This window comes from Syngnathus leptorhynchus, chromosome 3, assembly GCF_054491065.1.
Source record: "Syngnathus leptorhynchus isolate UIUO chromosome 3, UIUO_Slep, whole genome shotgun sequence".
NCBI classification, from domain to species: Eukaryota; Metazoa; Chordata; class Actinopteri; order Syngnathiformes; family Syngnathidae; genus Syngnathus; species Syngnathus leptorhynchus.
In genome coordinates, this window is record NC_141197.1 from 8502784 (window position 1) to 8775754 (window position 272971).

General features: G+C 38.6%; 8 protein-coding genes across 17 annotated transcripts; 5 read left to right on the forward strand and 3 right to left on the reverse strand.

The window, feature by feature from the left end:
- Positions 1-639: 639 nt before the first annotated feature.
- On the reverse strand, positions 640-141753 carry luzp2 (leucine zipper protein 2). Of its 6 annotated transcripts, none has more exons than XM_085907979.1 (14): positions 141429-141753; positions 141295-141348; positions 135959-136100; positions 43004-43121; positions 39535-39605; positions 37463-37544; positions 33162-33224; positions 23392-23454; positions 17041-17103; positions 12842-12916; positions 11161-11328; positions 7712-7816; positions 5401-5475; positions 640-1980 (listed from the first exon to the last, which is right to left on the reverse strand). In XM_085907979.1, the coding sequence occupies exons 6-14, from the start codon at positions 37535-37537 to the stop codon at positions 1873-1875; spliced, it is 795 nt and encodes a 264-aa protein (XP_085764105.1). In that variant the 5' UTR covers positions 37538-37544; positions 39535-39605; positions 43004-43121; positions 135959-136100; positions 141295-141348; positions 141429-141753; the 3' UTR covers positions 640-1872. The 6 variants fall into 6 exon arrangements, with proteins under 6 accessions (XP_085764105.1, XP_085764104.1, XP_085764103.1 ...); XM_085907978.1 differs by having other exon boundaries at positions 135959-136103; XM_085907977.1 differs by having other exon boundaries at positions 141295-141753.
- On the forward strand, positions 122127-123974 carry lingo1b (leucine rich repeat and Ig domain containing 1b). Its single transcript, XM_085907902.1, has one exon. It carries the CDS (start codon positions 122127-122129, stop codon positions 123972-123974), a length of 1848 nt encoding a protein of 615 aa, XP_085764028.1.
- On the forward strand, positions 141330-157263 carry kcnq1.1 (potassium voltage-gated channel, KQT-like subfamily, member 1.1). The gene is made up of 16 exons (XM_085907975.1): positions 141330-141795; positions 142219-142309; positions 143991-144117; positions 144587-144665; positions 144865-144961; positions 147281-147403; positions 147898-148008; positions 148243-148338; positions 148474-148587; positions 149235-149337; positions 152264-152390; positions 154952-155027; positions 155476-155570; positions 155679-155725; positions 155824-155885; positions 156150-157263. The coding sequence occupies exons 1-16, from the start codon at positions 141488-141490 to the stop codon at positions 156336-156338; spliced, it is 1845 nt and encodes a 614-aa protein (XP_085764101.1). The 5' UTR covers positions 141330-141487; the 3' UTR covers positions 156339-157263.
- Positions 157264-159763: 2500 nt separating this feature from the next.
- Positions 159764-160757, reverse strand: LOC147059100 (cyclin-dependent kinase inhibitor 1-like). Its single transcript, XM_085906922.1, has 2 exons — positions 160292-160757; positions 159764-160196 (listed from the first exon to the last, which is right to left on the reverse strand). Exons 1-2 carry the CDS (start codon positions 160653-160655, stop codon positions 160102-160104), a joined length of 459 nt encoding a protein of 152 aa, XP_085763048.1. The 5' UTR covers positions 160656-160757; the 3' UTR covers positions 159764-160101.
- On the forward strand, positions 160206-176987 carry trpm5 (transient receptor potential cation channel, subfamily M, member 5). Of its 5 annotated transcripts, XM_085906918.1 has the most exons (28): positions 161456-161502; positions 161818-161954; positions 162035-162169; positions 163239-163303; positions 163672-163816; positions 163894-164074; positions 165737-165903; positions 166015-166192; positions 166359-166423; positions 166806-166991; positions 167276-167375; positions 167579-167697; positions 168067-168414; positions 169344-169487; positions 170559-170682; positions 170799-170944; positions 172294-172406; positions 172481-172582; positions 172746-173007; positions 173379-173497; positions 173571-173703; positions 174198-174372; positions 174499-174667; positions 174793-174971; positions 175050-175182; positions 175274-175346; positions 175652-175742; positions 175859-176987. In XM_085906918.1, exons 3-28 carry the CDS (start codon positions 162140-162142, stop codon positions 175912-175914), a joined length of 3603 nt encoding a protein of 1200 aa, XP_085763044.1. In that variant the 5' UTR covers positions 161456-161502; positions 161818-161954; positions 162035-162139; the 3' UTR covers positions 175915-176987. The 5 variants fall into 5 exon arrangements, 4 of the variants coding, with proteins under 4 accessions (XP_085763045.1, XP_085763046.1, XP_085763043.1 ...); XM_085906919.1 differs by lacking the exons at positions 161456-161502; positions 161818-161954 and adding an exon at positions 160206-160741; XM_085906917.1 differs by having other exon boundaries at positions 160914-161954.
- A 95-nt stretch (positions 176988-177082) lies between these two features.
- Positions 177083-183560, reverse strand: traf6 (TNF receptor-associated factor 6). The gene is made up of 8 exons (XM_085906921.1): positions 182968-183560; positions 182084-182394; positions 181340-181490; positions 180474-180632; positions 179954-180025; positions 179266-179343; positions 178871-179182; positions 177083-178481 (listed from the first exon to the last, which is right to left on the reverse strand). Exons 2-8 carry the CDS (start codon positions 182392-182394, stop codon positions 177885-177887), a joined length of 1680 nt encoding a protein of 559 aa, XP_085763047.1. The 5' UTR covers positions 182968-183560; the 3' UTR covers positions 177083-177884.
- Positions 183561-183874: 314 nt separating this feature from the next.
- On the forward strand, positions 183875-197955 carry ttc17 (tetratricopeptide repeat domain 17). The gene is made up of 25 exons (XM_085906915.1): positions 183875-184140; positions 184547-184636; positions 185060-185229; positions 185403-185514; positions 186202-186333; positions 186509-186618; positions 186715-186862; positions 187581-187720; positions 188159-188319; positions 188733-188845; positions 189037-189189; positions 189676-189791; positions 189872-190028; positions 190148-190219; positions 191061-191285; positions 191646-191865; positions 192463-192582; positions 193063-193349; positions 193462-193615; positions 193702-193822; positions 194435-194594; positions 194690-194773; positions 195543-195662; positions 196840-196983; positions 197075-197955. The coding sequence occupies exons 1-25, from the start codon at positions 183973-183975 to the stop codon at positions 197204-197206; spliced, it is 3609 nt and encodes a 1202-aa protein (XP_085763041.1). The 5' UTR covers positions 183875-183972; the 3' UTR covers positions 197207-197955.
- An 11094-nt stretch (positions 197956-209049) lies between these two features.
- hsd17b12b (hydroxysteroid (17-beta) dehydrogenase 12b) lies at positions 209050-242864 on the forward strand. Its single transcript, XM_085908137.1, has 11 exons — positions 209050-209340; positions 213159-213205; positions 213340-213415; positions 214057-214164; positions 214336-214400; positions 214618-214662; positions 215074-215108; positions 238883-238964; positions 240403-240468; positions 240544-240693; positions 241292-242864. The coding sequence occupies exons 1-11, from the start codon at positions 209166-209168 to the stop codon at positions 241397-241399; spliced, it is 957 nt and encodes a 318-aa protein (XP_085764263.1). The 5' UTR covers positions 209050-209165; the 3' UTR covers positions 241400-242864.
- Positions 242865-272971: the final 30107 nt, after the last annotated feature.

Below are 272971 nucleotides of genomic sequence, written 5' to 3' on the forward strand. Positions count from 1 at the left end.
ACTTTGCTTCCAGACTAGAAAATACAGTTTGTTGCTCTACACAATGTTAATTGAAGAAAATAACTTTGATTATGCAAAAAGTTAGTTAGTAAAATTGTCATATGTTATAATAACCCTTTGCTTCAGGTCCCTGGGACTAACCAGCAGGGGTGAAAATGATCTACAAAATTAGAAAAATACTCAAATTAAGTCCCTGATTTGCAAAATGGCCCTACAACAAATACAAATGTTCCCAGCCTTAGAATTCTCCTGAGGGATTTACTGTAAATTCTCGATTTGTATGGTGGTATGTCGACACACCACCAGGAGCTTTTCCAATGTAAATAAAATACCATCAGCCATTCCCCCATTCCACACACATATGCAAAGACCCCACATTTCTGGCCCCTTTATCTTAAGATAGAAAAGCATAAAAGTGATTGATGACACTCCTATTGTTTCATTTAATTATTCAGGAAGCCTTTGACATCTTAAAATGCGAGGAGAATATTTATGACTAAGTACAGATCATCTACTTAAATCAAAACCCGTCATGAAATGTTCAAAATTAATTCAACATTCATAGAGGATGTTTGGACATTGAGGAACCTTTTGCTGTGTTGATCACAAACATACTGGCTCATGTTTGTTTTCCCACAAAGATCCATTTATTCTTCACAAATGTCCTGAAAATTACAGTTCATTGAAAATACACATAAAGGTCAGAGAACACAGATACATGTAGCTAGGAATTACTACTCAGTGCATGGCACATTCTCAGGGAGACGACCCATTGTGAGTCTTTGGCTCGTTGCCTCTGGAGTGGTAAAGGCAGAAAGAGTGCAGAAGGATTAAATGTTGAACAGTTGGCCAGCCAACTTGAGCCTTAATATTCCAAAATGTAGAGGAGTAAATTAACCTGCTACAATGCGTGACAAACAATAGTCTAAGTTTGGTAGTAGTTATAGAAGTATAGTATTTTTTATTTCTGTATAAAGCCCAGAATGCACTGTACAATTTTGACCACCTCTGATGGAAAATGAAATAAGGCAACAAAAACTGGACTGCGACCAACATCAAGCAGTGTCCCAAATTGAGGGAAAATCATTTCACAGGTTTTCTGACGCCACGATCGCAGATAGAAAACCAAACAAGAGAAACACACCATGAAATGACATGAATATCATTGTCACAGCCATTATCATTTGCAGAAACTGCATATGAAAACTCGAATTAATAATGTGACTCACTTTGAGCAATGTTTGTAAGATTGGCCACACTTTCCTATTTGTTCTTTTATTCACAACAAAAACACCACTATGTGAGCGCAACATTTTGCATCAGTCACAACAACAACCTGTGGTGGACCCATACTAATGATGCAAAGACACTGCGTTAAGACCCTGAAAATTGTAGCCAAGATTCAAAGTAGTTCCACACATAATGTGAATATTCTGAAAATGAGTGACTGATGACTGCAAAAAAGTGTTCAGTGTAGAACAGGCATCAGTAAATTCATATACTCATCACACTAAACAGTGTCCAGACCTTACCAATGCAAAGGGATTTTTCTACAAAGATCACACATTAGTAAGCAGGTACCCTCACTAAGAATAAAAGTCTGATAAGTAAACATCATATGAACAATCATGAAACAAGTTGCCAGTGCCATTGCTACCTTCAAAATAAAACTGTATAATGCATGCCATGTTCTTGTATTGACATTTCCAGTGTCTTAGCTTTTGCAAGCAATGCTGATATTGTGTGTGTGTATGCGTGTGTGTGTAAATGTGTGTGTACGCGCACATTTCTGTAAAAGTACGTTAGATGTGTGTGCTCTTTGAAATATCATTGCAGGAATGCAAGAGTTTTGTATTTTTCATGATACGCTGTCTATTTTCGAGGCTTTATCTTTCTGCTGCTGCTTTGCCCTTCGTCCTCGCTGTCGTCCGGGCTCTTTCCAGTGCTTTCCGAGCTCCCAGGCTGCCCTTGGCTTCTTTGCTGTGAGGTTCAAAAGATAAACATGAATAATAAACGAGACAGCCACGGTCATATTTCATTGCAGCCATACAGTAGTCTATAATTTGACTGATAGGTATGGGCAATGCTCATTAATACCACAGAATGTCAAGATACGATGCAGCCAATAGATAACCAAGGCTCTATTAAAAAGACTGATCAATTTTTAATATTTGTCAGAGGCCTTACACTGATTACTGTCCATTCATGTACCCTTTGCAGCTATACAAAGGCAACACTAATGTACCCTACATTACTCTCAGAACGTTCACTTATATACTCAGTAGCGAACGAGCCTTACGAGCTTGAGAACGCCAAATGTGATGTTAGATGAGATGCATTTTCTTGTTTATGGCTGAGACCCATCAACATGCCAATTCATCCATTTTTTTTGTCTTTTATTCCAGACAAAGGGTGAAAGAGGAATGCATAATGCATACCATTAGCCACCATGTGGGATGAAAACTCCATTCTTTGAGGAACAGCTCTGACAGTCACAGCAGTTGAGCACAGTGTAGTTTGCGCATTAAGAAGGATCATTGTAATGTATCCTATCAAATTGAGCTCTTATTGGTAGTCTGAATATTTTAGTTAATTTTTTGACATGTTGGCGGCACATCATTTGGCGTGACAGAATATACGGAAACTACAAAGCATTTCTCTCAGTAAAGCACCTGCCGTATGACACTTTTGGGAATGCATTTATATTCGTGGCTGCAAATAATTTATTTACACACCACTCACCTTAGCAAAGTGTGACTTAAAGCAAAATACACGAGAAGAGCTCTGTCAAACACTATTACACAAGGGACCGAATCCAAAGCACACTGTTGGGGGCTGAAGATAAAACAAAACGTATTGAGTACCAGCTTGTTTCAAAATAAATCAACTTAACCATAAAATGACTTAAACCAAGTTGATCTGCCAATTTTAGACAAATCCTACACATAAAAACGCTGCAAAATTACAAATAAATGTTGTTGCAATTTTGTCAGAACTAGATATTTGACATCTTTTCTTGGCAACATGTTTGTCAAAAGGTTCTGTGTTATTGAGATTCTCAGGATGGATAGTAAGTGCAACATATGTCAGTGTGGCAAATTATATGTGATGCTGAGTGGCAGTCTTGAGTCACACAAGACCATAGTAATTGGCACTGTGTTAAGAACAAACAGGTTGTCATTATACACATCACTAATCATGATACAAACAAAATGACAGCGCAATACATATTAATAGGTAGCCAAAACATATTATTACTATGGGGGAATAATAAACGACAACTAATTTCAATAAACATGTAATTCTTAACAACTATTCACAAAATGCCAGTAGGGATGCTGAAAAGTCCATTTAAATTAGCATAATTTAGCAGGCCAGATATAGACAAAGAATCATTGATGCTCACATTCAATTAAGACAAAAAAAACATGTTTTTATTTTATATTATTCTTTTGTCACGTGGGAAGAAGCAGAAGTCCCTGGATAAAACCCAAAAAGCCCAAGGAGAAAATGTAACCTCCACACAAGGATGCCAGAGCTCAAACAGTTAACATCAGAATGGTGAGGCTGATGTGCAAATGGCACATGTTCTGTGCTGCCTCCACTTGTCTGTACAGCTATTTTTTGGACTATATTTTAAGCCTAAAAACTGCAAGTCCATCTATACTGTGTGTGTATGTGTTTTTTTTCACATGCTGACATTTCACGGAATCTTAGTGAACTCTCTCCGGTGAGTGACTTGAGCTGTCAAACTATTGATGTTAAAGCCACAATGTGTGAGAACTCCAGCTCTTGTGATCACCCCGCTGGAAGGCATGTATGAATAGAAGAGGACATATTATATTGAACAGGCCAGCTGTTCTATTTTCGTGGCTTCCAACATACTATTTTGCTTCGTAAAACATTTGCAGATCGGGAAAGCCAATACTGAAATTCTGACTGAACATGAGGACGCGTGATTGAAGTACCACTAGGGCAGGAATATTGAACAATGCAGACTCACCAAGAGATACCTGACTGCAAATCACTACTAATCAAAGTGTTTACAACAAAATTCTCGCTGGTGTGATTCTGCGCAGAATGAATAAATGATTTACTGTTGAAAACAAAATTGTGTCTAAAATGATACGCTTTACGAAAAAAAAGGTCAGATTTTTACAGATGTAGGACAAAATGGACCTTATGCTTATTTAAGGATTTATTGCGGAAAGGTCAGTTGGAATAATGTTCTCTGCTGTTGATATATTACAAGCTACTGGGATGCTATCTAATTGAAAAATAACCTCTGCCGGTAAATACGTGATAACCCGGGATTGTGTAACAGGTAAATTCAACGTTTGTGCTGGAACATTTCAAGGTTGAAAGGGCAGCAATAGTTTTTTACTGATCAAAGATGAAATAGGAAATAGCTCCTACAGCCAACACTTTGGTGTACCGCTTTGTTCAGTGACAACCAGGTTTTGAGTTTCCCATGTTGTCACGATGCCACCTTATATTCAATGTGGCAGTCCTGTGTGTAAAGCAGCAATAGAACTGAATATGAATCAATGGTACAATCTAATGTATGGCAAACAATCAATAGTCAGTCAGTCAGTCACTGAATAATTTCTGGTATGTTCCTCCTAAGATATTGGCGCATTTTTGGGAAAATGGAATGTGTCTAAAAGTGAAATGCATCCATTTGAAATGCATGACAAGTTCTCAGTTTGACATGATTGTACTGAATTCAAATGGGATGTGTTGTTATCGTGCACCATCTGCCAGCTCCAGGCAGGTGTGACTCAATTCAGTAATATGATGCTCCAGATTGTTATGCTTTAGCGTAGAAGCCAGGATTAGATCTTGTATTTTATTTTTCTATATAGTATTTTGAACTTTCACCTTCTCTTTTGTTTTTTTTCCATTCAATCTCTCATACCCATTTCAGATGAAACACATATTTGATTGTGGCAAAATAAATGCTTAGTTAAGACAATCAAAATGCTATTAATATTATATCATTAATCCATTTTTTTATACAGTTTGTTCAGTTCAGCCGCAGTTGACCCTGGACTGGGTGCAAGTAAACATCCATTTACTGTCACATTCACACCTAAGAACAATTCAGAATCTTTAGTTAAGAAGCATGTCTTGGGAATGTGAGTATCTGGAGTAAACTACAAAAGCTGAGAGAACATGCAAACTAGACACAAAAAGATCTTTCCAGATCATCAAAGCAATTTCAATTTCCCCAAAAGGTATTCAACCCAAGTAACTATCCATTGTGATTCATAAATGAGATTATTATTTGTTAAGGGAAGCCTTTCATTGTTTCCCAAGTGTGAAATCTGTGGAATTTTAAAAGTATCACACGTCTCATTATAACAGGCTTCGTTTTGAGTGTTTTGGCCTCAGTCTCACCTGATGTGGTTCTGGTTGTTGTTTTGCTTCTGGAGCTAATTCCGTTGTCTGATTCTGGAAGCAGTCACTCCCAATCTATTGGAGGAGAAAGGAAACATTTGAAAGTACATAATATGAACTTGGATAACATGCTTATTATATATATTCCATGTTAATGGAAACTATCATGAAGTTTTTGCTAAATGGTACATTTATTTTTGTTATTCATTTATCTCTCATTAACTCGTAATCATAATGTATTTAGGGAGCAGTCATACAAACTTACCGTTAAAATCAGATGGCACATCACTATCTGTAATTCATTATTTGCAGTATTGATTGTGGATGGACGGAGAAAAGATGGCATTTTTGAGCTCTACATGTGTGATGAAACGCCAAAGCAAATCATGGGTATCAGTATTTCGCTTCTCCCCGGGTGAGATATACCTATAAACGGTTGGGCTTGGCACCGGAACTGGCACTATAACCAACAACATCATTAAACTGTCTACTGCCACATTATGACTGCTTGCACAATATAATTGTAGCCAATAAAAAAGCCTTATCAAATATTCTGAACACCACTGCAACCTACAACACTAAACACACTATTAAAAGCCTTACATATTGTTATTTGCAAAATATCTCGCTGACAAACTTGATTTTTTGTTTTGTTTTGTTTGGAAAGGCAAAATATTTGATAGAACCTCTGTATTGGATATCAATATATTGTGCATGTGTTCCAAATGTGGTCTGTGTCTGAAAGCACATTTGGGCTGATTTAACAATATTAGTTCCAGACATTTCTACAAATCACAGTAGCCTAAAAAGAGCATCATATATTTAATGCTGAAAGTTGTCTATGTGAAGTCAGGTACTATAGTTTTTTTCAATTTCCAAAGAGAAGCAGAAACGTCATGCAACAAAATCATTGATGAGCGGTCAGCCCCAGCAACCTTCTCTGCATGTCAAAACACTTTTACAAGAACTGACCACTATCAAAATGTCAACATTTGTACCATGAAATTGTATTTACTCATTTCCATAAGTCTACTTTCTTGATTTCGAAGCATTTCACTTGGCCGCCCTATTACATCCAGGTTGATGCGAAATTTATTTACTTTTTGTCCAATCAGATTTCAGTATTGCCATGTCAATCTAACCTGTCCAATGCCTTCGGAATCAGTAGTGCTGGCTGATCCAATTTTAAACTTGTTTTTCTAACCCTAACCCTTGCCTTTGTCTCTTATCTATGTCACAATTTTCTCCCAAACTGCAGGAGTTTGATGCCCATGTCAACATTACATCATGGTACACTGATGAACCTTGAAATTTGCACAATTTTACAAACAATCTCCTTGAGATACTTTTTACAATTGCTATTTTCCACTTTTGACATCATCCTGGCATCAATGTCTTTCAATGTTTACCTGTGGGTACTCCTTGCATGTGACTTTTCCAAGAACCCTTTTGGTTTTTATAAATCATAAGAGGGCATAGGCTCCTTCAAAGCAATTGTCACAGTTGCCTGAATATTAGAGATGTTTGCAAGTGGGAGTGAGGCAGAAAATTAAGCAAAATTTGAATAGCAAACATCAATTATTGACTATATCTTCTCACTTACAGTAACTGCTTTCAAATTCATTTTCAATTTAGCGCAGCACTCAGCTGCAGATTTTGTTCAAATGAAGCCTTCCAGCAGAAGTATTTGGAAACCAGAACAGTGGAGCTGACAGTGACGAGCTTTTATGCTGTAAGTGTCAATTTTTAAATTATACCCTATTGGAAGCATTCCTTCCATCCATTATCTTTAAAAGCTTATTCTGTGCAGGGTCATACGAAGCTAGAGCCAGCAGACGCTGGACCAGAGGAGTCACATGGTGTAGATTACGACTGACCTTGAATTATTTTGGCTAAATTGATCAGTCTTTGATGTTAAAAAGGTGTTTTTCTCCAAAAAGAAACAGTAGTGTTTATATTTACACCACTACCCATCACTAATCACACGGGGTAGATTACCACTGACCTTGAATTACTTTGGCGAAATTGATCAGTTTTTGGTGTTAGAAATATATTTTTTTCCAAAAAGAAATGGAAGTGTTCATATTTACATCACTAACCCTCGCACATTATTGATAATCACACATACAGGTACTTATGTGACAATTATGTGAATGAAAATAAAACTTAATTTCATCATTCCACAAGCTTTTTTGATAATGACAGTAATAAAGACAAACTATGTTTTTAAATTCCGGTGAGGGATTTGAATTGATGCTAGTGGATTCAGGCCCTTGGGTTGCATTGTGGTTTAATTACTGTTAAGGCTCACCTCCTCCATCTGGCACTTTTTAACTCCACCAATTTCTCTCCTCATTACGCTGATGTTCATGGGTGTTTTGCTGGTTATGACGACTCTCTGAACTTTAGAGATATCCTATTAGGGAATAAAAAAAAACAGTAAAAAAAAACAAAAACATTTTAGCCTGGGGTTAAAAGTAAAATGTAGAAATGGCTCGTTACTTGCAGAATGGGATCTGAGCAACCTGAAAAGTATACACGTCTGACTCATAATGGATTTATTAATTGCACTTTTTACAATTTCAGAAATTTGAAGAATCAAATGCATTCCTAAAGCAGAACAGCGGTGATGAACAAGAAATATGGTATATGCCTGGGATGTCCAGCTTGAATCTGCGAAGGCCGCTGTAGTGTTGATTTTTGTTGTTATAACCCACAAGCATTGAATGCAAAAAAACAACAACACTATATATACAAGTTGAAACTAAATTAATGCTGTTTTGTGTTTTTATCCTTAATGTAATATGGAACCTAATCAGACGACATTAAATGTGTAATTCTTTTGAAAACAAATGTTAGGAGGAAGAAAATCAATGTAGATTTTTCAACTTTTTTTTTTTTTTTTTTAAAGAGACTCTATGTCCATAGCTTCAGCATTAAGAGACCTGTTGTAGCCTAGTGCTCAGGGCTGTTATACCGCAGTTCCCTTCACTGGACCACAATGTCTCCCGAGAGTAGGAAGCAAAAGATTTTTTAAGATAGATACAAGCGATTTTAAAGTCACTGTAAAACTTTTCTTCTTACTCTTTTTGGGGACTGCTGAGTAAAGAAGACTTTTAGGAGAGACAGGGAGTTAAGCATTTCATGCATTATTTCTTACCTCTTGACAGCAGCCATCAGAATCAATTCATAGTAAAATAGCAATAGGGGAAGGAATAGATTTAAAATGCGGCTTTTACTCATGCTTTAGGATGATAAGGAATAATCCTTGTACGAAAATACAGAGATTACTTGTGTACAGTGAATATATGTTTGTATGTCTACTTACTTACAAAACAACTGGATGTAACTTAAGTTGCACAATTTACAGTTTTGCACATATCTATAAGGGCACACTTGCGTTACTTGGCCATAACTTGAGCATCAAAAACGACGTTAAATGATTGTTATCGGTACATTTGTCTTGAAACTCCCACTTATAAGCATACATTTGATTTTGACAAGCGTCTGGCAGAAATGGAACACATTTCAGGGCTGATAGTGGTAAAGAATTGAGGTCTGTAGGGACTTGGGAGGGAGGGGCCAGAGAATTGGGGGCTGCAGCTAGACTATCTTGGAGAAAGAAGCAATCAAATGACTGATTTCTTCTCCTAGCACCACAGTGTTCCAAATCCTAAGACATGATCTTCCATTATTTAAATGAAAATTGCATGCTATTGGACCACAAGCCGTGGCTCTCCCCAAGACCCTTAAATATGAAGCAACTTCCACTGCAATCTTGCGGATCTCCACATCCTCAAACTAATGAATCTTTCAGCAGTGAGTGGAGCTTTGTGAATGGAGGAGAGGCCAAGTCCACAGGAGCCCCTACAATGGCATCTATGAGAACTTAAGCCTCATTATATTAACTCAAATAATAACCCCAGAATGGTGTCACTGAGCATGAATAAACTACCCTGCACTTATCCTCCTTGGATGTCAAATGCTGAAGTGTGCTTATAAAACATAAAGATCATCTGGAGGGAAATTGGCTTTCTCTTTGCAAAGGAAGATTTTCTTTTCAAACAGATGATCAAAAACGGCAATTCCTACAGCTAACCGCCGAAAAGTTTCCCCTTCTGGATGTTCAACTTACTCTTCTGGTGTGCTTGAGATATGCCTCTCTTTATTTTTTAATATTTGTAGAACAGCATTTCTGCCAAGTTTGATCAGTGTGTTCTATTGTTCCCAAACATAGTTATGGAACATTGTTCCCCATGCGCAGTGAGTGCAATCGTATGGTGTTACGAACACATAATTTTAGAACAATTTGGCAAGGATTTCAACGAGATCTGGCACACCTCCATATAAGCAGACAGGGTGGACAGATGGAGCACCCCAGTAATCTTTATAGCAAGGGCTGAGTCAGATTTATCAGACAGCCAGTCAAAGAGTACAGCGCTTAAAGGAGATAATGGAGATAATAGAGCGAGAATCTTTACCCGTAAGTGGATTGCAGCTATTTTTAACACAAACTAAGAAAACATAAAGGTGGCCAAAAAATACACGTGTATGGTATCATTCTGTTTTAATTGTTTGAACGTTATCGCAACAGCGTCAGTCTCGAACTGTTGTTTTTCCCAATTTCACGGACACTGGAAGAGACGATGAAACTAAGTCAAGATAAAGGACAGAAACGGAAAAAACACATATTCGTAGCATGTCAAATCTCCGAGGCACCCATTGAAGGGACGCCGAGCAAATTGTCACTGCTTTGATGGGAGAAAAGCTTCTTAAACACAGAATTGCTCACCAGAATCATGGAAGATAAAGAAAGCATAGCAGAACTGTGTTCAACCAAATGATTTCAAAGTGCCTGCAGTGACTGCTTTTCAGAAATCACAAATTGCACAATCTCTGATTGGACTTGACTCAAGTGTTTGGTATTGTGAAAATAACACAAAAAATGTGGTGTGATGTATGTGTTGTGGCGCAATACAGATGCACAGTATGTAATCTATATTTACGGAACTCATAGAATGTGGAATTTGAGAAATCATTATGGATAGTGACATTTAGACATCTAATCAGTCCAACCAAAAGGGATACAACTGTTTCATTTTTTTCAATTGTTTCGTTATTTGGCTGCATGTCAAGTGAGCAGCACCTGCGTGTGACGTGGTAAGTCCATTCTCGACAGCGTTTGGCTGACTCGAACGGGACGAGGATGAAATATTGGTGGAAGCTAAGAGATGGAACCTCAGGGGTAGAGGACAATGCCCACCTCTGGGAATGTGTTCACTCGTACGAGTGGGCAATTATGAATCAAATTATAATTCAAGTACTCTGATGAGATAACGTGACATCATTGGAACTGTGTTTGTTTCCACGGTACCTGTTAGCGCGAGTCCTCTTTGAAAGTTACAGACCGAATGGGGTGGAGGGTGCGAGTTGACGCATCTTATTCCCCTTGTTAATTTCTTATTAGGAAGTGATGCAGTCGGTAGATTGACACTGAAAATGTCCAGCTTTTACAGCTGTTTAACTTTTTTCCTCAAAAAGTAGGACCACCAATTTCCAGGGACAACAATAAATTTTGATCTTTGTTACATCTTTGCGCACTTTGGCATTCTTCATGACACACACTGTTAGTTCAAGGACGGCGGAGAATCACTCTTCAGTATCGCTGCAATAAAATATTATTGGACCAAATTTGATAACAAAAGTGGTTCTTTTTGATAAGGATTAAATCAGATGGGACTGAGTGAAATACTGAATTACCTTGGCATGGGGTTGTTGAAAAGTGACTCTGGAGCTGTTTATGAGTGATGAGTATCTGTACAAATGGGAGGAGGAGGTGGGAAATCTGTGGCTGCTGCTGGGCTGGTTGTGCAGGACAGCTGAGAAGCAGATGTGAACAGTGTCCTTTAGCGCCTTCAGCTGAGACTCCTGTGCCCAAAAGAGATTACACACAGGATCATTTTTGACTTCCTCCATCTCTTTTGCCATGCATACACTTAACTAATTTTATGAGATGCAAAGATCTACCAGTTCAGTTGCAAACTCACACACCTTTTCCAGCCTCATTAACTAACCAAACAACACTTGCTGTCAATTACCAGCCATTATATTGCTCTCTCTGATCTTTTCTCACACACGTGCACACACATGTGTACGCATAAACACACTGCTCACGTGCGCATAAGCACACATGCATGCCAAGGCAGTCTGCACGATGTGAGCATTAGTCAAAACTGACCCTAAAATAAACAAAATTGAAAAATAAACCAAATACGAGTTAGCTGCAAGCGACTGCTGAGTGCGACCCATAACAACGTCCTGTGATGCAGTTTCATGAGAATGTTGGTCCGTGGTCCGCCAGTCGATCGTAATTGACTGGTTAGGCACTCCATTCTAAAGTTCTTAATAAATACCTAAATAAATAAAACAACAACATTTTAAAGAGGTCCTATTACATTAACATTTAGCATATGGGAGTTGCAGACTTTTATTCCATCCATGTCGCATACATGCTGTGTGAAGCTGCTTGTAGGTCAAAGACAAAAGCAAGATTGTGGTCTCCAATGATCAGCACGAGGATGCCGGAATCAGAGATGTTGCAGACTGCGATGATGAAATTATAATCTTGTGATTACATCATGCATGACATTATTTGTGTTGGCTCCAAACTGAGTTGGGATATATTTGTCCATTGGCGAATAACGCAAATACATAAAGAATGATTCCAATCTGTCCAATTTAATTCTATTTGTCGCCTCACTTAACTACGATATCGCCGGGTCTTCATATCTCCTCCGGGTGATTGCTGCATCTGTTTTTGTTGTCAAATTATTTGTTCTATCTGATTCTTTGTTGCAGGCCTGCCTGCACCTCAGACTAAACAATGTATCAAAGCAGAGGGCAGGTACACGGACTGCCGTTGTATAATCTTGTAAGCCTTAAATTTTGTCTTAGACTGTTTTGGCTAGTTCTCTTTTAGTACAGTGGGTCCCCGGGTATTCGAGGGCGATAGTGACTGGGCTGGCCAGCAAATAGCACTGCAAAAATAACAACCAAACATTTTTTTACAAAAAGCAAAATAACCTAGAAAAATGAAGGTTACCACAAAAAATAAAAACAAATAAGATAAAATGAGTCAGATAACAGATGAATCCACAGATGCCGAAGCGTAAAGCGTAGGCATGTGGGTGTCCACTGTATATTCCTTGGACTCCTTCCGAATTCCTTACCAAGGTCATCTGACCTGAAGTCAAATAGTGTAATTCTAGAAACTTGATGAACATTTTTTGACCCCTGATGACCTTTTTTAGTGATGTCTGTTCAGATATGTTCTTCAGGCAGTCCTAAAGTAACAATTGTAAAATTATGGAGAGATTTCAAGGAGCTTTAAAATAAAAACGGCATACTGAAGAAGCTCTACTAAAGCGTGAAAATTACTCACCTTGTCAAGAGCAGTCTTCTCTAATTCTTCCTTGGCTATGGTTAACTTGTGTTCCAAATCCATTAACTGTTGCCCCTAGGAAAATACATACATTTTGAATCACAGCAAAATCATCTTTTTCCCCGTAGCCCCATCACATCCAAGTCCAATTCCTAAAAGTGTAGAAATGTATTTGGCATTCATTGACCTTATAAATACACACGCACGCATGCATTCACTCGCTCGCACGCGCGCACGTATGCACGCACGCACGCACACACAAAGACTCAACCCTCATCATCCATCAGCAACAGCTTTGGGTTCGAGAGTTACAATATTACATTCCACATTTTAGCACTGTTTGATATATTCATTTATATATTTCATATTGTTAATAAAACACAAGACCCATAATTACTATCATTGTTCAAGTATAATTTCTGACCTGAATCACAAAGAAGAGTGCATTTATATCACACAAAAAGCCCATCAACAGACGAACCAAATGAATCTCGTTCTTAATAGCTTGACAATTTCGATGGAACAAATCGTGATCATTTGCATGCAGACTGCGTGAAACTAAAACTGACCTTGGTGGTTTGCTTCCAATCGTTATCTTTTATTATGAATCTTTTACTGGCCTTTTGAAATGAAACCTTCTTTGCGCTTCAAAGGTCAGCTAAGCCATCAAATACGAGGCGCAATGTATTGGTATGATTTTGAATAGTATTATCGTACCCACGTAGATATTGAGTTGCACATTGTTGAAACATCCAATAAAGTATTTGCAAAATTTACCTCATTACAATGCAGGTTTCAGAGCACAAGTTTATAGTTTTAATGAGGTCAATTGTGTTTACAACTCAAATAAAATTTTGTTATTGAGTTCAAAGATGGCACCTTCGAGTTACTAGCCTGGAACAAAAGCTCCGCTATAATTTTTCACCTTAGTTTGTTTGCTACCAATTTTTTGTTATTGAATGTTTAAGTCATGTTGACTGTTTCTTTTTTTTTATTAGCATTTTTGGCCATGACATTCATTTAAGGAGAATATTTGTGCTAGATTTTTGTGCCATTTTGGCAGCACATACTTGCATTCTCAGTTTCTCTATTGAGAGAAAAGTCGCCACGATTCAACTGTTGCCAATTTATGGGCACGGGAGTCTTGATTTTGCGCTTAAATGGGCTCCGTTTTTTGCAACACTATGTTGTTTAGCGGAAATGTCGGTGCTGTTGGACTGTGAGCCATGGTACAGATGGCTGGCTGGATGGATCGCTGGAGGAGCTGAATTTGAGGAGCGAGGTACCTCGTCAACATGGGCCTGAAGATGTGGAGGGGAGTCAGAGTTTGAAAAGTAAAGTGAAGGCTGATGAGGATCTAATTAGAACTGGAGAAATGAACCGTTTCTGAATGTATGTATTTTATACACCAACAAATGCTACAGTTGCTTGTTTATGTACTTTCAAACTTAGCTTAAAGCAGACGTGTGAGATGCCACGGCTGCTGTGATCATGACCGAATGGTGGAGTCTTTGAATCGTTGTTTTTTCATCTATAACAACAAAGTGCACGTAGGAATGGAGAAACAAATGTTGGTGGTTTGTTATGTTTGTATTACTGTTGATATATTATTTTATGTCTTTTGTAAAGTGCTTTGTTTGAGCTACATCTGTTGTGAGTAGGCTTTATAAATAAAATTGATTTTAGTTTAAGTTTAGCCTGATGGTTGAATCATACTGTTAGAGACGAGGGAAAAAAAGCGCAGCTCTCAAAAGCGATTTATTTTTTATTTATTTTTTGCTGAGGGTTTACAGCAGTATGGAACATTTGATCAAATAGAGCCACGGCTGGGCGGCTCGGTGAGCACTGGTTAGCACATCCGCCTCACAGTTAGGAGGGTGCGGGTTTGATTCCTCCTCCAGCCCTCCCTATGTTCTCCCCATGTCCTTGTGGGTTTTCTCCGGCCACTCTGGTTTCCTCCCACATCCCCAAAACACGTTAGGCCGATTGACTACTCCAAATTGCCCCGAGGTGTAAGTGCGAGTGTGAATGGTTGGTTGTCTCAGTGTGCCCTGCGATTGGTTGGCAACCGGGTCAGGGTGTCCCCTGCCTACTTGCCCGATGACTGCTGGGATCGGCTACAGCACGCCCGTGAGCCCCGTGGGGACAAGCGGTATAGAAAATGGATGGCTGGATGGATAGCCATGGCCATTAAAAAGTCAGCCTATTGCCTGATACATTTGACTAATACAGATGACAACTAGGAAAAAAAAAACATTCCACGGCCATATTTCAAAGGAGCCTGTGATACTTTATACTTTTGCTGTCAGAACACTATCAGAGGAGATTTTCATACGATGCTACAGAAGAGAAAACACACAGATTGTTTACATCTTATCACAGCAAATGATACAAACGCAAAGTGATGCTCAGTGTGTCAGATGAAACAGCACAAATGTGATGAGCTAAATAACGAGTCCAGGTTGGATTGGCTAACAAGCATAAGAATTTGCAGCCTGCTCTCATGATCACTTTTAAAGGGCAACAGAAGAATAATGTGTGCACGTACGCATGCATGTGACTGTGTTGCATTATAGAGAGCCATTACATCCATTGCTTCGTGCATCATCAGCAGATAGTTCTCTGAGGAATGCAGGCACACGGTGACTGACCCAGAAATGCTGACTTTCAGGGTTACTGACTCAAAGCTCCATATTTATGTGTCAGTCCATTATGGAGGTGTGAGGTCAGCGAGGTACAAGCCATTTCGCTGGATGAGGCATGCGACTACATCAAGCCACCATTCTTCATTTACTTTTGAAAGCCGGTGGAGAAACAGCCTCGAGGTAAAGTTGAATGGGGACTTGCAGAGTGGAGGCTCTGCTGCCACGCAACACTAGGAAGGGCAGTTTCTCTTAGGGCTTTAAATAATAACACAGAGAGCAAGTGGAGACGAACCTGCCGGGGTATTCTGTTTATACTTTAGCACTGACTGCGGTGACTGTTTTATAAATACTAGAGCAGGTCAACTAATCTGATATCTTGTCGTTTTGGACATTTCAGTCAGTTTGACACTCAGAGGCCATGTTCAGAGGCTAGCGGTGCAATACTAGGATTACCCAAGACCAAAACCAAAGCTAAAATGCAATTGTGTTTGCATTTGGAGTGAGCACTGATGAGGCACTGTTGATTAGATGGAGGCCTTAGATAAAGGGTGAATCTTTTGGGCATAATGTTAGCTCTGAGCATGTCATGGCATGCCAGAATTTAATTCATGCGTGTCATCTCAAGTTGTCCTTGAAATAATTGTATTCAAAAAAGTGTTCAAAGGATATTGTCTTCATCTATTCTAATATAATTTGTCAATGATTTCATGTTGTCATTTTGTTTTACCCATAATAGTGTGTACCTTTATAAAATACAACCCTCCCATTGTGGTTCGTATTGTTATTGTCTGTATTTTTGCAAATGTTGTGAAGTTTCTGTGCTGTCATGATACAAAATGCATTTTGTTTTGGTACAACAGCTGTTATAACCAATTCAATTTCCTCGAGGGCAAGGTGCTTTGACTGACATCCCTCATTTGAGTCTGATGACATTTCCAATCTTGAGTGACTCTTCCCCGCATTCTCGTCACATCTGACCTGTCGTCGGCTGTTAGGCTTTCAAACATTGCATATGGGGAATAAAGATACAGACAGATGTAATCTTTAAGAGAAGCTAGGAAAAAAAAAACTTTTCCTCTAATAAAAGCATCAGTACCCAGATTTCCGTAAATGCCCAAAGAATAGTCTTTTAAGGTTTCTTGTACATATGGGTGACATAGAGCAACAATATAAAACAATTTTGAATCAACAATTTACGAACGGTCACATGACACGAAACAGTCAATAAATCAATTAAACTCAGATGCTTTGAGTGTGTCATAAATGCGCTGAAAACATACTGTACGCTGCTACACTCTTTTGTCAAATAAGTTCAGACTTAATTTGACTACCGCAAAAATATTTCCCACTATCTCTTGGATTTATGGATTTTTGCAGGAGATAAACAAAGGATAAGATTTAGATTGCGGTCCGGCCAATTGACTGTACAATCCACTGCCTTGCGGGAAGGGATTTTGTCATTGGAGACCAAATTAATTGGGGTATCGTCTGTGATGAAGCCATATTTCCAAGGTGGTCTCAAACAATGCCTATTAACTCTGGTGTGGAGCTTACCTTAAAAATTAAATCCTTTTTCCCATACCGGAGCTCTTTCAGTTGAGCCTGGATTTTTTTGGACTGCAAGAGAAAGATAAGAAAATAAGTGTCAGATTATTCAAATTGTGAAATTGGTTTTGGATCACGTAGCAGAATTCTGGCAATAGCAGCAGAAGACCTCTTTGTGAGTGGTCCCAGGGCAAAAACCCCAGCTAAAAGAACAGCATTACTGTGGGAAGGAAAATATCAAATCTCCCCTTCACTGAACTGCAAAGACAAACCAAACAGTGATGCAGCCATGTGCTGGCTTTATGCCCACTGCAGATTTATCACCTGCACCACACACGATGATGCTACCACTTCAGGTATGAAGTGACAACAGGCTGGTAGCAATGGCAACATCAGGTGTATTTTTGGGGTGCTGAAGATCCCCTAAAATGTTGTTAAGCCCTAGATTTGGTCGCATGTTTTAATGGATATTTTAATATGTATTTTTTTCTAACAAAAAAGTACCAAAAAGTTCAATATAAAGTGGCTCGAAAATAACTTAAATAAATCATCACATATCTTATCATTACCGTATTTTCTAGACTATAAGCCGCTACTTTTTGCACAAGCTTTGAACCCTGCGGCTTGTAGTCTGGTGTGGCGTATCTATGGATGTTTTGTGATTTTTGTGATGTCTAATACACTTCTACACTCGTCAGTAAAAAGGTAATAATAACTGTATGGGGTCGCTTCATTTCATAGTGTAATGCAGGGGTCACTAACAAGTTGACGATTTTAAATTAGCGCAATGAATAAGATCTGAATTCCAAACTCATAACAATTAATTTGTTATGCTGTCGCTCAAGTCCAGAAAAGAAGTTAGTTAATAACAATTTGATTCCATCTGACGCTTCTATGAGTCACTGCAAGAATAAATTACAGAGAAGCTGCACAGCTTCAATGGAAAGTTAACTTGACAAAGAAATGCAAATATTTGTATCTTTTAATATGGTGCACTCCCAGCATAGCCAAAGCATAGGCTTCTTATTTACTCAATATGTCATGCAAGGCACCTCCTTCGATCCTTCGGGAATTACAGCGCCATGTCAATCTTGATGTCTTAGATAGAAGTTTTGGATGAAAGTATGATGCAGTCAGGAAGCATTTGGATGCCACATATTTTTAAACACATATGATCAAATATGATAAAGGACTATTTCCTCACAATCAACAACTACAACATTTTACCTTATAACACATCTTAATAATAATAGTGAATTTGAGTTGTATTTTGTGTAGTTTTTCATTTTTATGAGGGTTCAATTTGCTCTAAAACTCAGTTTTGGCTTAGTCAATATACTAATAATGCTGAAATACAAATATTTACAGAGGGCATCGGAAAACATTTCTCAGTTCACTGTAGTAAAGTTCTTCTAAAATGATTAATTTCTTACTAATCCAACTTCTTCCCACATTCCAAAAACATGCTTTTTATGAAAACTGATCAAAGGTGACTATTTAAATTTAGATGTGGAAGTGGTGACATAATGTACACACACACACACACACACACACACACACACACACACACACACACACACACACACACACACACACACACACACACACACACACGCAGCCTTTAAACAGAATGTCATATAGTCACATCTAGTCTATGTGCTCAACTTTGTAGAACAAGTCAGATGATGCAGACTCGCCATAATCCGCCGAGGAGAAGTAAATTTCATTTTAATCATTACAGTCATTTCAGGTGTCTGAATTATTCAATACAGATAGTGAATGAGGGAGAACAAGGGAAATTGTTTTATTTGACAGAAATACTCTTGCGCTCCTAACTAATTGTATTGCAGGATACATTAGTGACGCCTGGTGCAGTACACATCTCTCAAAACAATGAATTAGCAAAGTAGCCAAACATCTAGTTTTTGTTTCAATTGAACTTCAGTGTTTTTAACACAACTGCTTTTGCATGCAGAGCCATATGATTCTGTCAAGTTGTTTTTTTGTGTCTTGTCTTCCGACCATAGCGACTAAACAAAAACAGTGCAAGGTGTCATAATAAAACACATTGTTATCCTCCAATGTTTGTTGACTAATGTATTCCTGATTGCAGAAGTTTGTATGCACTTGGCTTTTTCAAATTTGTGTAAGGCAGTGTTGGAGGGTCAAACCAAACAACCTTTACGTACGAGAAGTGTTTGTGATAGAGTGACTCATTTTCTCGAATCATGTAACATAGCTCCAACTGGTATATTATGAATGCCTTCACTGGATGTCTTTTGATATGGGTCTGGTAAAATCCATGATAAAGGTAGATTAAATGAACAAAAAAATCTAAATGTTCCAAATACTAGAGCATGTGACTGCTGCAAAAACATTGAAGGGCCTTACAAAAGCCTATGGCTATTTGATGATTTGTTATGAGAACATTTTCTTTTCACTTCAACTTTATACTATGTTGTTTTGGCTGCAAATTTAGGCCTGTCCAATCAGGGGTCGCCTCAGCAAGTCACTCGTATGATTTGTTTGGCACAGTTTTATGACAGATGTCCTTCCTCACCCAATACGCACACATTTTAATCTAGGCCTGGGACTGACCATCTTGGCTGGGTTTTGGGTCACTGGCTAGAAATCGAACCCAGCATATTACCAGTGCTTCACTGCAACTGCATATACGAAAACGTGGCCATCAGCTTAAGACAACTGCCTTTACATTCTTTGCAAGAGAAATTAGTCTTTCGAGTGCCAGAAGCACATTTCATTCAATCATTTATTTAGTCAACACTAGAGTTTATGTCTCAGCAGCATTAATTAAGGTATTTTTACAAGTAGAATCATCGTAAAATTGTGCATATTAATTTGATACTCAAGGATGATCTAAAATTTGTATTTAAGGCCGCAGGCACAGCTGCAGAATGTATTAAGCTTATTTTCCTCACAGATCCATAGACATACGGTGTTTGAAGAGAATTTCAGTTCATGAGATTCCGTCGAGACACAAGCCATGGAACTAAAACTGGCTTGAAACATGAATGAAACATTTGATTCAAACCCAAATCATGTTACATGTTATATTCTCTTAGTATATTGACACTAAGGAATGTTTTATTTGCCTTTTATGGTGGCCATGCAGATGACATATTTGTGTATAGCGCTATCTGTAATTAAAAAGGACCACACAGAAAAAAAAACACTGGGTGCATGTCCTCACAATAATACTAACAAATGATTATACTGCAGATGTAATGCCTGTTACCTCTCCCTTCTCCTCAAAGGTCTGTATGACTCAGACATATTGACTTTTTCAATGTCAGATGTTTCCCCTGAGAGTTTAGTCAAATACTTCTGAAAGGCTAGGTCGTATTTTGTAATGAACCAACAGCTGTCATCTCACAGCCAGCTAACTGAGCTTCCTTTCAACTTAAAGTGAAGTCCTGGATTATTGTTTGAGACGCATACAGTATAAAAGTCTTTCATGCTGCAAATAAAAGCTTAGGGCAGCAAACTGTAATGTACTTTACTCATGCTCTACACTAATTCCTTGCAATTTGAGTACACATTCTTCTTTATTATGATTACCTAAGCCGATTTGCTTGCTCACATGGTAACAACTGTGTTAACATTATTCAGCTGGAATCAGCGAGTCTTAGTTACCTCAATTGAAGAAATACGGTAAACTGAGGCAGAAGAGGATAAAGATTATTCATATGACCATCTGCCTCAACAACTGTTTCCTCGGAACTTACGTTCTCAGTTGTCGAGTGACGTTACATAAAGGCTAGTTGTTTGCCTCAGTCACCGTAGCAGTCTGTTCCAATTTGCCATGCCACATAATCATTTTCCATGTCTTGTAAAAGTGCTGTCAAATGTGAGAAACTGAGACGTAGAAGGGTTTCTTCAGTGTATGACTTTAAATCCAAAATCGTAATTTGTAGCAGCATGTGTTCTGCCTTTCACGTCTAAAGCTGCTTTTGCAAAGTTGCTTTTAAAAAGAGGAGTATTGATTAGAAAAGGGACTTTAAGCAAGCCTACTTTCATTGCAGCAGCTGAGTTTCTACTTTTTTTTTCTCAATTCTATTAATGTTTGTATATACTCTATATAAATCTGTTAATACTCAGCACTGACCAGACTATCTCTGAAGGTATGCTGTCAACTATTTTTGAGATGCACACATAAAAACACAATTAATAATATGAGGTATGGCTGTTTACAATGGCTGTAAGATTGAAACACTGGTATAATTACTGCTTAAGAAAACATAATTGAAAAAACTGCTCTCCCAAAAACAATAAAAAATATATATATTAGACTGCATATCACGCTAGTAGATAAAGACGTTTACTCACACAGCCCCTCCAAATGTAGGCCTACTGCAAGTAACAAAATAAGTTGATGCTCAAAAAGTTTATCTAAGTCCTTCTAAAAAAGCTGTAACCTCATTTCGGCTCTTGGCCATACTTCAAAGCCACAATTTGAGATTTTATCAAAAGCTTTGTTTTTTTTTTTTTACTTAGCTGGAGCTCTAAGTGCAAATGTTTTCTGCTTGAAGAGCAGATTATAATATTCTAGCATAAACAATTTCTTGAGGCTAGCATGTAAATTGAACTTTTGCCTGCATAAAGTTAATCACATACTGTATCCTATTTTTTTACTGTATTGCTTGTGGATATTGTCTGTTATTCATTCAGGTTATTTCTTTCTGAAGGCATTGAATTGAAGGCAATTACCCCAAAGTTTCTATTTTTTAGAACAGCAAAGTGCACGTGCGCCGCACAGGTAGTAAACAGTAGGAGCGCAAAGGACCAACTTGCTATTTTTTTCTCAGAAAAAACATTAATGGATCTATCATGGTTACAACAAAACATTGGTGCTTTGGTGTCTGCCGGAGCGACTCAAGATCAGCTGTTTTGTTTGTCCTAGAAAATGCTTTGCAGCTCATCTGAGAAGGTTTCGTTAGTTCATGCAACAAAGCTTGGTTATTGTCTTTTTCGTTTTTTTATTTTTTTTTAAATTAATGATAATGGATGGACGGATGGATAGATTTAAAGTGCACCATTTTTGTTTGTTTGACTTAAAAGCAGTTCTCCAGATACATTTGGACAGAGAACAACCTTCCAGGACAACACTTCAATAACAGATAAGCAGATGGGAAGACATTTCATCTTTGAATTGCAAGTTGATTGAACAATGTTATTGAAATCTTTCTTTATGCTATAAAGGAACTAACCCTAACAAGAGGGTTTGAATCTTTCCACAGTGCTTCAGAGTCAGAGTTCCGAAAATAGATCTGTATAAATGTATTGCTGGATTCTGTGATGTAATTCCGCAGCTGACGCACTCATTCTTACTAGCTAGGAAATCCTTGGCTATGTGTTGACTGACAAATTAAGATATTAAATTATGGCCATTCAGTCTTTGTTGTCTTTCCAGCTTTTTCTCCAGGGCTGTAGCCAGATCCTCAAGTTTACAAACATGATTAGGACTGGGAAAAGCAACATGTTTGTTGGATACAATTCAGAAATACTTGGCTAGAGGGTTGAGAGTGGAAAAGAGGCTCATAGGTGTTTCCACCAATGTATTTGGGCTTGCTTTTTTACAACAGAGGTTTCCTGTGTTGTCAAATAAAACACATCCTTATAAGAAATTGAACTCAAGATAACATTACATTATTGTGTTTTCATGGAACAAGAAATGCTTGGAATCACAAGCTGCATGATATAGTAGCAAAATGTCTGTAATAAAAGGACATATATATATGAGTATCATATATATATATATATATATATATATATATATATATATATATATATATATATATATATATATATATATATATATATAGATCGACAATAGTGTCGACGGGAGTTGTAATAAAATGATTACTAGTAAATTACTACACAAACACCTCTTAACTGCTGCTTCAGGACACCCAAATGATCCACTACGCATTGTTTGAACTGCTGCTATGAGGAGACTGAATAGATTTTTTTTAAAGACTTATCAATGCAAACACCAACCAACTAATAACAGTTGCACTAGGAACTCTTGCACAGTGGCCAAAATGTATCATCGTATACAACTCAAATGTCATAGCTGAAAGTTCCAGAACTAAAATAAAACTGGAATATCCAACCTCAAACTTGTTAAGCACAGGTAAGTGCGACTGATAGAACAAATGGCTTGGATTGTCACAAGCTAAATACTTTTTTTTTTTCCCCTGCAATGCCATTGAAATACAATTTACCAAACAAAACATATTTGCTTGCCAAAGACCCAAATTGAATTCATTGGTAAGTATGTTTCAGCATTGTCTTTGTTTGTGTTGTATTTCTTTGTTCTTCAATTGAATGTGCACGTACCTCTTCAGCATGAGCATCACAAAGCTTATTCCCCGACAAAAGTTTGTTCTTCAAGCTCTTGTTCTGAAAAAGGATAAGAGAAGAAATGATGAAATTGCTGTCTGATGGTTTATGTACCTTTACATGTTTGTTTAGTTTATGACTCAGTGAGCCTCGCTTTCTCAGGCTGGGTCAGAACTCTGACATTGAGTGCTTTGATGCCTTTCAATGTCAGAATAGATTTAGTGGCCTCTCTCTGAATATAACAGCTTGCATGCAGGGTACAAAAGTAGCTGGAACACTGCTACAAAAACGCTGAGAAGAGTAATGCATGTAAATTCAGACTTTTGAAATTCAAAACGGCTTAATTAGGAAGATTTGATTGAAAGACAAGCATTTCAAAGGCATGGTGATTAAAAAAGAGTAAATTAGAAAAAGTAAAAAAAATACTCTCAAATCACATTGTAAAAAAAGCAATGCAATTGCAGACATGGCAACATAAAATCAAGAAGCATACCTTCCGGGGACTAACACACACACACCTCTACGTACTGTATATATAGTTTTATTATGACGAGCAATTTGGGGTAATGATCCAAAATGCAATTTTCCTGCTTGTCTCACTCCTGAAAAGATCATGGCATCAACTCAAGCGCCAACAAATAAAACGGCCTCAGTAAACACAGTGAGTCAAGCTGAGTCAATACTAACAAAACTTGGTTGATGTTTTTGGACTTCTGTGCTCCTCATGCAATGTCCATAAGGAACATCATGGTGAAGCATAAGCGTGTCAATAAGTGCACTTGGCACCAGCACACCTTTGGCAGCAGTTCAAAAATTGACTTTATGGTTCTGTCATCAGACTTGCGGCCACAGGTCTTGCACATTTAGGTGAAGATAGAGCATGACGCACCAACTGGCATTGGCGTTTTGACCACTTGTACTGAGAATGTTTATAGAAAACACACAGAAAAAGACATTCTGCATTTACAAGGATTATAATGTTCAATTTTAATTAGTTTGTTGTGTCAGGAAATGTTTGCTGGGAATATATCTCCTGCTCTGTGGTAAAGGAGAGAGTTGGTATAAACATTGAAAATTGCTTGGTTTTCTCATGGTCAATCGGGGTATATGATGGGCATTGAGATGAAGGCACATTTCACTTCAGCCTATAGAATACCACGGATGCCATAACCTAATGCTTGAGGCTTTCTACCAAATAAGTGAATATCTAAATAATTCCATACTTTACTTCAAATTTGTCAAAAACTCGAGACACTGTTAAGTTGTATTTAACATTCAAGTAAAGCTTACAAAAGCAACCGAGGTAATGAGCTGGCACTGCAACACTTTTGTGATCCAGTGAGGCAAAAAGTGGACAAGTATCAATTCCAGACAGTTGCACCTCGTCTCGCTCCTACAGAGGGAGCACCATTTGAGGACATGTACAACTGGCAGCTGTCACAAAATGTGATGTAGTTAGGCCCCTGGACATACTCTGAGTGAAAATGAGATCCTCTAGAGTCTGTCTGTCACTGCGTATTATGCAAAATTCAATACTCTGAGCTGCAAATGTCCAAACGTGTTAGTCCCGGAGCAGTGTAAATATGTGGACCTAGAAGTGAAGGAATATTTTCATATTTATATGTTGTTCTTTCCACTTGAGCCAATACAATAGTACACTACATGCATAGAACCTACGACACATTTTGCCCTTCAGTTTTAAGAGTTTTAACACAGAATTTGGCATAGTGATAAAACATCATTCTGCAACTCGTGTCTTATTTTTCCTCCCTTTATGTGATCCATCCATCCATCCATCCATCCATCCATCCATCCATCCATCCATCCATCCATCCATCCATCCATCCATCCATCCATCCATCCATCCATCCATCCATCCATCCATCCATCCATCCATCCATCCATCCATCCATCCATCCATCCACCTTTCTCTTGTGTCCTGCTTATCCTCAGAAGCGTCACTTCGGTCAGTCTACTTCTACAAGCATATAAAACATCTGAACGGTGAGGCGGTCATGCTTGCCAGTTGTCCACCGTGTCATATTATGTCAATTATGATTGGTCGCTCATTCTTTTTTCATAAAGATTTCTTCACAGAAAGCAATCCTCATCCCACTTCCATCACACCTTAATTAAGATGTAAAGATGAATATGAAAATATTTGCTTTGGTGTCTAAAGTGGAATGTATTAAACCTCTCCTCTCTCAAAAAAAAAGCTGTCCATCACACAAGTACACAAGATCTTGTGATTTAAGTTGACAAGGTCCTCAAACTGATTTTTACAAAGTCACTTCATTCATGAATAATTAATGGTATGTTCAGTCGATAAATAAAAAGTTATTTGACTGATGAAGCAGCATCATTCTTTTTAATATCTTGGTCAAGGTCTTTGACAAGCCATTAAAGAACTGAGGGATTAAACTTGCAACCTTTATGCAGTCAGGAAACAAATAACTGATCTAATTTATTATATAAACATTAAATCCAAATTTCAAAATTGAAGCTGCAGTACTATTCTAGCGCAGTAGCAACCTAAAAAATACATCGCCTTTTGGGAAGAATATATTTTAGTTCACAACATAAAATGTGCTGTATTCTCTCACCAAACACGTTTTGAGCTCATATGAAATGGGAAGGTTTTCAGCAAGTCAAGTATTGTATTTGTCTTCATTTTAATGTTCTGGGATGTCAGAGAGAGAAAACAACAATAAAAAGTAGAATAATAGCAACAGCTAGAGTGCAAAAACTACACAGTGTCCCCGGCTTTGGTGGCTTAGTCCTCTGTAGTCTCCCCAGTTTTGGGACAATAGCAATGCAGCATATATATTGAAAACATCTAAAAGTTTGGGCATATATATATATATATATATATATATATATATATATATATATATATATATATACACACACACACATATACTGTACACGTACATACCTAAATGTAACACTGAAAGCACACATTTTTTCCCCCACAAATGCAATAGGTTCTAGGTGTCTTGCTGTGTGCCGTGCTTTCATGAAAATATCGAAGGACCAACAATAATATCACTTTATATTCACCCTATGTCCTTTCTTGCAAAAATCATGATGTTTTAGGGACCAGTCGTCTCATGCAAGTAAGTCAGCCCTGTTCCTACACGATCTACTTCTGGGCCAATGAGCCGGGTTGACAGCCAGTGGGGCAAGATTTCATTTGTCTCCCCTTCTCGTTTGTGTAGCCTCCTCTTCCTTGCTCAGTGGTGAGTGTTTGTGGCATGCTGCCGCTTGGATTTTCCAAAAGCAGAGACCAGAGAGTTGACTGAGCAAGCCAGTGACCTTAGTGTTAAGAAAATGAAAGCATTTCATCTTGTGGAGGCAACAGTTCATTCAATGTATGTGACACATTGACACTTTCCCAAACATAAACAACCTCCGCACACAACCTCCGCACATTGCACCAAGTAAATGTTGATTATCACAAGCTAACGCTGCTTTAACGTTAATCTGTGCTTCACCAAAGCTCTCCGCATCTTTTTTTTACTTGGCGTGAAGCCACCACTGGCAAATTTAACCATATCCCTCCTCCACAAACACTTAAAGTAAGCACCCATAGAGATCCTTTCGCATAATCACCAGTAAAGGCGGCATTTCATCATGAAACTGCGGTATTACACTGTTCAGTGCATGTAGCAGTTTGCTGAATGACATTACCAAACACACATTACCCACACAACCATGCTGACACCTTTGAATATGCATTTGTTATCAGAAATTACTGTTTCGATGTTCTTTGGCTCGAACTTCTTCCAGCCTCGCTGGTCATATCATTGGCAAACAAACAATGTGTGCGGGTTCACATTTTCTCATACGGAAAGCCAAATAAAGGTTTTCGTGTTTGTTGAATTTCACAGTTATTAGGTGGTTAGGCACTCTAGAGACCCAACCAAATTATTTATATTTTATACATATCTGGGTCAGTGGATGGATGGATGGATGGATGGATGGATGGATGGATGGATGGATGGATGGCTGGCTGGCTGGCTGGCTGGCTGGCTGGCTGGCTGGCTGGCTGGCTGGCTGGCTGGATGGATGGATGGATGGATGGATGGATGGATGGATGGATGGATGGATGGATGGATGGATGGATGGATGGATGGATGGATGGATGGATGGATGGATGGATGGATGGATGGATGGATGGATGGATTCAATTTGTATGTATATTGCAATTTTGTAAAAGTTGTCTTTTTGGCCAATATGACTTCATAGTTACTGCGTACTACAGAGTGCGATGGATCCTCTTTATTGCTTGCTGCCACAGATTGTACAGTCTTAAAAATGCTGGGTTACAATCAAGCTAGTTTGGGTTAGAAATTGGGCAAATTTTTATACAAAACAACCCAACAAATTGGTTAACCATAATCTTAAATTGGGTCAAATTGGCTTGGTCCAGTTTTTAACCCAGCACAGGGTATATGTTGATTTTAGAGACACAATTAAGTAAATTTGACAGAAAATTAATGAATGGATGGATTTGAAAATTCTTTCTGGAGTCCAGCCTATTAGACAATGAAATGATGGAACTAAAATATGCATATTGTATGCAAATTACAAACACAGAATCATCCATTTGTCTTATCAGTCTATAAAAAAGCACTTGGGTGGTGGAATTGCAGATTTAATACAATCAGCCCCCTGGCATGCTGAGCTCATATGTCATCATATTAGTCTTAGACACTGCGCCACAACTTGGTCAGTCAGCTTTGAGGATTGACTGCCACCTCAGATTTCATTACAGACAAGCTCTGGCAGAAATATTTTACTTATTGCTTAAAATAACACATACTCTCTAGTCTGCACAAATTCTGATCGTAAAGCCTCTGCTATTACAAATTGTCATAACTTCAGGCAGAGCGTAAACGATGACAAAAAAATAATGAGAAGACAGCGAATGTCGGCTATTACCTTCAGAGACAGCATTGTTAATACTCCATGTCACTGAAAAATTGTACTTCATCAATATTGAAAAGCAACTAGCGTACTTTCCGGACTATAAATTGCTCCGGACTACAAGTCGCAGCAGCTATAAAATACACGATAAAGAAGAAAAAAAACCATACATAAGTCGCACCGGAGTACAAGTCGCATTTTTGGGGGGGGACTTTATTTGACAAAATCCAACATCAAGAACAGACATGAATAGGCAACAACAGGCTAAACGATACGGTATGCTAACATTACATAAATAAACAAGGAACTGAGAACGTGTCTGACGTAACATATTAACTATATATCAAATAACTATAACATAAATAATTTTAATCAACCATCCGTGTCACTCCAAATCATTATATCGATCAACATTGTCTACCTTTGTGTCACTTAAACTAGGATAATTTGACAACCATGGCGTATTACACAATCAGAGATATGAAAATAGAGACCCATAATACTGAACTGAGGTCAGCTGCTGCTTTTTAACGTGATATTACTTCCTGATTTGACGCTTCCCATTTAACTAACTCTACCTCATCCTATGCATAACAAATGAGCCCTACTGTTTCTTATTTATAAATGAAGTCAATCAGGCTGGTCAGTATAACCTGTCCTCTCTAAGTAAGTGATATAATGTCCTACCACTTCTATTTCAATTTCACTTCAAGCTCCATTTTTGCCAGTGCACTATCCCTCCTACAATCAGGTCAGCAATCATATGTGTGAAATTACTTTTGACAGAGTCTCGGTGGTGTTGAGACCCTACTTTTGTTAATACTGCGGTTATCCAGTCATTGAGGACTATACTAGCTCAGTAGTGAGAAAGCTATTCATGCTGTTAAAATCCTGCAGCTAAGTGTGTTTGTGAATTTCTCAAAAGAAAGGCATTTTTTCATATTCATTTTTTCTCACTGCAAACAGGTAATTTCCTGCTGGCTTGCCATTTCAGTAAGAAACTAATGGAGTCAGTTGTTAAACACATAATGACAACGGATATTCATCAGTATTTTGTCACATCAGAAAAAGGATGGCTCAAAATTTGCCCATTTCCACAATTTAATTCATGTAAAATAAAATATTTGAAACATAATTTGAAAGTATTGGAGTGAGATGACAAATTGTCCATTTAAATTCTCTGTAAGACTGATGAAAAGCAGTACGATCCAAGTTTGCATGCAAGTCATTCACCTTTCACCGTATTTTACCGTATTTTCCGCACCATGAGGAGCTTAGGGTTAAAAGGCGCAGACTCAACTGTGGGGGCTATTCTGTACTCAATCCACACAAAGGGGGTACCGCATTATAGTGTGCAGCACACGCATGCCATGATTTACGGTAAACGGTAAAATAAAAAAGTCACGAGAAAATGACAGTGGTTTGGTTGTACTTTATTCTACTATTTAACCATGTGCTGTACTGTACTCACATTATTGCTATACGATATTCATACACAAATCCATCAAAGTCTTCATCTTCTGGATCTGAATAAATTAGTTGGGCTAGTTTGCCATTAAACATGCCAAGTCGTCATTGTCGGACTCAAACTCATTGTCACGTTTGAATCCCGGCTTTCCAAAAATTCAAATGTCATTTTACATATTTTGCATATTTTCAGATCGCTATGAGCTTACGTGGTGGCACCACACAAAAACATATACAGATTTTGGAATTCGGTCCACACAAAAGGCGCACCTTTGGCGTTTGAGAAAATTAAATTAAATTAAGATAAGTATTGCACCAGTAATCATAATGCATTATGGATTCAATTATTAATACCAGTTTTTTAGTTCTCTGTCTTTGAGTTTTTTGTGATTCCACAACAAATGGGTGTCATTTTATGGCACAGTGGAGTATTATCACAAGAAAAAAAAATGCATGTCTGTCTCAGTTGTTTTGTTCATAGTTGTAGAGTTGAATGTTTTCTTAAATGTGATTTTTAATTCATCTGTCATGCATTTTCCTGTTTTTGACATGACATTTTCATTATTTTCACCAAGCTTCCCTGCAGTTATGTAGCAGTTTGACTATTTGTTATTTAGTATGCATATCAAATTTGCATATAAATATCCATCCATCCGCTTTCAATACCGCTTATCCTGTTCAAGGTCTTGGGGTGCTGGAGCCTATCCCTATTGACTTCAGGCAAAAGGAAGACTAAATTCTGAACTTGTCAGCGGACAGACGCAGGGGGCATACTGTATATACTGTAAAAAGACAGACTTGCACCAAAGTCAAGTGAATGTACCACTAAAGCGTCAATGAAGTGCATACATATGAATGCTGTATATAATCCAAATTTAAAGATATATGTGACTTACTGTATCATCAAAACATTCATTGTGCAATTAATAAGGCTTTCAATATGGACACAGTTTAGGTGTGCAGTGGATTTAGGGAAATAGAATTGAAAAAAAATTGTGGGTAGGGGATGAAGAAATTGGAATTCAACTGGCATTGCTCAATGGATTGTGGCAGACTTTGAAGGTTTTATTGTAATAGTTTAATATTATGTTTCTTAGAATTCCTGACTGCAATACATTTCGGTAAGACACTGTAATAGATTCTGTGCATGCTACCAATTTAAATGTCAGGTCATCACAGATGTCAGTGATGTTCTGCTGAGCACAAACGGTCCTTTCTGTATGTGATTACATTGGCCCAGAACCCTTGGAAGGGCATTTACTAAGTGATGCAGATCTGGGACGGGAAAAATAGCAAATGTCAGCAATTATTATTAGTCATATGATGATGGAGCAACTGGTTGAGACATCTGCCAGTGCAGTGCAAGCACAGTGGCTTGCTGATCCTAAGCATTGGGGACATGTAATGGAGAAGATGTAAAACATTTGACAAAAGTACAGTAATACTCTTAGCCATAATTGAGGCTGGTTCCAACCATGCTTCTGATAGAATAGAAGCAGGAGGAGTTTCTTTCAAACAAATATTGTTTTGATTTTAGATTGATCGAGATTCTTCCGGGTAACCCAAAGTCTGTTAAAGGAGGGTTGTTTTTGCACCCCTGGTACATTACGGACACATTTCATATCAACTCATTAAAGCTACCCCAGTTGATATTCCAAGGTAGGTCCATTAATTTCTTATCTCAAAATACTATGAATTGGTGTCTTAAGTGACTGCTCAGTTATTATTAATGAAGAATAAACTGATGAAAACTGTTCTTTTCTGGCATATAGCTCTCTGTCGTGACATGTGAAGAAGTTGACAATAAAGCAGACTTTGACTTTGACCGTTGTGCCTAAATTGGTATTACCACCAGTTTATTAAAATAAGGTTAATCAAATATTAAATTATGTAAAAGAAAAACAAAAATGCCATTTCATATGTGTGCTTCATCCCAACAAATAACAATCACAATTGGTGTCAAGCACTTTATTTGTTCAAGTTCCATGTTGTTTAAGAGTAAAGGAATACTTAATTGTCCATTACCAAGGCAAATCATGGCGCTCTTTATTGGCCATTCATCCACTTAAACAGATCTAGTGTGCAATACCATCCACATGCACAGTCACCCTTTGTGCAAATCATTGATTTCATCACTTTATAATGGATAAAGCACTTGAGAGCCAAGTCAATGAGTGTAATACTTACGTACGACGTATATGAATGACCAATAACAGCCATTAATTTAATCACAATATTCTAAAAACTACAGTACAGCGGAGCCTCCGTTTTTGAACAGAATCCGTTCCAGAAGGCTGTTCGAGAAGTGAATTATTCGAATTCCGAATTATGTTTTCCCATTACCAATAATGGAACAATTTTTTAATCCGTTCCAAGCAAAAAAAAAAAACGTCATTTTTTCATTTGCACATTTTTGTTCGATCGCGCAACTGCAGCACCGCCGAACGCGCAACCGTAGCACGTCACCGACCACGCAACTGCACGCGCTGGTCGCATTATTGTGACAGAGCTGTCGCTGAAATTTGGAAAATATTTTAAAAGTCCTGATGTACTTTCCAAAATTTAAGTGGGCCTCAGTGCGCAGGGAGCTTAATTTTGTCCGATCGCGCAACTGCAGCGTACCGCCGAACGCGCAACCATAGCGCGTCGCCGACAGCGCAACTGCACCGCGCTGGTCGCATTATTGTGACAACAGTCGCTAAAATTTCGAAAATGTTTTAAAAGTCCTGATAGACTTTCCAAAATTTAAGTGGACCTCAGTGCGCAGGGAGCTTAATTTGGTCCGATCACGCAACCGCCCGCAGCGCGCCGGGCGCTCACTGTCGCATTGCTTTAGGAGCGTCTTTGTGTTTTAGGATGGCTTTACTGCTCCCATCTCGAATTTTTTGTTCGAATACCGAATTGTTCGAGAACCAGGACGTTCGATATATATATATATATATATATATTTATATATATATATATATATATATATATATATATATATATATATATATATATATATATATATATATATATATATATATATATATATATATATATATATATATATATATTTGCACAAGCTTTGAAACCTGCGACTTATAGTCCGGTGCGATTTATCTATTGATTTTTCATGAATTTTGTCATATTGTAAAGTGATTTGTTTTGATAATAGAGGTAATACAAATGAGGACATTTTTAAATGTAAAACACCTGTGGTTTATAGTTTGGTGTGGCTTATATATGAACAGTATTTTCCACTAATTTTAGCTGGCACTTCTTATATTCAGGAGTGGTTTATATTTGACCTCAGTTTACTTCAGATAGGTTAAAAACTGAAGAATAAAAGTAGCACTTGAAAGTGTTTCAATGTTGAATAGATGACTCACCTCTTGTTGTAAATCCTTGATGATTTTGGTTTTCTTTTCCATTTCCGCTTTTATCAGTTTAACCTGAAGGCAGAAAGACAAGCAATAGTGAATGTTCTTTGATTATTTATTTGTCAGCATTGACTAAAAATTAAAGCAATTTTAATGAATGTGGTGAAAGGTACCAATCTTGTTACTTTATAATCTAAACATTACATATATATGTATATAAGAGCCGACTAATATCAATAGTTGCATTTTGTCTATGAGAGTGAGAAGGAGATAGAGAGTGGGGGAGAGAGAGTGAGAAAGAGAGAGTGGGGGAGGGAAAGAGGCGAGAGGAGAAAGGGAGAGAGGGATAGAGAGAGAGAGAGAGAGAGAGAGAGAGAGAGAGAGAGAGAGAGAGAGAGAGAGAGAGAGAGAGAGAGAGAGAGAGAGAGAGAGAGAGAGAGAGAGAGAGAGAGAGAGAGAGAGAGAGAGAGAGAAAGAGAGGCTGTGGTGTGCAAGCAGTTTTAATGCTTTTAGAGTCCTTGAAAGAGGTCAGTCATCAAGATAGACAATAAAGGCAATAATCATGGTGTTGGTAACCTCATAACAGGAATGCACCTTAAGCAACTGTAAATTAAACCCTGCCAGTTAACTCACATTCCAGAGTATGGCAAGATGACATCAGGGTTTATCTTTGAGCTTTTCCAGTCTCAGAGCCAAAGGGACTGGTTAATAAAAACATAAAACACATTTTTACATTCTGTGAACCTGACATTCCTTCCGCTAAATTATACTTTTTTATCATTTACTGCTTTGTTACAAGAGGTTACCAACCCCATTACAAATAAATAAAAAACAACTCATGATGAAAAATAGCTCACTTGACAATTGTAGAAATTATGCTCACTGGATTTAATGAAGCCTACAAACATGTATTTTGATGGATTTTTCCCGCTTATCAGTCAGAAGCTACTTGCAATGGGGTGAAAGTGATAATGAGCATGTACTGTATGCAGGAACAGCAAAAAGAATATTGTACTTGATCTGTACTTTATTTTGTCATGCCTTTTCCTGATTGAATTCAAGAAGCGATACTGGCTTTTTTCTTAAGAACAAAAACAAGGTGCCTCACTGTTCTGAGTTGTTGATCTTAATGGCCCTTCAATAATGTATTTGTCAAAATGTCAAATTATGTGGAAACACCAACTCAACCATCAGGTGTGGCAGCTTTTGTATTAAAATTCCATGTTTTTTTTCCATTGCTCTCACTGCATGGACTTTGTTGCTTAGTGCCGTTCAACATCTATCCTTCAAATAAGAATACTTGATTATCACATGTGAATCGGTATCCATGGGAACATTTTTGAATAACGCAGTGCATCCATTTACTGCTAAATAACATTCTCTCCCCATTAAATGTCCTATTCCACATTATTTTTTGTCTTTTTGTTCAAAATAGATTATTTGATTAGATGATATGGTTTGGACACCCTATTTCACCCTACTCTTATCACCGCAAAATGAGTGAAGGTTATTTCAGAATTCCTCATTTTCATTTCATATGTAAATAAACACTGTTCTGACCGTATCAGTGTTCTTCTCGATTTGAATATGGAAAACAGCATTACATTATTAGTCATACATTACTGCAAAGCAGCATTAATAGAGCATTGATGAATCATCAAAATTAGCAAACCATAAAAATATAGAATGATAATCACAGAAGAAGCAAGTGGCTACAGAAAAATGTCATGAGTGAAAATAAAAAAAGGGCACCGTTTTTTATTGTAGCGCGCTTAGCTCCCATTCATTTGAATGTAACCAACGGTGGTGTACATTTTGGCCACAATCACTGCAATTAACCTATTTCATCCACATTATAAATTAAACATTAAATATATTTATATTAAATATATTATATATAATTCAACATTGTTGTAAAACACAATTTCTCCAAAACTAAATTGAAGCCATTTATTCTTTTTCTGCAAGGTTGGCAGGTGATGCAGGACCGTTCTGTCATTTTTGAATGGGTGCGTACCAACCACAAAGTGAAGAGCTATTTGAATATTTGAATTGGTTTGGTGGAGCACTGGGTAGCATGTCCGCCTCACAGTTAGGAGGGTGTGGGTTCGATTCCACCACCCTGTGTGGAGTTTGCATGTTCTCCCCGAGCCCGCGTGGGTTTTCTCCGTGCACTCCGGCTTCCTCCCACATCCCAAAAACATGCTTGGTAGGCCGATTGAGCACTCCAAATTGCCCCTAGGTGTGAGTGCGAGTGCGGATGGTTGTTCGTCTCTGTGTGCCTTGCGATTGGCTGGCAACCAGTTCAGAGTGTCCCCCGCCTGCTGCCCGATGACGGCCGGGATAGGCTCCAGCACACCCGCGACCCGCGTGGGGACAAAGCGATTCAGAAAATGGATCGCTGGATGGATGGATGGATGGATGGATGGACACGGAGGAAGGTTGGACATATTCCCGGTGGGAATAAGGGGGTTATTACCGTGATTTTGCACACTTGAATTTCCCTCCCCCCCATAAACCCATCTATAATACACACATGTATAATAGTGATTTGTGTGTTACTCTCAAGAAATCACGGTAATACCATTTAATGAGCATACATGTCAAACTCAATAAAATTGTGCAAGCAGTAGTACACTCAAATAAGAGACATCCTATGACCTATGCACTACATTTTTGTTTTCATCTACTCAATCTTCTATATGTAGAAAGCGGGTGTTAAGATTTTTATTGCAATTTCTTACCGTGCATTATCACCCTCTGACCAAGCATAAAAACTCGTCAGATTTTATTTTTTTTAATGAGTCTGAATGGAAAATTCCAGCAGCGTTCTGTCTTGCATGAAACTTCATGCTAACTAGTTTCTATTTACTGCTGGGGAAAGTTTCAATCTATCAGCCTTATGAACACACAAAACGTGGAGCTAAGTCTTATCCACAATGGGAAGATCAGATTCACATACACTGGAAATAAAATGACACTCTTGTACACTTCGGGCAACAACAGCTTGAAGTATGTACTTGTTGTATAACTTTCCCATTTCAATGACTTTTATAGCTGAGCAACCTTTGTGTTTTCTTTTGGCTGTGGACCAGGGGTACAAATCTGATGACAGTATAATGTCCGCTCACATTGGTCAACTGAATGTCATGCTGACTAGTTTCTATTTCCTGCAGGGGAATGTTACAATCCATCAGCCTTATGAGCTCACAAAACATCTGGAGCTAAGTCTTATACACAATGGGCACATCAGATTCGCATACACTGGAAATAAAATGACAAGTTTGTACGCTTCGGGCAACAACAGCTTGAAGTATGTACTTGTTTTATAACTTTCCCATTTCAATGACTTTTAAAGCTGAGCAACTTTTGTGTTTTCTTTTGGCCGTGGACCACGGGTACAAATCTGATGACAGTATAATGTCTGCTCACATTGGTCAGCTGAATGTGAATGAGACTGGTGGAACATGTGTTAGTGATTAAATCTAAGCTTGTTAATCATTCATTCAGCCTAAAAAGCAATTAGTGGATGATACACACCAAATGCTCATAAAAGTATTGCAATCTGTCTGCTTCCCAATACTCTCATGAAATTAGACAGAATGGTGTGACATCAGTTTGAATAGACAATAAAGGCGACTTCCCCTCACTCCATTTAAAAGCAGTTCTCAGGTGTGAATTTAACATGTCTGTGACATGCTTTTCTCAAAATATTGTGACTCGCAACAAATAGCCATGTGAATTTCATGGCGCACAAGTTATGTTTATTTACATTACTGCTTCTGCAACTCAGTATGTTTTAGTTCATAATTCGATAATAGCTGGACTGTTTGGTTTTAATTTACTACAAAAAAAGCAGAACGTAAGAGAGAGTAATGTTAGTGTTGTATTGATCTTAATAGGTTGGTGTCTAATGTTCTATTATTTATAGTTTTTTTCCCCCACTTCACCGTATCCATTGCGGTTTTTCAATATCTACATAAATGGACTACCGAAGGAAACTAGAGCAGCCAAGACAAACGTAACAACAGCGTGTGCCATACACAAGTCGACACCAACCTTGTTGCAGAGAGGCAACCGCACTAACCACTGGGCCATTGTGCTCCCCTTGCCCACTTTTATTAATCTTAAATTGGGGATTGAATGGAGGGGACAGACCACTTTCTCTTGCCATTTTCTAAGCGTGTCAAGTGTTGAGTGAAGGAGCTGACAGAGAGCGCTCCTGGCTAATAAGCCTGGGTCAGCGTTGACAGGTGACAGAACAGGTTCAAAACGACCGGATGTTGATGTTCAGGTCAGGTCTGTCTTACTGTGGCCTGCTGCTTCTCGGCTCTCTCGTTGGCCTCATCCAGCTGTTTCTGCAATGCAGCCTGGAGGGACTTCATCTCGTCTCTGTCAATTATGAAGTAAATGAGGAACTGTTAGGACACTTTAGACATATTCTGAATGACTTAGACTAGCAGTGAATGGCTATATTCAGAAAAGCAATGCTTGGCAAAATATTTGCTCTTACAATTTTGTGTATAACAAATGAAACTTTTTTCTTTTCTTTTCGAATGCCACCAGCAAATGTGATTTGTTTTACATGAGCGTGAGTCACAATTACAGTTACAAGGCAGTTGGTGAACATAAATAATATATACATGTTGTGATGGTAACTATTACAAATTGAAGATTTGGGAAGTTTCTGATCTCTTTGTGACATTCTTAGTACATCAACATTTGTTGTCCTATTTCCATTTTTGGGATGAATAATGCAAACATAATGTTTTTGCACATGGCACTTTGTGAGTGAACAACCTGAAGTGAACTTGTTCAATTAGTCAGCCCTCGGTTATGCATTTATTCCAATAAATTTCTGCATTTCTCAACTGCAGTGTCAGGACCTCTGTTTCGCATCTATTTTCCGACTGGCTGACAAATCAAATGCATTATTACATCCTCTCACTCCTGTGGCTTGTTAGTCCCAAGTCATAATAAAGTTCTTTTTAATTAAAGGAGCCTTGACTAATGCAAATAAAATAGAGGCCATTTGAGATGGTGATGACATAGTTTGAAGTATTCATTGTGTTTTGTAAAGTACCTCCCTTTGAGCATTTGTAACACTAACATGAATGCTAATGATGAATATTTTCTTGCAGTTTGTTGCTCATGCTCACACACTGTAACAGTGATGCAGTACAGTTCAACTTAAGACTTGGTAGCATGGCAAAAAAAGTAGAAAGCAGCGCAGTGTATTTGACGTTCCAAAGCACAGCTGTACCTTACATGACAAGCAATGGCAATGGAGTTAAGCAGCGGTGTCTTTGAAGGCAAAATGCCAATTGCATTGTTTGTGTTGAAAGAATGTCTTTGATTTAACAGCTGCAAAGCACTTTTATATGCTAGTGGTTTTGTGTTTAGGCATTGCCAAAATCCTTGAAAAAAGATTTCCTTTTCAGCAACTAGCCTCCCACGACTGCTTTGGCATTTCATTTTTTTTCCTCATCTCTTGTGTCCCTTGCTTGGAAACACTTCTGTAACAAAATCAAAACGTGCCCACATAGACAGGAAAGGCCACAGTGACTGTGAGGCTGACACAGAGGTACATAGCAGTGAGGATGTGGGAAGAGAGGCCAAATAGGTTTATAAAAGGCAAAATAACCAGTTTTTTTTTGTTTGTTTGTTGTTTTTCTTCCTTTGCTTTCATAAAATCTAAAGCAACCATTGAGAGTAATCCATCAGTGTAGAGTCCGAGAATTGCAGTATGGAGTAGTTGTCAAAAATGAGTTGTTTGTGATTAATCACATTTGTCTTCTGTCATGATGGAACCGGCTAATGATTACACTTAACACAAGTGGGACTCCACAGGCGGATTAATAACACTTGCTACTAAAATTGCGATTCAGTGCTTGGTAAGCAATATGGAGCCAAGCTCTATGGTTCTTAGCTTCATCACGCGAACGCTGCTATGCGTTGGTGATAGGCTATTGATTGGTGCTGCATGTAGGCTGGACTTTAATCAGTCTGACATTTCAGAGAGCAAGGAGGCCACCGATGACTCCTAATCATTAACAGTCTCATTACACACAACATTAATCAGACAATCCAAACTGGTGGGGCACTTTAGGTAAACAGTTTTCCAGCTCGCTTGCAAAAAGATATATTGCTAACCCAGGAAGAATTCTTTTTGAGTATGGGTCTCTTATTTCACATATGTGGTTCGATTCCAAGTAGTATGTTGTGTATAGATTTACAAGACAGCGCTGTTGTCAAATGATTAATTGATTTGTTTGTGAAGGGATTGATAAGGCATTTCTCAATTTTGGACTTTAAATTTAATTCAAGTTACTTATATCTTAAATATGTTATGTCTTAAAAGCAATAGTGCTAGTGTCCTTACCGCTGTTTGTGGCTGAGCTCCAAAATCCTCTGTACGTCCTTCTTGGCGACTGAGTCATCGTTTTTCAATGACTAAAAGAGACAAAGAGATTTTTGCATATTACACAATGACCTGCCCATTAGTGTTAAACAAGCACGGTTCATGGACAGGATGATGCTGTATGTAGGAAACAAAATTTAAAGCAAGATAATCTTTGAATACATAGTAATAGCACAAATGGATGAATCTTAAAATAATCAAGATGAATATGTTAATGAACATAGAATTATGCATCAAATGTTGTTGATGCCCCAGAAAAAAAATGATGTAGCCTCCAACAATTTGGCTATGAAGTCTGAAAAAAATCTTAACAAGGGGTATAGAGAGAAGGACTGATTTTATTTTATTTTTTACCGGTGCCTAAGCATCTGCCTGATGGGTAATCCAGGAATAATCAGGCCTCTGATTGCTTGATTCTTCCTTGAAGATATTTTGATTGCTATGAATTGGGCAGAAAATCCTACAGTAATAAGACTCCATAATGATGTAGCTTATTTTAAAACATGCTTGAAGGTAAATGTTGTGGCAATTAATATTGCATTTCCATAAATCCCATTTCCATTGGTGGTGTAGGGATGTTTTCTCCTTCTTTACTGTCTCCATGGACCCTCATTCACATTAATGTTCAGGCACTGTTGACAAATGAATATTAAATCAGTCGAAGCCCTTTTGAGCTATGCAAGTGGAGGAGAAAACCTGTTATGACTTACAGTGGGACCTCGAAAAGTCTTTGTTGCACAATTTACAATGTGACCCACATTTTCTGAAGTCACGCCGCTCACAATTATTTTGCATTTGAACCACCAGAATGGAACATGTCACACGAGACTACAGTGAACTTGATTGCAACCTCACTTCAACAATCATGCGTCCTCCGTGACCCATGTTCTCATTAGGATCATGGGTGAGCTGTAGCCTACAGGAGCTGATTTTGGGCAAGATGAATCGATTGCCAAATAATTGTAAGGTACAAACAAACATTTGCACCAGTAGGCAATTAAGAAATTTAGAATTGGGGAGAAAGGAAAATAATCCCTAGAAAACACACAAAACCAAGAGTAGATCATGTGGACCGCCACACAGGAAGACAAGGAAATCTCATATCAGACGTGTTCACTGTGCTACCCCTCACCCTTAATCATTAATTCATTATGTGTGTTTTGCTTTTTCCTTCTGTGACTTCCCAAATACAATATATTTCATACTACTCGTTGCATTTTAAATTAGTATTACAAACAAAATCTGTGTAGACTAATAACTTAAATAGGTTTAGTTTTAAGTTGCTTTTTTCATCAGGCATTAAGTCATTTAATCATGCTTTTGATATTTTAAAAGGAAAATGAACAAAAAGCAACCATAACTGTTAAGGTTAAGCTGTATTGAGCATTTTTAACAATATAATGTGTTAAATGTTTTGAATAAAATTTGGGAGACAACCATTGACTCATATTTGTATGAATAAGAAGATGCATTGTTTTTTTAACATAAAAATATTAGAACTGATATTTCCTCCAGTACATAAATAACCCCAGCCTGTTCCCATATCTAAAATGACCAACATATTCAAATTAATTTACACACATGGAAGAAAAAAGTTTGAATTGTCATTGTGTTCATATAATCGATAGCACAATTTTTCAAAAGGTTGTTATAATCAGAAAGCTTGTCACATGTTTGACGTTGGAGGAGCAAAATGAAAACAAATGATTACAAAACAGACCGTTTTTCTGCATCAGAATTCAATGCCTTAATGTCCCACATTGCATGTTTATTTTAAACAGTTAGCGGCAAGGCAAGGCAAGGCACCTACCTGCACGCTGCTGAAATGTCCACACACGAACACCCACTAAAGCGTGTAACACATGCACTACAATGTCAGGTGTAACCTCGGGGTAGTTGAGTGTTGCGCAAGCACATTGCCAAGTAAGGTCTTCAACATACGAGTTAGATCATCTGTTATCCTGCTCCTTAAAGTCCAGACATTAATTTGACAGATAATAAAAGTGGATGGAGTGATTAGGTCCTGAAAACATATAGGCAAGAATATTTTCTTGCAAAAGCCAAGCTATCTTGGCAAGGCAGGTAAACTAAACCTGACATAGTAAATTGGTTTATTTCACAAGTTAAACTGGGATAAAGCAGTTTGGAAAAGGGCAAGCTTTGTCACATCGATGATAGGTCACTCAACAAGTTGAAGATTCAACTCTCGAGGGCTATTCAGAGGAATTATAGCTCTTTTATACGCAGGATAATGTTGGCAACACTAACATCATTTTTCTGGCGTAGGCTATTTTAATCAGCACACGAGTTTTACAGTGGTTTGTGGTGGATGTGCATAGTTGTGGAGCCCGAGTTGTAAATTTTATTTGTACTGACGAATATGTCTGTCCGTCCATCCGTCCGTCCATCCATGCATCCATCCATCCGAGTAATTTGAAGTGCTCAATCAGTCCACCATGCATGATTTTGGGATGTGGGAGGAAACTGGAGTGCCTGGAGAAAACCCACGCAGGCACGGGGAAAACCTGCAAACTCCACACAGGAAGGGCCGGAGGAGGAATCGAACCACACCCTCTGAACTGTGAGGCAAAAGTTCTAACCAGTGGACGACTGATGAGTATGTAACTTAAAAAAACAAACAAAAAACAAGCATGTAATGTAAAAAGAAATTCATTAAATACTATGTTATTGACTTGATTTGCATAGAAGTGGGTATAAATGTCAAAAAAAAAAAAATACAATCAAGCAACGTTCCTAGAAGGTAAACCTGAAACTGGAAGGCAACTGGCTAATTCTAATCTGCTTCAATACACCAATTCTCTTCTAAATAACTATTCTGTTTCTTTTCTTTGTGTGTTGATTAGGTTGTCGCAAATATTCTTTTCCCAAACACACTCTCTGCCCTGTCCATTATGCTGGCACAGGGCCCAGGATGAAAGTACAGTAGTTGTCTGCAGTGGAAAGACATCTGTCTGCCCAGGGACATGATAGCCACATTTAGGACTAAGTGCACCCACACACACTTTGCTGGCCGCGCATCATTTCTTTGATAACCAATTTACTGATAATTACATTTGAGCCAAAAACACAGAAAGGCACAAGTCATACATAAGAATGGTAGGGAGGCACTGAAAGGGGATGAATTTGAAGTCTGATCTCAATTCTCTTCTGTGTTGGAAACAAAAGAAAAAAAGTGCATCAAGGTTAACGTTCCTTGGGTTTAAATTAGTTTTCACTGAAATGTTGCATTGGGGGAATTTGTTGCCGTACAGGGTAAAAATCTGAACAACATTATTGTAATTTTCCAAAGACATAATAATAAAATTTTTGTTAATATGTTGCACTTGTGAAAAAGCACTTTTCCTCAAAAATCCCAAGTTGCCAAAGCGTTGTACTCTTTAGTATCAGTAAGAAATGAAAAATGTCCAACCTGAATGTTGCCTTTGATATTGTCCAGCTCCTTAGATGTCTTGGAGAGTTGGTGCAAGATGCTGCTTCTTTCAGTGAAGACTTCCTTTAGCTTCTTTTCCAGCTCATCGTAGCTTTGTCTTTCAAGAGAGAAAAATATATGTTAGTTTTAATGTGTACTGCTGGCTGAAATTCAGCCTTTACTGACAGGTCGTGAAGCAAAGGTAAAAAAAAAAAAAAAAAAAAAAAAAAAAAAAAAAAAAAAAAAAAAAAAAAAATCTGGCAAGCACAGTCACCAGAGAAAGTGCTTTGAGTGACGTCTGTTTAAGCGAGATATGTATGTTGACCAGAGGCATGCCCCTATTGTTCCATTATAATATGGACGGGGTCCATTCAGCTATTATAGAAGAGGGGGCAGGGGTGGGTGGATCCTGTGGGTGAATGGCGTAATGTGTCTCTGTATTTCCACTGAACAATACTGCAGAATAATTTTGGGTGTTGATCACTGAACCTTCAGAGAAAAAGACAAATGCTACTTCAATGACTCGAAGCCATGGCAAAAAATGTCCATTATAGTCACGGACACCCACTGAAATACCAGAGGTACTACCTGGAAGTTTGGACACATGCTGTACAACTTAAAAGTACAAACTATATAGTAAGTGAACTAAGAGCTATGATCATGTGACCCACCACATTTATTTTGTGGTTCATTTAACGGACATGCTCCAGGAGTGCACCTCTCACTGGCTATTACTTAATAATATTTTGTTTAAATCTTGCATACTAGTTTACTAACTAAAGAACAGACAACAGCTCATTTGGGAAGTTTCTCAAATCAAGTGTATGCCCATGCAATTAACCTGTTAGTGAAGGGTCTTAAATTTCCTTTCCAGACCATAAATGCGATTACTACGCCACCTTGGGTATTTTAAATTTATTGTAAACCCTCCAAAACGCAACTGGACAGATGGAAAGGTTATTGGTCCACAAGGAAGAAGTTGAGGAGGGGATGAATCGCAGTTGGTCAGTAAAATTATCATATTCTTAAATCCTCACTTGCAGCATTTTATACTGGTTATTGACAGCAAGGCTTAAGTACAGCAGTAACATCAAGTAGTTTTGTATAGTATTATTTTCTCCTCTTCAGTACACAACAAAATCCAAATGTCTATTTTTAGTCCAAAATTCTGCACACTCTCCTCAATGTTTCAGAGTCCAAGCAGCAGAAAAACAACACATGAGTAGCTACCAGAAAATACCTGGAAAAAAATAATGGGTTATAGTCATATATATAGTTATAGTCAAACCACACACATGACTTGTAATCCAGTAGCATTAACTGAAAAAGTATTGCTGGGTCACACAATAGGAGAAGAGAAGGTGAACATTTTGCTCTGATTATTTAGTGACTGTTGGCTAAAGAGCGAGTGTATGAAGACTCTTAAATTCTTACATCCCATTTCTTGGCAACAGACTGAGTGCATAACTACCAACCCCATTTGTAAAAGAGAGTAGAAATTACGTCATGACAAATACAATGATTAACAAAGCCATGTATAGGCAGACAAACAAATGGTCTTAAAGCAGAGGCAGTGAAATAATGAAACCTTTCTCTTCAGACATCTGCAGTTTCTAAGACTCAGGCTGTCATCATGAAACTCATCAGTCTCTAGGCTGAGGGGGCGGCTCCATTTATTGAATCCTCTTACCGAGGACAAATATTTCGGAACCATCAGAGTCGAAGCAAGTGTAGAGTTGTTCAGGGCTGACCCTCCGGTAGGAAATGTAATTTTAGAGAATAAAAGCAATGCCACTGACTAAGCACCATCAACATTCAAGCAATGCCCCAATAAAGGAAGCCCAGAGTCACAGAATGTCTCAGAAAAGGAACTGCAGAGGTTGGCTCTGGTCCCTTGTTGACACGGGCTAGCCTGTAAGCCTGAATATGATTAAAGTGTTAACACAGTAAGAAATACATTCAGCTTTATTGGAACACACATTTGCAATTGCTGCAATGGTCTCCCATATTTCTTATATTGTAGCATATGCGGAACCATATTTCTGCCATATCACTGCCAATTTCCATTTGTAGGTCCTGGAGCATCCAATGAATTCTTCAAATTGATGATTTATGTGGAAGGGCACTCTAAAATACTAAAATGCAATCTCATAATGCAAATTGCATGATACAATTATGGAATTAAAAAAAGAATTAAAAAAAGATGTCATTCATATAATGCAATTGTTGACAAAGACATAAAGTGGACTTATCGCTGGAGTGAAGCAAAGCAAGGCTTGACTCATTAGCTGTACGCGTTTCGTAAAAGATGGGAAACTGTTGAGATACAATCACTGTAATCGTAATCAAAACAATCAAATCGTCTACTCTCCCTAGTTTTTCTTTTATCTGAAGGAGGTTGCCGAAACATTTACTTATGTCCCCTCCAAAAAATGTTGACAAGGCATCTTTTCAATCGGAGGACAATTTGCTGCATGAAGCTATCAACATAAGCAGAAACATTTACTTGTGTCCCCCCCAAAAAATTGATAAGGCATCTTTTCAGTTGGATGACAATTTGCTGCATGAAGCTATCGACATAAGTGTCTTGAAGATTGAAGTGCAGTTAAGGCGGAAAAAAAATATTATTGAATTGAATTCCTTGACTGTCACTGTTAACTGAAAATCAGTTTGGCAGCTCCACATGCCAGGTCATGCACATACACATATGTATATAAAACAGTATAAAATCCGAGATAAAATGCAATACAAAAATAAAATAATAATCAAGAATCAAGTCTCTACATTTGAGTGGTTATAGTGCAAAGTGCAAAAGGCGAGGGGTGTGTGTGGGTGGGGGTCTTTGCCTGGGATGAGCACGGGCGGGATGATGGTTTTAGCAGCCTGATGGAAAAAGCTGTTGCTCAATCTTGAAGTTCTTGATTTGAGAAAACGGTATCTCATTCCAGAGGGGAGTGGGAAGAGCAGGGCATGACAGGGTGTGCGAGATCAGTCCTAATATGTCTGGCTTTCTTATTGAGTCGACCAGTGTAGGTGTCTTCAAGTGAGGGCAATGTAGTCCCGATTATCCTCTCTGCCATCCTCACCACCCGCTGCAGGTCCTTACTGTCCTTTGCAGTGCAGCTGGTGAACCACACTGTACAGCAGCAGTCCTTTTGGCTTTCCTAAAATCCACAATTAGTTCTTTTGTCTTGGTTGTGTTAAGTTCCAGGTTGTTCTGAGAGGACCGATCAGTTTTTCAGTTTTATAAATTTTCTCATCAGTTATCTTTGCAAACTTACACAAAAAGGCATCAAGCCAATGAAAGCAAAATAAATATCATGTTAAATGAATTATTCACGAACAAACATTTTCATGCACAACTTGATACCAATTATATTTCCTTGACATTTTGCGCTGAATAAGACGAAACAAAACTTTGTTACTTTTTTTTATGAGTATAGGCACTTGTCTCACCATAATTGATGTAAAAAAAACTCAAAATCATTGTTGACAGTTTCTATCCAATGTTTGTCTTTAATATTGTCTTTAATGTTGTAAAACACTGCTTGCGTGATTGAGTTTATTCCCACGCAAATGGGCATTCCCTGCAGTGTTGTTTCTTGCTGTTGAAAAGGGATGAAATCACTTTTGTATGTGAAGCCCTCACCTTCTTCACCCTCAGAGATTTTTTGTACTTTTAATCGAGGTGTCAAAAAAATGAGGAAAAACATTAGGCTATTCCTGAGGTATCATCAATATCCCCGGGACATGAACACCGCTACCTTTACTTGCAGAACTAGATCTCTGTCCTGGTTTATTTGAGGAAACCACACATACCTGAATAAGATTTTTGGAAGCTATTTTGAAGAATTTGTTCTACCCTGTCGAAAAAACTATAAGCAAAAATTAACCACTGTGATATCAATTTGTTAAACACAAGGAAACGGTTTTCAAACTATTTAAAAGGGACATGTGGAAAATTGACTTTTGGGATATTCTATAAATAGTAGACCAAACACCCATTGACTAGACAACATTAAGAGAAAGAGAAACGATGACGAATGAGCATCGAGCAACTGAGAGATGCCGTAAATAACTGGGAAGTATGCAGGGGACTGATTTATAGAGCATCCAAGAGTCGGACACGACTGAACGGATAAAATGGAATGGGATACAAATAGTTGGGTTTCTGGAGTGCCCGCCCATCCAGCAAATTTGAAAATAAACAAATCCGCGCAGCATATCCTAAATTAGGTTGCCCATTTCTGAAAATGTCTGTGTGCTCTTCTCTCTAATGTAACAAAATCCACTGCTAATTAACATGATAGCCATTCCTTACAATGACTTCCTCAGCCAATGACATGATCTATTCGACTGGCCAAAGTTAAAGAGACAAAGAACCACTTTGAACCAGTGGCCAAAGCATAAAACCAAAAGGAAAGCAGGGCTACAGTGTGAGACAGACTAAAATTCTTTAACGGTGTTACCAGCATTAGTTTCTGTTACAGCAATGCTCGGCTAAGATATCAAAGTGTTGGTGAAGGTGCTGTATTTGTGTGATGTCATGCACCACACTACTACTTTAACTGGCAAGTGTAATTCCTCAACATGTTGAAGAAATGCTGACTTCATAGGCAGTGAAATCTCTTGGGGAGCTCACTTTAAATGTCTATGTGTGTGTGTGTGTGTGTGTGTGTGTGTGTGTGTGTGTGTGTGTGTGTGTGTGTGTGTGTGTGTGTGTGTGTGTGTGTGTGTGTGTGTGTGTGTGTGTGTGTGTGTGTGTGTGTGGAAGTGGGTAACCAGTTGTGGATTTGTGCAGGATAATTGAATGTGATGATGTCAGAATGTTAATGTGAATGTTTTATTGGAACATGCTGATGTGTTAACATGTTGTCTTCACAACGTTCTCACTTGATGACAGTTATGACATTTCGAGGTCACAAATGGTGTGGGGTGTAACAATGTGTTATCATGTGGCATAAGAACAAGAACTCACATTTTTTTTATGTGAATCAGGTTTGCTTTTCCAAGTTACAGAACGGTACTATCATTATGTTTAGCTTTATTTCAAGACTCTGCAGATTCTGAATATACCGTATTTTTCGCACTATTAGAATACTGTAAATGCGCTATTTGTATTTTATCATCAAGAAATGAGAGCAGCGGATGCTATTGCCCTCACTTGCTAAAATTAACTGTGAACTGGGCTTCCAAAATGCAGATATACAGCCGGTCCCACAGTATGTGTCCAAATCACATCATGGACAGTCTGTGAGGTCTCTTAGGGAAACAAGTTAAGCCATCTGGAGGAAAAAGAAGAGCAAGAGCGAGGTGCAGAATGAAAACAAAATGACAGATGTGGCTTTATTAAACTTTTTATGGCCGTCTGGTACACTACTCTCTGAGAAAGTTTGAAGAACAAATCCACAGGCTTATCATGCGTGCAATATTAGATTTTAGACTAATGCAAATACATTTTGCGTCCAGCGTCATCTTCAAGTTCTTTGACGATACTGAACCAACTGCAGTGACAAAGTCGTCTGGTCCGCTTAAACTCACCCGCTGGCAAGAGTTTGGACTGGCATGATGAAATGCAAAGAAAAATCGCACGGCCTTACTGTTTCTGTCACAGTATGGATAAGAAGATAGCAGAATAGAAAGGAATGACTGATGGATGGGGATTTTGATCGCTGTGAAATTGACAATAAAGCTCATAGGAGATCTGTGAATCTTTTTTTTTATATTAGAAATGTCTTATGGCCCATGACAAAGTATTTTATTTGAAAACCTGTAATAGCTGACTGAGTCCCAATCTAAAAACGTGTTTTTAAGTTATGTTTAAATAGTTTCACAGCTTTTATGTTCATTTGGAGGAGTAAGCTTTGAGTAGTGAAGAGACACATTTAAAGCTTTTCTTGGTTCTAATTTTATCTCTGTATGCTTTGTAATTCGCTGTTGATGAAAATCGTAGCAATACTGAGTACAGGCTTGTTAGTTATTCAGAAGGGTGACAGCATAGACATTTGAAAACTTGACTTGTCTCCTAAATTTGTGGGCTGAAGAAGTTAATCACTGAGAATCATTCAAATCTAATTTAAAAGAAAAAATCTCCATTAAATCACACTGAGTCATTTTATTGACTCCTTTTTTGTTGTTTTTTCAACTCTTTTATGTCAAATTAACATTAACAAAATATTATTGTATTCATGAAAAGCATACCTTGTTCATATCTTGCACAGTACCCACCTAAAATATCTTATTAAATGTTCAGTTTATGAGGGGAGGAAAGCAGTACGGATTCAACCGGATATTTGTTTGCGTTTGTATTCTCTGATGTTTGTTGCTACTTTCTAAAAAAGACAAGTTACAAGCGTGAGAGAGTCTTCACACATGTATAATGTATATCCTTAACAACAGATTTATCATCTTGGCTTGGCAGATGTTCAGAAAATCGGTGCTATTTTATGTTTGATAGTTTTTTTTTTCATTTTATCGCTTCATTCTTTAATACAAAATAAAGCCATTTAATTCCTTCATACCTTTAAGTGGGTATAACCACGTTTCCCATTTCCATAATCTAACGCAGTGGTAGCCTACTGTATCCCTTGCCTTGCCATGTAACACCAACATGACCAAAATTAAATATACAGTAGCGTAGAAGGCTTAAGTTTTCATCAAAACTCAGAAAAACACTCAAGAGGCCTAAATAATTGTACAAGCATATAAAAAGAAACTTCTCCATAATGACATTTCTAGCAATGAATCGAGTAGTATTGTGCAATTAAACAAAGACAGCTGTTAGAATTACTGCAAGGTTGCTGCATCGAAGCAGGAAATTAAAAGTTTAATCATTGAGCTAGAGAGAGCTTTCCAATCATATTGTACCGTAATTGTTCATTCATATATTGTATCATATTTATTCATGTCACCTAAAATTAGGTAAAATTAATCTGTTTACAAATCCATGGTACCCATTTGTAACAAACTGATTTGGTTCTGCATGCTCTAACAATTTGGGTGGATAAGTACCTTTATGTATCCCAATTCAGAACATGACAAATAAATTACATATAACATTTAACCCCCCCCCAAGTAATTTTCGTGATTTTTGTGGCATGATTAAAATGGTGACCAGTGTCTGACATGCACTTGGGTGTCTCCCCTCCTCCGTCTATAAAAGGTTGAGCTGTCCAGTGACTTACGTAAATGGCCGAATGGTCGGCAGTCACATTATATATCATGATTCTGTGGGCGAAGGTTGAACACTCTGTGAAGTCATATCACAAGACTAAAAACCAAGAGAAAAACATAGATGCAGTTCTATATGTGGAAGCGACGACTTGAAAATTATTATCAGTGGGTATAGTAGAGTAGAAATAGCATCTTGTATCAAACTGAGAGCAAACTGGAAATTGCGCGTTACTGGGTTATCAATATGTTACAAACACTTCAGTATTCAAAGTGGAATTCTCTATCTGTGTCTGAAGTCAATGTCGCATTTTATTTCAACTTAATCATCTGAAATGTGTGTGTGTGTGTCACTGAAGTCGCACACAGCGGACGAGGCAGAGTCTCATTCATGCCTTTGGAAGCTGAAGGAAGCATAGTCATATAGGCTATCCCGTGTTGCTCAGCCTCCTGAGTGTCTTGTTACTTGTTTGCGTTGAAAAAACTATTCGGCAAACAGCTTTAATGAGCATGCTTGTTTGTTTCACAGTCAGTATGCAGAATGAACAAATTCTATGTGCTCTAATAATTAGACAAATGACCTTCATATATAAACCAAATGTCTATTATAATCTTAATGCCACACAAATTACGCCATATTTCCCCCACATTGTAACTGTGATTACAGAGCATTTTACTCAAGCAGTCATTTTTATAAGCAGGTCAGCTGAGAAAATGTCCTTTAATCCAATATACCGGTACATATGGAAAATCCATGTTTTTTGCTTTTATATTCATTTTTATGTGTATTTGGAGTCTCCAAGAGTGTAGAAAAGTTCAATATATTCCTCCAGGTGCTTCAGAGATATTTTTATGATCCGTTTGGAGGCTATTTTTTTATTCCGTTGAGTTTTCTCCGTTTTCTATTACGTATTTTTATCTATGACATCACACCCTACAGAATGAGTAAAACTAAAACAGTCGAATGTATTTCCGTGATACGTAAGCTTTAAAACTAAATAAGATATTTGGGATTTCGTAAACAAAGGAGAGGGTTCTAATTATGGTCCAAAAGGGATCTTAAAAAAGCAGTGGAAGCTCATAATGAAGATTTAAGTTGTGTCAAAGTGTTTCTCTATGCTGCAGGGACTCCATGATGCCACTACTGCAATTGAAGGATTTGGCCAGTCTTGGCTTGGGGCTCTTCCAGATGTCATCATGGTAAATTAACTGCATTATAAAGCACCGTTCCACCTTCAAGCTACTGAAGGCCCCTTTTACAATGTAGCCCCATTCACCCGTTCTCCCAATGATGATGGAGGATGCTGCCATGGAAGCAAACGAACCAGATCATTCACACAAGATGACACTTTTGTATGAAGAAAATCCAATTCCTACCATATTATCGCTTACTTTCTGTGATGCTGACATTAGTTATAAAGTTAGCAAAATAAGATGTATGATATGAATAAAAGTGTGAAGACCATTACAACTTTAGGAAGAGTTTTCCCCTTTGTAAAGACAGTTTCAAATACAGCTGCGGGTTCAACTTCATTGTTCGCTTCATCGCATCTCACAGAAAGACCATGACAAAGTTTTGGTTTTCAAGATTCCATAAAAATATCATGAAATTAACAGGGACTCTTTAAAAAGGCTGAAGGAGATGTGAAATCAACAGGTACTCAACATGTCAACCATGTTTCAGTCTTTCTCTGTCCTGCAACACTGTCAAATGTTGTACAAGTTGAACAATGTTGTAAATGTTTCAAAAAGTCTTTTAAGCATTGTTTGCAGTAAATGTGCTGTTATTTTTAGATTGAGGTGACTTACAAAGAGCACCGCATAGGCTTGCAGCTCATTTTGATTTTGCTTTGTTCTTGATACGACTGTAATTCTTTAGCTCTTTCAGTGAAACTGTCAAACTGTCTGTCACGGTGCTGTTTGGTACCTGGCCTCTCGAGCAACAGTTACCACGTTCAATGTGCTGCATCTGCATTTGGCGAGTGTGTGTCTTTAAACACAAATCAGCAATGAAAAAGCATCCATTTCATTATATTGCAGCGCTGGCTCTGGATATTTTTCACTTGAATGACGACACATGGATGTTTAGTAAAATTGCTTGTCGAGAGATTGTACTGTTTAATTATTTGTGTTGGGGGAAGCCTTTTTACCCATGTCGGTGGAACATTTTAAAATTGCTTAATTGTATGTCAAATCTACATGCACACGATGAAGCACTGGTTAGCACATTTGCCTTACAGTTTTGAGGTGCAGGGTTCGATTCCGGCTACGGCCTTCCTGTGTGGCGTTTGCATGTTCTCCCCGTGCCTCAGTAGGTTTCCACCGGGTACTCTGTTTTTATATATATTTATATAATTCAGTTTTCCAAAACCATTCATACCGCAATTGGTATATAATAGACATACTGATGACACGAGAGCAACTCAATAGGCTTCTAGAAAAGGCTGCCACTCACAACGGCACTACAAAAGAAAACCAATAAGTGCAACAAAATACAAGTCATCAGAGGCTAAGCAACAAAGCAACAAGGAAAGAACTAACTGCCGGCCAACTGGTCAAAGGCCTTAATCATGTAAATGATGTAAATGTATCTACATTATATTATAGTATATGTAGATTATAGGCATCTATAGTATATTCAATAGTTTTTGCAAGGGCTTTACTATCCCTCAAGAAACCATGATATTTAATTTAAAAATAAAATAATGCAAATGAGCAGATATGTGAATGGATGAAATCAATTTACAGCTCACTATTAAATGTATATACATACGCTAAGCTTGGAAATGAATGTTTACATGCGGCTTTTGCATTGGTAAAGTATGACAAACTCAAAGTTAAATGACAATAAGTCTGAGGAAATAGTCAAATTATAGTATGAAAAGCACCCCGTCCCCCACCCTCCTCAAAGAGCCACTGTTCTTTGGGTCAGGCCGCAGTTGTAAATAAGAAAGTGTTCTTAATTGTTTGCCTGGTTAAATAAAGATAAAAAAAAAATAACCTGGAGGACAATTTGTGTACTTAAAAGAAAACCTCACACAATGCTATTTGTTAAATTTCCACATGGTTGAGAAAACGTCACATTTGGTTAGATCGCAGGTGTCAAACTCAAGGCCCGGGGGCCAGATACGGCCCGCCACATCAACACACCATACATCACACAAAGAAATCTCCACAAAACATTGTGACTCTTATCCGCCAAAGCACAAGTCTTACCTTATATGGTAACGACATTGCTGATGCACCCCTTGTTAATATCTACCTGTGTGAAGCAACAGCCCTAGATCGCTTCCTCTTAAGCCGTAACATTTTCCAGTGCAGAATGGGGAAAAAAAAGAATCAGTCTGAATTTAGTACAAAAATAGTCAACAATATTTCTCAGAGTATTGGGTCTTGACTGACCGATTAAGTGCCTGAGTGCCAGTGGCAATTTTTGACTAATTATCAACTAATTTTACTAATGGGAGGACCAAGCTGGCGATGGGTTCGTCACAGGGGCACTATTTTTTTGCAAACACACATATACACACAGACTATTGACTAAATTGTTTCACTGTAATACTTTTAGTCTTTTTTTTTTACTGCTTATTAAACTGTTTGACTGTGCAACACTAAGTCACCACAGAATGTAAAGTTAGCATATGATACAACCATTGTATCAAGATTATGTGACACAAATTTTAGTATGATACTGCAATGACCATATTAGATGGAGGAGCCAGGCACCTGGAAAAAAACTGTTGACACCGAAATACTTGAAATACCCATCCAAGCAAAATGTAATGTCTCTGATGAACCTTCAACTTCACTTCTTGAAAGACCCAATCAGCAATGAAAGAACATGCAAACTCCATCTTTAGTGGAACCGTCTGTCAGGCAACATCAGAAACAATGAGCACAGCTCACACGCTGGTTGGAACATTGCAAATCAGTCACAGTCATTAAACTGTCATATTCCTTTTGAGAAGAGAACAATTTGCCACTACACAGAAAAGTAATAAATGTGCCGTATGTTTGATGACCCCCACATAAATGGAAGGAAGGAAGGACTGCTTGCTGTGCAATAGAAACCATTTCTCTCCAGCCAAGTCTTTAATGATGTCTAATCTGCATTTTTCAATTTGAACGTGGCTAAAAATAAATCATTGGTCAACCATTGCCGAAATGAGTCACATTTATTAAATGCAAAGCAACTCGACAATCATAATCAGCCATTTTCTAGCTTTAACAATATGGTATTTATTTACCACAAACTATGTCAGTAAAATTAACAAACCATGGTAAAGCGTTTGACATTTTTCAAGTATAAACATAGACTGCAATTGTTTTCAATTGTAATAATAGTAATAATAATGCAAATGATTTTTATGTTTGACGTTTTCCATTGTAACTTATAATAATAATAATGCAAATGATTTTTATGGTTATAATGATATTATCATAGTTGTATTAGTCATATACATGCCATTATTGCTATCTGGAATATCATCCATCCATTTTCTGAACCGCTTAGTCCCCACTGGGGTCGCGGGCGTGCTGGAGCCTATCCCAGCCGTCATCGGGCAGTAGGCGGGGGACACCCTGAACTGGTTGCCAACCAATCGCAGAGCACACAGAGACGAACAACCATTCGCACTCGCACCTAGGGACAATTTGGAGTGCACAATCGGCCTATCAAGCATGTTTTTGGGATGTGGGAGGAAACCGGAGTGCCCGGAGAAAACCCACGCGGACACGGGGAGAACATGCAAACTCCACACAGGGAGGGCCGGAGGTGGAATCGAATCCGCACCCTCCTAACTGTGAGGCAGACGTGCTACCCACTGCCACCGAGCCACCCTTATCTGGAGTACCTTTCGGGATAATTGTTTTAAAGATTGCAATTGAAAAAATACCCATTTAAGTCTACGTTAAGAGTACTTGAAAAATGTCAGCTGCTTTACAATGGTTGATTAATTAAACTTACTGTGTGAGTAATAAATAATAATACTAATTATTATTATTATTGAAATTATAATACATTATTATTATTAATGACAATAACACGTCAATTTAAATCCATTCACTGTTAAAAGAAAACTACACCCGTTGAGGATGAAAATACAACTTTGTCAATAAGTCATAAAACACTACTTATGTGAAACTACATTATTGAAAGCACACATTTATCTTTTTCGTGATGTAAGTTTATTCTAAAGGGGTTTCATCAAACACATTCCCTTTAAATGACAACAATGCAGAGGCCCAAGCCCTCTGACTATTGCTGACAAGTAACCTCTTTTCATGTCTCGCCATATGATTTGCATAATAAGTCATGCCATTTGAATATGTCATATGCAATATGGGGCACACTGTGTGCAGCTCGAGTCACTTTCCCCAAAGGAGTTGCCTGTCCTGCTAAAAGCTAAAGCAGAGTCTTAGCCCTTCTACATCAGAAATCAGCTGAGTCAGCAACATCTCGGATACTCTTTTCATACCCAGACCAGACTATTAACATTTGGATAAATTCTGTTGGGAGATTGAAGGGAACAAGATCTTAAGCTTGTGATGAAGTGAGACAGAAAATACGTAGCTAAAGATCACTACTGCAGCAGTACGAATGCCTCGTTTATCACTTTAGAGTGGGCATGGTTCTCTCAACTAGACTTTTCCTGGAAGCTTTCCATAATGTTTCAATTTCTTCCCAAATGCAGAGGAGAAAGAGTTGGCTTAGACCATAAATGTCCCTCCTCCCTCTCGGCTTGTGCGTCGCTTTCTATGTGTGTCAGAGTTTAGAGGAATCCAGGTCTTGTTGCTTTGGGTTTTGGACTCATTTGTGACCTTTAAGATTAAAGGAAAGCCAATGTTATCTTCCACCTTTCTTTTACTGCTAGCTTTTTGATTTGAAGGGATCATTGGGTGGGCTAGTGTGCAACTAAGACACATCATGCTGATAATGAATTCTGAGGAAAAGGTGTGGTGAACAGGCTTGTTTATCTTTAAAGACATAAGATGAGAGAACAAAATAATCAGACAGACTTCAAGCAGATTTGTAGTTGTTTCTCTTGTCAATTTGCTGAGTAATTACACAGACAAAAAAAACCCGTCATTTCCTGCAGCTTCTCCCCATCTCCGGCATCAACAAAGCTGTCATCAACGTAACCTCTGCTGTCAACCATTTGCTTTTTCCTTTGTTTTTGTGAGAGCAACCGCGGTGAAAAACTATTGTTGAGCATCTTGGGTGGAAAAAATAATTGAAGTTCCTGCCAATCTTCTCGTCCAACATCACTGAACAGCAGTGGTAAAATGACGTGCGTGCACATCCTGCTGCTTCCTGGCGCTGGTTTGATTCCCGCCATTGTTATCCTATGCCTAAATACTGTACAAACGTATGTGTTTTATAAGGAATGTTAGCCGTAGAAACGAATCATGAAAGTGATTCACTATGGTCACCCCTGATGACACAAGCTGAAAATCACAACTGAATATTACTAATAATATTTGTGTCATTTGAGCCTGTTTGTCATGATTGGTGGAAAGGGGCTATTGTCAAAAGTTCTCATATGAAGGACAGGAACCCTTGAATCGGTAGGATTTTGAAAGAACCTGCCAAAGGGTGTTTCATCCATCATCAGTTGTCGATTGGAAAGCGCAACTGACTGTAAAAGGTCTGCCGACAGGAAAGCCGAGAGTCAACAGAGAGCCCGTCAACAGATCGGTGACTCATAGGCCAACAGCTTCGAGTGGGTGTGATGGGTCAAGAGGCATAAACAAGTTCAAAGTTAAATATATTCATTGGGAAAGAAATAGTAAAATGAAAGACACGATGGAATATTAAACATTTCTGGTATATGTTATAGAGTTAAAATACATGGGGGCCACTAGAGGTTGATCATATATTTAAATCCCAATTGATCTGCTGTTCCCATGGAAATGACTTACTCCTGAATAAAGAGTCAAGATCAAATTATGAGATATTTTTGAAATGAAAATTAATAAAAAAGATGGAAATAATTTACTTTCACAGTTCCTTTCACCAGTACACAGCAGCAGTAAATGTGTTGTGTCAGGTGTTACACAATGTCAAAAAAACTAAAAAGACAAGATGTTTTCCAACTTGGGGAATTATAACGTTTTCTCTTTCTTGCTCAACCTATCAACCTCTTTTCAAATGCTATGCTGTCAGCTTACCAGCCCCCGCATTTTGGAAGAGAGTCTCAGTGGAGACAAAATAAAGCAACACTCATAATTAATCGTGAAATTGTGCTGCTGAGCTTGTCACTGCGTTAGGGAAAAACAAGTGCATTACTCTTTATAAGATAAAAAAAAAAAAAATATATATATATATATATATATATATATATATATATATATATATATATATATATATATATATATATATATATATATATATATATATATATATATAGTAATCCCCCGCTACATCGCAGTTTGATTATCGTGGCTTCTGTACATCGATGAATTTTTTTCCCCAAAAAAAACAAATTAAAAATGTTGTTCTCTGAACAAGGTGATGGTCATGCACGGCTCATTTTGTGCCCCAGTAAAAACATCTGTTTTGAACTTGTTTTTTTTTTTTTTTTGGTCAAATAAGGGTTCGGTGAATGCACATATGAAATTGGTGGGGTTCGGTACCTCTAACAAGGTTAATAGCCCTGCCTTAGCCGCTTATACTATCGAGGGTTGCAGGCATGCTGGAGCTTAGCCCAGCTGACTTCGGGCACATGTTCTAAATATGTATTTTCACACTGAGTTGAAAAAAGATACTTGGATTTGAAAGTATCACATCAATCTCCAAAGTTGTTTCATGATGGATGGCTGCACAGTGTTAGGACAACATACGTGCATTTAATATTCAAAGAAAGATCTGACGGACATTCTCCCTCTGATGAGAGTCATCTAGTTTGCTGATAAAATTTGCATTACATGCAATCCAACAACCATAAATGACAATGCACCATTAAAAAAAAAAAGAGTAGTACTGCTTACAAAAAAAAAAGAAATGGGCTCAACCACTATTGTGACTTCCGTTGCACTGTTAGCAAGGCAAATAAACTACCTTGATCAGACAGTGGTACAATTCTTTGGTTAATCCAACACATTATTTATTACACACATGTTCCGCAGTTGTCTGCGCCAATTCTAGAGAGACATTGATGAAAGTTTGCAGGAGAACACTCTCTTCAATTTTAACCATGTATTGCATAACATTGACTACCTGCGCAAGTATAAAATGACCCAAGTGAGTGGGCCTCTTTGAAGTGGGCCGACGATTGGAGCCGTGTAATATATAATGCATATGCCCAACTGTGTGGTTGACCCAGTTTAACTTAAGTACATCCAGGCTTTCCATGAAAAAAATAAGTGACTATTAATTTATGGAGGTGTTGGTTGAAAGCCGAGAGTGCACCAAAGAAGCTAAAATTATGGATGGGTAAATGAAGCTTCATGAATCAGCTGTTATATTTCATTTTTATTTACTTCTCTAGACGGGGCAGTTGGTTTTAATAAAGGGGATTAGGGAATGGTAAATCAGTACACCACTGTTGAAAAGAAAGTGCCATTCAGAGGAGTCAAAAGATACAACTGGTTCATGAAATTTGAAGCTTTATTTTTCCATCACTACCTAGTAGAGCACAGAGTACCACCAAGGATATTAGTGAAAGACATATGTTTGTGTTTGTTTGTTTGTTTGTTTGTTTGTTTGTTTGTTTATGTTTGTTATTCAGCAAGGTACTTTCTGCTTCATCATGATCAATATAAAAATGTTTCTCTGAGTGAAATATTTCATTTACTGTGACTCAAACAATAAAAAGTGAAAATTAATTGCTCGATGCACATCTTTATCAAGCCGCACATGATAATAAATAAGCCTTTGTTTTTTTTCCCCGACTGCTCCTCTGTGATTTGAAATGACCCCTTGGGTTTTTACAAATGGGCTTTTGATTTTTGTCAGGTGGAATATATAAACATGGATTATGATTAGATTTTTTTTTCTTTAATGACCTCTGTTGAAGTCTAAGCTGTAAATGTACTTACAAAAATTGCGTGCATTGAGCTTTTCTGGCTCAATAGCTGTAATACACAAGACAATAAATGCTCCTATTATATGGCTTTTGGTCTTAAAAGTTTACAGTTTATTCTTTTTTTCCCATCTATTTGAGCTGGTATTATTTGATTATTAGCTGATATAATAAACCAGGATTGTGTCTGTCAAATAGACTCATTTGCTGTGCAGTTTCATTTGTGCATTGTGGGAGGAAAATATGCAAATTAAATTATTTAGCATGCACAATTAATATCACACAAGAGGGAATGTACTGTGTTATCATAAGAGGGTAGATTAAAAAATAAAATCATCTGCAGTGGAGGCGGTCCCTCTTAATGCCTTAAAATGCAGGAGGTACACTGACATGACTAAAGGACAAAGTGATTTGCTCATGTCCGGACGGAGGTCAAGGCGTGAAAAATACATTTATAAGGAACCACAAGCAGACAATGAGCGGATCCACGACCGGATAATATGAAATTGAGATCAGAGATCTGATTTGAATTGGGCACTTAGAGCCAGCCCTCCTTCCACCATCATTTGTGTCCATCTGTGACACAGGGCTTATCGGGATCGGCACATACCTGTACATCCGAATCCGAGTCAAATTAAACGCAGCATGACTTTTATGCAGTTGCTGGCTTCTCCAAAATTATCAGTGTGCTTTATTTATTTTCTGTAGCTCAGTAATGTGTGTTGTGTGCTTGTACCAAGACTTCCAATTGCATCACTTCAAACTTTAGTTTGCTCTTGCTGAAATCTACCAAATTTTCCAGGCTGAACACAACAGATATAAAACTGCAAAGATCTCTTTTAAATATGGCACTCTCTACTAACATTGCATATGTTGCCATCGTCCTGTGCAATCTGTTAGCGTGCGTAAACACGGAATTTTGCGGCCACTTTTTGAGACCTTACTAATAGATCGCGATCTTAGTAAATCATCCACAACACACAGTGTGCACAGTCTGTTAGAGTTTGCATACAATTTACTGTCTACTATTTTAGATCTTCATAAATCAGGCCTTGTGTCTTGTACCAGTTGCTTTTTGACATTCATTGTGACAGAAAGCACCTGGTTGTTCTCGGGAGGATATCTGTATTAAAAAATAGCATCCGTAAATTTATTCCATCTACTATAAGTTACCAAGCAACATTTAAATAGAAACATAAATCCCCAATGTTTTAATGTATGATGACAAAGGCTAATACAGCTCACCAGAGACCAGTAATCCTATCACCTGATCATCAGTTATGAGACTGCCTCACAGAAGGTGATGTCAAGTCCTAAATCAGAGACAAGCCAAGCCAAGAAGGGGAAGGTGATGCAGTATGCACTTTTATCTGCTAAGATAAAGATAACTATAGGTGAGAGGGGAAGTCAGCAAGTTGGAAAGCGTGTTAAGAAGTCAAATCAACTGTGTATCATACAGTAGGTCAAACTTGTTTGGTAGGGCACCCTCTGATCTTTTCACAGTATGGCATACGAGTTGTATTTCTCAATTAGCCAGACATATATTGTGGCCAAGCGTCCAAACAGCTTGTTCGAATAAGAACAGTGCTGCAGATTCATATTCCAATGGATTAAACAGTTGATGTTCTGGAAAAAATAGGAATTTCAAACATAAAATAAATATATTAATAAGAAATAAATAAATAAAGCTTACATACCTTCGTAATTGGAAGAACGATTTATGCATGTTCGATAACCAAAATAAGCGTGGACAAGCACTGAACACATTTTATTGACTGATATAACAATAGCATGGAAGAGGACCAGTTTTGTTTCAAAACAACCACACTGAGCAAAGCGGAACTATGCTGTTTTTAACAATTAGTTGAATCATACTTGATGCCACCACTGAATTCTTTATTTAGTCTGAAAAGTGCATGGCGTGTATCACACCTCATTTTCTTCATTTGTGTAGAACTAATTCATTGTCAATCATTCTTTTACTGTCTGAAAACCAAATTAACAGAATAGAAGATTTGAAAATAAAATGAAGTGAATTATTGAATTGAGAAAACAATAGAATTTAGTCGGTACATTCAAATCTTAGCAACACAGCAAAAAATCAAATGAATGTAGTATTCCGTTTTACTGAAAATGTTTTGAAAAATTCAGAATGACAGATACAGTAATTCTAACACTAAGTCACCAGAAAATCAGTTATAAGGTTGAACTGATGTCAGGTATTTTACACAGGTTATTTTTAATCTTATTGTTTGTGGTGTGTTTAAACAAATTTTGTTGATTTCTATTTAAAGTAACATTTAAAAATTTCAAAACAAATTGATGAGTTCTAGTAAAATTGTACGCTTAATATGTCTACCTTCTGTGAAAAATATTGAAGATAAATAAATAGCAAAATACAATATAATATAAAAGGTAGGTAGGTACATATATGTATATGTGTATTTAAGTACATTCACTTTGGCATCAATAAAACATTGTTGGACATTATTTTTCAACTCAGTGTCCGGCTAGTGCTATTTCCTTAGTTCTGACACAAGCCTTTTGGTATTTTCTATGTCCAATTTATATTTAGTGGGTGACTCACATGATTCATGATGTGTTAACACTACCATTCCAAGGCATTATTTCCTCCAAAATACAATGAACACATAGGTCTGCCCTGAGGTCTGCTTATGGTTGGACACAGTATACGGTAATGCCTTCAGTGAAGAAGGACAAACAGTTCCCCCAGAAATCGGCACAAGCAGTGCTGTAACTAAAGCTGGATGACAAAAAAAAAAAAGACTTGGGAACTAGTCTGCTGCATAACGCTTTGAGGAATATAGTAACAATCCTCAAATAAAAGCTGTAATGTGGAGCGATTTGAGCACTATAAGGATCACATCAGCACAATGTGATAATAAGCGCTTTGAGGTGACACCATAATATAATTGCAACATCTCTATTCTAGGCCATCCTTAGCCCATGATCTTCCCTTTGACTTTAGTTAAATATTTGAGAACCAATGAGTAACAACCCAACCATTTTAAGGGTCAGTCTCCTGTGTGGCATATGCATGCTTTCCCTGCACTTGCTTCCTCCCACCTTACAAAAACATTAAACGTGATTGGAAAAGTCTAAGATTCGGATAGGTTTGAATGAGCGTGAATCGCCATTCATGTATATGTCCCATTTGATTGGCTAGAAAACAATCCAAGGTGTATAATGTCTCATTAGAAAAGTCAACTAGGAAAAGCACCAGCTCACCCTTGATCTTAATGAGACAAAACAATGTAGAATATAGGTGGATGCACAAACATGTTGGCATTTCATCACTTTGAACATCCAATATCTAAATGAGCCCGAACCACCTCTGAGTGCAAATGATATTACGTCATAAGAGCTTTACTTCATTCAAGGGCATGTATAATCTTTCAGTGATCAATAATTGGGCTTCAATTCAAACATGACTTCTTGAAACACTTGAATACAATTTAAAGGCAATTCTTTGTCACAGAGGTCAATGGTAAGAGGTCAAGTGATAGTCTGACCTTTATAGTGCCCCCTGAACCCATAAAGGAATCAGAAAAAGGGATTATCAAAAGTGCATCAAAAAACCGGAGCCAGGATTCAAGCCAACATTGGATGAAAATATTTCATTTAGAATATGCCAATATCAATAATTGATTGATACTTTAACTGCTCTGCATTTTATGAATGTTCTTAGCATTTATTTTTGCATGCACTTAACATTCCAATATAATCCCCATTCATTATTGCTCTCTAAACCACTTTGAAAATGTAATTTACATTACATTACATTAAAATTGTACAATATGTGCCATGTTTACATGCACATATAAAAAAAGTTCTAGCTAATATTGGGTTCATCCGGTGCGAGGTTTCTTGAATCAATTGGACACTTTTTGGTGAGCATTATCAATCATGTTCACTTTGTCATAAATTACGGTTAAATCTCTACCCTAGAATATGTGTTGCATCCATGTAAATCAAGACAAGCCATCAAATAGTCACCATGCACAGTACTGTAATACTGAAATACTGTAATACATATATTAGGGGGGAAAAATTAGATCACGTAACCGTTAACGTTGAGGTGTTACCAGTGCTAATTTCATAGCGCTGATCAGTATAATAAATGTAATTACTTGGTCATGCAATGTGCAACTAAGACAGAAATACAATCCTGTTGTTAATTAGCAAAGTTCCGTCTTTTATGTATTATATAATAATAATAATAATAATAATAATGACATTGAAAGTTTAATCAATACTAATTCATTTATATGTAATGAAGCTGGTCTCAGAGAATTGTTTTAATTGGCCTGCGCTCAATAATTGATTGGTTGTTTCGAGGATCATGAGAGATGAGATATGAGAGAGAATGTAATTTCTGGAGAAATGGTGTGTGAAGACTGAGAGGCTGAATAAAAATATGTGGAATTATTTGAAAAATAATATTGAATGATGTCAAAAAATATTGAATGACATAGTATACAACAACCAAAAATGAATTGAACATGTTGAAGTTGGAAGGGTTTGTTATTGGGCAAAATAGAGAATCCTTGGTAAATGGGGATTTCTTTTTTTTTTTTTTTTTTTTTTTTACATTGTAGGGATATGCTGCACAGTTAAAAGTTAGAACTGTTTGAATCAGTGAAAAAAATGTAGATATTAGAGAAGAAAAATAAAATAAGATCAGAATTTTTTTAGTTGTGTTGTGTAGTTGTGTTTTGATGGGGAAAACGTAGAATTTTTAGTAAACTGCAATTTGGGACGTGTTGAAAATCCTTCCCAAAATGAATTGAATGAGCTGCATGTTGTTGTTTTTTTTTGCTTTATTTCAAATGAAGATATAAAGATATAAACATGTTGAATTGTGAATTTTGGGCAAAAAATAATGGTGAAATAACTTTGGCATGAGATGTGGTAGTCCTGCATATCATGAACTTTGTATGTTTAAAGTTTGAATCAGTTAAACAATTTAGAAATTAGAGAAGAAAAACAAAAATAATGTTTTAATCGTTTGATATTTAGTGGGTATTGTAAATGGAGAAAATGTTTGTTGTATATAAGAATTTTCGGGATTGGTAGGCATAATCCTCAGATTTCACACATAAAATTGACGGTGTAGAATAACATAATTACATATTAAGTTAAAAAACAAAAGCTGGAAACGTCCTGGTGCAGAGGAACTCAGAGCAAGGAAGATGGACATATCTGCTGCTATATCTTGCTGTGTATTGGAGTGTTAAAAGCTTAATGCAAAGAAACAACTCAGTGGTGATGAGCAGCTTGCAATTAATTATTGCAAGTTACTATATTATTACTGTAGTATTACATTAAAAGAATGAATCCTCATATGTATATGTTCAAAACAGTAAACAGCAGACAAAAAGCCATTTAAGATTACTCAGACCAACTTTAGAAAGTAGAATGCAGTGCATCTTAGGCCAAATTCCCACCCAGGAAATATTTGTGTTGTCAGATTGATTTGAGGAATTGCACAAAGACTGTTCCGTATCCGTCATGCAGTTCTTTGGTAAGTGTTTCGGTATGCAGTGGATTCAGACTTGGTATTCATAGCTGACTGCACTGCAGTGCATGATAACACGGTGGATGTGCATGAGGTACAGATGTGAGGACGAGCTCATTCAAGCCCTCGTCCCTTTGGTCAGTCGGCTTACAAGGTTCCAATTTTCACACATATCTGAAGAGAACCAGGAGAGCATTTGAATCACTTTAAGGCCATTTCCTCTTTCTCAGCAATTTTCCAAAGCAGCCTTGCCATTAAGTGTCCCTTTGGCTGCATATCTTTATTGAACAGGCTTCCCCTATTGAATCTACTATTCTTAACTCGGTTGAAGATGGTAATCTCATTTGATTTGGTCATGGAATACACTCTATTTTGTAGTCAATAAAAGGAAAGTCAAGCTCTGAAAAGCACTGAAAGTTAAAATGAGGTTACCATCTCACCTTTCATATCACACAAACTAGGTATTTCAACAGTTTGTGGGGGGCGCAAACAAATATTTTACATGTACAAGATAAAACAAATTGTCGCCTGACATGTAAAATGTTTAAAGTTTGTAATCAATAATTGATTTAGTTACTTAAATCAAAATGCTCCAATTAGATTTTAATGGTTTTAATCAACAATTGATTTCGTTAGTTAAATCAAAATTCGCAAATGACATTTTATTTGTTCATATGCTAAGACTTTGGGCCCTATTTTCTTAGATAGGCACCCATGCTCCTGGTATAACTCAGATTTTTGCCTCAAACACCACATTTGACCTGTCTGTCCATGTTCTGTGTTCAGCGGTGTTAAATTTCTTTGAAGCTGTCTCCTTGAAGTTTTGAGAAGATGTGGTTTGCCAGACTAGGCCATCTGGCTTCCTATATGATTCTGTGCCTCTGCATTTCTTCAAAGAGGTTCTCCCAAATATTGATAAATGAGTCTTGGCCAAGAGCACCTCACAGTTCAGATGGTGCGGGTTCGATTCCACCTCCGTCCCTCCCTGTGTGGAGTTTGCATGTTCTCCCCGTGCCTGTGTGGGTTTCCTCCGGGCACTCTGGCTTCCCCCCAAAAAAACATGCACGGTAGGTTGACTCCAAATTGCCCGTAGGTGTGAGATCGAGTGTGGATGATTGTCTTTGTGTGCCCTGCGATTGGCTGGCAACCGGTTCAGGTTGTCCCCCGCCTCCTGCCCGATGACTGCTGGGATAAGCTCCAGCCCGCCCGCAACACCCGTGGGGACAAGCGATACAGATAATGGATGGATGGTGTCTTGGCCATTATGAATAGCAGTCTGCCAATTTAAACTAGCTCGAGAAATCTGGCCTTGATTAGGATGTAATGTCAAATTTTAGACCCATTTCCAAGCTGCCTATATTCAAAAGAATTTGGAAGTGCAGTTAAAGTCTTTCTTGGATGAATATGACGTCAAGGAGGTCTTCAGTCAGGTTTCAAGATGATGCATCTCAAAGACTCAGTCCTGTTACGAGTTTTTAATGACATCCTCGTGGCAAATGACCCTGGAGATTTTGTGCACCTGGGTCTGTTGGAATTACCTGCAACGTTGATACGGTGGATCACATTATTCTGTTGGATCGTTTGCAGCACCAGGTGGGCATTAGTGGTAGCGCCTTTGATTGGGTGAGATCCTATTTGGCTGATAGAGCTTTATGTGTTAGCCTTGGTTGTTGTGAGTCCTGCACTTTCCCACTGTCATATGGTGTTCCACAGGGCAAGTCTGGTATTTCCTTACACTGTTATGTTGATGGCCTTCAGATTTATGTCCCACTGCTGAGCAAAAGACACACTTCCTCACTGAGGCCACTTTTGTCCAGTCAGAAGGAAATCAAGACCTGCATGACACGGTTTTAAATTTCTATTAGAAAATAAACAGAAATAAGGGTACTTATTCCCATTGGCCTTTACACATTCTATCCTGTTGACTTTGCGCCCCCTGGCACCTTAACAAGGGCCAACAATCTGGAATTTGGAGGTTAAACTGGACAGTGAACTAAAATTGGATCAGTAAATTTATGCTATTGTCAAATCCAGCTTTGTTTTCATTTCAGGCAATTTCCGGCAGTCCAACGGAGGTGGAAGGCAGTGTCCAAGTGCCCAGCCACAGCGGTCAACTTTACGTCATCCGGAAGTAGAGAACTTGCAGTTTGTTTTAAATGTAAATGCACTTTATGCATTCCTATCAACTGCATGAACTGTGAGTCCGTTACAGCAACTGATAGGGAGTAAGAAAAGCCGCTTCGATTGACAGAGAGTCGGCTGTGTTCCCATCCACAACTTCACATAGTGCAATAAATGCTCTATTCTGTCTGCACTAGTCAAAAAAGAGAACTGCACTGTATGTGCACAGCTAGACTGCACTTTGCACTAGACTTGCATTGGGCATGAAAATAGGGCCCTTTTTGTCCTTTTATAGAGGCATGGCCTTGAGATGCTATGTATAAGTTATCAGTATTATTTATACAGCACTCCTCCCATATATATATATATATATATATATATATATATATATATATATATACATATAACTGAAAGTGCTTCAGATAATTATAATTAATAATAATAACTACATATGTGTGTGTTAACTTGATATAACTGTATTCACCCGACACAAGAATAAGCCTATTAAATTATCTTTTTTTTTTATGAAAATAGGTAGAAAAGATTCAAGTCAAGTTTATTTGTATAGCCCTAAATCCCAAGCAGTCTCAAAGGGCTTCACATAGACAAACAATTGACAATTATTCTCAAAGCATCCCCTGATCTTGAGATCAAAAATCATTTTAATGCTTTGAAATTGCTCACAAAAAAAGCAGGGAGATGCATATTGTGTGTTGGGCAGGATTGCAATCAACAATAGGTGGATGTTAGGTGATTTTACAGATTTTACTGCAGACTTATCAAGGACCTAAATGCAAGAATCTTATTCCAGGGTAATTTGCTTGAGAACAGTGTGTAAAAGTCCTTGATGATTTAATTAGTATGGGATTCTATCCAGTTTTAGAATGGCATATTAATTTTCCAGAATAGAGCCATGTAATTGTGCATAGATCAACTTTGAAGAACATTCTATTTTCCAGCAATTATTTTCTGTCTTTTAATCATCACCATAGGGCGCATCATATACAATCCGTAATGTTCATCTTGTTGAAATTTACTTAATTACTGGTCGCAAAGGAGAAGGCACCTCAGTCAATCTAATGGTGTCCGAGTCTTGTGTTTACAAATCTCGACTGTGTAATCTGTCACATATTCTAATCACACACAGTTCACAAGGCTGGTATGCGTTTTTTTTGTATTACTTAACTAATTGCCTGCCATCTTACATAGTATTTATGATTAAAATGTTTGGCTTTTGTGATGAACTTTGCATAGAAAGTGTCTTGTTGGGTTGCATTTCCATCACTGAGAATTATAGCCCAAAGGTCTGCCACCCTTGGCATTACAAGCATTTAACATTGTCGTTAATTGCAAGTGGGATACATACAGTGTAAAAATATTGATCAGATATTCAAATAAAGATTAATTTATTTTATTCTGTGATATTTGTTTAGATGTGGGCCACACTGCAGATTGTTTCCCCCTTTTTGGTGAAATCCCAGAGGAAGAAACAGCACACATTGTTTTTACAAAATGTAGTGATTACAGTCAGCGGGAAAATATGATGAAATTTCTTGATTTCTATTTGCTTGACTATCCTCAGCAGTCAGGCCAGATTGCTCTCACACCATCATTTGTCTCCACAATGCAGGCTTGTGTTCAAGCTATGCGTCAATCCAAGAGTGTCTCAAGGGAGGTTTGGGTGAGCACAGGGTGGAGTATAATTAACCCAGTTTTCCAATTAAGACCAAACAATCCACTGATTATTCATACTTGAGCAGAGGATATGTGCTGAAGCCCCAGTATCATGAGAGGACAAGTAAAGATTAAAGAATGGAGGAAACATTGACGTAACAGCTAAACGAGTTTTGGCCAGAAATTATAAGTGGCTCTTTTCTTACTTGGTATTTTCTTTTAAAAAGCCTTTTCTTTTATTGATGTACATACTATTCATGCATCATTGGGCTTGCGTTTGTTTTTGTTTTTTTTCAGTCAATGTTGTCCCTGTGCACCAATTGAACAGATGTGAGCTAATAAAATGAAACTCAAAAGCTGCCCCACTAAACAGGAAGAATCCTATTGAGAATCGTTTGGCTCAGTTACACTTAATATGCTTTGTATGGACCACAGTATGAGACGGCAGCTCATGAGAACCCTGTTTACTTCCCTATAATACCTTTACTGTATACCGTTCTTACAAACTGTTTATCAAATTTAAAAATGAAAATACAAGCTACTACATACACAAGGCTCAATAAAAACACAACATCAAAAAAATAAATGCACTTTTGACGGTCATGCTGCAATGGTTGTTTTAGGGTAACTACAGACCTCCCGTTTCGAACGAACCGAACAAAACACCTGACTCCGAACAGGTTTCCGAGTTGGGTCGAGGCTAGCTGACAGTGTCTCTGCATCCCCGAAGCAACATTTGGTTCGGCTCGACAAGCTAAAGCGTGTCTTAAGAGTTTAACGCTCCGGAGAAGACATGACCCGAAACAAAAATACTGAAAAGGGTGACACAACAAGCTGTCATCAACAATAGCGCATTGTCCTCTAGTGGCTGGATGAAACCCCTACAGTAGATGCAGCAACTCTATTTCCTTCGTTAAGAGCCAAATCAAGTGCCTTTAACTTAAAAGCGGCATCATATGCATTTATTTCGTCTAATGAGGGGTTGTGTATAAAAGCTTCCTTTATCCAATAATCCAGTAATTGTGGGCCACCATTTGCCCAGTGGACGGACATACGATCAACATACCACTCTTCTCCCCAGTGACTGTGTGTCTGGTCTCATATCCCTCCACCCAGCAAAGCACAACAGCGGTCCACAACCTTTTTTACTAACGAGTGAATTGGTGTATCAGACATCACAAAAATCACTGATTATTATACAAAAGTGTTCATTGTTGCTACGTCATAATGGATTAATCCGTTTTCCATTATTTCTTATGGAAAAATTTGAATCAGACTCCGACCAAATCGGGATCCGACCAGTTTTCTGGAACGAATTATAGTTGAAGTCAGGGGTTCTACTGTAGTACACTGCTGTGCTTTCATTTTCTGATGTACTTCTTGTGTCCTCATTTGAGTCCCAGGTAAACCAAAGTCCAAGAAAGGGTCAGTCAATCGTGGGGCACACATACACAAAGCATTTACACCTATTGACAAGTTAGAATTGCAGTGTATTTTTTATTTTAAAAAAATGGTGGTTGAATTTTTGATTTTGAATTACAACTGCATCGATTGGGTTCTATTCTTATTCCATTTGTGACCTTTGTTCTAAATGGGATTAAAAGTACTTTCTGTTCAGGCAATATGAGTGAAAGCTATAACTATTGCTATAACCAATCCACAAGCGTACAAAGCAAATCCTCACAATGTCATTTTCTGAATAAGTTTGTCCAACTCCAACTATTGGCATCAAACTAATCAAATAGATCTCGTGGCTTTCAGCCACAATCAGTAGAGCTATTTAAAAAGTGCACGGTTTTCAGCAGGGGAAGGAAACTGTCCCCATTTCTCACATACATAATCAGGCTTTATTATCAAGGGGTTCTGCAGGGGAAAATGAATTTACAGAAATTTGGATTGTATCCCCGAACCTGAAAAATGAATCATTTGAAATACTAGTTGCTCGGTTAAGGTGTAATAATAGTTCTAATAAATTGGAGCTAATTGCTGGAAACTAGTGTGGAGGTGCCCTTGAGCAAGGTACCATGCTCCCTCCCACACTCACCTCAGGAGGGCAGGACCACTTGCATGCCCATCACTCTGATATCACTCCATGCAAGCCTACATGTGCGTGAGCTGGTTCTAATATGATGTGGAAAAATTTTCTTCCTGAGGGTTAACAATTACAACATCCATCCATCCATCCATCCATCCATCCATTCATCCATCCATCCATTATCTGAACTGCTAATCCTCACCACATTTAATAATAGCAATTCACAAATACAAATTTTATAAAATTCATGGTAATATTTACCACCATTTTTTTTAAACCAATGATCAATAAGCATCTAGAATTGAAGAATTTGCTGACAGGAAGTGAAGCCAAAGGCAACATGATCAGGAAACTTTCTGAGAGTCAATGACTTTTTATTGTAGCTTAGCGAGAGCCCAAACAAGAAGAATATTTTAAAACCGTCAACAGAAGACTTGGAGGTTCAGGTTTGATAGATTCATGTTTGGACTCCTATACAGGACAGTAAAAACTATTTGACAATGACAGTATAATTATAGATTATATAGAAAATGTCTCAGGGCTTCCTTAGATGTCCCGAGTCTTTTCCAATGAAAATGCAATCATGTTTTGCATCTTGCAACAGGCCCTAGAAATTTATGCTATTCGCCTTATCCACCAATATTCAGATTCTTCTTTCTAATTCACAAGCAGGGCTTTGTTTTCATAGACAGGCGTGCATGCGCTCAGCATAAAAAGGGCCGCATATTCATTCTGGTCATTATTTTTGTCACACACCGACGCACAATACAGTGACAGTTGTTCTGAAGTGCCCAATTCACAGCAGCCAACTTTACATCACTTGCAAGTGGGGATCTTACAGTTCCTTTGAAATGTACTTTGCACAAGCTGATCTCATGCATGGACTCCAGTGAATTTTCTGCATTTTGATCCAAATAAAGGCAGAGAGCAGGCTTTGAGTCATTTTTAAATTAAATATCATATTCCTTGAGAAAAGTATATCTATAGAGTACATTCAATCACAAAATATCAGTCAGCAATGTTAGGAAGCATTATTCCAGTAATTGTCAAAATGTGAGACATGTACCACTGGTAATGCAGGGCTCTCTTGGGTGCTGTGATTGTGATGTAATCAATGAATATTGTTGAAAGCCTACAGTTGCAACGAGCAAAAGTGTTGGAGAGAGTAAGGTTTGTAATTTGCAGCTAGGTGACAGCCTATTTAAAAGTTTCTATTTTTGTAGATGGATTGTGTAAGTTTAATGACATTTCAACATTTTTCAAGCACAGATTTATCTCATAGGAAAAGGTTTGAGAGCTATTATTTTAGTGGTATGCAAATTGCATGTTAATGTTGAGTATTACTCAAAATAATAATTAATAATATTAGCGTAATGGCCCGAATATGAGACGGTGTTTTTTGCATTGAAATAAGACTGACAAAATGGGGGTCGTCTTACATTCGGGGTCTAGACATTATACCCATTCACAACGCTAGTTGGCCCCAGATATCTTCAAAGCAAATGCTGAACTTCACTCCCCAGGCCAAAGCGAACACCTGTCACGAAGAAGAAAAATAAAAATAGCGATAGCAGTTTGCATTATTTTATTGCAATGTTTTTCCTTATTCAGATTTGTTTCAAGACTAGAGTTACAGGTAGACTTTACTTTGATGGTTAATGCAGTTATTGCAATTTTGTTGTTTTATCACAGTAGATTTGGTTTATTTACATTTCAAAAACCAGAAGCCATTTGTTTACAAATGTGATTGCACTTTAGTTTACATATTTAAATGTTCAGATATTAAGATGTGACAGACAGTTTTTTATTATTTGAAAGAGGCAAAATAACATGCTTTTCTCTCTCTAATATATTGTTATAATCTTTTGTTTCAGATGTACTGTAATTATTTTATGTATAAAAAATTAATTTGGTGTTCAAAAAGTCTTTTTTCAAACTTGAGTCTTGAAAAAGAGAGGGTTGTCTTATAATCAGGGTTGTCTTATATTCGGGCCAGTACGGTAATGAATCCAATGTTCCTCTTTATTTAGACATTGGCCTACTACTGTAGTATATTTTAATGTTGGTGATGAGGGTGGTACTTGGAAAGCTAGATTTGATCGTCGGCTGCAGTCTATTTGATATTCTCATGCGTGCCCTTCATTCAACCAAGAGCTTTTTGAAGCACCATAACCAGATACCACAGTAATTATAAACATTTATAATAGATTCAAGGGTAGTCTCAAATTATTAAAGGGTTCTTTCACACTGATAAAGTCAAGAATCTGTATTTCCTGTCTTGACTCCCATCAAAAACCCAATATCAAAGTTGAAATGTTTCCATCAGATATATACCCATATCGCTACATCATAATTTCTTAAGAGAGTAATCTGTTAGAATCCTGTAATAAATGAAATATTCCCTGAAACATTCCTTTGAAGTTCCGCAGCATGGAAAGACAACCATTTGACATTCAAACCTCATTATGAGAATGCAATCGATTGCAGGTGTCTTTAAATCACTACATGTGGTGACAGAGGTCAGTTTCATAAACTCATTTCAAGTCAAGGCCATTTTTTTCATGATTATTATTATTATTAATGGATGAACGCAATGACACAGGGCGGTAAAAAGCTTCAAAGGGGCCATTATTCACAGTTCGTGTGTGTCTCTATTACCTTCCATTTCATTTTTTTTAAGATAACTGTCTTCCGCCACATAAGAAACATCCATAGGGGTTACTTCAATCAATAGCAAGAATCAAGGATCAACTGTCAATTTAGAAGTGAAGAATAAAGGAAGTGAATTAAGAGGACTGGCTTGAAGTGCCAAAGTATGAAGTTTGAAAGACATGGATGTGAAAGTTTTGAAATATTTCTCCACAAACAACCAATACATCCAATTGAAACACTTGAAAATCCCAGATGGAAAACTCTTAGTACTGTCATACGTGGAATAGAAGGCATTCCTTGGAAGACACACAGTCCGAGGACCATATGTGCTTGCTGAGACAACATGGAAGGAATGAGCACACCCCCTGTAGGTAAATACTCATCAGAGCACAGTGTTGGCAACTGTGCCTCTACCGTCCTCCATCCATTTACTGGCAGCATCACCACACTGGCCTGCAATCTCCGATTTCCATGTTTCCACGAGCCATTTTTCAACATCTTTCATTAACTCCTTACGGTAATGTGAGGATGGCCTGCTAATTAGCACAAGACGGTTATTAGCAAGAAGACTCAGGGAAAGATGCTTCTCGCCTATACTGATGAACAGCACTAACACATTCAGAGGATGGCAATGCTGGAGATGCTGGTTTCAAAACATTGGACGCATTCCATCCATTCATCCATTTTCTGAACTACTTCTCATACACGTGCTAGACCTTATACCACCAGACTTCGGGCAGTAGGCGGGGAGTACCCTGAACTGGTTGCCAGCCAATCACAGAGCACACATAGACGAACAACCATCCACACTTACATCCACACCCATGGGCAATTTGGAGTGCTCAATCGGCTTACCATGCGTGTTTTTGGAATGTGTGCCCGCAAGCGCAGGAGAAAATGCAAATTCCACACAGAAAGGTCGGACCCGCAATCAAATCGACGTGCCAACCAGGCGCCGCCCACATTGGACACAATCATGTTGATAATTAGCTATCCATCCACCAGCCCCCCCTGCAATTTGCCGAGATCAAAGCCAAACAAGGTCACATCAACACCAAAAAGACAGCGTTGGACTTTGGCATTGGTAAGACAAAGGAAATCATCTTTGAGCCATCAAAAAGAAAACACGGGTAATAAACTAAGAAATTGACTTGCTTTATTCTCACTCGACCAGCAAGCTTTGGCGGCTCTCAGTACCAGCAGAAGGTGTGATAATGAACCTTTGCAGCAAATGAGATCAGCCACCGGGCAACGGACACTGATAATATGTGACAGTTGCATGGTTTAACTGCAGTAACGCATCACTGCAGCAGAAAGAACACAAAGATTCTGTGCTTTGCGGATTGTCCGATTTTTCTGGGAAAGATGAGAAGCCTGCTGCTGAGCATCCAAATCCGTTATTATTCACACAGGAGTATTTGGTGTAACTTAATTCGATCAATTTACCAACTGCTGAGATTTTCTACAGTGTGCGGCACTTGGCTCATTTGGAACGTTCCAGCTGGGGTTCGGACCAGAACCAAACACTCTTGGAACATATTACTCCAGTCCTAAAGGCTGAAATTCTGATACTAGTCTATAAATCACTAAATTATTTGGGTCCTGAATACATAGGAATTGTTGATTACATATAAAGCTAGGAGAGCTCTGAGTTCTGCAAACTTGGGTCAATTGGTGGAGCTCAGAGTTCAAAGCAAACATGGTGAAGCTACATTTAGCTGTTATGCTGCATGGAAATGCAATAAACTGCCAACATAAGTGAAGTCAGCCCAAAATGAAAGTTCAGTGTTAAAGGTTAAAAACAATTGTCGCCAAAACCTTTGATTAAAGTTCTTTCAACATTTTAGAAACTTATATCTTTACAACTTTTTTTTAGAATGGTTTTGTCTTCTGTTAATATGCTAAAATGTCTATGTAAATTATTTTTTGTCCTTTTGACTGCTTCAGAATGTCCCTTGTGCATTAAATGTGCTGTATACAGTAAATGAAGCTGCCTTGCCTTGTCTCAAGAGACAGTCAAGGTATTGCTAATAAAAAGTAAAGAGAGTAGTATAAAATTATTATGGTGCATTTAATATCTTGCTCCACACACCTTTCTTTGTTCCGTCAAAGTTTCTATATCTTGTATTAACAATATGACCGAATAGAGTGCTTTGGAAAAAATAAAAATCTTCCTCAAATTTATTTCGAGGACAAATTTAAGCATGAGTCATTCTTAAGAGATACATTCATATGTTTTACTTTCATCTCAGATTGTATGAAATGGAGGTACTATTTGTTTGAATATTGAGAAACATTGGCACAGGGCCCTCATAAAAATTCAATTAGAAGGGATTTCATAGTCTCATACAGTACATATCACATTGGATTTGTTCTATGAATTTCAATGCACCCACTACACATACAATGTCTTTTAATGCGTTGAAGAGGATTTAATTATAGCAATCCAATATCATTCTTTGCTGCAGACGTCTTGTAACCTCCTGCAGAGGTGGAGCAAAATGTATCTGTAACATGATTGTTTTGTCACATTGAACCCAGCAACTGCAGTACCTCTATACTTATGACTGAAATGCATCATCATTCAGGACTTAAACTTTGTTACGGTGAGATGCTCACAAGGGATGTGCAATCCCGTTTGATTAAAAGTCCCCAAAGTATTCATCGAAAAAGGAGCTTGGGTTAAATAAGCATCAATTATGTAGCATTTTGCAAAAGAAATACAGTACGAAACCAGTTATTTTCCGATAATAATAATAATGATAATGTAGCATTGCAGCGCTTTCCTGGACATTCAAAGACACTTTACAGTGGATACATTATTCACGCATTCACACTGTGGTGGTTAATTACATACTGTATACTGTAGCTGCAGCCATCCTGGGCAGGCTGACAGAAATGTTCATGGTTGACCAAACTTGCTGCTTTTTTCTTTTGGGGGGGAGGGGGCTTCCTGAAAAGCTCTGGATTTTTAGGTATACATTAATTTCGTACACTTTGAGCATTCCCGGGGTCAATATTAGGCAGGGCACTGGTTTCCGCTCACTATCCGTTTCAAGCTACTGGGATGCCATCGAACAGAAAAAGAGCCACATTCATCGAATGTGTGATGAAGTGGGGTTGTATAATAAGTACAGTGGAACCTCCATTTAATGGACTAAGAGGGGAGGGGTCATCCATTAAAGACAAAGGGATAGCTTCTCCAACCAACACTTGGTTGGTGCTTATTATGTAGGAATTCAACTCGGCTTTTTGTTCCAACACATTTAACAGTGATGTATTACGATGGAGGAAATGAGAAGACAAGATTTGTATTTGTGGTGGCTTATGCGCCAGACGCAGCAGATACAAGTGCTTCATGCACTTAAATGACCACCATTTCTTGTAAGTAGCATGAACTGCTGCAATGTTTCTTTTAATGGAGGTATTCCAATATGTGTTTATATGACTAAAGTGTCAAGTTAAAAGGAAAGCATAACCCAGGGTTGTATTTTTTTATTGATGCAATTTTGAGTATATTTATATTTATATTTTTTACATGTTAATAGAAGCTTATTGCTAATATTCTGGCTTTGAAAGTTTTTATTTTTTTATTTTTACAGCAGGTAAACAGCTACACAGAGCAGTTGTTTGGATCTACAGAATGCAATGAGGCTGGTCATGCCAGCAAAGCTGATCGAATGTTCAACAAACGAGTCACTGAAAAGTAAATTGAATTAAACAGTTCCATGTTGGTAATGTGGACAAATTAATTGGTGACCTCAATAATGTGGAGTGAGGAGAGAGAGACGTCTGGCTCCAGCCCATTTGGATCAAACGTTAAGTAGCATTTTAATACATTATGTGGCATAAAGTCAAGTCAGGGCCCTAAGCTCAGCTATTATGACCTCTCTCTTTAATTTAGATATTTTTATTTTAGCAAAACATAGCATTATTTACTTTCTGCTCACAATTTCTGCTCATTGCTTATCTGGAACACTATTCAGGATTCGGGAAATACCGATCCAGGTCAGTGGCGATCGACAGACTGATTTCCAACACATTTTGGATTTACGTATTTTCCTCCTTTGTTACAGCAGTGGTGTTTTTTGCCCTCTATACACAAAGTGGAATTTTGTGTGTGAGAATTGAGTGTCTCAAAGATGAAGCTGTGCAAGTCTTAGTACACACAGACTACTATGTTCCATGAAACTATGAATGGCTCAATAAATCAGATGTGAATGCTTTGATCGCCTTGTGGATACTTGGATAACTGGAGCAATTAGAAAGATAATACGTCATTGACCCTGCCATTGTTATACAATACAAGCTATAACATATTACAAGAGAAGAAAAAAAGGTATTATCACAATTGTGATGGGTGTTAGCATGTCGAGGTATCACAGGTGATGAAGAGGTGCATGTATGGAGTCTATTGAATTGCTGTGTAAAACAGAAAACAGTTGAAATGAGATACATTGCGTTTCCTTAAGAAATAAACATGTGATAAATATAACATTATATCGATGGATGAGTAACAAAAACTAAGTTGTATTCTCCACATGGGTGGCTGATCATTTTAAAAGTCAAATTGCAGAATTAATACCGAAATAAATCCACCCATGATATGTTTACACAAGAGGTACTTGCCTGAAAGTCTACTGTCATGGGAACAAGACAACTGTCAGAGATTCCATCTCTGTAATGGGAAATGCCAATTAGTGGAAAATGTGCCAGGAAATGAGAGTGTAGCAACATGGCGTCTGAGACATAATACTGGCTCAGGTGCCTCAAGGAGAAGTACATCCTATGTTGAGTGACAATAAGTCTGCATGTCATTTTTAGACATCTTTATAGACTCTGCTGGATATCCTTTTACTTATTTAAACTCTTTGTCTTGGTTTAGTTGCATTAAGGTTTAAATGCTCACAAAGGAATGAGTTTTTTTCTGAAACATCATTCTTGTGAAACATGTTCTATATTTTATTATGTATAGTTGGGCCCTCTAGTAACACATTTGTTTTTTTATTAAATAATCTGACAATGGTATCTTTTTAACCATTTGTGAAGGTGGAAATTATGACGGCTTCTCTCACGATTGTGTTCTTTCATCCAGCATAGTCTTTGTACTATTTCAAGCGTACAATCTTTAGAAGAATTGTACATTCCTTTCCCAACCATTTATTTCAGGAAGTATGCTTTGTTTGAACATACCAAATAAAACTGTCTTCTTATCCTTGTTAAATGACTACTACTCCCAATAGCTATTGTTTGCAGTGGAGCATTCACTTTAAAGACAATTAATTTGCTTCAAATTAATTACATCGCTTTGCCTATGTATTCAATGCAAAGTTCATTTAAATTGAATTAAAATGAACTAAAAATGAAAACATAAAAACACTTCCAAGAGTGGAAACCATTTGTTCCAGACCACCTTTCATTAATTGTACAATGTTCTCTTGCTAGTGCACATACACTCCCACTGCATGCTGCCACATAACGCGGACCACCAATACTTGACAGAACGCCGACACACAGGTATACAAAGCAGACCTCAGCACATGCATTACAGCGGTAACAGTACTGAAAGATCTGTGACTGAAATTATTTTTCTAACATGATTGACACTAGGTGGAACAGTTGCGCACTGGTTAGCACTGTAGGTTTGAGTCCACCTATGGCCCTCCCTGTGTGTGTGTGTAATTTGCATATTGTCCCCGTGTTGATTTTCTCCGGGAACTCCGGTTTCCTCCCACATCACAATAATATGCACCAAAGGCTAATTGAGCACTCCAAATTGCCCGTAGGTGTGAGTGCAAGTGTGGATGCTTGTTCAACTCTGTGTGCCCTGCGATTGGCTGGCTGCCGGTTCAGGGTGTCTCCCGCCTACTGCCCGATGACTGCTGGGATAGGCTCCAGCACGCCCACGACCCTCGTGAGAACAAGCGGTAGAGAAAATGGATGGATCGATGGACGGACGGATGGATGATTGACACTACCAATCACATGTATAAATAAACCAAAGAAGCAATGACTTCACACATTTTTGTTGGAACCGAGCATGGCGAATGGAATGTGTAACCACAATTAGTAGGAAGATGTGTCAAGAATGAATTTGACAAATTAGGGTCGTATTTTAAATTGGCTATGGAAAATAAAAATTGCTGTGACTAAAACAACAGTAATTTAGGACTTCAAAAAGCCGAATCGCTCTTCAGCAAGACACATTTGCATACAATATTGAAGAAAAAAACATGTTCAAGGTTGACAAAGATAGATATCTTTGGTGCAGCTCAAACACTTCTTCTGAATTGACTTGTTTTGCCTTCACAATTTGTTTTATGTTCAAAGGACTTTTTTTATGCTTTTTGTAGCAGAATGCTTTCGACATAATGAATTTATGAAGCCTGTATTTCTGGAGCTGTAGAGGAAAATGCGCCAAAAATGTAAAATCCCAGCAATAGCAAAGAAAAATAATCTGAAATTAAAACTAGGTTACAATTTGGCAGTCGACTGATCGTTTAGTTTTACAGGACTGCCCTCGCATTTTATAGATCTTTCCAAATATTGTCCACTGGTGGAAGCTTGATGGCATGAAAAGTCACAGCCAAGTCACAAATATTGTCAGTTGGTCATAACTTGGAATTTAATGATGACTTTACTAGACTAGATTTATTTGTCTTGGTTGCCTATTCAGTTACTCTTTCATTCCAATGTGACTTTTCAATTAAGTCTTCTAATTAATTGTGTTCGCCAATCCTGAGTAATTCCTGGCTGTGTTAACTTGTTTGTATGGGACATTAATTCAGCTATACATTGAGATGCCTCACGCTCCTTTGCACCAACATCCTACCTAGTATATTAGTATTCTATCTCCATTCCAATAACACACATTGGCAACAGAGAGATTGACTTGCTTAAAAGCTTGTATATAAATGGTATTTATATGGAAAGGGAATTCGACACATTTTCAAGAGAATAAAATCACTGGTAATAAGGCTAGGTAGAAAGTCATATTGCATTATTAGTCCTATCCATTTAAGTAAAGGGATTCTGCTCGCTACACAGCCAAGTGCTATATTCGGAAGAAACTGTTGTTAACTCAAGCTAGGAGGTGTTGGATAAATTTGTTGTGTAACATGTTACGTAAGCTTTGACAGACTCATGGGATGTAAAGTTGGAGCTAGAGAACCTCAAAATGAGTGGTTTTGTCTCTGCAGAATGTTCACTGGTGGGATTTATTTCAGTGGTTAAAAAAATGATATGCAATAGTTGAAACCAGAATGATGGATGGATTTTAGTTAACAAAAAAAAACCTACATCTGAGTACAGTTTTGGTTTTGAGGGACAATCCTCAATGTGAGTATCTGGTATCATTAGAAGAAAAACAGTGAGAGGGGATTCTGTTAATTTAAAGGTGAGGAAGAGACTAAAGCGTATGCACAAAGAGGATCATTCATGTTTTTTTAAACAAGTCCATTCTCAATTCTGAATTTCACTTAGAATAAAGCACATACCATGACCTTTGTTACTGTCTATTCTAAATTAAAGTGAACTACAATAAAGAAGAAAAGAAAGAGAAAACCGACATTGTATGACTCATTGTTAAAGTTCTACTGCAATGTTTAATTTAATCCATCTATCCATTTTCTGTACCGCTTGTCCCCACAGGGGTCACAGGCATCCTGGAGCCTATCCCAGCAGTCATCGGGCAGTAGGCGGGGGACACCCTGAACCGGTTGTCAGCCAATCTCAGGGCACACAGAGACGAATAACCATCCGCACTCGCACTCACACCTACAGGCAATTTGGAGTGCTCAATCGGCCTACCATGCATGTTTTTGTGATGTGGGAGGAAACTGGAGTGCCCGAAGATAGTAACCAACGCAGGCGTGGGGACAATATGCAAATTCCGCACGCAGAAAGGGCCAGAGGTGGAATCGAACCCTCACCCTGTGAACTCTGAGGCGGACAGCTAACCAGTGCCCCAAAGTGCAGCCCTGTTTAATTTATTTTGTTATTGAATATATTTTAAATGACTATATCAAATGTCTTTTCCGACATCACGTCCGAGTCCAGATTTCCATGTTTACGCAGAGTTAACTGATTTGTAGTAGTAAAAATGGACCCGCCAGGACACTGCTGATGGTGAGTTAATAGTTTCTGTTTCTGTTCACTGCCTGTACAAATATCCGGACTGGACTTTTGTTTTTAATTACTTTTCGATCATCTCGAATGTGGTTCGATATACTAAAATTATGTGTCGGCTACTAAGTAAATAATGAATAAAACACACGTGATAAATAAAATTGACGTGTGTCAATGTGTCATATTATCAGGAAAATCCACAGAATGCACTGTTTGTTTTTCTAAAAAAGTTTCAGTGAGCATGCAAATATTGAGTTGCTGTTGGAATTGGACTCCTCAAAAGCAAAATATCAAACATGAACATCAATACGAAAATATAAGCGATGGCAAAAAATATTTGTTACCCTGAAAATCTGTTTTCTGCTCAGTGGTCACAACATACACTAAATTGGGAAAGACTGTCTTCTTAAGTTGTTTCCCCCAGTTTTGGAATTGCATGGAATTATTATGACAACGACTACCAAGATTCTTTCCATTTTGGACTCAGTAGTCATGTCTGTTTGCATCGGTACAATAGATCTGTTCCTGTCTTCCTGCTCGTCAATAAAATCATGTGTAATGTTTCCCTGTTTCCTCGTGTATAAGGCTGTGCACACATTTTAATAGATATAGAGCAGAAATGCTCCGTCTTCAACAATCTTCCGGAAGTCAGTAATCCCCAAACCCCACATTTATCCTTCAGGGAATTTCTTAACGCTCATTAAATCAGCGTTAATCCAAACTTTTGTCATCAAATGCTGATTTGAAAAAATATGCAACCAGGGATGTTTACTATAACTTAACACTTGCGATAAGATGCAGATGTTTGATGTGAGTCAGTAATATATTGTTATTTTTAACATAAAAACCTTCGGATCTGTGTGAAATGACAGTCTCCCCAAGCGTCCTCCAATTTAACCAGCATGAAAAGGGTCCAGTGTCGGGACAAATTGTAAGATTGGAGGAATATTTTAATGCTTCCCAGCAGTGGCACTGTAATTGCAAGAAAATTGATGACAAGTCCAAGGGCCCGTGACTGACTAACATTTGCAGCATTGGAGTGGTGAAATACTTCCCTGGCGGCAGCCCTACTACCCAAATACAAACAATCTTCAACAGAAGAACTGTAAGCAGGTTGAAGCGATGCTCTCGAAACACAAAATTGATATGACAGACATGCAAGCTCTCCACACTGTTCGATCGAGAGGTAGCCAAGGAGCATCTTGAACTTTAATTGTTTGTATAATTTGCAGTCGGGATGTAATTTCACCTTTGGTGAGAGAACATCTCATGTGCATAAGACCTCAGACTGTATGATGACTAGCACGCATGTGACCCTCGAAGCTTTGTGCAAGTGAAAATTGTTTCATATATCATCTGTAGTGCTTGGTTTTTTTTACTGCTTTCTTGTTATTATTTTCGGTGTGTGTGGGGCGGGTGCGCGAGCATTTGTGGGGAAACAATTTTTGGCGCCATATTAATATTCACTGTAGACTGCTCCTATCCTGTCATTTTGTCAACACCATCACTGTGTATAACTCAGCCAAGCAAGACATCTGACAGACAGGCAAACCAGAATGGTGAACTTTGATAACGTAACACTCTCGAGTGATCCCTTTTGAATCCAACATTGAGGTTCATTGCACATACGGTACATGCACACCCAAACAAAGCAGGGTTGCATTCTGTATGTTACACAGTTTTATCTTGGCGCTCTAGTCATCGCTGGAATACAGAATTAAAAGCTGAAGACACAGAGATTGATGAGAGAGATGCAATGAGCAAGAAGGTGAACTGCTTGAGTGGGTTTCCATTTGGTGCCAAACGACACTAGAGATTGATTGGCAAGTGACAAAACGGCCTTAATCCAAGAAGCATTATTCCCAGAGCACTATCTCCAGGTCAGTATAATCTCCCTGGAATGGTACCTTTACCATTTTAGTTTATATGTTGGAGATTCGCCAATCTATAAAAACGGGATCATGTTCAAAATGTGATGCAATAAATGTCCAATGAAACCAAATTTTCAACATGAGTGTTGCCATTCATTCTGTAAGTGCCTCTAAGCAGTGTACTATACATTTGCTCCTTTGAGTAAAGTCCTTGAGATAATTATCAGTTCAGAGGTGGCACTGAATGCTAAAGAGAGAGTTTCAAGATCACTTGAAAAATTGCAACCAAAACGTTTGAGCAGTAAAGAGCTTTGTTTTTCTAAACGCAAAGGACCCAATGAAAATTGTTCTCCTTGTACATAGTACTGTAGTGTACACCAGCTAACGGACACATCCATCAGGTGACTTGGTAAAGCACTGAATGAACAGGATGATAAGGGACTTCTGGGACTTGGGGTTGTCATCGAAAATGGATCTTGACACCAGAATATGCTCAGGAAATTATATGATAAAAAATAACGGAAAACCACCAGATACCTTTGAAGAGGTGTGTTCGCGACTGATAAAGGATTCATGTTTACATAGCCTTCATAATGTGAAAGCTCTACTTTGCTTTCTGAAAAATTGAACAAGGGAGCAAGGCTGCACATCTCTGGTTACCAAACAAAAATGGGCCCAGTTTGGTTTGATTATTTTAGAAATAAATTTGTCTAAATATTGATTGCATTCTTATTACCTTTGTGTCACCTACCACACGAGCAGTATCTGGTTTATGTGTGGAACAAAGTGTTAATTAAACAGGTGACCAACTCTCCTTTTGTTGACTTACCTTCCTAGACTCAGGCAATCATTTAATTGCTGCTCTCAACAAACATTAAACCTCAGTTTCTCAGTTTGCCTAATTTAGTGCAATGCACCAAATGATTTATCTAATTACCATTACACCCACCCCCCCAAACAAAAAACATGAATCAACGATTTGAAATATGTTTCTGACGAGTTGTCGAATGCAGAGCAAAGTTTCTCATGCCTAGTCTCAACACAATAGTTTGCTTTACCTTAGCTGGTCATTCTAAAGTGATGAAAGCATGCAATAATTTAGCAAATGTGGAATAACTCTCAGTTGACATTCATTTCAATTCAGAATTTAGATTTGTGTTATAGTTAACTGTGTGGCGCTCATTTGGGGATTTCTGCAATGTCTTTGAAATACGAAGATATATATCAACTAAGTATTAAAGTAGATCATTGGAAAAATGAATACAACAGCAGTGTGAAGAAGCAGGGAAGAGACAAATACTTTGGCAAAATAAATAATGAAAGAGATGAACCACAGAGGTCTAGCGTTGTCTTCCATGATCCAAGCGTTTTGTGTATACCTGTATAATTTATAAGCCTTTTTTGTGCATGCCAAAAGAAACATCTTCATCTTCTGGGTTCTCACTCAGTTTGTAGAAAATTCGGCTGAACTACGTTTTGTTGATAGTCAACCAATTGTGGGTTTAGAGATGGTAGAAAAGAACAAAACTGGTGAATGGACACAGCCAATGGCAACATCATGATCACATAAGTGGAAGCCAAATCTCAAAAGATGAAAATTGCGAAAAAAATCTGTGATATTTACAGCGCAATTACTTGAGTCTTGAGCTATGTACACTGTTACAGAGCAGACCTTCAATAGAAGAGAACATGAACCCTGAGCAGCAATGAATGTCGAACATGCTGCTAGTGAAAAAAATGAGCTCTGTTCACACTGTTCACTTGATGAAAAGGTGAGAATCGTTGCTGCTGGAAGGCAAGGGAAAAAGAGAATACAAGGAAATATTGTATGCTATCAGTGTGATGGATATTTCAACACTGTGTAGTGCAGTGATTCCCAACTAGGTTGCCGTGTGGCACCCTAGTGTGCCAAGAGAGATCGTGGGGACCACTTTAGAAAATTATCCAATTTCACTTGTTTTTTTTTTCTAATTATTTTAAAGTCTTTGTTAAACTATTGATGCCAGACAGCAACAGTCACAGGCAGAACAATTAAATGCTCTTCCGTTAGATGGCAGAAGGTTGAATTAATCTATTACCGTTTATAAACAGTCTTTGCAAGAGTAGCAGCTTTATGTTCAGTAAAAATAAGCGTACATTTTTCACAGTCCTTTTGTGAGTGAATTAAAACATGATCATCATAAATGTTGTGCACACACGTACGCGCGCACACACACACACACACACAACCAACTTTCACCCGCACAGTTCTCCAAATACTTGCTTCAAGCTGGTTTTTTCATGTTTACGTTTTTTTTTTGTTTTTTTTTTAATATTCAAAAGAGAGGGTGGCACGGTGGAGCACTGGTTAGCACGTCCGCCTCACAGTTAGGAGGGTGCGGGTTCAATTCCACCTCCAGCCAACCCTGTGTGGAGTTTGCATGTTCCCCCCGTGCCTGCGTGGGTTTTCTCCGGGCACTCCGGTTTCCTCCCGCATCCCCAAAACATACTTGATAGGCCATTTGAGAACTCCAAATTGCCCCTAGGTGTGAATGCGAGCGTGGATGGTTGTTCGTCTCGGCAAACACTGGATGGGTTAGCTTGCTTGCTTCTATTTAGGAGCTCCTTGCAGAAGTCATAGATAGACAACCCGTAGAAAATTAACTTTAAAATCACGTCGCCGTTCATAATTTCACTACCACCTTGAATTCGAAATGTTTTCAAGGTTTCATGCATTTACGGCTATGTAAACCAATTAGATGGTACTTATCTTGGGGGTGCAGGGCTGATCGCTAAAATGGATGTTGAAATGAACGCTAAAAATAAAAAATGAGCTCCTGGTTGAGCTGTATTGAATGATCAGTGGATGTCTGTGTCAGATGCTGAGGAATCATATAAAGCGTGCAATACGATGACACTGCCTCAAATCTTATGCCATGACCAACATCCACACTGAAGAACCTCTGAAAGGCCCTGAGCATCACATTTATACCAATTGATCAGATGTGACAAGATCCAAACACCACTCAAGCGTGCTGCTTTAGCTTCAAAACAAATTGACCCCAAGCCGCAGTGCAACAATACGCAGTCAACAACCAAGTCAGTTCATATTTGCTACCATTATGACAAGGGATGGTGCTAGCTTTTGTTTATTGCAGTTATACGTCTTGCACTACAGTGTAAAACAAAGAGCCAGGCCCTCCAGTAATGACTCATTTCTGAGAACACAAGCATCGGTGTTTAGAGGGACAGAGCAATTAAGTCTCTGCCAATTACAACAGCAATTTTGACAGCGCAACATTATGTGTAGTGACAGCACCAAAGCAGTACAATCAAGCGCCGGTTGAAGCTGCAATAAAGATCCACATCAAAGTTCCTTAGATGGGCTTTAAAAAAATTGTAGGGAGGAAGAGAAATCGGTAGCACAATGAACAGGAACATTGTGTGTGGGATAAGATGGAAATGGAAATGGTTTAAATGAGAAAGATGCATATATGTTGAGTTTTCCTTTTCAAAATAGCTTGTGTATTTATTTTGGAGTAACCATTTGAGAATGGCAGGGCAGATGGCAACTTTGCTGGAGGATGGGCAACCCGTGGTTTTAGAAAGGACCTTTTCCCTCTTACCAAATGATGAATTGTATTGGACAATGTGTGTGAAAGGCTCTTTCATTTTCAGTTTCCTATGCTACACAAGAAAGTAGCATATAGGTCAGTCCAGATTTTAGAAGTGGTGTTAATCAGAATAAAATAACAGTGATGTTCAGGCCATTTGGCGAGTAACATTTACTTAGAAGCTACCTTTGTTAAAGTTGCTTTCAATTTATGGCTTACAAAACTCTGGTAGTTTTCTTTGTCTTTAAGTAAATGTCACTCCAAATTTGAAAAATTACTCTGAATAAGTTACTCTTTTCTCATTGTTATTGTTTTATGTCTTTTTTTTTTTTTGTCTTCAGAGTGGGCCTATAAAGACTTGATTTGCAGTACTCTACATAAATTACAGTTTAAGATGTGAGAAGTATGGCAACGCATCTAACTAGAATCAAATCTCTCTTTAAAAACAACAATTGATCATTAGAAAGTGAAAAAGGAATCTTCAAATATTTCCATGTTATGAGATGGAAACAACGTAGTACACTTTGTTGCGTATAAAACAACTCTTCAACCTGCATGATATCAGGTAATTTTAAGTGCCTCATTAGAAGGAGCCTTAAGACTGTCAGAGCCCATCACATTGCTCCCATCAGGCCCCCCTGAGTTTTATTCATTTACACTGCCATTTGAGCTTAGATGTAGCCATCTCCAAAGATGAATAGAGAAAATTGCCCAAGGCTGTCCAATGTCAAGGTTTGCCTCTTACAAGGTAGGAGAACAGCAGACAGGAAAGCTCAATTACATTTTTGTCCTTGATGACACAACAAAACAAAAAAGCCACAAATATCAACTCAGACATGTCATTTTGTTGTTTGGGTGCAGAAAAAAATATTTTTATGACTAAAGTCACATGATAGTCCCTCAATAAAGCCTCAGGAATTACATAACACTTGTTCTTGTAAGTATACACTTACTTTTGCTTCCTTACTATCAGTCAGTGACCCGTTGGAATTTTCACCTCTATGAACAACAATGTAAGGAATAGTCTGACCAAGATTCACTGGCCCATTAACTGTCACTGATAACCTTTTACCTTGTGGAGAATGCTTGATTTAAGGAAACAGCAAAAACAAGATCAAGTGAGATTTGTGACCCATGATATTAAGGTTGAAATAATAATAATAATAATAATAATATTAATAATAATAATAATAATAATAATAATAATAATAACATGCTAACCAGTGCTCCACGTGCCGCCTAATATTAATAATATAGTAATAATGGTAATATGAACCTTTTGTAGATTCTAAAAGACCATTTCATAGAACAATGAAAAGGTAAAAAAGGGCATTTTTGTTTGCTCCTTTTCATTCTTCTGTATGGAACCCTTGGTGGAATAAATTGTGCTATAAATATTTAGATGAGTAACCAAATGACCTCGTAACTTTGACCTTTGTTTTTTGAAAGAGGCATGTTTAGACATTCCAAGTTTCAAGTGTCTTTATAGCTATAAATGTGTATGATATTGGTTTTGCTAAGTGTGTAATTATCTGTGAGCTCAGGCTGAGATATGTGCAAAGCTGTCCATCACACAAAGGTTTAATAATGCTTAAGGGTGCAAGGCCATTTACCTTCACTCACCCTGAACATGTTTGTGAACATGTTGCAGTAACTCATTGCATATGTAGATTTACTGTATATTGTTATTTTTCTTTGGGCAGTGCTTGGAACTGAATTGAGTTGGACTATCAATTCAAGGACCAATTTTGACAGATTTGCATGTTTTACAACAATGTTACATTAACAACCATCTTTTTTAAAAGTACAAAATGAAACAAGAAGTCGATCAGCTATTAATGTTTAAAAATGATGTGGCTTGCATGTTGCACTACATCTCCACTAAATACATCCTCAATTTTATCCAGACATGTATTGCTACGGATCGATAAATTCATTATTCCTACAAAGATTAACATACATTTGAAATTCATAATAGCAAAAATCAACGTGGTGTGTCCTGACTTCCGCCGACAACTCATATATCGATTTAGGTTGTTGTTCTTTACAGAGGAAATGGAATATAGTATATCAATCAATCAATTGATTCATCAATTGATCAATCAATTGATCAACCAATCATCCATCCAGCCATTTTCTGAACTGCTTCATCCACAAGAGCATCAAATTGTCCATAGGTGTTATTTGAGGGCGGGTGGTTGTTTGGCTGTGTACCCTGCGATTGGCTGGCGACCAGTTCAGGGTGTCCCCCGCCTACTCTCCAAAGTCAGCTGGGATAGGCTCCAGCACGTCTGCGACCCTTGTGAGGGGAAGCGGCTCTGACAGTGGATGGATGGATAGATGTGAATGTGTTTTAGCACATCATTTTTTGGGAGTAAATTGGATGTGAAAGTCAGTCAGGGAGACCAATCATTTTCTTGTTAAACATCTTGTTCAAGTGGTTGGCACTCCACCAGTTTTATTTGATGTCAAAAAAAGACCACTTGAAATAACAGTTAGATATCTGTACTCAATCAAAAATCCGAGACTCTCACTTGTCCTTCCATGTGACATGTAAAACAATCTAACATATGGATATAGTGGAGTGCCAGCAAAAGCAGCTTCTTCTGAGAGGAGCCTGCTGATGCAAGAGAAGTCAAAGATGATGTCAAGGAAGTGTGTCAAAATGTTTTAAGAGAAACCCTGAAAGATGATTCTTGAAAGTCTAAAAAGGTGTGACTGTTTGATCTGTGCAGTTGGAAATAAATAGTCTAATATATACAGAAGTACTTTCTTCACCTCACAACCCTGACCTGGAGGTAGACAGTCATATCTCACGAGGCTGGTGTCAATGCAGACTAGTGTCCTGCTTAAGTACCAATTGATTTCTGCAATGGCACACACCTTGCACAATCATTCTGCGGCTGGAGTTTCCCACTCAATTCATTAAAGTCACACCCTTTTGATCACACTCTCATTAGAACTGGCATCGTTGGTAAGATGCAAACAAAAGCTGGCAGGTATACATTTTTCATTAACATCCATGCTATTGTGATTATGATAACTACTATGGACATCATTTTAGATTACTGTGCAATCCAGAGAACTAATGCATTCATTATACAAGACTATTATATCAGGGCGGACATACCTTGTTGGACGTTGCACTCAACATACATAAAGGATTCACTCATTGACCACTGACGTGACGATTGTGAGTCTAACAAAGCGAGGCAGATTCTACCTAGCCTCGGCAGCACAGGTCACAATTCATTTTGCTCTTGTCTGCCTTACATTCAGTAATCTTCGATGTTACAGTACTGTGCCGCAGTGGAGCAGAATATCAGGCATCAGAAAGTACCATCCGACGAAAATGAAATCCCACTTTAATATGTTTTGGTTGGATGTGAACAATACAAAAAAAATAAAGTTAGTGATAAATTGCAATTGTGTCACATCATGAAAATCTGCAGTTAAATCATTTACGCTTCTAATAACTAATTAACATATTAGATTGTGTGAACATAAACTGTCACCAATAGCAGCAGGGTGCCGATAATAGAGCATCATGAAAATGAACGTGTTTTGAATTAACTATAGAGTAGTTTCCCACTTCAGTGGTCAATATTTGCCTGGAAAAAAACACAACAGAAATAAATGACTCCAAGTACTCCTTGGGGCTTTTCTTCTAGATATAGTAGTTAGCCTCAATACATGTCACAAAGAAGCTATTCAAACACATGTCACATAGACAAATGTTCGTTCAAATTACATGGCCAGGTGGTTACATACACTACGCCAAAACACGCGTCTAATTCACAAACGACTTAAGCCTCTGTCATTAACACATCCTAAAATACGTGTTCAGATAGTCACAATTTGTCGATGAACTTTTCTTTTTTCATGACTAACATCTATTTATTACTGTACTAATAGTTTTTCAGGTCCCTGATGAGATACCACCTTCATCTTGAAACTTCATCTTTGAGTTTGTTGTTGTTTCTTTCTCACCATGTTATATATGCCCATTATATGTTGTCAAAGTAGAAGGTAAGTTTGAAGATATTTACAGAGGTAGCTTGCAATGTCTCCTATTCACACCCAAAGAATCACCTCAAAGTCTCAATAGATTTTTTTTATAAAGAAGCTATGAATATCCTCAAAAATACACCTGAATGAAGTAATCGTGAACGAAAGATATTAAATTAGAAATAACCAATTGTTTCCAACAAGATCATATTAACGGGATTACAAAGATGTGTCATGTTTTGCAAACAATCCTATTTAGGTAGGGTAAACATTACCATTACATTAGAAGTAGACTTATTACAAGCAATAAGAGGACACGTGTTTATTGCTCTATTGCTATACAATAATACCGCTTGGAGTCATAGAAGCCATACATTATTAGTTGATCTCTGTGATGTTAATGTTGGAAATGGATATTAAGATTTGCTAAAGGGTCAAAACAGTTTCTATCATATTATCAATAACCCCCCGCTCTCTCAAAAAAAACTATTTCTATGTCATTTACGTTGTTCCAAAAGAAAATATGAAAACAGAATTGACCTGTTTTAGTCACTCGGGAGCAGGAATGGCAAGTTTTATTATTCAATATTTTTACGTAATTATAATGCATGTCTTTCTGTATCCGAGTCTCCAGGGTATCATCAAAGCCTTGAATTTCCTCTCACGACCCTTGTTAAGACAGTACAGGCGCTGAAATGATGATCTTTCAAGGATTTCACGTATCGTCAGAACTCGGCAAATCCTACATCTCTCTTAGTCATTCTTATTTCTTATGACCCTGTCTTCCTTCTAAATGCAAAGACATCACATCAAACACACACACACACGCGTACACACACACACACGCAACACATGCTCTTTGCAGCACGTTGGCTTCAACCTCTCTTTTCACCTGATTTCAACTTGCTCGGTCTTAAACCAGCATGCAGCAAAAGTCCCAAAAAGCACCGTGATCACCCCCACCACCACCCCGGCAGGCATACAGAGAATTGCACACACAATGGGACAACTGTCCCCGTGGCCACCTAGAACTGAGGAAGATAATAGCTCAGATTATCTCTTTTTTTTTCCTTGCTTAAGTCCTTGAGTTTCTTGAATCAACATGCCAAATACAGTACAGTCATAGTGAGTCCCTGGCAGGACAATGTTTAAAATCTTGTATTAAAGAGGGCAGGACAGAGGCTTAGATTACTCATCTAATGTTGTCCTTTGGTTTGTTTCAGAGTGTCTGTAGCTGGTTGAATAAAAACATCATCCAATGCCTACCTGGTGTTGAGACTCAAAGCTGGACAGAGAAGCAGCATGCAAAAAGCCTGGATGGATTTCATAGCTGAATCACACTCCCGTTCTTTTCGCCGTCTCAGATGCTTTTAGCCTTTCCCCTGCGTCTCTCTCCTCACTCTCTTCCCACTGGCTGCTTGGGATTTTAGTGCACCCTCGCACACACACGCGCACCCTCTCGCGCGCACACACTCACGCATGCGGAGAGGCAGACAGATGCAACACAGTGGCTGTGCGAGGGGGGGATTTGGGGTTTTAAATAACAGAGACACGAACCGACTTGCTGATGAAAAGGAGCGGGTGTGGCTTGATATCAAGAGAGCAAGATGTGGAGGAGATATATGATGTCAGTACCAGCGCAGCTTCTACGATTGGTGCGAGGCATCTTTGCCAATGTGTGGCCGCTAGTTGCTCCTCCAGTACTGTGGTACCCCATTCAGTCCACACTGTCTGTTTACTACCTGCAATGTGTGAGACTTAGGACGCAACATACTGAGAGTGAGAGTTCTGAGAATTGATGTGAACAGATTTAAACAGAGTGTAATCGTCTGTGAGAATGCAAGGTTTTGCATTTCATAAAAGTGAAAATATGATGATGCAAATTAAAGCGATGCTATCCTACATGCCAAAGTAATAAAAAGTCAAAGTAATTAAAACAAGAGCACTCAGAGAGCACATCTCTGCCAAGCTCAATCATTTCATCTTAAAACACTTGAAATAGTATTTACAAATGATTCCTTTTCTGCAAAAACAAATGGATTCTAGTTAAAAACTGAACTTGTAACAAGTCATTAAAACCTCGTCTGCAATTATTTCAGCGTGTAAAAGAGAATTTTCCATCCTATAAAATAACTTGAATGGCATTTGGTTTTAAATCACAGCAAATTGTATTAATGTGATTCATATTGGACGACATCAAATGTTGCATCATAGTTTTATTCCTTTTACATTTTAGATTGACACAAGAGGGAAACATCATCTTTTAGATATTTCATGAATTGGTGTACCTAACTTTTGTCAAAAGTTAATATTCGTATGCGACCAATATGGATTTTGTGGCTGGACAAGAGCAAGAGCCCAACAGGGCAGAGCGTAGCAGAGACGAGCGGGCGGTCAGGAGACATGGCCAGTAATGGACAGATGGTCAAGGCGGGCGGCAAACAAGACGTGGTCAGTAACGCGCAGATGGTCAGGACGGACGGCAAGCAAGACGTGGTCAGTAACGGGCAGGTGGTGAGGACGGGCGGCAAGCAAGGCTCGACGGGTCAATACACGGGCCGGGTCAGTAACGGGAGTCAGAATGACAGCAGTGAGCGAACGAGTGGCATCACGGGACAGACTGACGAGGGAGCGACTGGATGGCAGGGTTTAAATAGGGAGACTAACGAGCCAGTGATTTCTTGATCAGGGCGGCGTGGTTGAGTGCCAGGTGCCATAGGCACGTGACAGAATCGGTTGCCAGCCAATTGCAGGGAACACAGAAACGAACAACCATCCGCACTCGCACTCACACATACGAGGATAAGCAATTCGGAAAATTGATGTATGGATGAATATTTAAGGATACAAGGTTGTAGTATAGATTTATGTGAAATAAATACCATCATTTTTTACTATTAACCGCATCCGAATATAAAACACATCAGCTAAAATTAGGGGAAAATCCTGTTTTGTTTAAGCCACACTGGACTATAAAGCTCAGATGTGTTAATATTTGATTTTCATATTTAAGAGAATATGCACACAAATAATACAATATTATAAAAATCATGAAAAATCTGAAGGGAAGCCACACTGGACTATAAGCCGCAGGATTCAGAGCTTGTGCAAAATGTAGCGGTTTATTGTCCGAAAAATACGATACATATTACCAGCGTTACTTGTGTACAACTGCTATAAAATGCGTAAAGGTAAAAATAATGAGCAAATATGTTGATAATTTTGGCTGATGTTTTAGAGGAAATAATTGGCTGGCCAATTAATCAGTTGGGCCCAAATGTATGTATTAGGAATGTGGTCTAAACCTGAACCATTGAAAATGGCCTGGATGTAACTTACTGTTTGTTGTGATTTGGCACTATAGAAAAGAAACAAATCAAATGATTGAGGAACTATATTGTGTTCTCTAGTGCAATACCTTAACATCTGTACATGTATCTGTGTTATCTGAAGATACACTCGAGGCACAATTCCCCCATCACTGGTCATAGTGAAAGCCTGAGTGAGGAATATTTTTTTTCCAAAACAAATCAGCTTTGACAAAATGTGTAGAGAGTATTCTACCCAACCTCTAACCTCAATTGCCTCTGGAGAGTATTTCAAATTAAATATTGCATTCATGAGAATTGGCCTGGACAAAAACACATGGTGAGAGTTGATTTAAGCAAGCAAGACCAAAAACCATGAAATACATGCAGGATATGAAACAGCCCATACAAAAGGTGAACGTCACAGACTGATCGTACACCATGGGCATGATAAATCATTTCCATTAGAGATTTAATAGAATTTCCAGTCTGTTGTGCCCTCATAGGAGGCTACTGTTCATAATGAAAGATTTCCACCAATTTATCTGGTTTAATTAGAAGTTCATGCATGGAAACCCATGGTGACCGGCTATAATGAGTAGGCCGGACCACAGTGTGCCTCAGATTACAGTGGAGAGGGTCCTTAACAGACCGCCCGAATCTCCTCAATAATATATTGCGTAAAATGCACTCTTGCAGTTGCCAATGTGCCAGCTGAGCCAACCTCATGAGTATCGTAAAGAATAATTATTGGGGATGAGCATGAATTGCTGATATCAAGTGTGATTACATTTAGGCAAATCCCCAAAGCTAAGCCGGCGTGTCGCATCAATTGGTTTGTATATTTTGTACACGACTTCATTTGAATTCATATCATGACTGTGTAATATTTTTCTCAGGCATTACTATCAGTATGTATTATGTATTTTATAAATTTGCTTGGACAAACACTTCAAACTATCCAGTTTCTTCTGCTTGTCTTGTTCAAGGTCATGGGTGCGTTGAAGACAAGTCAACTCACAAATAAACACAGTCATATTTACCCCTACGGGTAAATTAATGTGTTGACTTAAACTAACATGCATGTTTCTGAAAAGTGAGACAAATTCTGAGTATCAAGGGTAAACACGAGGAAACTCAGGTCAGAAATTGGATTCGAGTTATGAGCATAGCCAAGGAACAAATTAAACTCATATCTCAAGACACCGCTGTATTTGGGAAATATAGTGAGATAAACTACAAGCTATTGATCCATCCGTTCTGTTATCCGCTTTTCCTCACATATGCTGGAGCCTATTCCAGGTAGCTGTGGGCGTGAGGTGCAGTACAAGCTGAACTGTTTGCCAGCCAACCGCAGGGCAAGCTCCAAGTTACTCTGTGCTAAAAGCATTTTAACTACACTGAAGTTACCCACTAGAGAAAAGTAGCTTGCCATGATACAATAAAATAACAGAAGTAGTTTAAATAAGTGCACCGATGCTGCTTCAGCTGTGCGGATACACTTGAAACATTTGAAATGAAACTATTACTACCATTGCAATGTGTTGGACTAATGCAGTGACACTACGTTATTAACATAACTCAAAGGTATGAAGTAAACAAACATATTATACAGTCGTTGGAAATGTGTTGATTGTTCTCCACCATAAAATTTTGCTTTTTGAAGTTATTAAATTAATTATACAAATAAACCGTAGCGATTTGGTTTTGTCGGGAAAAAAAAAACCTAACACAAATAAAATGTGCAACGTAAAGTCATTACTTTTCATTTTTATTTATCTTCTTGTTTTTCCTACCTACACACAAACACACACACACACACACACACACGTACACACACACACGCACACGCACACACGCATTCTATTTGTGCCAACCATGCTGTCTTTCACAATGTCCACCAAAGTCAAATAAACCAAAGTCAGATACATATATTAATTGACAGTTGCCTGTGTAAGTCAAAATTTATTTTTTCAAGGAAAAAATATTGGCTGTGTTGACAATACCAGTGAGAACTGTTTGTCGTGGAGATATAATTCATTCCTCTTCTATGTTTCTCACTATGAATATGTATAGAAAGGAGATAAGATAGCAAGCAGTGAAATTTTCAGCGCTTATTATGCACGATATGTTTACAGACGGGTTGTACATGAAGGGACAATAGCAGCCACTCCATTGCATATTTTCCCATGTGTCATTCAAAACATGAATGTGGAAATAAACATGAGAACACAGGAAAGAGAAGTCCTGGCTGTAACGTGCAGATTTTAGGCAGTTCATTATGCAATGAATATTATTATGGCGAATTGGCATGCTGCTTGAGGTAGTATCATTTTCACCAGTAGACCTTGTTGATGATGCAGGCTGTGTTCATAGTTACACTTGTTTAGTACTCTTATCCTAAGTGCAAAAAATAAAAGGCACAGCTTGTGCTCATTTGTTCCATTTAGCTTCATATTCATGCTGAGATTCTTATCATCAGATGGAAAAAAAAAATGGGGAAAAAAACCTCAATCAATTTTGTGGCATATTGTGTGCAAGTTTTTCAAAGTGAAATGCTGTCTGCTCAATTGAATTCATAAATAATTATACATTTAAAAATGAACCAAATCTGAGATTAAGGACTATGTCAATATACTTGGCATGACTTGACAAACAAATCAAGGTCTCCTTATTTGGATCAAACGTTGACATGACCAAGAAGTAAGATGATAGTTGCAGCTCAAACCAATACAGGAATTACAGTTGCAGTAGATGCCAAGGAGATCATGTGTCAACCCACACCACATACAAGACACCCACAATGAGAAACAAGGTGCCAAGACACCCACATTTTTACGCAGTGAACTGGCAAAACACCCACGTTACCAATAAGACCACAGCAAGCAGGGCATGCTTTATTCCTTTATGGAATACAACCTGAGATTTTGTGTTGTTGAAGAAAAAAAACAGCCTTGTGAAACCATTAAAGCTAAGTTCACACTATTGCTACGGCAGACACATTTCAGGCCTCTACTGACAAAACGGGATGATAGTTTGAGAACGCAGGGGGGATAGGACAGGCAAACGTGACTGACTATGATTGCCGTCAATGCCCGGGGAGATATTTAGAAAAAAAAACATCAGTATAGAGTATGATTGCGCCCCACTGACTCCCACCCCATTCTGTGGCCAGGCAGGAGTTCAGATGCCGCCTGCCTAGGCACAAAAGCTTCAAAGATGCCCAGCATCCAAGAATCATTTAAAGACAGTCTTGACGGAATAGGAAAACGTAAGGAGGCCCAACAAAATGTGACAGGCGAAAAGAGAACGTTCCAGCATTCGTGGTAAACCAAGAGCCAAAATGTAGTGAGCCTTTGAGCTTCTAGGACTCAACAGCCTTTAACCCAGCTGCCAATCACGGTTACTCTGATAGACCCTAAGAGAAGTAAGTACTAAGTAAGAATTCAGAGAGAAAAATGGCCAAAATCCCACTGCACACGCACTATGTTTTGGGAAAACAGGGAGGCCGTGGCCACTGGGAACATAGCCTGATAATTGTCACCCAGCTTTGTTCACTTGATTGTGATGCAGGCTACCAGCCAGGCACCACAAAGGACATCCATATTAGGCCTGAACCTTGTTTTCTGTGTAGACAAGAATTTGTGGGGGAATGTTTGCTTTCTCTCTGTAATCTGAATGGGGCCAAAACAGCTTCACCCAACCTGTCATTATTATTGCATTGCATATTATTATTGCAGGTCATTTAATGAATACATGGTTATGTCAACAATGCAACATCTGACTGGACTGATGGAAAATGAGAGACTCTGAACAATTTACAGGTACAAGTGGACCTTATAAATACAATACAATTCAATACAATACAACTGTATCTGTGCATATTGGACACAAAGACACCAATGGAAAAAAAGTCAGTCAAAAGTCAAAGAATAAAAATGAGTCATCAAACGAGTTTGAAAACTGGACTGGAGTGGTGCTTGCCTAACATTTAAGGGGAGGTCATTCCAGAGGGAAGACTCAGCAACAGAAAATGCTCCATCCCCTCTGAGGCTTCGCTTCATCCTCTCCACTTCCAGTAGTCCGGTCTGCAGACCGGAGGCACCCGTGCAGGCGGGTGGAGGAGCTCAAAGAAGTAAGCTGGATCGAGACCATTTAACAATTTGAAAACAAATAGAGATACCTTGAAATGAACTCTAAACTCTCTTGGGGGCAGATGAAGGGAGGTCAGAATTAGAGTTATGTGTTCTCACAAGCTTCAGTTAGGAGGCCAGTGGCAGAATTTTAGTGTGTCTTCAGACCTGACTGTTTGGTCCACTTTAAACGGATCAGGCTGGTTTGGACCTTTTGCGCAGGTGGGAATACACGCAAACGAATCCTGATGCTGATTAAAGAAACAGACCGAGACCCACTTTTTAAAGTGGTCTTGGTTCGCTTCCAAACAAACGCTGGTGCGGTTCGCTTTAGGTGTGAAGACAAACAGCGTAGATCCAAACCAACAGCACAAATATGCAGAGCACGAATGCTAAGACTCATATGTTGTCCTCCATTCCCGGGTCTGTGATCTGTGTGCCGCCCTGGTCATTGCTGTCCAATGAGAACACAGATTGTCACAAGCATGGGGTGTGTTTACAAAATATACATTACTTGCAAAATGTACAGTCTGAATAGGAACTGCACCAAATGAAAAAAAAAATGAAGTCTATTTTTTGGCCAGGACCAAACAAGCGGACTAAAGGATTTTTCTGGTCTGAGTACACCCTTAGACCAACTGGAGATGATTGACGGAGGACTGAAAGTGCATTACAATAATTTAGCCGAGATCTAACAAAGGCGCAGATTACTGTTTCAAAGTGCTGTTGACAAAGGAAGGGCTTTACCTTTGCTACCTAAGCTATCTACGATGCAAGAACATAGAGGAAATCATCATCCTTTTAGCCCTACCTACCTGGGGTAGCAATGCTGTTCTTCATTATAGTAAATGTACTGTAAAGTGCATTTCCAACATCTTGCACAGTATAAAGCATTGACAAAAAAAATAAGCAGCTAACATCAGCCAGGTGATTGGGAACAAGCGGAGTCCAATACTAAAATCTCCCCTTATGTCTTTACTGTGACACTTGTTCTTCCATAGGCTGTATGGATTATTTCCATAAAGGTAGCTCCCGCCAAAGTCCATAAAGTTTGGTTTATTGAAGACTCTAATTGCCCATGGATCGAATGTGTGACTGGGGGTGTGACTATTTATTTCTGAATGTACTCTCCCTGCGATTGAATGCTGTCGAGGACACACCCTACCTCACCCTGAAATATTATTTTATATACATTATATAGGACAGAAGTATTTTCTTCAGTTTGGCCTTTACTGCATGAGTGTCTTGAAGCCAAAACATGCTATCTTTTCAAAATGAGTGTCAAAATCAAAGGCGTTAAAAACATTCAAGTTACCACTACTTGTGTGTAGCAGCCTGTGAAAACCATGGAAGTGTGTTAAGTGTTCAGTCAGGGTATGCACAAATACATTATGATCAAACCAGTAATAGTGCTGTTGTAGCATCTGTGTTTATAATGCCTCTCCAGCATTGTGCATTTACTGCACTACTACTGCTTTCACTAGAGTCGTATTGCTGACGAAATATCCCACTATAATGGCTCATATACGCTGACAAAGATTATTAAAAAGACAAAGGGATGCTACGTATATATGCATATTTCAACGGTTTCTGCTAGTTTTGCTGATCAGTGCAAAACAAATAGTTTCATAACAACAATTTTCATGTAGTGGTGTGTGATTATGAGAGGGTTTGTGGGATTTGTTGTTCTGTGTCTGTCTGTATGTCTGTCTTGTGTGTTGTCTTGTGTAAAGGTCAGATTTAAACCTCTCAACCTCAGGCAGAACATGTTGACCTTTCATCCACCATGCGCTCAGTAAATAAATGATGAATAATGATAAAAATATCAAATATTACATCCTATTTAGTTGGCCTGGAATGACTCAAGTCAAGTCAAGTCAAGTCAAGTCAAGTTTATTTACGTAGCCCTAAATCACAAGCAAGTCTCAAAAGGCTTCACGTCCAAAAATTGACAATTATTCTCAAACATCCCCTGATTTTAAACTCCCTATACAGGGATGAGTGAGGTTAGATTCAAATAAGCAAAAGGAGACATTAGCTATCAAGGAGAGAAGACATGTAAGCAAGAGATGAGTTTAAGAAAAGCAAGCAATAAAAAAGGACGGGAATGGGGAGTGAGCAAGAGATGATGATAACAGATGAATGGGAGAAAAAAAAAATGAATGGAATTTTTTTTTTTTTAATGTTTACCAGAAACAGAAAATAAGTTGTGTCAAGGCTCAATTTGAGCTGTCCACCAGCATACCGACAATAACAAGTGTTCTGTCATCTGTTAGGTGTTAATCCCCTTCAGTCAGTATAAGGAAAGGTATCTACACTTGATCCCTGCCAAAACAGCTGCTGCTAAACTTTCTTTTTTTCTAAAAGTTTTTGTCAGGTGTACAATTTTTTTAAAAGCTTGCAGCAATTCCTTAACTGAATCAGATGCTCATTATAAACGTCAACAGTAGGCTACTATATAATGTTCATAGTTAAAGGAGACATTTTTATGATTTCTCAATTTAAAATAATTGCCAGATCTCTTAAAACATGTCTCCTTCGAAATCTTCAGAGAACAATCCAATGCGGCATTTCAGAAACTAACGTTGTCATCTAGTGCTTATCTGTAAAACAAATGTAACTTAATGCAGCACAGATTACCTTGCATAAAGACAGTGCTGCGCCCACACACACACACACACACACACACACACACACACACACACACACACACACTAAAATTCCATAGTCAGCGCAACAAAACCACCACAATGAACTAATAGAATATTAATTTGGCATGTATGATGTGTGTGCACTTTCATGGTAAAACCATCAGCCTCATTTTTCTCGAGTTCAGTTGGGAAACACTGCGTCGCTACGGCAACAGTATTCCATAAAATAAAAAGCTTGGCTTTTCCTCTTCATCTTGAACATTTTTGACGAAGCACCTCTACAATCTCTAGGAGGAGTGGCATAAACTGTGACCTTTAAATAAGGCAATCAATGGGACCAAATTTGAAAGAAAACACAAAATGGCAGAATTCCTGTTAGGTTTGGCTTTTTGGAGGTCTTAGGCTTTCTGTATGCCTGCAACTTTTTGTAAATCTTGGTGAAACAACCAATTAGGGCTACCTAATTAGAAATTGGTTAATAACACATTTAAATACAAGTTTCACAAAAAACAAATATGATATTGATTATTTTCAGTTTTATTGCCATAAAATGCAGCTCTGCAATTCATATTGTATTATATGATTCATATCAGCTATGACCCACACAATATAGTATTATTAACTGTGTCCTGGCATAATACTCTCTAATGAGAAAGAGTAGAATTGTAGAAGTGATATTGTATTGGACAAATGATTTTTAACATATTCAAAAGGTAACATGGTGTGTATGCAGGTCATGAAAGAACTGCTTTTTTTTCCAGCTTCAAGTGATGTTGCGATGGATGAAATGATGAATTGAATGGCACGGCAATAGGTCCAACGGTCCCATGACAACATGTCGGTGCAATCCTACTGCATCAATTATATGGGCGTGTGTTTGTTTTCTGTAGCCCCTTGCTCATTACCATAAATCTACAAGCAGAGTGGGCCTCTTCTTACATTATCATGAGCACGCAGCCAGCCAAGCCAATGATATCAACGATATATAACATTCCATTCAGACAAGTGAGGTCAAGACCATTCGAATAATGACAAGGGCTCAGCTGAACCGCCTTGAAACCTTTTGGTTGTTGTTTTTCCAGCTTTTCCTCACCTGAATTTTTGACTGTTTCATGTGATCCAAGATTGAAAAGCAGTGTAAGATATACTGCCAAACTGTTAGCAGAGGATGTTGGTAGTAAAATCAACATTCACTTAACAGTTCAGGTGGATATTCTTGTAATTGGCATCATGATAACATATTCCTAAACTTGTCTTTAAATAGCACCTTCACGTGTCATGTGACAGGTGGATGATTTTCTTTTAAGATAATGTGGAGTGCTCATTTATATGGATGTGTACAAATGTATTAACTAAATTGCAGAATTACAAGTAGTTTTCTTTAATTTGTGTTTTTTTTTGGTCGACTTAATGCAACGCAAATTGATTTTTGAGTTAATATTGATACATTGATTCATCAACATCTAATTGACACCTTAATTATGTGTAAATTATTTTCTATTCAACGTGTGGATTGATGTCTAAATGTCAAGAGAATTTAAGAATAAAATGTGACAAAAATAAAAACTAAAGCACATCCACTTTGAAGAAAATGCCAATTAACGTGGCATTCTGCAGTGGAGTTTTACCTCCATCCTCTGGTTGGATTTTAAACTGCATTGGATTTTGACATACAAACACTGCATAACATTTTAGTTTGTGCTGAATTTTTTTTATAAATGTCAAAATATTTTTATCACTGTGGAAAAAACGAATTAATGTGTGATATTGTGATACTTATAACTGTTTAAAATATTATTTTAGAATATGCTGAAGAAACAGTGACTTTGATAGAACAGAAAGCATATCTTTGATAATGACCAAGAACCTCATGCAAACTTTTGCAGAAATCTAAACTTGGAAAATGTGATTTGACACAGTAAAAAGACCAGTGTTCAATTGAGTTAATAAAAAAATTGCTCCATAATCTTCCCAGTCAAATTAACACTTTCAAAATGTAACCATTTGGCAGTGCTTTTACTCCCTCGCAGTCAAATTAACACTTACAAATTTTAAACATTTGGCACTCCTTTTACTCCCAAAATTAACTAAGCCTCAAGCTCTAACACCACACCAATCATGGCATCAGTTCAAGGAATTGCACAAACATTCTGGTCAGCTAGCCATCACGCTTGACGAATAGATGAAGATGGACAAAGTGCTACTGAACCACTTGGAGTAAACTAATGGAAACCAACAGCTGCAACCAGGCCTGAGGCAATACAAAATCAGGGGTCTCAAACCCACGCCCCCCTCGCCTTAATATTAAAGTTTAATGTTAGTGTGGCCCGTGATTTTGACATGAATGATTGTTTGTGTGCAGTGCTTATTCAAATGTGTCTTTTTGGGAGCACATAGTACTTGTGCGAAAAGCTATTTTCTGCCTTGAACTTCAATAAATCCAAGTACAGGACCAGACTTACTGATGAGCATCTTCAAGCCCTACTAAGGGTCTTAACTGCTTCCTCCCTCATGGCAAATTTGGCTCAGCTATGTGAGAGGAAGTGCCCCAAGGTGTCTGGCAGGAAGAAGTAGGCAACGTTGTGGTTTCATTTTGAGAACAGGGGTGTAAATGTTTTAATCCGAGCCTATAAAAAAAAAAAACAATGCGGCCCAGCCTCACCCCAGACTCTACCTCCAGTGGCCCCCAGGTAAATTGAGTTTGAAACAGCTGATTAAGATGGTCATAGCAGCAGAGAGGAAACCTTGGCTTTGGCACTTTCTTCTGCCATAAATGGACTAATACAATTTTCAACCAATGTTGAAATGTTCTCAAATGTCAATCCATTTGATTGTGAGCTAACCAATGTAGGGTACAAATTGTAACGTAAATGATGTCATATGCATAACCTTTTTTGTCTGTCTATATTTCTGACTGTCTGTTTGTCCGTCTGTCTGCCTACCTATGTTGTTGACATACAATTGATTAATTGCATTGATTAATCAGAAAGTTACTGGTTGTAAGATGCCACATAGAACAGCAGCCACTTATTTCTAAACCATCTCAAACGAATATCATGCTGAATAGCATATCCTATAAAATATTTGCTGATAAATGAAAGATGAAAACTACTACTTCTAAAAATGGATTAATTAATTGGAATTGTGTACCGTCCAAACTATACGTCTACAAAATAAATATTTTTGCCACAGCAGGAATCTGAAATGATATCTGATGAATTACAAAAAACACACTCGTATACCTGCAAACAGTTTTTCTATCAAAATTAATACTGTAAAACCACCAAGCTGGCAGTCCGGCAAAACCTATGACCAAAGTATCAACTATATCATTTTGCCAGCATTTTATAGCAGGAAGCAAAAGTTTCTCACCCTTTCCAACTAGCTGTCATGCCCACAGGGGGAAAAGTCAAATTCCTTATTAAGAAGATATAGAGGACAATGCAATATGACCCTGACTGCTTTGACAGTCTGACACTGTCACAGTATATATACGAGTTTGGCCCTCTAGGGACCGACATTAGGGAGGTGTTCTGAATGCAGGGATAGTTACTTCACATCGCTCTCTTGAGAAGTCCCTGGCACATTTACTGCTGTGTGGAGAAAAAGTCAGCAAGTAGCATTAAGCAAATGTCATGCAAAGTTGCTGCTGTACACCATCACTGTAGTAGAACCATACCGTTTAACGAGAGTGATGGGACCTTACAAAAGATCTTTGTTTCAGCTAAGCAAAGACAAACTTGGAAGTCAGCAGCCCTGTCTATTCAATCATGATATTTAGCATCACAGGCCAACAGTAAATAAACATTTTGTGAAGCTTATGAGGGTCTTACTTCGCAACACAATACCAATTGCTTTTTTTTTTTTTTTTTTTTTTAACAGAGCGATTTATGAAGCAATTTAATAGTAAGCCTGATCATATAGTGGTCATGAAGGTTCAAATAACAAATTTAAATGTAGAACATCTTAGCAATCTCACATAATGAATCCACTGACTTGCTTACTTTTCTCCACCACCATTTGAATTTATCATATGCGGTTTGAGTAAAAAAGTATGCATTATCTAGATCAAGTGAGATTAGTTAACACAGTAGATTCAAGGTAAGCAGATGGAAAAAATGTCTTTTTCCAAGTCATCCTTCATTATTTGAGCAGAAAGAAGGGAAAATGTGTGAGGCATACATAAAGTATAACTATTATTTAGAACAAGGACATTTCAGTCAAGGAAGGTAGGTATGATTTTCTTTTTTAACACAATCAAAATAGGTAATAGCTATTTTTTTTAATTGCTGAATTTCACTGGCTTATTTCCTTTTGAAATACTTGGGTGAGACGAAAGGAGAGGCAGCTAGAAGTCAGTGTCACATCAGATTGCCCAATTGCTCACAAAAGCCAAACTTGCACAGAGCAACAGCATCATCTATTGGTAAAATGAGTGTGCTACTACAGCCGAGGATATTGTCAAGTGTTCTGTGTCTTCACATTTCCCATATGATGTTTTCAGGCACTTCTAATATGTGTTCAAAATTTTCCAAAGTCAGACTAATGCATTTCATACTCATAGTAACATACATATTTAGTGCAGCCGCACTAAAGGGACATGCAAGAGCACACGGGCTCATGTTGGTGCCTTTCTTCCTAGAGTAGCTCCACATAAACATTCTGTATAATAAAGTCATGGATGTCTAAGTTATCTTTTGGGCAACAGTTCAGGATTAAATTCAGACTGTACCAGAAGTGACAAAGTGTTTGTGGAAAGGAAAAGAAAACATGGAAAAAATATGGCACAACAGTGACACTATCAAGACGCGGAAAATTGATGAAAAGATGAGTAGAAAAACATTCAGCAAGGCCGCAGCTGACAGCAACATTGACGAAGCTGCAACAATTTTTGGCAAGTTGTCATATGACCTTCCCTCTCTTATCAACAATTACCCTGCAAGGAAAAACTTATAATGGAACTCGATGGCCGGAGAAAAGTGTGAAAATGTGTCACATGCAGTCCAATTCCTACGTTGGTCAAGTCTTTGACATAAAAAGATCAACGTGATGTGCTGTACATGGAAAAACCGTCCAACCAGGTCGCACACAATGATTGTGGAACAAATATGTAAAAAAAAAATAAAAAAAAAGACAAAAGGTGAATGTGCCAGTTTTAATTTAAATGTAAAGGTTGACACACTACTGAGCTGTTGTTGGATATGACTCGACACTTCACATTCTTCCACAACCGCACTGACTCACAGAGGTGAGAGTCATCACTTCCGCTAGGAATGTGGAAAATCCTTCTTTGTGTGTTCGCCAAGAGATAAAAGATTCACCCACACTACTCACTACAGTCAGTCTTGTTGAAAGAAGTAGTACAATAAAAGTGGACCTAGTATAGTAAAATGTGGAGGTCACACTGCATTTGGAGCCTGCAGGCATTGCCTGCTATTCAGCAAGTAAAGCTGTGGATGTGGAATGTACTCTTTTGATATCTCTGCCGTCGTCTTTCTTTTTTTTTTTTCCTGTTACTAATGTTCATCATTTATATAGACAATCATGCAAAAACAAAAAGGCAGATGCTGAACAAAGTTGCAGGTGAAGTTTGAATTAAAAGGCACACGGTAGCGCTGAGTAAAACAAATTTTGCGATATCAGGTATTAGAATAAAACACATGACTGATAAGAGCAGTTTATATTTTTAAAGTAAGAATTATTTTTGTTTTCATCATTTACCCAATATACTATTGTGCAGAAAACAAGACAAAAAGTTAAACACATTCATTTGGAATGCTGCTCGAGCTCAGACCCCAGTTAGACCTCATTAAAAACATGCATGAAAGAATCTCCCGAATATTAATACAGTCAAAGGGAGATAACTGAAAAGAAAACAATAAAGACGCTTGAGCAAAAACAAGGTCACGGGAAATGGCACGTGAAGGCTGCAAATGGTTCATCACTTAAAACAATCAAATACAATCACCTCTGTGTTCATTGGCGTTTTCTGTCATTTTTTTCAGACAATAAAATAAAACAATTTCAGCAGATTGTGTATGTCGTGCTCGAGTAAGTCTCACACACACTGTCGGCTTCTTTGACACGGCCCTTGTGAAGTCAGCATCATGCTGGGGGATGCTGTCTACTTTGGCTCTTCTGGGGGTTGTTCACTGAATATATCACTGCCTAACCCTGTAAACACTACAACTGAATGTTGCAGCATCGGTCGGGCGTAAAATAATTGTGTGTAGGAGAGCAGCTGAATTTGTCAAATAATAGTATGGGTGACTGAATTTTTCTTTTTGTAAATGTACAGTGTAAGAAGTTTACACATGACAGTGATAAAAAAAAATATGTTAATGTAACAATACATTTTGAAGTGTGCTGTATTGAAAAGTGCTTTTGTTACTTTTCTTCCCTTTAAATAAAGCGGCTGTTTCTGTGCTTTTCCACAAGATGGCTCTCTTTTACTTTCTTTAAAACTACGTTAGTCTAAAATTACATTTGCTGGGAAATAGTGTAAAATGTTCATTAGGAGAACAAACTTTGAAACACGTTCTATTTTGGTCACCTGAAATCCTTCTGAACCTCAATAAGATGAACTTTATGATATTGTTCGAGGTTCCACTTCATCAAACCTCAAGTAATATCATGTCCTGCATTAGTGTATACCAATCATCTATCAACTACCCACACTGGACCATAAATTGCTCCCAACCTAACCCTACGTAGTTTGAAACCCTATTCCTAGTTTTAAACGTTAATATGAAGCTCTTCCCTAGTTCAAACCCTACTTTGAAATCATAACCCTAACAATTCAACCCTAATTTGAAACCCTAATCCTATTTTAAAACCATAATTTGAAACTATTTGCTTTAATGTCAATATCAAAACACCTTCAAGTTCCAGATCTGATCCATATCATGCATGTGGCACCTCATTTAAAAGTAACAGAAAATCCCTTAAATATGTTCAGTATCACTGTCAGAGCTCATCAGAATGAAGCTGTAATTTGTGGTGTCGAGGCTTGACGAGGTTTTCAGAGATGTCATTATGACACGAGGGAGGCTAAATCCAAAGTAATTAACTCAGACTTCTTTAATTAGATAAGACATGTATTTACCTTGCCTGTAATATCTGTACAGTAAATCATCCTCACGAGACCTTATTGGCGCCATCTCATTTTGCTCTTCTGCTCACACGTCACACTTTGACAGACTAGCCCTTTCCCCAGCATTATTTAAACATGACATATACAAATCAAAATGGCTTTTAAAGCTTTCACTTGGAGCAATGAGTACAATGCGCAGCAGCCTGCTGTGCTAAGTGCCAGTCATTTAATTCTTACATCTAGCTGCTGTCGCAGAGATAAAATAATGTCTTTGTGTGTTTTGTGTGTGGGGACATTTCACAACAGAGGCATTTTATTTCGAAGATAGCATAACTTAAAACCAAAATAGTCTCATGTTGACTTTTTATGTCTTGAGTGCTGTATTTATTCTAAACACCTATTTTATCGTATTTAATAAAAGGTTAAAAAGGTAATTGAAGGGGCATTTGATTCAATTTAGCAAACATTTCAATCAATTTCTAAATTAAATGTCAACATTACAGTTGAATTGTTAGGGTTATTCAGTTTGCTTGTTTAATGTCACGGACTAATTGAGGGGTAGGACTCTTGAATTAGTCAACTCACCAATGGATTGTAGACCTAATCTTGGATACTGTGGCGGACTTAAACGAGATGATTTTTATGTATACCAGAGTCTGGTAGTATGCGTTCACCTCTTTTATATTGTTAACATTTGTCAATTACTTTGTTTGAAGAGTTTAGAGTGGACATTTTGTTCAGTAACTCACATATCGACTATTAATTCAAATTGGATTAACTAACCATTTTGTAATAGTCAGCGTCCTAGTTTTCTAAAGAACATGTTTATTGATAAATGCCCAGCACGTGTTTAACGTGAAGCGTGGATGCGGACCAGAGCAAGGTATTTTCACAAAAAAGATACAAGATACAAGCCAAAAGTACAAAAAGGTGATTTTGCGCCGTTGTGGGCGTGAACACCGTTGACTTGATTCGCCGCCAATCAAAGCAATTACTCTCATTCTCTTTATTTCCCAACACATACGAAGGGCGCTGATAGTCCTAGATGTGTGTATCTTTTTGGATCATCTTAGTTCATTACCATTCAAATTTACAAATTTCCTTTTCAGACGTGAATATGATTTATGGTTTATAATAAACATATATGCGTATATATGTGTATATATATATATATATTGTATATATATGTGTATATGTAGGTATATATGTATGTGTATATGTATGTGTGTATGTATGTATGCATATATTTTGTTTTCTCATTTGTGTACAATAATCTTATTTATTTTATTTTTTTTCCCCCATGTTTGAAATAAACGAAATGAAACACTAAGGAATACAAATGACAACATTTGACAATAAACCCCTCTGCTTTCTCTTAATATTGTCACATGACTCATTGAGAGGGATGGAGCTCCTCGTGGCCACTTGACTAAATCCTCTGGCCCTTAAAAAAAAAACCTGATGGAGCTTCCTTGGCATTGGCAGCTTTTTGTGCTCCTGCAAGGGGCAATTAATAGTGTTGAGCTTCTGCGTCAGACACCTTACACTGCAAATGTGGTTTGCACTGATGATGATCACTTTAATTGGAACGCATCTATAAGTGGGACAATAAACTAATCATTTGCTCATCCTTATCGACACTGTACTATCATTGCAAATTGCTTGCCATCAACAAACGTGCCATTAATTGGGTTTAACTGTTTGTTTGTACTCCAATGACAAAATGTCCTTTTGGCTGCCATAATCTGTCACCTTCTTATCTCTATCTCTAATGGTATACTTTCGCCTCTCACCCTACTACCAATGTGACTTTCTCGCTCCGAACAAACAAACTGCATTTCCATTTACGATAGAAAGATCCCTAAACGAAAAGGAAGACCACCAGTGTACCCAATCAGATGATGTTGCTGCCAGGGCAAGGAGAGGACAGCTCTCTCTGTTTCTTTTCAACTCCCTTCATGTGTCCTCTCATTCTTCCAGGGCACTGCAGCTCCTCCTTCCACCTCTCTCATCCGCCACCCCCCCTCTCTCCTCCTCTTGGTTTCTGTTAGGTGCAGCATGCATGTGAGCGTGTGAGGGAGCAGAGCCGCCTGTGTGTTTACATATCAGCCTATCAGTGCTGCTGGATTTAGCGCATCTGTAGAGGACGAAGGCATTTTGCGGATGCCCCAATTGACAAGGGAATTTCATTGCTACATACGTCCACCTTTAGCTTTGAGATCTGCGCCCGTCTTGTTTGCTGAATCTCTGTCTCCATGCTTTTGGAGGCATTTTGAATTTCCTTGGCAACATGGAGCTGCTTGAATTAGAATTCTCTGCATGACAGTCCTGGTAAGTACTCTGTCTCTATGGTGGGCTTTAAGCTCTGAGGTATTGGATCAGATTTATTATGGTGCAGTGGTGGTGCCATGTGAGCAAATTGATCTCAGGAATAAAATTAGTAGGTAGCGGCAGAAATGGAAGAAGGGAGGAGGATGGTCCACAGAGGAGGGTTACATGTCTCATTTGTGCTTTGTCATCCAAATTGATTTCATTTGTTTTGTACTGTATGCAACATGCAGAACGAACACTTGTGTGGTCTGAGAGTAGCTATTCAAATAATGCTTTTAATTACTATAATTGAAGTATGTAAATACAACAAGACGTAAAGTAGCCTGCATTTTTTATTTTTTTATTTTAATAGTCACAATGAAGGTGTAAAGCTGAGCACTGCCTGTTTTTTTCCCTTCACTGATTTATACAAGGAAGGTTGTTGATGCCTACTAAGATGCCATCCCCTTAAAATTCGTGTTCCTTCAAATGCCAGTAAACTCAGCCAGAATCACACCGAATTTATTCAGCGTTACCTTTTGCTGTTGGCTGATTTGCTCCAGGTTATATCAATGGGTGGCAGTGCAGGTAGGGAGCTTTGGCTTATGGGAAAGGGGAAAGACTTTGATGATTTATACAGGCCAAACGAATGATCTTTCCAATTTTAAATCCTACTGCACATCATATTTGCATAAGTATTACTGTGGCTGCAACACTTCAGCAAGGAGGCAGCGACTCTCATTTTTTAACATTGCATAATCAGCCCATGCAGACCTGACAGTCTTGGAGTCAAGCATCTGCTTTGCTCGTATCAAAGTTAAGTCCTTGCCATGGTGCTAATTGTGATGACTGGTTTGAATATTTCTTCTCCAGTTAGTATACACGCCTGCTGCTCATGTGATTGGTTATGAGCAAAATCGGTTTTGCCTGGCAATCAATCAATCAATCAATCAATCAATCAATCAATGACTTTGAGCCCTGAATCAAATGGTTGGCATGAGACTGAGGCTTGCAATATTATTGGATTTCACTCTATATGGCACAACACAACTCTGTCATAAAACATGGTGAAATCAAATGCTCTAGATATGATATATGACAAGTAAATGCTAATAAATCATATGCCTTTGTAAATAATGTTTAAAGTGCTCAAATTGAATGTATTACATTTGATACTTTATAATGAGTGGATTCACTTTTGAAACTTGATGCTCCTTGATGTTGTCTCTTTTCTTGTGCAAGGAAGTACAAACATAATTTATTCATTCATTCTCCAAAACAAAATAGAGACTTGGGGGGGGGGAAGACAAACAAAACCAAACGCCATAATTCTGTGTGCGTGTGTGCGTGTTTTCTTTAACTTGCTAGTCTTCTTTGGCTTGTTAAACACTAATGCAGTCTAATGCATAGTTTTGTTTCTTTTAGTAGGATCAAATATATATATATATATATGATTATAATAGATAGCAGTCATTCCGATTTTCCGGAGCCATTCGTGAAAACTACAAACAGAGATAAGTTACATTTCCATGCATTTTAAATTCTTTTTCAATGAAGTTGGAGTTGTCCAATCGCCTACACCTAAGTTGCACACACATTTTAAACATGTCAGGTAATGCAACCTAAAATAAATTGTTTGTGACAAAAGAACCAAAAAAGTCACATTTATTATCATTTTCTGACTGGTTTGAATGATCATACTTGAATATTTTGTATGCATCTTATTCATTGCTACTCGAAAAGCATAGAGCCAGTATAGAAAAATGCTGCAGATGGAAGCCCCCCTAGGAACACATGTATTATTGAATGCAATCACCCATTAATTTATGCCCTAATACGTTTTGAGGATCCCACTTAGCCTCCTCATATCACGCTTGGCTCCATAAAGGAGAACACCCTGGATTGCATCCCAAGATTATGTTAACTTTAGCCATCCTGAAAGGAGAAAGAAATGACTGCAAGACACACTATGTGCCCAGTGCAAGTTGAGCTCAAAGTTTTCTTTCTTGTATTTTTTGCAGACCGAGGTTTGCGCTGTTGTGGGAGTGAACACGTGTTTTGGTAATTAAAGTGGCTAGACTCATTCCCTTTAAATTCACATGCCAGTAGAGCACAGAATTTTTATGACCGCGGCATCGTTCGCCTCGATCAAATTCACCAAACTTGTTTTACAGTACCTGTGTCACAACTCAGAGCTGCGCAGGTGTAAAGTGGAGTCTACTTTCCATCACTAAATTGTCAGGTCCGCCAGAGATGGATAAAAGAAAATGTCTTTGGTCTGTCAGAATGTACAGCGCAAGCACAACCTGCCAAATCCCAAATCTTGGTCAAATAGACTTGCCCCGCCGTGAAAATGAAGATGTGTCAGTTTTTACGCCTAACGCATGTGCTATCTACCAAAACAGAGCCCGATGTATGTGCTGTGATGATATGGTGAGGTGACCATGAAGGGAAATTGCCACAGGCTATTCAAATGTGTATTTAATGAATGTAATAATGAATGAAAATCAAACTCTCTGCCATCCTTCTATTCACAATATATGAATGTTAAAGGTCAGTACAAGAAAAGGTTTCGCTATGTGCCATATTAAGATTGATTTTAATATTGCACATGTGCACTGACCTTGTTACGCTCAGCTGGGGTGGTGAGCCAAAAATGCAGAGAACCCAGGAGACAAGACACAAAAACTGAGGTTTTAGGGCAAAAAACAATATATTTACTTCTCTCACAAAAAAGGGGTGATCCAAAGTGGATAGGAGGGAGGAGACGCTGGTTTGACGTGTAGTTGAGCGCTGACCACGGAAGGTTAACGTCGAAGCGTCGAGCACTGTCTCTCAGGGGGTTTTGTAGACCGCCTCCGACGAGATGATGTGGAACAGCTTGGTTGATTGGGATGAGCCACACCTGTGCTGTGCTGACTGGGGATAAGTGGCACAACAGTACCCCCCCCCTGAGGGGAGGCACCGGACGACCGTCCCTGGGCACCCGGATTGTCCCGGTAGAAGTCATCCAACAACGAAGGGTCAGCAAGGTAGGACCTGGGCACCCAGCTACGATCTTCAGGGCCGAAGCCCTCCCAGTCCACCAAGAACTGGAGGCCTCTTCCCCGGCGACGGACGGCCAGCAGTTTACGAACCGACCAAACAGGATCACCATCAGCCAGTAGTCGAGGTGGCGGGGGAGCAGAAACCGCCGGTGCCAGGGGACTGGTGGCGACTGGCTTCAGCTGGGACACATGGAAAACTGGGTGCACTTTGAGAGCAGGAGGGAGATTCAGACGCACTGCGGAAGGGCCGATGATGCGGTCCACGGTGTAGGGACCGACAAACCGAGGGTTCAACTTGCGGGTAGACGTCTGAGAGGTTTGGAGGGGCAAGTCCCGGGCCAATAGCCAAACTTTCTGGCCAGGCTGGTAAACCGGGGCATGCCTCCTCCGCCGGTTAGCATCACGCTGAGATCGTACTGAGGCACGGAGTAGCGCAGCCCGAGCAGTCCTCCAGATGTGTCGACACCGGCGGAGGTGGGCCCTGGTGGATGGAACTGCCACCTCCAGTTCCTGCTGAGGAAACAAGGGAGGCTGGTAACCCAGAGAGCATTGAAATGGAGACATTCCGGTGGCAGAGCTCTCCAATGTGTTGAGGGAATACTCAACCCAGGGTAGGTACTTAGCCCAGGAAGAGGGGTTGCTGGAGGCAACGCAGCGAAGGGTCTCTTCCACTGCCTGGTTGGCGCGTTCAGTCTGCCCATTGGACTGAGGATGGTACCCGGAGGAAAGGCTGGCCGTGGCTCCAATTCCCTTGCAAAAAGCCTGCCACACCTTGGAGATGAATTGGGGACCACGATCCGACACAATGTCTGAGGGAATACCATGGAGGCGTACGACATGGAGGGTGAGGAGGTCAGCCGTTTCAGCAGCAGAAGGAAGCTTGGGGAGGGGAATGAAGTGGACGGCCTTAGAGAACCGGTCGACCACAGTCAGGATGGTGTCATAACCCTGGGACAAGGGAAGTCCAGTGACAAAGTCCATGCCAATGTGAGACCACGGCCGACTCGGAATTGGAAGGGGTTGTAGGAGGCCTGCTGGAGGGCGATGGGAAGCCTTACTACGGGCACAGACTGTGCAGGCAGCAACATACTCCTTCACATCCTTCTTAAGGGTGGGCCACCAGAATCTCCGGCCGACGAACTCCGCTGTCCGGCGCTCTCCGGGGTGACATGAAACACGGCTGGAGTGACCCCACTCTAACACTCGAGGACGGGCAGCATCTGGAACAAACTGCCTGTTCGGGGGTCCATTGCCAGGGTCAGGTTGGGTCTGCAGGGCCTCCATTACAACAGAATCTATGGGCCAGGAGACTGCCCCAACCACACGGGCAGGAAGAAGGATGGTGTCGGATATCTCCGGGACAGCAGGGCCCTCAGAGAACTGACGGGAAAGGGCGTCAGCTCTGACGTTCTTTGACCCTGGGCGGTATGTGAGAGTGAAATCAAACCGGCTTAAGAACAGAGCCCAGCGGGCCTGCCTGGAGTTGATCCTTTTTGCTGTTCTTAAGTAGGTCAGGTTCTTGTGATCTGACCACACGACAAAAGGCAGTTTTGCTCCCTCCAACCAGTGTCTCCACTCCCTCAGGGCATCATGGACCGCCAGCAGCTCCTTGTTTCCCACATCATAGTTCCTCTCCGCTGGGTCGTAACTTCTAGAGAAATAAGCGCACGGATGCACCTTCTGATCCTCCTCCGACCGCTGGGAGAGGACTGCCCCAACGCCCGTATCAGAAGCATCCACTTCCACAATGAATTGTCTCTCAGGGTCAGGGTGGACAAGCACTGGAGCTGAAGAGAACAGACCCTTGAGTCTGGTGAAGGCCGTCTCGGCTTCGGGCGTCCAGGAAAAGGGGCGTGTGATGGAGGTCAGGGCATTGAGAGGGGCAGCGATTTGACTATATCCCTTGATGAAGCGGCGTATGAAGCCTGCGAAACCCAGGAATCGTCGGAGCTGAGTCCGGTTGGTAGGACGCGGCCACTCCTCCACAGCCTTGACTTTGGAGGGATCGACACTCATCCGTCCAGCCTCCACTATGTTTCCCAGGTACGTAACAGAGTCAGAGTGGAAGACACACTTCTCGGCTTTAACGAACAGGCGATTCTCCAACAGCCGTTGGAGAACCAAACGCACATGCTGGTGGTGTTCCTTCAATGACCTGGAGAAGATGAGGATGTCGTCCAGGTACACCACCACAAAGATGTTCAACATGTCTCTTAACACATCATTTACCAGGCATTGGAAAACCGCTGGTGCGTTGGACAAGCCAAAAGGCATCACAAGGTACTCAAAATGGCCGAGATGGGTGTTGAAAGCTGTCTTCCATTCGTCGCCCTCTCTGATCCGGACTAAGTGGTAGGCGTTGCGGAGATCTAGCTTGGTGAACACCCGGGCATGAGCAAGAGGCTCAAAAGTGGAACTAATAAGGGGCAAAGGGTACTTGTTTTTTACTGTGATGTCATTAAGACCACGGTAGTCAATGCAAGGTCTCAGGCCGCCATCCTTCCTGTCCACAAAAAAAAAACCTGCCCCTAAGGGAGATGATGATGGTCTTATGAAACCTGAGAGCAGGGACTCTGCAACATAATTGCGCATCGCCTCCTTCTCTGGAAGGGAGAGGTTGTAGAGTCGCCCCTTAGGATAGGGGGCCCCGGGAAGGAGGTCGATCGCACAATCGTATGGCCGGTGAGGGGGAAGTAAAAGGGCTTTATCCTTACTAAATACTGAGGCAAGGTCATGGTAAATACTCGGAACTCCAGAGATATCAGGGGTTACGGGCATGGGTCTGGGACTACTTGGAGGTGAAAGGGCAGAGCGTAGACAGGTCGCATGACAGGCTGTGCTCCATCCCAAAATCCGACCAGAGGCCCAGGAGATGTGAGGTTCATGCCTCTCCAACCAAGGTCTCCCCAATATCAAGGGAGCAGTAGGGGCATGAAGGACAAAAAAACGGATGGGCTCAGTATGATTCCCTGAGAGCGTGAGCATAAGAGGTTCAGTGGAGAAGGAAATGGTTCCTAACGAGTGACCATCGATGGCTCTGGGAGACAGGGATTGATCTAAGGGAACCAAAGGAATTCCGGCCTGGCGTGCGAAGGAAATGTCCATAAGGCTCTCGTCCGCACCAGAATCAATAAATGCACTAACAGACAATGTTTCTTTGCCCCAGGCCAGGGTTGCGGGGAAAAGACGGTTGGAACAAACCTTGGGCTGGGGAATGGTGGTGTTGCTCACCTGTATAGCCCCTACTGGCGAGCTGGGCCTTTTGGGCAGGACCGGATGAAAATGTCCTGATTCTCCACAGTAGAAACATTGTTCATTGCTCAGCCTCAGCTGCTTTTCTGCTGGCGAGATCCGTGATCGGCCAACCTCCATGGGCTCCCCAGACCCTGAAGTAGATAGGAACGGGGGAAGCATAGGGTCCTGAGTATGAGGAGTTGGCCTGGAAGGTGAGGTGGGGAACACAGAAGCAAAACGACGGGGGACAGACTGTAGGGGGCTACGTTGGGCTCGGTCTGTACGCCGCTCCTGAAGTCGTGCGTCTATCTTGAGAGCCAGGGATATTAGCCCGTTAAGGGTCTCCGGGCTGTCACGGACAATGAGGTCCTTAATAGAATCCCTCAGCCCCTTGCGAAAGACACTGAGGAGGGCTTGGTCATTCCAACGGCTCTCTGCAGCAAGGATCCGAAATTCCAGCGTATATTGAGCCACTGAACGCGACCCCTGGCGGATAACCAGCAGGCGGCTAGAAGCATCTTGACCATCTGCAGGGAGATCAAACACAGCCCGAAACTCACTCTTGAACTGAGAGTAGTCGGTAAAAAAAACTGGGTTGTTCTCAACTGCCGCAATGGCCCAGCGGAGGGCGTCCTCGACCAGAAGGGACATGACAAAAGCAATTTTAGACCCGTCAGAGGAATATTTAGAGGGCTGATGGGTAAAAAGTAACTCACATTGTGCCAAAAAACCTCTGCTCAGATTGAAGTCACCGTTGAAAGGCCTAGGGCTGACTAGGCCAGGCTCGGACTGAGACTGCTGTGGGTTGGGAAGGACAGGGCTGGGTTGTTGGTTGGAAGCAGAGGCAGGGCCATGAACGGGAGCGGGATTTCCTTCGGCCGAGGCACGGACAGTAAGTGCATCCAGGGACCGTTGAATGCCAGATAGCGCTCCTGCAATAGACTGCACTTGGTTGGAAAGTGTTGCCACAGAACCAAGTAATTCGGATGATCTTGGCTGCCCGGCCCCCGGGGTCCCGGCTTGGCTCATGATGGCTTCGACGTTCTGTTACGCTCAGCTGGGGTGGTGAGCCAAAAATGCAGAGAACCCAGGAGACAAGACACAAAAACTGAGGTTTTAGGGCAAAAAACAATATATTTACTTCTCTCACAAAAAAGGGGTGATCCAAAGTGGATAGGAGGGAGGAGACGCTGGTTTGACGTGTAGTTGAGCGCTGACCACGGAAGGTTAACGTCGAAGCGTCGAGCACTGTCTCTCAGGGGGTTTTGTAGACCGCCTCCGACGAGATGATGTGGAACAGCTTGGTTGATTGGGATGAGCCACACCTGTGCTGTGCTGACTGGGGATAAGTGGCACAACAGACCTGCCACATTTCCTGTTATTTTCTGTCTACATCCACACATGTGGTTGTTACATCCTGTGATTCTGAATGTCTGGCACTACTGCCCTAGTTTCCATCAGTGGAAAAATGTTGAATGATTAATAATTACTGTGTTGCATTTCCATATTCCCAAATCTTGCCCGGGCCAACAAGTAATTACAGCTGTCCAATTGGACTCTTGATACCACAATTCTTAACACCAAATCTGATGTACAGTATTGTTTCTCAAAAGCCACTATTTTGTACATTCTCTTCAGAAGGCAAATAAATCAAAGGGCAACCACTATGTCCTTGTGCTTTCTGTAAAGGTGAGTAAGGTTGTCTGAGGAATAACTTACAAAAGAAAGGAATTACTGTACATACTTTGGTAATGAACTAAAAATAGAGCTGAGAGAGGACTGCTCTACAACATAGACCAAACTTGACAGATGTTTCAGATCTTCTATTCATAGCAAAAATTCTTGAAAAAGTAGTAGCGCAGCAGCTTATTGATTACATGGTCGCCAATAATTGATTTGAATCTTTTCAGTCTGGTTTTAGAGCAAATCATTCCACCGAGACAGCACTTGCGAAAGTGACTAATGATCTCCTCATAGCTACGGATTCAAACAACTCATCGATATTATTATTACTCGATCTTAGTGCTGCCTTCAACACTATAGACTTCAATACTTTATTATACATGCGTTTATTATGTCGCACCTTGACTACTGTAATGCATTATTCTCTGGTCTTCCTATGTCCAGTATTAAAAGTCTACAGTTAGTGCAAAATGCTGCGGAGAGACTGCTCACACGGACGAGAAAATTTGATCACATTACCCCAATATTAGCCAGCTTACATTGGCTACCAGTCCATTTAAGATGTGATTTCAAGGTTCTTCTATTAACTTATATATCACTGCATGGATTAGCATCCTCGTATCTCCTCGACCTAGTTGTTCCTTACATTCCGTCCCGTAACTTCCGCTCGCAAAACGCTAGTCTTTTCGTGACCTAGAGGGCCAAAAAGAAGTCTTAGGCTGAGACACAAACCCAGTTCCAAATGAAAGGGAGAGAAGCTCACTCGCCCACCATCCTGCCTAGTAGTGCTGTATTATATGTCAAATAAAACTTTGCATCGTAAAAGTGAAAATATTGTTGTTGATTATAACTGTGAAGTGTTTACAGCCGCATGTGCAGGTTTCAATCTCTTTTTTCAGTCAGGTTGAAGGCCTTCTGGCTCACTGACCTCCACCATGTTTAACCATGGGTAGCACAAAAACTTCTGGGATGGAGCAATCCACTCTTTGGTTGTCCACAGTGAAAGAAAATCGCAGTCAGAATTTTAATGGATTTAGTTAAAAGGTATGAACAATTATCCACATCCTGGAAAAAACTCCATTACAGAGCACTTTTAAAAGAAGTGTGTCGTGTTTTTATATGCATTTGGTTTCACCATTTACCATGTGCAGACATCCTAATAACCTGTGGTAAATATGTTATATCACACCCATTCTCCCTGTCACTTCTCATTTTTCCCGCACTCCCTCATCATGGTTACACACATCAGTGACATTTGCATTTGTTTTTCAGACGTATGGCCAATTCACACATTCGCACATGCACCCAGTGTAAAAATCGGCACATCTTCTATTTCATGCTGAGGCAAGTCTAGTTTACCATGTTTATTATAATTTAGCAGACCACGTTGTGGATAATCAGAAATGGCTTCACCACAGTGGCCAACTGTATCATCCGCAAGTAAAGATTTTCTTCCAGTTGCCTTTGAATGTACTTTTGAAGCGTCAGTTTTGTGGATAGACTCCAGCAAGTCCTTCCATCATGTAGACCCTGTTTTCTCTCTTGTGCTGAATTTAAAGGAAATAAGGGGAGTTGCTTTCTTTGGGTGGCAAACAAACCATCTCGGTTCCCTCCAACAACAGCGCACCTTCTCTACCCAAAATAACTCCCTCCATGTGCGAGACTGAACAAAAGTCAGGCCAATGGTATTTAAGGACACAAAGTCAGACATCAAAATTAATCTCACATTTGATAAAACATCTTACGCAGGCTAAATGAATCTCTTTGCATGCACCCTCTAGAATGTGCAAAATGAACTGCATGGCAGTTTAGAAAAGTATTTGGCAGACACAATCATGGGTGCTCCTGGTTAAGTAGAGCAGCTTGAAATTTTTGCATGAGCAATCAATCTTCCGCATATAAAGCTTAAGTAAATCGGGAATGGGTTCACTGAAGAAGTTAATTTTTCCATGACACTGGATTTGAGTGACCAGTCTAGGGCTACCCTAATAAGGCCAAGCATTTACATGAACGTCAAGAGCAAGAGTTGTTAAAATTGAATTCAGTTTGTGGAGGTTTGAGGCTCCAAACTGTAGTAAGGATGGGTCACACTTGTGCTGGACAACAGTCACTTATTTAAGTTGAGTAACAGTAATTAAACATCAGAAGATTTCTTTGATTCTGCATCTAGCTTTGTTACCATGGATGTGGTGAATAATCATGACATTCAGTCCAAGTGCTCAGTATATATGTATATATATATATATATTACTGAAGCACAAAACTGCAGTGAAACATATCACATAGACAGTCAGTAAAATTCCTGAAAAAACAAGTACTGTAATGCTGGCTTCATACTGGTTTAGAATGCATTGCAAAGTTTGCAAAAATCTTGGAGCATTGAAAGAAAAGGCCAGATTTTTGGCAATGTGATTATACAGTAAGAAGCCAAAGACAGAAACGAATGCAAACAGTCACAGCATGAAAAAGATCTGCTATTGTTCTTTCCTGTACACCCATTTCAAAGGAAGGGAAAATAAATATGAATGTATTGAGGCAAATAATGAGAGCAAACATTGATTTTCTCTCTCACTAAGTAGAAAAAAAATATAGCAATACTTAAAAGAGAAAATGTGTGACAAAGGTTTATGAAGAACTCAGTCATATTTGTGAGGGTTTATTTGTCAATTGTCTTTTTTAAGAAGTGGCTCAAGGTCAAAACAAAATGCTGTTATTGTGAGGTATGTGCTGTGCTGTAAAGCCAGATTATACAGATAGCTCTGCGTTCCTTATGACAGTCTGCATCATAAATCATGCATGTGCACTGGTAAGAAAATCACACAGCATTTGTATTCATTTGCTTTGGATTAGCAAAGACAGGAGGGCTTGTCATACACATTCATATTTTGGTCTTAACACATTGTCACACTAATTTAACATTTTGTAAAATTATAATGTGTCAACGAGATAAACATGTCACTCACTGTATGCACACATTGGCTCAGTGCTATTACTATTTTATTATTATCAATTATCCAAGGCCTTATTCATTTATATTGGAGCTTACTGTGTTTAGTGGAATTATGTTTTTTTGTTGTTATTATCATTTGTCAGTTAATTTAAATGAGATGTTAAACGCATTTCTTAAAAACTTGTTTGGCTGTATTTTTTCATTCTTTAAACAGTGTCCCATACACACTAAATGTTTGTGCCGTGCATATACAAAAGCAAAAGTCAAAGGCAGGTTGAGCAAATGGCAGGTCCTATGTCTCTGGCACATATCATTTTTTATATAAAAATATCAATTTAACTTGTTTCATTTTCTAGATACAATTTTGTTTCACAAAGTGCTAACCCTTGAAATAGTGTGCCGCACAGATGTAAGAGCAACTAAAAAAACTGACTGAGCATGAAATAGCTCTTGTGAACCGAACTGAGATACCTCTCAGTGAAAATGAAATTCTTAATCCACTGTACTCATTATTTTAGCTGCTGGCAGAACTATGTCATATTATATTCCTCTCTGTCCATAATCATTTTCAAAGCAGTTCCTAGGTGGCTTAATAAAATGCCTCTGACATGCTTCTGTCAAAATACACAAAGGAGCAAATTTAAAAGAACACTCAACATTTAATTTGAACACTGCTAATCACTTTGATGCAAATAAAATGATGACTTGAATAATGAATGGAGTAATCGATAGAATAATCGATTCCAAAAATATTTCATACTGACAATCCTAGTATGCATGTATAAACGCATATGTATAATGATGGTGACTGAAAGCATGTGCAATAGTTATTCTGGGTATATTTCTATTCACTTCTACCACTCAACTCTCTTTTTCTATACCTCCATAGGTTCACAATAGGATGGTCTCTGCTGAGGCAGGGGGGCACAGCTACTTGGTGGCGTGCTGGCAGCCCATCCTAGTCCTGATGCTTGGAACCGTCCTGTCTGGCTCAACCACGGGCTGCCCTTCTCGATGTGACTGCAATGGCCAAGAGCGATCGGTCGTATGCCATCGAAGACGATTGGCTACTTTCCCCGAAGGCATCCCCACTGAAACAAAGCTCCTTGACCTGAGCAAAAATCGGCTAAAACTTCTCGGGCCAGAAGAATTTATCAACTACCCACAACTGGAGGAGCTCCAGCTGAATGAAAACATTATTTCGTCCATCGATCCTGGAGCTTTTAGCAACCTCATGAATCTACGGAATCTCGGATTGCGAAACAACCAGCTGAAGCTCATTCAGCTTGGTGTGTTCACAGGCCTCAACAACCTAACCCAGCTGGATATTAGTGAGAACAAAATTGTCATTTTGCTGGACTACATGTTTCAGGAGCTCTACAACTTGAGGGTACTGGAAGTGGGTGACAATGACCTAGTTTTTATCTCACCACGATCGTTTCATGGCCTCAGCAATCTTGAAACCCTCAACATTGAGGGTTACAAGCTGTCTTCGGTGCCCACTGATGCCCTGAGCCATCTGCACAACCTGCTGTCACTTCGATTACGGTATCTTAACATCACTGCCATTAGAGATTACTCATTTAAGCGGCTGTATAGGCTGCGGGTACTAGAAATATCACAGATGCCTTCCCTGGATACCATGACCCCGAAATGCTTGTTTGGAATCAACCTAACATCTTTGGCAATCACAAATTGTAATCTTACTGCTATCCCTTACCAAGCTATCAGTCACCTTAGATATTTACGCTTTCTAAAACTGTCTTTCAATCCCATTGTTACTGTTGAAGGGAACCAACTTTACAATCTACAAAAACTCCAGGCTTTTCATTTAGCTGGTGGCAGATTAATTGCTATTGAGCCTTACACTTTCAGAGGACTAAATCATCTGCACATTCTTAATGTTTCTAGTAATAGATTGAGCACCTTGGAGGAATCCGTCTTCCACTCAGTGGGTAATTTGGAAACCCTGGCTTTGCACGACAACCCTTTGGCCTGCGACTGTCGCTTGCTCTGGGTTTTCCGCCGGCGGTGGAGGTTAAACTTTAATAGACAGCAGCCCATCTGTGCATCACCTGGTGTGGTGCAGGGAAATGAGTTCAAGGACTTCCCAGATATTCTGCCTTCTGATTATTTCATCTGCCATAAATCTAAGATTGTGGATAACAAAATTCAAGAGAGCCATGTGGATGAAGGAACTACAGTCAGTTTTACTTGCCAAGCTGAGGGTGAGCCAGTTCCGGTCATCATGTGGCTTTCTCCGAAGAAAGAATACATAACCACCAAAACTTTGGGGTCAAGACTTTCTGTGTCTGATGATGGCAGACTTGAGGTTCGGTATGCCCAGATCCAAGACAACGGGACCTACTTGTGCATTGCAAGCAATGCCGCAGGCAATGACACTAAAGTTGCTCATCTTTTTGTTCATAGCTACTCTCCTAATTGGCCTCATCAACCAAACAAGACATTTGCCTTCATTTTCAACCAACCCAGCGATGAAGGTGCGAATGTGACCCGGACCACAGTTCCATTTCCATTTGATGTAAAGACACTCATCATTGCGACCACAATGGGGTTCATCTCGTTCCTTGGCGTTGTACTTTTTTGTCTTGTAATCCTATTTCTCTGGAGCCGAGGGAAAGACAACACGAAACCAAGTATAGAGGTTGAGTATGTGCCCCGCAAAGAAGATACAGAGGAGGCTAGTCCACCTGAGACACCCATACAATTCAATATGAAGATCATGTGAACCATAGAAATAGCATAGACTTATGAACTCCAGTTGCGATACACACTATCTTTGCTTCAAATGTGTACTTGAGTAATAGCAATTACACAGTTGCAAAAGCATCTTGACCATATGTACTTTCCCCCTCTTTTTTACAAAAAGCCTTTAAGAGAAAACATTGTATAAATGTAAAGATTTTACTGGCAAGACTCTAGTCTGTTAACATGCACACATACCGACCGGTAAATTGAATGACTGCTTCCAACCAAATTACGGTAGTTGGCAAAAAGAAACACAAGTGATACAAGTCTCCACACAAATTAAAGATATTAATGTCAGATTACATCCAGACAAAATGTCATTGGTGATATAGGAATGCTCTTTTTATCAGCAGAAACTTAGCGAAGACTCATTCAGATTTATAAAGCACAATGTACCTATTAAACTCCATCGTTGTATGCTAAAATATGCCATCTGTCCTATCACAAGTAGCAATGACTGCAACACCATAGATTTATTATTTCATAAAGCAAGTATATTGCCTTTATGAATTCTTAATTTGAGTTTAAGGCCATTGCATTTTAAAGATTGGATGTAATATTTCAAATATGTCATTTTCTGTCAGATTGAAGAAATACACATCTTAATTTCATACTGTTGTTGACAGGGCCATACGTATCGCTCGGCTTTAGCCGACCAACAACCAGGAGGTTTTGTTTACTAATTTGTCTTAACTTTTGAACAGGTAGCTGAAGATGAATCTGGAGAGAAGCTAAATGTTTGAGTATTACTCAGTATTGATAGGTGTAACATTTATTCTGTTTTCATGGTAAAGGGAGATAGGGAGACATACAATTGTCATTTTTCTTAATCTGGTTACATTATGCTATCATAAAAAGTGTGCATGTTAACACACTAAAAAGAACAAAATGTTATTATGTGAGCTTTTCTGACAACAAAAAATTGATATTTTGACATGTTATGAATGTTGAATGTTTTTTGCCCCTCCCCTAAATATTTTTTTCTATTTGCATTGCTTTTCATGGATGGGATTTAAGCAAATTATATGACTTCAAGAGAAAATTATGTATTTAAGAAATACATTTGCTGTATTTCCCTTTTCAAAAGAGAAAGCAAGTATATTGTTTGAGTATGTAAGTTGTTCAAAATGCCACAATTGAGTAGTAAAATATATAACCTATTTGAAAGAATTATTATTTGTAATATAGTTATATTGGAAATAATAGCTGTGTTTTTCAAAAAGTGAGTAAATCTTGAATCCTTACAGTTGCTATTGTTTAGAAATGCAAAAAAAAAACATTGGGAAAACTACACATAACATGAAAAAATGTATAAAATGTGTTATTTCTTTGCAGTACATTGTGTTTCAAGTTATTACAGAGTACACAGTAGATACACATCGAGAGGGATCCTTGCATTTTCAAAATCATGACTTTTGAGCCCCCCCCCCCCAAAAAAAACAACAGGTTCTCATTATAAATGAAAAATGGTTCCTAAAGGACCTACATCAAAATTGAGGGGTGACAAATGTTATCCAGGTTTCCATGGAACAGTAAAGGAGGGTATGACTCATGTTAAACAAAAGGAAAAAAAATGAGGATGTTTCTGCACACGTTGTTTCTCCTGTATATTTAGATCACCGATAGCAATCCTGGACAAGTTTGATCATTTGTTTGTGAGGTCAATTTAGGGAAAACTACTGAAACAGTCGTTTCTCCTTTTTAAGAAAGGCACTATCAAGCATAAAATGGAAAAAAGAAGGACCTCTGCGAATTGAAAGTACAGAAATGCCCAGTGACGTACAGAAGGAATAAAAACACTGAACATCTAAAAAACATCCATGTACCGTACAGTTCAGAGGGCAAACACGTTTGTTCCGATAAAGGCATAGATATGAGAGTTTATGTTGGGCAAAATTATCTTATTAAGAGAGCAGCTGTTAAAAAAAGAAAAAAAAAAGCACTTGTAAGCAAAAAGCAGGAGTTCAAAGTAGCTGGTGTCTCTGGAGTGCCCCAAACCTCACATTGCAAGATGCTCCAAAATCTTTTAGTCTTGCATATTTAATCATGCGTATTCCGTCCACTCCAACCCAATCTCACACGATGAAAGGTTTGCAATAGGTTCAGAAATACATTACATTAAAACTATATTTCAAATGATTTTATTCACTGATGAATGCCATTTTGTGGTACTTCAGATTGTCCAGATGGATGGAACATTGGCAAGGAGGCGGTGCAGTGAGGTTGTGAGTTGCTGGAATAATGGGCCCTTTAGGGTGCCTAAAAGGGTCAAAATGACCTCAGCAAAATGTGTGACATTTCAAACTGACCATTTTCTGTATAGAAAAAAACATACCAGGAAGGAAAAATATGCCATTGGAAGTGGTAGTTACTGTTATTAAGGGAGGAAAACTAATGGTGTGGAAATCTTTATCCTCTGACCTCAATGCTTTTGAGGTCAGAGGATAAATACTCTGGCACTCTCGCTCTCCCTCCCTCTCCACCTCCTTATCCAGGGTCCGGCAAAATGATCTGACACATTTGTAGGTTTAATAAAATGCAAATAAATTAAAAAAACAAAAAAGTTTGTTTTTATTTTCGAAAAGTACATGTAATGCTATTTTGTTTCGTTTCATTTCGTTTTCAAACAATGTTATTTTGGCCTTACCGCTGCTACATTTTCTGGAATTCTGGCAGTGCGAGGTCGGCCCGTCGATTTTTGTTTTAATGCTGATCCACTAGCTCTGAAGTTAGTAACCCATAACAAAATCATGTTTCGAGCAGGTCATGTCTACCAATTAAGTCTGAAGTGCAAATGGAACTCTCGTTGTGTTGCAGTTACAGATTCGTTCTTGATCAACGTTTCCGCAATGAAAGCGCGATGCTCACCGGTCCAATTCATGTTAGCAACTGAAATGAAACAAAATAACATTATTCAAAAACCAAACAAAAATGAAATGAAACGAAACAAAACAAAATGGCATTACACGTATGACTTTCCAAAAATAAAACTAAACTGTTTTGTTTCTTTAATTTATTTGCATTTTATCAAACCTACAAATATGTCAGATCATTTTGCCAGATCCTGTATATACTACCATCTTTTACAGTCCATATGTATGTGAATGTTCACACCCATCAGTGACATTTTCAACACTGCAGCTAGCCAAAAGCATCATTTCTCCATGGTCTGCTAGGTATAATTGGCCTCATTAGAGGTACACTCTCCCTTCCCGTTTGGAATTGTGGTCACACAAGGTGAAATAAAATAGCGTGTGTATTTTTCAATACCTGAAAAAAAAAAAACAGCATAACTGATGATATATAAAATGCAGACAATGTTTTTATTTTTCTCTAAACGGAGTGCTGTATCTTTTCCCAAGCTGACCGTATAAAGTCTGGGCAGCAGAGAAACAACATGGTTTTATTGGGCAATCAGGGACCGCGAGTCAGCACAAACACGATATTGAACGTTAAATGTAGTTCAATGTGCTAATTCAATACTCTTGTCGCAACGCAATGGATTATTAAACTGCCAACAGAATGGTACATAAATTGGTAGTTTGGGCGACAAGGCGAGCCACCGTGTACAATGTTCCTACCGCGTGGCGACAAAATACTTTGAAGTCAAAAGACATTCTGTTACTATACCCGATACCCAATACCCGGCCAAGACTCCAATACCTAGGTACCAATAATGAAGTCAGGAAGGGCAGACTGTGCCAATTAAATCATGAGGGGATTGGTAATCCTTGATGAGCCAAGCCAGAAATTTGCACAACCGCAACACCACCACAACACAGCTTTTTCACTGCTGGTAATAAGAAAAATCATGAATGGAAGTAACATTTATCTTGCAGTTCTCATTTAAAAGTGTTCAAAATTTGATTATGGAAGCAAAGATATATAGAGAGCAATGCATTGTCTGAATTTTTGAAGCTGACAGTAAAAGTCATTTACGATGACTTACGAGTTTTTTATTGCTCCAATACTCCATCGCAGCTCCATCAAGTGAACAGCAACTGTCAAAGGCCACAGTGATAACAGTGATGTTTAGAGTGTTGAAAGGATATATAATCATATTTATACCCTGAGTGCCAACAAGAGCAGTGAGCCGGACACACTTTAGGACTACAGTGGCATTCACACTTAAAACTATTGGAGCGTGATGCGCCAAGTTACCCAGAAAATGTAAAAAGCGTTGATTCAAAAGAACAAAAAAAAAAAAAAAAAGAAATTCTATGAAAACACTCCAGTATATAAACTACAAAGAGTAATGACCTTGTGCTGGCATCAGTACAAAATGTGCTCCCCTATTTCTAAAAAGCATCACACATTTATACACATCTTGGTGAAGATTGCTAGGAAATCACCTCAAAACCTTTGGTATGAATAACGTGGCAGGAAAAACACATACATACATACGCCTGGGGGACATGCTGAGTGAGGTGAGTTGGGGTTCGTTTCTAAGGGAGTAGCCAGACACCATAAAAACATTCAGTTTAAAATCCATTTGAAAGAAATTTGTACGAATAGGATCCAAATAGTTAGGAGTATTCCAAATCGTGTTTTTAATCTATAAAATCTTTCAAGGCCATCTTACATTTGTCACCTCCTGTGTCTCAATTCCAGATAAAATCTACTTATGACTGAGGACACATTGGGAATTAGCCAGATAAGAAATCCAATTTCCACCTTTCATGCTTGATGTATCTGGCTGTAATGTGCTATTGTTCAGACAAATCACCTTAAGATGTAGAAGACAAAAGAGGATCACTGGTCGTCTAATTCCCTATTTCTTTGTAATTTCTCAGCTCCTGAATGATGAATGAGGAACCACTAAATGGTCGATTTCTACTAAATGGTTATTCTAACGCTGGTAAAACAACTCTCATCTCATCTGCACTTTTATATGCTGAACCGAAATATAGAAAAAATATAAAAATATATAAGAAATATATATATATATATATGTATATATATGTATAGCCTTGGGATTCAAGTATTTTATTCCACCCTATGCTTTGAATGTTGACATCTCCCGTAACACCATGAAAACATCATTGTTTACAAAATAATGGTAGCATGTAGGATTTAGTATACTTTTGTTTATTGATGGGTACCCCCTAAAGGTAAATGTGCACATGGCAACAAGTATGTGGAATTTCAGAATTTATTTTCCGGATTAAAAACATATGGCACTGCCACACCAAAATCTCTCATTAAAGCTCAGATGACTGATGAAAAGAAAAGAAAACCACTTTAGTGCGTCTCAACATTATCGTTGCTCAGTGTTTTGTTCCTTATATTGAACGTTTAGATGCCAGTTTAATGAGCACTTATTCAAAGGAACTCTATTTTTTCCTATATACAGTGGAGGACATAAGTATTTGATCCCTCACAAATTTTGTAAATTTGCCCACCGACAGAAGCAAACAGTCTGTAATTCTAAAGACAGGTTATTTTTTAACAATGAGAGATATATCAAAAATAAAATGCAGAAAATTGTATAAAAGATATCAATAGAATTACATTTCCTCGAGTGAAATAAGTGTTTGATCCCCTGCCAACCATTAACAATTCTGGCTCCTACAGAGTGGTAAATACTCCTGCTCCTTCGACACAATGTCTCACATTCCAACTCCTCTCAAAGGCAATGGCCTGTACAAGTGATGCCAACAAAACACTTAAAAAAAGCACAAATAAAAAGGACCGAAAATAACCTCTGAAAGAAGAAATGTTTTAAAATGCTTGTTTGTGGTGGGTTTGGATCATTGCGTCAACTCATCTGTTTATACATACCTGCTACTTTCAATTGAAACATTTATTTGTTAATAATAAGTTATTTCAAGTTGTATAGTGCGACTACACAAGTAGAGCAGAGTAGAGTACAGCTATTTGTTTGCTTAAAAAAAAAAAAAGCATGTATCCCTAACTTCTTCCCCCATCAAGTCAGAGGAGTGGATTGGCATAGGTTTACCGAAAGGGATTTGTAAGGTATGGGGGATTTTCAAAAATCATGAATATTCTATTCACAAACTAAATTCAGGCTTTAACTATCCGTAAAAAAACATTGCTGTTTGCATATTTTAAGAAAATACTATAAATGCATGCCTTTACGCAACCAAATTGAATGCAATAAGCAAATAGGGGCAGCCCTGACTAAGTGGTTTAAGAATGCAGCCCACGGCCAAGCTTGTGAGTGAAAGGACCAAGGTTAGATTACCACACTTGGGGATGTAGGTAATTTGAAAAATAGTAAGTAATAAACAAAGGTATGTTTGGGTGACTTGGAATTTTCAGAAGACAATAAATGCTGGCATTTGTCTCATCCACACACACCCTCATCATTCTTCATTGTTTACTAGCCTGAAAGCCACAGGCACATATCAGGTAGCTTTGTGATGGTGAATGCAGACAATTGTGGTACGAGATTGGACTACCATACATGTATTTGTAAAAATCCTCTCTCGCTTATGCAGATCACTAAAATTGTTCAATCGCAACCGAATATCGTGGATTGATAATGATTTGTATTTATTCCACAAATGTATAACCATTTGGATGTAATGTGAGCAGGCCATCAAATTGGCCACCAAATTGACATTACGCCTGGCGACTCTTCAAGGACAAATCCTCGTTACAACAGTATTCCCAGCCTGGAACAGAGCCTTACACTTGGATGAAAATCAGGACATAAAAGCATTTTTACGTGCGCCATCTATGAAAATTGAGTCGTATGTGTCATAGACAAAATGAACGGTCAAAGAAATACTGTCACCATGACAACAAAAACAGGGTTCACATTTTTTCATTCACAGACAGTGCACTAAATACATGTGAAAGTACGAATGCATCTTAGACATAGGAGTATAACTCCATTAGTTCACAGTGATATGGAGCGGGAATCACAAGTACTGTAACACATGAAGAAAAAGATGCAAATGTATTTCATTTGTCTCCATAGCATTAAAAGAAGAACCATAGCATGGGGAAATTCTGAGCATACACTCTGAAAGCTGTCCAACAACGTTGAAGCATTGCTCTTTTATCATAATATAGCAGTATATCATAATTTGCCGGCAGGAGTTGAGCTGCAGCATAAGTGGTTCCACTTGACTGTGCAACATCTTGTTGGGTTTTATAAGTCATACAGCAGAGGAGAGTGGAAGAGAGTGGCATGAGATTTAGAATGAAGAGAAAGAGTAATGTCCAAACCCATGTTCAAGGTTAGTGTCCGGAAAAAAATTGCAACCTAGTAAAATGTGCATAACGCTGTAGGTCCCCTTTAAATGCATATTGAGATTTCAATATTTTATCATGTGTCTATGAGCTAAATTTCCAATAACAAATTTCAGTGAATTAATATTAATGCCTTATTTTACGGTGACGAGCAAAGACTGACTATTTAAACAATTACCCTACATATGGCAAATAAAATATTCGGACAATCAACATTTAATCAAGCAGCTAACCTTTATTAACCAATATTATGATGCACCACCTGCGCCAAAACTTAGAGCTGCTTTTATCTGGTCTAATGTCTAGTCTACTGTCAGTCACTAAATTGTCAGTTGTGCCAGGGCTGTGTCATCAAGATCGCCATTGGTCTGCCAGAAAGCCCAGAAAGGCACAGTCTGCCAAAATTTCCAAACTAGACTTGCCCCAGTACAAAAAAAGATGTGCCGGGTTTTACGTCAAGCACACGTGCAACTGTATACGAAAACAGTGCTATAAGAGTTTAGGGTCTAAAATACCTGATAAAACACAGGTATTGGGAATTGGGAATACACTGCAATCATTTGCAGAAGAAAGAAAACAGAAGATCAAACCAAATAGATGCTTCTATAGCCAATATGTCAAGAAATCTTTTTCAGCATGGGGAATTCAAATACTGAGCCAGAATGATCTATTTTCTTTGAAAATGACTTTTGACTATTACATGAGTTTTCAAAGAAAGTATACTTCTAAAAGAATGTTTGATGGAGTTATTATGCCCGTTGTCAGAATGTGACCCATTGTCGTCTTCAATCCACTTCATACACTCCTTATGACTACTCGTTTACTCTACAAGATATGTACATTAGTGCTGATGAAACCAGAACTTCCAACCAGCCACATGAAACTTTTCCATGATTCAAGATTTTGTTATCATAATTATTACTTAATGCATTTGTGAAAGCCACAATAACAAGTGAAGGGTTTTTGGATAAATTAGATTTACTGTAGTCCATGTTTGATACAGAAGTTGTCCTGCTTGTGTCCTTCAGTGTACACAGTGTAAAACTTCAGATTTAATTTGCCATTAAAAGCAAATTATGTCATTCTTTCTTCCTGTCAAGATGATGTGTCCATGTATAAAAATTCATATTCACATCCTAGCTTCTCTTACATGCAAGAGAGAAATTCTTATATAGCATACAGGCTAGATATAAATGATACGCATTTGTTCTAGTTTTTTTGTTCATTTTTACGGCTCTTTTGAAGCCTCTTCTCAGCAGGAGCACAGTGCTAATTACATAAACTGTCTGGTTAAACGTTGAGAGAGCCCGGAGAAATGATTGGAGGAGCATCCTGTTTCTTAAAAAAAAGGAAAAATGAAAGGAGAAAAGTACTTTGTTCCATAGGCCTACTGCTAATAATGATAACGAGTACTTAATTGACATCAGGGAATTTCTTGAATAAAGGCTACAATGCATATACTGTAGTGATTTTAAAATCACATTAATACATTCATGGCACCTTCTATCCTAAATAAAGATTTGTCTGAAAGATTTGTCCCTTTCTATTGTCCAGTATTTTCCGGACTATAAGAGTACAAGTCGCACCGGCCATAAGATGCATAATAAAGAATTCGCACTGGAGTATAAGTAAATTATTTGATAAAATCAAACACTGAGAACAGACATCTCATCTTGAAAGGCAATTTAAAATAAAAATAGGATAGAGGCAACAACAGGCTGAATAATTGCACGGTATGCTAACGTTACATGACACATATAAATAGCAAACTGAGAGCGTGCCTGACGTAACATATTAACAGTTATTCAGATACCTATAGCATAAATAACTTGCTGATAAGTTTACCAAACCATCCGTGTCACCCCAAATCACTAAATACAAGAAAATCTTCATCCTCCGTGTCAGTTTCAAACAATTCAGCTAACTCCGGAAATAGAAGATGCAGCGCTTCCTCTTCTACGTGGCTTACGTCAGACTCATCGTCAGTTGCAGTTCCAATTATTCCACAGACCTTGGACGCCCTCTTGTGGTTTAGTGCGAAAATAACATGTCACAAACCCAGCCAAACTATGAAAAAAACTGACTTATAGTCCGGAAAAACATCAAAACATAATTTGACAGCCACTGTGTCCAATTAATAGTTAGTAAGGATTATTGTCAAGTCCCAGTTACCAGGGTTGTCACCATTACAGTGAAATGGAATGGCCCAATTATAATGATGATTTGCCCTTGGCTAAAACGAGTGTGAGAGGCTTGCAGAGATTTGACAAAAGGTGCTCAGTCATATTGTGAAGATGTTGTGAACCCTCCATAAGGCTTTTTCTTTGAGTTCTAATGTTTATCTAATGCTTCTGCAAATATGTGATGAAGAATGTTGTTTAGTCAACTTTGAGTTTCTCAGGCTGTCAATATTTGACAGACATTATGCTGGGACTGCACAGTAGGTTTCCAAATATTATGTTTGTGTCCCTCAGGCTAATGATGTCTTGCTGAAAGAATCTGATACCGAACGCTACGAACAAAAGAACAACACTCATGGAAATTTGACGATAAATGAACCAAGCAATTTCAAAATTGCACAGAATACATTTGTCAAATCTCGTAGGAGACAGTTTGAAAATAAAATAACGTAAAAGTAATCACATTTTGTCACATTTGTTAAACCTGTCAGTATGCCCTGACAGTTATGCATGAGGAAATGAAAATCAGCTATCTGGAATTAGCTGCATTTCTGTTTGACAGTGAGTTCATCACTTATTTTATTTATTTATTTATTTATTTATTTATTTATTTATTTATTTATTTATTTAGGTATTTATTTATTTAGGTATTTATTTATTTATTTATACAATAATATATGATGATAATGATTACAATAAATATCTGAAAAGGTTTTTTGACAGTTTTAAAAAAACAACAATGCATCTTTGAGAGAATAAAATTCTGAAACTCCAAACTAAAATAAATAATGGACCACCCTGTAAAAAATGACACCGTTGCAATGACTGTAAAGTCTTAAATCATCATATTGTCATGCGTGGTGAGTGACCGAAATATTTAACAGAGTCACTGTGCGGTCATAATGGTCTATCTTTGATCCTGATTTTCTATGGATGGGAAACATGTTATGCAAAAATATTTGCTCAGTCAGTCTTACCAGTCCAAGACTCCAAAATAAAATCTTGCATTATTTACGTTATGCAATGTACTACGTCTTTGTCTAGCCATGGCAACAGTCATAGCTGGTAGGCCTGCATCTGGATTGACAGGAGTGTCTGCTATCCAGGGGGATGAAATAGAATATTGATTACTCAGAATTTCATTTTGTGGCTTTTGTGCCGCACACTGCCAAGACCTTTTGTCACACTCTCATATGGTGCTCTTCACCTGAAGGAAGACTATGTAAAGAAAAGAAAAACACTGTTTAAGCTGGTGAAAGGCCCAACCCCTCAAATTGCACTGCCAATTTGTGACCATAAAACACCAGTTGATTTACTTTTTAAGTGGTCTCAGCTGTCTTCATCGTAAAAGGCTTGGTGTCATCGTCAACCTCAAGATTACTCTTGAGGCCTTTGTGCTGCTTAAAGACTCACAGCAGTGACATCTCATTTTACGCTTCTGGAAAGATTTAAAAAAGTCACTTGTGGAAATTTGAAGAAATTCTTTCTTCCAGGTTCTTACCACCTCCGCTTTCGTGACAAGTCATGAAAGCAGCGTGCTCCCAAATAACTTGAAAAAGGGAGCAGTGAACAAGATTGACGCAGAAAAGAGGCAACACTGAGTCAATTAGTATGGCAGCTGCTGGTTTCTCACAATGGGCCCTATTTTTGTTGCAGGTACATATATGTCTAGCACAAAGCACAGTCTAATTGTGCGTATTTAAAATCTTTATGCTGATTACAATTCGTTCAATTAATGATTCAAAGGGAATGTCCCACGCTGGTGTCATACCAATGAAATACATGAGGTCGTCCACCACTCACAACCAGAGAGCACCAATTTGTCGGTCTGCCCCTCAATCAAATACGCCAAAAATGTGTTTGACCACCTCGCTTGGAATTAGACCTGCTTTTCCCCAGACTAACATATAGTCTGGTTTTGTAACCAAAATTTGCAGATACGTTGATGTGGCAAGGCAGAAACGCCCTGTGAGCCATAACGTGTATACCAAATTCACAAACACGACGGACTAAAAAAATTGCCCCTGCACGAAAACTGTCTGCACAGACTACTTTCTGTCCCCAAATTAGCAGGAGCTTCGGGGGTGAGGCTATTTCATGCGCTGGCATACCCAGACGATTTTTTTTCTTTGTGAGAAATGGCATTAAAATATTAAAAAGACAGACTCAAAAATATTTCAAAATGGTAAATTGCCTCGAATACAAAATAATACAATACAAACAGCAGATCTATCCCCACCTGACATCCGCTGTAGTTTATATCAATAATTACAATTCTCTAAAACCCAAGCAGCACCAGAAAGAGCATTCTGTGATTTATTTTTTTTAATTGTTGGCTTTGTCATAACTAATTTGTGCAGTGAGGAATACATCATTAATGCCCTGCACAATGTGGATTCACTCATGTCATAAAATATTTATTACAATTAAATCTGTACCAAGGTTTGGTCTATAATTTACTTATGTTTGATCCGATTTGTTGAACAGGCTAGAATAAAGCGGTCTCAAACAAAACACCTGAGTCATGTTGCCCTTTTGTGGTTCTTTTTTGAGACATTCTCACCTCAAAGTCTTCTGTTATGTTCATTTCTTCGCTGCTCCTCTTCTTTGACTCTCATTTTCTGTGTCCTCATAAGCATCCCCGCTCATCTCCCACCCTTGAGGCCTTGGCGTGTGATCTCAGAAGGCACAGGAAGGGACGGCTTCTGCTTCATGGCACAAGACAAGACAAGACAACATGATGCACATCTCAAAGTCTTGCACATGTGGACAGATTTAATGAGCCAAGCCTGACAGTTGAATTTATTCCACAACAATTGTTATATTACAAAAATAAAATCCTAAATTAGATTCCAGCTGTAGGGCCAACATGTTCTCACAATACACAACACGTCGGTAGGATTCGCAACAGCAAACAATGCTCGAATTTGTAGTCAACAAAGCGCATCCTGAAAAATGCATCTGTCAAAACACGAGTAAGACTATTGCAGCCCAAGGGTTTTTTTTTTTTTTTATAATCATAGCTTTTGAAAATATTAATAATCCCAAATTCCCTTCTCAGAATTGCTTCATGGAAAAAATATAAGAATGAAGAAAGCGTTTTAAAGTGCAGACTTGACATAAGTTATTCATTTTAATGTAGATGATTGTATTTGGAACACGTTTTTTTTAAATACTGAATTAAAAGGTCAAATGTAGTGTACTGTGTAATATATCTTCTTCCCCCCTTGTTAATGGGAAAAAATCTATTCATGAATGTGCCTGAGGTGCAGACCAAAAGAATGCCATTGCATTTCATAGGGTCAGGGTGTTTAACATTGTCAGAAAGTAGTTCCTTTCTTAAAGTTTAATTAGAGGCTACTTAATGTTATACAATCATAGTACAGTACTTTAAATTGTATAAACTCATGCTTGATTACCTATTGAGCAGCACAGTGGAAGGAATTTTGTCCCTGCAAGACACAGATGAATTCTAGAATATCATCTTGATTAGATTAATCTTGACTGCACTTGGTAAATTGTTAATGAATTTCTGGTATTATTAGAAACAACTGCATGGTGATTTGAGATTTGATTGCGGTATCTCAAAGAACACTTGTAATGCTGAGCCAATTTGGCGGCAGAGATATGCACATTCCTCTCAGTTGAGCACATACTCGTCTGCACAGTCTCAAATCCCCACACAGTGTTCTTTTAATTGAAGATGAGTCATTTCACAGCACAATAGCCACCATTATATATATATATATGTATCTGGAGTAATTTTACTCAGTAGAAAGTAAAATACAATATCCTTTTGTTTGAATGAATGATGTTACAGTGGAAGAAAATTTGATCTCAACCCTTTGGAATTTCTTACATTTCTGGTCAGAAAATGTGGGCTAATTTTCATCAGAATTTCAAGAAAAAACACTGCTAACAGAGAATCACTCTAAAACACTCAACACAATAGAATGTAAAATGAAAAACTTAAAAAAGAGAAATCATGAAAAAAACACCCTGATAACTTGTCTATTTAGTTAGAGGGAGAGCGTAATGGATTTGTTTTTATGCCATCTTGTATTGAACTTGTTGAATGCAACGACCAACGTTTTGAAGCACACACAGTACAGTGCCTTAGAGAGACCACACTGCGCTGCTGTCACGTTAATAAATTAAATACAATGACGTCCACCACACACAACTAGGGTACTCAGATTTCATCTGCCTTTGTTACAATGAAATCCACCAGAACTGTTATGCCACCTGTGCCACAACTTAGACCTGCTTTTATCTGGTCTAAATTAAAAAATTCAACCAATAATGTTCTTTTTGAATTAGAGATTTTGATCCATAACTAGTCTAACTGTGAAATGTGAACTTCTGATACTCGTCTCCCCTCCTTCTCTGTGTGCTGCCATCCCTCCGATTCCTGCACACCGCGATGACGCCAAATATGGACCAACATGTGGGGGCTCTTTGAAGTGCACGACAAGAGCGGCACCAAATCTCTTCAATCGCTTCAAAGAGCCAGCAGTTCACAACCAACGCATCACTAGGCACTCACACTCTACGATACATTTTATTCAAGTAGGCCTTGAATGTCTTGAAATGTTATTGTACGCCGCTCATGTTCAAGACACCATCTGCCGATGTACTTCATCGCAGCAAGAGATATTTGCACGAGTCTTGTCTACATTGTCTACTTTCATTCTAAATCTTCCACATTCCAACAGTGGACTTGTAGCGCTATCTATGTCATGATGTGCTGTTAAAGCTCACATTGGCAATATAGAACTCTGATTCATATTTTCAGCACAGAAATCAAGGTATCTCATCCAAAGCCTTAATGAACAAAACAGAAAACTAGATGGATGGGTGTTTTTCTTTATTGGGTGGGTGACCAGTTTTATAAAAAATAATAGTAATGAACTAAATTAAAAAAACTGTCTAAGAGAAGCATTCAGAAGGACCTATTACAGTATTCCAAATTGTAATGGGTACTGTAATGGGCGAATTGAGATCAACAAAAATAAGTTTCACACTGTATTATGAACTCATGGTAAAAGGGAAATACAGTTTATATTAAACAGAGTTGGGGAAAATAATTTCAGGTAAATATGACAGAGACCGAATGGTCACGTAAGATAACAATTGCGTTAGGCAAGGATATTGTTAAAAGAACATAGTCAACCCCGAAATTATTCATATTCCTTATCCTTGTACCACACAGTTTCATATACTATTGCTGATTTTGCATAGCTAGCTTTTAATTAATTCTCAATCTAAGCCCCACAATCACAATTGATTTTTTATTGACTGAGTCCACCGTTTTACCTCAATCACCTTCAACCCTTCACATGTTTGTATTATTATTTATTATATATAATTGTTGATAATGGATGGAAGAAATTGATCAAGCATTAAATGTAAATATTTCCTTTACTCATCAACATTTGCATTTTTTAATTTTTCCCACTGATCGTAAAAATCACATCGTGTATCAACCAATAAAGTATCAGCCACACTAACCATTTAAAACTCACAATTTATTCTCTTCATTTTCATTCTTGTCCAATCACCTCACATGCTTTTTTGTGATGCCATTCAAAATGGGACTGTTTCCAATTACATTAACCCCTCCACCTCCCACAAGATCAGCAAGGTGCCTCTGAATAATTGTAAAAACACATTTCAGCCAACTTCAACCAGCAAAACACATCTATATCAGTCAGCACAAATGACTACGTTTCATAATCAGCATCTTTTATGAGTAAGATGTTTTTGTTATGAGATAAAGAGTAACTCTAAATGTGCTCCAGTTGCATAATCTTTTATTTTTGTTGCTTTTATAACTGCAATATCACCGTGGTGATATTATGAGGTGGATTAAGTTGGGTAAGTACCCACAGAAGACCCATGCACTAAATGCAATGGCCCCCAAACAGCCACCACTAATGGACAGCATACTGAACATTATTGTGTAAGTGGAGACAGGGCTGCCAATTGCTCACTTGGTCAAAACTCAAAGCATAAACCAGGTCAGATTGAAGATGTAAAAATATATTATTGGGCACACAAAGTAAATGTTAATATTAATAAAGAAAGACAAAATCAAATATGGTTTAGAAATAAATACATTTTAAATGTAGTTATAATATTTATTTATATTTTTACTTCAAAATTACACCAACAAACTATGAATATGGGGGGGAGCAAAAGACACTGGTTAAATTCTTGCTATATTCAGAGGCAGTGAATGTGGTTCCTGAGTTAGTAGCTTCGTGTAATAAATGAGATGCTAGTCGCTAGCTCCTCGGTCTAGTATTTGCATATTTGTGACAATGAAAAATTAGGTTTTCATGAAAACTGCAAAGTCTGCCTTAATAACAATTCTTTTTATTTGCCTTAGTAATTGCACAGCAGTTCAAATGAGACTTTTGGAATGGAAGTTTGTTGCATTTTTAACAAAGCCTAAATATTTAATTTATTATTTTTTCAAGCTACCCAAATATAATCAACATGTAATCCACATAAAATAAAACATTGACCTTTACAGTAACTATGCACTTTCGTAATATATGTGGCTTTAATTCCTACACTTCAATACATAGGATGGTATTAAATAACGAAAAGAAAATTCCTCTGAGCAACAGAACCTGTCATCACATGAATGTTCTCCATTTTATTAAAACCTGCTGCAGTGGACTTGTTTTGGCAAATCTCTCAAAAATAGAAATGTGTAGAGTGACCTTGTCAAAATAATCTACAAGTCTCCCCTGAGCCTCCATTGTAACAATTTTGTTGCTCAGGCCATTAAGTGAAAAAAAGACAAGAATTACCTATAAGTATACCCTGTCAGGCTCAGTTCGAATCAAACCTCCAAGAATAGGTGGCAAAAGATTGTTAGGACGACACAAGAAAGCATGTCCAGAACCAGAACCACTCAATGCCAAATGAATAAAATGTCAAATCATAATTCTGATCCTGAAACTACAATTCACCATGTCTACAACTGTCCTACTCAATTTGGAATGGTATTAAAAATGTTATACTATCTAAAAGTAATTTATGTATAGACATTAAAAAGAAAGAAAAGAAAACGAAATAGTCAAAAACCTGTCACCTCCCATTCTTTTTTCTTCACTGGTCCTAATCGTCTTCTGTAAGTATCTGTATGCTCTATATCCATCCCTCCATCCATCCATCCCTCCATCCATCCATCCCTCCATCCATCCATCCCTCCATCCATCCATCCCTCCATCCATCCATCCATCCATCCATCCATCCATCCATCCATCCATCCATCCATCCATTTTCTGAACCGCTTAGTCCCCACGGGGGTCGCCGGCGTGCTGGAGCCTATCCCTGCCGTCACCGGGAAATCGGCTGGGGACACCCTGAACCGGTTGCCAGCCAATCGCAGGACACACAGAGACAAACAACCATTTGCACTCGCACTCACACGTAGGGACATTTTGGAGCGTTCAATCGGCCTACTAAGCATGTTTTGGGGATGTGGGAGGAAACCGGAGTGCCCGGAGAAAACCCACGCGGGCCCGGGGAGAACATGCAAACTCCACACAGAGAGGGCCGGAGGTGCAATCGAACCAGCACCCCTAACTGTAAGGCGGACGATCTGTGTATGCTATGCAATTGTGAAATAAAATGTGCACACGCAAAAGAACTTGAAATATTGCAATACACAAATAAACAGGTACAATGGGATGATGTGAATAAAACAGAAAGCTAATACGATACGAGATACGAGTGATAATTGAAGATAATGATAAAAGCATCAACATCACAAATGCATGATTACATTTCTGCAATTATTTCAAACGTTTTGTCTGATAGGTTTACATGAATCAGAAGTGAAAACAAAATAAAGAAACGTGTTGAAAATATACACAAAAGTACCTTTTCTTGTAGTGTGATAAACTGCTCACTAAGCCACGCCCTCCAACTCTGGATCTTGTTCAGTGAAGATGCTTGTTGTTACCAAGAGTAGCTGTTGCGCAATAGAGACTGCACGACTGTGTTTATCGACTGACCGAAAAAAATAAACAGGGGAGAAGTTAACCAAGCGGTGAAAGAACATAGAGAAGACACAATGTCGAATTTTGCACGCTCTCTGGGGGACACACGGAAGTCTCCAGATGAGTCCAGGGTAAAGAGATCATCAGACTGGGAACTGGGAGAGAGCAACTTCGGCGCGTCCAACAAACACCGATCATCTATGGAGGCACCACCAATTCATCTACAGCCCTATTTACTTCAGCCCCGCATTATGTCGGGGCGCATGTCGTTGTACAGCAGCAGGGTGCGACCTGTCCTCACTCACGGCTCTCTCCAAACGCGCGTGTATAACATTTTGGAAAGGCCATCCGGCTGGAAGTGCTTCCTTTATCACTTCACCGTGTGAGTGCCATCGAATTTTTCACTTAAAGAACCAAAAGATACAGCAACTACATATGGAAATATATTTATAATTTTATTGCATTCATGGTTCCCTTCAAAGCACATTTAATTTAGGAATAGCAGTGCAAGTCACAACTTAAACTTCTCACGTCAAGGTTTAGAACTGTCACATGAGTATTATAGCAATTTGTTTTCAAGGGCTGTGCAGCTAAACAGATGTGTGTGCATTCCTTTATAATGAGGACCAAACGAAGGATTCAGACTCGTCAATGCATGCACTTTTTTTTTTTTTTAAACATGTTTTATTCTCGCGCAATCTTGCAGTGTGAAGTCATTTTTTTGCACAGATTTTTTTTTTTTTCTCGCGCAATCTTGCAGTGTGAAGTCCTTATGTTGCACTGATTTTCCTCTTTGCATTTTCAGGTTCCTTCTAATTATTGCTTGCCTGATTCTCAGCATTCTGTCAACCATCCCCATGTTAGAAGACTATGTTTTCTTCTCTCTCTTTTGGGTGGTGAGTGTTTGTTTTGATTGTCAGAGAGACTGTCATATTGAATCAGATAATCGTGATTTACTGCTTCACAAAGGAAGTGAAGTTAATGTAAAAAAACTGCAATGTCAATGTAAAGTTTCATACCACAAGTCAAACTTTATAGATAGATTTTCTCTGTATTATCAAATATGAGCTGTACAATGTTGTTTTGGTTAGAAGCACAAGACTGAGCCTGATCAATGTTACATGAGGCAGTTGTTGAATTGAACTAAGAAATATGTCATATTTTAAGTATTTGTACACGGGTGGAGTCTTACTGCTGAATTTGAGCCCACTTATGTAACAGCAACTTCCGTTGGATATTTGGCTTCTTTAAACACCCTTATAAGACGATATCCTTCTTTCAGAAAAATTGTATCACAAAAATTTCTTATTTTGATGACTCATTCCAAGTTCACCCAGGCCTGAGAATAACAACATTTAAATATTCTCAGATTATGAGTAACACAATGTGGATTTTATGCAAGCAAAATATGTAAATCATCATTTTAAGAAAACTCGACAAACTTTGAATGCAAATTACTTAGGGTGAATGACAATGTGGGAGGATGGATGAGGTTTGGGAGATATAACAGTGGTTACGTTTGAAGCACAAAATGAGAAAATATAACAAGCATAACAGGAAATGAACTGTCTAGCAACTTCAACATAACACTCTCAGGGACGTTCCAGTATTTGTTACTAATTGAACTTTTGTCATGTATTTTTTGCGAAGGCCCTAGAGGTTTTGCACCAGATTTAGATACAGGATAATATTACCCGCCAAGCAGTTACTAAGTGACATGATGTTAAAAAATACATCATTTCCAATTTAAACATTGAAAATTCCCATATATTTAAGACGTACATTCATACCAAGAGTCAAACGGTTTAATTTTCTCTGAACTTTTTGCACAACAATAGAGCAGTATAGCAAAGATATTTTGAGTCTCTCTTTATCTTGTTGCAACCTGCTGATGACTCTGCGACACTCTAGGATCAAGTACCATCTTCCTGCGGCAGTATAGTTTGAAGCTTCACAATAACGTACTATCTCTTGTCTTGGCCTCATAATGTCTTCAGAATGATGAAGTCTGAATCGATTGTTGATTCAAGGACTAAGCAGACTCAAATGTTGATGTTGACTGCCAGCCAGTTCCGCAAAAAAGTAAAGACACATTGAAAAGTGCTCAAAGGTTTAGATAAAGTCAGAATTTTGCCTGTAAAAGTTACAGTGCATTTTAGTTTCATTATGAAATTTCACCTGTATTAGTCACCTACACGCACACATATACAGTAATCCCTCATTTATCACGGATAATTGGTTCCAAGACCACCCGCGATACGTGAAAATCCATGATGTCGAGAAAATATATTGTTACAATATCCATAAAAGACCTTTATTGTATTTTTAAACACTGTAATGTACTTTTAAATGCTTTTTTGTATTTTTAAACACTTCTGTAAACATTTTAAAGTCCAACTGATTTTCACAAACATTCTTCTTTAAATAAATAAGTAAAAAAATCTCGAATTTTCTGTTCGAAAACCGAATTGTTCGAGAACCGGGACGTTCGAAAACTGAATTTCTAAAAGAGGATAACAAGTACAATCATCAACATTTTCTGTCCTTTTGACTCTAATTTTCTTCCTCCCTTTCCAGGAGATTTTTGTTGTTGTTTTCTTAGGGTTGGAATATATTGTCCGGCTTTGGTCAGCAGGTTGTCGCAGTATATATGTTGGCTTCTGTGGACGACTACGATTCGCAAGGAAGCCAATAATCATCATAGGTATGAAGTTCATACGCATACAAACATACATGCATGCATGCAAATGCGTGTGCACGCACACACACAAATTCATGTGGCACACAAAACCAAGAAAATAGTCTATCGAAAAAGGAAGATTCCCTCTGGGATCAATAAAATATCTATTTGTCATGTATTTATCTCTTAATGTCATAAAATGAATATGTAATTGTAATGTTATTCTAATACAATATTAATTTAATTATTTAAGTAAAAAAATAATTTGATGTTTATGTTGTGTTTCATTTTGCGTTTGATTTATTATTTCAAAAACCTTTTTTAATTTAAAATATTCTTCATAAACTCTCCAGTATCTCATTCTTAGTTCAGTCAGTCCAAATACCAACTGTCGTTATATTGTAATTTTTTGGGGGGATATATTTGTAAATGTATGTTTTTGTACAATTAGCAGTGTCACATTTATTCAAGCCTTTCATTCTTATTTGCACAGATCTGATTGTTGTCGTTGCCTCAATATTCGTGCTAGCAGTTGGTTCCAATGGGCACGTGTTTGCAACCTCTGCTGTGAGGTAAGACTCCACCCTGAGTCAAATTGCTGTGGATGTAATTGAAATTCTCGTTATAGTTCAATGTGGAAATGTCATACGCGTGTATTGAAAAAAAAGTTGAATGATTGTAGATTAATACTTGAATAGAAATCTTAAAGTTTGCTGTATCAAAAGTATTTTTTTTTCACCTTTTAAAAATGCCATCACGTTGTCATTCTAGGGGGATCCGTTTCCTGCAAATACTGCGTATGCTGCACGTAGACCGCCAGGGAGGTACATGGCGTCTCCTGGGGTCTGTTGTCTATGCCCATCACCAGGTAATTTACCTTTCAGTCCAGAACACAAGGGATCTTCAAATTTACATGTTACTTATTTGACACTCTTAAATCATCACACTTTGAACGTGCATAGTCTCAATGTGTGAAAACACTTCACAGCCAAGAATATTGAAAGAAAGACTAAAAAAAAAGCTACTGTGGAGAATATTTAGGGCTTCAGATTCAAGCTTCAGAATTTCATCTTCCTTCTGAGTAGTAATCAGGAGAGATACGCGACTATGATTTCCTGCTCTTACCACAGTAGTTTCACTTTTCATAGTCCATTTTTTCCGCTGAGCGCAGTTGCGAATTGCTAATGCCCAAATTGCTCTTGAGTAAGGGTAGTTTTTTAACACTGTGTTGCAGAATTCAGCAACTATTATCACCATAGCAGTCATTTTGACTGCTCCTATATTTTTTGCATAAAATTCGATTTTTTATTGAAAATATCTAAGAATAAATTGGTGGAATAGGTAAAAACACATCATGTCCCCAAATGAAAACTATAATAACGATATTTATTTATTTATTTATTTATTTAATTAATTGATGTAACATAAGTCTTCTGCAATTATGAGTTAAAAATTGCAAACATTTTCTCTGTGAAAATGACAAAAAAAACTAATCTATCTTGCTTTCAGTATAGGTCGGTGTCATTATTATACCTTGAAAATTGAAAACTATTAAATTATATGAATGTTCCAAAATGCTGTGACAGCTGAGAGTCAGTCCAAGACACTCTGCTTTTAGAATGGCATGCTGTTTTTCTTATGGTTCACAGCCACCACAGGTAACCTTTATATAAAGGTTACCTTTTTCGGACTAAATGCGTCTAGAACGTACACGTTTTGTGTCGTTCCTCTAATAGCACACCGTAGTGGGAGAGTTTACTAGTTTTCCATGACTGCAAATCCCCGGCACACAATAAGCACCCCAAAACACACAGAATTTTATTATGTGGACATGCTGCAGTGTATCCTCACTTTGTGTTTTGTTTTTGTAGTCATTGTTAGCCGAACACCCTTCTGTTGTAACATCTGGGGGGTTCAAATTCAAATTCAGTTCAGTTTCATTAACTCTAATCATTATCTAGTCCTAATTGTATAACCTAATTTAAATACACACTAAATAGCATTTGCATGCAGCTGGCTTGTAAACACACTTTGCACCGTTGCTCCTCACTGGCTCAGGAGCAGATGGGAAGCACTGCCTCTTAAATGTGGTCGCCAGTTCTACTAAACATTTGGAAATGACTCCAGGAAGACATGTAGGGATGCAATAAAAGATATCTGGAGATTAAAGATTAAAGAGTTGAATATTAAGGGATTACTAGATTTTATGCCAATGGTCTACTAGAGATGGTGGAGGCTTCCTACTCTTTACTAACATCACAACCTTTGCCAGGAAGAAAAAAATTCATTATGCAATGACCTGCCTCTGCTCCTTTGTGGCAGGCTGTAAAAACATGTGGTAACATTTCCTGATTTGGTTCCAACTTAGTAAGAGCAGAACTCTCAATGCTTGTGAAATTTTAAGACAAAACCAAAAATAGCATTACTTTGAAGTGCTTATTTCTTTAATTGCTAAAAGTGCAATTAGGGAGAATGGCCCAATCTTTATTGGACCTTGTCAGCCAATCATACAAAACTCGACAAAACCCTTAACTTCTATGTATTTGATTATAAAGAGTTCCACTTACTCAATGATTTTTCTTTTACGTTTTAACTATATGACTACTTCCATTTCTGATCTAGCACATTGAAAATGACATCAAGTGTTATTAAGCCCATAGAGTAGTAAGAATCTCTTGTATTGTGTATATCTTAATGATCTTAATCTTGTTCACAAAATGTTATGCTATAGCTCGTATTACATTACATATTGTATTCTATATTGTATCTTATATTGCATTGTAGTTACATTGTTTGTCATAAAAAAGATTTGCCAGATGAACGCTAAAGCGACTCCACTGGGTGCTATGTTCCTTTCCTTGACAATGAATAAGTCAATAAGCTTTCAATTGTTAACCACACTCGTGTGTGTATAATGTGTTGCATAATCCACTCCACATGACTGGAATATCCCTCTTCCCCGTTTTGAAGAAAATATTGTAAAGTGTCCTCCCAAATATGTTTAAAACCCAGATTGGTGTCTTGTCCATGAAGTAAGGGAAACAGACTTTTTTCTATTTAGATGAAATAAACATAAGTGTAAAGTTTTTTGTTAATCACTAAGAAGATAACAGTGAATGCAAAATTTCTTTTTCTTTTGTTTTTTTCTCAAATAATCCTTGCCTTTTTGTTTGAATGTGTATTTCAGGAGCTGATCACAACACTCTACATTGGCTTTCTGTCCCTGATCTTTGCCTCGTACTTTGTCTATCTGGCAGAAAAAGAAGCTGACACGTTTCATACATACGCTGATGCCCTGTGGTGGGGAGTGGTAAGAATATGTTAGAGCAGGGGTGTCAAACTCATTTTTGTCACGACCCGCATCGTAGTCATAGTTTCCTTCGGAGGGCAATTATTATTATTATCAACCCAAATAAATACATGAACGTCTCATAGTATAGGCTACACAACAAACTAATGAATCTGATGAAAATTTAAAAAATATGACTGTTAATAAAAATTGCTAGAAACATCTCTATTTTTAAAAGTGAAGACAATTTGTAATTTTAGTATATACACTAAGTCCCAGTTTGTCTTCACGGGCTAAATATAATTACACTGCGGGCCAGATTTGACACCACTGTGTAAGAGATTTTTACATCATGATCACGTTGTAGTAGTCGTAATACAGTTTAAAATTGTTGCAAGAAAATGTGGTCCACTTATTGGAGTCTGACAATGCTAGCAGTTGGGGCTCAGTTAAGTTGTTTTGTTAATCATATGATTGACAAAACAGAAGCAATGAATGTCATGTGTTTGTACCAGGTAACAGTGACGACCGTTGGCTATGGAGACCTCGTTCCTCAGACGTGGATTGGGAAGATGATTGCATCGTGTTTCTCTGTCTTTGCCATCTCCTTCTTTGCACTTCCTGCAGTAAGTGGAAGCAGGCACTGCAACACTCAAATGTCTGTTTATTAGGTCTGGAGTTCATTCCTATTTTTGAAAAATGATTATAGTCAAGTAAATTGTGAATGAACTTTATCTACATTTGTAATGAGCTACTTATTTGTTAGACAAACATTTTTGGCCATGGGTGAGATATTTTGGGCAACGCTGTAGCCCACCAGTGTGCTGTTGGACTTTAACGAGCTTTGATTTTCTTCACAGGGAATTTTAGGCTCAGGCTTTGCGCTGGAGGTGCAGCAGAAGCAAAGACGGAAACATTTCAACAGACAAATCCCCGCTGCTGCTCGTGTGATCCAGGTATTCAGCCGTAAAATATGAACAAGCCAGTATCATTTGTAGTTACATGGTGTGACTGTGGCTCTTCCTTGCAGAACTGGCACTGTACATTAAATGGGTTCCAACCATCATATCTGTAATGTTTGTCCTCCCCAGACATCATGGAGATGTTTTGCATTGGAAAATTTAGATTCGGCCACATATAAGATGTTTTTCAAAAAGAGATCACAACCCCTTAACTCACTGTCGACCACAACGCCTAAGAAACTGGTTGGTATTGTTTTGATAAATTCTTCTTTAACATCAATAAATTCTTCTTTAACAAGGGTTCATGTTTTTACCAGGCCAAATGTCCTAGAAGATTAGTTTAGACTCAACCAAAATTGAATGACTAGCATCTAATATGAATAACTTTGTGGTGATTTGGGTGTATGGAGTAAAAGACAACTTGATATGGCCTTTTTGGTTTCTGCACGACCAATGTTGGAGCTTGATGCGCATTTCCAGCAGTAAGTTTGCCAATCACACTCACATATCGACAATTTATATATTTATTTTTATAGGATTTGGAATTGTGGGACGTAGGCCAAGTCCGTAAATGAAAATCCATGGGAAATGTGGGAAATGCAAACTTCCCAGACGTGCACACTGTGTCACTGTATTATCCGAAAACCTATTAATATAATCTATATTTTTTTATCACAAAACATTTTCTGTTGAACTGAACAAGTGGCAGGAAAGTGGGGTTAGTCAAATGTTGGATGTTTTCTCTGTTATTTGAACATTTTAAACAGTTGAGTGAAATGCAGAATCTATTAGAATGTCTACCACTCTGTAGTGGGTCATGCACATGTTCAATACTATGCTATTTACCATGGACATTTTGTTGGGCTGACATGATTGTGTTTCATTGCCAGGGGAAGAAAGTGAACCATGACGCCTCCACAAATTTTCTCACAGTTCCGAGCAGTCAAAAGAACAACGTTTTGACGTCTGATGTATACAAAACAGTGGACACAGGTACAAAAATATGCTCCCAGAATACCTCCAGTCTAGTGTATACAAAACGTCTCTGTAATGATTTATCGTTAACCTAAATAACATTTCCATTGGAGTGGAAACTGCGCATTTAGTCTGAAAATAAAAATGTATTATGGTTTGGGAAATCTGGGGAAATCAGGGACACATTCTCAACATTACACATAGTCAAGCACACCAAAAATGAGTGTACAATTCAAATTGCAAAACTCCACACAAGATATACTGCAGTGATGCAATTATAAGAAGTAAGTAAGTAAGAAGTAAGTGTGAGACTCTCAACGGGCTCACAGATATTTCAGGGATGTTCCATTTATTTATTATCTTTCCGTGTGTTCACAATTGTCATGGGGATTTTTCTGGTCATTTCTTAACTAGGTTGGATGTATTTTTTCTTAGCGTTGATTTCTTCTGCTGCCCAAAAAGGCACCACAGCGTTCAGTTATTGCGTTCATAAAAAGGAACGAGAGTACGGGAATGTGGGGGAGACGGCTCTGTAGGTGAGAGAAGAATCAAAACACCCTTGAAAGCCAAAACTTGCGCCTCTTCGTGACTCGGAGCCGCAACATAAGTTACAAGTAAATCATTCAAGCCAATTTTGTCATTTGGACATGGGAATGCTTTATCACTAGGCGTATGTCTTGCTCACAACCCTGGACTTCAGTCAAAGCTTAATACCCATAAAATCAATTCATCCTTCAATGTATTCATTTTCTTTTCCGGTTACCCCGCTTTTGGGTTTAGGGCGAGCATGCAAATTCCACACAGAAAAACAAAATGTGAAATGGAACCCCAACCTGAAAACTATGTGGCGGATGAGATCAGGCTTTTCCCCCTTTGTCTTTTTTTTTTAATTGGATGTAAGCATTCATTTCTTCATGTCCAGCCACATGTTTTTTATTGTTTATATTTTACAGAGTGCCATCCATTTCTTTTTAACATTTTATTCTATCTAGAAATGCAGTGCATAAAAAGTATTACAACCAATGCCTCAAGCCTTGAAAAAGGACTGTTTCAAAGAAGAAAAAACATACTGAACAATATCAGAAGGGCATAATACATTCTAAATACTCTTCCGAGTACAACACAAAGCTGGAAAGCTTTTATTGCTCAAAAAGTCCAATCTTCTGGTTTGCCACATGTTCACATAATTGTGCTCATTGTGTATCCGTCATTGTGTTTTAGAACCAGCAGTTGCCATGCATTGACAATCTCTAATGAGTCGCTCTTGTGCACATGCCGTGGGTGAGTGGTTTTGCACAAGCACCTGACAGGTTTGAGGTTTTTGAGTCCAGGTTCTATTGTCCCTGTGTGAAGTTTGTATTTTCTCTCTATGCTTGCGTGAGGTTTTCTGCGGGTACTCTGACTGTCTCCTTATTTTCGAACAACATGCATGTTGGGTTCATTGAAGAGTAAATTAAATCAATGCTTATTTTGCTCTATGTGCCCTGTGATTGGTTCACAACCAGTCCAGGTTTTGCTCCACCTCTCACCCAAAGTTGCCTGTGGCCCTTGTGAGGATAAGCCGAATAGACAGTAGACAGAATAGTACATTTGCTGACTGACTTGGTGAGAAAATGAAAAGTGCCCCAGGAAGAAATCTAAAAATCCTGGTGTTATGTTTAAGATATTGCCCATTAACTGGGCTAGTTAAGGAGTTATCTTTGGGTTGAATCAGGTTTAGAACCAGAAAATCCCGTTGCGGTAAAAATGATAACGTCAACTTTTCTGAGAGATCTTCGCCCAATTTTGCTCCTTCCTGGTCTATTGACATTTTTGATGATTAATTTCTTCTCAACTATATTTTTTTCCTTTGTCTTCATCTTTGTCTCCATGGTTTAGAGTCATATTTTTTTCTGTGGGAGGAGGTGGTGAGCTGCTGTTTGTATCCAGGTTTCACTTTTATTGTTTTTAGCACTCACTTGGTAACCACAACTACCACATGGGGAGAGACTGTTACGGCATGATACTACATAGCCTTGTCATATTCATATTGTTGTCACTTTAATTTGAACAAATAATAATAGTTATTTTATCTGTAAAGATTTGAAACTTAAATACAGTGATGCAATTCACAGTATATTACACAGTATTCTAAGGTTTGGATTTTTCACACCATTCTCAGTCCAGTCATGTCTTCTTCAGATTTTTTTTTTTTTTTTTTTCTGTTTCGCATACATCCCACACACTTGCACAAACAGATTCATGGCACTCCCTCGCTGAGCGTTTCTTAATTTTCTCAAGGCCACATTGGCAGTGGTTCGGGAACTGGCCAACCTGCATACCGATAACTATATTTTGTGGGTTTATTCTTAAATATTTATCAAACCTGTGATCAGTACAACACAAGAACAACTTATTGACTGAAATTCATATTCTTGGTTTGAGCATTCACATCCAAAACCAAAATGAAATCCCACAGAGGCTCCAGGACTCATTGTTACTTTTATATTTTTGTACAGCAAAAGTAATAGAGGATTATTTTTTTCCAGTTTAACTTTGACGTTCAATTGTGTAGCAGGCAAAGTAGTTGCAGAATTATCTTAATCTTGTCTGCTTGAAAAGATATACGCTGTCCTAATTGTAGCAGAGAGCATACAGCCTCTGATGAAAGGCACCAGCCAAGTGTGCTACTCGCCTCGAAATTTCCAGAAAAACGAATTGACAATTAAAAATGATGACGCTATTTTCAGCCTTACAAAATAAAAAAAAAACAGAACTATTATCATCATCACTACAGAGTTCTTTTTTGTGCCAATTTGATGTTGATCATCTCATTTACCGCTAATCATAAATTGAAAAAAAAAAAAAGAGGTATATAATGACTAAGCTGTATCTTCTGATTAGCTGGCATTCACGAGTTGGAAAGTCCAGTTTATAACATGGTGTGTTTGCTTTTCATTTGTAGAGAAAAATTTTGGCTTTTTGGATGTTGATCCTTCCACTGGCCTCAAGACAAAATGCAGTTCAGTAGACAACCTGGATCAGGAGCTGGAGCGAGACTTTGCACTGACCGCGGCTACTTCCATATCTCAGTGAGTTTAGTCTTGGTCACACTGCGGTTATTTCCATGTGAGAATGTGGCAATTTGTATTTTAAAGGTCGATATGAGCTCATTTTTAATTGATATTTTGTTGTACCGTATTTTCTGGCCTATAAGTCGCACCGGGGTACAAGTCGCACCAGCCATAAAATGCATAATAAAGAAGGAAAAGACATGTACAAGTCGCACTGGAGTATAAGCCGCATTTAGGGGGGAAATTTATTTGATAAAATCCAACACCAAGAACAGACATGTCATCTTGAAATGCAATTTAAAATAAAAATAGAATGGAGGCAACAACAGGCTGAATAAATGTATGGTATGCTAAAATTACATGACACAAACAACACAGTTAGAACGTGCCTGGTATGTTAACATAACATATTAAGACTTATTCAGATAACTATAGCATAAATAACATGCTAACAAGTTTACCAAGCCATCCATGTCACTCCAAATCACTAAATCCAATGAAATCTTTATCCTCTGTCGCTTTTAATAAATTATTCTTGATGTACGTCAGTTTTTATACACACATCATATGCCCATATTTTATATGTTGATACACTGGTGTCACTGCAAAATGTCTACCTTAAGTTGACTGGCTAAACCAGATTGAACTCTTGCATAGTGGTCCATGGTGCAAAATTTTTAACCATAAAAAATAAAATAAAACAACGATAATGAGACACATCCAGCCTGCCGCAGCCAAGCCATCCAAATACAATTTATACAGTATACGTCCCCCGCCTACTGCCCGATGACTGCTGGGATAGGCTCCAGCACGCCCGCGTGGGAACAAGCGGTATAGAAAATGGATGGACAGTATACCTGTTTTAGAATACTTTATTGTATTTAAAATTAATTTTGTACCTTTGGATGAACTGGTGAAGCGTGCTCTCTGTCACGCAAACGCATGCGAGTGATGTGCCTAGCGTGCCGTGTACAGTCAGTGAATAAAGGAGAAGGCAGTCTCCCAAAATAGCCACACTTTCTTCTTCATAAAAAGCAATAACTACTAGTTAGCTGGCTGTGAATATGGAAAAGTACAGATCCAGGTCCAGACTCGTGTATTTATTTTAACTGGCTTTTTGTCTATATTGCTGTCTTAATAAGGCCAGCAGGCCGCTGTTGATGTCGGACCCCGCGGACATTGTATCGCCTTTCATTCTGCGTGTGTTCCTAATGGAATGGAATGGTAATGCATTTGTGCCTCCAGTTAATGTAGTCATCCTAAAAGCATTGCTGTGAAATAACTGCTTATTAGGGAATGTGGCACTTTTGTGAGGTGGATCAAGCACTTGAGCGAGAAAGCTTCAGAACATCTAATCAAAGGAAATAGCTGTTAAGTAACTGCACTATAATGTAAGGATTTAACATTAATTGAAACAAATGAGGTCTAGAGTTTTGACCCATTGGACTTCCTTTCTAAATTGTGGAGTAATGATGCAGAGCTGGAGTTGCTTGCAGTAGTGTTGGTGGCAAAGATCACTGCTGTGCTGACTCCAATTTATAAAACTATCCATCAATGTTCTAAATTTAACAAGCAGCTGTCATAGAGTACAAATAAAACAAAAAAATACAATTGAACATTAAATTACACAAATTTCATCAATGTTTCATGATAAAAAAAAAAACAATGTGTAAAATGCCTTAACTTTCTCTACCAAGGTCTAGTCAATCCCTTAATCAAATTTCTTGAATAGGAATTTGGGAGGAATTGTTCTTTATTGTAATCACTCGTATATCTTAGTCAACATGATTATACCGAAACAAAAAGGTTTTGTGAGTTTTTCAACAACAACAAAATGACAGATATAAAAATGCTTACAACTTTATTATTCAGTTCCTAAGAACACACTTTTACTTTATCTGCAAATTGTGTTTATTGTTCTTGTATAGCCTCAGTTGGATTAGGATTAAATTCTTTGTGCATGATAGATAGTAGATAGATAATGATGAAATATTATTCCAATGCAGTCTACAACATCATTATTTTTACATTGTGCAATTATACAAAGCACAGTATTCATGACCTAATCCTGTTTCTAGCTTGGCAGTAGACTGCAGTTCCAGATGAAGCCAAGAGTGCTCCCCATTATAAAATACACAATGCCCTTATTCCCACTTAACCATTCATTTGTTTTTCCAGTGTAATGAGGCTCTGGTGGAAAATCATGTTGCTCTCTTCCTACCGCAGCTAAATCTGAAATATTTGACTGTACCTTGAGTTGCTGTTTCTTTATTTTTCAACCAGGATTTTTTAAACGTACTTTTTTTTATTGTCCTTAATTGTCCATCAGCACATTCATGTCTAATGTGCCGCTTTAAATGGCCACCTTTTTTATTAGAAAAAAGTGGGAGCCAAGATAATTTCAAGTTTGATGAGGCAGATAGCACTGTTTGGCTTGTTGCTGCCCATAATATATATATATTTTTTTGACATTAATAAAACACATTTTTACGACGGCTTGTTTTCATGAATGAATAATGTATGGCTAGTTGATTGTTTTTTTTCCCCCTCCGATATGAACAATCTTTCATTTTTAACAGACTAACCAAGTCCCACAGACAAGCTATCCGTGTGATCCAGAAAATGCGCTATTTTGTGGCAAAGAGCAAGTTCCAGGTCAGTATAGGAAGAACACCTGCATGCAGGGAATTGTTTATTTAAAAAAAAAAAGAAAGGTTTACATGATCACTTTGAGAGATGAATACATTTGATTATATAATTGAAGTTTCAGTGGTGTACTAGAATACAAAGTAAATTGCTTAATGACATTAAATTTGAGGTTGCAAAAATGCATTGCTTGCTCAGTGTGATGGTGTGATTCAATACCAAAAAACCTTTGTTTTGTAATTATGACCATTGATTGATTCAATATCAAAAAACTCTTGTTTTGTAAATATGACCATTGACACAGAATTACATATCACAGTACATTAATATATATATATATATATATATATATATATATATATATATATATATATATATATATATATATATATATATATATATATTAATTATATAGTCAGATAAAATACAACTCTGACAATCTCCTTTATCCTAATAGCAAGCTCGTAAACCATATGAAGTCCGAGATGTGATTGAGCAATACACCCATGGTCATGTCAATCTAATGGTGCGGATCAAGGAAATACAGAGAAGGTAAATGTGTCAATCTGACAACCTTAGTAAATGGTAACGCACAATGATCTCATCCACACGTGATATATTAGAAATTGTTGAATGTCTCATTATATTTCATGCCTCCAGACTGGACCAGTCTTTAGGGAAGACAACTTCTTTCCAGACTGGAGCAGGTAATTCATTATTTAACTGCTCTATTGAATGCATTAACTGTCGGAGCAGAACCACCTATAGTATATCCATTTTCTTGAAATGCTGTTCTCGTTTTCAGATCGAACCCAAGAGAAGGGAAACAACTCAATTGGAGCCCGACTCAGCAGGATGGAGGACAAGGTAAGAGTTTATCATTTATTTTGACTTCTATGACTCGTCATACACAATTGATCTTTTTTTTTTTCCGAAATATAGGTCCCACAAATAACTACTGATACTCACAACACATACCTGGCCAATTTAGATTTTCTAAAACATGCAAGCAAGAGGAGAAACAAACCACACAGTGCTTACTACATATGTACAGGAGCCTTCGGTGTAAAAATGTTGCATTTCCTCACCATGATTCATTCATAATTCATACATTGCATTCACTTCTCATAGATCACACACATGGATCAGATGCTGAACCACATTGCAAACTCTCTCAGTATTCTGCCGGACCGCAGAGATGTAAATGGGGGCGAACGGGAGGGTGGACCACAGCCTGGCTCCAGCAGCTATATCAACCCTAGCCACGATGGTCTGCCAAGCTATGAGCACCTGTCATCAAAATTGCCAGACAGCGACTGATCTATTGATCTATGTTCTGTAAATCATATATCAAATATTACCTCATATTCAGAACCACAGATCTATGTTTTGTAACTCGTGGGTCAAATATTAATTTGGTTTTTGCTGTATATGCATGGATATATATATACTACCGTATTTTCCTGACTATAAGGTTCAGGGATAGGCCAGGGGTGCGATTTATACTCAGGAGCGACTTATGTGTGAAATTATTAACACATTATATCATTTACATGTTATTTTTACACTAAACTACAAGTGGGCGCTCGAAGCCTGTGGAATAATTAGAACTGCAACTGACGATGAGTCTGACGTAAACCACAACCCTTGTCACAAGCTACAATAAATTACTCCAAAAGTATGATCACCAAGGCAATTTAGTGTTTTCCATGAACACCAACATATGTAATTGCACAAGGGTTTTCTAATCATCCATTAACCTTCTAACACAATTAGCAAATACAATAGAACATTATAACACTGGAGGGATGGTTGCTGGAAATGGGCCTTTATACACACCCATGCAGATATTGCATTAAAAACCAAACGTTTGCCGCTAGAATAGTCATTTACCACATTAACAATGTATAAAGTGTATTCCTGATCGGTTTAACGTTATCTGCATTGAAAAAAATAGCGATGAAGACATTTCTAAATGACCCCAAACTTTTGAACGGTAATGCATGTAATGATTAGGTGTCTTTATTAAGCCACATGAGAGGAGAAAGACAAAAGATGAAAAACACCACTCAGTATGATACACTAGAATATTTAAACATATTGAAAATTCTTCAACTACAAATTGCATTTCCTAATAAATTTGGCATATATTCTGAGAAATGCTGTTGCTTAGCTGAAAAATTAATTAAAACAATGTGGAAATTAAACAGGCATTTTAACATCATGAAAGCATCACCTAAGGAATCCCTCGATACTAAGCAAACATGCGTTCTCTATATGTGCTTACATATCATTGGCACGACATCAGAGCAATGTGATTTAGCACTTACTGGAACAGAAAAGCACCTTGAGCTTCAGGCACTAACATGACATTGTCACACCATTACTTTTCTGTCCACCTTAGCTTTGATCTTTTCACAGAAAAAAAAAAAAAATCTATTCAGATAAGCTTTGGGACTGTGTAAAATCAAATCTGCTCCAAACGCACATTATTATTTTCTTTGAGGAAGCTCAAACCATTGGGGTACCATTAAGTGCAGTAAAAAAAAAAATAAGTTGTAACAGCTTGAGTGTGAATTGTCAACATTATTACCTCCCTGACAATGACAAGAATATCTGATCCGAAATGGTGATAGTGCAGCTTTTGTATTCATCTGATTCATAGGATTTAATGTCACTGCATGTTTACAATACAATACATCTTTAGTCACGTAGAATTTCCACTCTGGCATTTTGTTCAGGCTCGACAAGACATTGTAGATTTGATCCTAGACTCCAAGGTATTAAATCCAAACTTGCTTTATGGTACATCAAATCTCTCGTCTGTGGCCTGCAAGATGACAAATGTGACAAAAAGTGATGCTGGTCCTGTTGCCTAGCAGCATTTACTGTTCAGCTTCAGCTGCATGTGCAACGGGGATTATTTCAGGTTGCAGTGAGAGGATTCCGTCAACAATTGTGCTTTGTGATGACGTTTTAAGATGATCATCAAGTTTGTGGTGTGGAGGGCGAAACGTGCCACCACTCTGACTGCAAATGAGTGCTCATGTCTCAAGTCCAGCTATCACTCAACTGTGTGTTCCCATTCAGTATGATGAGTAGCATTCAATTGCTTCCTTCACTTTTCTTGGCAGCACAGATACTTTTGTCACCGCGAGGTTGTAGTGGTGGCCTTAAGAGGGAGTGTGCAAATAACTAAAGCATGCACAATGCCCTAGTCTTTAGACAAGAGACCTTTGGGCAGCAGATGGTGACCTTCTCTTCTCTGGTCATTCATCGGGTGTCCAGAGATTCCTTTACACAAGTGGTCATGTGGAGAGAAGACCCAGTGTGAGCAACCATCTGCCTCGGGTGACCGAAACAATGGGCCACGCCCACATAAAGTGTGCTGAGTGTGACTGGACTGGGTGATGAGTAGAGTGAGAAATTGGGGTTGCAAACTTGGTAATTGATGCCATTTTGGATATCTCAAACAGGAAATCCATCATTGGTACAGCAATCATAAAACGAATCAATTGAATGGAAACAATTTAACAGATGACTGTCAGCAGCAATCAAATGTATTTAAAATATGTTTGCTACTTGTCATCATTAGGATAATGCTCCAATGAACATGCACTTTTCACTTAAGTCATTTAATTCCATCAAATGCTTCAGGATAAATGTTTACACAACATCACATCTTGATTTAGCAATGGCAGTTTCACCAAAACACCTCCGAATTGTTGACGAAAGCGTTATTCGCCGATGATAAACTGCACAAGTTGCAGAGTATCATACATATCTAAGTGGATTTAATTAAGGAGGTGAGTGGGAGGCTGGAAACCTTTGGGACCCATATGGAACCTACTGACTGTGCATCAAATATATTGTATACTCAATCTCAGTGAATTCACTAGCTTATATAACTTCAAATTTGCCATCATTACAATTGAAACAGCTACGTACACTACGCAAACAGACTACTTTTGATTTTGTTATTACTGAAACATGAAAAACAATTATCTCCCATGGGGACGGTGACATACAAATAGACATGAAGTACAAAGAGTAAATATTTAAATATGTTTCGGCACAAGTCTACGATAATGTAGAATTTGAATGTGAAAGGTGGAAAAGGGGGAGAAAGTAAAGTTGAGGAAAGACCATCTTGGGGGTTTGAGGAGCAACAAAACTTGATTTGCAGGTGAAAGAGATGGCACACTCTGCTTTGTGGTCATTGTCCTGCTCTCTGGCCAGATGGCCTTTTGGATTCTCTACTGCTGAAAACCCAACACTTGGAGTGTGCTCGTATAAATGGGACTTATAAATGGGCTAATTTGAAAGTTGCTGCTTTCATATGATTCTTTGTGTTTCTGATTAAAAAGTATTTTATTGTCAATGTTTAATCATACAGACTGCAATCATCCATCAAGTTACTGTTCACCGTCAAGCTGGACAAATATCCTTGGAAGCAGGAGCAGAAAAATGGACTCCAGTGAAATATTAAATGAGAAATAAAATCATGATAAAATAACAAATTATGGATAATTCAGCCCCAACAAATGGTCTTATACTATTTTGCTTCCAGTTATTAAACAGGCTCACCAAGTTGTTTTATGGTGGAAACTTTGATAATCAATATAAATTAGACAAGTAGTTGAGGGAACTGTAGAAAGTATTTTTGATACATTTGGTGTGTGCAAACATCTATATTACACTTCTTTATATTCATGTAAAGCATTCAATCAATAATAACACTGATATTCATTTTTAGATGCTACAGTTTATTAAATTTAAAAGCATCTGCTACTTCACTTGCTCTCCTCAGTGGGCAACAAAACAGTGCAATAATTTCATCAAGTTAATAAAAACATCAATATTTTATACAAACGAACAAAATGTTTGAATGCTTTTAAAGCTCATCACAAAAAGAAAAATGCACAAAATAAATAAAAAACCCAAACAAAATAAAGTGGGAGAAATGAGAGGAAATTGAACAAAAAAGAAAATACAGTAAATAACATGAAAGAAGAATCTGGTTCACTGTCTGGTCAGTTCAACAGCGTCCCCATAGAAGCTTTCCACCAGAAGTGTGATCCGATCATCTTATTGATTTGCACAAAGCTGCTTCGCTGCACCTTGAGTAAAACTTTTTGGGTTTGCCTTCTGCAGACCTCCTCCTCTTTCCAGCAAGGTCTGCAAAGAAATACAAGTACAGTGACGATTATTCCACAGCCTCGATGCTTTTCATGCTTTTTGAAGACTTGTTTTATTCAGTGAGCGTTTCCTACCTGTGAATTGTGCATTTTCTTTGAACTTGGGGCGAGTCCTCTTCGGCCGGACAGGCGTGACTTCGCCGGGATAGTTGGAGATGCCGGGTTGGTTCTCCTGGTCGCTCCAGCTCTCAGCGGGCATGTCATCGACAGCCAAGACTGGAGCACTGCACCCGTGCATGGTTTCGTAAAAAGTGGCGATGCAGCCATCGGAAATTTTCTCCCACTCAAACATCCCTGGAAGCGGAGCGTCGATCTGGAAGTCAAAGTTCCATCGCCGGCAGGCTTCCAGAAATAATTCACGGAGATTCGTCTTCAGATCTCGGTGTAACTGCTCGTGATCCACCGGGCCAAAGAGACATCGACGCACGCTGCAGTCCATTTTTCAGCTGTTCAAGTTCCTTTATGTTGCTTTTCTTCCCTTTGCAGTACTTTTGGTCTGTTTTGACCCTTTGATCTTCACTGAAGGTCAGTTGACCAAAGAGTAAGAGTGCTTATTGGCTGCTGCGACGTATAGCTCACGAAGCCAATAGGAAGCCTTTGCATCATTATTAGCGCCATATACAGCAAGAAAGTACAATATGGCATGGCTATTTCAAATCAAATCATACTATTCAAATGTGTAGTGATCAAACAAACTGTGCTGTTTTATCTTTAAGCCTAACAATAGTTAAGCTTTCAAATAAAGTAGTCCTGATTGCGTTTATGGTCTTGCGACTTGATGCGACTTATCCATGTGCTTGCAAACAGAAGTTTGTTTTTTTGTTGTTGCTTTTTTTGCTTGCATGTGTACAGTTGTTCTAGCCACAGTAAGATGCCTTAGAATGTTCTTGCTGCTTTTGGAGTATTGCATTCATATCTATATATTATGTGACTCACTCTTAAGTTTCTGCATGTTGCAAATTTGTATTACTTTTGGAATATGAACAAAACAAAACGGTATCTCAAAAAATAGATCCCTTTTGATCTCTATTTTTATTTCCAAGCAGCTTAAAAGTAACAATTCTAGTCAAAGTGGATGAACATAAGTGATTAGTAAACAATGTACATCATTAGATAATGTGTTTAACTGACTTGTAGCAAGCCCAAGGGCAATTGTGTAGGGGTGGAGGAGTTCAAAGAGGTACATTTAACAATTTGAAAACAAACAGAAGTATCATAAAATGTATTGGGAGCCAGTGAAGGTAGGCCAGAATTGGGGTTTTGGTTTTGCGAGCTCCAATTAGGAGGTGAGTGGTTTTATTTTGGACCAACTGAAGCTGCTTGATGGAGGACTGAAATTAAGCTGTTTCTAAGTGCTGTTGACAAAGGAAGGGCTTTACCTTTGCCAAGATGGAAGAAGCTAGATTTAACAGCAGTGATTTGGCAGTCCAATTCAAAATCACTGTCCAATTTAAAAGCTAAGTTCAAAATTGTTGGGTTTAGATAAGACTTCAGGGGGCCCAGGTCAACAGGGTGGGATGTACATGGGCCAAAAAACATTATTTCTGTTTACTTTGAAATTGAAATTTAGAAAATTCAATGCTTTGATGTCCTCTTGGTAGAGCATGAGTGGTCTTAAGGAGAATGAAACCTTTTTGCACACCGGTACATCGATCTGTCATCCGCATTGCAATGGAAGGAAATGCCATGTTTTCAGAGAACGAAACCTAGGGGCAGCAAACACAATGAAAACAGCAAGGTTGTTGATATGTCCTATGTCACCCGTCTTGTCATTGCAAATGAGTATGCAAATGAGTGGTGTTGTTGGTATTGTTGCAGTGATAGAGCCTTGTCACTTTCTGGTGGCCAGTGTCTCACTCAATCCTTGTAAGGGGAAACTTCTATGACCTTCTCAAGTGGGATTAAGCAGGGAAGGATTGTTCAATGATGCTGAGCAGAGGAGACAATTTTCTTGTAAGTATATGTGACATCTACTGTCTTGCTGTCTTGTTATGCAAACAATATTTTCATATTCTCACATATTGTATCTGATATTGGATTCAGGTGGTTGGTATAAGAACCGTGGGCAAAAGCTTTGTGGTGTCACGGTATTAAAATTACAGCTCTTTAAATATTTGGGCAAATAAAATCAGCATCAGCCCACCCCGATGAAAACAATCTATTTAATAAATAAATATGGAATACATATTTAATTGAGAGGAAACACGTTTGATGTTAAGTTTAAATAAATAAATGTTAACAATGTTCCTCTGTTTTAATTCTTCATAGTTAGTGACAACGTCCCATCACTGGTAAGCAATTTTTAGAACAAATCCTTGTTCTACTCATGCTGTCCTCAGGGCAAAATGGACATGAATATTAATGGACTACTATTCTTATTCTTTCACCATAGTTGTTTTAAATGTTGAGGAAGAGAGATGTATATGTGTGCGTATCACATGGCTGGTTAAATAGTCCCAAATGATTGCATGCAAATCAGATAATTTGCATAGCCAATGGTCATCAGAGTCAAAACTGTAGTCAAATACTAGCTCCCACCACAGCCAGTGTCTGTACTTAAAAACACACTGAAAACAAACACTCTTTATTTAACCATAAACTCATTCCTACTCATTGATTATTGGAAGGACCCAAGAGTATTTTAATGAATTTTCTAAGCGTACAAATGTTTACATATGGAAATAAGACTGAGCCAAAAGGGTCATCTGATATTTATGTGAAACAATCTGTGACAGTGACTGCTAATTTGAAATGAGACATAACTTTATATAATGACTGAACAAAATGAACTTTGTGAATTGATTAGGGATTTGATTTCGACACTAGTGGCATCCAACAGTGAGCAGCAATGCTTTGTGAATTTTGACTAGAGTAGCTTTGCATATGGGATCATGAATGGAAATTCTGGCAGTTTTGCATTGACCACAAGTGCCTCAAAGAACCTTTTGTTATGTAAATAATAATTGGTTTAGAGTGAACTGAGGGAAGTGAATCTAATATTGGCATGTTTGCTTGTTTGTAGGGGCCACAGCTGCAGACAAAATGCCTACAATGTGGGGACATGCTGGAATGGTCAGAGGAGCCCCGGTGGGTCAAACTATCATCCATTCATCCATCTATTCATTCAACTATCCATCCATCCATCCATCCATCTAACCCCATCCTCTCGATTTGGGTCCCAGTTGACATTGTGTGAGAGGCGGGGTACACCCTAATACTGGTTGCCAACCATTTTTATTCACATTCATATCTACATACAATTTAGAATGTTCATTTAACCTATCATGTATGTGGATGAGAACCCTGACGAAAACCCACACAGGTACGGGGAGAACATGCAAACTCCACACAGGGAGGCAAAATTCTATATTTAAACCATGACCGCTGAACTGTGAATCTGTGTCTATGGTGGAAGGTGGAATTATATGTTAAAAACATTGGCTTTTCATTTTCAGTGTCCTCCAGGGCTGTTCATGCTGCTCTACACAGGATGAGACACTGCAGAATGTAAGAGAGAAGGGCAGCAGAATGAAGAGTCACTGGGCAGCGGGAAGAGTGGGTGACATTGATTTCATCGAAGCCTCCAAGACAAAAGGAAAGGTAAACAACATACATACCACAAGATCACAATGTTAGGGAATGAGTACAATACTTTATTCTTTTCACTTTTCTTCCAGTTTATGAGAGTGCAAGCCAATACCGACCCAGCGCACGTCTTCCAAATGCTGACAGAGCAGTGGGGACTAGCTCCTCCTCACCTGGTGGTTGCTTTAGTAGGAGGAGATGAATTGGCTCAGATGAAACCCTGGCTCAGGGACACTCTCAGAAAAGGTCTTGTGAAAGCAGCGCAAAGCACAGGTATGAGACACGGAGCAAGGCAGGTTTATTTATATAGCCCTAAATCACAAACAAGTCTCAAAGGGCTTCACGTGTACAAAAACTCACAATTATTCTCAAACATCCCCTGATCTTAAACTCCCAGGAGGGCAAGGAAAAACTCAGAAACCCACCAACTGGGAGAAAAATCAGACCATAGATGGGAGGATGCCCCTTCCAGGATGATGGATGCAGAGAGGGCACATAGAACACATAATATAAAACAATCCAAAGAAAAAGTGGATGAAAAGTGAAGAGGTGCAGGAGGTGCCCTCAATTGTCCTGGCAGTGTCTTTGAGGGTGGTAATCCTCCGCAGTTCCCTCATCCCGATTGGTCCACAAGAAATCCAGACACCCGTTATCAGTTTGGGTGTCACCTAACCTCCTCCCCAGCCGGGTTAATGAAAGGCCATGTCATAAAAATGTGTCTCTAATTGTGTTTTAAATGTTTCTACTGAGGTAGCAGTTCTAATATCTATCGGTAAGGCATTCCAAAGCCAAACACGCCTAAGGATCGAGGCACCAGACCGATTCATATGATTAATGAGTGACTTAATCACAATTAATCTAGAAATAACTGATTTGCAAATTGCTTTCACATCAGCAATAGCGAACACCTGCTCATCGACTGAGATCCAAACCTGACAATTTTGGCCCAAACTAATTGGCACTAACAAATAATAACGTGTGCGTGCGTGTGCGTGCGTGTGTGTGCGTGTGTGTGTGTGTGTGTGTGTGTGTGAGTGTGTGTGTGTATGCGCGTGTAGATAGTAAATAAATAAAACCAGTAACGAGACAAGTAGAATAAGCCCACCATTAAAAGAAACCACCATCTACGGAGGTAAATGTCACGGTAAAATGGTAGGTCTTTACCTTTCAACTGAACAGGCTTGCATAACGTGGAGAGTGAAAGCATTCCATAGCATTGGGGCAAGAAGAGAAAAGGTTCGTGCCCCAAAGAGTTTCTCAGCTCTTGAAGCAATTAGCAGGTTGTGAGGTTCTGAGAGCAGGGACCGTGTGGGAACAGAAATGTCGGCAAGTTCATTTAAGCACACTGGTACGAAACCATTTCAAATCTTGAAGGTTAAAAGCAGTACTTTAAACTCTGCTCTGTTGTAAACAGGAAGCCGATGAAGGGAGGCCAAAACTGGGTTAATATTAATACACATTTGACCGCGATGAACCAGATAACTTTATGCATTTAGGACAAGCTGCAGAAAAGGCGACTATATATATTCATTTATTTGTTTGTTCGCTTATTCGCTTATTGTTTGGTAGTTTATTTATTTATTTATTTATGGTTTGTTTGTCTGTTTGTTTGTTTGTTTGTTTGTTTGTTTGTTTGTTTATTTGTTTATTCATTTATTTATTTATTTGTTACAAAATCAAATCAAAAAGGATTGTAATAATCAGGTTTTGAAGTCGCAAAAGCATGAATTTAAATATAAATCCTTGCAATCAATCCTACAGTCATCGAGAGACAGGGTCCCCAAGTTCACTTGACTTGATGTCCTGTCAAACAATTTAAAGAGTGGAATCCTGTTTTGATTTCTCTCTTTCATCTCTACTTCAATCGCTCAATACACGACATGTTTACTATTGATAAATTGGAAACTCATATGCAATAACCTCTCTATGGTTCAGGGGCATGGATTTTGACGAATGGTCTTCGATTTGGCATCACCAAACATTTGGGCCAGGCTGTGCAAGACCATTCCTTGGCCAGCACTTCTGCAAAAGTTCGTGTAGTGGCCATCGGCATCACACCCTGGAACATGATCCACAACCGAGAAGCACTACTCGGTGCCAAGGTGTCAAAGTGCACACAACAGACAACTGAGAAGAAAAAAAAAAAAAACACAACTTATTTCACTGACAACTTAACATAATGTTTTTATGTCATGTGTATTTATCTCTTTAAGTTGGGTGCGCCAGCAGTATACAAGCCGCAGGACTTGCCCCATGGGTCAGTTTATTCTCTCGACAGCCACCACTCTCATTTTGTGCTGGTGGAGGAAGATCCAAACAAACCGGGAGCCACAAGTGAAATGAGAGTGAAGCTGCTCAAACACATTTCTCTTCAGCGCACAGGCTATGGAGGTAAATGCGCGGGAGGAAAAACACTGGTAAACAAATGCACAATAACAATATCTTATTTCGAGTGGTAAAAGCACTGCAGACTCATAAGAACACCAAAGCTGATGCTGACATTCATCTGATGCTGACATTCATCATTTATTGTGTGAATTTTCATTTTGTTCTAAAGGTGCAGGAAGTTTCGAGATCCCTGTTCTCTGTCTATTGGTGCACGGTGAACCTCGAATCCTAAAGGTTGGTCTCATTAGTTAATTATTGGTTTGGGCTCTCAAAAAAATATGATTCCTGCTATTTTGCCATATTTTGCTCTTAAGAGTTGCTAAATGTGTGAGCCTTATGCTTTGACTGATTTTAATTGCGTCCTCTTATGAAGATGCAGGCATAAGACAACTCAGAAACACATTATATTACAGTTTTGTTTTTTTTCGTTCTACTGACGTGATGTCTCTTGACAGGAAATGCCACAAAGTTATTTGCATGTGCACATTCCTAAATGAGGAGATTAACCATTTGTACTAGGGCCATAAATTATGCAATAAAATCTCTTTTTTGGGTCATCTTTTAAGATGAGGGTTAAACCTGGAGTTTGTGAACAATACTTTGTCCTTTTCTGCAGCGGATCTGTAAAGGCATTGGCAATTCGACACCGTGGCTTATTCTGTCCGGCTCGGGAGGAGTGGCTGACATCCTCGTCACACTCATGAACAGAGGCTGCTGGGATACAGACAGTGTTCACGAGCTGCTGTTGGACACCTTTCCAAACGCCTACCACAGCACAGACATAAGAAACTGGGTCAAGCTGGTGAGGGTGATCTGTTGAGCATAGAGGCAGACATACAGTTATGAATGTCAAGAGGCTTGAACATTGCCTGCAAAATAGGACAGATGGGAAAGAGAGCAGCTAAAATAGGATTCCCTTCATCCATATTTGGACGTGATGTCCCAATTATGAATAACACAAAAAAAACAAAAACTGTTTTATTTTATTTTGTGAAAGAGTCATCAAACAACATTTGTCATCAGAAATTGTCTACTCGGGTATGACAAAAACAAATGTGTAAAATGTGTTTGTCATCCACCAACCAGATCCAGAAAATACTGGATCATGGGCATCTACTCACTGTCCATGACCCGGAACAAGAGAGCTCTGAGCTGGACACAGTTATCCTCAAAGCTCTTGTCAAAGGTAAAGCACTTTCTATGAGAAATGCGATTCAGAATAATGGCCAGTCCTAAGTTGTGACACTACTGACATTTTGTGTGTGTGTTTGTGTGTCTGCTAATGTGTCTGTGCGTGCGTGCATGTGTGTGTGTGTGTGTGTGTGTGTGTGTGTGTGTGTGTGTGTGTGTGTGTGTGTGTGTGTGTGTGTGTTTGTGTGTGTGTGTGAGCTTGCAAGAGTCAAAGTCAAGAAGCCCAAGACTTTCTTGATGAGTTGAAGCTGGCTGTGGCTTGGAACCGAGTGGACATTGCCAAGAGTGAGATCTTCAACGGAGATGTGGAGTGGAAGGTGAGCGAAACGCTCCCCAATTTCTTAGTTTACGCTACCCAATTTGTTATTTTATGCGACTCAATTTGTTTCAATTGTCCTTAAAAATGACAGGTAATTCACAAATCTGCAGAGTATTTAACAAATGTGTAAATAGAGTTCTACATTTTACATGAACACAGCACAGAACCTATTAATCATAGTGAGTGAATGCAAGGTCTTCAGTTACTTGAAAGTATAGGTCTAAAAGTATTATATTTGGCTTACTTAAACCTTCTAAATGTATTGCTAAATTGCTCCCATTTGTCACCATTGTTGCCTAGAAGGTGCAAATTAATGCTGCAAATTTGACAATTAATCGAGGATCACTTCACATCATTGTCTGTGCAGGCATGTGACCTTGAAGAAATGATGATGGATGCACTTATCAATGACAAACCAGACTTTGTACGTTTATTTGTCGACAACGGCGTTAACCTGGGCGAGTTCCTCACCTACGGACGTCTCCAGCAGCTGTATTGGTCCGTGTCTGAGAAGAGTCTCCTGCATAACCTACTTCTAAAAAAATATGAGGAAAAACAGCGTCTGCTTGGTACTGCAAGGACACCTGGGCCTCCCGGGCAGCACATTTCTGAGCAGGGGGAACGGAAACCCCGTTTCACACTTTATGAGGTTGCCAAAGTGCTCAAAGACTTTCTTCATGACGCCTGCAAAGGCTTTTACCAGAAGATTCCCACAGTGAGTGATATACTTTATCTTAAAGATGGGCCTGAATGAGAAAATACGAAAAAGACAAGGTTAGGGCAAGGCAGCTTTATTTACATACAAGAGTGAATTCCATACACAAGGTAACTCAATGTACTTCACATAATTAAAAGCACATTTAATAGCATTTACAAAAAAAAAACGTTTCACATTTAAAAGTACACTCAAGAAATAAAAGTAGTTTTCTAAAACGCCAAGGTCACCTTCAAATCAAGAAATCTGCTTGCAGTTCATTCTAGACCTACTTTTGTCACTTTTACTTCCTGCCAGACTCAAGTACTATCATTACGCCCCTTGTCGCACCATATTTCAAGGGAATGAGGAGTCTATTTTATTTGAAATCAATCAAATTGGCTGTATTCATGCCCTCAATGGCCCAAACTACCCTTTTTGAACTGCTTCAAGTGGAAAAAAATAAAATTAAAATACGTTAAATAGCGCACCACACTAGGCTTGTGGTGGGCAAGAAAATAGAGCCCATCATTTTTACACAATGCAGAAACAAAGAACATGATTATGCTATTTCAGAATATATTTGCATGAATCACTATAAAATAAAAATAATCATCCAATGTTTTTTTTATTCAGTTCATTATTCTTAAGGCATGCTTGACAGTTATTATTTTACCTCCTTCTTAACAACACCATATCGTGAAATACGTACATTACACCTCTAAATATTAGAACCATCATATAATGGCAATAAGGTTGTTTCAACAATCCAACACAGGTTCTATACTTTGTACAGCACAGGATATTTATCATGGTTCGATCGTGGCTAAATACTCCTAGCATCCTTTTAGCCCATGTTGAATTACATATGCCAAAGCAAGTAGTGAAAACAAAATCTTGAATGTTATACTATCTGCATACCTCACATCTGGGTTATGTTTGTACTCCAGGAAAAGCCTGCAAAGGGTCGACTGTTCCATAGTCAGAAGAACCTGGCAGAATTGGAAGAGCGTTGCCAACATCCTTGGAGGGATCTTTTCCTCTGGGCTGTCCTTCAGAACCGACAGCAGATGGCTAACTACTTTTGGGCCATGGTATGTCTTGTCATTTGATTTCAATCAGTACCGTGTGGTTCATTCTGCAAGTGTAGGCCTGGTGATGCGATTAGAACAAAAAACAAAAAATAAAATGAAACAGCTCAACTCAAACGCGAGAGTTTAAATGACAGCAATCAATGTTAAAACAACTTTGTTTGCTGCATCTTCTTAAGGAAGCTTTGATTTTCGTTATTGCCCTTTCCTGGACCGAGGTAACCAATTACTGCACTCCTTCGAGTCGTCACCTCTGTGTGCCCCTTCCATGCATTTATTTCAATCATTATCTGAAGTTATGGTAATTTCATTCAAACTGTGCACATTCCGCCATCGCTAATGGTCATATCATCGACATATTGCCACAGTTCTGAGCGTTTGAAGTACCTCTCATGTTGCAAGCTTTAATATATATTTCGTAATTATCTTTGCAGCATCCCTATGCTGCATCTCATTTATGTGCATATGTCAGTCGCTGTCTCACAATTTGTTCATATACACGTATACATTCATATAATGTGATACACTGCATGATTTAATGCACACTATAAAGTAAATATTCTTTATATTTATAGTAAAATATGACGAACATACTGTCGAACTGACAGGTGTTGTTTATTTCTATTATAGGCAAGAGATCAACCGATGCCTGTATGATGTTTTATTCCATTTCATTTTTCATGCACCTATAATATAACAATCAAACTTGATAACGGTGTCTCAGTGTCCTCCTTCAAGATTCATCCCAACGTAGTAGTTTCATGATCCTGTTCGACTCCAGATCAAAAAGAGACACGTGAAAACCGATCCTCTGCTGGCGAGTTTCATGAAATTTCTAATTATGCCCAATAGAATGAGCTAATATAAGATTCATTTGCTATGTTTATGTTTATTTTACAATTATGCTCCTCTTTCACTGTAGGCTTGATAAATAATCAATGTGAATCAATATTGTTATAACACAAACAAATTAACCCAGTTAATGAATAGAAAAACAAGTCAGGCAAACCAACATACCCAGATATATTATTACATGATGACAAACTTTGATTCATATTTATTTCATTCATCCAGGGCCCCGAGGCAGTGGCAGCAGCTTTGGCAGGGTGCAAGATTCTGAAAGAAATGGCAAGGCTTGAATCTGAGGCTGAGTCTGCACGTAGCATGAAGGAGGCCAAGTATGAACAGTTTGCCCTTGGTGAGTACTCTGCTGTCAAGATCAGGAAAAAAAAAAAGGTGAAACAATCCGAAGGATGCATGTATTTAATTTTCTGACCTTGGAAAACGGACATTGTACTTCCTGTGTGATAACAGATGTGTTTGGAGAGTGTTACTCCAACAGTGAAGACAGGGCGTATGCTTTGTTAGTGAGGAGAACACAATGTTGGAGCAAATCGACGGTCCTCAACCTGGCAACTGAGGCAGATGCCAAGTCCTTCTTTGCACACGATGGAGTTCAGGTAACACAATTCCACCTCAGTGGCAGTGCTTTTTCTAGTAGGTTGTTTTGCTTTTTTCCTCTGTCTAGCGCCTCACTTGAACTAAAAACAGATGTAATTATTCTTGGTGCTTTTAATCAATTAGCTTGTGTGCGCCATACAATCATGTTCTTTATTTTTTTTAAACTGTTGTTTGCAAATAACCTTCAAAAGGGCAACTTGAGTAGTGTTGATTATAAAATGGAAAATTTAGCCAGAAGTGTGGAAAAAGCAATGTGGTGAGCAAGTATGCATGCCTGCCTCACAGTTCTGAGTTTTGGGTTCAAATCTCAGCTTCCCTATGTGGAGTGTCATGTCTGTCTCACATATTAAAAAGATCCCTATAGAAGAGTGACAATTGTCCACAGGTGTGAATGTACCGTATTTTCTGGACTATAAGGCGCACCGGACTATAAGGTGCACCTTCAATGAATGGCCCATTTTAAAACTTTGTCCATATATAAGGCGCACCGGACTATAAGGCGCATCATGTCAGATTTTTAATCCAAATCAAATCATTCTCCATTTCATCTTTTTTATTTCTAATTCAGACGCAATAAATTACTTTATAACAAAATAGTGATCCATAGTCTTTTTGATTCATGATTCATAGTCTTCAGCGGGCCACTTATGATTGATTTCATGACACAATGCTTTGGGCCAGTTTAAATTTAGGAATTTGTTCCATATATAAGGCGCACCGGACTATAAGGTGCACTGTCGGCTTTTGAGAAAATGTTAGATTTTTAGGTGCTCCTTATAGTCCGGAAAATACGGTAAGCGTGAATGGTCGGTTGTCTTTATGTGATGTGGAATAGGCTGATGACTAGGCCATGATGGCGAACATTTCACAGGGGTGTGCAGCGATCCTCTGGATATTCACCGTTATTTGCTGTTTTCACTGAATGGTGTATTACTGACAGCTCTGTTAGTTATTTGATTTGCAATTTCACCCTGCCCATCACAAGAGAATAGGAATTCTACTGACACAAGACACCTAATCTATTAGTTATTTCATATTTTGACTCTACAGCAGCACACTGCCCATGTTAACAGACTTGGTGCTCATTTAAGTAATTATGTTGCATTTGCACAGCGATAAAGTGGATGTTGGTCCACAGACCTCGGTATAATTTGATTAATGGTGAAAATTTGCATTTTGACTATCCATGCACGGACGGACAGAGATTGCAGTCTGACTGTAAAGTAGATGTTTGTTATGGTTTACACTGCCCCCTTGTGGGAGGATTCAAACGTACCAAATTTAGTATGTTCAATGAAAAAAATAGCAGTTTAAAATGTATGTATTGACTTGTCTATTTATACTTCAGGCTCTGCTGACAAAGATTTGGTGGGGAGCAATGAGAACAGACACATCCATCTCCAAGCTTGTTGTGTCTTTCTTCTGTCCACCTCTCATTTGGACCAATATGATAAAGTTCTGGTGAGATGATTTGGATTTCATGCAGTTTTGTTCCCTTAAGATGTTTCATGTGTCTTATGGCTGTAATTGTGTAGTGATGAGGAGCTGGATAATCAGAACAGAGAGGAACCATTTGGGGAGTTGGACAGTTTGGAAACAGAAAAGGTTTTACTGTTATCAGATGAAGATGGCCCACGGTAAGTTTGTGATGACATTGATATGCAGGAATTGTGATGCATGAAATGTGATTTCAGGTCTCATGATATTTCAAATAGTTTTTGACTGGGACAGTGTTTTTAGGATAAAACCTGGCCTATAGTACTTGAATAAAATCCAAACGATCCTCTGTATTTTTTGAAGGAACTCTTCACCTGGTGCTGGCCCAGCAGATCAGAGCTGTGCATCAGTGTGGTGGCGTTTCTTACTTCGTCGTTGGCGTCGCTTCTGGAGCGCTCCGGTCACTGTGTTCCTTGGGAACGTCATCATGTATTTTGCCTTCTTGTTCCTGTTCACCTACGTGCTCCTGCTGGACTTTCTTCCACCGCCACCGCTTGGTCCTGGAGCCCCAGAGATAATGCTCTACTTCTGGGTTTTCACCCTGGTGCTGGAAGAACTTCGACAGGTGACTCTCATAACAGTAGATGCCATTTCGTTATTGCTTTGCACATGATTGTATTTGTCTTTCTTTATGATTGGGAGACACGAACTAAACCTTTGATATGTTCATAGACAGTCTTATTCCATAACTATAATTATCGGCTCACAAAAACATGAATCAATTTGACAAAAACACTCTTACCTTAAAGCATCTTTGATCAGATGTCCTCAATAAGTCGATTTTGACAAAATAAAAGAATATTTTGAAGACAATTATGATGAGGCGCACATGTACTGATTTGGACCAAATTGCACAATACTGTTGCTCACATCTCTGTTTTGTTTGACTAGGGGAATTCTAGTTTAATGAAAAAAAAAATGTGTGTCGTGTCGCAGAGCTTCTTTTCAGATGAAGAGATGAACATCTTAAAAAAGTTTAAGCTCTACGTAGAGGACAACTGGAACAAGTGTGACATGGTGGCCATTTTACTTTTTGTTGTTGGAGTTTCATGCAGGTATGAATAACACAGAACACACAAGTACAAAAGAAAAGATAGAGAACGCTATATTTGTTTATTTGTATGGCAGGATGTTTGATGATACTTACGAGGCAGGAAGGACTGTTCTAGCAATAGACTTCATGGTATTTACACTGCGGCTGATCCACATCTTTGCCATCCATAAGCAGTTGGGGCCAAAGATCATCATTGTGGAGAGAATGGTACGCAAACATTTCAACTCGTGGCATAGTCGTTTTATTGGGCCTGGCCCAGCTAGAAATGTGTTGCAAGTATCAAATTCAAAATGAAAGAACATTTACCCAAAAAATGTCAATTAAATTGAACATTAGATATCTTCTGGTTTAATTATCTTTTACATCATGTACCAACTTTGTTGGTTGGCAATTGGAGACTGTCCAAAGGTGTGAATATGAGTGCAAACGCTTGTCTACGTTTCACTGGTCCATGGACCATGATGTATCTCGCCCAAAGCCAACTGGGCTCCTGCTCGCTCTAATGAGGACAAGCACTGCAGAAGTTGATGGATGAATGTCCTGGAGGTGTAAACTATATGTGTCACGGTGCTTTATTTTTCTTGCCAGCTATGGTATCAGGTCTCATTAAATTCCAATGACCAATCATTGTGAGCGAAAAAAAAACTAGAAGATGTGAAAGACTTTCATTTTCCCAAGCAGTACAATGGTTTTCGTTGCAGATGAAGGATGTCTTTTTCTTCCTCTTCTTCCTGAGTGTGTGGCTCATTGCATACGGGGTGGCTACCCAGGCTCTCCTCCATCCTAATGACCCACGGATCGACTGGGTGTTTCGCAGAGCCCTATATCGCCCCTACCTGCACATTTTTGGCCAGATTCCTTTAGAGGAAATCGATGGTAAATAACTTTAGGATGAATCAATAATGTTAGGATTAAACGTGATTAAAACATATTGGTTTGTAACACTCATATCACACAAATCTTCTTTTACAATGAGGTCCATTTGCTTCTTTCATGATACAGCTGCTCGGATGCCCGAAATGAACTGCACCAATGACTCAGAGGAGATTATCAAGGGTCTCCAGCCGCCGTGTCCGAGTGTCTATGCCAACTGGCTCGTGATCCTCCTTCTGGTCATCTTCCTTCTTGTGACCAACGTCCTTCTGCTCAACCTGCTTATTGCCATGTTTAGGTCAGGAGCTCATTCGTATTAAACCAATCGGTTGATGGATGTTCGTAAGCACCAATTCTTGTGAGCAGACAACCTTATTTCGTAGTTGCTTGTAAAATACGCTGTTTCTGTTTTGTGACATACAGCTACACGTTCCAAGTTGTACAAGGCAACACTGATATTTTCTGGAAGTTCCAAAGGTACAACCTGATTGTTGAGTATCATAGCCGCCCGGCACTGGCTCCGCCTTTTATTATCATCAGCCACCTCTCACAGTTCCTTCTCAGCCTCGTCAAGCAGCCTGAGTCCAAGCAGGAGCATCTTGGTAGGATGAATTAAAGCAACCAAGGTGGCCGCATTGTTAAAATTGAATATAAGACTGAGACTACATGTGCTGTGCTAGAGCGAGAGCTACCTGCAGGGCTTGACCAGAGGCTGATTACGTGGGAGACTGTACAGAAAGAGAACTACCTGGCCAAACTTGAGCGGCAACATTGGGAGAGCAGTGAGGAGCGGCTCAAGAGTACATCCTCAAAGTAGTTGCAACTGTTAAAACATAACTAAGCTAATAACACTGGAAAACAACCATTTTTACAACAATTTTTTTTTTGTTTACTTTCTTTCAAGGGTTCAAAGTTTGCTCAGGATTATCGGTGGGATAAAGGACCAGGAGAAACGTCTGGCATTCATGGAAGCTCAAGTATGCTTGAACAATCTAGGGCCAAATTCACAAAAGGATTCTGGGGGCGGGGCTAGGTGCAAACTGCCCTCAGCTGTCAAAACTTTGTGGGTTGCGTTTGAGCTGGTATATCATAACACAATATCCTTTGTGAAGAGGACGTTAAGATGTGCAATCAAAGGTGCTTTCAGCGGTCACGGTTCATTCCTTGTGAATTTGGCCCTCATTATCCTATCCTCCACTTGACATTCATATCTCAAATAGGAATCCATTTTGTATGTGACCTGCCCGGGTGTAATTGTTGTGTCATCTGGATTTGTATCTAGGTCAGATACTGTGGTGAAGTGTTGTCTTGGATGGCAGAATGCTTTGCTCTGAGTACACTAAAATGTGGCAAAGAAGCTCCAACTGCACCAAGTGAGTCAAGTGGCAATCAAAATAATGTTCTGTAAAAACCGATAATACCACTACACACATTTAATGAAGCATTTGATGTGAATTAATGGACCCCCAAATGGCATTGTCTTTGGCAGGCTGCAAGGCGAGCAATGATGCCCATCAAAGTCAACCCAAGAAAGAAACCAAATGAGCTGAAGTTTACCGTTTCATTACCAAAGAAAAAAAAATAAAGCAATATCATCATAGTGATATTTGGATGGCTAATTATAACCATATTTTTTCTGTATTTTTTTAAGATAATGTAGAAGACAAATTGATCCTGATACTTTGTTTGAAGACACATCAGGGGATATTGAGAATAATTGTCAAGTGTGGCAATGTGAAGACCTTTGAGACAGGCTTGTGATTAAGTATAAATAAAATTGACTTGGCTTGACACATCGTAAAATGTCACGTTGCCATATGATGTCTGCCTGTCATAAATCATGATAAAACAAATGGGTCCAAAAGACTAATATCTTGGGTCATTCCATGCCAAATCACCAAGTGGCTTTAAGCAAATTTTTTTTTTTTTTTTAAACTTGCTGTAGTTCAATCAGACCAGGGCTATCCACACCCTATTAAATTATTAAATGTATCAGGGCATGGATATTGTGACACCTTGTTACTGCAAAACAAAATCTTTTGCATTCTTGAAACATTTATGTTTAGGAAAAGATGTGGGAGATTACATTTCATGATTTTTATGTCACATGATCCACAAGGTCAAGATCAGATTAAAGGTCAAAAAGTGTAGCTACTAAAATACACCGATTTGGACTCTACTGTATTCCCTTTTCTTTTGTGAAGATTGACTCAGTATCAGGGTTTAAAGGAATATGGCCGCACCCTTTATGGCAAAATGATGTCAAAATTTGGGAAACGCCCTGCTCTGACATACATAAAATGGAAGATTTTGTGTTTGGCTATGAATCTCATTAAGTACTCCAGTTTGATTACGATCAAAATCTACATGGTTAAACCCATTAGGTGATTTTTCTATTACTGAACGCCATTTAATGTGGAGCTATACTACTCACAGGTATTTGAGCTATGCAATGACTAAAACATTTTCAAGGACTTCTTTACTTTTATGAAACTCTGTTGAACATTGTTCATGTCTTCACTGACAAATGAATAGTGAGTTGGGTTACGTTTCAAAAGGGGGGTGGACTCAAGGGGTATATTACAGTCCACACCTAGTGCTCATTTAATTATTGTAAAAAAAATAAAATAAAATTATTGACTGTCAGTTTTAAGAGCAAGCTAGTGTGTTTATTTAGCTTGGGATGTAAGTTTCAAGAAATTTTGCATTAAAGTACCATGCATCTACGTAGATGACGTGAATCTTTATTTCAGGTTATTGGACAAAAAAAAAAAAAAAAAAACACACACACGAGCAATATTTCACATTTCAATGATTAGCAACATTATCTCAAACACAAAAGACATTGCACAAAAATTAAAAAAGGCACATCCATAGCGAGCATCATTAATTATTCCTTATTTATTACCGCCATAGACTGATCAACATTGTGATTTCTAATGTTGGAGAATAACTTGATAAATGCAAAGGAACATTTTGAAGATGTACATCCTTTGCAATTAATCACACTGTTGGTGTTAACTTGGGAATAAAACTTTTTTTTAAAAAGTTCCACTCCTAAATATAATACTTTTCAGTCAATAATCATAATTGTTATTCTATTGATGCACAACTCACTACTTGTGTAGAGCTAGCGCTAGTCACAAGCGGCTAGTGTGAGGGGACATCCAAGGCACAACGAAGGAGGCTTGTACACGTTTCATTTTTGCATGTGCTGGTAATAATAATAAAAAAAAAAAAGGTTGGCAAAATAAACACACAAACAACTATTGTGCTATGTGGTAGTAACAGTCAGTTTTTTGGCAGAAAATCTACATATAAAATCACCAAACCTATTCATACTAAATGAACATGCTTGTTAAATGACGCGCATACATGCAGGATATTTCTAACCCGATTAAAATAAAATTGCATACAAGTAAGAATCATGAAAAGATATTTGAAAATTGGTGATAAATACCAGCACATTCAAGGCAGTCTTGAGAAAACTAAGCATGACTGACATGCAATACAAGTTAGTCGCGTGAGGCCTCAGGACCCCTCGGCTGCATTGCTGGTCCCTCACGTTGGAACGTGTCAAAACGTGGCGTTACCTCACAGCGGATGAGGACGGTGTCATCCTTGACATAAACTCGCTGACTCAATTGATGCAGGTGCAGGAAAGTCACGTAGCCAAAGCCTTTTGGGTTACGCTGAATGATGGGTTTCTTGAAAGCTTGAAGGTCCGGTTTAGTCTCCATCACCTCCATATGATGTTGAGCTTCAGGGCCCTGGTCGAGAATGGCCAGACGGATAGTGCCCTGGAAAGGCCAGCTCAGCTGTCCATCAAAAGCTCCTTGCATGGTGTGGACAAAGAGGGAGATGTAGTTGGAACAGCGTGGTGCATTGGGTGTTTGAAGTTGTAAGCGGAGACACAGTTTGTAGCCCGGTTGACCCGTGTAGAAGCCTGGGCTGTGCTCGACCACCGGCAAGCCGGCTTCTTGGTTCTGGAGGTAGGTTGAGAAATTTCTGAGACGCCAGATGAAGATGCCATGACATTGTTGAGCCTCCAGCTCCTTCACTGTTTCTTCTAGCACAGCTACTCTTTGCTGGAGCTGTGCAAGCTGAGCTACCTGTTGAAAGGAAACAGCAATCATGAGACGGCAACCATGAACACGAGCTTATATATTCAATGATCTCATAGTATATTCGAAATGTATTCCTAGTTCAGAGTGGAGGGTGAGCTATAGCCTATTCCAGCTGAAGTTGTGCTTAAGGAGAAGTAAACTTTGGATTTGTCACAAGTCAACGGCACGTAGAGCCAATCTTTCACAGTTTTCAATTACCTACCTAGCCTAACATGCAAACTCCACACACCTGAGCCAAGATTCGAACCCAGAACCCCTCTCAATTGTGCTTAACACATGCGCGACCATACTTTTTGCATGCTTCACAGGAAACGTAATATCGCATTAAAATTCAACCTTGCGTCTTTTACAGCATGAAAGGAATATGAAAATACCCGAGTATTTTCTAAGATGACAAGCTCACGGAGCTGGTGATCCTGTTTTACAAGTCGTCCATCCATATCCCGGATCCTCTGCATTTCTTCGCTCGGGTGGGATGGACCACAGCTGCTGCCGCCGCTTGGACTTCCCCGACAAGATGATGCAAATGCAGCACACTGATCATCAGATGAAACAGATGGTCCAAGAGCCCAAAGTGACTTTGGTGTGGTGCCGTTAAGGCTAAGACAGCGCACAAACTCCGCCATGTAGCGCATGTGCATTTGTGTGAATTCCTGCATATGCTGAGCCAGGTAGTGCCGCTGCATCTATTAGGAAAAAAAAAAAAAAAACCACAAAAAATATCAAATGAATGTCCAATTTTTAAGATGTTTTACACTGCATCACTTACCCTTTCCTTACATCCGAAAGTGCTAAAGGTACAGGCAATAGGGGCTTTGGGACAATCTGTATCACAATGAGACTCCATCTGAAACAAAAACAATGGAAAAACATTCCCAAACAGCATCTCAACAGCCCGTTAACAAATCTGATGGACACATTTTATGATTGGTTCATCTCTATTTGCTCCAAATAGAATAATCAACGCGAGACATTAATAAAACAAAACATCAGTTGTAAAAACAAGACTGGGAGAGTACATTCGAAACAGATGCGCTTTGTACTGAGTTTCAGAGTGAGGGAGGAGAACAATTGAACGTTCTTCTGCTCACAATGACGGGGCAGACAAGTGGGACAGTGAGATGGAGAGAGGATGAGTATCAAAGGGTGCGAAACGAGGTGGCAATATGATTGAGGACTTTTTCTAAATTTTACAAGTAACAGGGGATCGGATGTAAACCCCCAGGTAATGTGGTAGAAGGAAAGGGTTCTTGTTATGACCCGAGCAACTGAATTCCGAACGAGTTGGAGTTTAGGTCGGGGATTTGTGAGGGTGACCCCAAGAAAGGCAATTGTAGTCATCGATACTAACACTATCAACAAAGGATGACAGTGAGTGACAGGCAATAATTACTGGAAATATTTTTATGTGCCAACTATGTAGTCTTATTTGTGTGGTTGTGAAATGATTACCGTACCTGGTCTCTGATGAGATCCAGCTCACAGTACTGACACCTGATGCTCGCAAACGGACACTGCTGCTCATGAAGCTGAGAGAAAACGGACAAATTGAAAGAAAGTGAACGTACAGGTATATGGCGTACGGCAAGGGTGTCAAACTCATTTTTTTCGCGGGCCGTATTGTAGTCATAGCTTCTTTTGGAGGGCCATTATGACTGTCAACCCAAATAAATGGAGGAGCACCTCATATTATAAACAGTAAAAGCTACAAAACAAACTGACAAATAACTCGTATTCAAATCAGACGAGTAAAAACGGGTCAAATATTTAAAAAAAAAGATATTAGAAGTGAAGACAATTTGCAATTCTAGTAATGACACACGAATTTGATGCACAGTTTGTCTTCGTGGGCCACATAAAATGATGTGGCGGGCCGTACCTGGCCCCCGGGCCTTGGGTTTGACACCTATAGTAAAAGATTGTTGCTGTGGATATACTTAATTCAAAGAATCGGTTAGAAAAGAGAGAAAAAAGTACCTCCCTCTCCTCGTATACAAAGCTTGCAACGCAGTCTGGGCAGGACATGGGTCTCCTTTGGCACTCGATGGTTTTGTGGTTTTCCAAGTAGCTTTTTCTCACGGCTTCTTGGCACTGTGGGCAGGGCACAGTCGCAAATGGACATATGGCCAAATGATTCTGAAAGGAAAACAGAGGAAAAGTCAAGAATGGGTACAGATGTTTACAGTCATCTCGCGCCGTTCTTGGGGGATAGAGACCAAGTTTTGCCTAAAACTCTGAATATTGGTGCCCAATGCTAAAAAAAAGGTTTATAATTAATTCCCTATCGTAACGGCTTAGACTATAAACATTACCACAATGATCTGAAACCAGTTTAACATAATTTGTATATCCATCCATCCACTTTTCCAGGGATATGCTGGAGCTTGTCCTCAGGCCGTAGCTGGGGTAAACTCTCAACTGGTCAAAATCTATGCATGACCCTTTTGTGTGGTTAAGCTCCAGCTCCCTGTAATTATACACATGGCCAGTAGGTGGTATTATGTGCACATGAAGCTTTGAGAAATTAACCTTTTCTTGAACCACAACCGGTTCGATGCCTCATGAGGCTCATTTCATTATCTCGGAAGAAACCGCAAACAGGTCAGCAGAGGTTGCCCTCAACACTACAGTATCACATACATGACGATGTGGTTTGGACTTAAGCTCCAGACCAACACTTGCAAATGAGAGAGCAACACTCACTCGTCCAAAGGGCATTACTTTGTTTGATGGGAATGACCACAACCTGAATCCAAAGCACTTGCTAACTCACATAAAGGAATTACATTAGGCAAATTTCTATTTTATGCTGGCTTCCTAATGTAGTGTCTATAATTTCTCACCTCTAAATTTCGGAGCTCCATTTTGTCTGTACAGCCAGCATTTGGACAGCGGACAGTGAGAGAAAGAATCTCTCTTTTGGCAAAGTTATCAGGAAAGAGTTGGTCTTCTAACAGCATTTCATTGTCCACTGGGCACCTCTGTCCTGTGTCCCTTTATTTCAGGAAGAAATGTTTTCATGAAGACAATATATGGCACTTCATTTACACAATCATATACATGCTATTGATGACAAATAATCAGAGACGCAAGGTAACTTTTGGATTAATGTTTTGTGAATAATTGAAATGAGCAAATACGTTTTTGCTTGTTCTGAAATTAACGTATGTTTTTTGCAATGATCAGTTGTTTTAATAAAGGAGTGGAAATTAAAACATTTAAAAAATATATTAATTGATTGACATTAAAATAATTGTTAGTTGCAGCCTCATAACAATTATATAATATGTAATATACTTTATTTTTTTTCTGAAACGTCAGCTATAAATTATGGTAAAATGTGTATTGCGCAAGCCTTTATGGATCAAACTTAAAAACAAAAAATGAAATTATCTTAAAAAGCTGATGTGATTGGAGTTGAAAAAAGTAAAAAAAAGATGTTCAAATCAGTGTCGATAATACATTTAGGGACACATAAACCCATCTTTGATTCAAATTTGCTATTGACCAGTGTAATTGCGAATGCAGTGAATGAATTCATGATGAAGCAGATTGGTGTTGAATGTCAAAGCAATACAAAAGCCTACCGAATTGACTTCTCAATGCAGTTCTTGCAGAAACGGTGCCCACATGGTGTTTGAATGGCATTCCTGAGAGCCATTAGGCAGATAGGACACTCGTATTTTCTCTCAAGTGGTGGATCAAACTCCACATCGTAGCCCTGCACAATGTCAGTAGATGGGAGAACAGTAGAGCCACCAGATTTCTCTGAGGAACTTTGGAGGGATTCTTGTTCCCTTTCCAGCATTGCCAAGGCACAACTGGACAGCTCACCACCAGAAGCTCCATCATAACGTACCGCCTCTAAACTCCCTTTGTGACTACCAGAGCAAGACATCTGGAAGTAGATGAAGCAGAAAGTGGTGAGCAATGACTTACAATAATTTCATCCTCCTGATATTGCGCAATGTTTTGGTAACTGACCAATCATTTACGTACATTCAGAAACACTTTAGAATAACTGGATGTATGGGGAAATTTGGCAAGTCTGTAAAGAATTGCGGATTTATTGATGAATACTAAAACAAATATTCATTATTCATGAATATACAAACGGCGAGGTGGTTTACTGGAAACACGGTTGTTTATTGCATGTTTATTTTGTTTTTACCATGGTTTCGTAGGCTAATGTAACTCATAGCATTTCTATTGGTCCGCATAAATATTATGTACATGCATGTTGGATACTTATGATCATTAAATTAATAGAAACATACAGACAACGTTGACGTTTGAGACTAGCCGAACTTCCACATGCGGAACTGTTAATTTTGCAGCCTGGGCTGTCTAATCCAAATACCGTTTTTAAAACAAATATGTATACCAAATAACAAAATCGTTATGGCACCCAACTCTTCCAAACTCACTGAAACACACAACAGATCAGACAAATACCTTGTTAAAATGTTACCTTGAAAAGTTGGAAACTAATCTTTGTACAGAATTTCCTGTCTTACACGTCATCATACGTCAGAACATAGAGATCCCAACCGCTCAAAAATGGTTAATGAATTGAATTGTACGTTAACTAAGCGGCCATATTAAATGTGTCAGATGTGTATCTTTTTATTTTATTTTATTTTGTTGGTCACACACACACACACACACACACACACACACACACACACACACACACACACACACACACACACATACATCGCGTCATATGCAAGAATCGAACTCATGGTATCAGCACACAATACAGGCAAGTGTACTCCTACATCATCTGCAACTTCCTCCAGATCTGTGAACTAATACAAGTGGATGGACTGAACTTCATTAAGCCTCAACTAACTCGGTGCACAAACTAAATGGCACATGTTAACTCATTCACACAAATATAGTTTTGGTACTAAAGACACCAAAATCAACGTAGCTAATTTTCGACCTGATCCTAATGATACAAATAGTTCATATTCACAATCATCATTTTAACACTGTACGTACACACAAAGAAATATATTCAATAAAACAACATGACACTTTTAATCAGATGATCATAAGCCTCATATGATTAAGATACAGAAGCACAAAAAATGTGAAGTTTATATTTTAGTAATGACCTCATGAGTGTATTCAATTGACTGATTTTGAAGAACAATTCACGATTCAGTGATTATATCGATCCAATGAAAGTCACCGGACTTACAAATGAACTTTTTTTTTCTTAGAGTTTTCCAGTCCGAATCTTCATATAGATTGTTCCAGTGGGGGAAAAAAGATGCTGCAAGTATGGTTGGAAACAATAAAATTTCTCTTACAGTACGCACACAACAATTTGTGCTTCTTTGCTAAAAGACCCCATTGTGGTTATCACGTGAGTTTGTTTCGGTCTTTTGGGGTGCTAAGTGAGTTGAGCGCCACGATGCGGTCGGAGGCCGCTCAGCTGCTGCCACAGCGCTAAGGAGACAGAAAAATGGCGGACATCGAGAAAATCTGTCTGGACTCCTTTCCCTGTCGAGTCAGCTGTTCGCGAAAAACGTTTCGGGGAAAGCTTTTCATTCTCCTCTGCATACTCATCGTGGACGCCGGAGACGCCACGACCCACTGGGTTGTCACGGAGGATGGAAAAATACAACAGCAAGTATGACAGCTCATTGAGCCTCTATTGCTAGCTCCAGATGCTATCTCTGTTAGCTTTACCAGTAACATATATATTAATTGAGTTTGTTCGCGTTTTAGTCATGTAGTTTTGTTGACTCACTTGAACTATGTCGGATCTGTTTCCCCGCCGAGAAAGTCTGAACGATGTGTAGCAAAGCGCAGATTTGAGTTTACGCGAGGTAGAGTTGGTGAGGTCAAGATGACCAAAACATACCAGCTGTCAGCGTCCCAATATGCGGCTTATAAGTCATTGATTAATAAGCTTAACAGTTGCGATTTGTTTACGTGACAACTCGTCGGGAAGATTTGGAAGGAGAGCATTGAAACTGTGTAGATTAGTGTTATTATTTTGCCTCAAGTTTGATATCTGATTAAACTTGTTGTAGGTTGATTCATCTTTGAATCTCAAGCATCCGCATGACGTGGTAATTTTCATGAGACAAGAGTCTCGTGTTAACTACCTCAAGAAACTGGAGGTGAGTGAGTTTTCCCGATATCTTTTCATTGACAGCTAAGCTTTGTATACCTGGCAAGTGTCTGCCTGTGTTGTTAGTGCACATTCGGAGTATTTGCAAGGTTTGACTCAATCAGGATTTTTGAGCCAATTTCCAATCAGCGGGTTAAAAAAAAATCTTACTTTATTTGTACTGTATTAATACTGTATGTTTAAGGGTAACTAATATAAGAACAATTTGAATTCGTTTTAACTGTTAGACCAAATTGTTTGTGGTCCATTGGCTGTTGAATCCATAAATAAATTTGGTTTAAGTCATTGTCAGTTACGCTTTACTTTGCACTTGGACCGTCTCTTTGTTTGCAGGAGATTACTGTATTTATTTAAATTGAATACGATTATCTCTCTAACACCTCTGACTGTTCCTTTTCTTAATTTTGAGCAGAAGCTGCTAGTGGCACAAAAAATTCACATTGAAGAAAATGAGGACAGGGATACAGGACTAGAGCAGCGACACTACAGAGAGGATGCAGATTGCATTATGGCCAAAGTACCTCTTGGTGACCTCGACCTGTATGATGGCACTTACGTCTCCTTAGAGAGTAAAGATATTCGGTAAGTCTTGCGTATAAAAGCAAAGCACTTCTTTTCCAAAAAACATGTGAGATGTCATGGCTATTTGGAAATGATTTCTTCTCTTCCTCCTTGAGTGACCTTGACTTTACTAATTTCCTTAACAATTGCCTTAATGTATTTAATGAATTGTACTTCTGCCCTCTTGAGCGTAGCCCCGAAGACTATGTGGATTTACTCTCGGCTCTGCCTCCCGATCTGGAAGAGCCAGACTGTGCAAGAGTGTTAGAACTACCTTATAGCATTCATGCGTTCCAGCATCTCAGGGTGAGTATTATGGTCAGCTTGTCATCAGAATATCATAACTTTCAAGTAGATGTGATGTAAAACAAATCTGCATTTGCACAGTCGTACGTAGCGATCGCTGCCGTACAGTTTACGTATCTCTTGAAAGTAGTTTTATTCCTTTTAAAATAATTAAAAGAATAAGCTTGTGTTGGAGTTTGTAAAAGCTTTGTTAAATTTTTGGGTTAAACAATATGCACAGGTGGGTGCAAAGGCATGAAGAAAAGAGAAAATAAGCAAAAAGCACACAATGCTTTTTGAACATACAATATAAATAAAATCTGAAAAAGATACAATTGTCATATAATGTGACTAATTTCACCCATGAAATGTCTGTTTTTGCACCCTCTTCTTGTATATTAATTAATATTCAAAAACTCATTGGCCCTTAGAACTGTTTATAAACCTTTGCTGAAAGGTAGTGCACTGAAAATACACCAGATTTGGTAACATTATGAATAATTGTGATGAATAACAGTGATGCCAATATAGATTAAAAAAAAATCAGGATTCCTATTTTGGTCAAAATTGTGCAGCTCTAATATTACTGTAGTTGTATGGAATTCTTTATTGCAGTACTGTTAAGGAACACGTATTCTGTGTTATGCAAGAATGTCTTGGTGTATGCACCTGACTTAACATGTCTGTTTTCTTACTGATATATTCCAGGGTGTGCAAGAGAGGGCAAACCTTACCTCCCCATTACTTTCCAAGGAGGACCCAATTTATAATGCTTTGTCACATAAACTGGGCCACAGTATAGACGTGGTAGGCCATCGCATCCATCAAGCATTACTGAGGGTAAGCGCTTGACATTTTGTTACAAGCACATCATGTGAAAAACCTCTGGCTCTTTGTATTAATATGTTTGCAAGCTATCAAAAGGACTACTGTGTGAAATATTAAACGAAAGAAGCTCCAGCGGTCAGAAGAGTATTCCAACACAAAAATGTAATCATGTGTCTGTATGTTCCAGAATACATCATCATGGGTGCTGTACAACATGGCTTCATTCTTTTGGCGTATGAAGAACGAGCCTCAAAGGGCAATGGATTGTGTGGTTCGCGCTCTGCACTTTTCCCTCAGGTATCGTCAGCCTCATCACAAGGATACTTCAATTGAGTGTGCTTGCTGGAGAGCAGCCACATATGTTCATATTCCCTCGCTTTTGTGTGTCTTTAGGCCTCACAAGGATATAGCCCTGGTGAATATGGCCAACATCCTGCACCGTGCTCATTTCTCAGCAGATGCTGCCGTTCTCGCCCATGCTGCCTTGGACCTGCCCTCTGACTTGTTTACCAGTCACTACACCTTGGGAAACATTTATGCTGTGAGTTAGAAATGGCCCACATTACTGCATTAGTGCCAGTTTTATCTAAAAACAGCAAGGTTCACTTTGTATTATCTACACCCCCAAAATATCGCACAATGACTTTTCTTTTTACGGTCAGTGGAATGATGAAATACAATACACAATACAATATAATACACCTTTATTTATACAGCAATCCCTCATTTTTAGCTGGGGTTACGTTCCGAAAAGAACCCGTGATAGGCAAAATCTGTGAAGTTGAAACTTTTTTTTTTTTTTAACCATTATTGTACATCTATAACCTTGAAACCAAAGAACAAAACCTATTTTCATGCCCAGGCATTTGTTTAACTTACAAAAGTAAACAGTTTCTTACAAATAACTACAGTAAAATGATCATTTGAATCATCAATACAAAGTATGTACTATATAGTCGTAGAAATTACTGTGCTGCTGTGGCCTGACTCCTCTCTTAAGTGTCTTTTTCTTCTGAAGCAATAACACGGTGAAAAAAAATCAGTGAAACGTGATATAGCGAGGTATTACTGTATCGCGCTTTCACAACAGTTTTCACCATAACATAGAGCTTTAGAAAGACATGTTCATATAAGTGCCTTTAGACTGATACACAGCATATCAAAAGGTCAGTTTTTATATTGTAAGATATATTGTTCACCGAAAACCAGCAATGTGCAATCTACAAATCTGTTTGTTCCGACATTCTCTGCCCTACCAGATGCTTGGGGAATACAACCACTCAGTGTTGTGTTATGAACAGGCATTACAGGCTCAGCCAGGCTTTGATTTGGCCTTGAGGAGGAAGCATGCCGTGCTGTGCCAGCAAAAGCTTGAGCAGCGCCTAGAAGCCCAGCACAGGTATGAACTTGCTCGTGTCTATTTTAACAAACGTTCAACATAACTACTTAAGAAGTGCGTAGTCTGATTGTTTTTAATTGCTTACATTTGATTGTGACTTGAGGAATATTTTTTTTGTTGCGAGTGCAATATTTCATTAGGCTACTCCTTTCCCTCTAAATGGTGCTTTGTGTGTGTTTCATTCTGGTTTTTGATTACCTGAAATGGTTTGTGACATCTTGGGTGAAGACAATCTTTACAAACAGTAAACCACCAAAATGCTGCAAACATGACTATATGACTAAAACACTGCCCAACTTTCACCACAAGGTTTAGAACAGATTTTCTCTTGTCTTTTTCTTGATACAAACATGTGAAACTCAATCATGCAGTTAAGCCATAACATTTTTTTTCTATATGATTGTATATGTAACTGTAATTATGGTTCCCTATGTATAGGTCACTTCAGAGAACCCTGAACGAGCTCAAGGAATACCAAAAGCAGCATGACCACTACCTTCGCCAGCAGGAGGCACTCGATAAACACAAGCTGTTGCAGGAAGAGCAGATCCTGCACAACATTATCCATGAGACCCAAATGGCCAAAGAATCTCAACTTGGTAAAATGCCAATCATGGTATCAAAATGGACATAGTTTGTGTTTAATCATTTAAAATGCATTTTTCATAACTAACCAAGCACATGAGTTTAGGAGTACACTTGACAAATTTGATTCCTGCTCGGTGGCCGCACGCATGTAGGTGTGGCTGGTTGTTTATCTCTATATGTGCCCTTTGACTGTCTGGTGACCAGTTCAGGGTTTAGTTTGCCTTTTGCCCGATATCAGCTGGGAGAGGCTCCAGCCCTCTATGCAACCCTGAACAGGATAAGAGATTTTGAAAATAGATGGATGGACATAAAACATTGGAAGCGAATGTAATGCTTTAAAGTGATGTAATAATATTAGTTAGCAAATTTACTTAAAAACAACAGATCCAACAATTGTTTTAATCTAAGTATTTTATTGGCACAGGGAACCATCAAATTTGCCGACTGGGTCAACAGCAGCGCAGCCTTCACTGCCCGTTTGATCTGCCTGTGCGCTATCACCGTGGTGACCTGTTTGAACATGTCCATTTTGTCCAAGTAAGTGTTGTCAGTATTGACAGTAGGGCTGCACAATATTGGAAAAACATGCCATGTGACATGGTTGTTGAATATAGCAATATTTGACGTGTACCTCAAGAAATTAAATGTTCATTATCGAATGAACAAAGTGTTTTTTTCTAATGTGGCAAATAAGTCAGCTGGTATTATTGGCCTTTTTGTCTTCATAGTTTGGCGAAGAGATATCAGTGGCATCCAGTGTGGCACTTGTGTCAGATCAGAGTTCAAACCAGTCAACACGCAGCCCTCAGCTCCATCCTTCTGTGTCAGGTGACCAGGACCCTGTTGCTGCCCTCTGGAGCAGTCATCATGATGACACACAGGCAAGATGGATACAGTAATTACAGTTGAATGTTGTTTACAGCAAACTCTCTTTTCACACTTTAAATTGTGACATTTTGAATACATTTTATACCTTTGAGAGTTGAAAGGTTATTGCGCATTAAACAATTGTACAGTAAATATAGTACCACTTTTAAAAACAAAACACTCTTAGCTAATGCTAATCTGTTCATCCCCCAAAAACGTAATGCAGGTATTCTTAGCTGTAACATAGTGTTTTAAAGGTGAGGCGTTCAAAACAACGTGTTCGCCAACAAATAATCAGGGATGCAGGGTTTGTTTAACTTCATGGTTGAACCAACCCTCCAGAGACTCAACAATTTTTTATTTACAAGCCAAGTAAATTTTCACCAATTCACTCCTCTTGAATTGTTCAACAAGTTGAAATTTGACACTTTACATTACACTTGGTCTTGAGTTGTTCAGTAAAATTGATTTTACCTCATGAATTCATGTTTATTTTGTAGGATATGCAGAAGTTGTTGTGGCCTCAGAGGTCATACTGCATTAGTGAATACCCAAGTGTCCCCGCTGCACATTTATTGCCAACATACCACCTTTTGTCTGAAACCAAGAATCATAGGCAAGTACGCACATTCAAGATCTGTGTGTATTTTGTGGGTTGGTAATGCAACTAATTGTATTCTATCTGTGCACATCCAGCCCAGTAGCATCTGTCCTTTATAGGACTCATAGTCCTCCTCAAACAGTGGCCCTGCCAGAGTGTGGTTCTCTCGCCCAAGTACATTCTCCACCTTTGCCTTCTTCACTGGACTGGCTTCTGGAAGACAGGATGCTTCCAGATCCCTATGCCTCCCAGGTGTCTGTTTGCTGATGGTTTTTTTTCTGTTTAATTCCTAACTAAACTGTTAGACGCAACATTGTATCTTGCAGTTGTGTAAAAAAGAGCTGAAAAATCATCATTTTGTGTGATTACAGATATTACAGCTCCGGAGTGATGGTTGGACATTGGAACAAATTGGTTCCAGAATTGCTGAAATGATGAAATTAGTAAGCAAGATCCCCATAAAACACAATACTTTGAGATGCTAATCTCACAATGTGTACATTATCCTCATGCATACCTTTGTCACGACAACAGACCGATACAGAGTCTGCATCACTGCAGACGGTTAGTCAATCTGCTTGTCGATCTCCTGTCACTCATGAACAAGAAGACTCCAAGATGCTTGAATTATACCAAAATGCTTCGACTGCGCCTAGGAGTTCTCTCCCTAAAGGTTATGAACAGAATCAATGACAAAGGGCAGCCTTGGCGGAGTCCAACCCTCACTGGAAAATAATCCAATTTAATCCAATGCAAACCACGCTTTGACATCAGTGGTTCATAGAGCCTCGTATCAGGGACTTCAGTACCTACATCCCCAGAGCCATCTTATGTAGCCCGGGGTTTGGACGGCCAAGGTCTCTGCGTCCGGCCGGCGCCCAGTTCACATTGCACCCATTCCTTATGGCCCCTCTCACAGGCAATGAGTCATTGAGCAGGAGGAGCTCGTTTTGAGCTGAGCCCAGCCGGGTCCCGGGGGTACAGGCCCACCCGCCAGGCACTCGCTTTAGATGCCCACCTCCAGACCTGACCCGCGTCCAGGCAAGGGAAAACGTCCTCCAATAATTGGGGTCTTTTGAGCCATGCTTTGTGTGATACCATACATAGGACCTATTTTCATTCTGTCAAGGGCATAAAGCCCAGAAAACTTAACTCTTAGGATCATTGGGACACACATACCCCTCTATCACAATAAGATGACGGCTCAGGGAGGAGGCACATCTTCCATAAAAAACATGCTCCATGTTTCTGACTGACGCCACTAAGAAGGTATTGTTTGTGCAGGACAAATTATACAGCTGGCAGATCTACAATGAAGCATCTCTATTCTGGCGGGCCCAAGGAAATGGCAGTCGTGCCCTCCAATGTCTGCGGCAAGTGTGGATGAAAACCCCACCATCCCACCGCCATTTGCCCCTCACAAATGCTGCTAATTTGATGCTACATTATGGATTGACCACCCAATCGCAAACACTGGTGGAGCAATCGCTGGCTTACAATGCAACTGAGGTAACTACACATGGGTTTGTCACTTTCTTGTAATATTGTAGGAAAAGCAAACCAAATTGGCACCTGCCAACTAATCAGTAGTACATAACCTGAAACATGTTTTTGGGGGGGACTGAAGTGGCCACTGAGTTTAGAGCTGGGATTTGCAACTTAAATGCTATCATTTTTCATCATTGCTACTGCACGGGGTCACGTAGGACCATACACTTACACCTTAGCCAGTTGTATTACAAAATTGCTATTTTAAACATTAAGTGGATGAATACTTTTTCACTGCACTGTATTAATGTGTGTATTTCACACTGTTCAGTACCAAAACTACATTTTGATATTTGTACACCTTCACTTTTCTTCCACCAGCCCCATGCACTCCTCAGCTTGGTGAGCTTGCAGTTGGCCCAGGGCAATGTGACAGGGGCTCTAGCCTTGTTTCGCCACACACTGATGACAGCTGTGTCCTCCGCGACTTCCTCCTCATCCTTTGGTGCCTGTCAACAGTGTCGTGCCAGCATACCTCTTTTGCGTTGTCTACAGTTTTATCCCTTCCTTTATAATCTTTCAAACCAACAACCCTGCTCACGTGAGTAACTTTGGTACAAATGGTCTCGCCACTACATACTCACTTTTGAGCACCAGCTCCAGGCTTGGCTTCATAGTGTCCTGGGTCTGTGGAGGGAAATAATTGGTCAATTTTTAGCCTGAAGGTGTAAACCACACACACACACTTCTTTCTTCATATCCGGGAAGTGAAATGTCTTTTGAAGTAGAGAAATGTTACTTCTCAATTCGTATTTAAACCTGTCGAAAATAGCTGACGCTAAACTTAGATGTGTCCAAATTTTACTCTGCATCGCCAATTCGTCCACAAAGGACATAAACTATATGGTAAACACATGACACACCCTTAGAATAGAAATCTTCTCAAATTGATGTGCTGTTTTTCCATGTCATATGACACTTTAATCAGGCTCTACCGTTATTCCCATATTTGACATTCACAGCAGTTTTCCACAGCCAAAGAGAAATTGATGTGAATATTTTACAGAATCTTTAGTTGTGTATTTTTTTTTACACTTAATTAGGTAATTGATTGAAACCGATAAGATCATCATATTACCGGACCATTGATCAGTCAGTATTTAATCTAATGGCTTTGACCCAATGTGTGTTGGTCCAGAGGGTTCTGCTTGCGGTGCTGAAGATGAACTTGCCATCCAGCTGGAGGAGTGGGGGGGTGATGAAGATAAACAGCAGACTTCTTCCATTTCAGCCATAGAGGACTCTCTCCTCTTTGAAAGTATGAATTTTATCGAAGGTTACTGTCAGAAAACTTTAAAAAGTTGTGAGGATACTTTTTCTAGCACCCAACGGGAATCCCAAAAAATCTTAAGAAGCAACCACAATATCATAGTTGTCATAAACGTGCCATTTGCATTATGTCTTTAAATGTTTTTTACAGTTACAGTTGGCATACCTTATTTTTGTACTTGATAATATTTCTACCCAGTGGTCTTAATTTTTGTTTTTACAACATTCACTGCCTCTGTACTTTTAAAGGAGGCATTTTGCTTGGTTGTTCCCAACTATAATAATGACATCGGTGATGTGCTCTGGTCACTATACCCCAACTAACATTTTTTTCCACCAACCAAATGTATTTTATGTGCAGTCTGTTATCGTTGCATCAAAGTAATATCTAAAATTCCAATAAGTTCAATAAATATTCCTGGTATCAGTACTTGTTCATCCAATTGCAGTTTCTGTTTCTTTGCTACAGAGGTCATCTTGGACACAAATGGGTCTGGTGAAGCTGCGGGAAAACGGCAGGCTGCTCACTCTTCTTCAAGGACAACTCCCTCACTCACAGATGGAGGGGCTGAAGGTGAGGAGGAGTGGCAGCTCAAAGAAGACCTGATGGGAGCTTTTGAGGGGGCTTTGGATGTCGGTGGCAAACGAGGTGACTTACGAGGAATCCGGGTGCTCAAGAATGACCGTGTGATGGGGCCCCGTGGTGGTGGAGGGCCCTGCTTTGGAAACTGTGAGGATGATGACGGTTCAGAATGGGTAATGGCTCATACTCCTACTCCATAAAAATTGACCACGTAGAATAAGCCGCAATAATAAACCTATTATTTGGCCTTTTTTTTTTTATTGTATCTTTGATGTTAATTATCAGATCACCTTTCAAGTAAAGAGAGTAAGAAAGACAAAGGCGGATGGGTCTGAGAATGTGGCCATCTCTGATGATAGGCAGGGTACGGACCCAGCGTCTGAAGGACATTCTATTCTGGAGATTAGCGGACCAACTATTCCATCAGCAGGTCCTCCAGGTACCATTGACTTAAGCCAATGTGAATTAAGGACAAGTGCCAAAAGGGTGCTGGACTCTTAAATCTACTTCTTCTTCTTTGAGCAGGCCGCTGGAGGGATTATACAAGGCTTGGCTGGCCAGGGCCAGAGGAGTGTCAGCGCACACGAAGGGTCGACCTCACCACTGCAGCTAGCACCTGGCTCGCCGTGTCGGCCAAGAACATCGAGTAAGCTTTTTTCCCGTGACTTTTTATCTAGATGGTAAATTTCCACGTTATCCAACAATGAAGGTAATGCTCATGAGTTTGAGCTTGTGTTTTCTGTTACTCTGATTAATATAGCAGAGATGTGTTCGTTTCCAGCGGAATGGATTGCGGGTTGTTGTGTATTGAGCGAGGAACTAGCTCAAAACTTACTTCAGATAGCTAGCCCTTCAACTTAATACCTGATTATAGAGATTTGGTATCCCCTTAAAAGTGTCTACCAGGCAGACTTTTACTATCTTCTCTCTAAACCTAATGAAGTTGTCGACTTACCTGATCCCCTTCACCCAAAGGTTTTGCTGGAAAAACATGTTTTAGGAGGAAACCAGAAAAAACAAATTCTCGGAGTGCAAACCCAACCACAAGCGCAGTAGTCACTTGCATTTACCATCCCCAAGTATCCTGTCTGTATCCACGCTTACAAACATTCTTAATCGGTTTCTACAAAGAGGGTGTCCTTGATGTATATGGAGTGTGTTCTTGCCACAACTACATAACTCAAATCTGTACATGAATAGGAATTTACAATCCAATCTGACAATCATCTTTTCTGTTTTCAATGCTTCCTTCCCCCAGCATCACAGAGCATATAGATTTTGCTACCCCACTCCAGGAGCCAGCTGTCGAGCCTTTATGCAATGCAAACCTCGCCGCCAGTATGCACACCCTTGACCACCTCACAGGCATGGCTAATCGAGCCACCATCCACTACACAGGAGAAAGCCAACTCAGTGAGGTAGGCCAAACAACAGGTCAAATGCTAAAATAAAAATCATCATCAAATACTCAAAGTATATTATCGTAACATAATTTTGATGTCCCTGACCTCAGGTTCTGCAAAACCTTGGTAAAGAAGAATTCTCTCCTCAGTCCTTTGAACAGGTGGGGACTCGAATTGCTAAAGTATTGGAGAAGGTAAGTCGGAATTTAAATCAAAGTGGCCTTTATGTTGTTACGACATTTAGTATTAAAGGGGAAAGAACGCTTGCACTGAAGCGTGCTTTTGAGATCAAGATGTATTTAGAAAAAAATGACAAAAAATGACAAAAAATTAACTGCGAGGTCATAGTGTTGGATACCGAACGGAATTTTCAGCTGACAAAAAGGGCATACCACCATTTTTAAGTACCGGTATCTGGGTTTGGAGTTGCAGCCAAGTGTATTTTCTCATAGTCCACTTCTATCATGCACTTTTCGATAGCTGCCAGCCAATCAGAGTAATCAATTGTCACAGATGACCATCACGATTTTGCAGGTTAGGGTGCACTGTGATCGATGCCTCATTCATTAAAACCCTATCTAAAAAGTACAATAACACAAATAAATTCCTCACAATTGTAGGTATTATTTACTTACTACATGTGTTCCTGGTTATATGACGGTTGTGTTGGGCAAGAGTAGTATATGTGTGCATTTTATCCAGTAAAACGATAACTGTGGATGGCATGATAAACAATGACCAGTATCGGACCAGTATCGACTTTCCCTCGTAAATTCACGATACCTTGAAATAGACTGGTATTGACCCGATATTCCACTCTCATTTACTTATTTTGAAGTTTTTTTTCCATCGTTTTTATATTGAGGTATATGCTGATATAATGTCAGTCAAAATTTGGGATTTGTGACAATCATTGTGGCCTTTTAAATCAAATGTTTTACTGAGAATCTGATTTTTTTCTAGAACCAGACATCATGGGTCTTATCCAGTATGGCTGCACTTTATTGGAGAGTGAAAGGTCAAGGGAAGAGAGCAATTGACTGCTTACGACAGGCTCTCAATTACGCACCCTATCACATGAAGGTAAGTAATCCCTCAGCCTTTAGCATTGGTCAATGAGATATTTCTCCCTCCGATTTTTTTAAATTAGCGCATTCGTCCTTTGTGGTGGTGTGAAACTTCCTCCCTGCAGTATTGCATCAATTTGGAATTGATTTATAATGGGTCTGTATTCAGAAAGACAGTCAAAAAAAACCTAATCAAAATTAGAAATAATTGTGGCTCTTTTAGTTACTAAGATTAGAAATATTGCTTTTGCCTGCTCTCACTATGTAAACCCTCCCCTGTAAATGTGGGTGAAATAATCAGTTCTTAAATATGATACAAATATAAATTATAATGATCAAATTGATATATTTGGGCAAATAAAATTAAATGACAATAGCAATTTGTTTGAACTCTTGACTTTGAATGTTGTTCTGCTGAGCACCTTAGGTGACACAGAAGAAAACTAAATGTTTGTGGGCCCGTGCAGAGTGTTTATTCATATTAATTTCTTTCTGGGTCAACTTTAGGGTAAAGAAAGTGTCCCAAAGCTTGTCCAATTGTGTTGTTTATGTAAAAATAGTGACACCAAGTGGACAAACATTATAACTGCACCTCTCCCCCACAAATTGGCAGTTGTACTCATGATCCACTGTATTTAAGACCATTTGCTGGCTTTCTTTTCAATCATGTTGTGGACCATATCAGCAACTTAATCGCAACATAAATCATAATAAAATGTGCGTGTATTTCCTGCTTAGTCTGTTTGAATTAATGTCTTGTTTTTATACAATACAGCAATGGGGATTTGGAAAAAAAACTTTTTTATAGTTCAATTGTCAACTAGTAGAAAAAACAATTGACAGGTCTATTGGTTATTAAAGTAATCTTAAATCAACACCTCTAAAATTGAAAAATGCACTGCAAATTCATGTGATTGGGTTCGGCCTAACACTCCTAGAATACTGAGAATTCATTCTCTCTTGAAAGTAGTATTTGATCGCAGAGTAGTGGTTAAAAGAAATTTATTTAAAAAACATGGAATTCAATTCAAGGTCCATTGCACGGTATTCCAGTACTAATAAAGTACCGCCCTGCAAAATGAAACTACACTCTGTGTTGTCCCAGTCACAGGTAGCTTCCGTGTATTGCAACTTGACATGAATTTGGTATTTTGTCGTTCCTAATGTGTTTTTTTTTCCCCACTCTTAACCAGGATGTTCCCCTTATCAGCCTGGCCAACATCTTTCAGAATGCTCGACTGTGGGAGGATGCTCTTACAGTTGCTCGTATGGCTGTTGAAATTACGCCACACTTTGTGGTGAACCACTTCACTCTTGCCAATGTCTACATCGCTATGGTAAATCAATCATTATTTTCACCCCACTTGGATCAATGAAGTGGATGAGCCCGTATGAACACATTCTTTCTGTTTTTTTTGTTTATGGCAGGAGGAATTTGAAAAAGCAATTTATTGGTATGAGTCCACGTTGAAACTGCAGCCAGAGTTTGCCCCTGCCAAAGACCGCCTGAGAACCATTCAGTGTTACCTTCTTACCAAGAGAGAACGTCGTCATCCTTAATCAAAGTTGTCAGCATCGTACCCACAATAGATAAATAGCACACATATGTTCTTGTTAGAGCCTGCAGTTAACTTGTGCAAAAGGAAAAACTGGCGGTCGTTTCCCTTACATTCAGCCTCTTTTAAGTGCTCCAACAGCTACAGGATTCAAAACACTTACAGTAAGTCACAAAGTGCACAGTTCTAACACTTTAGGTTTGAAAATGTGGAAGGGAAGTCAAATTTGGCAAATATGCACTACTATTGATTATGACCTTTTAATATGGATGCAAGAGTTGGCATTAAGAATAAAAGGGAAAACCATAACCATTGTTCTACAATTACAAAATACAGCAATACCAAAATGTGTGCACCATGTGGCCGAGGAGACAGTGCTGTGTTTTAAATGTATTTGAACGATAAGTTTCAATTGAAAGGGTTACAACAATGTATTATGTCCATCAAGTCGTTGCAGAGAAGGAATGTGGAATGTGCTTCAAATCTCAGTAGTCAGATAGTTTTCAACAATATATGCCCTCATTGTTTCCGCTCATGAAATGGACGGTAATTTTCGCACTTTTGTCATCATTCCTATTTATATGGGACCTAAAAAAAAATATTTGCTCAAAGCTAATTTAATGAAAAAGTAAAAAAAAAACTTAATTATGCTGCGTTTGCTTTTAAAGGTAATTATCAGACAAAGAAAAAAATGGATTTCCTTCTGGCCATAGAAAGTGGAATCTGTATTAAATGTACAATATTAAAGGCAGTATGTGGATTTCAACTGATGTTTTTGCATCATTTATTTCTCTTTGGGAAATAAAAAGCACATAGATAGCTTACCTCTATGCTTGTAAGCGTCGAACTAACCACATGGTGGCATCGTCAGACTTTTTTCAAGAAACCGCTGTTTGATTCAAAACCAGGACGGATCCAGTTATATTTTGAATCATTAGCGCTTGCCACCTGTGATCTTGCATTAAACAAACCCGTCTTTGTGATTACAAGGTCACCTTATGTGCTACATATTATGAGCTAATTGTCTTGAATACTTTGGCTCTGTTATAGTCAACGATTTTCATCGGATGCATGCCAATGATTTTACGTCACTAAAACCTGCTGAGGATCTACTTCAGTGGCCAAGATGCTTCAAAAATAACTCAAGGTTCTGGTGCTACTTTTAGCACATTTTCAAGGATGCATCTTGAAAATGATGCTTGCCGTGCAGAGAGACAAGGGCAATTGACATCTTATAAAATGCTGTAAGATCAAGACTTTTTAAACAAGAACCTTTATTGATTGGATGACCTTGATTAAATCATAGTACCTAAATTCAGTTTAAACAGAGCATGTAAGTTCGATCTGTCTTTCACTTTATTTCAAGTTTAGGTGCAACACAAGCTTAACATTTTCATACAATTACTCGCTCTTGTTTTCTGTTAGCGTATTTGTACTTAGTCAAGACCTCTTTTTGTCCAGGTTAAGCTGGTGGAAATTCACTGCTGGCTATGACTTAGTATCTAAAATTCAGTAATGAAGGGTATCAATTGGCATTCTACCATCAGGAGACACACCCATGTACAGCTTTGTGTCATCTGTCTATACCTACAAAGAAACAATCTCTGCTGAGAGATTTAAACTAGTCAAAAATGTGCCACAGAGGCCAATCAAGTTGTGGAGTCTGTTTAATAAAAATCTGTTTTATTGGCCTGTTGGGCTGCCAGGTGATCAGCTATCACACAACTCACAATCTGGTCTGCTATTGGAGGGCCATTATGATTGTGAAACCATATAATTGTCTCATCATATTACGTAGTATACATAAATAATTGATGGATAAATGGTCTTGAAATGTGACCTCAGTGAAAGTATTTGTTTTGAAGGGATTAGGTAACACAAATTGTTGCATCCTGCCAAAGTTATTAAAGGTGAAGACAATTTTCAATTTGGGCTACAAGTGTTGGCAAGTAACATGAAATATTACACCTGCTTTAGCAGTCCATCTACCTGGGCCATGGATTTGATGCCTCTAACTTAGCATCATTACTTACACATGAATCAAATCATGCTACATTTTGCGTCATAATAAAAATCCGACATGCTTCACATTACAATTCCCACGATAGACATACCGAATTACGATTGGCTGATTTGCTAATTCAGCATGATTATTTGTGACGTAACAGTCACATCCTCAAACTGACCATTACTATAAGGCATTGTCGGTTCTTCTAGCTATAAAAACCAAGACACAATTGGCAGCAAATTGTCAATATAATGCTTTAGGTTAAATGAAAGGATTCATTCACAGCCACAAGTGCAACTACATAGCACAAGTGTGAACCATTTTTCTTTCATGCTACATCTCTCCACCCCCACACCCTTAAATCACAAGACCTAAAAATGGCACAAGCACAGTGCAGTCTGCTATTTTTAGAACCCAGTAAAAGAACAGGATGGTTGCAGAGAGACTGAAGCATATGCACACTGGGCTATAAATACATACGCGAAGCATGCAGGTTTATTTACCCCCACCCTCTGAACAGACTCCTGCATTGCTAATGTGCATTATTTATTGTTAGCCCCTTGGTCTATTCCTATCCAACATAACTCTGTGGCAGAAATGTTTCTGAATGAATAATTGAACGGAGTTGTATTTTTGACCAGCTCTATCTTAGATGCAGTATATAAATAGCCCGTGTGCATCAAAGCATGCATGGATTTGTTAGGGACGTTGAGCCCCAGCAGTAGGAGCCTTGTTATGTAATAAGCATGTGACTTGGCACACCACAGCACCACTGCATTGAATGAGCCTGTGAGACTCTGAACCCATTGAGTGTTTTCAGACTGGTCGTACATTCACTGGCGGAGTAACTCGTCCAGGTAGCTTACTTACTGCATTTGGGAGACAAGAATTTACTAGGCTATTAACATACAAGCCGTGATGCATTCATCCCCTTGCACAGGTTGTCCTCTAAAATGATTTCATTCATTTCATTTTTGACGTCTAAGTGTACATTTTCGAAAGGGAAAGCCTGATACGATCCCTCATTCATTGTTCAAGTCATTGGCAAACTCTTGCCCAAAGTTTGGCATTTCTTCCAAGGCTAAACTTTTGATGATGATTGTGTTCCAATGCATGGTCTCACATCTGAGCTTGTATTTTTAGCACAGCACTGCCTAGTATAGTAACGGATGTTGCTGCAAGGTATTACATAATTCAGTGATAGTGACTTTTTATAGTTGCTGCAGAAAAAAACAGCGCAGGACCTGATTTGAGCCGAACATGACACGAGTGCATTGCTTCATTCACTAAAACATTACATAATGACCAGGAGGAGAAACTTTCACAGTATAAGTAAGAAGAACTTTAAAAGGATCAAAATGATTGGATTTGCTTGTTAAAGTCATTTGGGTTTGAGTACTTTATCTACAGTATTGATCGTGTGGACTATTTCATTTTTAGTATGAAAAATAATGTAATGCCATGAATTAAAAAAAAAAAAAACAATCAAGTGAAATGTAAGTCAGTAAATACATTTTTGAAAAAAGCTGAATCTTATCACATCATGTGGACGTAACTCGTCGCCAGGCAATCACAGGGCACATTGAGCCCAAGCATTCACACTCACACATTTTCAGTCAGAGTGGGAATCACACTACACTGGCTGGCTCTCACCTTACTAAAACCAACAAGTGAAATTTGCCGTGGTTGTTTGCGTTTGTGACCTGAATGGTCCTTTTACGGGCCGACAAAAGTTGCAAAGGTGACGAGACGCAGTATTGACTTCAGCACCACGGACAGTTCCACTTCAATGTTGCTGTATATGCAACTGCCGCTTCTTTCTTTCTCTTTCTTTCTTTCTTTCTTTCTTTCTTTCTTTCTTTCTTTCTTTCTTTCTTTGCAAAGGTGACAAGACGCAGTATTGACTTCAGCACCACGGACAGTTCCACTTCAACGTTGTTGTATATGCAACTGCTGCTTCTTTCTTTCTTTCTTTCTTTCTTTCTTTCTTTCTTTCTTTCTTTCTTTCTTTCTTTCTTTCTTTCTTTCTTTCTTTCAGCACTTATTGAGAGTAATTGCATGTTCTGTGTTTTTCTATTTTGCAACAAAGGCTGGAAGCTGCCGGATGCGCTGTCGGATCGTCATTTTACCCGATCATCTTTGTGCATTCAGTGCTATTGACCATTCACCATGCACCAGTGTACAGTAGTAGGCCACCTTGAGCAGAGAAAGCCGCAGCGGCAGGCATGTTGAGGATGGGAGTTAAAAATAGCATCATCAGTCGGCCAAGCGGTGCTCCGTTACTACGCGTTTCAGCATTCTGCCCTGTGCAGGGGGAGGCAGGGGGATGGGGTTGAGGTGGAGGGGTCTGCAGCCCTCCATCTCTTTCTGTAGCTCTGCATCATCACACGTGGAGGGGGTCAACACCTGGAGCCTGTGCGTGGCTCTGCTGGAGGGGGAAATCCAACCTGAAGGCTTTAGTATTTGTCCTCATGATCACCAGCTGAGGCGCATATTGCAAACATTTTACCTATCGCTGTGGAGCTTCCAATCACGAGGCAAGCCTGAGGTGTGCGCAAATAATAAAATGGTTTTCCCATTGTGACGGCAGAGAAGGAGGGGCTTTTATTTTATTCACGACATCTCGCTCCTTTGAAAAAAAAAATCATCCATGTTTGTTTGGTGCACTTTTTTTCCCTCTCTTTCTTTCTTTTTTTTTTTTTTTTTTGATCCACAATGGCCCCAGAAGCTGTGCATGGAGGCTCCTGCGTCCATCTCCAAAGCGGGAGATTCTCCACCTGACGTCAACACTGACGCAGCCATCAAGAGAAGGAAGTCACTTTTTTTTTTTTTTGACATTCTGTTCAATAGATACAATTGTGTTGGATGTCATTTGTAGAGATTAGATTTCTTTTGAGAAAAAAATTACATTTAATAAGCACTGGCCGTGCCTGCATTTTGAATCTGCAGAAGATGAGCATGCATTTCCACCCAGTGTGTTGAGGAGACGCCTCTGTGCACGCGCAATAACCATGCACGAGAGAGAGGGTGGGATGGGGGTTGAGGAGGGTAAATGGGCGGGGGGTGATGAAGGCTGCACACACGAAATTCCTCCAAGGAACCTCTGTGAGCTTTTCTTTTTTTTCCCTCTTTTTTTTTCATCACGCGCGTGCTAAAAATAGAAACAGGGTTGGATCGTGATCCAGAAATAGATAGGGGGCATCACTCCTATAAAAGGCACACCATTCAAGAGTACAGTGTGTGCACAGTAGGAAGAACCGAAAAGCACGAACACATTTTAAAGCAGAGAACAGTTTTATTTGGTCTTTTATTTTCCTGCATGGTGACACTCCTCAAGCTTGCATGGTGAGTATTATGGAACCTTTCTCTTCTATCTTGCGTCTTCCTGTTTTGCATCATTTTTGTCATTTTCAGTTTTGATTCATGCCATTGCTCCGTGTAGCTGAGAAGTAAATGTTATTGTTTGAGGGGGATCTTTTTCCACAAAGGGAATCACCCTATTAGGAATACTACGAGTAGATGTGGTGATGATTGCATGCATTGGCAATAGGGTGTTTGCTATTAGCTTTTTAATGGAAGTATGAGCTATTAAGATCGGATATTACAGCTTTAAATATATATGTTTTTGTGTCACGAGTGGGGAGCTGTCCTCCCATTGTGGTGCTGAAGTGCTCTTTTCCACAACGTCTGTATACACCACTCCGGGTATTACAAATACATTTAGTGCACTTTCATTTTTCACCAAACACATTTAGGGTGTATTTGTTTTGATAGATTTTTTTTCGGATTCAAATGTGATGACAAAGACCCCTCCGATTTATGATGGTGTTTTAGGTCAAACTGAAATGAAATAATCAAATAAAAATCTGCTCACCGCCTCAAATAGAGCTCGATAGTGACATTTGAGTCCTTATTTGCAGTTTTTTGTCCCTTTGTGCGCGTCGAGGCTTGAGTCGTGACTGCTGAAAGTGAGCACGCCGTGTGCTGCGTCAGTGGCGTCTGGCTCTGTTGAGCTCGAGACAGATGGGGGGGGGGGGGTGTAGTGGTGGGGCGGGTTGGATCGTGACCGGCTGAAAGACTCGTCCACGCATGAAAAACGCCTGGACGACTCCCGTGGAAACCGAGACAGAGGGTGGGGCCACTTTTTGCTCTAGGTTTTGGAGTAAAAAATATCCACAATTAATATTTATATACACACAGAAAATCTGGACAATGTGTTTCTGCACAATAGTAAAAAAAAAAGATAGTAAGATAGTAAAAAGCAATCCAACCACACAACCTATCATAAAAACAACATGGTTACTCATAAATATACAGTTCATGCGTATCAGGTATTTAATAGCATCTGGTAATAGGTGCTCTTTTCTGCAGCATTCCAATTGGTCGTTGACAATTGGTTCCGTCCAATAGAATCACAGGAAAACCTCAGCTGCGTGTGAAAGTCCACAACGCTTCTTTTTTTAATAACAACATTGCATGGCTGAAAAGCGGTGCCGATCCAGTGGGCTTCTCTCTCTCTCTCTCTCTCTCAGTCTCTCTCTCTCTCTCTCTCTCACACACACACACACACACACACACACAAACACACACACACACATAGACACACACACACACCCTCCAGAACCACAATAATAATAATGACGGTGATGACGAAGACCAGAGGAGTCGTGGACAAGAAGTGGATCTGGGAGTTGTCCGTTACGAATCTTTTTGCGGTCTGGGCTTGCTGTGCATATATGAAGATGGGAAGCCCTTACCCCAAAAAGCATTTGTGGAGGATGTGAACCTCGTTTTACAACACTGTTCTTTGGGCCTGGGGAGCAACATGTCTGTCTGTCTTTCCACTATCTAGCTGTCTGTCCCTTTGTCTCTCTCTCTCTCTCTCTCTCTCTCTCTCTCTCTCTCTCTCTCTCTCTCTCTCTCTCTCTCTCTCTCTCTCTCTCTCTCTCTCTCTCTCTCACACACACACACACACACACACACACACAATCACACACACACACACACAATCACACACACACACACACTTGGTGCCGCCGGGTGTCTTGTGAATAGTAACACCAACCATTATACACGAATGGTGGTATCGGTTCCAATGTTCCCCATAGACATACTTCATGCTAGTTATTGGTCTTAGTCCTAGTGACCTTTTATACTCTTTCCAGGACCAAAATGGCGCGGGTATTTTCCGAACCGTAAAAGTCAGCAGTACCTTTCAGGGATATTGTACTGCAGCGTATATGAATAATTTTACGTGCATGTGTAATGCTTGTCAGGTGAATGCGCACGATGTATCAAATCCTGCAAATTCTGTTTGTGCTGTGGTGTAATTTGATAGAAGAGCAGATGTAGGACACGTGGTCTATTTCTAATCATGTAACTATAAATAAACATCGCAGTAATTATATTTTGTTCATCAATTCCACCCAATCAATTGTACACCACTCACCAACTAGTAAAGAAATGATTTTCATTATTTGTGTACAGTACGGTGACATTGCTCCAGAAGTGTTGATATTATTGTTTAATTTATTAAACGATTGGGAAATTAGGATAGAAAAACACTCATCTGTGTCTTCTTGATCCAGTCATCATTAAATTAATCTGAATAACTCCAGATTTGATGCCAGGCCTTTTAACTACTCACAAGGATATGTACAGCACTGTAGTGTGACATATTATTCCCACTTCTAAATTTCAGTTGGTCAATATTTTTTTGTTCATATGCATTATTAAATCTATATAAGCTGTGCATAATTGGTTTCTCTTTATTCATGCACAAATATTTGATGTACATTTTACTGTTTGTCAAACAGGTTCGCACAGTTTTGGAGATGACGACTCATGCGGCTTGAATCACGGAAGCACAAAATGGGAATGCTGCAAAAACAAACGTAAGGGCCAAACCCGTCTTCCTAAATGTATAAGATACAGTAGTTTATGTTTGCTAAATATTAAATATAAATCATCCTTTCCAGACAGTGCAAAAAGCTCATCTGGCTCTTTTCAAGAGGATATGTCTTCTTTTTTTTAAGACAAATCACTATTTAAAAACGTCAATTGTTTAGCTGTCTTATTTGAATGTACACACACACAGAGCAGATGATTTTATGTTGTTTATCTCACTTCTGAAAGAGACCTAATTTAACTGCTCAAAACATTTTCAACATTTAGCCCTTTTTTTTCTCTGTGACCTATTTGAGTCTCATTTTGTATGTTTGGCTTTTGGCAAAGGAATTTACGTTGCAGAATAATTGTCCGTGAATACTTTTTGTGCATCCCTCACTGATAAGATTTGTTTTTATGTGACTCCCAAGGTCACACATATTAAAGAATGCAGTGCAGCTTTGACACAAAGGCTCTCATCTATAATTCCTTGACATTGCGTCCATATATAGAACATTTGAGGTTTATGATGTGAACTGTCAATATTTTTGCCCTTGTTGGACAGGTTCTCGCGAAGTAGCGGAGATGGGGAAAATTAGTGACGCACAAACATTCAGAGGTTCCCCTGCTGGAATAGAAACACAGTATGGTAAGTACTACAGTGGAGATGAGAAATACCATATTTTGTAGGAAGAAACATTATATATTTATTTGTACTTTTTATTTTTGTACATTTTATTATGAAGTTTTACTAAGTATATGTTTTGTGTGTGCAGTGTGCATATGTAATTTATGTTCCAAGTTTGAATTTGTGTTTTGATACTTTTTTTGTCATGGCCATGTTGCTGGTGTGTAAAATGATAATTATTCGTAATCCTACATATGGCACCCTTGCTCGGCAGGCATGCGTAAAATGATAGCTAACACATTTCATGGGAGGAAAAACAAATATTTACTGGCAGTCTGTACAGGCTATGTGAATTTTCAGTGTAGTGCAAGGTTATGTTTTTGTCCAGTTTTGAACTGCCTTAAATTGTGCTGAATTAATCTCGGGTGTTTTTTTTTTTTTTGGTTCAATATCTATAGTTTGGAGCTATCCTTTAAGTTTAATTTAATGTATTTTTGCTAAAGCAATTCCACACCTTGGAATGTTTTTCTATATGTATGATGATTTTTGATAATCCAAGTAAAAAACAAGATTACCATTATGCATCAAACATGTAATAGAAATAAAATGATTAAATGAATGATGATGAATAAAATGAAAAGGCCTTTATACATTGTGTGTTGTTTCATTTATTATTATTTTTTTAAGCCAAATGTCTTATTTCAAGATGAGTGTTATTCAGCTGTCTTAACATAACGCAGAGGTGCCCATACAGACCTTTGAAATCTTATTAAAAAAATAATAATAATAAAGAAGCAAGTCAAATAAATAAACTGAAAACTTGAGTGTGCTGAATTTCTCAATGTTAGAGCTTTCCCCATCTGGGAAAAATAAAGGAATAGTTTATCTTATCTTTTGGTTAATTGATGCATCTTTTAGGAATTGACACCTTGTGTTGTTTTGTCAAAGTCACAGGGCAATCCAAGATGACTTCATCAGTCACACTCACTCACTCACATGAAAGATGAGGACCACTCCTCTCATGTGTGTGCCTACAAGCGCCGACGGTTATAATCAGCATCTGCTCTGTTTGTGGATGAGATGGTGCTTTAATCTAACTTTCATTCAGGTTTCCTTTGAAAGCTCAGAGGCAAACAGTTTAGACTCCTGTTTACCATTGCTGCATTTCTATTTTTAGTATCAATGCTCTTATATAACGCTCTCGCACACATTATGGACCCATGCTGTCTGCTCTACATGGCTGCATTGTACATTGTAGTCATTTCTTCTGATTTTAGAAAACACCAAGAGTTGGGAAATCAAACTCACAGGAACAAAGCACCATATGAAAACCCCATATTACAGTTTTGCAGGTCTTTGCATATTAGAGTCTGTTTTGTATCCTTGAAAAGTAAAGTTTGCAGCTTAACCTTGTGAAAAACACCCCCTCCTCAGTCACAGCCGTTGTTTTCACTTGACAGACTTATTTCATGATTTACACATCAAAACAAAAATACACAAAGTAATTTCCAATACAAAAAAAAAAGCATCAAAAAGGATTGCTTGTTTGTTTATTTTAAACATACTATTGAGTGTATCAGGAGAGTACAATTGTCTTCTCACCATTTCCGTCGTCACCATTACACCATCATGGCTATCATTTACCATATTTAACTGATGTTCAAGCCTCAACATCAGTTTAATAGCTACATTATATCATATTGTTATCATTATTTATCTTTTTTATTTGTCTTTTCAAATTATGAGTATGATGTTGTTCTTCGACTTTTGTCTGAGTCCTTTTTATACCTATCTATAATTGTTTCTTTATTCCTTTTGTTGGTTGAGATGTGTCTGTACTATATACTTCAACTCTTCCAAAATACATTCCATACCTTCAGCCCCTGAACAAAACCACACTGAACGGTAATTTTCAGAAATGTGCTGCTTCTGTTTTGGTTCCAATTAAGATTCTCCTCTGAGACCATATATTCCCTCTTTGTTTAACCAGATTTTTTATGATGCAGGTTGTTTCGTGATTTGAACAGGATTAGCGCTGTTTTCAGATCCATTAAGTCCAAGAACATTAATGCCCGTTTCTTAATAAATTATGGATTGCTGTGGTCATTTGATCAAACATTGTTTGTATCGCTCTTTTTTTTCTTTTTGCTGGCAACACAACGTATGTTAAATAGAGTAAAATGAATCCACAATAAAAAAAAATTATAGTTCTATGGTTAAGAACATTTATTAAGACACCAATGTTCTTAATTAATACAGTAATTCTGGATTTCTTTTTTAACCTTACTTGATTTATGTGGATTTCCAATATAGTTTTTTGTCAACTATGTTGTATTACACATACAAATTGGTTCTCATACACTCTTTCAAATTCCAAATTCCCCCCCCCCCAAATCTGTTTGAGTGGCTTCAGCAGGGGAAAAATGCATCATATTTTAACAATCATTTCTTCTGAGTTAGACGATCTTATCTGCAATTGTATAGGTTTTTGTCTGATGGACGAGATGGGGGCTCACCCACGCGTGCAAATTGGCTCCTGTCATTCTTCAGCCATTGAAATTTGAGAATAATACTTGTCAATAATTGTGCATTTTTGCACATGTCCTGAATGTTGTTAGCTACCTAAATGTTGTACAGAGAACGAGATGTTTCCTTGTTTGGCATGCTCAAACTTGGCAATAAAAATTGATTTGAATTTGAAATTTGAAAATTCCATCCCTATGATTCCCTACTTTTATACCGTTCCATTTTTTTCCAGTAAGATTTGTGGTTTATGGTCTCAAACGCTTTCTTGAGGTCAATAAACACTCTCATTGCAAACATTTGGGGAAAATTTGATAAAAACGATTTAATTCTTTAAAATGTTTGATATGATAGTGTTCACATATGTATAAATAAATACCAGTAATATTGGTTGATTTTTCTTTCAACTGAACTTGAATGCATCTTTTTGCTTTTTGCCTTCAGAATTTTCAGAGAACACTGTTTCAAGATTTCTTTCTATCTAAACTTGATCTGCACTACCCTCTTGTGGTTGTCACATCATCCCTGCCAGTTTGGGTGCTACACAGCACATATACAAGAAGGTGAATGTGGTGGAGGGGAGGCGCAACAAAAGTGTATGTATTTTGCGTGTTATTGTATTAGTGTAAAAATACATAAGCCATTCATTCAACCATCCTTCCATTTCCCATACCACTCGGTCACTGTCCATTAATTATAGTATAAAGATCAATCAGCAGCAGAGGGCAGTAATGTTTACATTTGTTAGTATATACTGTCGGAACAAATATCAGAAGAAGAAAAATATCCAATCACACGTCGATTACGACCAACCCGGAAGTTACATACTCCATCTCGTGTCAATTTACTTGCACTTTGTTCACTACGAGACACGTTTACTTATTAATAAGCACAATCGGTGTGCGTTTTTGGGCAAGCATGACCCCCACTGAACATGTGTTTCGGGCCGTGGAGACGCCGCTGTTCTGGCTCGGAGCTGTGACCGCGGCCTGGCTGTCAGTGTGTTCCGTTTATCGGCTGCTGGCCGGGATCAAGGTGTGGGTGCTGGGCAACGGGAAGCTGGTATCACCCGCTAAACTTGGCAAATGGGCCGGTGAGTGTTTTTAGATCCCGCACTGTCCTTGTAGTAGTAGTGATTGATGTACTCGTAGTAGTAGTTTGTGTGTCTGTGTGTATTTTATTTATCTGGTTTACTTCTTGAATGCATGTGTAACATTTGTTCTTTGATTTAATGAAAATATAAATAATACTAATAATAACAGTCACATAAACATTTTGTTAAGACACTTGCAATTATGATGATTGAATATGCCAAATACAATGGTCTGTAAATATCTATATTCATTGCAATCATTTAAGAAAATATTTCTTTCCATACTTTGCCGAAAACATTTATGGTTTTTGTGTATCTATTTCAAGTTTAAACTGAATTCACACTAGTGCAATACATTGGACAATGTATGGAAAACATGAGATATTTAACATAAACTTGAGTGTGACAATCGTACTGTAAAGATATTTGTGGCTGATTCAGATCACAGATGGGTTTGGGCTGATAAAGGCAGAATGAGGAAGGTTTATGCTAGGCAAAGAGAGCAGCTGCTACAATGCCATTACAAACCAGCAAACAGGTATTTGAAGCTGCCGGTGCCTCTGGAGTCCCACAAACCTCAAGGTGCAGGATCCTTGAAAGGCTTGCTGTGACCAATGTGTGAAGACCAATTTTCAAACAGTCTTGTTTACTCATGAGTGTCGTGCAAGATGGATGGAGTAGTGGATGGCCGCTATGTCTGAATAAGGCTAGGATGTCAGCAAGGAGGTGGCAGAGTCATGTTTTGGGCCGAAATCGCGGGGAGAGAGTTGGTAGGCCCCTTTAGGGTGCCTAATGGTGTGAAAATGACCTTGTCAAAGTATGTAGAGTTTCCACCTGAGCACTATCAAAAAGAAGAACCGTGCCTTCCAGAAAAAAAGGTTTTATGGATACAATAATCGTGAAGGTGATATCAAACTAAGGTTTCTATGTTAACATGTAACTTGTCACGTTAGGATCTTTTTGATTGAACGAGATTTTAATTCAGTGAATATGACCTCCTAATGTTGCAAATTCAACCCAGACCATCGTCTGTTCTTTCCAACCTATAAAATATTTTGAAACTCTGTTGTGCATAATAATTTGGAACAGTGCATTTTGAGTTGTCTTCATTTTTTGAACAATTTACTCTTTTCATTGGGAATTGATGACTTTTATCATACTGTCATTTGCATTGACCATCGAAGGAAATCAGAGAAAAACACATTTTGCATAATAATTTAAAACACGCACGTATTCACCCCCTACGAGCACCAACATAAATTTTGTAGATGTTTTGTAGCTTTTACACAATTCAGCTAATGGACCACTAAATGTAAAAAAATCTAAATATTTTAGATTACTGATGTAATAAGATGAATAATACGTTCATCAATCTGTTTAATGCACATTAGTCTGCTGGAGAAACCGACAATCTTGAGCGTGTGAGTTGAGGTCGACTTTAATCTCTTTTTGTGAGGCTAAAAATAGAAGTTGGCAATTCTTTTTTTTTTTTACATTTTTGATTACGCATGCAAAGCAAGTCAGTGTGCAGTGAGGCAAAGGAGCCCGTTAGCCTCGTTTGCGTCCTCATTCACAAACTTTGCCTGACTCAAGTGGTTGCGATTGAGCCGCCAGCTTTATTATGTAACAGGAATCGAGCCATTCATAAAGTTTCACATCAGGGGTTGGATCCTTGGCGTCCTGGTTCATCAATTCCAGAATGTGTGTGTGTGTGTGTGTGTGTGTGTGTGTGTGTGCGTGCGTGTGAGAGAGTGGCTATGATGCATTTTGTATAGTCATTGACTATACAGTGAATACACACACATTTGCAATTTGACATTCACAAATTCTTCTGCGCAGATTTTTTTTTTTTTTTTTTACCTATTTCTTCTTACTTGCATGGATGAGAATTTTCTGCCGACTGTTGGATTCCTGACTTTTGTGGACCAAAATGAGCACTCTCAATATAATCGCAAATCTGTTGAGAATTTTCCGGATGATCACTTTGACATCCAAGTTTTAGGTTAGCTTATTCTCTAAACCGCTTATCCTCACTAGGGCATTCAAAATGTAATACAGTTCACCATTTTAATTGCTTTTATACTCCCATCTTGGTAATAAAGTATTACACATGTCTCTCTCCACAATAACTAATGAAGCCGTAATTTATTTCCAATTGTGCTTTTAGAGTAATGTTTATGTCGTGCAATTGAACAGCATGCAGATTTTTTTTATCCCGACTATCCCAATTGACTGTCATCTTCTAGACATAATAAAAAAAAAAAGGAAAAGAAAATTCAGGCAAATTGTTCTGGAAGTGAATTTTTAAAGGTTCTTAGCTCTGTACTCTGCAAAAATCACCCAGCTTATTTTTATTTTTGTTGATATCAAATTGTCTTTTGTTGACACCCGTAATAGTAATATCAGTGCAGCTCGTCTGCTGCATTTGTGGAGTGTGTTGTGACACCATTCGCCATTGTTTCACATTGTGTCAGCGCAGTGCCTTGAACATGAGCACGGAGTTTGGTACAGTGATGCTTCTGTTCCTGGTAGAGAGTCCAGTTTGAGCCCAATGCAGTCAGTGCTTCACTTCGATTTGAATCGTTCCCTCTGTTATCAACAGAAATTCCATTACTTCCCCAAATATCTTCGCTCTGACGCACTGACAGTGGAACGTAATAAAACAAATTTTCCTTCAAATCTGTCTAGCAAAACATTTTTTCTTCTTTTACTTTACTATCTGCTACCAATTCAGCCTTGCAAATGAATATTGGTTCTCATTTGCCTTGCGTAGATCAGGAAATGTTAAATAAATATCAACATTTTAACAGCATTATGCTTTTTTGTGTCGTAATACAAGCTTGCAAGCCGACTTCCTAAAATTGGCTCTATGAAGTCAATGTTAATTGTTTTGAATGATTATTTGATTAATGAATTAATGATTAAAATGATTAAATATTTGAAAGAAATCACAGTTGCCTTTCTTAGTGAATTGATTTTTTTTCTACTGTAAATTTGCGTTGGAAAGCTGGCAAAAAATGTTTCCCCTCATCCATCCATGTAACTGTTTATTTTGAAAAACGTCTTAAAATAACCTATCATCTGTTTCCCTCTCATTGCGCTTGCAGACGCTCTCCCACTCCTCTTCTCTGTTCTATTTTTAGCTGCCCCTGGGATCTCCTGTGTTGATGTTTGTCATTTTCTCTTTCACGGTCCCCCTCTCTCACTTATGTTTGATCGCACTGCAGCCCTGGAGAATGCTTGCAACCATCCATACTCTGAACGACCATACTGACAAGAGATGGAAACAATCGAGGCTTTGTCGTGGTTAAAAAAAGAGAGGATTGTAAAGAACACAATTCTGTGTTTTAGCCGCTGCAATAAGAATAAAAATAGCTACACTCTGATGTTGGCAGATTTATTTTGGCAAACTATACGATACTATTTTCTTTCTGTTTTAGTATTATTTTCTTTAGGGAATGTAAATGAAAAAGCCCACGTGAGCTTGACAGTAGACAATAGCTGTGGGATTCTTTTACGTGGCATAAATTCAATGTACAGTATGTTTATTTTTCTCATCCTAAAAGTGAATTGCTACTCAGTAGAATCTAGAACGCTGCTAGAGGCAAGTAAAATTAAACACGTACGTATGTCTCGCTAAAATGCACTGTTATTAAAATGATAGATTACAGGGGCTCTATTTCATTCTCTACTTTATTGTAATATAATGTCCAAGAGCTGTTTTATTGTAGATTGAGTACATTCTTTCCATGTTATGTGACTTCACAAAATGATTTGAAATTAGGTCTTCTTAGTCACATTATTATTTTTGTTCTCAGTTGTGACGGGAGCAACAGATGGTATCGGCAAAGCCTATGCAGAGGAGGTATACACACACACACACACACACACACACACACACACACACACACACACACACACACACACACACGCTATGTGTAGTATAATTTCTACATTATCTAACTAACGGGACAACTTTTTATGCTGTACTTTTCTTAGCTGGCACGCAGGGGCTTTTCCATTGTGCTGATTAGTCGTTCTCAAGAGAAGCTGGATGAAGTTTCCAAAGCAATTGGTAAGGAATCAAGTTCATAAAACCTCCAGACATTTATATTCCGAAAAATTAAATGAATTTATATTTTTATTTCTTTTTATGATCAACTCATATTTTTCCCAGCAGTTTAATTTACCAATGGAATACATACAACATTTACATTTCAATCAGGGGAATGCATCAAAAGTTTTTGGCTGCACAGCATTTATTAGTTACCATCACATAGTCTAATCCAAGGAATATGAACAATTTTACTTTGACCAAAAACAATAACAACGCTGTTTTGACGTGTTCTTTATTATTACGGTTGCTGCTTGCAGTTGCAACCTTGCTGATCATTTAATCATGGTGTGGGGTAGGGAACTTCAGTAAAGATGAGAAATGAAAATACATGTTCTAAATAGAGTACTGTCATTTAAAAGAGAGTTTTCACAGAATTTCATCAAAATGTACGCTTCAATTTACCCACCCAGCCTCTTCTAGGAAAGTTTTCCCTCATAGACTAAGAACTATTTCTTTCGCTTCTCTTTGGATGCATTTATTTTCACACATACTGTACAATAGCAGTCAGATTTTTGGGCCCACTTGCTCATCGTCTCAATGTGACGGTGGTCCCGAACATTTATAGTTCTGAACGTGTACGTGCTCATTTATACCCACAGAGAGCAAATGTGGGGTGGAGACAAAAACCATTGCAGCAGATTTCAGTTCTGTCAACATTTACTCCAAGATTGAAGGTGCACTTGCAGGACTGGAGATTGGAGTGTTGGGTAAGATCCGACCTTCACATCTAGAACAGTTTGGATCAACATCTGCTCTTATGAATATGTATTATCCATGATTCTGTTGCCAGCAAATGTTTCCTCTTTAGTCTTCTGCTGCCCCCCTCTGGTTGCATTGGGGAAGAACAAGGACTAAATCTTTTTTTTGTATGTCAACAGTGAACAATGTTGGAATATCCTATTCTTACCCAGAATTCTTCCTCAGCGTCCCCAACCTGGATACTGTAAGTTAGTCTCCCAATCATTAGTCTCTAGTTGCCCATGAATGATTCATGTATCTATGAAGGAAGCAAAAGTTTTGTTCACACTGCAGACATAATTTGCATATGAAGCATTCATTATCAGTGTGTTATCTTCGGTTCTGTATTATTCGCACTGGATACCACATTTCTTTGTACAAACGCACACATTTAATGTCTTGCTCTGTTATCCTTTTTCCAGTTCATTGACACGCTGGTGAATGTCAACATAACATCGGTGTGCCAGGTAAGTGCTGTAAAGTCGAATCTTGTTTGAAAAAGGTCATAATTTGTCATGTCTTGTTTGGCCAGCTGTCTTTGTTCTTTATCTTTGACGTGACTGTCCAACATCGAAATCATTAACACACTCAAGCAAAAAGGATTCACTGATTCACTTGATGCATTCTCAATTTCTCTTTTTAGTTGTTCCAAGAGCGACAACCCACTTAACACGTCCACTAAGAGAGTATTTTAGTGAATCTTCAAACTACCTGCACATCTAGTTTTGTTGTCTTCATCTCTTTGTCTCACCACACACAACCCACACATGCACTGACAAATGGACAAGCACTTCTCCCACACATTTGGATCCTTGCTTTTATATTTCTGATTTTTTTTCACTTGTTGACATTTTATTTTCTCTTTGTCACACTACTAGATGACAAGACTTGTTCTGCCTCAAATGGCTGAGAGGTGAGAGATCTTTGTTTTTTTTTGCCCAAGCCAACAATTTTACAAATGGACATTTGCCACTGTAGCTGTTGTTTACCGTCCGTGTCTTGTGCATTTAGTCTAATAGCTCCCAAACTACATAATATAGACACTACGTATAGACCCCTTTCCATGTTTGTAAATAACAATAACTAATCAGGATGCTCGTGCACGGTTGTCGCAGAAAGAACCAGAGACTACATTTTGCTGGTCCTTCCTCCATTCTTCGTCCAGGACTTGAGCACCCTTTCGCCTTCCTTCCTTCTGCCGTCCTTATTGTGTGAAGGCGAAGGCCTTCACACATATGTTATTCTACTCCATTCACTTTATTATTGTGTGAAGGCGAAGGCCTTCACACATATGTTATTCTACTCCATTCACTTTATTATTGTGTGAAGGCGATGGCCTTCACACATATGTTATTCTACTCCATTCACTTTATTATTATTGTGTGAAGGCGAAGGCCTTCACACATATGTTATTCTACTCCATTCACTTTATTATTGTGTGAAGGCGATGGCCTTCACACATATGTTATTCTACTCCATTCACTTTATTATTATTATTATTATTATTATTATTATTCTATTTTATTCTCCGCGATTTCTGTCCTTCTACTTCTTCCACACAATTCAACCCATTCACTCCATTCCACTTTTCACTCATTCCAACTATTCCCGAGATGAGCGCTTCCATTTTTGGTATTCCGAAAATTCTCCGATTCCGCAAAATTCCCAAATTCCCGACAAATTTTTCCCCATTCATTCTCAATGGCACATTCAACGTTTCACATTCACGTCATTCCAGTTTCAAATTCACGTCATTCAGCACATTCACATCACATTGGGAAAGATTCTCAACATTCCCTAAATTCCCACTTCCCCAAAATTCCGCCAAATTCCCAAAAAATTCCCCAAAATTCCGTTTTTCACCTCTAAATTCCACGTTTTTCAACCCATTCAACCCATTCCAGTTTTCAACTCTTCATATTCTTCCACGCAATTCCCCAAATTCCCACTTCCCAAAAATTCTGCATTTTCAAATTTGAAATTCCACCAAATTCCACCAAATTCCCCAAAATTCCGTTTTTCACCTCTAGTTTCCACATTATTCAACCGATTCAACCCATTCCAGCTTTCAACTCTTCATATTCTTCCACGCTATTCCCCAAATTCCCACTTCCCAAAAATTCCGCGTTTTCAAATTTGAAATTCCACCAAATTCCACCAAATTCCACCAAATTCCCCAAAATTCCGTTTTTCACCTCAAAATTCTACGTTTCTCGAGAAATTCAACTCATTCCAAAATCATTCCACAGTATTCCCCAAAAAAAAAATTCAGCTTTTCGCCTTCACACGCAATTTCTCCAGAAATTGCAAATTCTAGTTATTATTAGTGTGAAGGTGAAGACCTTCACACTATTGTTATTCCTGTCCTTTATTATTATTAGTGTGAAGGTGAAGACCTTCACACTATTGTTATTCCTGTCCTTTATTATTATTATTATTATTATTTTACTTATTCTGCCTACTTTTTCGGCGTTTAACTACTTCCACATACTTCAACCTATTCACTCCGTTCCACTTTTCACTTATTCCAAATATTCATGACACGGCTGCTTACATTTCAAACATTCAAAAAATTTTCCGTTTTCACAAAATTCACAAATTTCCGGCAATTTTTCCCCATTCATTCTTAATGGCAGATTCAACATTTCACATTTACGTTGTTCCAGTTTGAAATTCACATAATTCAACCCATTCAAATCACATTGGGGACATTCCCAAACTTGGCAAATTCAAAATTTTCACATATTCACGTTTCAAAATTTCACAAAATTTCACAAAATTCCACAAAATTCCACAAAATTTCCTTTTTCACTTCTAATTTCAACATACTTCAACCGATTCAACTCGTTCCAACTTTCAACTGTTCATCTTTTCCCTACCTATTCCACACCTTCCCATTCAGCAAAAATTTCACATTTTTCACATTTGAAATTCAACCAAATTCTGCAAAATTCTCGTTTTTCACCTCTAGTTTCCACATTTTTCAACCGATTCAACCCATTCCACTTTTCAACTCTTCATAATCTTCCTACCTATTCCCCAAATTTACACTTACCATAAATTCCACATTTTCAAATTTGAAATTCAACCAAATTTTCCGAAATTTCCCTTTTCCACTCTAATTTCGACATTTTTCAACCGATTCGACTCGTTTCAACATCATTCTTCGGCATTCCCCGAGTATTTCTTCAACTTCTTCACCTTCACACGCAATTTCCTCAGGAATTGCAAATTCTAGTTATTATTATTATTATTATTATTATTATTATTATTTTACTTATTCTGCCTACTTTTTCGGCGTTCAACTACTTCCACATACTTCAACCTATTCACTCCGTTCCACTTTTCACTTATTTCAAATATTCATGACAATTGTGCTCAGATTTTATACATTCAAAAAATTTTCCGTTTTCACAAAATTCACAAATTTCCGGCAATTTTTCCCCATTCATTCTTAATGGCAGATTCAACATTTCACATTTACGTTGTTCCAGTTTGAAATTCACATCATTCAACCCATTCAAATCACATTGGGGACATTCCCAAACTTGGCAAATTCAAAATTTTCACATATTCACGTTTCAAAATTTCACAAAATTTCACAAAATTCCACAAAATTCCACAAAATTTCCTTTTTCACTTCTAATTTCAACATACTTCAACCGATTCAACTCGTTCCAACTTTCAACTGTTCATCTTTTCCCTACCTATTCCACACCTTCCCATTCAGCAAAAATTTCACATTTTTCAAATTTGAAATTCAACCAAATTCTGCAAAATTCTCGTTTTTCACCTCTAGTTTCCACATTTTTCAACCCATTCAACCCATTCCACTTTTCAACTCTTCATATTCTTCCTACCTATTCCCCAAATTCCCACTTAACAAAAATTCCACATTTTTCAAATTTGAAATTCAACCAAAATTTCCTTTTTCCACTCTAATTTCAACATTCTTCAACCGATTCAACCCATTCCAATTGTATTCACTATGTTCAACTTATGCATTTTCGCTAACTTTTTCAATTTTTGTCCGATTCAACCCGTTTCAACATTTATCTCCGAGAGTGACAACTAGACAGCCGTATATTTCGTTTCGTTCCAAATTTCAAAACTTTTTGGCGCAATTTTTTTTAAAAATTCCCATTCATTCTCAATGGGGATTTATAATTTGCTCTAACTTCTACATTTTTCAACCGATTCAACCCATTCCAACTTTCAACTCTTCATATTCTTCCTGCCTATTCCCCAAATTCAAACTTACCATAAATTCCACATTTTCAAATTTGAAATTCAACCAAATTTTCCAAAATTTCCCTTTTCCACTCTAATTTCGACATTTTTCAACCGATTCAACTCGTTTCAACTTTCAACTCTTCATATTCTTCCTCCCTATTCCCCAAATTCACACTTACCATAAATTCAACATTTTCAAATTTGAAATTCAACCGAATTTTCCGAATTTTCCTTTTTCCGCTCTAATTTCGCCATTTTTCAACCGATTCGACTCGTTTCAACATCATTCTTCGGCATTCCCCGAGTATTTATTCAACTTCTTCACCTTCACACGCAATTTCCTCAGGAATTGCAAATTCTAGTTATTATTATTATTCTATTTTATTCTCCGCGATTTCTGTCCTTCTTCTTCTTCCACACAATTCAACCCATTCACTCCATTCCACTTTTCACTCATTCCAACTATTCCCGAGATGAGCGCTTCCATTTTTGGTATTCCGAAAATTCTCCGATTCCGCAAAATTCCCAAATTCCCGACAAATTTTTCCCCATTCATTCTCAATGGCACATTCAACGTTTCACATTCACGTCATTCCAGTTTCACATTCACGTCATTCCAGTTTCAAATTCACGTCATTCAGCACATTCACATCACATTGGGAAAGATTCTCAACATTCCCCAAATTCCCACTTCCCAAAAATTCCGCCAAATTCCCCAAAATTCCCCAAAATTCCGTTTTTCACCTCTAAATTCCACGTTTTTCAACCGATTCAACCCATTCCAGTTTTCAACTCTTCATATTCTTCCACGCTATTCCCCAAATTCCCACTTCCCAAAAATTCCGCATTTTCAAATTTGAAATTCCACCAAATTCGACCAAATTCCACTAAATTCCCCAAAATTCCGTTATTCACCTCTTAATTCCACGTTTTTCAACCGATTCAACCCATTCCAGTTTTCAACTCTTCATATTCTTCCACGCTATTCCCCAAATTCCCACTTCCCAAAAATTCCGCATTTTCAAATTTGAAATTCCACCAAATTCCACCAAATTCCCCAAAATTCCGTTTTTCACCTCTAAATTCCACGTTTTTCAACCCATTCAACCCATTCCAGCTTTCAACTCTTCATATTCTTCCACGCTATTCCCCAAATTCCCACTTCCCAAAAATTCCGCATTTTCAAATTTGAAATTCCACCAAATTCCACCAAATTCCACCAAATTCCACCAAATTCCACTAAATTCCACCAAATTCACCCAAATTCCGTTTTTCACCTCTAAATTCCACGTTTTTCAACGGATTCAACCCATTCCAACTTTATTCACCTCATGCTTCCCATATTCACCCCCTTGACCCCCACTTCCACTATGTGGCGGCCATCTTGGATTGACCCTAGTGACCCCAATGAGCCCTGATTGGACCGGAAGTGACCCCAGGGACCCCGGAAGTGACCCCAAATAGACCGGAAGTGACCCCCAATGAACCGGAAGTGACCTCAGGCAAACCGGAAGTTACCTCAGGCAAACCGGAAGTGACCCTAAATAGACCGGAAGTGACCTCAGGAAAACCGGAAGTGACCCCAGGTAAACCGGAAGTGACCCAAATAAACCGGAAGTGACTCAAATAAACCGGAAGTGACCCAAATAAACCGGAAATGACCAAAATAAAACCGGAAGTGACCCAAATCACACCGGAAGTGACTATTGCAACAAAAAGTGCCCCAAATAGCTACATTTTCGCTAACTTTTTCAATTTTTGTCCGATTCAACTCGTTTCAACATTTAACTCCGAAAGTGACAATTAGAAAGCCATATATTTAGTTTCGTTCCAAATTTCAAAACTTTTTGGCGCAAATTTTTTTTTAAATTCCCATTCATTCTCAATGGAGATTTATTATTTACTCTAACTTCTACATTTTTTAACCGATTCAACCCATTCCAGCTTTCAACTCTTCATATTCTTCCACGTTTTTTTTTCCAAATTCCCACTTCAGAAAAATTCCACATTTTCAAATTTGAAATTCCACCAAATTCCACCAAATTCCACTAAATTCCACCAAATTCCCTAAAATTCCGTTTTTCACCTCTAAATTCTACGTTTCTCGAGAAATTCAACTCATTCCAAAATCATTCCACAGTATTCCCTAAAAAAAAAATTCAGCTTTTTCGCCTTCACACGCAATTTCTCCAGAAATTGCAAATTCTAGTTATTGTGTGAAGGCGAAGGCCTTCACACATATGTTATTCTACTCCATTCACTTTATTATTATTATTCTTCTTCTTCTTCTATTTTATTCTCCGCGATTTCTGTCCTTCTACTTCTTCCACACAATTCAACCCATTCACTCCATTCCACTTTTCACTCATTCCAACTATTCCCGAGATGAGCGCTTCCATTTTTGGTATTCCGAAAATTCTCCGATTCCGCAAAATTCCCAAATTCCCGACAAATTTTTCCCCATTCATTCTCAATGGCACATTCAACGTTTCACATTCACGTCATTCCAGTTTCAAATTCACGTCATTCAGCACATTCACATCACATTGGGAAAGATTCTCAACATTCCCCAAATTCCCACTTCCCAAAAATTCCGCAAAATTCCACCAAATTCCCCAAAATTCAGTTTTTCACCTCTAAATTCCACGTTTTTCAACCGATTCAACCCATTCCAGTTTTCAACTCTTCATATTCTTCCACGCTATTCCCCAAATTCCCACTTCCCAAAAATTCCGCATTTTCAAATTTGAAATTCCACCAAATTCCACTAAATTCCCCAAAATTCCGTTATTCACCTCTAAATTCCACGTTTTTCAACCGATTCAACCCATTCCAGTTTTCAACTCTTCATATTCTTCCACGCTATTCCCCAAATTCCCACTTCCCAAAAATTCCGCATTTTCAAATTTGAAATTCCACCAAATTCCACCAAATTCCACCAAATTCCACCAAATTCCCCAAAATTCCATTATTCACCTCTAAATTCCACGTTTTTCAACCGATTCAACCCATTCCAGTTTTCAACTCTTCATATTCTTCCACGCTATTCCCCAAATTCCCACTTCCCAAAAATTCCGCATTTTCAAATTTGAAATTCCACCAAATTCCCCAAAATTCCGTTTTTCACCTCTAGTTTCCACATTATTCAACCGATTCAACCCATTCCAGTTTTCAACTCTTCATATTCTTCCACGCTATTCCCCAAATTCCCACTTCCCAAAAATTCCGCATTTTCAAATTTGAAATTCCACCAAATTCCCCAAAATTCCGTTTTTCACCTCTAGTTTCCACATTATTCAACCGATTCAACCCATTCCAGTTTTCAACTCTTCATATTCTTCCACGCTATTCCCCAAATTCCCACTTCCCAAAAATTCCGCATTTTCAAATTTGAAATTCCACCAAATTCCACCAAATTCCCCAAAATTCCGTTTTTCACCTCTAAATTCCACGTTTTTCAACGGATTCAACCCATTCCAACTTTATTCACCTCATGCTTCCCATATTCACCCCCTTGACCCCCACTTCCACTATGTGGCGGCCATCTTGGATTGACCCTAAAGTGACCCCAATGAGCCCTGATTGGACCGGAAGTGACCCCAGGGACCCCGGAAGTGACCCCATATAGACCGGAAGTGACCTCAGGCAAACCGGAAGTGACCTCAGGCAAACCGGAAGTGACCCCAGGTAAACCGGAAGTGACCCCAGGTAAACCGGAAGTGACCCAAATAAACAGGAAGTGACCTCAGGTAAACCGGAAGTGACCCAAATAAACCGGAAATGACCAAAATAAAACCAGAAGTGACCCAAATCACACTGGAAGTGACGATTGCAACAAAAAGTGCCCCAAATAGCTACATTTTCGCTAACTTTTTCAATTTTTGTCCGATTCAACCCGTTTCAACATTTAACTCCGAAAGTGACAATTAGAAAGCCATATATTTAGTTTCGTTCCAAATTTCAAAACTTTTTGGCGCAATTTTTTTTTAAAATTCCCATTCATTCTCAATGGAGATTTATTATTTGCTCTAACTTTGACATTTTTTAACCGATTTAACCCATTCCAGCTTTCAACTCTTCATATTCTTCCACGTTTTTTTTCCAAATTCCCACTTCAGAAAAATTCCACATTTTCAAATTTGAAATTCCACCAAATTCCACTAAATTCCACCAAATTCCCTAAAATTCCGTTTTTCACCTCTAAATTCTACGTTTCTCGAGAAATTCAACTCATTCCAAAATCATTCCACAGTATTCCCTAAAAAAAAAATTCAGCTTTTTCGCCTTCACACGCAATTTCTCCAGAAATTGCAAATTCTAGTTATTATTATTATTATTGTGTGAAGGCGAAGGCCTTCACACATATGTTATTCTACTCCATTCACTTTATTATTATTGTGTGAAGGCGAAGGCCTTCACACATATGTTATTCTACTCCATTCACTTTATTATTATTATTATTATTATTATTATTATTCTATTTTATTCTCCGCGATTTCTGTCCTTCTACTTCTTCCACACAATTCAACCCATTCACTCCATTCCACTTTTCACTCATTCCAACTATTCCCGAGATGAGCGCTTCCATTTTTGGTATTCCGAAAATTCTCCGATTCCGCAAAATTCCCAAATTCCCGACAAATTTTTCCCCATTCATTCTCAATGGCACATTCAACGTTTCACATTCACGTCATTCCAGTTTCAAATTCACGTCATTCAGCACATTCACATCACATTGGGAAAGATTCTCAACATTCCCCAAATTCCCACTTCCCAAAAATTCCGCCAAATTCCCCAAAATTCCCCAAAATTCCGTTTTTCACCTCTAAATTCCACGTTTTTCAACCCATTCAACCCATTCCAGTTTTCAACTCTTCATATTCTTCCACGCTATTCCCCAAATTCCCACTTCCCAAAAATTCCGCATTTTCAAATTTGAAATTCCACCAAATTCGACCAAATTCCACTAAATTCCCCAAAATTCCGTTATTCACCTCTTAATTCCACGTTTTTCAACCGATTCAACCCATTCCAGTTTTCAACTCTTCATATTCTTCCACGCTATTCCCCAAATTCCCACTTCCCAAAAATTCCGCATTTTCAAATTTGAAATTCCACCAAATTCCACCAAATTCCCCAAAATTCCGTTTTTCACCTCTAAATTCCACGTTTTTCAACCCATTCAACCCATTCCAGCTTTCAACTCTTCATATTCTTCCACGCTATTCCCCAAATTCCCACTTCCCAAAAATTCCGCATTTTCAAATTTGAAATTCCACCAAATTCCAGCAAATTCCACCAAATTCCACCAAATTCCACTAAATTCCACCAAATTCACCCAAATTCCGTTTTTCACCTCTAAATTCCACGTTTTTCAACGGATTCAACCCATTCCAACTTTATTCACCTCATGCTTCCCATATTCACCCCCTTGACCCCCACTTCCACTATGTGGCGGCCATCTTGGATTGACCCTAGTGACCCCAATGAGCCCTGATTGGACCGGAAGTGACCCCAGGGACCCCGGAAGTGACCCCAAATAGACCGGAAGTGACCCCCAATGAACCGGAAGTGACCTCAGGCAAACCGGAAGTGACCTCAGGCAAACCGGAAGTGACCCTAAATAAACCGGAAGTGACCTCAGGCAAACCGGAAGTGACCCCAGGTAAACCGGAAGTGACCCAAATAAACAGGAAGTGACCTCAGGTAAACCGGAAGTGACCCAAATAAACCGGAAATGACCAAAATAAAACCAGAAGTGACCCAAAAAATATTCAGCTTCTTCGCCTTCACACGCAATTTCTCCAGAAATTGCAAATTCTAGTTATTATTATTATTATTCTATTTTATTCTCCGCGATTTCTGTCCTTCTTCTTCTTCCACACAATTCAACCCATTCACTCCATTCCACTTTTCACTCATTCCAACTATTCCCGAGATGAGCGCTTCCATTTTTGGTATTCCGAAAATTCTCCGATTCCGCAAAATTCCCAAATTCCCGACAAATTTTTCCCCATTCATTCTCAATGGCACATTCAACGTTTCACATTCACGTCATTCCAGTTTCACATTCACGTCATTCCAGTTTCAAATTCACGTCATTCAGCACATTCACATCACATTGGGAAAGATTCTCAACATTCCCCAAATTCCCACTTCCCAAAAATTCCGCCAAATTCCCCAAAATTCCCCAAAATTCCGTTTTTCACCTCTAAATTCCACGTTTTTCAACCGATTCAACCCATTCCAGTTTTCAACTCTTCATATTCTTCCACGCTATTCCCCAAATTCCCACTTCCCAAAAATTCCGCATTTTCAAATTTGAAATTCCACCAAATTCGACCAAATTCCACTAAATTCCCCAAAATTCCGTTATTCACCTCTTAATTCCACGTTTTTCAACCGATTCAACCCATTCCAGTTTTCAACTCTTCATATTCTTCCACGCTATTCCCCAAATTCCCACTTCCCAAAAATTCCGCATTTTCAAATTTGAAATTCCACCAAATTCCACCAAATTCCCCAAAATTCCGTTTTTCACCTCTAAATTCCACGTTTTTCAACCCATTCAACCCATTCCAGCTTTCAACTCTTCATATTCTTCCACGCTATTCCCCAAATTCCCACTTCCCAAAAATTCCGCATTTTCAAATTTGAAATTCCACCAAATTCCACCAAATTCCACCAAATTCCACCAAATTCCACTAAATTCCACCAAATTCACCCAAATTCCGTTTTTCACCTCTAAATTCCACGTTTTTCAACGGATTCAACCCATTCCAACTTTATTCACCTCATGCTTCCCATATTCACCCCCTTGACCCCCACTTCCACTATGTGGCGGCCATCTTGGATTGACCCTAGTGACCCCAATGAGCCCTGATTGGACCGGAAGTGACCCCAGGGACCCCGGAAGTGACCCCAAATAGACCGGAAGTGACCCCCAATGAACCGGAAGTGACCTCAGGCAAACCGGAAGTTACCTCAGGCAAACCGGAAGTGACCCTAAATAGACCGGAAGTGACCTCAGGAAAACCGGAAGTGACCCCAGGTAAACCGGAAGTGACCCAAATAAACCGGAAGTGACTCAAATAAACCGGAAGTGACCCAAATAAACCGGAAATGACCAAAATAAAACCGGAAGTGACCCAAATCACACCGGAAGTGACTATTGCAACAAAAAGTGCCCCAAATAGCTACATTTTCGCTAACTTTTTCAATTTTTGTCCGATTCAACTCGTTTCAACATTTAACTCCGAAAGTGACAATTAGAAAGCCATATATTTAGTTTCGTTCCAAATTTCAAAACTTTTTGGCGCAAATTTTTTTTTAAATTCCCATTCATTCTCAATGGAGATTTATTATTTACTCTAACTTCTACATTTTTTAACCGATTCAACCCATTCCAGCTTTCAACTCTTCATATTCTTCCACGTTTTTTTTTCCAAATTCCCACTTCAGAAAAATTCCACATTTTCAAATTTGAAATTCCACCAAATTCCACCAAATTCCACTAAATTCCACCAAATTCCCTAAAATTCCGTTTTTCACCTCTAAATTCTACGTTTCTCGAGAAATTCAACTCATTCCAAAATCATTCCACAGTATTCCCTAAAAAAAAAATTCAGCTTTTTCGCCTTCACACGCAATTTCTCCAGAAATTGCAAATTCTAGTTATTGTGTGAAGGCGAAGGCCTTCACACATATGTTATTCTACTCCATTCACTTTATTATTATTATTCTTCTTCTTCTTCTATTTTATTCTCCGCGATTTCTGTCCTTCTACTTCTTCCACACAATTCAACCCATTCACTCCATTCCACTTTTCACTCATTCCAACTATTCCCGAGATGAGCGCTTCCATTTTTGGTATTCCGAAAATTCTCCGATTCCGCAAAATTCCCAAATTCCCGACAAATTTTTCCCCATTCATTCTCAATGGCACATTCAACGTTTCACATTCACGTCATTCCAGTTTCAAATTCACGTCATTCAGCACATTCACATCACATTGGGAAAGATTCTCAACATTCCCCAAATTCCCACTTCCCAAAAATTCCGCAAAATTCCACCAAATTCCCCAAAATTCAGTTTTTCACCTCTAAATTCCACGTTTTTCAACCGATTCAACCCATTCCAGTTTTCAACTCTTCATATTCTTCCACGCTATTCCCCAAATTCCCACTTCCCAAAAATTCCGCATTTTCAAATTTGAAATTCCACCAAATTCCACTAAATTCCCCAAAATTCCGTTATTCACCTCTAAATTCCACGTTTTTCAACCGATTCAACCCATTCCAGTTTTCAACTCTTCATATTCTTCCACGCTATTCCCCAAATTCCCACTTCCCAAAAATTCCGCATTTTCAAATTTGAAATTCCACCAAATTCCACCAAATTCCACCAAATTCCACCAAATTCCCCAAAATTCCATTATTCACCTCTAAATTCCACGTTTTTCAACCGATTCAACCCATTCCAGTTTTCAACTCTTCATATTCTTCCACGCTATTCCCCAAATTCCCACTTCCCAAAAATTCCGCATTTTCAAATTTGAAATTCCACCAAATTCCCCAAAATTCCGTTTTTCACCTCTAGTTTCCACATTATTCAACCGATTCAACCCATTCCAGTTTTCAACTCTTCATATTCTTCCACGCTATTCCCCAAATTCCCACTTCCCAAAAATTCCGCATTTTCAAATTTGAAATTCCACCAAATTCCCCAAAATTCCGTTTTTCACCTCTAGTTTCCACATTATTCAACCGATTCAACCCATTCCAGTTTTCAACTCTTCATATTCTTCCACGCTATTCCCCAAATTCCCACTTCCCAAAAATTCCGCATTTTCAAATTTGAAATTCCACCAAATTCCACCAAATTCCCCAAAATTCCGTTTTTCACCTCTAAATTCCACGTTTTTCAACGGATTCAACCCATTCCAACTTTATTCACCTCATGCTTCCCATATTCACCCCCTTGACCCCCACTTCCACTATGTGGCGGCCATCTTGGATTGACCCTAAAGTGACCCCAATGAGCCCTGATTGGACCGGAAGTGACCCCAGGGACCCCGGAAGTGACCCCATATAGACCGGAAGTGACCTCAGGCAAACCGGAAGTGACCTCAGGCAAACCGGAAGTGACCCCAGGTAAACCGGAAGTGACCCCAGGTAAACCGGAAGTGACCCAAATAAACAGGAAGTGACCTCAGGTAAACCGGAAGTGACCCAAATAAACCGGAAATGACCAAAATAAAACCAGAAGTGACCCAAATCACACTGGAAGTGACGATTGCAACAAAAAGTGCCCCAAATAGCTACATTTTCGCTAACTTTTTCAATTTTTGTCCGATTCAACCCGTTTCAACATTTAACTCCGAAAGTGACAATTAGAAAGCCATATATTTAGTTTCGTTCCAAATTTCAAAACTTTTTGGCGCAATTTTTTTTTAAAATTCCCATTCATTCTCAATGGAGATTTATTATTTGCTCTAACTTTGACATTTTTTAACCGATTTAACCCATTCCAGCTTTCAACTCTTCATATTCTTCCACGTTTTTTTTCCAAATTCCCACTTCAGAAAAATTCCACATTTTCAAATTTGAAATTCCACCAAATTCCACTAAATTCCACCAAATTCCCTAAAATTCCGTTTTTCACCTCTAAATTCTACGTTTCTCGAGAAATTCAACTCATTCCAAAATCATTCCACAGTATTCCCTAAAAAAAAAATTCAGCTTTTTCGCCTTCACACGCAATTTCTCCAGAAATTGCAAATTCTAGTTATTATTATTATTATTGTGTGAAGGCGAAGGCCTTCACACATATGTTATTCTACTCCATTCACTTTATTATTATTATTATTATTATTATTCTATTTTATTCTCCGCGATTTCTGTCCTTCTTCTTCTTCCACACAATTCAACCCATTCACTCCATTCCACTTTTCACTCATTCCAACTATTCCCGAGATGAGCGCTTCCATTTTTGGTATTCCGAAAATTCTCCGATTCCGCAAAATTCCCAAATTCCCGACAAATTTTTCCCCATTCATTCTCAATGGCACATTCAACGTTTCACATTCACGTCATTCCAGTTTCACATTCACGTCATTCCAGTTTCAAATTCACGTCATTCAGCACATTCACATCACATTGGGAAAGATTCTCAACATTCCCCAAATTCCCACTTCCCAAAAATTCCGCCAAATTCCCCAAAATTCCCCAAAATTCCGTTTTTCACCTCTAAATTCCACGTTTTTCAACCGATTCAACCCATTCCAGTTTTCAACTCTTCATATTCTTCCACGCTATTCCCCAAATTCCCACTTCCCAAAAATTCCGCATTTTCAAATTTGAAATTCCACCAAATTCGACCAAATTCCACTAAATTCCCCAAAATTCCGTTATTCACCTCTTAATTCCACGTTTTTCAACCGATTCAACCCATTCCAGTTTTCAACTCTTCATATTCTTCCACGCTATTCCCCAAATTCCCACTTCCCAAAAATTCCGCATTTTCAAATTTGAAATTCCACCAAATTCCACCAAATTCCCCAAAATTCCGTTTTTCACCTCTAAATTCCACGTTTTTCAACCCATTCAACCCATTCCAGCTTTCAACTCTTCATATTCTTCCACGCTATTCCCCAAATTCCCACTTCCCAAAAATTCCGCATTTTCAAATTTGAAATTCCACCAAATTCCACCAAATTCCACCAAATTCCACCAAATTCCACTAAATTCCACCAAATTCACCCAAATTCCGTTTTTCACCTCTAAATTCCACGTTTTTCAACGGATTCAACCCATTCCAACTTTATTCACCTCATGCTTCCCATATTCACCCCCTTGACCCCCACTTCCACTATGTGGCGGCCATCTTGGATTGACCCTAGTGACCCCAATGAGCCCTGATTGGACCGGAAGTGACCCCAGGGACCCCGGAAGTGACCCCAAATAGACCGGAAGTGACCCCCAATGAACCGGAAGTGACCTCAGGCAAACCGGAAGTTACCTCAGGCAAACCGGAAGTGACCCTAAATAGACCGGAAGTGACCTCAGGAAAACCGGAAGTGACCCCAGGTAAACCGGAAGTGACCCAAATAAACCGGAAGTGACTCAAATAAACCGGAAGTGACCCAAATAAACCGGAAATGACCAAAATAAAACCGGAAGTGACCCAAATCACACCGGAAGTGACTATTGCAACAAAAAGTGCCCCAAATAGCTACATTTTCGCTAACTTTTTCAATTTTTGTCCGATTCAACTCGTTTCAACATTTAACTCCGAAAGTGACAATTAGAAAGCCATATATTTAGTTTCGTTCCAAATTTCAAAACTTTTTGGCGCAAATTTTTTTTTAAATTCCCATTCATTCTCAATGGAGATTTATTATTTACTCTAACTTCTACATTTTTTAACCGATTCAACCCATTCCAGCTTTCAACTCTTCATATTCTTCCACGTTTTTTTTTCCAAATTCCCACTTCAGAAAAATTCCACATTTTCAAATTTGAAATTCCACCAAATTCCACCAAATTCCACTAAATTCCACCAAATTCCCTAAAATTCCGTTTTTCACCTCTAAATTCTACGTTTCTCGAGAAATTCAACTCATTCCAAAATCATTCCACAGTATTCCCTAAAAAAAAAATTCAGCTTTTTCGCCTTCACACGCAATTTCTCCAGAAATTGCAAATTCTAGTTATTGTGTGAAGGCGAAGGCCTTCACACATATGTTATTCTACTCCATTCACTTTATTATTATTATTATTATTATTATTATTATTATTATTATTCTATTTTATTCTCCGCGATTTCTGTCCTTCTACTTCTTCCACACAATTCAACCCATTCACTCCATTCCACTTTTCACTCATTCCAACTATTCCCGAGATGAGCGCTTCCATTTTTGGTATTCCGTAAATTCTCAGATTCCGCAAAATTCCCAAATTCCCGACAATTTTTTCCCCATTCATTCTCAATGGCACATTCAACATTTCACATTCACGTCATTCCAGTTTGAAATTCACGTCATTCCAGTTTGAAATTCACGTCATTCATCACATTCACGTCACATTGGGAAAGATTCCCAACATTCCCCAAATTCCCACTTCCCAAAAATTCCGCCAAATTCCACCAAATTCCCCAAAATTCCGTTTTTCACCTCTAAATTCCACGTTTTTCAACCCATTCAACCCATTCCAGCTTTCAACTCTTCATATTCTTCCACGCTATTCCCCAAATTCCCACTTACCAAAAATTCCGCATTTTCAAATAATAAATTCCACCAAATTCCACCAAATTCACCCAAATTCCACCAAATTCCACCAACTTCCCCAAAATTCCGTTTTTCACCTCTAAATTCCACGTTTTTCAACCCATTCAACCCATTCCAGCTTTCAACTCTTCATATTCTTCCACGCTATTCCCCAAATTCCCACTTCCCAAAAATTCCGCATTTTCAAATTTGAAATTCCACCAAATTCCACCAAATTCCACTAAATTCCCCAAAATTCCGTTATTCACCTTTAAATTCCACGTTTTTCAACCGATTCAACCCATTCCAGTTTTCAACTCTTCATATTCTTCCACGCTATTCCCCAAATTCCCACTTCCCAAAAATTCCGCATTTTCAAATTTGAAATTCCACCAAATTCCACCAAATTCCCCAAAATTCCGTTTTTCACCTCTAAATTCCACGTTTTTCAACGGATTCAACCCATTCCAACTTTATTCACCTTATGCTTCCCATATTCACCCCATTGACCCCCACTTCCACTATGTGGCGGCCATCTTGGATTGACCCTAAAGTGACCCCAATGAGCCCTGATTGGACCGGAAGTGACCCCAGGGACCCCGTAAGTGACCCCAAATAGACCGGAAGTGACCCCCAATGAACCGGAAGTGACCTCAGGCAAACCGGAAGTGACCTCAGGCAAACCGGAAGTGACCCTAAATAGACCGGAAGTGACCTCAGGAAAACCGGAAGTGACCCCAGGTAAACCGGAAGTGACCCAAATAAACCGGAAGTGACTCAAATAAACCGGAAGTGACCCAAATAAACCGGAAATGACCAAAATAAAACCGGAAGTGACCCAAATCACACCGGAAGTGACTATTGCAACAAAAAGTGCCCCAAATAGCTACATTTTCGCTAACTTTTTCAATTTTTGTCCGATTCAACTCGTTTCAACATTTAACTCCGAAAGTGACAATTAGAAAGCCATATATTTAGTTTCGTTCCAAATTTCAAAACTTTTTGGCGCAAATTTTTTTTAAAATTCCCATTCATTCTCAATGGAGATTTATTATTTACTCTAACTTCTACATTTTTTAACCGATTCAACCCATTCCAGCTTTCAACTCTTCATATTCTTCCACGCTATTCCCCAAATTCCCACTTCCCAAAAATTCCGCATTTTCAAATTTGAAATTCCACCAAATTCCACCAAATTCACCCAAATTCCGTTTTTCACCTCTAAATTCCACGTTTTTCAACGGATTCAACCCATTCCAACTTTATTCACCTTATGCTTCCCATATTCACCCCCTTGACCCCCACTTCCACTATGTGGCGGCCATCTTGGATTGACCCTAAAGTGACCCCAATGAGCCCTGATTGGACCGGAAGTGACCCCAGGGACCCCGGAAGTGACCCCAAATAGACCGGAAGTGACCCCCAATGAACCGGAAGTGACCTCAGGCAAACCGGAAGTGACCTCAGGCAAACCGGAAGTGACCCTAAATAAACCGGAAGTGACCTCAGGCAAACCGGAAGTGACCCCAGGTAAACCGGAAGTGACCCAAATAAACAGGAAGTGACCTCAGGTAAACCGGAAGTGACCCAAATAAACCGGAAATGACCAAAATAAAACCAGAAGTGACCCAAAAAATATTCAGCTTCTTCGCCTTCACACGCAATTTCTCCAGAAATTGCAAATTCTAGTTATTGTGTGAAGGCGATGGCCTTCACACATATGTTATTCTACTCCATTCACTTTATTATTATTATTATTATTATTATTATTATTATTATTATTCTATTTTATTCTCCGCGATTTCTGTCCTTCTACTTCTTCCACACAATTCAACCCATTCACTCCATTCCACTTTTCACTCATTCCAACTATTCCCGAGATGAGCGCTTCCATTTTTGGTATTCCGTAAATTCTCAGATTCCGCAAAATTCCCAAATTCCCGACAATTTTTTCCCCATTCATTCTCAATGGCACATTCAACATTTCACATTCACGTCATTCCAGTTTGAAATTCACGTCATTCCAGTTTGAAATTCACGTCATTCATCACATTCACGTCACATTGGGAAAGATTCCCAACATTCCCCAGATTCCCACTTCCCAAAAATTCCGCCAAATTCCACCAAATTCCCCAAAATTCCGTTTTTCACCTCTAAATTCCACGTTTTTCAACCCATTCAACCCATTCCAGCTTTCAACTCTTCATATTCTTCCACGCTATTCCCCAAATTCCCACTTACCAAAAATTCCGCATTTTCAAATAATAAATTCCACCAAATTCCACCAAATTCCACCAAATTCACCCAAATTCCACCAAATTCCACCAACTTCCCCAAAATTCCGTTTTTCACCTCTAAATTCCACGTTTTTCAACCCATTCAACCCATTCCAGCTTTCAACTCTTCATATTCTTCCACGCTATTCCCCAAATTCCCACTTCCCAAAAATTCCGCATTTTCAAATTTGAAATTCCACCAAATTCCACCAAATTCACCCAAATTCCGTTTTTCACCTCTAAATTCCACGTTTTTCAACGGATTCAACCCATTCCAACTTTATTCACCTTATGCTTCCCATATTCACCCCCTTGACCCCCACTTCCACTATGTGGCGGCCATCTTGGATTGACCCTAAAGTGACCCCAATGAGCCCTGATTGGACCGGAAGTGACCCCAGGGACCCCGGAAGTGACCCCAAATAGACCGGAAGTGACCCCCAATGAACCGGAAGTGACCTCAGGCAAACCGGAAGTGACCTCAGGCAAACCGGAAGTGACCCTAAATAAACCGGAAGTGACCTCAGGCAAACCGGAAGTGACCTCAGGCAAACCGGAAGTGACCCTAAATAAACCGGAAGTGACCTCAGGCAAACCGGAAGTGACCCCAGGTAAACCGGAAGTGACCCAAATAAACAGGAAGTGACCTCAGGTAAACCGGAAGTGACCCAAATAAACCGGAAATGACCAAAATAAAACCAGAAGTGACCCAAAAAATATTCAGCTTCTTCGCCTTCACACGCAATTTCTCCAGAAATTGCAAATTCTAGTTATTGTGTGAAGGCGATGGCCTTCACACATATGTTATTCTACTCCATTCACTTTATTATTATTATTATTGTGTGAAGGCGAAGGCCTTCACACATATGTTATTCTACTCCATTCACTTTATTATTATTGTGTGAAGGCGAAGGCCTTCACACATATGTTATTCTACTCCATTCACTTTATTATTATTATTATTATTATTATTATTCTATTTTATTCTCCGCGATTTCTGTCCTTCTTCTTCTTCCACACAATTCAACCCATTCACTCCATTCCACTTTTCACTCATTCCAACTATTCCCGAGATGAGCGCTTCCATTTTTGGTATTCCGAAAATTCTCCGATTCCGCAAAATTCCCAAATTCCCGACAAATTTTTCCCCATTCATTCTCAATGGCACATTCAACGTTTCACATTCACGTCATTCCAGTTTCACATTCACGTCATTCCAGTTTCAAATTCACGTCATTCAGCACATTCACATCCCATTGGGAAAGATTCTCAACATTCCCCAAATTCCCACTTCCCAAAAATTCCGCCAAATTCCCCAAAATTCCCCAAAATTCCGTTTTTCACCTCTAAATTCCACGTTTTTCAACCGATTCAACCCATTCCAGTTTTCAACTCTTCATATTCTTCCACGCTATTCCCCAAATTCCCACTTTCCAAAAATTCCGCATTTTCAAATTTGAAATTCCACCAAATTCCACCAAATTCCCCAAAATTCCGTTTTTCACCTCTAGTTTCCACATTATTCAACCGATTCAACCCATTCCAGCTTTCAACTCTTCATATTCTTCCACGCTATTCCCCAAATTCCCACTTCCCAAAAATTCCGCGTTTTCAAATTTGAAATTCCACCAAATTCCACCAAATTCCACCAAATTCCCCAAAATTCCGTTTTTCACCTCAAAATTCTACGTTTCTCGAGAAATTCAACTCATTCCAAAATCATTCCACAGTATTCCCCAAAAAAAAAATTCAGCTTTTCGCCTTCACACGCAATTTCTCCAGAAATTGCAAATTCTAGTTATTATTATTATTATTATTATTATTATTATTATTCTATTTTATTCTCCGCGATTTCTGTCCTTCTACTTCTTCCACACAATTCAACCCATTCACTCCATTCCACTTTTCACTCATTCCAACTATTCCCGAGATGAGCGCTTCCATTTTTGGTATTCCGAAAATTCTCCGATTCCGCAAAATTCCCAAATTCCCGACAAATTTTTCCCCATTCATTCTCAATGGCACATTCAACGTTTCACATTCACGTCATTCCAGTTTCAAATTCACGTCATTCAGCACATTCACATCACATTGGGAAAGATTCTCAACATTCCCCAAATTCCCACTTCCCCAAAATTCCGCCAAATTCCCAAAAAATTCCCCAAAATTCCGTTTTTCACCTCTAAATTCCACGTTTTTCAACCCATTCAACCCATTCCAGTTTTCAACTCTTCATATTCTTCCACGCAATTCCCCAAATTCCCACTTCCCAAAAATTCTGCATTTTCAAATTTGAAATTCCACCAAATTCCACCAAATTCCCCAAAATTCCGTTTTTCACCTCTAGTTTCCACATTATTCAACCGATTCAACCCATTCCAGCTTTCAACTCTTCATATTCTTCCACGCTATTCCCCAAATTCCCACTTCCCAAAAATTCCGCGTTTTCAAATTTGAAATTCCACCAAATTCCACCAAATTCCACCAAATTCCCCAAAATTCCGTTTTTCACCTCAAAATTCTACGTTTCTCGAGAAATTCAACTCATTCCAAAATCATTCCACAGTATTCCCCAAAAAAAAAATTCAGCTTTTCGCCTTCACACGCAATTTCTCCAGAAATTGCAAATTCTAGTTATTATTATTATTCTATTTTATTCTCCGCGATTTCTGTCCTTCTACTTCTTCCACACAATTCAACCCATTCACTCCATTCCACTTTTCACTCATTCCAACTATTCCCGAGATGAGCGCTTCCATTTTTGGTATTCCGAAAATTCTCCGATTCCGCAAAATTCCCAAATTCCCGACAAATTTTTCCCCATTCATTCTCAATGGCACATTCAACGTTTCACATTCACGTCATTCCAGTTTCAAATTCACGTCATTCCAGTTTCAAATTCACGTCATTCAGCACATTCACATCACATTGGGAAAGATTCTCAACATTCCCCAAATTCCCACTTCCCAAAAATTCCGCAAAATTCCACCAAATTCCCCAAAATTCAGTTTTTCACCTCTAAATTCCACGTTTTTCAACCGATTCAACCCATTCCAGTTTTCAACTCTTCATATTCTTCCACGCTATTCCCCAAATTCCCACTTCCCAAAAATTCCGCATTTTCAAATTTGAAATTCCACCAAATTCCACTAAATTCCCCAAAATTCCGTTATTCACCTCTAAATTCCACGTTTTTCAACCGATTCAACCCATTCCAGTTTTCAACTCTTCATATTCTTCCACGCTATTCCCCAAATTCCCACTTCCCAAAAATTCCGCATTTTCAAATTTGAAATTCCACCAAATTCCACCAAATTCCACTAAATTCCCCAAAATTCCGTTATTCACCTTTAAATTCCACGTTTTTCAACCGATTCAACCCATTCCAGTTTTCAACTCTTCATATTCTTCCACGCTATTCCCCAAATTCCCACTTCCCAAAAATTCCGCATTTTCAAATTTGAAATTCCACCAAATTCCACTAAATTCCCCAAAATTCCGTTATTCACCTCTAAATTCCACGTTTTTCAACCGATTCAACCCATTCCAGTTTTCAACTCTTCATATTCTTCCACGCTATTCCCCAAATTCCCACTTCCCAAAAATTCCGCATTTTCAAATTTGAAATTCCACCAAATTCCACTAAATTCCCCAAAATTCCGTTATTCACCTCTAAATTCCACGTTTTTCAACCGATTCAACCCATTCCAGTTTTCAACTCTTCATATTCTTCCACGCTATTCCCCAAATTCCCACTTCCCAAAAATTCCGCATTTTCAAATTTGAAATTCCACCAAATTCCACCAAATTCCACTAAATTCCCCAAAATTCCGTTATTCACCTCTAAATTCCACGTTTTTCAACCGATTCAACCCATTCCAGTTTTCAACTCTTCATATTCTTCCACGCTATTCCCCAAATTCCCACTTCCCAAAAATTCCGCATTTTCAAATTTGAAATTCCACCAAATTCCACCAAATTCCCCAAAATTCCGTTTTTCACCTCTAAATTCCACGTTTTTCAACGGATTCAACCCATTCCAACTTTATTCACCTTATGCTTCCCATATTCACCCCATTGACCCCCACTTCCACTATGTGGCGGCCATCTTGGATTGACCCTAAAGTGACCCCAATGAGCCCTGATTGGACCGGAAGTGACCCCAGGGACCCCGTAAGTGACCCCAAATAGACCGGAAGTGACCCCCAATGAACCGGAAGTGACCTCAGGCAAACCGGAAGTGACCTCAGGCAAACCGGAAGTGACCCTAAATAGACCGGAAGTGACCTCAGGAAAACCGGAAGTGACCCCAGGTAAACCGGAAGTGACCCAAATAAACCGGAAGTGACTCAAATAAACCGGAAGTGACCCAAATAAACCGGAAATGACCAAAATAAAACCGGAAGTGACCCAAATCACACCGGAAGTGACTATTGCAACAAAAAGTGCCCCAAATAGCTACATTTTCGCTAACTTTTTCAATTTTTGTCCGATTCAACTCGTTTCAACATTTAACTCCGAAAGTGACAATTAGAAAGCCATATATTTAGTTTCGTTCCAAATTTCAAAACTTTTTGGCGCAAATTTTTTTTTAAATTCCCATTCATTCTCAATGGAGATTTATTATTTACTCTAACTTCTACATTTTTTAACCGATTCAACCCATTCCAGCTTTCAACTCTTCATATTCTTCCACGCTATTCCCCAAATTCCCACTTCCCAAAAATTCCGCGTTTTCAAATTTGAAATTCCACCAAATTCCACCAAATTCCACCAAATTCCCCAAAATTCCGTTTTTCACCTCAAAATTCTACGTTTCTCGAGAAATTCAACTCATTCCAAAATCATTCCACAGTATTCCCCAAAAAAAAAATTCAGCTTTTCGCCTTCACACGCAATTTCTCCAGAAATTGCAAATTCTAGTTCATGATATAGTTGTCCCTCGTTCCCGTCCGTCCTTGTCATTGGATGGGGGGTCCTTCACCGGTCTGTCAATGGTCAGTCCGAAAAAAATGCAGAACAACGAAACAAAGTCATAATCCAAACCCAATCAATTCCAAGGTTTCATTATACACAATCATAAAGCTTTAAACCTCATTAGCTGGCTAATATACTATTCACAGGACCCACTTCTGGTTTATTTGAAAGCTTTTACAAGACACTGCTGTGACAGCCAGCTTTCTTAACCAGCTGGGAGGGAGTATCATCTGAGTGGATTGAATGGTTTACAACTGCTTAAGTGGCAGCCGAGATAGCATTTAGCTGCCAACACAACCACTGTCGGTTCCCAGATTGACTGGCCGTGTCTTTGACGGAGGAAAGTGCTCCTCCTCTTGTCAACTTGAAGCTAAGTCAAGTCACTCCCCCGCATACAAACACCACACGAGTCACGCAGCGCGTCGTGATATGTCAAATTTGGTCTGCATTGGCGGATTACACATGCAAGACAAGCCGGCCGTGTTTCTGTCAGTCGGTAATTGACCCGGTTAGGGCTGATTACAGAGACAGATGAAAACCCACTTCCTGGCTTAGTCCGTCTTTATTTTTCTTTTTAAACTTCTCATCAGTGGTTATGCCAGTAAGTCACAATATTTGTCAAAATAAAAATAGAACAACTAATGAAGATAAATCAATACCACAGAGATAGGGGAGATTCTTATTCAGTTTTAATGTGTGGAAATATGCAATGCAGCAAAGGTGTGGATGCAGCAAAATGAAAATGCATTCGGCTTGAATTGCACATGATAGCTAGAAAATAATAGTGTTTAAAATAAAGTGTTCAATACGCATAGATCAGTGGGCATGAGGCTTCGATGTTGTTTTCTTAAGAGTTTGTTGCATGTATCAATTATTTTGTATATATTTTTTTTATGGTTCAAAGTTTAATAACATGAACTGATTGTATGATTTCAGGAAGAAGGGCGCTATCCTCAACATCTCTTCTGCCAGTGGCATGTATCCAGTTCCTCTGCTGACAGTCTACTCTGCATCCAAGGTGAAGCAGTAATTGCAAAACTTTAATGCAAAACGAAGTGGCTTAAATTCTCAATATAACAATGTTTTATTACAACTCCAACAAACCAAGAACAAAAGAGTCAAAACGAGGCAGTGTGCAGTCATACTAATGCCTCCATGACTATTGGTGAGAGTACAGTAAGAGGGGCTTGTGAGGGGTTTTATCAGCATTGGGAGGATCATACGTACTGTGTGGTAGTACAAGAGTACTTCCAAGGTCAACGGGAGAAAATGACACAAAAGGTATTCGAAGCAATTATTGCTCAATTATCACCCAAAGCCAGTTGGGAAAGGTTCCAGGCTCCCTGGATTTGAACTAATGATGGGATTGTACGTTGAGCATAAGACATTTTGACATCCAGTTTTCACACCATTTCTTTTTGACAGAACAGCAACAGTCAAGAATCAACCTTGTATTTATAATGTCTTGCTGCTAGACTTTTAACAGGATATGTCCTGTTCCTGTTTTTCTCAACTCCAAGACGAACGCGCACTTATCCAGAGGATGAAAAAAAGATTTAGTCTTTGATGTAGACTAAGATCAGAACAGGATGAAACGTACGTGCTCGGACGTTATGTGGGTGTGATATTAACCACATATTAAAGGCAGGAGGATAAGAGGGATAGAAAAGGAATGACTAGATGAATTAAACTGTCAGTTTGGTCACATTCAAAATATCAATTACACAACCTGGTTCAAAGCATATTTTGCATTTTATTTTCTTGTTGCTACCCCGCTGGTAATAAAACCAAATTTAAAAGAAAAACAAAACAAAACACCGGTCACAGAAATAATTTGAAACTGACAAAAGTAATACAAAATAAAAATGCAATACAGCTCGACATTATTGCACCACATGACTCTCGGGCCACTTTGCTGTTGCTTGACCGACTGGGCCACCAGTAGAAATTTCCTGAATAAATCAATGCATTCATGCTTTTATTTTCTAACAATAAAAGGTTTTGTGTTGTCCCCTTAAATCCGGCATCTTTTCTCATGTACTACATTTTGACTGATGAAATGACATGCTGTACTATTTCATCCATAGGTAAATGTACATATATGATTATGAATTTTGTTAAGTATTGTTCTAAATCAGGGACTGTCACAGCCATCAACCAAAAAGGCTTAATGTCGGACCCTGTGTAATGAAAATTAACCAATGCAAATCAAACCTAGCCTTTCAACTGTTGTTCATCAGAATTTTAGAACCAACCCATAAAGTAGGCCTGGACTAAAATTGTGCTCCCCCTAGTAAAGATTGAAAATAATTGCACCAGAGGGGACATGGTCAATCAAAGTGTCTAATTAGCACCACATAATCTGTCAGTCGGCCTATGTAAAATTTCATCAATTATCAACAGAAACAGCAATATTGTGTAATAATTTACAATCAGTTTATATTTGTGTTTTATAGGCATTTGTGGACTTTTTTTCACGAGGGTTGCAAGCGGAGTACAAAAGCAAAGGGATCATCATCCAGGTTTGTTTCGTTTATTGTTGTTTTTTCACGTTTACTATAAATATTCATAAATGATAATACATTTCCTTTCTGCAGAGTGTTCTGCCATTTTTCGTGGCAACCAAGCTGAGTAAAATCCGAAGGGCCACGCTAGACAAGCCGAGTCCGGAGCGCTATGTCGCCGCTGAGCTCAACACTGTGGGCCTCCAGACGCAAACCAATGGTTACCTGCCTCATGCCATCATGGTACAGCCAATTTGAAAATAAAAAAAAAAACAACAACCTGGAGTTGTCACTCTGATTATCATACGTCCTCCCAAAAATGTCATTCACTTTAAGGCATCAAATCAGTATGTGATTGAGAAGATTAGATCCAAACGTAATTTTCCTCTCGTTTGACTTTAAGTACAATATTTGCACTGTATACAGATCATGTCATTTTAAATCTTCGAAATTATTTGGATCGCTAATCATTTATTATAGTGGATTGTTGCCTCATTGGTCTCAGATTTGTCGGTTTCACTTGATCAGGGTTACAGAATAATTAATTCTGCAAAGAAAAGGTTCAAGCAGTAATTGAATCCAGTCAAATGTAAAGCGAGAGCATCTTAATTGTTCAGGTAAAAACCTAAATCTGCACAAGCAAGCAGCATTTTGTCTTGTTTTACCCCCAATTGATTACCAAAGTGGAAAAACAAATGGACTGTCTTAGTTTGCCCACAGCTTCGTTCACAAAGGTACCCTTGTAGTAGCAGTTGTTCCTCCTGTAGGTTGAGAATCATTAATGAATGTTAATTTGTTATTTGTAAATGCCACCAACTGACTGTGTAATTTCTCTCTGCAGGGCTGGGTGACTACAGCTCTGCTCCCTGCCAGTATTCTCAGCAGACACGTGATGGGAGTGACTTTGTCCCAGCGTGCTCGTTACCTCAAGAAGCAGAAGCAGGGCTAGCTCAGCGGTGGCCGGGAGCGGACCAGCTGTGCTCGTGCCTCTTCTGACTCCCATCATCATCATCATCACCATGGACCAAGAAGAGGAAAAGCTGACAGTTGCTGGGGAGACAATCTTCCCTTGCCCTCAGAAAGTGCACGTCATAGATAATGCAAGGCAGCCCTATCACTGAGCATTATTAGTTTTCAGCTTTAATCAACCAATTGAAAATAGTTTTAAATTGACATATTGGCTTACACAGCTACATATTTAACACTCCTAATAATAATAATTGTAACTCACAGATGGATAAAAAAACATTTTAGACTGAAATGTCTTCATGTTGACATTCTCAGCATTCCTAACAAAGCATTTAAAAATGAAAAAATAATCTGGAGAGTTTGTCTGCCACTTATTTACTTTTGTGATAATGACGTCCTCCTGGTTTGTGATGTGGACCTCCACATAGGCTTCTTATCACTGACTCAAACTTGCTGTGCTTATTTTTGCTTACGGACTCTCTAGGATTGCTTCCTGCCCTGAAATGTGATGTTTGATTTAGGTTTGTATTTGTCTGACAAAACCAATGAGAACAAGTGAGGTCTAATACAAATAAATGATTGATTAAAAAAATATATATTTTCTCAAGTGCAGACATTGATGCAATATGGTGCAATGAGGTGCTACACCACAGTAAGTAGCCCAATATGCACTTTTATGTAAAAATGTTTGATTGGCTGAATCAAAACTTTTTTGTGAGGACAGACACACTTTACTTACATGATACACAAACTATTTGTTGTCTGATTAAAATAAGCTGCATCCAAAGACACATGCTGTATGTTGTCTCTCCCTGCATTGACGACATGGCAACAGTCATGTTCTAAATAATTGAACTTTAAGTATTATTTGCAATCAATGTGGAAATTTCTTACACAGTTGGGGGGGGAATTTCAAAACTGCCAGACTGAAAGTTGTAACCTTTTGGGCCTGTTAAAAAAAAAAAAAGCATATGTCTTATGCACTTGAGTGAGCTTTAAAGTCAATATTCAAATATTTGGGTGAAATGGTCAAGTGGATTCATGTTTTTAATTTCTTTATACATTAAAACGCTCAACAACCTGTAAAGGTTTTGGGTAAATTTGTGCAGAAATGTATAACAGTCTGCCCCTAAAAAGAGGCTAGTGGTTTGTGTGTGCGTGTTTTGTTATTTGTTACAGAAAATTGCCAGATTTTCTTTGTGGCCCTGCTTTGTTGCTGTGGGAATAGAGCAGTTGGAAAAGGCATCGCTGGATTTTGCTCCAGCTGGCAGGACAAATATGAGACCATATGATGGGTTTTGTTGCTTGACAAATAACAAGCGTGAATGTTATTTTCTCTGTGGAGAAAGTAGTTGAAAGAACCTGCTTGAAAATGCAGTGCGACCTTTAAAATGTCACGCAGATCCAGGAATTGAGATAATACAGGAGGACTCAAAGCATCCACAAAAGGTGTTTACTCTGTCACTGTAAGATGAAGTGCTAAGTATACATTTTTAGATGGGTCTAACACTCTTGTCTGAGTCAGTGAGTGAAAATCACACCATTGATACATTTTCCCCTTACTCATGCTGCAAATAACCATCATCTCCTGTCTATAGAGTAGCATTTGCCTCTTTTTTTATTGGTCCCCCCTAAGCAACAAATGTGTCGTGTGCTCATTTATTTTGAATATTAGATCATCATCTCACTCATGCAATTTTGCAGTGATTCACCAACAACACTGGTCATCATGTTTTTACCCTTTTTTTTTGGTAAATGTGAGATTTTTAAGTATCTTTTTCTAGATGCTTTTTTTTGGGGATGGGGGGGCTGATCCCAAATCTGGCCTTGTTTTTTATATATCATAATAATACGCTACACTAATAATAACTAATAAAAATACTAATAATAACAATAATAGTAATATAGAAATATATTTATTTTTGAATCAAGGGTTAGGTTCAGCCAGTGGTGGATTTTTGTCTGAAACTGCTGTGCGAGTTTTTATAGGTCAATGACAAAATACAAATATCTCAAAACCCTGATGTACAAAAAGACATTTTTGAAATCAGGGTGAAAATATCTGTTGAAATTCGCTGTTGATCAGTGTGTTAACATTTAAGACAAGATGAGAGTTAGTTGTCTCTTTGTTATTTCACATAAAAGGCCACTCTGGTTCAGTTAGCCTGTTTCACTGTGTTCAAATGTTTTTTTGTGACCCATAATTCTTGACCCATTTCCATCACATTTCAAAGTTATGTCACAACAGATATTTGTGCCACTTACAGTATTCATCTAACACCTACACACAGGAGGAACTATTTGCACGTAACAACCTGTGAAACACTCCATCCATATATATTGGAAAAAATCAACACTGTTTAATGGTTTAAATTGTCATAGTTGTTTTGTGTATATCGTGTATTTTGTTTACTACCAACCCTCTGCTTTTAGAATTCAGCATAATTACATTTTAGATTTACAATACAGCTGCTTGATTCGTTGATTAGTTAGGATGTTCGAATTACTTTTGAACATTTGTAATTCCTTTCAGTGACTTATTCTTATCGTCGTTATTGCCAATGTCCATACAAATCATTTGCTTTTTCTTCAGTCCTCTCAAGCGTTGCTGTGTGGTTCCCATGCCAACAGTTTCTGAGAGACGATTCCGGCGCACTGAGATGGAAAGTGCCGGAAATGTGTCATCACAGAGGATGTAGGAGTGAGAGAAGTGTCGTACGTGGGGGGGGGGGGGGATGCCCATAGGAAGAAATGGGTGGTTTGCAGAGCTGTGTATAAAGAGATGCTCATTGGTAATCGTGGACACAGTTTGCTCAAATGCACACAAAATTGCTGCCAGAAATCCCATTTTCACAATTTTCAGAGAAGGGGACAGGATCTCCCTTATCATCTTTCAACCAACAACACATCCTGGACTCAATTAGATTCATCCTTCTTACTTTCATCATTTTGGCCTCACAAAACTGAGGATTGAAAGCAACAGCAGCGACCCTACAAGCTTTTGCAAACGCTTTGCTGTCCGCATATCGGTTCACCATGGCGACCCGCATGGATACGATCCCTGCCCATCTGCTGCCTCTCGTGATGGAAGAGTTCCCCCAGCCTCTGGCCACGGCTTGTGTCTGCAGGGCAGGACAACGTGAACCTCGCCTCCGCTGCCTACAGTGTGGGATCATTAAAGAAGAGGAGGATGACGACTGCTCCACTTTGGAGGAGGATCAGGCCCAGCGTTGCTTTCTGCAGACCTTGGAAAGCCTGAGGAGGAGCACCAGATGAGCCTTTGACCTTGTACGTTTCCCTGCATTTTGGAATTGCACATGAGTCTGTTATGGCTACAGATGTTGCTGATTGAGGTTAGCATCCCTCAAATGTGGGATTGGGTATGCCTCCAGAAGAAATGGAAGTCTTAAGGGACAAGACAGACAGAAGAGAGTTCCTGGCAAATGTTTCTTTTGTTGTTTGCTTTGTAATTGTTTGCTGTTCTCTAACTCTTTCTTGCATACAAGGAATTAACCAATCAATGTGAATTAATATCTATAGGCCTGTATGATGTCATAAAATGCCTAATAAAATGGCTGAAACGTTATTTTTCCTCCTGCTTTGCCTGTGGATTTGACCCTGAATTCAATACAACTTTTATATCACACTGGTGGGCTGTGTTCTTTGCCAGAGAAAAAAATATATACAATTAAATCAAAGACCTCACACAATCTTTTATGTTGGTATTGAATGAAGCAATGTGTAAAATTAGTAACGTGAACTCTGCAGCAAGCTACTTTTCAAGGTTTTCCATGTGGTGGCACTGTTGATACACTTCTAAAGAGAAAGCACACGTCACTACAACAATTCCTGCAATAGTCTAGCTTGACTGCATCTTAACGTTGATCCATCCATCCATCCATCCATCCATCCATCCATCCATCCATCCATCCATCCATCCATCCATCCATCCATCCATCCATCCATCCATCCATCCATCCATCCATCCATCCATCCATCCATCCATCCATCCATTCATCCATCCATTCATCCATCCATTCATCCAGCTATCCATCTATTTATCTCTCTATAGACTTCACCTTTACAGATTGTGTTGTGTCTGCCATCTCATCATTGCCTCAAGTGACCAGTTCCAGACATTGAAGCCAGTTTCTCAATAATTTCATCCTATTAATGATTTCTGCTGTCCGTGTGATTTATAGCATTGCTGTTGGAGGACAAATTGCAATTAAAATGAAAAAAAATATCATAAAAACACCAGGCAGTTGCTATCTAATCCACTTTTTTTTTTAAATTCCATTTCTTTTTGTCACTTCCGTATGATACTTACATGTTCCAGCACAGTCCTTGGTTTCGTATGACTCACAGGAAAAGGAACATTTATTGCTGTCGATCTTTGCCAAACAATTTACGATGCATTAACAGGTGACTACGATTATATCTAGTCTGATGTTTAGCCCTCATCTATCCCTCATTCCCCAGACTTGTAAGCTTTACCTTCCTTCCTCTGTCTGTCTGGCAAGTCAAGACCCTGCCTGCCCTGCAGCTAAGCTCTACGCACTGCTACCTCATCACATAAAACAATATTGGACCGTTGTAATTCTGCCATAAAATGATGACATTAGAATCATTTTGAATGCACACGGGCTTTAACGAGGAGAAAACACTGTTCCTGCCATTGTTAGGGGGATTCCAGATGACCTACTTCATTGATCTATAATATTGATGGACCACCCGAGTCACCACTCATGTTGTGTTACTGCTTACATTAACTGTAACTGGTTGATTGATTGTTTAAGGTGTTTGAAAAGTTAAATATTTAGGATGCACATTTATGTTTTCTATCAACATATTCAGGTTTTGACGGCAATCACTTTGTCATCCAATACATGGTGTGATCATTGTTTTACGCTATTAGGAAATTAAACCACAGCGGAAATCGTAATAGGTTCTCCTTTCAAGGTTGCTTTAATCATTTTGATTTGACGAGTTAGACGCTGCAGTTAATTTACAGCCTGCCTTACAAAGACATAAAAGAGTGCCTTGTACATCGATCAAAAAGCCTTGTATGTTAGGACTGACTAAACACAGAGGAGCTGGACAAAGGAAATCGGCAATAACATTCCGTCAGGTGACTTCGTATTTTGTTCTCCTCCTCCATGCAAAGCTTTGCCTCTGAGAGTAGTTGATTTATGTGCAAGTCAGTGCAAAACTGAATGACCTAAATCACCGCCCTGACTGCCACCTTGAGTTTAACAGTCAATCAGTGACTCATTTTTCCTTAGCAACTGAGAAAAGCATCTGACTGTCTTCATGGGAGAAAGAAGAAACCGTTCAAAAAGTATCTCGGTAATGGACGATCAGGGCAGGCAAGACCTCTGCTGGCTTTAACACCGCTCGAAGCACTTTGTACATTTACCAGGTAAACTGTCATATTTATTTGAGGAAATAGGTGTGATTTGTTGATTTTCATTTTGAGAATTTTGTAACGTTTCTCTTGGCTATCCTGCTTCCACTATGTGGTTGAGATTTTTTTTTTCTTTTGTCCAATTAGATTTCAGCATCTCCTGTGCACGCTGCCGTTTCGATCTGATCTGCCCAGGGTCTTCAGAATAAGACGCACTTGACCATGAACTAGTCACAATAATTGGTAATATTTTGTACAATAGAACCTTGATTTATGAATGACATACGATTGTTTCAGACACTACTTTTGGTTCACAAACAGTCTTGCTATTGTCATAATAATAATCCGTACTACCTTGAAAATTCCTACTCGAAATTTTGAATGGCATGTCTGAAAGCAGCAGCACTCGGAAGGTTTTGTGGCTAGGCGGGCTTGTCCTGCACAATTTTTTTTATCTGTAGTTGACAATAAAAAGACCCTTTCAGAACTAACTAAAAAGGCAAATGTAAAGAAATTTTTAGTTTGGTATGTATTTTGAATTCTATTCAATTATTTTTCAAAGAATTGTAATATGAGTCAAGTCAAGTCAAGTTTATTTGTATAGCCCTAAATCACAAGCAGTCTAAAAGGGCTTCATATAGACAATCAATTGACAATTATTCTCAAAACATCCCCTGATCTTGGGCTCCCAAAAGCTTTGATTTTCGAAATGTAAAACTAACAGGAATGACATGAGCTGGAATAGAAAAATGGAAATTATGGGACAAACCCCAAATTTTAATCTTGGTCTTTTATTTTGAAAATAACATTTGAATAGCAATGATTTTCATAGCAACACAAGCTTTATATTGACATCCACGACAAAGAGGTGATTTAAAAAAAACTCAAATAAAAAACCGAACCATGCAGCTGGGGCAGCGAGGAAGCCCCTCCCCCCGCAGGTTCGCTGAGCTCTGACACGGATACCTGCTGTGAGTCACGCAGCGGATCAGAGCACTCCAACCGAGTTGAGCTACCTTGGAGGTGGCTACTTTTGTGCATGCTGAGGTGATCCCGGTCACCGGAACACATCTTTTTGTAAAGAGGGCATCTCTTTAACCTCAACCAAGGTCTTTTTTTCCCCCACATCTTTTCATGACATCTCCTCACTCATGGCTAATAGAGTACTCAGAGGCGACCTCTTAGATCTTTTATTTAATGTCTCTTGTGAGCTGCAGTGGCAAATGCGCATGCGATGGCAGCAAGGGCGCCTTGCTTGGCAGCTACTTTCAGCATCATATTTGTTGGGGCATCTGCGGCGTTGACAGCTGGAGTGACAGGATGAGTAGCAGAGGTCACACACTGAGCTTGACTCCTTCTCTTCACAGCTTGCCAGGACTGCAAAGATGGAACTGTGTCTAGCGCTTCAGTCAGAACGCCTAATTAGGGACGCAGCAATGTCACACGGGTGAGTGGGGGGGATTTGACCCATCCTGTGTCCCAGTGGAAAGATTTGCACTTAACGCCTTGGCCATAGTGCTTCCATGAGCATTTCTGTCACACTGAGCCCATACTTCCTGGTCTAACTGTCATCCTACCTGAAATCACCTCTGCCCATAGACGCTTTGAAATCCCGGACTGCAAGTGAAATCAGAAAGGTTGTTTTTACACGGCGGGTCTTAATGCCCAATTAAAAATTTCTCCCTATAGGCTGTAATCACATTTAAAGATATCACCCGATTTTTATCTGCAGTTTATACATAAATGATTGCCTCTCGCTTCTGATGATGCGGATATCCAATCCCTTACCCTTTTCTCTGCTTACATTGTCGATTTAGGGAGGGTGAATTGTCCCTCGAACAATGCAGTGTAAATCCATCCTTAGAAGTTTTCTGAGGCATGAACTTTCACAATAGTTGTTGTTGAATGGGAATACTTGGAGAGAGGAACTTGAAGAGGTTTTGCAGCATACTAGTGCTTCTTTTGAACTGAATTGGGTACTACTCATCTTCAATCAAAGCACTGAGTGCAGCTGCTTTCAGTACTGATGTATCCTAAAACAGCGACATCACTGGTCCACTCTCCTATGTCTCTGTACTAAGATCTAACAGGATGCTGGATTACCTAGTTTGTGTTTATTTATTTCACGCCGACACGTTACCATCTGCTTGTTGTGAATTGTTATGTCTGGATTCTTTCTTCTTCCTTCCGTCGATAGATTAGAGGAGGAGGCCATGTCTCCTCTTTTCTAGCCCTTAGGTGGTCTGTTTCACACGCTGGGCATCAATCCCACTTCCTATTTAGGAGAACCTCGAGGCTTTCGCTCTCTTTTGGTGTTTGTCGCATCTGTTGCATCATGTCATGTTTTGTACGGACTTTTAAGTGATTTTGTCTTTTCTTGGTGGTTTTTAATTATAAGATGGGTGTGAAGGACTGCTGGGATAGGCTGCGGCGGAGCGGTATGGAAGATGAATGAATGTATAAAAGGGTTTGTTGTGTCATTTGTTGAGTTAAGCATTCACACAATTTTTGGGGGGAGTTGATGATATATTATAGCATTGCCTTTTCTTATGAAATTTAACTCATTCACTGCCAACCCAGTTCATATCTTTGACGTCTATAACCGTCAATGGCACTGAATGACTTAAACTCAATAGGCAAACTGTGCATCTATATATCAGCTGGAACGGGAGGGAAACGTCTTTTCTCAACCCACAAATTCAACATTTTAAAAGGATTGTGAATTTTAAATTCAAAGATTGTTGCAAGAGATTAGTCATGTCATAGTATCATTTTATAGTTGTGGATTCTTTTGAGGCTAGGGTCACTAAATTATGTCCTAGTCAATTCAGCTCTTTGGTATTATGGCTGCACTTTAGACTAAATTCCCGCTGTGAGTTTACAAGGTCCCACCTTGAAGCGTTCCAATTAAAAGTTAAACATTAGAGGTCCATTGTGGCGAATAATTCATAAAACCACTGGTCTTTTTTTGGGGCACCCTTGTTCTTTTTCTTGATTTATGCAGAGTGGACATAGCGACAGATCTTCTACATATCCAATTTCCATGTAGAGCACACTGTTATCATTGCTGATATCTAGTCCAAAGTATGAATACAGATGCACTTCACATCTTTCAGTTGACGTGATAGGATGATGGGTTGCGTCACCATAATTGCCTGTTAATTAGCATAGACACTTTTGTTTGTTTTGTTTACATTGTTGTGCTATACTGTTCCAAATCAATTCCAATGTTATGAATTATGACACCGTACAAGAAAATAATCAAAGAGCAATGATAATAGGATCATTTGGATGACGTTATTGCTCAAACCCAACATATAAATTGTTTATGTCATACGCTCACGATGTGAGTCATCCATATTTGCACAAATATTGTGACACTCTCTTCAACATTTCTGACTTGCATGTAAAACTTCATTTGTACAAATATTGTGACACTCTCGTCAACACTTCTGACTTGCATGTAAAATTTCAAACTTTGTCGACAGCTATATTCCAGTGCTATAATTGTGCATTCATTCTTACACAATGGTCCCGGAATACAAGTATACAATCAAATAGCAGATGCGGGAACATAATGACTTCAATTTTCTGATCATACTGTACAATTGATGAGTAGGTGTGAGCTCAGTGAGAATCCTTCCCACACAATAACAATTTAATTATGTTCTCAGTGTGCCGATGATGAGCTTTTATGTTGCAATACAATTTTCACTTTTACTTGCTTTTTTACAGCAACCATTTGGAAATAATATAATTAAATATTCTCCACCCCCCAAAAAACAGTCCGGTACCACAATTACACATAAAGATTGTCGAAAGAAAGCTCATTGTTCATTTTCAGTGAGTATCCTATGTCACAATTTGGCAAATTTCATAATGTTTCCCAACGTGCGGAAAACGTGGTACAGAAAGATTAAGAAAATGGATGGAAGGATCTAAAGTTTAGATTCTAAACTATTTTTCAGTCCACATGTGTGGGTGTTTATACAAATTATTGATCAATCTAATGCATTGGAAACGACTCTCATCTCTGATGATGCAATGACTCAACAAACATGGCATTTTGGGGGTCTGATAACTTTGGAGTATGGTCGTTATAGGATTGCTAAAACAACAAATCTAATGGTGCCTAGGACTTGTGCAATGCAGTATAGGAATAAAGAACTTTTTTTTCCAAAATATTAGAAATTAATTTTTACAATACAAAGTCATTTCACCATGGCCTGGCAATATTACAAACATGAATTTGAGTCTGTTAAATAATTCAGTCTGAACATATTCAACAAACATTTATAGAGTATGCAATCAATGAAACGGAAAGATCAATGATTCTGATATTTGGCTCACATCTCGTTCTGGGAGAAAACGCTCAGCTATGTTTGGTAGAGCCGTTGCATAGCAAAATACAATACAATTCTGCAGGGCAAGAATCTACAGTCATGCTCTTGTGCATAAAACATTATTTTCCCCTTTTAGGTTGGATTGTACTGCTGTAACCGCGTGTAAGTGCGGCACAAATCTGATTTGAAATCAATCAAAGAACAGAACTGGTCTCTTTTGGGACAGGGGAGCTATTATGTTGCTCAGCCCACACATTCTTCAGATACCAGTTCTATTCCACTGGTCTTTTTCTGCAAGACAATCAAGAGCAAAGTTATGTACAGCAATGCAACGATTGGAGCTCATCATCTCCACTATTCACAAGCAATTTCTGAAGGGATTGAAATGTCACCATTCTCTTAAATCATTCATTTTGTTAACTCTGATAGCTGCCATGACTTGAGTCTTGTAAAAGGTCACAGTGATGGGAAGACTATTACTAGTGCAGGCTGCCATTATGTTCTCACTTGTTTTGTCGATTGTTGCATTAAGATGAAATGGTGCCAAGTGTGATATGTATGTAATATGTGTAGGTGCCATGCACCCTCACGCTTACTCACCCTTCACTGAGCACATGCACGACCACAATTGAACTTGCACTTCCATATCAATTTTCACACCACAAATTGCTACTAGGTTGGTGGGTTCCCTTAATTCGGAGCTGCCTGCTAATATGAGGTTATCTGTATAATTTGCCACTGCATATTCCAAGACTTAGCCATATTGACAGGGACATTCAAGACTCAATTGACTGTGAAGATTGAGAGGAATTAATGTCTGCTGGACTGTGAGCTGAATATATGTCATCAGTGCAGCCGCTGACACTTCAAATACAAGATTGGGAGAAGGATTTGTGCGTTAAAGGTTGACTTACCAAAGTCAACAACTGAGACACTTTGTAGAACTTTGTTGGCCCCAAAGCAATCAGATATTCTTTTTTGTTGGATAAAATGATGACGCGGCAGCCACACTACTAAGGATAGCGAAAGAAAATAGCAGGCAATTTCCTTCAGTTGATAACAGTTTCAAGCAATGCATGAATAGTATTGGTAAAGCTTGAGAGTGATGAGATTCATTAATTGTTTTCCCAAAAGAAATTCAAGCAATAGATTGCAAAGGTTCCTACAAACTCAGACTAGAGCCAATTTTGTAAATAGTTCCCGAATGATGAAGAAATAATTAGACCCTTTACGTATTATGCGGCAATGAACTGAGATGGGAGACGATTTTTTTTTACCATCAATTCTACATACCAAATTTGTTTTACTAGTGACGTAGGTATATGAATGATAACTGGCAAGTTTCTCCACTGTACAATAACATAGTATTTATTCACTGCATGACAGACAGGCAAATGAGTTTTAGAAGCTTCATTTTATATGGCAGTCACCTCACATGTTGCTCATGAGTGGTGTGAAACAAGAAAGAAAATCTGAAATGTATTTTTGGTACTTTTTATTCATTGACACCACTTTTATTTGGGATACTGTATTAAAGTTTTACATTTTGAATAAAGCCCTCAGTTGGCATCGAGAAGCGAAGCCACCAGCCTCAAATAGGGTTAGGCTATACAGGACATACATAAATATGCAAACCCCAATTCCAGTTATGTTGGGACCTTGTGTAAAATAAAATACAGTGAAAATAAAATACTATGGTTTGAAAATCATTTTCAATCTATGTCAATTCCATAAACTCCAATGAAAAGATATTAAATAATTTAAATGGATGAACATTTTGTTTGTTTGTTATGTTGTTGTTTTAGCAAATATTCTCTCGTTTTGAATTCAATGCCTGCATCATATTGCTAAAAAGATGGGATGGGTGGTCAATAATGCTGCAAAAACACCTTTTTGAAACATTCCTCACGTGAACAAGTGAAAAATGTCACGACTCGTTCCCGGTTGTTCTGTTTTTGTTTGCCAGTCAGTTTGGTCAGTCCCGTTGATATTTGTTAGGCCGTTAAGTTATGTTAGTTTGCCGGTTCTGTTGGCTTGTTGCCCTCATCCTCCCTTCCAACTACCTTTTCCCTTCAATAAACCCTTGTCCAAGCTGCATTTGGTTGCCCTGCTCCATTCCGATCAAATAAGAAATGGGTAAGTGCCACGATTGGGTATAGGAGCATATAGTGCTGCACTATAACTATTACTAGTGATGGGAAAATGAAGGTTCAAATTTGCTTCACAGACCAGTTGTATTTTTTACTGACAAGTCAGTGTCGTGGAATGCCATCAAGAGGGTTAAAAAAAATAGGCAAAAATTCAAACATATTTTCCCATTACTATTACTTTTATTATTACGACATACTACTAACTAGTAATATTATATTGACTAAATGTTTCTGTAAATTTACCTATAGTGCCCTGCCTGTTAATCTGCAGCTATGTATTCAGCATTATGCAATCTATACATTACAAAGTTTACAGTGATAAAAAAAAAACCCTGCAACTGTCTCCAAGCCTAAATGATATGAATCACATGAGATTTCCCTAGCTCTGCAGTTGGCAAGCTGTTTCATGAGTCCTTTCTATTCCATTCTTGTATTTGGCAACAACACTAATCTGCATAAATTCAACATATTTCCCTGTAAGAAAAAAAAAAACACGTGAAAGGCACTGTTCCTAGTTAAACCCTATCAGGGAATCATTTTCCTTCTCTCTAACAATGACTTCCTTCATTCTTTGTTGTCAATTGTATTTCTATTGGTTTGAACTGGACATGCATTGTGTTTGAAATATTTCTGGGAAGCTTGATTCCAATCCTGACCTGCTCTTTTTATTTGCTTGCTGCATGGTTATGTAACGAAGTGTGCTTGTGTGTGTGTTTATGTGTGTGCGCACGCACATTTATGTGCATGTGTATTGACAACATATTCCTTTGTGTTTGTTTGTTTGTATTATCAACATATTTCTTTGGTTTTTCTTATCAGCCAACACAGCTCTTTGTAAATCACGTGACAGTATAAACTGCAGAGTCCACATTTGAAAATTTTACAATATACAGTAAACATGAGCAAAAGCTGTCTGTGCTTAACACTCTCAACCCTACATGATAGTATTCTATTCATCTCGGATTGTTTATTTGTGTAGATTTGTGTTTCAGTTTTACAAGAGATTATAATATTACCCATTAACAACAGCAATGCGTCATATGATTGCACAGTACAAGTATAATAAAAAAAAACTGTAAGAACATTCATATTAACTGTATTTTTAACTCCATGTTGTAATAGTAAGCATGCATGTTTTTTGTATTACACTGAATCTTTCAAGATGACCAGCTAATATTTTAGTACCTAAGTTGCTTACATCCTTGCATCATGAGTGAAAAATGATTCATCAACTAATAAACTACGCATGAACACACTGTTCATACTGCAGTGAACTTGGCGGCATGGTGGTCGAGAGCCTTTTTCATCCACTTCACAATTTTAATGTTGGAGGTTGGAATACACATGACAGCCTCCAGCTTTGATGTGTGGTGTTTGTATGTTTTCCCCGGGCTTTCAGGCAGTCTAGTTTCCTTCCACCATTAAAATAACAAATTTGCTCAAATTATGTTTAATAATTTGTTCTTACATATTATTAGGGCTGGGTAAAAAAATGGCTGACTAATCAAGTCAAAAATTGGTTGAGAAAAATATTCTGCTTCAAAACTTGAGGTGAGGTAATTTCCATTGTAATAGATAATAATTTAGTTTAATCACAAGATTTATTAGTGAGCAGCCTAGTTCTCATCTTTAACTCAATGACACTAATTTATTTGAAGGTACTGATCGTGTTTCACAATTGTAAACAGAATATTACCAATAAACAATCCTTTTTTCCATACAAATCTTTTTCATTGTTTGCATTTTCAAACGATCACGTCTACAACATTCCTAGAAAATCACAATGGCCCATCACTGGTTGGCTATTTTCGGAAAAAGGCCCGCGGCTTCTTGTGGTTCTTGGGGGCTAAACCACCTTGGTGACTCCTCCTTTTCATTGTTTTTTAATGTGTCTATATGTGCACTGTGTGTGTGTACCCCATCTCTTGCCCAAAGTCAGCTGCGATAGGTCCCAACCCTCCAAGCGTGGATAAGCGGTACAAAAGATGGAATGTGCACATTGTGTTTATGTGTTTTACTGCTCTCCCGACATTCAATAAATGGCTGAAAACTGCATGGGAGGGCAATACAGTAAGTATTCTCTATCCCCCCCACCCAAAAAAAACCCCCACTCACTATAAAACCGCAGTATTCCTGGTATAGTGTGAATTTCCACAACGGATGGATACGTTTCACAAAATAAATCTGCGATATAGCGGGCCACAAACGATGAGTCATTCAAAGCTGTCATGTCCACTCAATTTCCCCCGTTATGTGCAAGAGAGCCCCATGAAGACCGATTTTCAGCAATGCAAATCCAGTTAATATACTTAGCAATACATATTGTGAATTAAGGGTTAGGTTCAGCAACAGGTGGATTTTCTTACCAAAAGACCATAGGTAAGTTACAACACTTGGTCAAATCCATATTGCGCACGCTTTCATAGGTCACACCAAAAAACCCCAAAAAGTGAACATTTTTCCTGATGTGCAAGACAAAATCCGTGCCACAAATGCATTCAGGGCTACATAAAGCTATCTCTGATGGAAATTGGCTGTTGAGTAGTGTTTTCATCATACGTATCATGTTTAAAGTTACAGTCACAGGATAAACAAATGCTTTCAACAATATTCTGAACAGTTTCAAAGCCAGCGTTCCATTGAGCAGAGTGATGATGGAGTGGAGTGAGGTCATCGTTGTTGCTCAAAATCCCATAACCCAAGTAATGTTCCAAAATTTGGACTGAATAGACATTGCATTTATTGATTGCAAAGTGCATTACTTTTTAACCTCAATAGCATAAAGACAGAATTAATCAAGAATCAATTCCACACAATCAACCACATTCTGAATCATCGATTAATCTACTAATTGAGTGCTATGCTCAGATTTGATGTTGCGCCAAGAGTTTGATGGCTGTGAGCTGGACACAGTCTTTTTCAAGGGTCTTTTTAGTTCATCTTCTACCTCAATCTCTGCTGATTATACTACGTTTGCATGTTTGTTCCCCTCGCCCTGCTTCCCTGAAATGTGGAATCTTGGTCTCCCAACCACAGCCGTATTCAAGTCATGCTAAATTCTCTTACTGTCGTCATACCCATGGCTTTAGTCAATCAATCTTCCCTGCCAGACTCTTTTTAGAGATTATTTATTTATATATTTATGTATTTATGTATTTATTTATTTATTTATCTATCTTACAAGTCATTATGCTGGGTCAGTACCCACAAGGGTCTATTCATTTTGTACATATAATACCCAGGAGAAGTGTTGAAAATAGTAGCTCTCAGTAATATTACAGCGTGTAAATTTCATCAGTTTTAATCATTGATATATCACTGTTGGATTTATTGCCATTGAAAGTCACCTTCCAAATCTAATAAAACTGCCATAAAAATATTGTCGCGTCTCCTTCACTTGGGTAAATTTAAAAACAAGTAACACTTGTTTGGGCAACCACGCCTAATTTCAAATGAAGACGTCCTTGTCTACACTACAAATGTTTTTGCGACAATAACTTACAATGAATGTTAATGGAACTGTCCTCAAACTAACTAAACTGCATTTTCCACAATGACCATAACTGCAGATTGGCAACAAAAAAGATGGAATGAATCTGTTATAGGTGAACATGTTTTGGAATAGTTTTATGATTACTTATACCAGACGTGTGTGGTAACATTCAAACATTTATTACAATGATTTTAGCCCCCTCATTCACTTACGGAAAATGTTTCATCCATCAGAAAGCCATTGGCGTGATACGTGAAATGATAATTATGGTGAGCATGATTGTAAATCGGATATCTTTGTCACAGATAATTGACTTGGTTAAAGATGGTGGGAGAATTTGTCGTGCACGCAGATCCTGTTGCTTAATAGACATACGTAAACTTACGGTGCATTCACAAAGTGTTAATTGAAAGAGAGGTAAAATAATGAATTCTAGACAGTTAGTTTCACATACATGCTAAAATAACATACACATTAAAATGCAAACACACTTCGCATTCCACCTACATATACTCATATTAGTCATCCTGCGGTGCAAGAGCAAGTGTGTATATATATATTTATCAATTTTAGGAAGGCACTTACATAGTACTACAGTATTTATCAAGGGCACTGTAAGACAACTAATAATTCCTCTATTCTCATCATGCGCTTCACCTCATTGGCTTTCCATCAGCGCCGTCTTTTTCTCGGGCTCTCTCTGTCCCCCTTTAATTAGCCTCCAAGCAGACACAAAGAGGAAATGGCAATAATGAAGCAATGAGAAAAGAGATTCCAATTTGGAGTAGAGCAAACCTCTTCAGAAACACTATTTCATTCCCAATTTATTCTGCCACGGCCACACTGGAAGTTGCTGATATACCATATAAAGCCGTGCTAAATATGCTACTGTAAAGAGAATTTACACAATGCTTTAAAGGTGACAGCAAGCCAGAAGCACCTGCAGCTCTTTCTACTTGAAGAACACAGTTCATTTTTCATTACCATAAATTTGCAGACAATGATAAATTGCCAATCCCAAAGTATGGGAATGCAATGTTTCTTGTTAACTACTTGTTCTAAATAGAAAACGGCACCTTGGGTTGAGGTCATTTTGAAAACACCAAGTAGTACTAGCTCATCGGACCTCCCTAGCAGAATTGAACCTTTATTTTTCAACACTTGAGAATCTCTCACTCATTTAGATTGATGGCTCACCAAGCACACTGGCTGGATTAGCCACTTACACTCATTTAAATCATGAAATGAATGGGTGATACCCAGGGGAGAAAGACTGAAAAATGAATTGATTGACAGATCAAGGGGTGTTGCTGTGGCATAATTTATCTCCAAATAGAGTTCACATCGAGAGGAGATAATGTCATTTTGCGCCTAATAAACTAATGGTGCTTAAATCCATTTTTAGCGTGCATATGAGCCGAGCAGCACTACCCTAATGGCGATACACAGACTGGAGATGGAGAGAATAGCGGTGGATGTAATTTGAGTATAAATCCACTTTAACCTCAAACATGTGGGGGACGGATTATGACAGAGCAAGTGATGGATGCAGTTTTGTCTCCTCATGATGCTCTGCCCTTGGCATTCAACATCTTCAAAGGAATTCGGTTATATTTACTAGAATTAAAACCCGTCACTAAGGGAATGAATTATACAGAATTAAAGCTTGATTAGTTTTGATTAGAGAAGCTATCTACATTGTTGCAGCAGTTTATTGATGCTGATTTAAATAAATGATACAACTCTCAGGGTCAGGTAAAAATATGTGGTGTTTGTCCAGAAACTGACAAAACCAGTGACGAACAGCAAATTTTAATCAATGATGGCTTTAGATTGCCCTGAATGCATTTTTATGCTGACTAAAAACATACATATTACTATTATTATTATTATTATGAGACCCTGATGTACTAGTAAACAAAGAAAACAATGGTAGATTCAGAATCAGCACAATGTTTCCCAGCGTAATCATCAATCAAAACTATAAATCAAAGACTTCAGAAAGCATTCAGAAACTTTTGGTCCGGACCAAACAAGCGGACTAAAGGACTTTTCTGGGCTGCATACATCCTTAGTGATAGTAACATCAATTGTTAATTATTTCTTAGCTTAGTGCTTGGTACCTATGTATGGCAGTCTTTTTAAGAATATTCAATGGGTCCTCATTTTGATTTCCCACACTCAGTGCTCTGCTTTCACATGTAGAAGCTGCTTGCCCTATTCAACCCCTGAACGCCACAAACATCTTAGAAATAGGTTCTCTGCATTGGTCCACGATAGAGCCGATTTCGACAGTGGCACCGTTTCCTGATATGGGACCGCTGCCGTATAAAGTGGATTGTAATTTGTGATCCTTGGAGTATTCACACAAAAGCATGTTGCAGAAACATATTACGACACATGGAAACGATTTGAAATGATTAAAAAAAAAACAAGATGTCCCTTTAAAGATGCATGCTTTCAAGTACAAAAGGAAATCAAAGTATACCAGGCAAGAAGCAGCGGGAGAATATGCAACCGGTAAGAAAAGCCCCAGAGATGGATCAAATTGACAATATGTAAATGAAACATTTATATTGACGCAATTTGTACAACCAGAAGCTGTCAATCTTCAAGTGCTCTATGCTTAACCAATAAGGTCCCCAGGAATCAGTGGTACTGAACAGCAAAATGTATTTTAAGCTTTTCCCTCTGGACAAAATATGAGGGGGGTAATTAATTGTGCTTCGAGGCTAGTGATGCTTGTCTTTTCCAGACAACAAAGCGATACATGATTGGCAAAGCCTCTTCATCAGAGATTTTTTTTCTTCTATCTCTATCAGATTATGGACTTTAATATCCTCTGTGGAAGCAAAAGCCAATAGCATTCGAGGCTTTCTTATCTGAAAGGAAAACGCTGATATTGTATTTGCGTACAATAATACACTAATGTTCTAATACAACCGATTGATTACATGTCCAAAAGAGGCACATGTAAGGAAGGAAGTTTGGTTTAAAACTTAATATTAACACACCCTTATCAAAACGATCAAGAGTGTTGTTCCACTAGATTTAGAAGGCCACTCAAGGTGGCAGAAAATGCTGGCCGTTCTTGGTGCTAATTAATGATATTTCTCAAGAAAAGCAATACACATGCGACAAGAACCTAGTGAAGTGAAAAGCTTGCCACTTTGGTGCTTAGCCTACCGTGATTGGAAACTTAATTAAGGAAAATCAGAATCAGCTTTATTGACCAGGTTTGTGCATGCCAAACAGGGAATTTGACTCTGGTCAATCTCAGCCTCTGTACAACATTTAAGTGACTGACAACATTCAGGTAACTAACAACATTTAAGTGGTGAAAGCAGGATATTATTGCACAGTGATATCTCTGAGTCTCCATGAGTGGTGTGAGTTCATCAGAGCGACAGCCTGGGGGAAGAAGCTATGTCTGTGTCTGCTGGTTTTGTCGTACAGCCGTCCAGAGCGGAGTCGGTATAAAGGTATACCGTGAATTAAATGCATATTACATTACCTAAAAAAAATTGTCACTCTGGGTCTGCTTAAGCATGAGTGGTTGAGCAGTACTTCGAATTATGCAAAGCATTAGTGGTGCTTTTTTATGCCGCCCACCCTACCATACTGATGATTGAAGTCTTTTAGAACATTTCTATAATACATTTTTCCAGTTGCACACTTTTATTGGCCCTCTTACTGACTTTCTTGTTTCTATGTTAATAGTTGAGTGTTAATTGGATTAATTGTACTCGGTGTTAGGTGCGGTCTACACGACGTGACAAGACAAAATAGGATTTGTCTTTGCTCCACTGCAACTGCAGAGCTTTCATCACAATTGTCAGTCATTCTGCTAGACTAGTGCTTTATGTCAAATCAACTATACAGATTTGAATGACATCTTATACTTGATAATCTCTTGCAGTGTTGAATAAGTACATTTCCATTGTCAGCGTTCCCTAAGGAATTCTTTTCAACTGATCCTTTTTAAAGCTCTTAGTAATTATTAGAGAATATCATCCGATTATTTTTTCTTATCATACCTTAGATATCACAGGGATATATTCGATAGACATTTGGTCAGATGGGAATAATTAAAAGGACCTTAAGAAAATACAAATCAAGGATTATTTATTTGTCATCCATCTTTCGTTTTTAAACCATTTGCAACACAGGACGGCTTCATATGTCAAATTATTATACCTCTTGACGGGTCACAATTTTGACGAGACATGTTGTATAATGTTAAATTCAATCTTTTTTTTTTTTTTTTTTTTTTTTTTTTTTTTTGCCAGAGCTCATTTGCAGCTTTTTCTATTGTAGATCAGAAAGTAGTCACTCAGTACTGTGATCCTAGCAAGCTGTTACAGACAGAAAAAACCAGCGGAGCAAATGAAAGCAAAGGTTGTAGCAGTTAGATTAAACAGGATAAATCGTTGAAGTCCAAAATCAAGGTAAACTAGGAAGGCAGGAAAACGTCTCTGCAGGAGACAGCGGTAGAGGGCAGGAAGCAGTAGGCAAACCGACAAGCACTGAGACAGCAGGTAGCCCAAACTGTAATAATAATAAAAAAGCAACATAAAAAATAGCTCACTGTAGATAAACCAGAATGGAGACAAATGTAAGCACTACTGAACTCAAAGGAATTTTCTGGCAGAGTGGTGAGTCTGAGTCAGGCTTTTCTGGAGGAGTTGTATGGCAAAGGGAATCAGGTGTGCCCTAAAGCAGCTCTGTGAATGTTCAGCCACCATACGCCAACACTGCAAGAAGGAGAAAAGCACAAGAAAAGCCAAACACAAACAATACCTACTTGATAGATTTGAATCAGTCTTGTTAAAAATACTTCATCAAAAAACAAATGTCCTTTCTGGAACATGAAATGTATTCAACTGCAATATATTTCACATTCCAAAAATTCCTTCATCACTTCAGCTGTTGCATTTTTTTTTTCTCCCCCATGTTTTGTTAATTCAACATACTTGCGGTCTATATTTATGAGGAGCATTGCAAATTTCATAGAAATAATGTATTTATAGTGATCCATTAGCTGCATTATCATCTATCGTTTTGCGTCTGGCATTTGCACTTTAAACGTGGAGATTAGATGCTGACTATTTAATTTCACAAGTCATCCATTCCCTCATTAGAGTTCCTCCAGAAGGGGATGCGATTAATCTATTAGTTTTAATTGGTACTGTCCTTGCAGTGATTCATTTGTTCTAATTTCGAGTAATCAGCCCTCAAAGACTGTCAAATACCATCTCTGTATGATGCTATATTATGTCTAAATGTGAGATTTTAACTTTACATTAATTTGTGGTAGTTTATGATTTCTTTAACCATCGCAAAATGACTGATGACGCTGCGGCGAATGAGGCTTCAAATGGAATGGCGGCAAAAATAGATGACAGAACATACTTATGAGTTCATGAATGTTGATGCAATGCTGTGATTTGGACAAAGCCACTTGAAAATACTAATTATACACCACACACCTTACAGTTTCACACAATTGATCTCTTTCTGAATGCTGAAATTCTCAAACAACATGATCTTATGAAATATATTTCATAAATAAACATGTATAAAGTCTCCAAAAATCAAATGCCTCAGAATGTACAGAACGTATTCAAACTAAGGCAAGAAAACCTCTCGGAGGAATGTTGATGTATTTGATGATTAATAGCACTATCCAAAGCCATACGCTATCAGTGGCAGGTGTTAAATACTGGAATAACTTAACCACAGAAATAAAAATGTCTGCAACTTTGAAATGGGAGATGGGAGTCGGGGCTGCAGGTGCACTGGGAGCTGCTCTGTGAGGGCGGGAATAGGGACTAGCCCTTCCGAACAATCACTCACTGGATCTCCCAACCAAGACCTCCACACAATTGATCAGACCTTCTCTCTGGCAGGCTACATTATGGACGAGTATAGCAAATGGTGTGTCTTGCGTCTTGACGTGCTGGAAACAGAAGATGTGGAAGATGTATATGTCTTCCCTATTATCATTTTCGGATGGCTCTCTTTGACCCTCACAGTGCTGTAAGTATACAGAAAACTGCGAAAAAATAAGGACTGGTTCCCTTGGCAACGATGATCTTCTGGCCTTGATGAAAAAGTTAAAGACTGACAATAGCGAGACCAGAGTAATGATGTCCACGCTTCATCAGGAAATGCATGAACTTAAAAAGAAAATAGACAAACAATGTGTGGCAGGCATGGAGGAGGATGAGCTGTGAGCAGGGGGTCCTCGCAGGCCGTGACTGAACCCTGAACTAAATGAACCCTTACTAATCTAGACCTTCGTGACTGAAAAGACAAAAGACACTGACAACCTCATAACCTTCAAGAAGATTCAAGACTGAATTTCATCAAAGTGTTCTTATTGTGTCAGGCAATGTAAATCCTTGGTTGAAATTGTGGCGGGACTAGATAAGCAGAATTGCTTCAAACCTTCCCCATTTTGACAAATCAGGTGAAAGCCGTACATGAAATGAAATCATAATGAATGGTGATTATTTACTTGCCAAATAAAAAAAAATAAAAAATGCAAAAATGGTTAAAAAAAAAAAAGGAAAAAAATGTCCAGCACTCATCTTGTGCACTGGTCAATTGTCATTAGGCTAATTACTTTTACTTTTTATTTATTCCGTGTTACGTTTAAGTAAAACCCTTATCAGCAATAAGAAATCCTTCTATCAATAAATTTGAAAAAATACATGCATATTTAGCCCTTGAGGTCTAATGTGTTGCCTTACTTGCAGTTAATCTATTTAATCTATTCTTGTGACTAGTATAAAATATCCAAACTTGTATGGACAAGTAGATCCATAAAACTCAAACACAATCATAATCCCACATTGTAACTGAGACAAGATACGACACCAAGTTGCATTTGACTTTTAATGAAGGATAGTTGTGATGTAATGTTCCCCTATAACAACACCAGGTCTAATATTGTGCTTGGGCATCCTATTTGGAATGCCTTCCTTCCAGTGCAAATAGCTTTCGGTTCACTGTTGGTACATCCAGTCTTTTGATGGAAAATGAGCAGTCGTCTAGTTCACTGACATTTCATAAAAGCAGAGACCTCGCCTCCACACTGAGCCCGGTGAGAACTAAAGTGATGCCCTGGGGGATGCTTTTGGCTTTTTTGTGATCTTTTCTCACATTCTCTGCACACAATGCTGGGAAACGTTGATGTTGGCACGCCCTTGCGAGCAACACATACAAATGCATTGAATTTTTTTTTTGCTTTGGTGACAGAGCACTCAAAAAAGCAAGTGCTAAGATTGGAAACTCAGCGAGTAGTGATCAATCTGTATGGGACAGAGCGACTGAGTCGTTTGCGTTTTACCAGGGATGTCCAAACTGCGGACAATTATGATCCACATTTTAGCATCCGCGGCATGTATGAAAATTAATCTTGGAATAACACTGCGAATCCCGTGAATCCCGATTCACTTTTCTTGATGACAGTTATAAATTACGTCTGAATAGAATCGAGATGGATGGATGGAATCGAGTCATTACACCTCTCTGAAAAAAAACCCCAGAACAAAACATGTAATAGTCCAACAAATTTGATTAAAATGGTCAATGAAGTGAACTTATACATCATTTAGTATACACTTCCCAAAGCGTCTTATGCCATACACACAAAAGACAAGATAGAAAGTCAGAAAGTTCAAAGACTGTGCAGCATACATTCCATTAGGCCATCTTTGATTCTTTTGGGGCACATTCAGCTTCTGCATAGATAAACAGCAAACAAGCTTAGTGGGTATGAAATAACAAGCACAAAAAACACACTTCCAGCAATGTTCACAAAACAACTGGTGACATGAATATACTTTTGAGGTCAAATGAGGCAGCCAAAATATGAGGCCAAGTATTTTAAAGTTCCACGTCAGAACGCATTGACCAGAGAATACAGTAAAAATCAATAAGTTTGTCCTTTTACTCATCCATAGCATGATAATGCACATAATAATGCATGTTTGATGCACTTGGTGTATATATCAATGTCCAATAAAAGAGATTTTGAATTTACTACAATTGTATGTAATTATGCGTCGGGTTATTACATTGCTTATTAAGCTCTGGTCTACCTCCAAGAGAAATCTGACTAAAGCAGAAAAAAAGCTTGCCCAGGTAATTTTAAATTCACATCCTTGCAGGAAATCAGTGGTCTATCCTTAAACATGCTGTAAAAATGCTGTATAGGCTACTGCGAATGCCCTTAAGGAGTGACTTGTATTGTATTTTTAAAAAGCTGCTGAATATGTTTACTTATATAATAAGCCATCCTGATAGACTTGAGACAAAAAGGACGAAAAGAAAAAACAACACACAATGTAATTGAAACCAACGGCCATTATAGGACAAAGGAGAATGCGGTTTCATTCAATAAATCTGTTTCATTACACAAAAGGAGATTCAAACTTGAACTTAAAACGACTTTGAAATTCAGGCAATGACAGTGACAATCACCCTGATAGCTATATTATGAAGTCTGATTTAAAATAACACCTGAGGAGTTTTGTCTGCATCCCTTGTTAGTTTCCTTTTGTGTAACCTCACCATCTCAATAATGACAGCTACAGTATTTAGAAGGAATAATTGGGAGGGAAAAAAACAACACCAAAGAGAAAATAGCATAATAAAGGCACAAGTAAGGTTGGTGTAGTAGTTTCCCCCAGAAGCAAAAGTATAACGCTGGTATATTCACTGTGTGTGCAGTCCGTGTATTTAACAAGATGACTCATGGCTGTAGAGCAGAGATGGGCAACTTAAAAGCTTTGGGGTGAGGCCCACATCCTTGCTCGAGAGGAACATGCGATAATCAGGATACCAACTCTTGCATAACCATGGTATGAATATGAATGTTGGTGTGCACAAAAGTACTAAAACAAGAAACCTAACCACTGCTTATTCTCGACTCCAGTTGGAGGATTTGAGCGATCGCTTGTTTGTTTGTTAGCTGAGCTGCATCCGGACAAAACAAGCAATTTACGTACAACATGACTCTATTAGTCACTGTTTTTGCAACGCAATGGTTTGACAGTAGAATTGTGGTGGTGACACCCTTTTTTTGGGGGACTTTTTTTTCACGTGAGGTATAAAAAATGTGTCCTCGGTCATATATTCTTACCATTATAGCAACTCTGAATGAATTGCAATAAAGATGAGAACGCAGTAAGACGCATGTCCATGCCAGGACACTTAGCATTCCCAGCCCCTCATATGAATATCCCTGTGCTGTCTGTCCCTCTTCATCATGAGCCGCCTGGAGATGTTTGCTGCTAAGGCTCCACGGCCACCTGGGCCCTGAGCACTCATGTTCCATTATTACTGCTGCTGTGAGTACAGGGCACTGCAGCCAAACAGCTCTTTGCTTTTCACATGTAGAAGCCTCAAGCCCTTGTGACTTTTTCCTCTCTTGGCGCATTAGTGCCCTTTGTTGTCAACTCTTTGCATCACTGTTATCTGACCCTCAAGATCGATGAACAAGAGGTTAGCCTAACGCTCGTGGGACAGAGAGGCATGTTGGACTTTTTTCAGTGAAATCCCTGTGGTCTGGCCGTGTTGCAGACGTAGCACTTTTGTACAGCAGTGACATCTTTTACAAGGCTTGGTCTGATGCTGAGATTTATCTGTTGTCATGGAGGACATGTAAGATGACAGAGAGGAAAGACTGGGAAGGATAGATTCTCAGGGAACCGCTGTGGTCAAATTTATTTCAAGGAAGCGCTGCGAAACCTCTCAGCCTCAAAGAAATCAAAGACTTAATTTAAAAGCACGTATTTAGGCGACTCGCAATAAGTACACACATCCGGCACTTAGCAGCTCACATTTAGCAACCTGTCAATACGTTGTTAGCTCTGTACACAATTTATTGTTGTTAGGACAAAAGAAAACACAGCAGTGATTGCACAAACATAGTCAAAACCACATATATATATATCATGGGTTCATTTCAGTGTTATTTTATATGTATATTTGGAGCATGGTAAAATGACTGGGATTAATTGATTTTATAATGATGATCCAACTCTTTCCCTCGAGTAGAAACCATCAACCAACACACACTTATTCACTCATAAACAGCAAGTTTTATACAAGCCTGATAACTATCCTGAATTTGAATCAGATGTGTTGGAACAGGGGTGGCAAATAAAATTGATCTTGGGGTCTTGTTCACGAGCGAGGGCAGGATGGAGCATGAGATCGACAGGCGGATCGGTGAAGCGTCTGCTGTGATGCGGACTCTGTACCGGTCCGTTGTGGTGAAGAGAAAGCTGAGTCTTTCGGCTCAGCTCTTTATTTACCGGTCCATCTACGCTCCTACTCTCACCTATGGTCACGAGCTATGGGTCGTGACCGAAAGAACAAGATCCAGAATACAAGCGGACAAAATGGGTTTCCCCGCAGGGTGTCAGGGTTCTCCCTCAGAGGTAGGGTGAGGAGCTTGGTCATCCGGGAGGGACTTGGAGTTGAGCTGCTACTGCTGTTCCTCCACGTTGAGAGGAACCAGATGAGGTGGCTCGGGTATCTCATCAGGAGGAATTGAATTGAATTCCTTTATTGTCACTGTTAACGCAGTGTTAACTGTGAAAATCAGTTTGGCAGCTCCACATGCCAGGTCATGCACATACAGTATCTTACAAAAGTGAGTACACCCCTCTCATTTCTGCAATGTTTTAATTGGGTGGGATGATGGTTTTAACAGCCTGATGGAAAAAGCTGTTGCTCAATCTTGAAGAGAAAGTGGTACCTCTTTCCAGAGGGGAGTGGGAAGAACAGGGCATGAGAGATCAGTATTGATGTTTTCGACTTTCTTATTGAGTCGACCAGTGTATGAGGTGTTCCGGGCATGTCCCACCGGCAGGAGACCCCGGGGACAACCCAGGACGCGCTGGAGAAACTATGTCTCTCGGCTGGCCTGGGAACGCTTTGGGATCCTCCGGGATGAGTTGGACGGAGTGGCTGGGAAGAGACAAGTCTGGGCGTCCCTCTTAAAGCTGCTGACCCCGCGACCCGACTCCGGATAAGCGGCTGTTGCATTCATTGTAACTCCATCGTGCTGCTTCATTTGCATTTTTGTAGCTGATTAGTATTCAACACTATGACTCTGGTACTATGTGCGCATTTGTTTTAGCCAGAATATACGTTGTTATAGTTTCTTTGCTGCAGTAATACAAAAGTGACTCCTTTTTGAGGATGATTCTAATCCTCTAACAACTCTGTGGGAGCTTCAGCTCAGTGAAGCATTTCGTGTACTTTTAAGCAACAGTATCACAGGCAGAAATGCAATACACACACAATTAATTGCAAGCTGAAAAACTCTTCAGAAAACAGCTGTTTGTAAGGAGACTTATGTACATAGCCTGCATGAACCAAGCACCATGGCTACTGCTGAAAATGGTGATGATGGAGCACTGAACTGGAAGAGGATGCTTCCCTCAGGTCACCAGCAATCCCCTTTTGCTGTGAGTTATTGTCAACAACATGTGTTGTGCACATGCACTATGAAGAGTTAAGACTACACTTAAAATAAGGCATCAGAGGTGCTTCACAACAACAGGTTATGACTCACCCGCAATATAACACCAGGATATTAAATAGATTTTTATTTGTGGTCTTAATTCTATATTTTCTGTTTGTTCCTCTGACAGTAGGATTCATCTTCATATGTTTTAGCAGCATCGGGCCAGAAGAGAGAGAATGCTTTGTTCAGTGGTTGACTATATAGCTATACTAAGTTTGCAGCTCTAGATTTTCTTTTTCTTGTCATTGCTTCAACCAATTCTCTGTCACATGTAATGACAGGGATAGTGTGTGCAGGCAATTTTCCAGCATACATCTTTTTTTTTCTCTTGTGCTTAAGAACCAAGCTTACTGCTGCCCATTCTTACTACCCAGCAGTGATTAGTATTCAAAGATGTTCCACGTTTTTGGCTGTGGGAGAAGGTTGGAAGTTTGCGGGGGAGAAAAAAATATTTTACAAAAATTGCACACAGAAAGGTCATAGCTGAGATTCTAATTGAGAAAGCTCAAGCTGTGAGTTGGCGTCAAGCTTCTAATGATGTCAATTAACATGTACATCTTTACCACTTTAAAATTATATTCGCCGTAGCTGTTCAAAGCACTAGGGTAAGTGCTAAATCAAACAAAATAAAATACACATTTCTTTTGAACGCATAATAGACAAATGCTAAAGTATGTGTGGAATAAAAATAAAAAAAGACAAGCGCAACTATGCAGCGACAGAAAATGTTGGAGGGAAAAGTGAATCAATAAAAACACCATTAAAAACTTTGAGACCTATTGCTGCTCATTGGCTCATTGTAAAGGGCTTTAACTCTACTAAAGAGCAAATAGATGTAGGCTGATTATGGGCTCTCCGCTTTAAAAAAGTATTATTTTTCTATTTATTTATTTCTTCATTTTTCTATTTTTCTATCCTTTATCTGCCCAGTGATTAACCATTCAGATCACAAGCACAGAGGAACAGCAACAATACTCTCATGATGGAACTGGTCTGCTGTTAAGAGTGTCTATCTGTGCACCTTTGAAGACTCTGTTAATGTTGGAATTATGAATACTCATCCTGAATTTCTGATAAAATGCAAAGTTTATACATTTGGTGAAAAAATTCACTCTTGCAAAATTAAATCAGCTGAACCTCTGCCACGCTTTTGCTCTTATTTAAAAAAAAGTATCAAGTTGCATCAAGTTGTGATAATTAAGCTACGATCAACACCAAAACTTTGATGTTTCCTTTGAGTAATTTAAATCCACTCAACGCAGTGGGATGGCGGAATGCGGATTAACATGTCCACCTCGCAATTCTGAGATGGAAGGTTCTATTCCAGCACCTGGCTGTCCTGTGTGGAGTTTCCATCTCATTTCTACAAGCATTTGACCTTTCTCACTCCTTTGTCATTTTCCTTGACTTTGCGATGGCATCTCTGGTAAGTGGAAATAATATGAATAGAAGACCAAGGACCAAGGAGGTTGTTTGCAACATGGTTAAAAAACAAGTTCATTATCAACTACATACAGAAGTTAGTAAACAAGCTTAAGGTTGTAGCAATAGACACCAGTGCTTATTTTCTCTGGCATTATGATGTAAACTAGGGAGCTATGTATCAGCCCATAAGAAGAAGAGAAAGTGAGCCATTTTGAACAGATATCTGGATGCTAATATCAATTTGTGGACTGATAGTGCTGCCAGAACAATTTAGAGGAAGACTCAAGCCAAATAGCAAGAATTGTTGTTGAAATACCTATCACGGACAATGACAACGCTCTAACTTCAATTAATGCTGTGCTCAAATGCTAATGCCTTCTAACGAGTAGAAAATCTATTACGCAACCAAATTTAGATATGTTATTCTTCTAATGTAGTGACACAATTTAATGAATGCACTGTTGAAAATACAAAATATGTAAAAAATCTATTGATGGCATTTTTCTAGAGGTGTTCATTGACTTTGTACATTTAAATGGACTACGACTCAAGGTCACTCGTAAGGTAATTCTTTCCCCCCACAGATTCCTTTGAGAAAGCACCAAAAGAAAAATAGACACACTTGGAAAGTCTGTCACATCCATTATGGACAACCATGAAAAAGAGTAACCTACATAGTGCTAATTTGACAAGCAGCCAGTATGAGTCAGTCAGGGGTGTGAGTGAGATCATCCTTTCTCTCCTTTCATGCCATGCTTCTTTTGTCTTCATTTTCATAAAAAAAATTGATCAGTTCTGATGCTTTTGCAGACACTTTGTGCACTAATTTCCTGATTGCGTACGATGAGAAAGTCCTCTCTCATTTATGCCACATCTAAAGCATGTCAAGAGCTTTTGTTTGTACCTCCTGAAAGGACATTGATTCACAAATCACACACGCAGCAGTTTGAAGTATTCTTGTGAATCCACCCGCCTCAAGATTAGGAGAATAATTTCATAAGAAGCTACTCATCAGTATGATTAGAGAGAGCAAAGGCATAAACATGAATTTACAGTGGTGCTAAGGTGCCACTCACACCTTTTCCCGCCACCAAATAATTTCTGTCAGACTCCGGCAACAAGAGCACACAAACTTGACATTAGCGGTGTTTGATTACATCTTGTCATCAAGTCACTCATGCAATTAACAATAATTAACTGCAGTTGACATCACATGCCACCAGCAACTCTTGTCAATTTAATCATTCAAACAAACAATTCACTCAAAACACACGTGCGCACACGCGGCATACATCAGGAGCGCACTGCAGAAGATTTTAAGACTCCCAGGGAAAACGGGATAATCTCAGAGATATGCACTATAAACCAATTAACATTTGTGACTGCAAATGCCATAAAATATCCACTACAATTACTTACGCAGTGGTGATAACGATGCCAAAGGCACCACTTGTGAGTGGATGTGTTAAAAGGTCATACGGTATGTGATAATGGGGAAGAAATGGGCGAAGTGACATTTCTAGATAACCTGGAATTAAATAATAATTATATTAATAATGAGCTATGATTAAAAGTTAGGAACGGTGAAAGACTCATTCGTTTAACACAACTGGTAAATACTGGTATTCACCTAAATTGTGTGGTCATATTCTCCAAAATGTAAGGAAATATATCATCATATATTTGAGGTGTTTCCATGACAACAAATAGATGGCAGTACAAATGAAAGTTTTCAATCAAAATAAAAGAAATAATCTAAGACAATGACTTTTTGTCAGAGTAAGTTATAAATGCCTGTTCACTTTTGGAGTATTGTTTGAACAAGTGCAGTACTTAGTAGGAGGGGCAAATATTATAGCCCACAAAGCCTATTGTCACCTTGGCATAAGGAAAAATGATACCCATCATTACAAGCCATCATACCAACATAAGAAAGCAAGACATAAAACCAAATAAACCAAAAGTAAAACAGAAGCAAAAAAAACAAAACAATTGAGACACAAAGTAAAGGATGCTATTTGCAATCCTGTATGTTAAAAGTGTCTCACATATTAGGGTAAAATGAGAATAAGTAAATAAATAAAGGAATTTCAATAAAACAGCAAAGGTCAGGTCTAGTAGGGCAGATCATTTCAAACTTTGCAGGACAATGGCATGACAGCTCTCCACCTTACTTTGTTTACTTTTGGGGGCAATGGATCAGCTGACATTGATGGGGAAGGGTTCTGCCAGTTTGTACCAGTCCAGTCAAAACTGGTAATGATGCTAATTCATACTTTGCTTTGAGGTATGTTGATTTTTTTATCAAATTTCAAATGAACATGGTTTAATTCAGGAATCCATTGATAAAGACAGTGAAACTACAACTGGGCCATATTTGACATTGAAGTTAGTGTTTCATACCTTTTCCTGTTTGGATCACGAAAAAAAAAGCCATGTTCATTAAAACAGGAGAAAGAAATCCTGGAATGAAAATCCCTGAGTAGGCATGATAAATCTCTGAAAAATTACATTCCAGGAAACCTTTCATTCATCCATTTTCTATGTATAGCGTTATTCCTCATTCGGGCTGCATGCAATCTGAAATCTATCCCAGTTGATTTACCCAATCCAGGGTCCATTCTAGACTGGTTGCCAGGCAATCGCTGTCCAGCACACCTTTTCCCCGTAAAGATATTGCATTTCAATTATAAGCCTATAAACAATACAAGCTCAAAGAGATGAAACGTGAACAGTGCATCACTTGACAAAAATGAGTCATGATGACAGTAAATCAGTCTGACGGATATGAGTAATAACACCTCAGACACATTCATCACGGCACATAACATCTTTATTAGCTTTTTCCTTGGGACATACATATGTAAAATATGTGTGCAATGAGAGTGAGAGAGAGCAGTGCACAGAAAACAGAGTGTCCCCGGGGACTGTGCTCACTCCTGCTAGAGCGACCTGTCTTAAATAAATCATTCCATTTCCATGACTAACTTCTCTATCTCCCTTTAATCCAGTGTGGGAGAGAGTGAAGCAAGATGGGGGGGGGGGGGGGGGGGGTAAGCTGTTTGCCTTCCTATTTGCCTGTGTGTCGCTTTAAGCCTTTGGTAACTTGAGTTCTCAAACTTTTTGTGTTGACCCACTTAAATATAACAGTTTGTACAGTAGCAGCAGTGGAGAGAGGTACTTTGC

Excerpts from the sequence above, each read along its gene's own strand:
- luzp2 (XM_085907979.1), bottom strand. The coding sequence starts at position 37,537 with ATGAAGTCCCTCCAGGCTGCATTGCAGAAACAGCTGGATGAGGCCAAC. Across the intron at positions 33,225-37,462 it reads CCGAGAAGCAGCAGGCCACA|GTTAAACTGATAAAAGCGGA; the intron begins GTAAGACAGACC and ends TTCTGCCTTCAG. Across the intron at positions 7,817-11,160 it reads TTCAACAACCCCATGCCAAG|GATATCTCTAAAGTTCAGAG; the intron begins GTAATTCAGTAT and ends ATTCCCTAATAG.
- lingo1b (XM_085907902.1), top strand. The coding sequence starts at position 122,127 with ATGGTCTCTGCTGAGGCAGGGGGGCACAGCTACTTGGTGGCGTGCTGG.
- kcnq1.1 (XM_085907975.1), top strand. The coding sequence starts at position 141,488 with ATGTCGAATTTTGCACGCTCTCTGGGGGACACACGGAAGTCTCCAGAT. Across the intron at positions 142,310-143,990 it reads TCTTCTCTCTCTTTTGGGTG|GAGATTTTTGTTGTTGTTTT; the intron begins GTGAGTGTTTGT and ends CTCCCTTTCCAG. Across the intron at positions 155,886-156,149 it reads TCAGCAGGATGGAGGACAAG|ATCACACACATGGATCAGAT; the intron begins GTAAGAGTTTAT and ends CACTTCTCATAG.
- LOC147059100 (XM_085906922.1), bottom strand. The coding sequence starts at position 160,655 with ATGGACTGCAGCGTGCGTCGATGTCTCTTTGGCCCGGTGGATCACGAG. Across the intron at positions 160,197-160,291 it reads AGAAAATGCACAATTCACAG|ACCTTGCTGGAAAGAGGAGG; the intron begins GTAGGAAACGCT and ends ATTTCTTTGCAG.
- trpm5 (XM_085906919.1), top strand. The coding sequence starts at position 162,140 with ATGATGCTGAGCAGAGGAGACAATTTTCTT. Across the intron at positions 170,683-170,798 it reads GTATGAACAGTTTGCCCTTG|ATGTGTTTGGAGAGTGTTAC; the intron begins GTGAGTACTCTG and ends GTGTGATAACAG. Across the intron at positions 175,183-175,273 it reads CTCAAGAGTACATCCTCAAA|GGTTCAAAGTTTGCTCAGGA; the intron begins GTAGTTGCAACT and ends CTTTCTTTCAAG.
- traf6 (XM_085906921.1), bottom strand. The coding sequence starts at position 182,394 with ATGTCTTGCTCTGGTAGTCACAAAGGGAGTTTAGAGGCGGTACGTTAT. Across the intron at positions 181,491-182,083 it reads TGCATTGAGAAGTCAATTCG|GGACACAGGACAGAGGTGCC; the intron begins GTAGGCTTTTGT and ends CCTGAAATAAAG. Across the intron at positions 179,344-179,953 it reads TGGATCTCATCAGAGACCAG|ATGGAGTCTCATTGTGATAC; the intron begins GTACGGTAATCA and ends TTTTTGTTTCAG.
- ttc17 (XM_085906915.1), top strand. The coding sequence starts at position 183,973 with ATGGCGGACATCGAGAAAATCTGTCTGGACTCCTTTCCCTGTCGAGTC. Across the intron at positions 186,863-187,580 it reads CCTTGGGAAACATTTATGCT|ATGCTTGGGGAATACAACCA; the intron begins GTGAGTTAGAAA and ends CTGCCCTACCAG. Across the intron at positions 191,286-191,645 it reads TGGCTTACAATGCAACTGAG|CCCCATGCACTCCTCAGCTT; the intron begins GTAACTACACAT and ends TTCTTCCACCAG.
- hsd17b12b (XM_085908137.1), top strand. The coding sequence starts at position 209,166 with ATGACCCCCACTGAACATGTGTTTCGGGCCGTGGAGACGCCGCTGTTC. Across the intron at positions 209,341-213,158 it reads TAAACTTGGCAAATGGGCCG|TTGTGACGGGAGCAACAGAT; the intron begins GTGAGTGTTTTT and ends TTTTGTTCTCAG. Across the intron at positions 240,469-240,543 it reads GCAAAGGGATCATCATCCAG|AGTGTTCTGCCATTTTTCGT; the intron begins GTTTGTTTCGTT and ends TCCTTTCTGCAG.